At 41.7% G+C, this 288358-nt stretch overlaps 1 protein-coding gene across 7 annotated transcripts; it reads right to left on the bottom strand.

The window, feature by feature from the left end:
* Nucleotides 1-56962: 56962 nt before the first annotated feature.
* SFMBT2 (Scm like with four mbt domains 2) lies at nt 56963-275198 on the bottom strand. 7 transcript variants are annotated; one of them, XM_058669504.1, is made up of 22 exons: nt 274913-275198; nt 257788-257837; nt 250030-250182; nt 241270-241367; nt 238462-238702; nt 166544-166632; nt 164627-164873; nt 158028-158125; nt 139494-139595; nt 135878-136025; nt 123676-123758; nt 118113-118239; nt 102795-102908; nt 99871-99913; nt 97952-98022; nt 95649-95788; nt 84247-84356; nt 71684-71859; nt 70402-70568; nt 69794-70057; nt 68923-69051; nt 56963-57982 (listed from the first exon to the last, which is right to left on the bottom strand). In XM_058669504.1, exons 3-22 carry the CDS (start codon nt 250127-250129, stop codon nt 57842-57844), a joined length of 2688 nt encoding a protein of 895 aa, XP_058525487.1. In that variant the 5' UTR covers nt 250130-250182; nt 257788-257837; nt 274913-275198; the 3' UTR covers nt 56963-57841. The 7 variants fall into 7 exon arrangements, with proteins under 7 accessions (XP_058525487.1, XP_058525486.1, XP_058525485.1 ...); XM_058669503.1 differs by lacking the exon at nt 257788-257837; XM_058669502.1 differs by lacking the exons at nt 257788-257837; nt 274913-275198 and adding an exon at nt 274509-274669.
* Nucleotides 275199-288358: the final 13160 nt, after the last annotated feature.

Raw genomic sequence — 288358 nt, 5'->3', positions numbered from 1 at the left:
AATTATAGTTCAGCAAAGTTGTTAAGAATGAACAGGAACTGGCCTTTGACAGAGTAGTTGAAATGCCACTTGGGGTGACTGCATCCTATATCAGAATACCCGGTTTGAGTTCTAGCTCCACTTCTAGACAATGACAGAAACGTCCAACATCCTATTGTCAAGATATATTTAACAGTGTCCTAGGAGGTCCATTTTTGATTCAGGAGTAAAGGTTCATGCTGCAGTGTATCTTCACTTCTCAATATGACAGTCTCTTTTATACAATTCTTCTAGATGAATATATGTACATATATATACAATATACATGTACATATATATACAATTCTTCTAGATGAATATATGTACATACATGTTTACCTCTATATCTACTGAACTTGTATTTTGCATGAAGGCTGCCTTATAGCAGAGAGAACATACGGTGTTTGGCTTTATTTCACTGAGCATAATGGTGTCTAGTTGGGACAGTTTTGTTGCAAATGGTAGAAATTCATTCTCTTCAATGTCTGAGTAGTATTCCATAGAGGAAATGTACTCTAGTCTCTACCCACTCCTCTTTCAATGGGCATCTGGGTTGTTTCCATGACTTCACTATTGTAGATTGTGCAACTGTAAATATAGGATTACAGGTTACATTCTCATATGCAGGCTTCATTTCCTTTGGATACATTCTCAGTGTGGGATAGCTGGGTCATACAGCAGGCCCTTTTTAAGTTCTCTTAGCACTCTCCATAATGACGCCAATAATGGCTGCATTCCCACTAACCCTGGAGCAGGGTGCCTTTCTCCCCATATCTATGCCAGCAGATGTTAGTAGATTTCTGAAAGTAAGTCATTCACACTGGAGTTAGGTGGAAACCAATGTGGTTTTTATTTGCATTTGCCTAACAGCTGGGGAACTTGAGCACTTTTTCATATATATATTAGTATTTTCAATTTGCTTTTTTTTTTAATGCTTTCATTTCCTTTTTTCCATTTCTTCACAGGGTTATTTGTTTGGCTGTCCTTGGGTTTCTGAAACTCTTTGTAAATCCTGGATATTAGCTCCTTATCTGTGTGTAGTGTGCAAATTTATCTCCCGTTCTGTTAGTTGCTTCTTCACTTTGCTGATTGTTTCCTTTGCTGCACAAAAGCTTCTTAGTTTGAAGTAGCTGCATTTGTTTATTTTGGTTTTGGCTGCCTATGCTTTTGGTGACTTTTCTAAGAAGTCTTTACGAAAGTCCATATCTTGCAAAATGCTTCTTAAATTTTCTTGTAGTAGTTTGATGGTTTCTGAGTACAGATTTAGATCTTTCATCAATTTAGAGCTGATTTTTTTATAAGGGAAAGATGGGGGTCTTGCTTCTTACCTCTGGAGGTTGCTTTCCAATTGTCCCATCAGCATTTATTGAAGAGATGAAATGTTTTCCCTGAATTATTTTCAATTCTCTTGTCAAAGATTAGTTTGCTGTGCATGTGTGTGTGCACACTTGGCATTTCTTTTCTGGTCCATTGACCCTGCTCACAATTTCTGTACCCTATCATACTGCAGCTATGATCACTGCATTGTAGTATGGCTTGAGGTCCAGAATTGTGGTTCCTCAGAATTGATTTGTAATCTTAAGGATGACTTTGACTATTTGTTGTCTCTTGTATTTCCATGTGAATTTTTGTGTCATCTTTTCTGTTTCTGAAAAAAAAAAATACTTGGTACTGGTTTCCTGTTAGTGCTCACTCTGGGAGGAACTAGATGATGTCTTGTCACTCAACGTGGATGATCCTGAATGAGTTCCATACTCCCAATGTCAGTCTACACCATTCTCCTTTTGAAGCAGTATTTGGAGAAGCAATCCAGTGGATAATAGATCTCTCTCTTTCAAAGAAATAAGAATAAATAAATAATTTTTAGTGAAGCATAAGTAAACATTATAAACACAATTTTTAACTATTGTGCATTTTTTCCTCAAAAATATCTTAAGGCATAAAGTTATTGTATATTCTAAGGCATCACAGGTCCATGAGCCCCAGAGCTTGTGATATTTGATGAAACTGAGAAAGTTGAATCTCAGTCATTTAGAAAGATAAGGAAGTACAAGAACTAGAAGTTAACAATCTTGTCTCCATTCATCTTTATCAGTTCTCTGGATTACTTTGCCATTGCTTTTCTTCAGCCAGTAGAGGTTTCTGTGGCTTCAGAGTAGCAGTTTTGGGTTCCCTCAGCAACACAGCTGCTATTCCTTCTGCCTTATTGAGGGCACGTGCAGCCCATGGGTGCCTATGTCCCAAGCAAAATGCCTACAGTGCATTGTACATGGAAGAAAGTTAAGGGAGGAAATTGACTAAATTTTTGCTGAGGTATGTAGGAACCAGGGGTGATTATTCTTTTACTCTTTATTTTTCTAAATTCATATTTTTCAAAAATGCTCATCTAAATAGGAGAAAGCATGTGCGTTTTGTGGTAAAGCGGACTGGATTTGTCACTTCTAGCTCTTCAGCCCTAACGAGGTAATTTAGCTTTTATAAATTGCAATTTGCTTGTGTGGAAAGTTGAGGCTAATGATAATAACTCCTTTATTGCTGCCTGTGAAAAGTGCTTAGCCAAGGATTTAGCACCTAGCAGCACCTCCGTAATTATTCCACTAATAGAAACCATAATTTTATTTTATAAAATAACTGATACTATTATATTTATTGAAGACCAATTTTGTGTGGTTTGCATTACCATATTTAAGCCGATTGGAAATTCCCTTGAGGAGCTAGAATGAGAGGGCAGTACTGCAATTCCTGAAAGAGTTCTACCACATACAGAGTGATCGCCACACTTGGTTGTAAAGAAACATAGCTAGAATCATGAAGATTGTGAAAAAAGCAGGAATCCACACTGATTTAGCTGGGCACTGATTATAGTAGTCTTTTCAGAACAAATGGCTTTGCAGTGCTTGTTTGATGCCTCTAACACTCCCAGATCTTCACTGTGAAAATGGCCACTTTTCACCTTCATTGATAACACTAGTATTGTCAGGTACTATCATTTCTGAAATTGGACTATATTTATCTCAGTTGGATTGGAAAAAATGTGGTTAGGAGTCAGATTAAAATTGCCACCACCATTTCTTACTTGCTTTAACCAAGTGGAAAGACAGGGTATATCACCATGGAGTAGCCAGAGAGCATTGGGCAATAATCCTGGTCAAGCTCATCATCCACCTTGTCTGTTGCAAGGAGTCAGCCATATTTAAATGCTGTGGTGATGAAGGAATTACCCTGAGAGTCTACACACAGACTTAGAACAATTCCAAAGAGTACAAGACTAAAGGAATATTGCTCTGACTATACCTACTTCTTGGTCCTGTGTGCCAAGATCCTTTTCCAACTTTGGGACTTCCTTTGTCAAATCCCTGTGAGCAATCAAGGTCCCCATAATATTTCCAATGGATCTAAAGAAAGGCAAACAGCAGTGGCACTATTCCAAGAAACACTTGTAGATCTTTCTGAACCCAACCAGTTGGCCGCCTGTCCTGAAAATGCCATCAAAGGAGATGAAATACAGAAGCAAAACAAGTCTTTTTTTTTCTCAGCCACAGCAGTTTTTTCCTGAGATGAATAAAATGACATGTGTATACCCACTTCATATGAAAACACTTCACAATTCATCCTCTTAAAGATTCTGCTTCTTAAATTACTGAAGTGTCCCTGTGGAAGCCACTTCCTCTAACAATCTCTTTCACAGAGATGATGCTCAGATTCAATACAGGCCTTCATGGGTATGAAGCACAGAAAAAGAATGACCAATCCTCCTTCACACTCCAGGCATCATTGGCACCTTTAGAAAAGAGCTCATTAGCAAAAACAGATGAAAGACCAATTGCCAAATGACAGTTCTGTACTGTAAATGTTCATAACTATTTCAGTCATTAGTCTCCTTTCTAAATGCAAATATGATATTAGCAGATTTGGAAGGGCATCCTGATCCAGGCTGATGGTGAGTTTCTAAAATTGCTACCTAAGCTTCGTTGTTTCCCTTTCAAAGTAATTGCAGGAGCAGCCATGCTGACCACCAGAAAAGATGGCATTTTTAATACACTACATGCCCCCCATAAAAGGATTTGCCATTCTTTCCTGTCAAGAGAAAGTAGCATTTTTTTTATTGTTCCTGTAGTACTGAAACTCCATTGTTCACTAATGCAAAGAACAAGGTAGAGGCACGCAACATTGGGTTTTTAATTCGTAGCTGTCAACAATTTTCTAGTAGATTTTGCGGCCACACAAGTATGTCTGGGATAACCAATATCACATGGCTGTGAAGACCAGGGTTCTTTAAAGTTACTTAATCATCTTTAGATTCAAAGCCAGGCTCTACCTCATAGTAGTTGCATCTACTTGGGCAAATGGTTAACTATTCTGTATCTTCTTTTTCTAAACTCTGTATACAGTGGAACCTTATTTATAAAGTTGTTGTGATGACCCAATGATTTATCCACAGTGCCTGATACATACAAGTGCTCAATAAATAACAGATGTGTTGATGTTGTGTCATAACAGCTTCCATTGTTCATGTTGCTCCAGCTGCCACTTGCAGGAATGTATTGCTTCTCTGATCTCCTCTGAGGTCTTCTCATTTGAAACCCCTAGAGGGCAGCAATGTGCAGTGACCTGGGTGCTGCCTGAATGGTGACAGACAGCAAGTCCAGAATGCTCTTAGAGAAACACTTTTTGAAGAGGTTTCCCAGGAGCTTTGATTTGTTCACTTTATGATATCCAGAGAAGCAAATCTTTGTGACACAATTAAGGCCTTTATTGGAAAATAGGTGTCATTCAATAACAACAAAAAGTGGCATTAATAATAATAATTATTATTATTATTATTATTAGGGGCTTTGTGTTGTAGCATCAAGGTTTAAAAGGTGCCTGAAATGCTGGCATCCCCTATGAGCACTCATTCGAGTTCTGGTTGCCCCATTTTTCATACAGTTCCATGCTGATGCACCTGGGTAAGCAGCAGAAGATAACCCATGTGTTTGGGTCCCTGCCACCCACATGGGAAACCTACAAGAAACTCCTGGCTTCACCTGGCCACCTGCAACCATCGTGGCCATTTGGAGAGTGGATCAGCACATGAAAGGTGTCTCTCTGCCCATAACTCTACCTTTCAACTGAGTAATGTATCTTTATTCTAACAGTAATATCTACCCATAATAAATGGACTCCTACAAAATGTGGTATCTGCACCATCACAAATTGGCAAAATAACACTGGAGAGTTGCTGCACTAATCCTCATTTGGAAAGTAAGGTTTGTATACGTGAAGGAATATTCATTAATAAAGATGTGATTGATAAGCTTTTGTAAAAGTGTTGATGGCAGTCCAATTAAAAAAAAAAAGTTTTATTCTGTTCTACCACATTGTTGGGAGAGTTGCTCATTTACATCAAGTTGCACCACCAATTCACCTCCAGTCTCAGCTGTTACATGTCAGCAGGAGTTTTTATTTCATAATCCAGTTAGAAGAGTAGCTATAGGGCCAGTGCTGTGGCATAGTAAGGTAAGTCTTTACCTGGGGCACCAAAATCCCATATGTCTGCTGGTTCAAGTCCCAGCTCCTCCATTTCCAACCCAGCTCTCTGCTAATGTGTGTGGGAAAACAGCAGAAGATGTCTCGTGTCCTTGGGCCCAGCACCCACACTGAAGACCCAGAAGAAGTTCCTGGTTGTTAGTTTTGAACTGACCCAGTTCTAGTGGTTGCAGTCATTAAGGGAGGATTGAAGATTTTTTTTTTCTCTCTCTCTCTCTCTCTTTTCCTTCCTCTTTCTCTCTCTCTCTTTCTTTCTGCCTCTCCTTCTGCCTCTGTAACTCTGCCATTCACATAAAAATAATTAACTTGTCAAGCAAAAAAGAGTAGCTGTCTGACAATCGCTATTCTCATGACTAGTACTAATAGAGGAACCTTGGGTTGGCTCTTAAAACCTCTGTCTTTGGCCCAGTTCTGGTTACTGCAACCATTTAAGGAGTGAACCAGCTGAAGGAAGATCTCTCTCTCCCTCTCTCTCTCACTCCATTTTTTTCTTCCTCTCTCTCTCTGCAACTCTGATTTAAAGTAAAATACATAAAATCTTTAAATAAGTTTACTTTAAGAAAAATCTATCTTACAAAATCACATGATATTGGCCAAAGCAATTTGCATGGTCATATGGTATTAGTGGTTGAGAAAAACATCAGGAAAGGCTTTGTAGGAAGTGCCTGGTAAAGAGAATTTCAAACAAATAACATGGTCTATCTTAAAAGGATTTTCAGGAGCAAAGATCTGTACATATAAGTTCAGGATGATACAAAGAGTTTTTAGATGAGAAGAATCAGACAGGCTTAAAATGCACCTTATAAAAAAATGCACGAGTAGAATCAGACAGGTAAAAGCACTTTGAAAAGTTGTGTTGAACTTACATCATGAACTGTCTGAATGCTATACCAAAGAGCACATGATTTATTCAAATAAGCAGTGAATAATAGCCTACAGGGATGCAACACATCAGGTTATACCTACACCACAGGTTACACTTCAACATACATCCTCTTCTTCACACAAGCAGAGACAAAATAGAAACATGGCAAAGGTAAAGAGTAGAAATGTTGCAACAGTAAAGAGGCATAAATAAGTTTCACAACAAAATGAACTTCTTTTAAATCAGAAAAGGGACAAAAGCAGAAAGCAGTGAGCAGGACTGAATTTGAGAGTTCCAAGATCCAAGCAGGAAACTGCTCCAACTTGCTCCCCCTAGGAAAGAGTATCTAAAAGCATCATCCTTGGTTTGAAGAGAAGACTTGAGCTTCCTGCTTTGGGGAGCTGATGGAAGCAACTGCTGTCCTGCTACCTGGAACAAGGTCTCTATCAGAAACCGGGAACTTAAAGGAACATTCTCAGACCCGAAACCGATCTGAACTCTTATCTAACGTCAATTTCCTTAATTAGTATAATAAAATATATTAGTGTTATAAGAAATAGAAGCCATATGCAGAGCATAAATATATAAAACTACGTAACTTCCAAACAGAAAGTGAAAGAAAAGGGCACACACAGAGAACAAATATAAATTTTCTCTTATGCAAGAAGCTGGCACAATGGCTTAACTGGCTAATTCTCTACCAGCAAGCACTGGCATCCTGTATGCATGCCGGTTTGTGTCCTAGCTGCTCCATTTCTGATCCCACTAACTGCTATGGCCTGGGAAAGCAGTGGAAGATGCCCCAAAGCCTTGGCATGCTACCCAGAAGTAACTCGTAGCTCCTGCCTTGAGATTTCCTAAGCTCCAGCCATTGCAATAATTTGGAGGTGGACCAGCAATGGAAAATCATTCTCCCTGTCTCTCCTTCTCTCTGTAAATTTGCTTTTCCAATATTTATAAATAAATTGTTTAAAGATGATTATGTAATCTTATTATATGGGATTACATGCATTGCATAATAAATGAAACCCGATGCTAAAATCGATATTACCCAAAGTTAGAAATCATATGAATTTTCTTTTTTTAAATACTTATTTACTTTTATTGGAAAGCCAGATATACAGAGAGGAGGAGAAACAGAGAGGAGGATCTTCCATCCAAGGGTTCACTCCCCAAGTGGCTGCAATGGCTGGAGCTGAGCCAATCTGAAGCCAGGAGCCCGGAGCTTCTTCTGGGTCTCCAACACAGGTGCAGAATCCCAAGGCTTTGGACCATCTTAATTACTTTCCCAGGCCACAAGCAGGGATCTGGATGGGAAGTGGGGCTGCAAGGATTAAAACTGGTGTCCATAAGAGATCCCAGCGCATTCAAGGAGAGGACTTTGGCCACTAGGCTATCAAGCCAGTCCCTCAATATTAGTACTTTTTTTGCATTGAATATTTATTATTAATATTAAAATCTGAATGCAACAGTATTAGTACTTTTAAGGAGTAGGTGAGGTTGTTTTTCCATAGCTCTAAGAAGCACAAAGAATCCCAAGCAAAAACGTAGAAATGGGTGTGTGTTTAGGCAATATATAGGCTTTGTTTAGGAGATAAATAAGCTTTCTTTCTTGAATACTTAGCAGGATTCCAATCAGCACATGTATGACATACAGAATTCACTTAAGTGAATGTGGAGATATTTAAACATGTCAGGCACTTCTTTTTCTGTACAAAACGGGGGTCCCAAAGACTTATGTGAAAAGCAAATGAAGTAGCTCTAGGAAGAGTTGAACCTATCTCAATCAGGATCAAGAAAAGTCACAAGTGTGGTTGTAGAGTTGATGTCACCTTGAAGCTATTATTTTCTTCATATCAATAATTGCTACTATATACTAAAAAGACAATATTTGAATTATTGGATGGAATAAAATACAATCTTAAAATTAATTTGTTGGGCCTGCCACAATAGCCTAGTGGCTAGATCTTCACCTTGCATGTATTGGGGTCTTATGTGGCCTCCGGTTTGTATCCCAGCTGCTCCACTTCCAGTCCAGCTCCCAGCTTGTGGCCTGGGAAAGCAGTAAAGGATAACTCAAAGTCTTGGGACTCTGCACCTGTGCAGGTGATCTGGAATAATGTCCTGGCTCCTGGCTTCAGATCAGCTTAGCTCTAGTTGTAGCCACGTGGGGAATGAACCACCAGACAGAAGATTTTTGTCTCTCCTTCTGTCTGTATATCTGCCTTTCCAATAAAAACAAATAAGTTTAAAAAATAATTTGCTGGGACTGCCATTATGGTACAGTAGGTTAAGTTACTGATTGCAAAGCCAGCATCTCATACCAGAACCTCATTTTGAGTCCAAGCTGCTGCAGTTCTGATCCAACTCCCTGATACTGTGCCTCAGAAATCAGCAAAAGATAACCCAAGTATTTGGGTGCCTGCCATTCATTTGGGAAACCTGGGTAGAGTTCATGATAGCCTCAGTCATCACCAGCATTTGAGAAGTGAACCAGTGGATGGAAAATCCCTTTCTGTCATTCTTTCCCTCTCCCTCTGCCTTTCATATAAACAAATCTTTTTTGAAAGTAAAATTAATTCTATATCTCTTTTTACTTCTTAAGAAGAACTATTGCAAAGCATAACATTACTTGTGTTACTGGCATAGTATATTTATTAAGCAGGGACTCTATAAGAAACACGGTAGAAATCAGCTCTATTTATGCAATATTTGAAGTGCTTAACAGCACTTTTAGTCAGATTTCTCTAATGTTTTATCATTTTATCTTTAGCAATTTGATTTTTAGAAATAACCCCTGCAGAGATTCCAATATTGGTGGCTTCCTGGGCTCCTTCCATCCTCCCTGATCCTTTCTTGTCAGGCTTCTCTGTGTTGCTCTTATCCCAGGGACTCGGCCTCTTTGTGCCCTCTGGAGCAGTGAAGGCATTGTCTGGACTTCTGTCCTTGAATTACACTTCTTTCTGGGCGCCCTGCAGTAAGTACTTTGCCTTTATTGAGCTCCTTATTTTCACAGGGCCTTAGGTTACTATCTAGTGGCTTTTATTCTGCCCTGCGTGACTCTCACGAATATTTCTTGTAGGGAAGGTTGAGTGTCACAAACTTCCTCAGCTTTTGTTGATCTGGAAATGTCTTTTAACTTCTTCCTCACTTTTGAAGGACAGCTCAGCCAAATATAAGATGCTTTATTGATAGTTCACTTTCTTTCATTTATTCTTTGAATAAACTAGCCCAGTGTCTCTGACCTCCACATTTGCTGGTGTAAAATCTTCTGGTAATCTTACAAAGATCACCTATGAGTGATGAATCACTCTTTCTTGCAGCGTTCAAGACTCTTTTTCTTTGATTACAGTCCATCATGATGTAGGCCTTTGAGTTCATCCTTCTTGGATCTGATTTTTTTTATATTGGGGTCTTTCATCAAATATGGAAACATTTTAGTAATTATGCTTTCCTCTTTCTTACTCTCTTCTCTTGTACAAAGTTTTCCATTTTTACGTGGTCTGTCTGATGGTATCCCACAAGTCATTTAATTTGTTCACTTGTCTTCAATCACCTTTCTTTCTTTTTTTATTATATATATATTTTTTTATTCATTGATTACATTGTATTATGTGATACAGTTTCGTTGGAACTGGGAATCACCCCACCCCTCCCCCCGCCCTCCCCCCATGTGGAATATTCCACCTTGTTGCATATCCACTGGTCAAGTACAGTTGAGAGTCCCTCTTTGCAAGCATAAACTAAACATAGAGTCCAACATCTTATAGTCCAGTCTAGTTCCTCAGCTTCCTGGGGAGACCCTGTCTGGTCCGAGGGCAGAACCATCAGATTATCAACCAATCACATTTCTTTCTATTCCTCAGTACTTTCCATTGTCGTTCTTCATGTTTTCCTTATTATGTCTGTCCAAATCTGACTTTGAGCCCTGCTAGTGGGTTTCTAATTTCAGTCAGTGTAACTTCTATTCCACAAGTTCTTGCTGCTTTCTTTTAAGGTTTTTTTTTCTGCTAATTTATATTTCTGTTCCTTTCATACCTCTTTTTCTTAACTTTGTATACATCTTCTTTTAACTCTCTTTTGTTGTCCATTATGTAAAAGATCCATCTCAGTTTTTTTCAAGGACAGTTTCTGATTTTTTTTTCCTTTTAGTGGCCTAGTTTCTGTTTCATTGTAAGCCTTGTGATTTTTGTTATTGAAAGCAAAACATTCTAATCTAATGATGCGGTGGTTATGGAAATAAGAGGCCCTTCCTGGTTTTTACTATTGTTTTGTTTTTTTCTTGCTGTAGTACATTTGAGTGTCAAGGGTCAACCTGAGCTGTAAACATACGGTCTTACCAGATAGTTTCTTTTAAAGGAATTTCATCTGCTTAGTGTTTTATTTTGGAAAGCAAAGCAGAGAGAGAGAGAGAGAGAGAGAGAGAGAGAGAGAGAGAGAGTGAGAGAGAGAGAGAGAATGCTCCCATCTGCTGGCTCACTGTCAAAATACTTACAATATTTGGGGCTGAACAAGGCTAAAGTCATGAGCCAGGAACTCAATTTATGCCTTTTACTTGGTTGCCAGAGACCTAACTTCTTCAGTTACCACTGTTGCCTTCCAGGGTGCACATTATCAGGAAGTAGGAGCTTGGATCTGAGCTGGGACTCAAAAACAGATATGTACTCTAATATGGCATATGAACATCCCAAACTCTGTCTTCACCACTAGGCCTGAAGCCCACCCTTCAGATTTTTTTTTTTGAGCCCTTCTCTGGGTATGTGCAAATTCTTCTCTATTTCTAATTCTTCCATATTTCAAATTCTTCTGTACATGCAGTTGTTTTTTAATGTGCCAGAGTTTAATGTCTGGCTCCTAAAGAAAGAGAGAAATACCAAGGGGGTGAGGAGGAAGGCTACCAACTGTTCAAATCTGCTAGAATTCCTTCATATGGAAGGAGAGGAGCCTTCAGCAGTGCAAGAGGAGCAACAGCAATAGCCACTGTCTCTTAGTCTGTACCTCTGTGTTCAGGATCAGCAATCAGAAGACAAGCTAACCTTCCAAATATCTGGAGGCTCGAATCCCTTTAGCTCACCCTGGCTCTTGCAAGTTCTGTGCAGGGTACCACTAAAACAAATAGCTCTCTTCTGCAGTGGGAAATGGACAGCTGCTATCACGCTGCCACCACAACTTCCACTGAAACGAATGGAAATAGTGTATGTTGTCTACACCTTTTCCTGGCAATTGCAATCATTTAATAGACTCCAATTTTAAAATAATCACATCAGACAGACTGTTTTGTTTCCTAACTGAGGAAGTCATGTTGCTGGTGCTTCCTGCTCTGCTATACTTCTAGAATCTTTCTTCCCTAGCTATTTATAATAAGCATTGGAAAGGCAGGAAATAAACCAATAAGGGAAGGGATGTATATCTTTGTGCCCTAAGTTATTTGCTCAGTGAATAATCTAAATCATGATTTATTTTAATTTGTTTATCTTTCTTGAAAGATTTTGTACTTGGTCCAATCATTCATTCGTGTCTTCCTTCTAGAAACATTTATTAAGCAACTAGAAGTATTAGTCATAATTATAGTCCTTCCTCCTTTATAGCTTTACAATATACTGCAAATAATCAAATTGTTAAACCCTGAACACACATTTACAAATCAAGATAAGTACTCTGAAGGAAAGTATACTGCTTTCTAGATCATCCAATCTTGCAATAGTAATGAATTAGTTATCAAACAAGGACTTGAATGGTGATGTCTAATGGAGGCATTCGTTTCAGTGGCATTGATATTTGACCGTTGTGAAGTGGTCTACCATAGAGGAAACCTGGCTTCTTCATGTAAGCTTACAAACAAGCCAGGAGTTAAGAAATCTTTTGAATGAGAATGGAATTTAAATCATTTCATCGACTGCCTGATGGAACCCTGATCCTGTCTTCCCATAGCTGAATCATGATGGATATCATATAGTAGCCCAGTCAAAAGGGAATCTTCATAACTGAGATACACACCTGCTGTTTGTTTCAGGCAACCGCTTGGCCTCACGATGGATCTGTGTTATCAGTCTGATATTGGAAATTCTATGAAGTCTAACTGAAATACAACTTTAAATTCTCCACTTTAAATGTCTGCCTTGCTGTCACCATGATTCATCTCACAGACACTGGAGTGCCATACAGAAAGCTGATCTCATTTCTTCTTCCAAATAGCAACAACTGGCTACTTCCATGAATTTAACTGCTTGCAGGAGAAGGTAATCACTTTCCTTAATCTTTCAAAGCAGCTATTAATTGCTTTACATATATAACTCAAAATAGTATCATTTGACAGTGGCTGCACACTTGAATTTATTTGCTGTGTCAGACTTTGTTCCACTTGACACCGCCTTGTAGCTGGTTTGATGTATGGCTTTCATGGGTTCATAATATATGAGTGCTATCAAAGAGTCTCCTTTATTAGAATTTATGTCCTTTGTCACCATTAACCAACGCCATCTCCTTCCACACATTAGTCTTATCATGTCCCCAAGGAGTCTCAAGAATGTACATTAACTTACATCTACTTCCAAGTTTCCATCTCACCTCACACAGACAAATGAACAACATACATGCATGTGTGTGTGAGACTTTTCTTTAAGCTGATAATGAAAAACACTACTATTCACAAGGCTAAGCTTGGATTTAAGATTTGGTTCCTGCTCAAATCATGTTTTCATTGAGCTTTGTCAGCCAATGATAGAGCAGTTGGCAGGACTCCAGATAGTCTACAAAGCCATTTGAAGTTTCCAAATAAACTGGCAACCCTTTCATAAACAGGTTGTTCACATTTCTTTATTTCTTTGGATTTGGAACGCAAATGATTTTTCCGTAACTTGCTTTGAAAGCTGGTTTAAATTATACTTTCTCAGGGCTACTAATTTACACTGCTATGAAATTCATCACACCTAAAAACTTCACACAGAAGACCAGGGACTAGAGGAAAAGTGTGACTGACTCATACATAAAGCTTACATGTGTCTCAGGATAACAGACAGCATTACCACAATCAAAATGGCCTCCTCTAGTCAGCCACACACCTCAACTTGGCACAGCTTACAGAGAGCAAAATGCAGAAAGGGTTCAGTAATGTGTTGGAAGACCCACAATGACTGGGAATTACAAGGCTGGGAAGCTGAGTTTAGATGCTTAAATCATTCCAGTTTCTTTAAAGTAAAAGCAGTTATATTGAACTTAGTGGTAACTTTGCAAGAAGTCGGGTTCTAATTCAATAACATTTCAATACTGTGTATTATATGCTATAAGCAATCAATACATGTTAAATACCTTCCATTAGTTCTAAATGGTATTCAACAACACATATCTTCCAGAACAGGTGTACTTGAAGTGATGCTGCTTGCTTCAGTTAGACAAAACTAAGAAATGAAGTCAAATGACCAGATTTTAGGAAGGAAATACCATGTTGGCATAGTAGGCTAAGCCTTCCCCTGAGGTGTCACCATCCCATATAGGCACCAGTTCATATCCTGACTGTTCCACTTACAATCTAGCTCTCTGTTATGGTGTGGGAAGGCACTGGAAGATGACTCGGATGTGGACTCGTGCATCTACACTGGAGACTTAGAAGCAGCTCCAGGCTTCTGGCTCTGGATCAGCTCAGCTCTGATCAGCCATCTGGGAAGTGAAACAGCAGATGGAAGACCTCTGTTTGTCTCTTATCTATGTAACTCTTCCTTTTAAATAAGAAAAAAAATTTAAAGAGAAGAAAACATTTTTTAAAGAATAAATAACCAGATTTGAAAAAGGAGAATGAAGTCATGACAATGTCTGCGTGAGTACTGTATAATTTTGGAAACACCTGGATGTTGGTGGGATTTACTGAGGAAAACAGAAACTAACACATTTAAGGCATATTTCTCATTTAATTACCAATGCTACCAACGCACATTAAAGAGCTAACCAAATTATGTAGGCACTGGTGGAATGAGAATATTATGGGCAATAAAAACATTATACACTAAATTTCTTCTTGGTATTTATAAACATACAGAATATTAGAAATTAAAAATAATATTATTTTAGGGGTACATTCAAGGAGCTACATGACTCCCTGGAGTTCTAAGTAAAACATCATACTTGTTTACAGAAAGAACCTTCCCTTAAAGTTCAGAATCACTAATCTGGAGAAAAATGCATTCTTTGTTTTCAAGATTTATTTATTCTTATTGGAAAGGCAGATATAGAGAGAGGAGGAGAGACAGAGAAGGATTTTCCATGCAATGGTTCACTCCCCAAATGGCTGCAATGGCTGGAGCTGAGCCTATCTGAGGCCAGGAGCCAGGTGCTTCTTCCAGGTCTCCCATGCAGATGCAGCGTCCCAAGGCTTTGGGCCACAAGCAAGGAGCTGGATAGGAAGCGGAGCTGTAGGGATTAGAACCAGTGCCCATATGGGATTCCAGTGTGTTCAAGGCGAGGACTTTAACTGCTAGGCCATGGCGCCAGGCACAAGAAAAATGTACTCTTTAGCCCCATTTATAATCAGTAAACACAAACATCTCTGTTTCTTGCTTCTGATATGGTCTGCAGCCTGAAATGGGATTTGGCATTCCACTTTTAATCTTGGATCTTTCTAGAGTGTTCCTAACCTAGAAGATTCAAAGGCACAGGGAAGGAGAAATTAGAAATTAAGAAAATGTCTAATTGTTGATATTTTAGTATGGAAAACATTGAGTAAAGTGGCACACAGAGAATAAGATTGCAGGTCGACTGCACAGCCCGTATATGTAATACACTGGAAGGAGACTCTTGGAGAAATTCTTGAGGAAGTTTGTAACAGCAAGTTAGTTATAAGGAATTATCATCAAAGCTTACAAAAGATCTCAAAGATCTTCTCAAGTGAAGTCCATGACTTATTCTAATGCAGAGATTTTCGAAATATTCAAGGAAAAGGCACATCATCATTAAATTCCGTTCTTCTGCATTCTGAATACCCTCATACATGAAGCAATTTAAAATGTCTTCTTGTGTCTCGGTTTCCTCTCCTAGAATATTAAGTGATGGGCCAGGTGATCTTTAACATCCTATCTAGCAGCCACTGCTAATTAAAGGCCTACTATGTTGGATGCCAGTCAACATTCAGAATCATAGCTCCCCTAATCTTCATGGGCACTCCTCAAAGGAACATGATCCTCCCACCTTCAACTCTGAAATTCTATTATCCAGCTTATGCAAGTTATCATGCCTGAATGGAAGAACTGGGATTAGAGCTCAGATCTTTCAACTACAGTGGAAATATTATTTGCTTTATATTTTTAGTTTCTAAACGTAGGGGGAAGCCTGAGTTTTAACATATAACTTCAAAATCTGCTTATGCAGTATTTCACTTGTAAGTTATACGTATGCACCCAAGTTATTTATAAAGATATATTTTCATATCCATATGGTACCATTCCCAATTATTTCGTAAGCATGGGATCCTATGTAAATACATACATTTGAATGCAAATATCTCATGAGCATCACAACATACACAGAAACTTGAACAGGATAGCTAGTTATTTTACTAAGACACAAAATTTTACTTTGGCTACAAAATATAATTGCTTATATCATATTGAGCATTATTTTTTAATGTTTTTGTTAAACACTTTCTGATTTAGCAATTTACAGGTCTGTATCTGAAATTAACCTGTTTCCAGTGTGCATTCAAATGGCTCAGTTTTCAACTCCTTTCTTGGAAACATACAAAGATCTCTTGAAATTTTGCTAACACTAGGGTTAGCATTTGTGTTGCTGTGAGTTAAGACACTGATTGTGAAGCCTCCTCCACCTCCAATCCTAGTGTACCCAAGGAGGCAGTAGAAGGCAGGTCATGTGCTTGGGCTCCTGTGGGAGACCCAGATGGACTTCCTGGCTCCTGATTTCAGCCTGGCCCACCTCTGATTGCTCTGGCCATTTGGGAAGCAGACCAATAGATACAAGATTTCTTTCTCTCTATATCTCCCCCTCCCTGTTTATCTGCCTGTCAAATACATTAAAAATAAAATACTACCAAGAAGTCATTACTCTAGTTTGCCATCTCACTCCATCTTGCCATATGTCTTCTAAAACTCTGCCAAGGAATAAAGACCCTTTGGATCCATTAATGGGTTTTCCCTACACAGCCTGATGGCTTTGCAAAGGGCTTTATTGTGCTTTCCTCTGAAGGTATCATTTGTGTTCTATTTGTTATAGACAATCTCCCATTGAAAGTGCGAGGATTTACATACAAGAACTTCTTTAGAAACTGAAAAAGCAAAAACAAGAAAACAGCTTTTCAGAGCATATCTAATAAGACTTTAACACTTCTGTCTCATTTTCAAAAGGTTAGAGTGTAATAATAATAATAAAACTGTTCCAATAAAGTGGCAGCTGTGGAGAATGAATACCTCTTTCTGTACCCACTAAACTGTGATTCATATAAAAGCAAAGGTCTCTTGAACTAATGAATAGCTGTTAAAGTTAAAGATCTGTGCAGGGGATAATATGTAGGTACAGTTCAGAGAGTTCTATACACTATACATTATAATTGAACTCAAGGGTTGCAAGAAGGGCTTTGAAGACCGATTATCTCTGTTTACTCAAAGAACCATAAAGGTTAGTAAAAATCCATTGCTAGTCACTCTTTTTTCACACTAAACTAAAAATTCCTCCTAGCACAGCCCAAGACCTGCAGTGTAGTGAGCCTCCAGCCTAACAGGGGCTGCCTGAGCAAGGAGCCCAGGGCTGGTACAAGGTTTTTAATATTTAAGGATAGGACATTTAATTACATAGTCAGAAACCACAAACCTTCTCCAAGCCCGTTAATCCACTTTGTAATAAAATAGAGGTCTTTCTTTTTATCCATTTGCACATATATAAAATACAGGTGTATGCTGCCCCCTGCTCATTTCATTCCATATTGATAAATAAATCTCTGCCTTCCTTACTGTCTGTGCTCACTCATTCAATGATTTTCAATCTGGGACCACAAATAGGCTCACGTTCATAAAACACAGCAGCAAAAATGCAGTGTACCATATATTACCCACTTTTTAACCCACTGTCAAGAATACAGAGCCTTGTGAATATGGGAGTCATTTCTGCAGAGTAGTATTTTGCTTATAGGAGATTTGGAAATCCTTAGAAGAAGCAAAATTCCAGGTAATTCTAGTACCTTAGCAACTGCATTTTCCAAAACTTGGATATTTCATAGTTTGCTCCAGGCAAACATTTATTCATTGAACGGAACCATCTGTGTCACAAAGAAAGCAGCAAAATGAATAGTCAGTGTTTTCCATCTGATGGACACTGTCTTCATTTTATATGTTTTATCTATTAAGTTATATATAAATACTTTTGGAGTAGAAACCTTGCTTCCTAAAACAGTTAAAAGCAAATGACTTCCTGTTTATTAACTATCTACACTTTTGTAAAATATAGCAAGGAAAATCTTGGAGAGTAAAAATACAATATTTTATTCTGACATTTAAAACACTATTAAGATGTAATATAGTGTAGAACTTTGGAGGCAGAAAGAGATAATCTAGTTTAAAGTACTCTTTTTACATATGCAAGAACTGAAACCCAGAGAGACAATTACATATTCTCAAGGTCAGCTGGCAGTGATGGTGCCAAGATGAAGGTCCAGTTTGTTTGAGCCTGTGATTAGTATTATTACAAAGTGCTTTCTGAGAAGCTACAAATACATGGTGAAGTGGTCTAAATTATTTTTCCCTTGAGTATTTTTAATACAGATAGAATTATTTAAAAATATACTACAGCTATTGAAAACTATTACTCCAACTTGCACACACACCTACACACATGTATACATACATACACACATCATAGAAAGCAAAGATCATACTCCACTGTTTTTCTTAGGAGTTCACTCTTCTAGCTCACAATCTCACAGAGCAATTTCTGGCTCCGGGCAAGTTTGATATAAATCCTGGAGCACATAATTGACACAGTGTGTTACAAGGATCACAGAACTCGGTGGGATAATGAACAATGAGCCCACTAAGGGCAATACAACTCATACATTTAAACTGCCAGGGAGACTTGTAGCACAGTCCTGTTCTCTGTCTTGTTAAATGATTTGTTCTCCTCTTTCAAAGTCTTCTCTCGTGAAAATTCTTCCTGGGCATCAGCTTTTCATTGCTGTTATTTCTATATTATCCATCTTACGCCCTATTCACGTCACTTGGTGATAGGCTAGGGGCTGTTCTGATTTCATCTGGCTTTATCTTCTAGGAAAAAAGATAATTCCAAATTAGCATCCATCCACTCTCTAGTAATATTTTTCTAGATGACTCATAAGATTTTGGTGACAGTATTTCTCGATGTGTGCATACATCTCTGTATCTCTCTGTATTTTACATTGACACTACACATGTGGAACAGTGCCGTGTGAAATCAGATCATGGCTGGGGATTCTGTTAGTGATGTGTGCTAAACAGTTGTGTCTCTCCAATCCCTCCAATTCTTGGGTTGAAACATAATCTCCAAGTGACAGTACCAGGAGGTGGGGATGGGGCGGGAAGCTTTGGGAGGTGTTCGGGACTTGGATGAAGAGCCCGCATGACTAGGATCAGTGCCCTTATAAAAGAGGCCCTAGAGAGCTCTCTCGCCCTTCTGCCATGCGAGGACAAAGCAAGAAGACATCATTCAAGAAGCCAGTGAGTCCTCATCAAACACCAAATCTCCCAGCCCTCTTAACTTGAACTTTCAGTCTCCACCATGGTGCGAAATAATCACAGTTCATACAGCACAGCCTATGGTATTTTGTTATAGATGATTAAGACCAGCAGTAAATAAGCGTTGAGCGCCTATTGTGTGCTAGGTTGTGCGGCTACAAAAATCAACTTCCAAGGTATCTAGAATTTATTTTCCACTGGGGGTTCAGTTGAATGCAGTTTTGGTGGGAGAGGATGGGTGTGAGGAGCCAAAGGCGGCTAACTGGAAGGTATCTATAGCCACTTGGACAAGTTGGGGAACTCTTCCCCAGAAAGCTTTCTGAGCTCTCCCAACAGGCAAGCGGAAGAAGGCAAACACAGGACAGAGGCTGTGCCTGAGGCTGGCTTAGAGGCAGGCAGTCCCAGGAAGGTGAGCGAAAGGGGTATAAAAAGGATAAGCCATCACTAACTACCTCAGTATTTCCTCTTGGCTTAGAGCCCTAAGCTCCTACAGTTAGCAGCTCAAATTTGATTTCAGAGTTTGTAGACATTTTGAAATTCAGCTCCCGTTCACTTGGGTTTTACACCTCTCCTGTGGGATGTGGAAAATTGAAGGCTAGTTTTCAGGATGTTACCCTCAGGCTCAAAGCTCCTAAATTTTTCAAGGACAATCAGCTAGCACAGAATGCAAAAGGTGAGACATCCTTTTAGCATTAAGTGAAGAACTTTTGATGAGGAGAGGTATTACCCAATTCCTCTTAATGAAAGCAGTCCCATATTTCAAAACAATGGAAAGAGGAATAAAGTTCTATTTTAGAAATAAATATTTTAGAATATTTATCTTGTTTATTTGAAAGGCAAAGTTACAGAGAACAGGAAAGTCACAGAGAAAGAGGCCTTCCATCCACTGGTTTATCAATGGCAGCAATAGATGGGACTGGGCAAGACCAAAGCCAGGAACTTCTTGCAGTTTCCCACATGGGTACAGCGGCCCAAGCACCTGAGCCATCTTTTGCTCCTTTCCCAGGCAAATTATCAGAGTTGGGTCAGAAGTGAAGTAGCTGATACTTAAACCAGTGTCTACATGGGATGCTTCAACACGGTCACCCTTAAGTAGTTATTTCTTAAAATTTCTAGCAAGTCAGCATTATTTGTGGGTTTGTTTCTGTGTTTTGATTAATTAATTCTGAATCTCATTAAAAATATGGTTAGGTATATTGAATAATTAAGAGGCAGTGGCTGGAAACGGATGGCTCACAGAATTAAAAATACATACTTTTCAGTGAAACTCCTGGGCTTTTTATACCCTTGGTCAGAGACCATCTGAAAGGAATGATAATAATAATCCTGATATATTTTTAGGAGCAAATAAATCTCTTAACACTTTTATATGGACTACTTCATTTGGATTCCAAGAGGTCAGATCTCTTTATATGAATAACATAGGCCATAGAATAAATGATGCAGTTGGCTATGAAAAGAATAATGAAATATTTAGGCTGGTGTTTTATTTAGGTCATAGGACACAGAATAATACAAACATTCTTGGGCAATAATTTTGTTTGCTTTGCAATCGTGTCTTTTCTTTCTGTCTTCCCTTTCCTCTGGTGGTTACTGCTTAGTGCCCAACTCTGGCTTAAATTTTAAAGTCAGTAATTAAGCCTCAGAAACCACTGGTGCCAAAGCTGTTCAGCAGCACTGTTAGTGTTGTGTAAATCACCATCCACTGCCTCCTGGGGCTCTTTTCCAGAAGCTGTCAGGGCAGCTTCATGTTTATGGGAGAGTCTCTCGACGCTTTATACTTATTGAGATAAAATTAAGTCAAAGAGCATTCAGTTAAAATGGCAGGGTAATGAAGTGAGCTGTGCAGTGCCCCTTCATTCAGATTGCATCAAATCTTCAAACTGGAAGACTAAGGATGGTAAAACTGTTTTGTTGCTGAACAATTCTGGTTGTAGTATAGACACCAGGTTGCTAATTAGATCATGGAGTCTATCATCTCTTCTGTGTAGACTCATGTAATATAGGCATCTAGAAGCTCTTACATCAAACCAGAAGGTGGATAAGAAAGGTTGGAGTGGAAATAGAATAGCTCTGCTACCTGATTTGAGATGCAGAGAAGAGAACATGAATGTAGTTTGTGGTTTCTGATGGTTACAGATTAGTAGGGAAACCAGTTCAATAAGCAAAGGTACATTGAACAAAAGGAGTGATATAGGAGCAATGCTGGATACTTAGCTCTACAGGATAAACTGGAGAAATTTTAAACTCTGAAGTTTTACTCTCCAAAGAGGGAGTGTAGAAATAGTGTAGTCCAGGAGGGCCTCAGGACGGGTGTCTTGCTCGGATCCCGACTCCAGCCACCATGTACACATTTGAGCTGTCCCCAGGAGGCCAGCAGGCAGAGCCTGACACCACATGGCGTGCTGGCGACCTGGCCAGCCGGGCAGCTCTGGGGTTTTGGTTCTTTGAATCGCTGCTTAGGTGGCTCCAGGTTGAACCCACAGTGCTTTTGGGATGTGAATCAATCCTAAAGATTCCCAATGACAGTAACGCTTCCTCTGAAGAACTTGTAATCACTTAACAATGCTGAGTACCGAACACCAGTTTATGCAAAAGCTAAGGCTCCGGGCTTGTGCAGCAGGATATCCTATTACTTGACATGATGATGGATCAGCAGAGGGGTCACATTAGGCAGGACCATGATATTAACTAGGATTCAAGAACCATATCCGGGGGTAGATTCTGTGGGGGATGTGTGGGCCAAACTCTGTGGAAATTCTAACCCCACTGGTTAGCCTAAGAGTGGGGGTGGTGATGCACTAAGCTAGGTGTGACCAAGGAGCTTGCCATCAATCACAGGTAAAGGAACCCACAACAGTCTGTTCTGGTCAAGGCAGCAGCACCCGAATGTGCATCATGAATAGGGTGTTGGGTGGACCAGGCTGCAACATTCACCAGCTCATACAAGGCCAAATAGAAGGCCAGACTGCACCAGGTACTGGCCTAAAACCCAATGGCATGTATGAGAACTGGGTCTGGGAGTGGATCAAGTGGAGGAACTTGGGAAACTCCCCTGGTGAGTCATAGCTACCGCTGGTGAACACATGGTCCAGACCTGGGGGTTGTACAAGCAGGGCAAAGTAGCTCCAACAGCTGGCTAGTGTGTGAATTGGTAATGGAATGGGATGTACTGGGCAGGACTGAGCAAACCTTAGCCTACAAGCGAAACTAGAAACCAGGATGGAGCACAGGTCATGCCCAGATAGCCTCTTGCACCTACTGGTCTGCGTGAGTCAGGGACGCTAAGCCACAGTGTCTAAGGCAGAGGTCGGGACAGATGAGGGGCTGAATCAAGCTGAGTCAGAGCAACCACTGGCATGCGCTTGATCGATGGCTGGAAACAGGCCCGGTTGGGGAGCTAAGGGGACACCCTAACTAGGTTAAGGTTCCCACCAAGGGGCGAGTGTGCTGGAATGGGGGCTGCATTCTGATCAGGAAACAGTTGTAATCTCCCTTGGCAGAAGTGTGGACTGGGACAAGACGCACTGAGCTGGGACAGACCCCAACACCCTCTGGTGTCCTGGAAGACCAGGGTAGATGTGGGACAAACTAGGCTAGGTCTCAACCCCTACTGAACCATGTGTGAGCCGAATGTGCGTATGGACGAGCCATGGCTGGATTGAAACATCCAACAGCAATAACCAGCATGGATTGAAGGCCAGTCAGGAAAAGCCATGTTCCTGCTAGGACAGGAGGTAAACTGAGTAGGGCTGGCTCATGGACCCACTGGTAGGCACTAAATCTGGCATTGGGCAGGGTTCTGATGGAGGAGCCTGGGCAACTCCTCTGGCAGGACACAGACCCTGCAGGTAAGCGCAAGAAGCATGATAGGAAACAGCCCAGAATAGGCCATGGAAAGTTTCCCACTGGCATACATTTGGCATGGGTCAGAGGCAGACCAGGCTGAATCAGTTCTCATCATCCACTGGCAAATCTGAGTACCAGAACAGAGTGTGGATCAGGCCAGGTTAGGTCACGACAAAAACCAGTCCACAATATGGAATGCCAAGGTGAGGTTGCCTGTACCGGATGTGACTGCAGAGCCCATCCAGCACCGTGAGAACCAGGAAGGGAGGGAGAAGAGCCAGCAGGGGAAATAAGGCAGGGGGGGTTCCCTTGCTGGACAGCTACTCCCACTGGAGAGCATGAGCTGGGATAGGATCAGACTAGACTAAGCAGATCTACAACACCTGTGCACCTCATGTGGACTAGATCAGGCAAAAGCCAGGCTGGGCAGATTATTCCTACTGGTGCAAACAAAATTAGACTGGGTGAGGGTTGTTGGGGCTTAGCCACCGCATCAGCTGGCAGAAGCTGGCACTGGGGTCTAATTCTGTCAAGTCAAACCACAGAACCACCTGGAGAGCGCATAATCCGGGTTGTGAGACAGACTGGACTTGTCTGGTACACATACTGGCAAACCAGGATAGGAGACGGACCTGGTGGGGGTTATTGTGGGTTGCTCTGACTGGGTTGCAGCTCCCACTGGTTTATGTGAGGGCCGAGTATGTGCTGGGCAGAACCAGACTGGACTGCAACACCCGCTGGTTCAAATGGAAATCGGGGCTGAAAGCAGAACCAACCCAGCAATTGCAACCATCAGCTCATCGTGGTGATGGACTGTGCTGGGCCCTGTACTTGCTAGTACATACAAGAATCTGGTCTGGGAACACCTCAGACAAAGTTTCTTTGGGGATCCCCCCAATCGAGCTTCCAGACTCAGAACCCTAACCATCAAAAGACAGAGGACAGAACAAGTCAATCAACCACCTCAGCTATATGTTGGCAGCGAAATACTGGGCAAATGGAGACTATGATGGACTGTGTCAATCAGTGGATTCTTCAACGACCTCATCGTGCTTGGAGTGGAGAGATTGGCAGCGATTCATAACTGGTGAACTATCGAAACCACCTGAGCAAGTATCTCAGATCATGCCCCACATCTGGGACCTGGGGTGGGTGGGAAACTGGGTGGGGCTTCTCTCTCAATATCCCCCTTTACCTCAGATACATGAAGGAAACAATATGGAAATAATAGTCTTACCCACTTTCCTATAGCCCTTGAACCTTTTTTTACCCTAATTAACTATGTAAAGTTTGTCAAAATATAATAAAAAATAAAAAAAAGAAAGAAACAGTGTAGTCCAGAAAGCTGATGGTTCATGTTGGTGGTTTCTAGACATGTTTCTTCTCAGTGGTTGTCAGGAGAACTTGATACAGCTGTGAAGGTAAATCATCTTCACAATATACTAAAACAATTTTTTTACCATTCGTCCATCTCCACGTTCACCCCCATTTCCCACCCTATGTGTATCTATAGACAACGATGTGGGGAGTCCATCAGTACACTTTCCTAGCTGCATTGCCCTTGTGCAGTCATATGCCACCTTACACTGACATTCTGGCTGAAGCCCAACAGATGAACTTTCAATTGTGTTTTCTCTGCCACCATCTGCCTCACCCTTGGTGACCTCGGGGCCTGCTGGCAGGTAAAAACCCCTGCAAGTACAGTGGCCTTGTCAATGCAAGTCCTTCAGAAATCATTCCTTACCTGCAACATACCCCCTCAACGGTTCTCCCTCCCACATAATCCCTTTGCCCCTTTCCCTGATCAATTCACAGAAGTGCATGGGTTCCCCAGCCCAGGCTTCGGAAGTCCTGTCTTCCAGTGGGATGGAATGCCAGCCTGGAGCTCTACCTGCCCCCTAGGATCCCATGTGCTGACTTGGGAACTCACTCCTCCACACACCCAAGATCCAAGCTCATTCAAAGTTCCCCAAGCCTGGTACACCAGCACACCAGACCTGCATACTAACCTAAGGCTCTCTCTTCAATCTGTGTTGATCGTTCTGCTTCTTCACTGACCTTGTTATGTTACCATGCTGGTCTTTGAGAATTGGTATCTTTTTCATTTGTCACCTTTGGCACACGGCCTGTGTTTAGGTAATAGATATACACTGGAAAAAATTTAAAAGATAGTTCAGGGTGGTGATTTCTGATTTACATTCCTTTGTGTATTTCAGAAGTGGATACTTCATTCAACTTACTTTCCCTGGATTAAATTCTTTCTTTGAAAAGATGTATTAATTTTTATGGAAAGGCAGATCAGATTTATGAAGGGTAGGAGGAACAGTGAGAAAGATCTTCCATTCAGTGGTTCAACTCCTGAAATGCCACAATGGCCAGGGCTGAGCCTATCCAAAGCCAGGAATCCCAGACTACTTCCAGGTCTCCCACATAGGTGTAGGGTCCCAAGTCTTCAAATCATCCTCTCATGCTTTCCCAAGCCACAAACAAGGAGCTAGAAGGGAAGTGGAGAGCTGGGACATGAATTGGCATCCATATGGGATCCCGGTGCTTACAAGGTTAGGATTTAGCCATTGAGGGTTCAGCGCGGTGGCCTAACGGCTGAAGTCCTCACCTTGAAAGAGCCAGGATTCCATATGGGTGCCAGTTCTAATCCTGGCAGCTCCACTTCCCATCCAGCTCCCTGCTTGTGGCTTGGGAGAGCAGTCGAGGACAGTCCAAAGCCTTGGGACCCTGCACCCATGTGGGAGACCTAGACAAAGTTCCTGGCTTCGGATTGGCAGAGCACCGGCTCACTTGGGGAGTGAGTCACCGGACAGAAGATCTTCCTCTCTGTCTTTTCTCCTCTCTGTATCTGACTTGATAATAAAAATAAATCTTTTTAAAAAAGGGATTTAGCCATTGAGCCATCAAGCCATCAAGCCATCACACCGTCACACCAGACCCTCTGAATTAAATTCTAAATACTACACCAGATATTTATGAAAGACTTCTCTTTCAGTTAATGAAGCATTTATTTTTGTGTGTCTTACAACCTTTGGAGGCAATTTCTTACTGTTAATCAGACTTGAATACAACGGACACTTCAACAGGATAGCTTGACAAGATCTGCTGTGGTTTTGCTGTGATTTTTCCAGTTCCTAGAGAAGTCCATCATTCTCTCTGCTTGTCTTTGCTTGGTAATCAGTTCTACATCTATTCAAAAGCAATTGACATCTCCATGGTTAAGGTCCTAGCAGTTGATACTTGCCTGAACACTGGAGATTTGGTAGTCTACAAGGACGTGGGCAGATGGCTTCCCTTTAAATGCTGTTTCTGGTACATTAATTCAGCATCATCTTGTTGCCTATGTTCATATTCCAGAAGTTTTTATAGGGTTGCCATGTCATCTCTGAAAATATTTTGTGGCTCATTTTCATTAGACGTGCAGACAAAAAAAAACCTGTACAATCCTAAATTTCTATGACAAAAATCTCAAACCTGTACTTAACTTCAAAGGACATAGTAATGGAATTGGCAATGGCAAGTTGGAAGTAAACTACGAAAGTTTGCCCACAGCAGACATTACCTGGTAAACCTGGGGTATGAAAATTTGCATGAAGTAAAGAAATTATGAGCTATTCTCATCACTTAAAGGAGGAAATACTCAACATTTCTAAGATTCAGATAGTTCCCCATGAACTTCATTGATATGACCTTTCCCTTCTTCAGATCCTTTCACTCAGGACAAAATTAACAAGCAGTGAAATTGATAAAACATGTCTATAGGCAACAGGAAGAAGAGTACACTTTGTGAATGACCAGGAGCTGGCTGAGGCCATTGATCTTCAGTGAATATTGTTTTGAGAAAGGGAATATGACTTCAAATGGTTAAAAGTGCAGGTCAAGTGTTCTTCCCATATGTCTCATGACATTGATTATTGTGAGTAGAGAACCTAGCTTATGAACACAAAATGAATTAACATTACTATCTATGGTGCAGTAATTCCATATCATCTTCCTGAAATGAATGCAACCAAACACAATCTCTGTACAATAACATCAAAGTTATAAAAATAATTCTGGCTGACCTAAATTTTTCTATTTCTTTTTCTTTGGCCCAACATTACTGTGAACCATAATGAGTTGAAAAATGACTAGAAAAATTTTCAGACATAAAAAATAACATTATAGCAAGATAGTAGAATGTTCAGTAAGGTACACAGACATTTAAAAAAGATTTATGTCATTGGTTACCAGAGCACTTTTGATACCTCCCAATGGCCTTGTAAAAATTGAACTTTAAAAGAATTTATAATTCGCTTTCATCTGAATTTTGTGTCTTCATTATTAACTGAGGAAATCTGCAACTGTGATAAAATAGCTTGCTAACAGTGGGTGTCCAGGGATTACACAAACCCTATTGTACTATGCAGTTGTTATTTCGCATATTTCATTTACTCGAGAGGAAAATATTATAATTTGTAATTTCCATATTGCCAGATTATTGTGTACTCTCCAATGATTACGCTCTCTGTTTGTTTAGAATCTGTCAATTTCTGCACAATTTAATAAGACAATTTGACTTCCCAAACACCAGAAGACTCTCACAGGGCTACATTTCAGTTGAAAACTGAAAGGACCATGGTTATTTCTCCAGCACACAAGCTCAGCATTACCATTTGTTAAAGCATCTTCCCATTCTATTTCCTTTCCCTCCCTTGAAGTTTAACTAGTGATTTCATCTTGTTAGAATAAATGTATCAAGAAGGGACTCTTAAATATTATTTTCATGCTGAAGCAAGAAAATGCAGGAGACCTAGTTATTTTGAGTTTGCTGCCTGCTGCTATTGCATTACAAGTGCACATAGATTTATGTAGGGATTCCAGTAACTTACAAAGACTCAAAACAATTTAATACTCCAACTGTATAAACAGTTCCCAAAAACTATAAAGCCAATGAAATTCTACTTGGCCCTTGCCTGTACATGGTCCACACTTAACAATGTTCTCCTCAGCTCCCTTGCAGTCCCAACAACTTGAAGGTTCTAATGCCATTACACTGTTTTTGCATTGGTTCACTTAATCTTCCTTTGCTCTGACAAGTTGTTCCTCAAATAGGTTTAGCAATTAGCTCCCATGGTATGTCAGTCATGAAAATCTGCTTGTCTAACTCCATCCAATCAGCAAGTATTTATTAATTACCCACCCAGAGCTCGTTGCTGAAAATCCTTTTTTCTGGAATATTCTGAGCTATTGGCTTGTTAGATCCTCGAAGGATTCTGTTCAAACCCCTTCTCTAAACTCTCCATTCTACAAACCAGAAAGCATAGGTTAATAAGGGAGATTATAGGGACTTTTGTGTAGTTTATTGCTTTTATCTGTAACAACTGAGTACATTTCACATGTTCAACACTATGCTTAAGCGATGAGCATATCTAGCAGATAATAATAATCATATTGTAATACATAAAAATTTAGAAACAATCTGTATGCAAATAGTATGGCTTCTTAAGATTACGCTAAGAGACACTGCATTACAGAGACCTAGCGCATGCATTTTGGAAGTAAACTTATGTCTCTTGTCTGACAGTTACCAGGTAATGAGCATGAGCTATTTATTTAACTTCCTGTGCCTCGGTTTGCTCATCTGTAAAATTAAAGTAGCAATAGAGAATGCCTCATACAGCTGTTGGTTGATTAAATGGTATAATCCTACAATACACTTAATTGAAATGACAAATCTGGGTATCCAGAGGCTTATTTGTAGTGTGTAAACCATGCCTGGGACAATGGTTCAGTGGCTAAATCCTCACCTTCAAAGCACCAGGATCCCATATGGTCAGCCATCTGTGTTCCGGCTGCTCCACTCCCATCCAGTTCCCTGCTGGTGGCCTGGGAAACAAGTAGAGGATGACCCAAAGCCTTGGAACCCATACCCACGTAGGAGACCAAGAAGAAGTCCCTGGCTCCTGGCTTTGAATAGGCTCAGTTCTAGCCATTGCAGCATTTAGGGAGTGGACCAGCAAGTGGAAAATCTTTCTGTCTTTGCTTCTCTCCATAAATCTGTGGTGTGTAGACCAAAACTGGTTCCCAAGTCTGACTCAGTTCAGCTGCAGAGGCTGTTCCCTCTTAAAATGCCATTTTCCCTCTCCAGAAGACTTTCATTGTTCATCTACATTTTAACTCCAAGAACTGTTAATGTACAGAACATAACCAGGCTAAGGCTTCCTTCTTTTCTTAAATGTCAGAATATTACTCGCAAGTGCACCTGTACTTGGTTTCAATTATAGGGTAAGAAGCAGTCAGATGGTTTCAGCTGTATTTTTTCTGCTTTGCTGGTAAGTTAAACCGTTTCTATGTTTGCATCACAATGTGCTACTGATATTTGAGTCCAACAAGAAGATAGAACACATATTAAATGTTCAATAGATGGTGGTGGTGGTGCTGTTGCTAATGATGATGTTAAGCTCCAGTTTGTCCATTGAAAAAAAATTATAGTTATTTGAAATGCATTGTGGTAGAGAGATGGAAGAAGTAAAAGAGGGAGGAAGGTAGGTAAGTAGGGAAGGAGGTAATATCTTCCATCTGCTAGTTCCCAAATGGCTACAATGACTGGAGCTAGGCTAGGCCAAAGTCAGGAATCAGGAAGTGCATCTAAGTATGGATGGAAGGGACACAAATCGCTGAGACATCCTCTGCTGCTTACCGAGAACATTAACAAAGAGCTGGATCAGAAGCAGAATAGCTAGGATATCAACTGGCCCCCTAACGTCTTATCTTATTCTGAGACTGGAGATATCTATGACCTATGCAGAATTCAAACACACTTAGAATACTTAAGCACGTTAAATGATAAGGACGCTGATGTGATAAAATAGAAACTTGCTTTTTTACAAAAATGATCAGTTTGATATTTTTATACTGAATATGGAGCCCTATGATTTTATGAAAGTTGTTCTAGTCTCAACTCATATCTCAACCTTGTACATATCTCCCTGTGTCTTAGATTCCCAAGCTAAAACTGAGAATAGCACTAATTCCTCAGGTTCACATTCACATTTCAATTTCCATACCTCTATTTTACTAATCTACTTTGATTTCTTTACTGCAGGAAATATAGACCAATTTATTTAACACATGGTTATGCAATATGTAGATAATCAAAACTGAAATACATACTGGGAAGCACTTCTTGAAGGAATGCATCATGAGAAAAAAACTGCCCATTGTGTTACTCAGCGCCATTCAGTTTAATAAGCGTGTGTGAACCAGGTACCAGGCAATGTGGGAACCAAGGAACGCAGATGATTTAGACAAGATGACTGTCTTGAAGTGGTCCTGTAGCTTTGACACTTTCACAGCACAGCAAGGACACCAACAATAATACAGATCACCTCAAGTCATGTTTGAAAGAATATCAAGATAGTATGAACCAGGGCAGGGAGCCCAGCAGTTAAAACACTTGTTAAGTACCTGCATTTGGAGCTCACTGTGTGGTGTAAGAGGCTAAGCCTTCATCTGTGATGCTAGTATCCCATATGGGCACTGGTTCAAGTCTCTGATGTTCCACTTCTGATGCAGCTCCCTACTATGCACTCAGGAAGGCAGTGTAAGATGACTCAAGTACTTGGGCCCCTGTGCCCACAAAGGGAAAGGGTTCCTGGTTTTAGACTGGCTCAGCTCCAGCCTTTGTGGCCATCTCAGGAGTGAACTAGAGGATAGGTTCTCTCTCTCTCTCTCTCTCTCTCTCTCTCTCTCTGTGTGTGTGTGTGGGTGTGTGTGTATCTAACTCTGTCTTTCAATAAATAGTAAATAGTATTTTTTAAAAAGAGAGTACCTGGATTTGATACTTGGATTCTGGCTCTTGACCCAAGCTTCCTACTAATGCACACTGTGAGAATCAGTGACCACTTCAGCAGTTAAATCCCTGCCGCTGACCTGGGAGACGTGGGAGGAGTTACAGGCTCTAGCCCAGATCTAGCTTTTGCAGACACCTGCCAAGTGAACCAATAAGCAGGAGCTTTCTCTCTCTCCCTCTCCCTCCCTCCCTCCCTTCCTCTCTCTTTGTATCTCTGACTCTAAATTTTTTTTTAAAAAGGAAATTATATGGAATGAGAGTGTAAAGAGACGGTAGATGTCCCAGTTGATTCCCAAAGGACGTGAAGAATATTCGTTACAAGCTGAGCAGAGGGCAGCACCAGGTTGATTCCTCTTCAACCTATAGGGCCTAGTTCAAGCCTTCACTCTCTTGGTGATTGCAGAGCACAGGACACTGCCCTCTCCAGGAACTGGGTGCCCTCTGTGGCCCTCAAATCTCTCCCTGTATATGATCTGCTAAAGCGTTTAACATCTGCTCTCTGCTTGTCTCTGAGCTGACCTCTCCCTTCTAGACCCTCAAGAATTCCTCCAACATTGGGAATATGAGTATTAATTTGTATCCTCAGGTCCTGGGACATTTTCCAGCTCTAGAGAAATTTTGTTCAAAAACACATTTTCCAGCTCTAGAGAAATTTTGTTCAAAAACACATGTGATGACTTTCCTTATTGGTCAGATGAAGGAGTTAGCCTAGTTCAGAAATTCTCCACAAGCTTTCTTCAGAACTATTTATGCAGTGCTAGCATATTTCGCATGAAAGACGGTTCCATGATTAAATAAATTTCATACCCAGTAGACTGAGTCCGCTGAGATGATTTTTATATTGTAACTACTAATATCTGGAATGTGCTGTAGGATATTTTAAAAACTTCTTTGAAGACAGATTCTTCTTTCTTCCTGCTCTCCTGAGACAGTAATTCTCGGCACACACTTTGCTAATCCCCAACTTAAAGATTTCTTTGGCACAATTTTTATCTGCCAGAGTTCTAACGCAAATTGTTCATCCTTGACAGACTTGAATGAGTAATTGTGGAGGAAGGTGTTTTGATGCAACCATCAAGATGCTGCTTGGGACACTGGTATCCTAAATTCAATTCTTAGCAACTAAGTTTTTCTGTCAATAAATAAAATAAATGCATGTTGTTTTAAAAATAAGTTGCTAAAAATAATGCTTAATTATACAAGACAGCTGAAAAATATCCAGTGACAAGGACAAAGGATTGCCCTCTAATGTATGTTAGATCTAGTTGTAAGAAATGTTTTCTGGACCCAGAATTGTGGCACAGCGAGTTAACTCAATGCCTGTTACGTTGCATCTCATATATGAGTACTTGAACCCTGGCCATTCCTTTATCCATCCAATTGCCTGCTAATAAGCCTGAGAAAGCAACAAGAGATGGTCCAAATGCTTGGACCCCGTCACTCTCGTGGGGAGATGGAGTCACATGCTACCGGCCCAGCCTAGGCAATTGCAGCACAGATTTCAGTCCCTGTGTCTCCTGTTTCAGATTTTCTGGAATCACCCGGAACCCACCAGAATCCCCAACCCTGGAACTCTGGGGCCCAGCACCTGTCCATGGGTAGGCCCAAGGACCCCAGCCAGGAGATCCAGGACCTGCTAGGCCCTTGTCTCCAGGGCTTATGGATGTGGCACTCACTGCACATGTGGGCCTAGGGATCTAAGCCAGGAGACGCAGTCCTCTCTGGACTGTCCACCCCTGGGGCTCACAAATCCTGCAGTTACCTCACAGGTAGATTGAAAGTCCTGGGCCAGATAACCCAGGCCTCACCGAATCCCCTGCCGCTAGGGCTCACGGCCCCAACACCCACCATGCAGGTGGGCCCCAGGACCTGGCGACCCCAAGCCCCACCAGATCCTTCATTCCTGGGGCTCACACAGATCCAGCACTCACTGTGAAGGTGACCAAAAGGACCCTCCATCCCTGGGGCTCACAGACTCGACACCCACTGCCCAGACTGGCCTGGCTCATCTCATCTTGGCATCCACCAGCAGGTGCTTCAGCCTAGTTCGATCCAATCTGCACCTAGTTCCAGCTTATGCTGACTGGTGCTGCTGCCTAGCCTTGCCCAGTCAATCCCCTGTCCCAGTCCTACTGTAAATTGACTGGTATTTCAGCCCAACCTGGCCCTTCCTGCACCCCATCCTAGAACCAGGATCTGTCAGTGGATGCTATGAACTGGCCCAGCCTGACCCACACCCCTGACCTGACCCACATGTATGCTGGCCAGTACTGTAACCTAGCCTGATTTGGGCTGCTCCTTGCCTTGGTCCTTGCATTTACCTGCAAGGACTACAACCTGACAAGGGAGTTCACCAAGCTCCTCTATCTGATTTCATCCCAGTGGCAAATCTTGTGCATACCAGTGGGTTCCTGGCCCAGGCTGACTTTGTCAGCCTTTTGACCTGGCAGGTACACTGTCCTTGCCCAATCTACCCATATCCTTTCCAGTTCTTACTGTTGGGTGTTGCAGCTCAGCCACACCTGGTCCACACCCAAGCATAGCTCTCACATGGTTCAGCGGGAGACAAGACCTAGACAGCCTGTTCTACACCCACCCTGACTCTCAACAGCACCAGTGGGTGCTGGAGTCTAGCCCAATCTGGCACTCCCAGACCTGGTTCACACCCGTGCCAAAGAAACTACAGCCATGTCCAGCCCAGCCTGCTGCCCTCATTCTGGCTCTCACGTTCACAAATGAGAATTCTAACCCAGTCGGGACATCCCCTTAGCTCCCCAAACAGTGCCAATGGAGATTGCTGTTCCACATGGTAAGCCCACATACTCCCCTGCAAATTCTACCTCCAGAACTGATTCATCCCCATGTTTATCAGCTTTATGGCCCAGCCTCACAGTACCTGTTTCCGTTTCTGACACTTGCTGGTGGATTCCATGTTCTAGCAAGGCAGCAGTGGGCAGAGCTAAAATCTTGCATCTGAAGCTCTGACCTGCTTTAGATATACCACAGCATGGCGGCCACGGACAGAGAAAATTCCTGAGTCTCAAACCCCGACTAGCTCAAAATTTGCCCACTGCATGGTGGCAGTGGACAAAGCCAGATTCCCTAGCTGCAACCATGACCCAGCCCGAGTACCCCTGGCTGCAGCCACACAGCTGGGGGAACAAAAAAGTTTTTTTATTCTTTTAAGTCGTATTTATTTTTATTGAAAAGGCAGCTTTACAGAGAGAAGGAGATACCAAGAAAAAGTTCTTGAATCCAATGATTCACTCCCCAAGTGACAATAGCTCCGAGGCCAGGAGCTTTTTCCAGGTCTCCCACGTGGGTACAGGGTCCCAACGCTTTTGGGCTGTCCTCGACTGCTTTCCCAGGTCACAAGCAGGGAGCTGGATGGGAAGCGGAGTAGCTGGGATATGAACTGGCACCTGCATGGGATCCCAGGTGTGCAAGGTGAGGATTTAGCCACTAGGCTATTGCACCGGGTCCAAGTAAACAAACAATCGAGAGAGAAAGAGAGAGAGCGAGAGAGAGAGAGAGATGGGGGGCTGGAGAGGTTCAACAGGAAACAAAATAGAGGTTTAAGAAAATCACAATATGTTAACAAAATCAGGAGCCAGAACTAGAAAATGCATCGATAAACCAAAGGTTTCGTGCAAACATGGAAGAGGAAAAGAGCTCAGATCAAGGCCTCATAGAGTTGTTGCCAATACTGGATGATGGACAAAAGAAGCAAAAACCATCTGCCATGGGACTCCTGCTCCATATATGTTGATCCATGTACCTTTCTTTACACCAAGCATTGCTTCAAAGGACTCTGTTGCCAGAACCCAAAATAATCCGTTTTCTTAGCAGATGCTATTTTATGAGCCCTGATAGGTGTGACTCTGGTGATATTTTTAGGACAAAAATGTGGTATTAGCTTATAGCCTACCTTTGATGTTTGTCCTAAAAAAGGGCTGAAAACACCCCTCTGCAAAAAGATCTATTATCCCAACACAGGATCTTGTTCTTCAATTTTATACCTCTTAAAGGAGTGGCTAAGAACACTGGATTTAGGGAGAATTTAGTTCTAATCCTGACTCTGACACCTAATCTTTCTCTAATCATGGTCAAATTATTTCTTAAACTTTCCTTTCCTCAGCAGTAAACAGGGCGAGGGTATTCAGGGAGGCCACTTGAGAGGATTGGGATGATATAAGAAAGCAATGCATGGGAAGATTTCTCCTTTGTTATTCATGCGACAGGTGTCATTTGAGCACATGCTTGCATGGATGCTAACGATAGAACAGAGGACAGCACAATGACTGTGTCACACGGCTTGTTCTGGGACTTAAGCTTCAGTGACAGAGATTTAAAAGGTATAAGTAAGTATAATTTGTAGTAGGAGAGTCAGAAGAGTTTGAAAAGAAAAAAGGGAAAAAAGGCAAAGAGGGAGAGAACAATGTTTAAGAGAGGGAGCTGGGCCCCAGCGCGGTGGCCTAGCGGCTAAAGTCCTCGCCTTGAAAGCGCCGGGATCCCATATGGGTGCTGGTTCTAATCCCGGCAACTCCACTTCCCATCCAGCTCCCTGCTTGTGGCCTGGGAAAGCAGTGGAGGATGGCCCAAAGCTTTGGGACCCTGCACCCGTGTGGGAGACCCGGAAGAGGTTCCTGGTTCCCAGCTTCGGACTGGCACAGCACTGGCTGTTGCACTCACTTGGGGAGTGAATGATCGGACGGAAGATCTTCCTCTCTATCTCTCCTCCTCTGTGTATATCCGACTTTGTAATAAAAATAAATAAATCTTTTTTTAAAAAGGAGCTGAACTTCATATACGTTGATTACCTCAAAGGATGTGTGGGGCAGAAGGAAATATCTGGTGGATTTTAGGCATGTTGTCAGTGCACCGTTTAGTGCTACTTCTCTGGAGTTGAACCACAGTGTGGTCCAGACATCAAGGAGAATTCTGATTCAAGCAACTGACCTGAACTTGTCACATCTGGCACATGTGGCTGGATATCCTCATTACCCAGATTCCTCCTCTCTGCCACTGACTACTGCTATTCTTTCCCTGTTACGCAGGGCTAATTGCTCTGGTATTTTTCCCAAAGGAAACACAAATGATCTCTTCTGGAGCAATCCTGCCACTAGAGAACTGCAGAAAGCATTTATTTTTGCATCTTTCAGAGGGATGGGGCATGTTCTCAGAAAGAGACTTCTTCATTTCCTACAATTGCTTCTCATCAGAAGCTGGATGACATGAAAGGGTGTCAAGCTTCCAGTGGAGCACTGGGAGCCATTTGCTCAAAGGTGGTTAGTGTTGCTAATGGGATTTTACCATTTGGTTGGAGAGCGAGACCTTTAGCCTGCCATGTAAGTTGACAGTGGAAATCAGAAGGGATTACAGAAATATTCAGTATCAATATACTTGGTTACTGACTTAACACCACACGATAATCAGCAGGGTTGGAGAGTGCAGTTGAAGCTAGCATGACGAAGATGAAAGGAGAAAATTCCTCTCCCATTACTTGCAACCAACCAAATCCCCAAATTCTTAGGACGGAACAAACCTTCTGCAGCCTCCCCTCCCTTCCTCAGGATGTTCAAGCTTTTGCCCATACTCCTTCCAGCTTTAGTCAACAAGTGTTAATTAAACCCCCAATTACTGAAGGTGGACTAAAGGTGGACTTGGACAAGTCACTCAATTTATTCATGCCTCAGTTGTTTCTTCTGTAAAATAGGTATAAGAACTCCTATCCAAATGGAACCTGGGATGCTGTAATAAAAGATTGTAAGTTGAGCAAAGATTTGATGACGTCTAGAACCAGCTCTAAAGGGCTTCTGGGATAGCTAGAGAGACAACGTAGTTATGTGGAAAGAGACAGAAGACCATGTAAGCAGTTGCTAAGGTTTAAGGAGATCAATGCGTCCAAAGTGAATGCCTTCTTGGTATAGCACTAACATGAAATTGTCAGTACACTAGCGGGTTGTGAGGGAGAAAACAGTGTTGAGGATTAACAAGATCCTCTTTTATTTTTGTGGGTTTATTTTAAGTCTAACTTTATTTAAACCAAAAGTTACACACACAGACAAAGATGGAGAGACAAAGAGATTCTGTGTCTGCTGGTTCACTCCCTAGAAGGCCAAAATGGCAGGAGTTGGGTGAGTTTGAAAACAGGAACTAGGAGCCTCCTCTGGGTCTCCCATGTGGGTGCAAGAACCAGAACGCTGTCTTCCACTGCCTTTCCAGGTGTGTCAACAGGGAGCTGGATCAGAAATGGAGCAGCCAGGACACAAACTGGTACCCATACAGGATGCCAGCACTGCAGGTGAGATTTTCATTCACTACATCCCAGCATCAGTTGCCACTTTTCTTTTAAAAGCAGAGGTATTGGGCCCAGTGCAGTAGCCTAGTGGCTAAAGTCCTAGCCTTGCATACGCCAGGATATCACTGGGGTGCCAATCTCACCAAATCTTGGCTGCTCCACTCCCTTTCAGCTCTCTGCTTGTGCCCTGGGAAAACAGTGGAGGACGGCCCAAAGCGTTGGGATCCTGCACCTGCATGGGATCCTGGAAGAAGTTCCTGGCTCCTGGCTTTGGATCAGCTCAGCTCCGGTCATTGTGGCCACTTGGGGAGTGAACCAGCAGAAGAAAGATCTTTCTCTCTGTATCTCCTTGTCGCTCTGTAAATATGATTTTCCAATAAAAATAAATAAATCTTTAAAAATAAATAAATAAACAAATAGATAAAACAGATAAAATGGAAGTATTATCAGTATGTATTGAATGAATACTCATGATTTTTAATTTCAACTTACAGTAGCAATTTACTATATTTTTCAAGGTTTTTAAGGCAGACATGAATAAGTCACATAAGCTCATGCACACTTATTTTCAAATAAAATAATCCTATTATAACACCGTTTGATTACCTAATTTTTACACATACTATCTCATGGGTATAGTTTGTCACTGAAGAAATAATACTTGCTTTTTTCCTTTCATAGCTACACAAAATTAAAGTACAGCCATATCGTTTACTTTAACCAACTCTTTGAAACAGACATTGAGGTTGTTTCCTTAATTTCAAAAATTTATTTTATGATAGTTGTGAAATCTATGTATTTTTATGTACTATTTTCCACGAGATTGCTTTTTTTTTAAATGTATTTTATCTATTTGACAATCAGAGTGACAAAGAGAGGGAGAGAAAGAAAGGGTGAGAACAGATCTTTCCTCTGCTGGCTCACCACCCAAAGTAGGCATAAGTGAGCACGCGGAGCTCCGTGCAGGTCTTCCATGTGGTGACAGTGGCCTGGGCAATTGGGCGATCTTCCTCTGCTTTCCCAGTAGCCAGGAGTTGGGCTGTAAGTATGTCAGCCAGGGCGTGAGTGAATACCAGTGCCACAGGAGGGGGTTTAACTCAGTGCATCACAACAACTCCAGATTGTTGGTGATTTTGTTGTCAACAAGGTTTCCATGAGCATCCTGACATATACATATGCCCCACTGCACCTATCCGTGGCTTCAGTCACCCAGAGTCAGCCAGTCTGAAAATAGTTGCCTCAGACATTTCAGGAAACACTGCATCAACATACCTTTTACTACAGTACATTGTTCTAGTTGTTTGATTATTTATAATTGTTAGTTTTTCGATGTGACTGACTTATCAATGCTTGTATAAATAAGTGCTTGTATATATTTGTAGATAAAAGCAGTGTATATGAGGTTCTTCGAAAAGTGCATGAAAATTGATTTAAAGGTAAGTTTATTCTGGTGCAAAAAAAAATTGAAATCCTTGATGTCTTCAAAAAGTTCAAGAAAAAATGCATATTTCAAAAAAAAAGTAGGCATGACTGTCAAAGCACAGTGAAACTGCCTTGGCAAAAAGTCATAATTAAAAGAACCTCGAAGGTAAATGTGCCACTTTTATTATCTACTCTGCTTCTGTAACAAAGACTTCAAGGGCTTAAATAAGCTGAAGGTCCTGACCCCGGGGCTCAGGATCTAGCTGTAGATATTTTCTACAGCCATCATCTTTTGTATAATGTTTGAATTTATTGCCAGCATGAAAAAAAATGTGGTGATTCCGCACAGAAGCTGGGATTTTTAGGTTTTTTTTTTTTTTGAAAATCAGAACAGAAGGCAGCAGCTGGCGCATCATCTTATTTAGAGGGTAGCTGGGGAAACGCTCCTTTTTAAGCGGGCGGGTGCATTCTCCCGTGGCCCAACGGTCGACACCCAATCACTACAGTAAGGTATATTTACTGGTTGACACCTACAGGCATTTGAGCTTTCAATTCCAGTCTTAAGGCCAGTATCAGGGGCAGGGATCTTGTGCAAGGAGGTTTGAAAGACTTCTCTCCTTTGGCTGCAGCTGAACTTTTACCACACACACATCAGCTCTTATTTAACTTGACAGCTGTTTCTGCGTGGTCTGCCTTCATCCCCAAGTGGCTTGTATCCTTTCTATGAGTCACTAATAGAGAGATTTTCCCTGCTTATGATTGCACAGTATAGCTAATGTTAAAGATGTATTTTTGTTATATGAATTCTTATTTTCTTAGGTTTATCTCAAGACAAATTAGTTTCAAATATGCTTGTTAAATGTTAACAAACCGTTTTCATTTCACTTCATTTGAACAGACTATGCGAGGCTAGGTACCAAAGGGATTAATTTAAGTGTGATGAGTCCATTTACAGATAAGGATGCATGTTTGAGTGGGTCCAGTTGTTGGCTGGCATGATGCACAGTGTCTGCATTTATAGAGTCCTTATGTATTCATTGAGCCAACAAGGAGCAAGAATGGACCAGTGTGCTCAAGCTGTGGTAGGTACAGAACCAAACAGGTCCATTTCATACTTACAGGAATTTATGGAAAGATGTCAAAGGAGATGATATACAGAGTAATTTTTTTCCAAACCATTTGTAAAAAGAAACAAAAACCAAACAAAAAATGAGGTTTTGCTAAGAGTTAAACTGTGCAGAAAAGACATTTAGAAATGTCAACTAGCTGAGCATTTTGGAAATTGTAACTTAAATGAACGACATGCCAACATGAATTTCCACACAGGCTAAAAATTTCATTTCCGGATAGTTCTAATACCACCTGCTGCTTGGGAGAAATCTTTTAATAGGTAACATGAGCATTCTTTAAATCAGGATGGCTCTGTAAGCTTAAATTTGCACACATCCCTTCTGTTCTAGACACAGAAAAATGACAGATAAAAAAAAAGAAAGAAAATCAGTAAGAAACTAGAAAACAAGGTAAACGTCTTCCTGGATAAGAAAATGTACAGAAACACTAAGTGTTGCATGAGACCAAAAGCAAATGCTTGCTGGGGGAGAACCCAAACAGTTGCCATTGGAAGCTCCATTCTTGTGAATCTCCTTAGAGATGGGGCAGAGTTGGAGCCAAAAGCTGAAATGAGAAGTCCCAAAACATAAATCTGAAAGTCATGTTACTCAAAATTGAGAAGCCTGGTGGGCTGGGTTAGGGGAACAAAAGGAAGAGGACAAGGCTTACACACTGGAAAGTGAATCAAGCTGAGCACTCTATTGGCCCAGTGCCTGGATAATCAACAGCTCCACTGGCAGGAATGGTCCCTCTCCAACAGCCTAAACTAGGCTCTACTTACTTGGCTTCCAAGAAGCAAAAAAACAAATCCCAAACTATTGATTCAATAATCAGAAAAAGGAAACAGATGTAAGCATCAGCATCCCATATGGACACCAATTTGTGTCCCAGCTACTCCATTTTTGCTTCAGCTCTTTGCTTATGACCTGGAAAAGTGGGAGCATGGCCCAAGTTCTTGGGACCCTGTGCCCACATGAGAGACCAGGAAATAGCTCCTGGCTCCTGGCTCCTGGCTCTTGCCTCCTGGCTTCGGATCAACTCAGCTCCAGACACTGCAGCCATTTGAGGAGCAAACCAGAGTATGGAAGATCCTTCTCTGTCTCTTCTTCTCTTTATAAATCTACCTTTCCAATAAAAATAAATAAGTCCTTTAAAAAAAGAAAAAATGGAGGGGAAATATAATTTCAAAAACCTCCCATTAAATTGGACATTGAAAAATACTTTTTAAAAAAAAAATTCTAAATGTTCTATTTCTTCTTCCTTTTTCCGGGGCAAGTGAGGAGATAAGGGGAGGAGCCATACCCAGCTTTCCAACTGCTCCAGAACCTGGAGATGGGGAATAGCCACCCAATATCAACCCAGGGCTCCAATGTGGCACATACTCCAAGGGTTCTGCCCAGGTGGTTTCGATAGTTCTGTGATGCTCTCGATCTCGCCAATCCAGGGATGAAGAACCACTTCCAATGTCCATTGGTTGACATAGTAGACCTTACATTCTTCATTCTGCCAGATTTTCGCTATCATCATTTGACTGGGGTAGTTGTCCAATTTGTTCTTTTCTCTTTGCTCTGCTGTGCCACCAGATGTCTTCTACAGGTCCCCAATGGACTGCCATATCCTCCATGTGCATCAGGGCCTGCTGTACACTGCTTCATCTTTTCCACTGAAGAGGACCAGTTTTCCCAGATGGGCACATGGACTCCATGAGACCTGGACCCCATGAGACACCTGGCACTCACTGAGCAGATGGGCCAAAGGACCCAGGCCAGATGACCTGGGCCCTGATAGGTGCCCCACTTATGGAGCTCAGGGACTTGGCACCCACCACGCCCAGACTGGCATGAATTGCCTCACCTCAGCATACACCAGTGGATGTTGCAGCTTGTATCCAGTTCGTACTCTTGCTGGTGGATGATGCAGCCTAGCCTGGCCCAGCCAGCACTCAGGCCTAGCTCTAATGTTGACTGGCTGAAGTTGTAGTCCAACCCAGCCCATCCCACAGCCTGTCCTGGTTCTCAGATCTGCTGGTAGATGTTATGAACTGGCCAAACCTGGCCCAGCCCCAGAACTGACTCGTATATATGCTAGAAGGTACAGTATGCTGGCACGATCTGGGCTCTCCTTGCCTTGTGCTCACTGCAGGGACTGTGTCCTGATGAAGGAGTTCCTCGAGATCCTCTATCAGGTCTCCTTCCAGCAGCAGATTTTGTGCACACTGGTAGGTCCTTGCCCAGGTTGATTGTGTCTGCCTCTTACTCCAGCAGGTACGGTGTTGTTGCCCAGGTGGACCACACCCATTCTGACTGCCAAAACAAATTTTTCAAGACCAAAGAGTCATCTTATCCTAAAAAACAAAGACCAAAAATCTCAGGATTCCAATTACTTCCTGTTGAGTTCATTGATACTACTAGATAGAATATTAACATGGAAAAGTCAGGAGCTTTAGTGCTAGGTAATCAAGCATAATAGAAAGACGTAGCTCAAAAATCATAAAACATTTAAAAAATATATTGAATGCAATTTGAGGGTACCTCAAAAAGTTCATGGAAAATTCATATTATGAATAACTGCATGATTTTTTTAAAATTGCACCAAAAATAACTTTCTCTTTCCATGAACTTCTACAGTATGCTAGGACCTGCAAAATGTGGCTAAAAAATCACAATTTTTTTTATTGAAAGACATAAGAGACATCAGTAAACAAAAACTAAGTGATGTTTGGGATAGAATGATTCAGCAACCTATAAGCCATCAGTTTGCAGCTCAATTTGTTTCTCAAACTCAGTGCAATTGCATCTGTAGCCTAATAGTGTCTTCTGTGGAATTGAATGCTTCAAATACAAAACTCATAATAAAGAACAAAAAATGAAGAACAACCAAGAAAAGTTTGCAACTAAATGAAGTAAGATAGAAAGAGTTCTCTTGCCCAGTATTAGAGATTATTACAAATCTATAATACTTACACAGTGTGGTAATGGCGCAAGGACAGAAAACTTGGCCAGTGAGAGTGTAGTTGGGACCAGGCACAGACCTGCACAGCTGAATACCCTGCAATGTGGCTAAGGAGGAAGGCAACTACTGTGGAAAAGATAAACTTTAGGAAATTCAGACAGGAATGGACAATTTTTAAGAAAGACTTATTTATAGACTTGAAAGGTAAAGGGATAGAGACAAGAGAGAGAAAAAATGAGAAGGAGGAAGAATGGAAGGAGACAGAGAAAATCCACCATTTGCTTGTTCTCTATGCAAGAGATCGGACCAGCCAGGGCAGGGCCAGGCTAAAGCCAGGTATGAAGAAATCCACCCAAGTCTCCCATGTGCACGGCGGGGGTCTTCCCAAAGGGCTAGTGGAAGCCCAAGTACTTGGGCTATCCCTTGTTTTCCTAAATAAGCCAGCGAGGAGCTGGACAGGAAGCAGCGCAGCTAAGACAGAAACTTGAGCTCCTATGAGATGCTGGCATTATTAGCAGTGACCTAACTCACTGTGCCACAACACTAGCCCCAGGACAGTGCAGTTTGCTGCCTCACACCTTTCATTAATGTATCACTTCCACACTCAGCAAATTGGCAAGAATTAAAATCACTGCCATGTGCTGCCAAGGCTGTCCAGCAGGGAACAATCTATATGGTAGGAGAGTAAATTGTGGTAACCACTAGTGAACATTTAAAAGAAGAGAAAATATTTTCATGTTCTAGGGATGTAGAAGATTTTTTTAACAGAACGAAACTGAAATTCATAAAGAAGTGGATAGATTGAAATATGGAAAATATTTTTATTATAAAGGACAAAACTAAAATAAAAAGACAAAAAATATGGAGAAGCCAATTTGCAATACTAACCACTGACACAGGATAAATGCCAAGGAATTACTTTCCAATTATCTTTCTAAACAGAAAAGAAAAGTGAGGGAGAGATCAGAAAAGAGACATTGAAAGTGAATACAATTTAAGGACAAGCAATTTATAATGGAAACGATTGGTTAATAAGCCAATGAAAGATTTTTTAAAGGTTTATTTATTAACTTGAAAGACACAGAGAGAAATATCCCATCCACTGGTTGACGTTTCAAGTGCTGTCATAGCAAGAGCTGGATTGAGCCCAACTCAAAAGCCTTAGACTGACTGCATCCTGCTCTCCCATCAGGGTGGCAGGGGATCACAAGGTGATCAGTTGCTGCCTTCCCAAGCAGATTGGCAGGTTAGCAGGGAGTTACACTGGAAGCACAGCAGCCAGGACATGAATCGGCACTCTGATACTGCATGCTAGTGTTTTAGGCAGTAGCTTGGCTCATTGTACTACAAGGTTTGCCCCTGATGAAAAGATTTGAAACAACTAGTGATAGGGGAATTGCAAATACAAATTATACTGCATAACTAACAACTCAACTACAGAAGGGTAAGAATGTGAAGCAGGGACAACCATTAGGCACTACTGGCAGGAACAGAACGGGTACCACCTGTGGCATAACCATGGTGACATCAGCTACAACTGAAGGGTCCCAAGTCCATGGCCCTGGGAATCCCCTGCAGAGACAGACTTCAGAGGCACTACTGAGGAGACATCAAAGAAAAAAATGACGAAGCAAATCAAAGTGCCCACAACAACGCATTCTGAAACATGGAAACAATTGTAATGTCTGTAAATAATAGAGTGAATAAATAAATCATGGCATAATACATGGGGCCAAAAATACAGATATAAGCATGTATGTCTCATAAGCATGATGTGGCACAAAGCGCAAATTGCAAGATGGTATAAGCAACAATACAATCAAGCAACAGTTCAATAAAATGCTGAAAACTCATTTAAAAAGCATGTGCTATTACAACTATGTACAAATGCAGTACTAGCATAAAAAAATCATGCTTAGGAATTCAGAACACTAAAATTGAAGTAGTGGCAATTTCTGAAATATGAGGGAAGTAGAATGAGGGAGAAGACAAAGGAGGTTTCAACTTTAGAAGACAAAATAACAAAATGATGTTATTGTTGGAAGTTATATCAGTGGTACAAATCTATCTGTTATATCATGATGAGTTATGATCACCAAAAAAAAAAAAAGAAAAAAGAAAAAGGAAAATCCCAACTGTAAGCAACTGTCTAGGCTGTCTTATACCTAGGCAAGTGTTACACTTTTGGGAGAAAAGCAGACATGTTTGACTGGCATTCTGGGTCTGGTTAATGCCAAATTTGTGTTCACCATACCAGTATGCCAGCATAGTTTCCTATTCTTCTATTTTCCTATTTTTCTGTAAGAGATATGGAGAAGTCAGGGGACACCAGGCTGGGACATGAACCCTGGACCCCAAGCAGGGGGGAGGCTGCAGTTTGCTTGGGGGAGGAGGACTGGGAATGTATTGGAAAGGGAGCAGTTAAGGGCATGTTTGACAGTGTGGGAATAACTTCTGGGGTCTTCCATGGATTCAGCCACTGCACCCACAGATAGGCAAGGGAGCTGAGACGGAGTGGTTTAGAGGAGGAAAACCAGAGGGGATGTCTGGGGTCAGGTTAAGGCAACAGTCCATGTAGGAGACCTAGACTGGGCTAAACAGCATCATCCACCACCCCCCAGCACTAGCAAAAGCTGGGCTGGGGTTATGCCTGGCTAGGGATGGGCCATGTGACGCTGGGCCACGAATGCTCACCTGAACATGAGATAATCGAATCTGGAAGATTCTTTAGGGCATTTATAGGTGTGTCTCTGTGGGATTGTAGCACCTGCCTTTCTGCTGGTGTCAGACTGGGTGAGGGTGGACTACAGAAGTCACCTGACAGGAATCCACCTGACACTCACACGAGCCAGGGCTGGGATCAGGCCAGGCTGGGCCAGGCTGCAGCACCTGCTGGCACATGCAAAGGCTGGGACTGAGAGCAGAACATGTCAAACAGGGCCATGGTACCTGCTGGCATGCATGAGATTCTGGGCCTGGTAGGGAAACTTGCAGAACTTTCCTTCTAGGATGTAGCTCCCACCAAGGATCACATTATCTAGAGCTGGGGGCAGGTTGGGCAAGGCTGATGCACTCATTGGCGTGCATGTAGGCTTGATTTGAGAGTGAGCCAAACTGGGCTAAGCTCCAGCAACCACTGGCACTTGGAACAGCTAGAATGGATGTAGAACAGGCTGGGCTAGGTTGAGGCACCCATCAGTTCACATAAGAGTTGAGTCGGGGGTTGAACCAGGCTGAACTGGGCTGTGGCAGCCACCAACAAGAGCTGGCTGGGCTAGGGTGCAATATCTGCCAGTTAGGGCCAGCACTTTGGGTCCAGCCATGTCAGGCTGGGCCACAGCACCTGCAGGCACATGTGAGATCCAGGACTGGGAGTAGGGCTGGTAGGATAACTTGGGGAACTCTCCTGCAAGGCTGCAGTTCCTGCTGGTGAACGCAAAACTGGGAATAGGACCATGCCAGGCTGGGCCAGGTCACAGCACACAATGGCATGACTGAGAGCCACAATGGGGTTCAGGCCAGGATGCGTTGAATCACAACATCTGTCATTTCACACGGAGGCTAGGAGTGAGCCAGTCTGAACTAGATTGTAGCACCTGCTGGTGAATTCTAAAACAGAGGTTGAGGGGCATTTTGGACTGGGCCACAGCACCTGTTAGCACACGCAAGACTGGGGCTGACAGCAGGCCTATCAGGGATCTCTGGGGACTATCTTGCTAGGCTACTGCTTCTACAGGTGAGCCTAAGAGTTGGGTGAGTGGGTGGGCTTGCCTGGGGGCAGCCCATGCTGGGCTAGACTGCACTTGCTGAAACAAACGAGAGCAAGAGTGGATGCAGGCCTGTTGGGCTATGCCACACTACCCACCGGCAAGTGTTGGGACTGGGTTCAAGTTGTGTCAGACCTGCAGTCCCTTCTAGCAAGCACAAGATCCAGGGCTGAGTGCAGGCTTGATAGAACTGTGGGCACCACTCTGCTAGGCTACAACTCCTCTGGAAAAGCACAACAGCAAGGGCTAGTGACAGACTGGGCAGGGCAAGCTGGCAACACCTGTCAGCATGCATGTGGGCTCGGTCTGGGATCAGATTGGGTTGAGCTAAGCTGAAGCACCCATGGGTGTGTACATGAGAGCCAGATTGGATGTGGGATGGACCAGGCTAGCCACAGCACATGCTGGAACATGCAAAAACCAGGGCTGGGGATGGGCCTGGTGAGAGTAATTGGGATACATCCTGACTAGGTCATAGGACCCCCTGGTGTGCATGAGGACTGGGCCTGGGGCAAGCTGATCGGGCTGGGCTACAGCATTCATCATGTGGTGAGAGATGGGGCTGATGTGGAACTGACTAGGCAGCTACATTGGTTGGTGTAGGTAATGGACCAAACCTGACCCTATACTAGTTGGTGTACACACGAGTAAAGTCTGAGGTCACCCCTTTCAAGATTTCTTGGTGGATTCCCCAACCAGATGGGCTGGACTCAAACCCTAGCCATACAGAAAACCACAATATATGTCGTCCAACCTTGGAGTATATGTGTGAGGACTGAGTCCCCTCAGTTGCTGATGCCTGTGTAATAGACAGCATCCCCAGATGCATACAAGGGACATGATTGTGGCTATTCTGGGCCAACCCAGAATGGAGGACGTCAAGTGTCTTGTCAGAGAATAGAAAGCAGAACAGGTTAGACCACTCTGCTGGCCAAGCTTTGCGACACGTTCTTGGGTTTGTGGATGCACACTGAGGTGGACTTGGTCAGCCAAAAGACATTTGAAAGATGTTCTCATTTCTGGTGCAACAATGTTGACAATGGCTCAGAACTATCCAAATCTCTCAAATGCCCTTGGAAGCTCTCTTCCCCACATCGGGGTCTCTAAGGCATCATCAAATGACTGTCCCCCCCCATCCCTGGGTGCTCATGTTGTTTGACAACTTGGAGTGGCCTCCTCTTCTCCCTTCCCTGAGGACACAAGAGAAAAAAAAGGAATTGCAAGATTTGTCCCACTCATCTTCCTTCACGCCAGAAACCTCCCCATTCTAATCAGAGACCCACATGGGCATGCATCCTTCTCAGCTATGTAAACAATGTTGAAAATTTTTTAAAAAGGGAAAAAATTTCAAATGGTATAGTTTGATTTTAGGTTATGTATACATACACAAGAAAAAATTGCTGTATTTTATATATATATATATCTCAAAGTAGCAATTTGCCATCATGAATTTTATATTATTTGCTTTCCAAATTTTCTATAATGCATATTGTGTTAGCTAAACAATCAGAAAGAACATCCTAAATTTTAATCTCTAACTTACATCTTTCATTGAAAAAAAGGTTTATTTCAATACTGTTCCAGTTATACAAGTCTGGGAAGTTTCCCAGGCTCCAGATGACTGCTGAGTTACACCAGAATATTTTGTTATTATTATTTGTACATTTCATATGTGAATATAATAATAGCTACTTCTGAATGCCTACTGTTTCAGCTGAGTTCCCTGGAAAACAGATCCAGAAATACAGCTAAGTTGATGTTTTTTGTTGGAAGAGGAGGGATTAAGTTCACACTGAGAAAAGTTAGGCATGGAAGGAGGGCAGCTAAATGCCAGTGCAGAACTACCACATGGGCAAAGTTGATCTGGGAGAGGATGAGGCTGGAATTTATTTGCTGGCTATATCTTGTTCTTCATTGACCAAAGTTTGCTCTATCAAAAGTGAACTCTTTAGAGCTAACATATTCTATCACACAAGACAGCCACATTGCTCATCATAGAACTTCATCAGAATCCAGAAAAGATGTAATGAGCAAGTGATTTGATAGATAATGTGCAATGAATTCTGAATGCAGAGTGGCTGGGATTACCACCAGGTTGGGTGAGAGAAAGGTAGCACTGAAGGCCGAGATGGCAGCAGCATTGTAATATGAGGAGCAGCCATTTTTGCTGGGACTATCAATAAAGCAGGGGGTGACAATGAGCAATTCCAGAGAAGTGTGTGAATTGACCTCAAATACCATCAAACCCTGGTGCACTCAGAGCCTCTCACTCTCTCCCATGCTACTTCTCATGCTCTGAGAATGAGAATTCTTCCAGGTAGTAGCCAGTGATATCTATAAGAAAAAGGACTCAATGAAGGCATGAAGATTAGGGAGTCAAAGTCCTCTGTCCTTAGCAAGCTTTAAGACTGTAGTAAGTTTTCTGATCTACCACAACTTACAGATTCACTTTTGGTTGACTCATTAACTAGTCTGATGCAAAGATCTAGAACCTCACATTTCAGGGAGATCTAATCACTATTGCATTGTCCTTGTTGGGCCCTGCTGCCTAACCACCTATTCGCAGTTAGCAGTTATCACATTGTCATTAACAGGTGCTCTGATAGAACCTTACAGGTTCTGACTCTTTCTGTTTCATCCTCATTGTACAGTAACAGCTTCAGCTCTTCATGCCAATAAAGTACATTGTTTTCCTTTCTTCATGATCCACTTGTACAAGAACGTATAAGCTAACAGGAGAAATATTCAATAAGTAAATCACTAGGAATAAGTGGTAAGATAGGCCATTTCCTACTTTCACTAGTTGGAGCTGTCTATGCCTTGAAACTCTTGGGCAAATGCAGCAGAAAAGGAGAAAATGTCTTAGACCAAAAAGATGTGGTTCCTGAAGATGTCATAGCAGTTGCACTGGCAATCAGACTGGCTGATTCTGGGTGATGGAGTTCATGGTAAGACTGCTAAATCCAACAGTAATGCCAAAGAACACAAAATCCCGTAGTAATGTGAATTTTTCATAGATACAATAAAATAATCACTATTATCCCATTTACCATAAACCAGATCTCTTGGCCTGAGGCAACATTGTGTGAATGTCCTACCAAAGCACTGAGTACTCTTTAAACTTTGAGCACAGAAATTCTGAAGGCAAAGAAGGCCAACTCATTGCACCATGGGTATCAACTTTGAAAAACACAAATCACTATGCTTGCTAAGATGGAAAAAGTTCATTGCAATGATACAGTGGCTGCTTGGTTTCTCCAAAGGACAATATACCATTCCAGGGTCAAAGCTGTTGGAATTCTGAGCTGAGACAGAGTTGGGAAGCCTTGTTGGAAAAAAACCTCATATTGGTGGACTCCTCCTCAGCACAATGGCCTTCTTTCCAGGAGCTTCAGCATTAGCAGTGGTCACTGAGGGACAGTGCTTGACATCTACAGAGCAGGCAATAACACTCACGTATTCATCCAGATCCTGTCTGCAAGAGATTCTCTTTACTGCCTATCAACGGCTTCAATGTGATGGCAGACCCCTAAATATGGGTGGGTTTATATTCTAACCCCTGATATGCAAGTACTCTGCCAAGACTCTGTTCACCAAGTTTGATTAAAATGATGACATTAATACTACAGAGTATTCAAATATCAAGATGAAAAATGTATTTGTGAGGTCTATTACTCAGAAGAACAGAAGTGCTAGCTTAGTCTTGCTTTACACAGCACATTCATTATAACAATTATAGAGGAACATAACCCAAGTGCCATGCAGAATGATATCATTCTCAAGGTATATCTCTCCTTGACCAATCATCACTTCCACAATGGTAACCAGATCTATTGCCCAACATAGTCTGGGCAGAGAAATAAAAACTCTGATATGGGAAGAGTCCACACACACAAAGAAATGACAGTATATGGCCAGCTTCTACAGGGAAAAGCCAGGTGGACATGCGTAGGATTAGAAATTGGGGCTTGATCAAATGGGACAGGACATGAGACTGGCTGTGGGAACATTTGCAACACTGGACACTCACCCATAACCCAAGGTGCAGAATTCATCCAAGAATAACTAGCAGCCAGTACAATGATTACCCAAAATGGCTCCCAACTGTTGTTCTGCAGTAAGCAAGACAGAAACACCCACATGGCCTTTCCACAGTGCTGAAGTAGAGGTTAGAAAGTTAGAGACAAAATGGGTAATTCTGTATTCAAGGGTGTGCATCTGCCTAAGCAAAAGGGCCACTGCTGCCAATTAGGAGGGTTTAGGCCAGTTTAAATTTCAAAATTCCTGGATTCTAGGGTGTGTACTTCTCGTAAATATAGAAGTAGTTGACAGCATCTAATCTCATGGATTTCATTGGATTGGGTATGGGTGGCTGAGGTTCCAGCTAATGTGCATAAGAACATGGCTATTGCTATGGTGGACAGAATCTCTTAAATTCCTAAGAGATCAAGGGTCTAGGAGTTGATGCTACCTGGTAAAGCTCTAATTTATCTACTAAGGATTAATAGTCTGCCTAGACTCATGCAATATTCATCCCAGAGCTAATCCTCCCATCAGTCATGTATGGATGATTATTACCTACCTTGTAGAGAAAAGACAATGAAGATTTTGTTACCTGGCAAGTAGTAAAACACGTGTTTGAATCCAGTAAAGTGTGCAATATTTCTACTTTCTCCTAGTTGATGCTGTTTGTCTTCTTCTCTCCCTCAAGAGTATTCCAAAAGTTTGGAGAAAATGAGGTTATGTAAAAAATATGTACTTGGGAGGCAAACTAAAGAGAGACAGCGAGGGAGGGAGGGAGGAAAGGAAGAAGGACAAGGGAGAGAGACAGAGAGAAAGATAGAGAGAGAAATTAGAGAGAGCGTCTTCATGCACTGGTTCACTCCCAAATGGCATCAGCAGCCAGTCATAGGCTAGGCTGAAAACAGAAGCAAAAAATTCTGTTAGTTTTGCACATGGGTAATAAAGGTCCAAGACTTGGGTCACCTCCTGCTTCCTCCCCAGGCACATAAACAGGTAGTTGAGTTGGGAGCAGCCTAGCCTGGATTTAAACCACGCTCCTTAGGAGATGCTGGTATCACAAGCAGTGACTTAACCCATGGGTCACAATGTTGACCCAAGACAATGAATTTGATCTATATGTTTATGTTGGTCCAAAATGTATTAAAATCAAATGGATAAGAGGTCCTCAAAAAGTGAATGGCAAGTACAGATTAAAGATGGATTTTAAAAGTTTTGTATCAAAATAAATTCATCTGTGAACTCCATACTCTCCATGAACTAACCATATTTCAGCTACCATTCCAAAGCTTTCTAACAAAATGATTATCACAGCATTTTTTAAAAATTGTGGTCACGGAAGAAACTCGGTGGCTGGGTGGGAGGATACAATGGCAAAGACCATTGCTTATTGACCTGATTTCTGAATAACAAGAGTTCTCTTTTCATCTATTGCTGTAAAACATACATATCAGTGAAAGGAGAATACTAAAGAATAAGCATCTCAGTGATGTATTTCAACATAGCTGTGAATTACATTAAATGGTGTGTGGTTATATCCCATGCTTGGGGTGACATCATAAAATCCTCTGGAAATAATTTCCTGGAAAACCTTTGCGGCCCCTCTGTTCCTGATGTACTATTTTCACTTCCCTGATAAAATGTCCAATCTTCACATGAAATCACCCAAGGTCATGCCCAGGTAAACAGTATTTTTTAAATGGAGCCTTTGAAACCTGCAGTAAACATTATGTTCTTTCAACAGACTTAAAATAGTCACAGCACACATCTGAGTACAAAAGGGAAGGAGCATCTAGTGAACCTGAAAGTTGTAAAGAGCCTTACCAGATAACAGAAAAGAGGTTTTTAGAGGCAATGTGAAAATACATATGCACACACACACACATGCGCACGCGCACATTTCTTGAATTCAATTTAAATGTCATAATGGTGCTTAGTTTCTACTCTGTTATATATTGAAACTTTAATTTTTTTTCCCAAAGACTTTAAGTACAAATGGCAGTATAATGATAATGTTTTCTCAGTCATGCAACCTTGGAATTTTTACTTGTGGTGCATTTTGTGAAAATAAACTGCATTAAGTTTTGATTCCATTATCAAAGGTTTGCTGTTAGGAAAAATTTCCAAAACTAAAACAAAATTTCTGTACACAGAACTTTGCTGTCAGCAGGGTTTAAAAACAATAAAAGGATTCTCCAAAGCTTAATGAAGAATGCTGATTATGAAAAAATGCATAAATTTAAAACTTTGCACCCAAGTACACTGCTCACTGAATTCCATTTTTTCTCCACTAATTTGCTGAAGTATCTTCATCTTTGAAGTAAAGATGCTTTATAATGTTTGGGACTGCAGATGACATGAACTGTTCAGCATTCCTCCACCTTTGTCAACTGTGTATTTGTTTTTCTCCCCCTTGGCCTTCTCTCTGTCTCTAGGTAATGTTAGTTGTGGTGTAGGAGGGGAAAGCAGCATGTTCTACCCAGGAGAGATGCCAGTATGACCATGAAGTACGATGGCAAAGGGATTGTTTCCTCTTTTAGCTCCAGTGTTTAAGGTCAGTGACACAGGGAAGGGATAAAAGCAGGTAAGAGTACTTCATCTCTCATAGAAACAAAGCAATCCTTCTTACTAAGGCAGTCGAGTAACTGAAGGATAACTAAAAGGACTGAAAAATGGGAAGGCTAGTAGAGGCAGCGATGCAAGTATTTGAGTAAATGGTATTTTCGAAGAAAACAAACAAAAAAGAATAAATACAAGTGTTCCAGCAGAAAGCTTCAGAGTTGGGAGATGCCCTTGAAAAGTCACCCAGAGACCAAGAGCCACAACCATTTATCACCTAGAAACTGATGCTCTGCGGTGCAGGGCAAGAACCAATATTAAAGTACAAGAACAAAACAAAACCTTCTGCAAACTCAAGCTAATAACATCCAACACAAAGACCACCAAATAATTTATTTTCACTTTATTAACAATGTGGCTTACAATTTGTTTTCAAGTAAAAAGGGCTTTTTCATTTAGAATAAAAATTAAAATATAACTCTGATATAGATTTTCATTTATGTACATGAAAACATATATACAGAATACAATCATACAGCAAACTAACAGCATGCCCTTTGTCCTGCCAATTTCAAAAGCAAAGACACCGATTTTTCCCTTTTATGCACCAAAACAGACACGAGATGTGAGTCAAATCTCAATACAAACTATCCAAATCGGAATGCAAACAGCAACAGAGCTTCCAAGGTACATGACAAGGGAAAGTTCATGCGATCTTATGTTTTCAACAGGTGAGACGATTTTTTTTCCTGTCGCTTTATAATTTTCCTCAACGTTCCCACCACAAGGTGATCTCCTGCAAATGACAGTCCTAGAATGTCCCTTTTCCTTCAGCGTGTCTCTTTAGAGCTCATGGAGCACTGCTCCACCTTGGTAATGTGGCTTGACCCACATATGCATGGGTACTGTGCCCCAGCCACTTAAAATAAAACCAATAAGGTGGAAAGATGAAAGCTCTGAATGTTATGTATCATTAAGCTAGATAGGCTTTTAACTAACTACTCTAGGCGGGATCAAGTGTCAACAGCGGTTGTTTTTAAGCAAATCAAGTGAATTGTCCCACTTGAACCCACTTTTTTTAGGTTTGTGCTAACATTTTCATGGACAGGATCATTTACAACCAAGTTAAAAGGAGTCATTTTTAGGAAACAACAGGGAACAAATAGAAGAATCATTATACATGATATAGTTGCTCTGGTACTTTTCCACTGCTATTTAATTATTGCACCAAAAAGACAAGGGCAGTTATTTTCTTTCTCCAAGGATTCCTTCTTACAAACTACAGATATCTTAATTTACTATTTTTCCTCTCAAATAATTGCACACTCAATCACAGCTTTCTACAGACATTTTATAGAGTAACTAAAGCCTAGACTCACCATCTTCACCCAGAAGCAGCAATGATGCGCAAACCACAAAGATTTTTCACACTATTGGTTTTAAATTCTATATACAGAAATAAATACAAATGTGTGTTCTACAAAGTAAGTATGAAAACCCTTAGTGCTTCCAAAACCAATGTAGGAGAGCTCTGAGAAGTGGGGAGTACGGGGGTGTTTCTGGCTAAAAGAAGGCAAATCTGGCACTCATCTTCCACAATACTCAAAATTCCACAAGATCAATTAGGAGAGTGAGACCAGTCTTCAAAATGACTGATCAAAACCAACTGTTTGGAGACCACAGTGAGGGTCAGAGGTGGCAGTGTCAAAGATTTGGATTATTTTACTTAATTGAGGATCAAATCAAAGCAAACCCAGGGAATGCACTTTCAAAACAGGATCGAAGAACCTAAGAGTGGTACAGTTCAAATACCATGTGAATCAATGGTTGAGCTCATCTTGCAAGTGCCAGCTGAATTCTCCGAGTAGTGGAGCATGGTGAAGAGGGAAGCTGATGTTATTTTTGAAAAGCAAAGAAGTTCTAGAATGCCAGCAGTAGCCTGCTCTTTTTAGGTTTGTGCTAACATTTTCATGGACAGGATCATTTACAACACAGTGTGGACACAGTCAAGTGACTGGGTGGTGAGGCAAGCTCGGTGAGCTAGAGAAAGGTGGGATGGAGTGACTGGTTTTTATCAGTAAACACGAGGGAAAATTTCAGTATTTCGGAGGACATACAAGGGACAGATGGCAGGTGTCTGCTTGGCCAGTTCTGGCAGGTAATGAGCACATACACAGCTCGGGAGCACAGAGGAAGAGGACCCTGATTCTAAAGTATGATGGGAGAGGAATGAAGAATGGTGTTGTCTGGGGAAACAAACAGAGGGCAACACTTGTTGGTGTTGAGACCAAAAAAATGTTTGGCTTAGGGCTGTGGGTGTCCTGGAGCACAGGTGTAAAAATTTTTGTTTTTGGCCATCAGCAAGGTGCTCCTTGCAGTGGCCTTGTCTTTGACACAAAGCTGGTGAGGGATGAAGCCCACAGAAACATGCAAACCCCTGACATTTCCTTCACAGGGCTGTGGCTGGGGAGGAAGCCTATCTACTGCGAGTGCATTGGCCAGAAATTCAAGTTCAGGAGGACACCAGCCAACCTCAGACTCCCTCTGGGGAATGGGAAGAGGGCAGCCATGACAATAGCTCCATAGAGCCAGGTCCTCTTCTGCCTGCAATCCAGCTTCCTTGACCCCCACCTCTTCCACACCAGCCCCACATAGAGCTGATGTGACTGACCTCACAGATCCACAAACCTTACAACCAAAGGGTCTGGATGGTCATGGGCACGTGGCCCCTTGGGAAGCAAGAGTGACTGCCAGCAATGGTGTTGTGCCCAGTCTAGGTCTCCCAGCAGGTGGTCCTCCTACTCTCTGGGTGGGCTGCAGAGATCCTCAGAAGGTCTTCCCAGTCTGGGGTAGCACCTCCTCCTCCATGCCACTTTTGGGAAAAGGCACGAGGAGGTGACATTCACTCAGCAAGTCCCACATCACGTTGTAGCCACCACTTTTCCTCAGTCCTGTTTCAAATGCAACAGAAACAGCTCAGCTTGAAAAGGCCACAGTGAAGAGTCAGTGCAGGGAAAAAATATGCCACGGATCTTGAAATGAATACCCTTTGCAGTTGTCTGACAGAGTTCAATGCCGTAAGACTGGACTCTTAAGGCCCAAAAGCAAGTGGCTGAGAAGGCAGGGGTGGGAAACTCAGAGGAGGTCAGAGCTGTAGCTTAGGAGAGAGGCATCCAATTGTGAGCTCACCAAGAATCAACTGGCAGGTGCCACACAGGACAACTTGCTATCACAGGTCCCCGGGCAGATCCATTCACCAAATGGCTAAAACTTGACCATTCTAAATCACTAATAACAATAGAGCTGCCAGGAACACTAGAAAGGCTGGATCACAAAATGCTCCCTTTCCATTCTTATCTGCAGCTAATGTGGCATGTTAGGAAAAGTGAGGATAAGAAATCAGCAAGTCTTTTCATGTCCCAGGGGAGAGAAACAGCCGACAAGCCCAGCACGTCACGTGGCAGGAACTGTAGAGACTCCAGCCAGAGAAAACCATCAGGATCATTGTGGTCAAGGGCAACAGAAGGTGGGCTCTGAGGACCCACCTGCTCCTCAACAGCGTGAAGGTTACTTTGCTTGCTTAGCATTCACAAAGTCATTTAAGCAACTGTGTCATTCAACCGAGCAGTCCCTCTTGATTTCAACAAGCATACTGAGGCCACTCGTGAGAATCCCCAGATGAAGTGCTTGATGCAGAAGTTCAGTCAATTCTTGAACTATGAATTTTGTCTGAAAATGACTTAGCTGATGTCGCAAAACTACCCCAAGAGACCTTTCAAAGCAACCTCACAGGCAGGGTGAGATGCAGGGCAGTTGCTGTATACTCCTTAACTCTTCTTCCTTCTTTTTCTCACTTCAGCCCATCTGGACTTTTTCCTCACAGAATGAGAGACCACAGAGTCAGCCATTAGCCGAGATGGGGTGAGAGGTGGCAGATCCAACTCTCCATGCCAGGCACCTTCACCTCCTCTCCATGTCCACTGTATTATATGTGGTGGGACAAGGCGGAACTGAATGGAAGGATGCTGCTATGATGATCCACTTGTTCCCAAATCTCTTCCCATTCTTGTGCTCTGAAATGAAACTTTCCCTTCCATGTGTAATTGAACATGTCTCTCAAAGAGTCACTTGCTGCAGCAATTAATTTAGAAAGTTGAAACATCCAGGCTTGCAGGTAAGACTGTGAATAGCATTGTCTCTCCACAGGTACTAGGCTCCCAACACGCAAATCACGTGATGGCAATGAAAAGCAACCTTCCTTCACTGCCCAGCCTTCTGGAAAGGCACCTCTGACAGACGATGAAGATTTGGCATGTCTTTGGACCATGACAGCCTGAAACACCACCGGGTTGTGTTTAAGAAAGGAGCTGCCGCCACAAGATCAAGTTGCAGTGACAGCATGTAGCGCAAACCTACAGTCACACGCGTGCTGATAAGAAAGGTGTACCTATAAATGTGCCTGAGAATGATGATAGCAAAAACTACCAGCAAGGTATCCTTGGTCATAATAGAAAAGCTGTGACCTGCAGCCCCCTTGGTTTTCAAAGAATGTGGGGCTCAGTTTAGGAAACCTTGTAAAGAAAGCTGCCTGACTTGGGGTGGATAAAGGCAAAGATATAGCTATACAATGAAGCTCCCCATATCACTACTGAGTCCAACTCAGAATCCAAATTCACATGCTCCAGAAGCTTCTGCGGTGAGACTCCGGTGTGCTTTAAAAACATGAACATATTCTATAAGCTGGTGGATGAAGGAAGTCCTGGCTTTTGGTGATATTTATCTAAGCGGCATTTCACAGCTCCTGGGCGGCTAGGAGGGGTGGTGGTGGTGGTGGTGGGAGTTTCAGTCCTGAAAACCTTCACAAACACTGCCATACACAGGTCATGGGCCACCTCCCTAGACAGAGAGTCAGTTGGCATATTGCGCGTAGAAAGCTACTTTAACTCTCTCGATTTGATGGCACAGTTTGATAGCGGGTCCCAACTTCAGTTCCATGCACTCCTGCACCGTTGGGAGAGTCAGCAGCAGGAGCGCCTGGCCATCGATGTCCTGTAGGAAAACAAAGGCAGGTTAGAGAAGGGGCCATGTGCACCCTGGGAATGCATGTGTCCCATAAGGTTTCACTGTGGGTCAAATATGTACAGATGCTGCTCTGGTATGATCTAATTTAGAACAATGCTGGTAACACCAACTTGGCTTTATGACTGTCCAAACTCTCTGTTAACTGAATCTTTGTGCTGGGAATATTCTGGCTACTCTCAAATTCACACACCTACCCCCTTGAGTACAAACCTTGGAACATGTGACCTGCTGCAGGAATTGTTTTTCAAGGTTGTCAGTCCAAGCCAGGAAATAACACCACTCCCTCCCCCGGCCCAGCCCCACCAGGCAGCTCCCTCCTGTGCTCTCGTGCAATGGAATGAGGCACAAGAATAGGGTTGTTGCCTAAAAGAAGCAGCTCTCCCACTTCTCTGCCAAGGTCTGACATTTCACCAACAGGAGGGGTGAGAAGATGCTAAAGACAGATATGCCAACTACACAGCATGGTTTTCCCTGGAGGAAAACACACACACACAGACCCCTCCATCTACCTGCTTGCATCACCCAGAGGAGGTACTGCTGGTACTCAGCTCTGCTCCCCTACTCTGCTTTTTCAGCCCTTAATTATGAAAAGACTTTCTAAATGATTAAGTTGAATTGGCTTTAGGAAGAGGACTGTCAAAACTCCTCCCCAGACCTAAGATCAGTTCATTGGACATATCTGGCCCTGTACCAGTTTGTCATCTGACTGATACAGTTGAGCCAGAATGCTCTCTGGGAAGACCAAGACCATCTTTTAGAGGGAGTAACCAAGGCCCCCAGAAGACTGTAGGTTCACAGCAATGGCAAAAGTAAATGGGAGAACGACAGTGTAAGTGGAACCAGAATTTATGCCTCCCACAGGAAAGTTCCACCATTGCCACAAGGACTCAAAAGCGAAGCCACAGCACTAGTGTGTTTCAGACATTGCTTGTTCATACATTTCACATAGGAGTTTATTTCTTAATGAATGGTTTATTAAGCTATCTTGAATGTACCTAAAGCAAAACAGTAAGATGTATAGCACTGAGATGACAAATGTTACACAAGCAAAATTCATTATCAGATCAGATTCCAAAGCTACAATATTCCCTAGTCAGTATGGCAACAATAAAGATTAAGCATTAATCTAAGAATTATCCAGGCAAGTGCAGTGCAATTTGTTATTTTTACTTATTGATAAGCCCTAGCTATGATGTATGCAGCTATAAGCCATGCCAATAAGACACAAACGTGACCTTACTGAGCCATGAAGTCAACTGAGGTCTAGTCTTACATGCACACTGAAAATTGGAGATAAACTAGAGATATGGTCAATATTATTTTATGACATATATATTTAAAGATTTGTTTATTTTTATTGGAAAGGCAGGTTTACAGAGAGAAGGAGATACAGAAAGATCTTCGATCTGCTGGTTCACTCCCCAAATGGCCTTAATGGCTGGAGCCAGGATCCTCCTTCAGGTCTCCCAAGTGCGTGCAGGGTCACAAGGCTTTGGACCATCCTCAACTACATTACTAGGCCCCAAGCAGGGAGCTGGATGGGAAGTGGAGCAGCCAAGACACGAATTGGTGCCCATATGGGTTCCTGTTGCAAGCAAGGCGAGGACTTTAACCACTAGGCTACTGTGCTGGGTCCCCATGATTATTTGTATCACTTCCCAGCTTTTTACAGTGCTTTTGATAGTTTACTTTGTTTTCAGGTAATACTGATAAGGCTAACTGCATCAGGCATAGATTGGACATAACGAGTATTTGGGGCTCAAAATCATAAAGTGAAACAAGGGGAACCTCCTACTCTGGTGCCTGTTAGCCCAGTCCATTCTCAGGGCCGAATATCCACACGGTGTATGAAATGGAAAGAAAAGCTGTGAGCCTATAAGCATCAGATCTCCTAAGTATTATGGGACCTCACAGAAACACATTATAAGAGGGTTGGAGGGTAATGTTCTGAAGCTGTGGTGCAGGTGGCTTAACTATTATGCTGAATGACATCAACAGAATATGACAGAATACAACTGAAACTTATTTTAGGAGAGGAAAGCCTATTTTTGAGATGGAAATTAACACCTGGAAAGTGAGGTATTTTCAGATAGTACAATTAGTTAGAGACAGCATTGGAACTAGAATAATGATTTTCTGATACTGAACTTTGGAATGAAAGTTATACCTCAATTCTCAACAGTTATACTTGGTCAGAAAGGCTATCCATGAACATAGAGATTCAACTACAATCACATACACACGAAAATCTCTGAAGTATTATTCCTTTAACACTTTCTCCACAGTCTCAGGGAGGGTAGCAAATTGATGCATGTCACACATTGAAAGGGAAGACGCAGCTCCTTTATTTATTCCATAAACATTGATTTAGCATCTACTAAGCACCAGGCACTCTGGTGGGTCCTAGTGAAACATCACACTGAGAAAAAAGAATTCCCTTCCAGAGGAGACCTCAAGAATCTTTGGGGAGGCAGAACACTAATGAGACTATGATGATACTGGGAGGTACCATAAGGATACATAGTTAGGGGTTCAGACAAGACTAACAACTAATGCAATTTTACAGGGTCACTGACACAAACCCCAGAGATTGACAATGCCTAAGCTGAGGAACCAATGGGAACCATTCAGCTAAGATGATAGGACTAACATCAGTAGTTTATTCACAACACAGAATTCCAGCAACATGGAGAGATGCCAAAGTTGAAACTTGTCATGGGTTCTGATAATCACTAAGGAACTTAGAGCTCCTTCTGAGGTATGAAAGAAGAAATCACACTCAAGTGACTTGAGGTAAATCAGTGATATCAAATGTGAATGTCTGAAAGTTAATATTTGCCACAATGTATTAGAATGAATTACGAGTCCGGATGGGAAAGGCATGAGAGGCTAAATGGAGGGAGATTTATGAGGAGCTTGTAAAACAGCCATTTAAGACATATTGGCCAGAATTAGAGTCTTTCAGGTAGATTTATCAAAGAGCACTATAAAATGTATAAACTGACTCCTAACTGGGAGAAAAGAAACTGCTCCATATGTCACTAGCGCCAATGGTGGCAGTATCTGGTATACACAAGGAACACTGACAAATCTACAAAAGAATGACAACCTATAAAAGAGGAAGCAAAAGGCATAAGTAGGCATTTCACAAATGATATAAAAATGGGAATGAACAAGAACACAATACACATAAAATGCACAAGAATATCCACCTCTGGAAGGGACAAAGGACACGTTTGAGGAAACGAGCCCTCAGGGAGAAGCAGGGAAGGTACTTCTAGCTTGGGCAGTGGCATCCCCACCAGAGCACTTCATTAGCACTCTCCATAGTCACAGAGGCTATGGATGCCCTTTGGCATCTACCTTCACAAACCACTTCTTAATGAAAACACTGTAATGCATCCACATCTCAGAAGATTTTCTCACTGGTTTTCTTCCTCAAATGCTTTAAACTTCCTTGTCCTTTTGACTCACTGTGGCTAAGGAGGTAGGAAGATGAGGAATTCCTCTCTAACTCAAAATCTAGGCTTTGAAGGTTGTTTTCACTTATTCACAAAATATTCAGACAAGTAAATATTGGTATATGGGAAACACCATGTGAGCCAAGTCAGTGCGCTCAGGTCCCAAGAGTCCTCATTTTTTATGTGTATTTTAAATGGAATAAATGAGGAATGTAACCATTAATAGCAAGCTGTCTATATGCAGGGTCCTCAAAATTTCACATAAAATGCATATTATTTAAAAAAACCTATGCATGGATTTAAAATGCTTATTTATTTGCATGGCAGAGAGATGGATTTGCAAAGACAGACACCCCCACTAACTGGGGCCCTCAAGGCCCGCAACAGAGGGGCTTGGGCTGGGGAGAGACAGGTAGTGAGGTAAATCAACCTAGGTCTCCCAGGTGAGGGATGGAAACCCAACTACTCATCAGTGCTGCCTCCCAAACAAGATCTACAGTGGCAGGAAGCTGGAGTCAGCTATCTTAATGTGGAATACAGCTATCTTAACTACAAAGCTAAACACCTCCTCCTAAATTTTTTTTGTAAACAAATAAACTTATTCTGTATATTTGATAGAGCAAGCCAGTGGGGGGGGTGGGTACTCAAAGAGAGACAGAGATCTTCCATTTGCTCGTCCATACCCTCAAATGGCTACAAGATCCAGGTGTACATAAGGCTGCATCCAGAAGCTTGGAACATCATCCTGGTCTCCTATCTGGGTGACGGGGATGCAAGCACTTGGGCCATCTTCCATTGACTTTCCAAGCTGGACTGGAACAACAGCCAGGACCCAAACTATCCTGGGATGCTGAACTGCAAGACAGTGACTTAGCCCCAGTGCGCCACTCACCCACTTCCCAACTTGTCTTTCAGTTCCTTTTTCCCATCGACTTACTTTTTTTTTTTAATTCATTAATTACATTGTATTATGTGACACAGTTTCATAGGTACTTGGATTCTCCCCACCCCCACTGACTTACTTTTAAAGTGCCACTTCATACTCAAAAACAAAACCTCATTTATCTAGTGGTGAGAATTCATTCAAGATTTCCCAAAGAAGGTATGTTCTCATCCAGTCTTTCCTAAAGGATGCCAGGGCTTCTTCCCCCTGTAGGACAGAGCTGGTATTGCAGACCCTGATTGGAACACTGTAGTCACACAGCTTTGAAGCCAACATCACTTTCCTGGGATGCTACAGGACCTCAGTTGCACTCCTGCTCACTCAGTTTCCATCAGTTTGAAAGTTCAACTATTCTGAAACATTAACTACATGTCTGTTGAAATATGCCAGGTAACTGATCCTACAGTGAGTTATACAGGCTCAACCAGAGTAACCACTACTGTCAAGTTCTCACTGCACTGAAGGGGTAAACCATGACTGTGAGCCATCCAAGAATGTACCTACCAGTTTCTGGTACAGTGTCCTGCATACAACAGGCATGCAGGTATCTTCTGAATGCACAGAAGATACAGAACACAACTTGAAGTAAAGTCAGATCCTGAGATTGTATGCTAGACCTGCCTGGGTTATTTTATACAAAGGCACAATAGAGACTTGATCCCTTCTCCGGGGACTGAAACCTGCTGACATTTTCTAGGAAGATGCAGTACTCGAGCCTGTGTTGTCATCTCCATCGGCCATGCCTTCCGTGGCCCTGCTGCTGTAGTTACCCCCGAATCCCCATCCTCACAGGTACCTGCTCCAGGAGCCTCAGATTTAACCCACTTAATTCTCTACAATCTGCAGGCCCTTCACCCACTTTTGTTGGACTCAAGAGGACCTCCGCAAGGCATCCTCTTCAGTGACCTAGTTCATCACTGTGTCTTCTTGATTTCTATGCTTAAATTACAACTTCACCTTTGCTCTGTTACCACTGTTCATTCCAGTCCGCGTCTTTGCCAATTGCGTTGCCCACCATACCTTGTGGTGTGTGAGCATCTAAAATTGAGGGATCTCTCCTCTGCTTTGCGTTTAGCCTGCTTTGAACAAAGCCCCTTGCTGACAGAGCTTACTCCTAATTCTTAGAGAAATGAGAATTCTCACAATCAGCTAGAGACACATCAGAGCTTTCTCAGAATGACCAGTCCTTTCCAGACTGAAACAACACTGATTGTCAGAGGGACTCATTCTAACACAGGCAGAACAAGGGTCAAGAAATGTGTGCTCAAACAATGGTTGCTGAAGGGCAAGAAAGAAGAGGGCAAGGGTGGGAAACCTGGATGCAACATCTAAAGCAAAGATAATTCCACCAGAAGCACCAGGGTACGTTCCCATACCTCCTCCAACTGGTGATGGCAGAGTGGAAAACTTTATTACCATACATACATTTGAGGTCTCTCTTTCAGAAACCATGGCTGGGAACTGCAAAGCAGACTAGGCTCAGTAGCACCAGCCTATTTACCTGGTAGGGCTATGCCCGTCAAAAGCCAACTAACCGAGCAAGGTTAAAAACGTGTTCACTAAAGAATTTAGAATGGCATTGTTGAAAGGAAGGTTAACAACAAAAACAGCAGCAAAAGCAAGTACATACCATCTACCCAGACCCACTGCATTAGTTTTCATTTTCATTTTTCATTTACAAAAGGTATTCAGGTGATCAGACATTCCAGTTACAGAAAACTATGTCATGACCAGGGGCCCTGAAATGGGTGCCCAGACCATACCACAACAGGCTCCCCTGCCTGCCCCAGCCTAGAAGCCTCTCTTCCTGCCTTCAGACTTCTCCAAAAAGGCAACTCAATGGGAGACTGCCTTGCAGACAGACTTCTTCCTGCTCAGCCAGCAGGAAGGTAAGAGCCTTGACGTTTCAAAGGCGTCTCCGTTCTGAGGGTTCAGTGGGTATGTGGGTGGTAAGAGAGAGAGAGTTTACATTCCTTGGTGTCAGTGTCCATTGGGGACCATGTGAAATAGAAACACATGCAGTTCACACCTTTTACTCCTTCCCTTGAGGAGCTGTTTGGTCCCTATTCTCCTGGGTCCTATCATATCCCATGTGGAGGCCCTTGAACATTTGGAACTTAAGGAAGTGAGCTTTGTCTGCAAGGAGATGCCTATCAATAGGACAGTACAGACCAGAGGATGGGTGCCATGTGAAAATAACTTGACCCATTATAAGGACTTTTCACCTTGTTTTCTATCTGTAAATTCACTGGAGACCCTAAGGACAATGCAGTTAAAATGCAGCTTGTCCACCTCTGAGCCACCTAAAGGTTTGTGGCTGCCACCTTTGGGTTCTCAATTCATTTTCTGTACTCCTCAAGTGAGAAGTGAAATAGAAACCCTAGGTCTTACTATTTTGAGAACACCATGCTACCAATGACACAATCAGGTCTCCACCTGCCAAAAGCCACCGGGGTTACCATCTGTTAGGCTGACGCTGCTATGGAAGGACAGTGGGAAACCTGCAGGGACACTGGCATGGTGTCCTGGCAGCCCCGCCCAGCTCTACCTGCCCACTCATGCTGCAGACTTTGCAAGCTACACCCACCGTACCTAGGAGTGAGCAGGATAGTAGAAAGAGATGGGGAAGTGAGAGCAAGTTTGGGATAAACAGGCAGGACGGTGTCAATGTGGAGGATCAAGGGAGAAATTCCACCTTACTATCCCTCCCCAATGATGTCTCTGTTTTGTTCTGAAGTGACTATTACTTTTTTTCCCCAGGGATTACACAGATGACATACTAGGCATCACAACTGACTTAATTTTATAAATGTGCTCATATAGAATTCAGAATGGTCATGTCAAAGATAGGCTATATCTAGTTTCACTCTACATGGTTACTAATGTCAAAGACATAAAATGTGATAAATAAGCAATATGGAAGTTACACTTAGCAAATGGCAAAATTCATCTGATTTTGATAGCAAGTTCAGTTGAGAATTGAAGAGCTCTTTCATGGGAGTATATTGGTCCAAGTTTACAAGTGGAAGGAACAGTATGCATTTGACCTAAACTCATGAGCTACCCTGAAACTGTAAACTTAAAACCAATTATTAACTTGGACAGTCTGCTTACCACATATGGAACTGACTGACTCAAAAAAGGTGAATGAATAGGTGATTTTCCCATTAGTTTTGTGATGTATGAATTTTACTGCATAATGTACATGTTTGCTGCATAAAATTAGAGAATATAGATTTTAAGCAGTTGTCATGACATATGAGAAATAAAAAGTATATGTTAGTCATGAGAAGTTTATAATATTTTACAAATGCTCCTAGTGATCATAACCATCTCTGATTTTCCAACATCTAGAGGCACGTATGCACACAGCTAGCATGACTCTGTGCTCTGTGATCTCACTCTCACACTGCTGAATAAAGCCTAGAGGTTCCTTCCAGGTCTTCTCCAAGCTCAGAGAACGCCTGCAGTGGCCCCAGTAGAGGACTCTCAGCCCAGGACTGTGGCTTTTGGGCTCAATGATGAGAGAACAAATTAGTGCAAGTTAGTAATTAGAGGTCTTATGGCACAGAGAAGGATCCAAGTGCTTGTGCACGCCCAGACAGTCCCGCAGGCAAGGCTTTCTTTATTATGACAGGTGAAATTGCCCAATGTGAAATGCAGAATTAAATAGGTATAAGACTGTTAACAATTAAAGCCTACCTATTTTTCTCTCTAAAAGGAGAAATGAGTAGCAGGAAGGATCAAGCTTACCCTGAATTTAGGAGGCACCTAGAGGGAGGTCAGATTGATCTGACCAGTAGTAATGCACCAATAGCATGGCATATTTTAGAAATCAGAATATGTGAAGTCATGACAAGGTCTGCAATATTGTTACCAACTGGGCTTAGATATACAAGAAAGGAAGACTTAGTACAAGCAGCATTCCCGCCTTCTCCCCAAATCAGCTTTGCTTCCTTCCGTGCATAAAACACAAGCCTGATAACCCTGCTCAGTACATATGGTCTTGAGTTCCTGTACCTAACTTGGAGTGCAGAAGTGAGAAAATCTTTTCTCTGTTTTGTCTCAATTGAAAAAAAAATGTTTTTAAGCTAAAATTCAGTATTTTAGCCTAGAAACAAATTAAATTTTTTAAAAAGTCAGTCTGATATAAGGTTCCAAATCGCATATTCACATTTTGGACACAAGGTACCTAACAGGCACCACTGGATCCATTTTGCTAAACAAACACTTCAACCAAGAGATGCACATTAGCATATTAAGGTTTGCATTATTAGCATCAGTCATGGATGGGGATACAATGTTTTTGCAGCATATCAATAAACACTAGACTGGAAAAATGCTTTAAACAGAATTTCAACCCAACACCTCATTTATTTATTTATGAAATTTTACTCAATTATTCTCATTTCATTTGAAAGGCAGACAACACACACACACACACACTAATCTTCTGTCTGCTGGTTCACTCCCTAACCATTCTTAGCAACTAGGATGGAGCCAGATGAAAGCTAAGATCCATCTGGGAACTTAAGCTGGGTTTCCGATGTGGATGGCAAGAAACCAAATACTTAAGCCATTACTTACTGCCTCCATGGATGTGTACTGGCAGTAAACTAGAGCCAGAATTTGATACTAGGAATTCTGATACAGTATATGAGCATCCCAAGCAAGTACCTAAACTGTTGCATCAAATACCCACCACTTGTTTTTATTTTCAAGTAGGAGATGTGGCTCATCAATAAACTCAACCATTTCTGACAATTTTTTTTCCTGTTTGCGAATTATGATGAACCACCATATCATTGCCCACGTTCTTCAGCTCTCACTGAGCTGCTTCCTGTTTGCTTCGTAGTGTTGCCCAGAGAGGAAATGCAATGAACATTAGAAAGCTAGCAGTTGACCTTGGCCTCTGGCCTTCACTCATCCCTATCGGTGTCTAGAGGTTACTCGGAGGAGCCACTTCACCCCAGGACACAGGAGACCTCTGAATCGTTAAAGAATGACTGTGCTGGGAGGTAAGGTGAGGGCTGCATTACCTTTACTTTTCACAGTGACTACTATACTGACTTGGGAGACACTAGAACTAGGAAGTTCCCTTAGCACATGGGAAATCACAAACCTTGTTCCTTCCCCTGATTTATTACCACTTGAAATACATCCATTTTAGAGTACTGGTTTGTACAGTTTATACAAGACTGAATAATATACCTTCATTACTTCAAAAATATATTTTTAGCACAAAGTCTTCAAAGACAGATATTGTACATAATGGAGTTTTGCAACAAATTTCAGTAAGTTGAGCTTTTAGAACATAGCAAGAGCCCTGGGAATAAACATGGGACTTTTTTTTTACATGGTAAGTGAAGAAAGATGTAAAGTTGCATCTGTGTAGAGAGGAGAAATATGTTTTCATATTAATTTTAGAGGAAATATAAATAAAATCCCTCTCCTCCCTCTTATCCCATTATCATGTATCTTATATCTTAGCTCATTATAGTAACTTCAGCTGCTTTATTACATAAATTTCATTACATTGTGTATTGTACCAACCATGATGGCACTGATCCATTACAATGCCACAGGTTTAAAAGTATTTTTAGGAGAAAGACACAGTTATCCTATTTCCTCCGTTAAGTGTGGCAAAACAAACAAACAATAGATATCATCTATCAACAAATCAGGTAAATTCTGAATGTTGGCAAAAAGATAGATCAGTGGGGGACACTGGGACCTGCGTCAGTGTCGGGGCATTGAGTTCTATGGCCACTGTTCGTGTTGTTAATTTGTGTGCCTCATATGCCCAGGCTTGGAGCTGAAATAGCTGGCAGTCTGACCAGTCTTTGGGCACTGATAAAACTACTCCACCTCTACAAACCCTGCTCTCTCTAGACACAGGTCCAACCTACAGGTAAGCTAGTAAGAACCAAATCTTTTAGACACCAGTGGCTCCACTACAGCCAAACACCTCAGAGCAATCTGTGCCAGCCCTATTCAGGCCAGCCACCGTCCAGCAGACAGCCCTGGCTTCCAACCTAGTTAGGTGGCAACGAAGCGCCTGAATCCCTCCAACAATGAGGAATCCTAGAAGGCCAAATAGAAGATTGGGACTTCCACTTCCATTCCGGGGTTGGTGCAAATCACAGGTGTAGCCATATTCAATCCCCCATCCTCTCCTGGTCCCATCCCATCTTGAAAATATCACAAAAGCCTAACAGAGACACACCAATCCCTGCGACAGTGTCATGAAGGCTAGCAAGGAGCAGGAACAAGGCTCCTTCATCCTTAACCGGTTGGAGGCTCTCAGTGGGGGTTTCATACAGAGCTGGTCTGTCACATTGCCAAGCAAGCCAGAGAAGTCCCCCTCACTCAGGTGTCAACAGCACTTGCACATCAACTCCCTCTTGGGCAATCACAAGAAAGCCAAGTAGGAAAGGGAGATTCATAAAAAATCCAGAGAATCATCATGCAAAACAGCCTAAGTGCAGAGCAAGCCACCGTACCTGTTCCTGAAATATCTTGGCCAAGGGTGCACAGTCTGTCAGCTTGATGAACCTCACCACATCTGTGACTGTCCATTCTAATGGGTTGCTCTCCAGAACAAGTCTCTCTTCCTCCTCTTGTTTCGCTTCCTGCAGAGGAAAGGCAGGGAGATGACAGTCACTGCACAATTGCAGGGTCAGCTGGCTCATTTCTAACACCCTCTGGGCCCAGGCCATGTTCTTAGACCAGCAGCAGACTGAGTGCCTCCCTTTGGTCTCTTGCTGGGCACCAGAACAAACTGCAGAAACTTGCAGTTTCTAGGGAGTGTCTTGCACTTCTCCTTAGTAATGACTACACTGCAGGGACAGCTGTTTCTGAATCCCCACATAGCAAATCTTGGGCCTGCTTTTGGAGGAAGCACCTTTCAGAAGAACAGCTAAGGGGCATGACCAGTGCATGCCCGAGAGAGCCAGCTGTCCTCCCTCATCCTGTGATGATGGTGCCAGGCACCGCTCCAGAACATCACATGCACCTTGCAGGTTTAGGGAGGCCTGAACCATTCATTATTTCCTGGCATCACAGAGGGGTCCCGTCAAATCCAAGGGCAAGGGCAGCGATGAAACAGGCAGATATAGCATTTTGGAAACCTCTGAAGAAATCCCTGATGATGTTAAAGCCACCTGGAAAAGGAAATGTTATTCCTGCCTCGAGCTCCCGGGTTGACATGTCACAACCTGCTCTGCCAGCAGGTGAGGCACTCCCAAATGTCACCAGAGCATCTGCTGCTGTGCCTGACATTTTAAACAGGCCCTCCCCCCAATCCTGGCTCTAAACTATACTGCATGCTCTCCCTTAAGACAAGTGATACATCCTGTGTTCCCCATGCTTTACCTCTGCCCCTTCTGGCTTGGCAGGAAGCCCCTTCTCCCCTTCCTCCGCTGAGGAGGAGGCTGGGCCCTGGCGGCTCCTTCGTGCCCTTTCCACCGGGAGCCGGCGCACAGGCTCCGAGCTGCTCCGCAGCGTAATGGCCCTGCGGGGTCGGGTCGAGGGCACCTCTGCAGATGAGGTGTCTGTCTGGTCATCTCGGAGCTCGGAGCCGGTCTCCTCACTGGCAGTGTCATCGTCCATGGCATCTGCATCCTCTTCTTCACTCTCCTGGGAAGAAAGAAAATGCGCTTGAAGGCAACAGGCAGAAAGGGACTAATGGGGAGGCAATACCAGCCACTGGTTGGTCCCTGATTCTGGCATTTTCCTTCCAGGATGGCTCAGGGAAGCCCACTGCACCAGGAGTGATGAAGATCGCTGTGCAGCTCTTTCTCAGCAAACGCAGCTGAGAGTGCTAACTCTGCCATCATCAACTTGGGACACTGCCTCTTATTCTGCATTTCTAACCATCTTGTAGCAAACCCGATGCAGCACTAACTGAAAGGCAGTGACACCTGCTAGCCAGGCTGTGCATCAGAGATGCACACTGGAATGTGCTTCGGGGCACAGCATACCTCTCCTGAGCCTGCTGTATAGTCCATGGCGGAAGATCTCCGTTTCTTCTGCACAAAAATGGATTTTCGGCGCTTCCTTCGTCTGGCTGGTTTAGGGTGGCTGCTCTCAATAGTGCTTTCCCCAATTGGGGGCTTAATGATCTTCTTTCTCTTTCCATAATAGTAGGCTACAGAAAGAGGATGAAAAACTTTTAAGGGGCCAGTGTTGTGGAGTAGTAGGTAAAGCTGCTGCTTAGCCAAAATGACACCCTGTTTGAGTGTTGGTTTCTGCCTTGGCGGCTCCATTTCCAATCCTACTCCCTGCTAATGGCCTGGGAAAGGCAGAGGAAGTTGGCCCAAGTATTTGGGTCACTGCATCCCCTACAGAATACCCAGAAGAAGCTCCTGGTTCCCAGCTTTGTCTTGGCTGCTGTCCCATGGTACAGTGGCATAAGATCAGGTGAATCACGATGCTACTGTGAACCTAGCTTCTCAGCACCTCACCTCATCTCTCTACTTCAATTTTCTAATCTTGAAGGTGAGACTGTCAAAACTAACTAGCATAGGTCTCTCATGGTCTGACATTATTCAGTTCCTACACATCTTGCTTCCATTGGGGTCATAAGGATGGCACTGAAACCCCACAGAGCAGCTGCTCTACAATTTCAGTGAGTACACCTGCTCTGGAAAGTCCAATGTTCTCATCAACCTTCTAAAAGGCTGATTGCAGGAGAGCTGGTGAGAAGGCAGGGTTAAAAGTGAATGGTCAGAAAATGGTAACAGGTAAGAACTTCATCATGTTTCCCAGTGGACAGGGAAAGTACTCAGCAGCCAAGAAACAGACAATTCCTTCAGAACCCCCAGTTGCTCTGCTCAACAGAGGGACAAGGCACGTATCAAAGCAGAGGAGATATAGGCTATAACAAGATGCAGCCCCTGTGCAAAGGAGGACGCGAAAGGATCCATACAATCTCCCAGTGTAATCACCAAAAAAGTTAACTCCGGAAAGCAACCCATCATCACTACCAGTTTTGTTGTGTTTGTCTTTCACCCACACAGTTTTCAAATCAATGAAATCTACTACCACTCATGTCAGTACACAAATTTTCATGTTTCCCAAAGCCTACCAATGATAACTCCTGCAGTTTTTAATCATCCCTGTCCCTTCTGTGTGTGGCAAGCTGCAAACCTTACGGAAACATTGCATAGCATAAACTGTCCAGAAAACTATAAAACATCACCCATGGTTCAAATCCCACAATGGTCTAAAACATGTTTTTCTTTTTTCAGGATTTGTACTCACTGTATTTTGTTTTGGTATGGATGGAGCAATTCTCAGGGCAGTTTTCAGAAACCAGCACAGGACTAAATAAGTTTGGACAGCACTCTAGCTTGGCACAAACTCGTCGGCAAAAATTGGCTACTTGGTCAGATGTTCGTACAATCTTCACCACGGCCCTGTATGTTTTGCCTCTATACCTAGAAAACAAGCATAGAAAAGCAATGCGAAGTGTGTATTACTACTGAGAACTAGGGAGAATGGAGAATTGCAGAAGAAGCAGTTAATTTTCTAAGAGCAGATATTATTGTGTGTAGTTCTCATCCATTTGTTTTTAGATTTCCTTAGGATTCCGCAAAAACAATCTTAAAAAATGATCCCACTTTAATGCACAAAATGCATGATAACAGCACTAAGCTGAATCCGCTGAATGAAGACACTCATTTAGCACATTCTTGCTGTGCTCTATATAATTCATACCAAAGGCGAGTACTGTATGAAGCATCACTAATGGGTACGCTCCTCCAGATGATGTTTATGAAATATAATAGCCATTTTCCTGTGGCTATAATATTTCATTTCTGAAAAAATATGAGTGTATATGGAATCATAATTCTTCTTTGAAAGCCACACACATTCAGACAACAGAAATGTGATCTTTGTCAAGGCAGCAAATCATGTTGTTGAAATAGGGACAATTCCCATTATCCATAAATGACATATTGCAGAGTAGTGGTAGGTAAACAAGGTGACATTAAAAGGGAGAAAAACATTATGAATTATATAAGGGAAAAGCAAAAACAAAACCACAAAATACAAAATGACCATATAAGATGGGCAGACTGAAAAAAGATTCTGGCATCACAGTGACCCTGGAACCCCACAGGCCTCAGGACAACTCATCAACAATTCAAGAAAAGGCTTCTGGGGTAAGTGTTGTGGGATAGTGGGTTAGGGCACTGTTAGGGGTGCTCAGATCCATTCCAGAAAGTCAGCTTTGAGGCACTCTACCCTGTGCTACTCTGAGCTCTAAATGCATACCCTGGAAAGTAGCAGATGATGCCCTGAGTGTGTGGCTCTCTGCTTGACACAGTGGTGTTTCTGGTTCCTAACTTGGGGTTCAGTTCAGGGTATTGCGGCCATCTGGGGAGTGAAAGAGCAGATGAAAGATCTCTCTCCTTCTCTGTGTCTTTCTGTATCTCTGTCTCTGTCTCTGCTTCTCTGTGTCACTCTGCCTTTCAAGTATACAAACAAAAATGTTTTAAGAAAAAGATTTATGCATATCTCAGTTACTAAAGAAGCAATGTAAAATAGCGACACCATCAATCACACTCTGTCCATCTCAGTAACCTTTCCTACTGTCTAGGTCGGGACAATGACAAGCTGCTCAGTGCTTTAAAACTTGCTTCCAGAAGCACAAGTAATTACAGCAAAAATAGACAAATGGAATTGCATCAAACTAAGACTGCACTGCAAAAGAAACACTTAGTAAACTGAAGAGGCCATTGACAAAATAGGAGAAAATATTTGCAAATCGTGCAACTAATAGAGGATTAATATCCAGGATCTATGAAGAGCATAAGAAACTCAACAACAACAAAACAATCCAGTAAAGAAATGGCCAAAGAACACAAACAGGCATTTTTCAAAGGAAACTCTACAAATGGCCAGTAGCCATAAATGCTCAGGACCTCTAGCTCTCAGGGAAATGCAAGTTAAAAACCACAATGAGATTTTTATCTCATCCCAGTTAGAACAGCAATCATCCAACATCCACAAACCAATAAAGGTCTGTAAGGATGTGGTGGAAAAACACAGCCTCTTCCACTGTGGGTAAGAATGTAAATGCTTCGTGGGCAACAGGAGGAACAAGAACCATCACAGCCTTCCCTGGCTCTGCTTGCCTGCACTCTCTTCTCTCACGGTTCTTCTTCCAACAGTTCCCTGAGACCATCTTCCAGTGCTCGTCACTTCTCTTAGCGGGAGACCACTCCGAGAAACAAAGGGCATGGAAATTTTCCCTAAATCACATTCATTATGCCAGAAAACTAACAAGTAGAAATTCTACATTTTATACTTACTCATATCAATATTTCATGGTAAAAAAATACAGTGAATATTGCTTACAGAAATGGATGCTTCATTGTCTTTGATACTTGAATATTAATAATTGTGAACTTGTAGCAACAGAAGAGTGTGTGTTATTGCTTTCATGAAAAGCTATTCTGTAAAAAATGAAAATTCAATATCCCTTTGTCCACTGATGTGACAAAGAACTTAAAGTGAGAATGCTTCTGGAATTTGGCTATTGTCATTTGTTGCTAGTCTGTCACTTTTAAAAGAAAAAAAAATGTCCTATTCAAGAAAAAGCATACACAATGAAGTTATCAACAATGCAACTTGGAACCAGATAGGCACATAGTAGATGGAATGAGTCTTGTTTCAAGCAGGTCCTGGTACCTTTAATCAAATAGTTGCAATAATTCAATCTAAATAACGCCTGGCTGAAAACCCAAGCACTTTGAAATTAGTTCCAATCACCTTAATCACTTTCTAGAATATGATCAATGGTTATCACAGGTGCAAAGCAATGATAAATCCTCTAATCTTATGATAACTTGAGAGACAACTCACATGTGAACACATCAAAACAGCTGTACAGGGATAGGCATTCGGCCTCGTGGTTACCACACCACTTAGGACATCCACAGCCTGTGTTTGATATCTGGTTCTGGCTCTTGACTCCCTGCCACCCATGAGACAGACTCAAACCGAGACTAGCCTGTCGCTTGGCTAGTACCAGATGTTGCTGGTGAGGAATGAACCAATGGATTGGGGCACTTTCTTTCCTTCTTCCCACATCTCAAATAAAACGAAGCCCAGCTTTATCTTGGAAGCTCTCCTGTCAATGTATTACCTGATTTTCAAATTGAAACTTTAAATAATTTACTTGGCAGAAATACACTAGGTAGCGGTAGCCATGGCAGGTAATTCTTGCGATAGGTTTTGATAATCCAACCCAGATCAAAAGGAATGAACTTGCAGGGTAAGCTGACACGGTGGAGCAGAAAGCTAAAGAACCGGAAATAAGTCTATAGTGTCTTTCCTCAACCATTTATTCAAGTCTCCAACAATCCACTATAAAATACAACGGGAACATCAGACAATTAATGTGTGTAAATATGAATACAAAATAGGGAGCCCATTATTTTTGCCATTTATAAATACAACATCAAATTTAAAACCTCAATCTGATTTACAAAGAATAACAGGGTGCTAGAAATCAACAGAAAACAATTGCTACAGAATCTATCCTTTTAACAATATCTATGGAATGGAAAAAATCCAATTCCCCCAATGAGTCATTTTGAAAGCAAAAACATTAGATTCTAACCGAACAACTCTATTTTGTATTTACTCACCAATCTTTCCTATTTCAGCCCCTTGGACTTTTTTTTTTTTCCTCCGTGTCTCTGATGTAGCAAGCTTGACTTTCTGTGTCATAAGAACTACAAAGCAATCCTTTGTAGATAAAATCATGCTTTAAATCCTATAGTCTTGCACAACTGTGGGTTTTTCTAAGACCCCTACTGATCCTACATGTAGCAACTTCCCTCTGCTTGTCCCGGGAGGAGGACCTTAGGATTCGCTTCTGGATGGTTCCTGCTCATTTGCTTTGCAGTTTCCTGACACAAACAGTCCAACATAGTGAAAACAGCACATCCCTCACATGATGAGCGATGTAAAATAAAAATACTTTCTTCATACAGCTTCCCTGGCAGCTTCATTCTTTACAAATTTGGTGATCCTAGGCGATTTTGAGCTCAATATCAAGATTTTTAAGCTCCTTTAAAAAAATGAAACAGCAAGACATGAAAATGCAGGAAAAACATAAAAACCCGAGTGGACACTAAACTGTGGATCCAGAGTACCAAGAAAAGATATTTATGTGTGTTAACCTCCAAATTACCAATTACCTCACATAGCTGAGGGAGATTGGGAAACAGAGAGAGTTTCCTTGTGTGAAAAGGAGGGAACAAAGATGATCTTCTTTATTTAATTAAAATTCGTAGGTTAGGCTGGTTCTCCACAAGTTAGTGCTTCAGTGAAACCTTTTGCAGTTAGGAAATGTCCATCCAAAATGTGTGAAAGCATGAATTACAGCTTTTACATTATCTAAAATAATGAACTATGCTCCCTTTCCCTGCCATTTCTGCAAAATTCCATGTAGAAGCCACAGCAGTGCTGGGGAGGAATTGAGTGAGCGAGGCTGTATGAGACCCACGTGGACTGCTCAGAACCCTTTAGGGAAAAGGTTCATTGCTTCTGCTGCTAGCTTGGAGGCAGGCAGAAAGCCTGCAGCTGTATCTGCTCAACCTTGAAAAACTGCTTTTGCTGCACCTTTCCAGGATGGCCCCACCAAGTAAGTGACCATAACAGAAGTGAAAGAGTCTGGCTATGTGGGCCCAACTTGAGTCAATCATGAAGGGTCTTGGCAACTCCAGAGCTGTCCAACAGAACACTTCCTGTGCCAAGTCTTGCTGTCTTTGGCTGCCTTCCAAAGTTGCCAGGGACAAGGGCACTCTTTAGTGAAATCCATCTGAGAGGAACTCCACCTTAGATAGGCCAAGCAAACAGGGCAGTGAGAAGGAATATAATGATCACCCATCTTCAGAGTAGGGAGCAAAGGAGTGAAGATACTCGGTACTCACCAAGGGTTAGGGTTAGGCTTAAGGCTAGATTTATGGCTGGCTAGTGTTAGAGTAGGGTAAGGGTCAGGGCTACAGTTAGGATTAGGGCCAGGGCAGAGGTTAGGGATAGGGTTATGATAAGGACATGGAGAGCTTGAGCCAGGTTTTCACTGTCAAAAGAAGCTGCAGATATGGGGGAATGAGCAGGCTGGGGAAAAGCCAGGCAGGTTCCACTGGGGTTGGAGACTGGACTTGACTTGAGGATTTGGGGAAGGGTTACAAGTAATGTCTCTCCACAGGATATGTCCTTGGCAGACAGCTGGATTTTGAGCTCATTACTAGGTCTAAACAGCACAAGCATCATGATCGAAGCTGGATACATCTTTCCTTTAAAGACTCTTGATTCCAGGACCTGAGAGGCAAGAAAGTCTCTAATGGCCAGACGCCAGTTAATGTCGGAGGCCAGGGCTTCGCCGGGCACACACATCATCTCTATGAGTCACTGCACTTCTGTTGCTGAGGAAAGAGTGTGCTCTGTGTGAACTGTCATGGGAAGGGACAGCACATGAGGATGCCTGTGCACACAGGTGCTTCCAGACTTCATCCGGGTTGGTTTTTCTTAGGATCTCACCCCATTGCTGTAGCCAATGTCAGCCACAGGTACAACGACAGACTCTAAACATCAGAACCATCCCTGCATTTTTATATGCAACTACACAGGTACATATGTACAGGGAGACACACACAGACACGCTCATTCCATCCACTGAAAGAATCTGACAGCAGGTCTTAATTCTTAAATGTCATTCTCTATCAGACATAAAATTGTCACAAAACCAGAGGGAAAAGTCAAAGCACCTTGAGGAAATGGCTTTCTTCCAGGACTAGTGCTGGGACAGCAGAAAATGGGCTAGAAATTCCTGTTAGGACAACAAGTAAAAACCCATGAAAGAATGATGAAGAAATGTCAATGGGACACAGTAGTCAGCTTAAGCAACTTCCACTGACCAAATCCAGGACAATCTAAGCAGCAAAATAAGAATGGAGGGAATGGATGACAGCTCATGGAATAACACGGGAATCTATTGATTTGTACCAATATAAATAAGGGAATGAATGAGTTGATAGGTTGGTGACATATGGACCTTTACAAGCAGGAATTCTCTCTCCACACTTGCTCTTAGCCAAAAGGCTGAGAATGATCTGGCAGTCCTCAGAGAGCAACGATGTCATCATCTTGTCTTTACGAGTTGGACACACAAGGACAAGCAGAAGGGGTGCACTTTCAGAAGGTGAACGAAGTTGCAGGCTCACCATGGGAGAAGCGGGTGCTCTTCTAGTCTGTCATTGTGGGAACACCTCCAGAATCCATAGTTGGAATTCAGACTATTTTAAGCTGAAGGCAGTTGAAATTCAACAGATGCAAAAAGGAAGCATTCATGGTGCCTCTGTTATTTCATTGGAAGTAGAAACTTCTGAGAAAACAGACCTGGCATAAATTCCCTCTGGGGCAACTCCAACTCCCAGAAGAAAGATGAAGAGTAATACCTACCATAAATCCCCTCACAAGGAAAGTCTCATGCCAAGCAGAAGCCGGAAACATCACTCACTTCTGCAGAAACAAGCATTATCGCAGACTTTCTTATCTTCCATTTGTTCTCCTAGAAACCATTTTATCTTTCCCAAAGAAATCTAGTTTCTCCTCATAGAAGACTTTTTCCTTCCTCCCCTTTCTTTACTCATTAGGTCTATACACCCCACATTCTTACCACCCCTTTGAATTGTCCATTGCTGAGTAATCCCATGGCATACACAATGGATACATAAGCACACTTAGCTTTTCATCTTTTTAATTTGTCTTCTCTCCCTTTAATTTGCAAGATCCTCATTATAGAATGTTGAAGTGTTGAGAAAAAATTTTTTCTCCTTAAGAACAGTAAAGAAATAGGTATGAAATTCCAATGTACTCAGCAAGTAGAGATTTATTCATACAGATGAATACAGATGTGAGGGGTGAACAGAAACAGCAAGATGGAGCAATAGGAGTGCTGGGGGGAAATGGTCACTTCACTAGTTACAAGTGAAAAAAAAAAATCAAAATAGATCTTGAGTCAAAAAAATACACAGGGTGAAAAACCCAACACTGGTGTAATGATCCATTCATAGCTGAAGAGACAGTTAAAGCAAAATTGCTTCCACTGGGCCAAAGTTGCATCATTCATCTTCAAAATGAGCAATATCAGGACCTGTGAACGAAATCTTGTCCGATTGTGATAGGAGTGTGGAAGACAAAGTTCCAGGCACCAGGCCAAATTCACATCCACAAATACTGAAGGCCAACTTACAAACAGGGACACATCATTCTGATGGCCATGTGGGAATAGGGAAGCTTTATACTACCTGAAAGCCACTCTTCTCATCAGCAGTGTAATGTATGACCTTGCTTTTATGTAAACAAAGTTTTCAGGTTGGTGTTGTGACACAGCACATTAAGCCACTCCTGAGATGGAAGCATCCCCAGTGAGTGCCAATAGAGTCGTGGTGGCTCCACTTTCCACCCAGTTCCCAGTTAAAGTGCCTGGGAAGACAATGGACGATGTGAGGATACCACTCACACAGAAAACCTGGATGGGATTCTATGTTCTTGGCTTTGGTCTGATCTAGCCCTAGCCCTTGTAGTCTTTTGTGAGGAGATTCAATTGACAGATCTCTTCTTCCTGCTCTCCATAATTCTGTCTTTCTAAGAAATAAATATTCTTTTTAAAAAATCAGCAAAATAAGCTTTTACTGCTAGGGCTGTTTAATGGATCATTAATTTTTGAGTGACTGTTTAAAATTTTATTTAGCATACATTCATTTGAAAGGCAGAGAAAGAGAAAGATCGATCACTCATCTGTTGGTTCAAATCCCAAATGCATACATAACAGTTGTGGCTGGGTGAGGAACCCAGAAATCAACCAAGATCTCACACATGGGTGGCCCGGGCCCAACCATTTGAGCCAGAACCTGCTGCTTCCTACAGAATGCACCAGCAGGAAAATGGAATTGTGAGCAGAGATGGGATTGAACACAGGCACTTTGATATGGATTGTGGTGTCCCAAGTAATGCCTTAATCACTAGCCAATATTCTGCTCCAGATCACTAGACTGCAACATTGCTCAGAATTTTTTCCTCTCTTCTTCTGCCTCCTGCATTTTAAACAACAGGAACTCTGTTAACAAATGATTTGTTTGTGCTTCTTTTAGGAAAGAACACCTCCTTTCCTCACAACACCCAGAAGTTTGTGTTTGGATCAAAAAATACATGCCATCAACTGATGAATTTGATTAACTTCATACACACATGTGCTGGCTTAATGCAGAGTTCAATGCATACATTTTCCGGAGAATCAACTGCACACATTTGTTCATTAACAAATGAACAGACAAAACCCTTTTTAGTGAAAAGTCTCTGAGTTTGGGAATCCTTTCTCACATAAATCATTTGATAGCTACTCTATACTGTTCATGAAACATGGGCTTGAGTAAAAAGATAATATAAAACATGTAAAAGCATTTACAAATTAGCCCCTGTTTATGAAAAGAAAAAAAGAAAGAACCAAAAGATTTCCAAAGAGCTGTGCACAATTCATTTAAAAGTAAACTTGATTTTATCTCCTTGCTTCTGAATAAATTGCAATGAAGTCTAATTTACATAAAATTATACCAGGACATTTCCACCTTAAATATTCTTTAATAAAAGACTGGAAATCCATTAAGTCTCTACCTTGCTTTTACAAACATTATAAAAAGAAACCATTCAAAGAAGATTTAACATAATATTTTTTTTCTCCAGAAAATTCTACAACCTGTGGAAAAGCATTTAAATGTCCCTGGATACCCAAAACTAGAGGTTCTTTGCTTTTCTCTTAACAATCTCTGGAAGATAATGACCTAAATTATTCTTCCTGAATTCTGAAATAAAGTTGGCTAATTCAATATACATATTTACATTCCTCATAAAGAAAGATATTTTTCCTTTCAAAACAGCTGAAATACTCTACACTCCAGAATCCATTTTTTCTTTGGCACTATAGCTAGTACATTTTTGTTTTTCAATGTATACTCAGGACTGATAACATGATAGATGTTAAATAATCCTATGTTCTAATATCGCCTATGCATGGTGGCGAAGATACCAACGAGATGCCCGAGTCCCATATAGAAGTGCTTTGTTAAGTTTTAGCTCTTCTGATTTTGATACAGCTCCCTACTAATGCACACCTGGGAGGCAGTAGGTGATGGATCAAGCGTTTGGGTCCCTGGCACACACATTGGCCTCAATCTAGCCCAGCCCTGGCTGTCGTGAGTGGGAAGTGAACCAGCAGTTGGAGGATCAATCTCCACTTGTCTGCCTGTCACTGTATCCAACTCTCTGTCTTCCCAATAAAGTGAAAAAATAACATACTTTTCAAATTTCTGCAGTTTTAAAAATAGTATAAAATATCTGACTGCTGCAAAAATAGCAAAAAATTACTACTGGACAACTGTAGATGACAGAGTTAGCTTTCATTATATTTACAAGTCAAGCCTTTTTCACAGGTTCTTCATCCTGTCAAGAAAATGGGTCTTTACTCTTTGGATCTGGGAAAAACTCAAACAGAAATTCCAGGGGTTAAGTGACAGCGGTGTTAAAACAGTGTTAAAACAGACAGCTCCATCCCCTCTTCTGAGAACATTCACTGTAGTTGAATCCAACTCTCATAACCAATCAAAACAACTGAATACCTTCCATGTAGGTCTCCTCTCTGCTAAGCTAATATATTCATGTCAGAAAACACTGTTGCATTTCAGCTCAAAGGCAGCTCTTTCTCTTCCCATTTGCATCAAAGAGCAAAGTTGTCAAAATCTTAACCATTGTCATTGTGCATTAGAAGGACAGGTGACTCAACACAGGGTGCTCTAACAGAAAGTCTCTGCTGACTGTAGAGCTGTCATCATTAGCACCTGCTCTGAGACGCTGCTATGATCTGGCACGGCTGAAACCCAAATCACAGACATCCTCTCATTAAAAGTTGCTGTGTAAGGCTTTGCCATGGAATTGACTGCCATCTTTGACATAATATTTGACATCAAAGGTAACGCATTGCCTTTACAATTCCGCAAGGTTAGATTTCACTGTGTCTGTTTTGACTGTATCAGGCAGGATTAAATAGAAGTGCGGATAGACTTCATAACAAGAAAATGAGTGCAAACACTTGCCGAATGAACTCTTCTTGTTGAGTTGGTTTCGGGAGCAAGTTTCTGGCTGATTTAGGAATAGGTGAGATTTTAACGGAAGTACATTTTGTACTTTCATTATTTCCACATTCACAAGGCATAATTGGATTGTATAAGTTGGTAAAGAAATAGCTTTAAACAAGAACAATTCCCTCTACACGCATACATTTTTTGTTTTCACTGCTAATAGGGATATTACAAGAAAATGTTCTACTCTTTTTTTTTTCTGATCTCTACTGACTGTAGCAAAACATGGAATATTAGATCAGAAAACTTCTGAGTTACAGATGAAGTTCACTTCAAGATTTCCTGGGAAAGAAGGAAAAGATGAAACCCAGAGTTGCTTTCCAATCACACATCACTGTATACTAATAGACCTTCTCTTTTCTTACGTATATTTGTTTACTTTTGTGATTTGGCAGGACATCATTAGAACGTAAGCAACTTTTACAGAATTCCAAAACACACGGAAGGGGTGGGTGCTTGATGCAGCAGAGTACCCGCTGCTTGGAACACCCCATCCCATTCCAGGTCAGAGTGCACGGACTGGGCCCAGCCTTCACTTCTGATAAAGTTTCTGGCTAATGCACTTGGAAGACTGTTGACAATAGCTTAGGTATTTGGGTTCCTATCATCCATGTGAAAAACTTGGATGGAGTTCCTGGCTCCTAGTTTCAGCCTAGCCCAGCTTCAGCTATTGTGCATATTTGGTGAGTGAACCAGTAGACAAAAGATCTCTCTCTCTTCTTTTGCCCCTCCTTCCTCTGTTTCTCTGCCTTCCAAATAGAGAGGGAGACAAACACACACACACACACACACACACACACACACACACACACAGATACACACATCTTTCATCTATTGGCTAGTTCCCCAAATGTCTGTAACAGTTGGGGTTGGACCTGGTCAAAACCCAGAGCCAGGAGCTTCAGATGGGCTTCCTACGTGGACCGCAGGGGATCAAGCACTTGGGCCATCTTCTGTTGCTTTCTGAGAAGCACTAGCAGGGTGAGGTGGATCAGAAGTGATGCAGCGAGGATTTGAAGTAGGATGCTGGCACTGCAGGTGACAGCTGAGTTTGCTGTACCACAGCACTGGCTCCAGTGAACAAATCACTTCAAAAAATACAGTGAAGCTTGAGAAGAAGCATGAAATATTCACTTAGTCTCAAATGAGTTAACTGTAAAGGAAAATACTACTGGTCATACACAATTAATTTAATATTCCTCAATTTTTACAACTAGTGGGACAGGTACCTGCTTTAAAGAGGAGTTTAGATATAATGTAGTCAGTAAGAAACAGTTCACTCTTTTAAAAACAGCATTATTTCTAAGGTGTTACATCTCAATGATATTTTAAGGCACTGTCATAAAAGAATTCAACCAATATGATCTCTATTTGAAAACCACAAATGATATCAAAAGCCTTCCCAGAACACCAACTGTTAAACAGAAAATTAGCTTGAGAAATATCTTTTTTCTATGTACTTTCTAAACAACCAGGTTCAAGCACATTAATACAATTCCTGCTTGCAATTACAGAGGTCCAGAAATTTCATGCAAGGCAAAATGTCAACTTTTCCAAGTAAAAGAGAAAAGTTCCCAAGTACACATCAATTCGGAGTTCTGGCCACTTAGTTTACCTCAGATTACACAGGTTTTAAAACTAGGAAATCTTTGTATTTGGCACAAACTCTTCATAACATCAAAAATTAACAGTGCAGCGTGGATAAAGATATCATTTCCTTATAATTTTTTACCCTCTATTTATGTATTCTTTGAATCTGTTATCTTTAAAAGACAGTAAGCTTTCACTCTGAATGTTTAACATAATAAAGTATGAAGTGAATTATGACTTGATTTTAGAAATATAAGAGCTAATATAACTCTCGGAGATACTTCAAAAAACGTTTGGAAAATGGAATCAGAAGGTTATTTTTGTACAAAAATTTTTTGAAATCTCATGTATATGAGCTGTTTGTAAAAACATCAAGAAAATATCAGGAAAAATTTACCCAGAGATCTTTTCTGTACCATTATGCTTTTAAAAGTTGTTTTTCCAAATCATTTCTTTTCTTCCTTGTATTGTCAAGTTCGGCATGAGTTTTCCTCTTTTTAAGAGTTTCTTTATATTAATTTTTATCATTTTTGAAAGGTATGATGATAGAAAGATCTTCCATACATTGGTTCACTCCTCAAATAACTCCAGCAGACAGATGGAGCTGGGCCAGGCATAAGCCAGGAGCCAGGAACTCCATCTGGACCAACCGCCTGGGCGGCAGACCCAAGTAGTTAAATCACCAGATCTGCTTCCCCGGATGAGCATTAGCAGGAAGCTGGATCAGGAGCCGAGGCAAGACTTGACTTTAGGTACTCTAGTATCGGACTTGGGCACCCAAGGAGTGGCTTAACCCAATGGCCATAATGCCATTGCATGGACCATTATAATTTTATTCTTAATTACCCCTTCCCACAGACTTTTTGAAGCACCCCTGTAGAATGTTCGAACTGCGGAATACTTGTCTTCCAATTTGCTTCCACTTTGTGCTGCACCACGTCAGAACAGAAGCATGCCAAGTTTCTAAATCATAGCTGAAGAATGGTAAAAGCCCTTATTCCCAGAACTGCAAACACTTACTTTGCCTTCAGCGTCTCCTCCTGGAAATTCCAATGTGGATCTTCCACCAGCTGTAATTCTCTTAATACCCTTCCAGGCTTATAGGCTGCATTGATGATCATGCTAAGAACCTGTTGGAGAAAAATAACCACAATGAACTACACTTGCATTCACTCAGCATTCATTCCTGCTGAAATAAGAATGTAAACCACACCTCTGACACTTAAGGAGTGTTTGCTACACACACTCATTAAGTGAAGGGCTGTCATTAAGCTTGATAAAGAGCTTTCCAAGTCAGCACTGACTTCAGTCACCATTCAGAGATTAAAATTTATGATAAAATCCGATCGCCCTGGCTGGGAAAGTGAGAACTGCCTGCTGGAGAATCTCAGTAATTCTTCCAGCTAAACAAAACCTGAATATTTCTACTGGTGACCAATTCAGTACTCTTCAATGGGCTTACTCAAGGACAGGCTACTGAGAATTCCATTTTATTTTTAAAAGCTACATTTCATAAGGAACGACTGATGCTGAGACTGTATTCATGAAATATGGCTGGAAAGATTTTAGATCCTTGTAAAGAAGGGTAGCAATTTATTTGCAAATTATCCATCTATGTCATTTAAACTATGGACATTTAATATTAGGACAACTTTCTCAGAGACTTGACTGTTTGAACAGGCAGTCTGCAACACCTGACACCATCTAACATCAGATTTCCTAAAACTACCTCCTCACTGCCAAACCCAACTCTAACACAGTAAGCACACAGTCACTGTTCAGTGTGGAGCTTCCAGAAAGACCATGCAGTCCCACTCTGAGATACCCAATGGCAATTTCTAGGATGATGAAATGTGCTTGTCAAGGGTTTCTTTAATGGACAGAATAAAAAAGTAGAAACCTGGACTGAGACTCACCTTCCAATAAGCATTCACCAGATATGAACATTTGTTGAGTTCCAACAAGTCTCTTGGCTGCTGCTGTTCAGAATAGAACTTAGACCTGCGGTGTTGACTTTCATGAAATGACCTGCTGCTAAGGCTCCTAGGTGTGCTTTCCCCTTCAGAAAGGGGAGGAAGTGGTACACCAGGCTGATAGCTCACATTTCACGTTTCAGAGCAAAATGCCACTTAGATATGGAGAACACTAGCTCCCCCAGATAGCAAAGCACTTCCTGTTTCGGATGGAAGCCGGTATGAAGCAATGGTATGGAAGGAGATGGAAGTGTGGTAGGAGAATCTACACACCATAATCTTCATGGATGTGATTTGTGTGCTTACTATTTGTGCTTTACTTCTGAAAACATCAAAACTTTACCAATCTTAACATATTGTATGCTGTGCTGTCCATGTGGCAACTGCTATTCCTGGCCTGGATAGCATTTCTGCTATGTTTCAAGGGTCCCCTAATGACCCAAAACAAGACGTATGCTTCAGTCAAGGCTCTTACACACACAAAAGGTAGTAATAAGACATTTTGGTGCTTTTATGTTTTCTGTATTAGAATAATCATCTTATTTTATTGTTTACTGTCAGAACAATTCACAGAAACTGAGTTTAAAATAAATCTAATTAGAACTGGCTGCAATTAAACGCAAAGTATTTATCAACAGACAATAACATTTCAGCAGATTCTTTTCATTGTGTTTAGCTGAGAAAAGCCCAGAGCTGCATGCTATTTGCTGCATATCTAAATGCATTTTTGTGACTTTAGAAAGAAAATGCCTTCCAGAGTTTAATTAGGGCTGGGAACAGGCAGCAATTAAATTATAAAAAGCGTCCAATACTGAATTTTTTTTTTCCCATGGCTTTTCCCAATGCCACACCATTCACCTCCAAATTCAACAAGCTTTCTATACAACTCAGGAATTCTAAGCAGAATGATTTCTGTGTACATGATACAAGTGTAGTATAGTAACTCCGTGAGAATAATTAAGTGAGCAGCTGCGAACACAACCCAGAGTGAAACTGAACGGCCATCCTGTGCAAAACATCCAGACTGAATTCATTACTGTCCAGATCTGTGAGTGCAGCCCCCAACTAACTACCAGACTTTTAGGTGTGAATCAGTGAAGAGCAGCCACGATACACGGGCACTGCAGCTTTTGAGTGACTCCAGGAAAAAATTCACACTAAAGACCAATGCCTTTCTGGACTTCTTGGAATTCAAAAAATCACTGTCGAAAACATACTTCTACATACAAATTCTATGGTGTACTATGAGCAGAAAGGTACTAAGTTTCTAGCTGGAGAGTTCTAGGTGCAAATCTCAGCCCCATTCATTATAGCTATGGGTGTTGAACCTGGCTGTTTTTCGGGTAGTCTAGACTGGCTTATAACTCTAACATGACATATGTCAACAGTTTAGGTGCAGAACAGTTTTAGAAGGGGTGTGCAGAGAAATCTTCAGTACCCTAGTGAGGAGTAACTAATCTTTGTGTTCCACCTAGTAAGGTATATGTGAATCCATGCCGACCATTTCCTGATTCTAAGTTTTCCTTGTTGTTCTCTATTTATTCTAGATTTTTATTTGTTTGTTTGTTTATTTCAGCAAAATTATGCTTCAACGCTATAAAATGCTAAATACTATAATGAAAATAGACACGAGACAGCTGAATAGTAATCTATAGCCATTTTAAGGTATATAGAAATCGGATGTATATAAACTAAAATTGAAATGTCAATGAAGAAGTCACAGGATGTGGTTCAGAACCTGCATTTTTTTTAACATACTGGTTACTCAATACTATGTCTATTAATTCCATAACATTATAAATTGTTGCTGATGTTATGTTAGGGCTTTTAATTGATAGGGATGATACTCTGCAGGCTCTACCTTCAGACCAGAGATGGTCTCCCTAAGAAGCCGTTGAACTTATCTGGACAATAAGAAGCTGGACTCTATGCTTGGTATATGCTTGCAATGAAAGAATCTCAACTGAACTTGAACTGTGGTTATGCAACAAGGTGGAGGAATCCACCATGGGGGGAAGGTTTGGGGAGGGGTAGGGGGAATCCTAGTACCTATAAAACTGTGTCACATAATGCAATGTAATTAAAAACAAAAAGGCTATGGGTGCTTAGGCAAGATGCTTAATCACCCTTCATATTTGTACAGAGGCGAGGCACTGTTATTTATCTGGTTTACTATATCTTACAGGAAATATATAAGATACCATATTGATCTAAAAAGAATATTCAAAAATCCCTTTGTTCTCACTAGCAGTGTAGTCCTCCTCGAACAGTGACATAAATCTTCCCTACATCTTTAACCTCTCCATCCCCACTGGCTTGTATTTGGATTTGTTTTGCACCTTTGAAAATTAACTCTCCTTAGAAGCTAACTTTCCAGTTATTCTGCACTTTTCAGACACCTGCGTTGTAAAAAAAAAAATAGTTTATCCTTTTATCCTTCATCTTTGCCTGGAATTATCAACCTACTCAAATCTTGTTTCCCATCCAACCATTGCACAGTGACCTAATTCTCAAATCCAATCAGCACTTGGTCCCAGAGGTACCCGGAGTGATTGTACAATGCCTTCTGCTGTCTCTGCTTTTTCAGGCACAAAAAATATGCTCAGGAGCAGGTATATCAGGACTTGAGAGTAGAGAGAAGGGTATAGAAAGGGAGGAAGCAGCAAACAAAAAGAGCATGGGTGCTGTCACTGATAATTTAGCAGAGAAAGGATCAAACATCACAGCTCCTGACTCACTGGACATGAACTTCTTTTCCTCCCTCCCTCCCTTTCATGCAGAGTAACACCTGGACACCCAAGCGATTGTTACACAAATGGAATGAATGTTTTCCTTCTGTGCTTTGCTATTCTTCCAAATGAACACTTCTCACAAAACATCAATGTGTAGAGATTCCCAATCTTAACTGTATGCCATGACTTACACTGCCATGATGTGGATGCACAGGTGACCACTCCTTGGACAAGCAGGGCTTTGCTACCTTAGGCTCCCCCTCACAGAATGAGCAAAAGACTCTGGACCTCCAAGGTGTGTAACCAGTGGAATTCTGGTGACTTTGTACCAAGACCTCTTTGAGGTACATGTTCCAACATAGCTCAGCCCAGAACACAGATGGGAATAATCTTGAGGGGCTGCAAAAAAGTTCCTGGGCAAGACACGTCCTGTGTGTATTTGCTCTTTTCTAACAGATACATCTGCTTCAGGGGATATTCAAGAGCCAAAGCCACCATCAAGCTTCTCCTAGAAATCCAGGTATGACGAAGGTTCTCAAAAGCTAAAGGATGTTCTCTTCTGTATTCTAAACTCAGAGGGAATGAAGCTAGGTTTATGCAAGTCTTTTTTCCCTCAAGTATTTTTCTTGCTTACTCAATCGTTTATCAGCAGGGCTTCTCTTATGTGGAAAGTTGTGAATGTAGTAAAATGAGACCAAGCACGGACTTCAGCACTTGGTATTCCCTTCACAACTACAGCAATGCTGAGTGGCAGGATCGAGGCTATATTTTGAACTCTAAAATGGCTCTTGCAAGAGGAAAGAATTTGGTCTTCAGAAGAATGGTGACAAGTCAAGCCTCTTCTTTATGGGTCACAACGTGTTTACCCCACACACCAAAGTTCAAATTTGCCTAGTGCACTGTGGTAGCATGACTGCTGAAAACCCTCAAACACGGACATGAAATCAAATAAAAGAAGATGTGTCTGCAAGATGAAAGAGGAACTCTATTCTCACACACTGAACCTTCCAAGGAAGCCAGAGAAAAGCAAACAGCTGGCTTTGAAAAGCAAGCCCTTAGAGGTGGATGTTTTTATTTTTTCTTCTCAAAATCTGCTTTGTAGATGTCCCCATGTCAGTGCCATGGCAACAATGAGTACAGTCCCAAAATATGATCTTACAGCAACCACTGTGTGCATCCTAGTTACAAAACATTTTGGTAATAACAGAAATAGTTTGAAGTATCCAAATCCAGATCTTGATTACTCAGGCTAACTCTGATCTCTGCCTTTATTTTTATTCTCCTCTACCAAAAACATATGACTATTCTCAAGATGTATTTATTTGAAAGGCAGAGTTAGAGACACAGAGCGTTTCCACCCACTGGTTCACTTTCCAAATAGCCTCAATGTCCAGGCCTGGGTCTTTCATTAGAAGCCCATTCTCAGGTGAGACCTCCCACAATCACCCTCTTTTACAACAGCACCCATGTCCTATCATTGTCCCACACATCACTGATACTTCATTAGCGATGTATTAATCATTTAGTGGTTTATCTGTTTGCTGTCCACTCTCTCAAGAATCTAAGCACCAAAAACTCAGGGCCTAGTTACTGTTGGCTGCTGCATTCAAAATATCTAAAAACAGCTAGCATTGTGAGATACTGAATATATCTTATCTTTTAATTGTTCAGTATAGTCACCTATAACTGAATGACAAATTCACTGCAAGAATTTATTTGATAGTATATAATATATGAGAATGCAGGTCCAGAAGATATCATTTACTACTGATTTTCACTGCTTAAAAAAAAAAAATCTTATCCTGGGCCCGGCGCCGTGGCCGAGAGGCTAAACTCATCGCCTTGAACGTACTGGGATCCCATATGGGCGGTGGTTCTAATCCTGGTGGCCCTGCTTCCCACCCAGCTTCCTGCTTGTGGCCTGGGAAAGTAGTCGAGGATGGCCCTGCACCCGCATGGGAGACTTGGAGCAAGTTCCTGGTTCCTGGCTTTGAATTGGCGCAGTACTGGCTGTTGTGGTCAGTTGGGCAGTGAATCACTGGGTGGAAGATCTTCTTCTCTGTCTCTCTTTCTCTCTCTCTCTATATATATATATCTGCCTTCCCAATAAAAATAAATAAATCTTTTTAAAAAAATCTTATCCTGAGGTAAGACAAGAAAGTTTTAAAAGTGTGTCTTGCTTAATCCTCACTTGCAGAACCAATGCAAGGGTTGCTCAGGATTGCTGACTGCCTTCCTCCATGGAGGGTCTGCTAGTCTCTAAAGTTGTAAGAGGCAGAAAGCCTAGGAAAAAAGTTGCTCAGAGATGTATAAAAAAAGAGAAATAATAATAATAAAAAAAAGAAACCAGAATTCTCCAATTGTGGGAAACATTTTAATCAAAATAGAGAACAAGGGGCTGGTGGTGTGGCACAGCAAATTAAGCTGCAACCTGAAGTGCTGGACATTCCATTTGGCAGCAGTTTAATATCCTGGCTGCTCCACTTCTGATCCAGTTCCCTGCTGATGTGCCTAGGAAAAGCACAAGAGGATCATGCAAGTCCTTGGGCTCCTGCATCCACATGGGAGAGCTGGAGGAAGCTCCTGCTTCAGACTGGCCCTGCTCTGGCCATTTGAGCCAACTGGAGATCGAATGAACAGCTGGAAGAGCTCTGCTTCCTCTCTCCCTCTCTGCAATCCCTGCTTTTCAGATAAATAAATCTTAAAACAAAAACAACTAAGAAAGAGACACTGTTCTAAGATAAATCCTTAAAAAATTGAAAATAAAAACAAAGAGATGAAGAAAAATAGTTTAACTATTAATGACAACTGGAGACAAATCCTAAACTGCGGGCCTGTGGCACTGCCTGCAGCTGAGCTTCTCCAATTAATGGGCCACGAAATTCCAGCTGAGAGCGACCTCTGAGACTCAGACAGCACCCAGGGGTCCAACCTTGTGGAACTCCAAAGGTTTTTCTGGCACCTTCCACTTACACGTCTTTCATCCTCTGGTGAAGCTGTACAGGGTGCACGCAGGACCCAGACTCCTCGAAGCCAGCTTGCACCTCAGCATGACATGGATCCCACACGCAGTGTTGCAGACTTGTGCCGTGAGGGTCAAAATGGTTCCTCACAGGACCAGCTGACACTCGCCACACTCCACAGGAGGCTCCCAACCAGGTGCTCATGGTTGGCCAACTTCTTTCCTCAGAGCCAAGGCAGAGTAGTTCAACCAGGCTCTGACATGGGAAGTCCAGGAAGTCCCCAGTGTGCCTAGACTTCATATAGTTTTCTCCTAAGCTTTCTTTTGAAGTGGCAGATGGGGGTCGGGGTGGGGGGAAGAGGCAGTAGAACATCACATGTTCTATTTTTGCCTTCCAACAGAAAATATGTAACATGCTGATATCCCCTGTATAAAGGTTCCCCTCTTACACTGCTGACCTGGGCTGCCAAAAACCATAGGTCCTGTCTACTGTGGAGGTAATGTAACCAGGCAGCAGCCGCAAGCCAGTGGATTTGAAAGTGATGTGATCAATATAAAAATATTAAAAGTCATTTCTAAAGACTTAGAAATGACATTTTTTTTTCTTTTTAGCTAAAACAAAACCCAGAGGTTATGTACTGGCAGATAATTTAAGCCAACTGAATTCTAAGAATAACCACTGGTGTTCCCCCAATCCAGGAAGCCACTCTGGCATGTTCTCCTGGGATCCTGCCACCATGGCCTTGGGAGTCTTATCTTTAAAGACAGAGGCTCTGTCTCGCCTCCCCAGTGGGCGATTTAATAGTCATTCTTGCCAGTGGCGCACGGCTCATTTTCTCTTCATTTTTATCATGTGTCTGTTACAGGAGCTGAAAGCCCCATCACAGGCTACACTGCTTTGAGTGAATACATGAGGCCTAGATTCCTCTGCACTTTCACCTCTTGTGTTCGTGCTGCTCACTGATTAGCTGACTTCACACACAAATAGGAGCACCCACACAGCATGCTGATGCTCTGTGAATAGAGCACCACAGGCTTGCTGAATCACAAGATGCTACATAATTCATTAAGGAAAACTTCCCTGGACACATTTTGACACTGCATAAAGGAACACAAGCACAGTTCCTTGCTGCATGGTGCTAACAATCTCGTGATCTTACAGAGATCTGTAACTTTCTCTTTTGCGGACCCTGGGATCTGAGACAAGAGACATGGGAAAAGGGAAAGGATGATCTTGATTGGCAAGGATCCTGCCGGGTATCTGGGCTTGCATTATGATGAACACCAGGGTAATTGTTTGTCCCTAATATGTTCAACTCTCCATGGCTGTGACTCTGGGCACCTTGTCAATGCCAAAGTATAGGAAGGGATCCTTGTCCGGTCTGACCCATACCATTCTCAATGGGGTCCTGAACCAACCACCTACCGACTCTGGCTTTTTTTTTTTTTCTAGGCTGTCTCTCTTCCTTCACTGTGCCCCCTCTGGAGCTGAGGCCAGGCATGGTTCTCTCAGTTCCTTCAAGGATCCTCAGGTCTGAAGCCCAGCAAGTGAGTGCAGACACAGACACGTGACCACATTGACCGTAGTCTTCCTCCTCTCCAATACATGGGCTTCCTAGAGCTTAGGACCTCAGATCTCAGGCAGCCTGTGAACTTTCCCAAATCTGGCTCTGCAGACATATTTCCAGCAGCCCAGACAGGGGAAAGCAACTCTTATCTTACATTCTCCAAACATAGCAACCTGTGTATAACTAAGGCCTTATTGTGAGAACTGGCTTGCTCTATGCCACCACAGCTCTGAGCCTGAGGATGGGTTCTGCTGCAGCGATGGTGTCAGCCCATCCCAGTGCCTCTGTGCATTGGGAGTGCTAGGATGAGGACTCCGAAACTGACAAAGCTGCAGGGAGCTGCTGTTTCTCTGAGGCAGTCGGAAAGCCTGTTTCACATGGCAGGTTCCTCTGATGAAAACCAGGGCCTCCTTTGCCTGCCAGCTGTTCACAACTGGGATGAGTTTGGCTTTCCCTCGCTATAGGAGTTGGCTGTTTTACTCTATTAAATGTTTTATTTTTAAGTCACAAAGAGTTATCGCTGATCCGTTCTCTGACAGGTTCCAGCAGCCAAATCTAAAAGCCGGACCAGAGCAGTTTTGTGATGACAAAACTTTTTTGTCCTGATATTTGAAAAATGCATGTGGCGGGAAGGAAGGAGAAAAAAAAAAGGCACAAAGCTAGTGCTTCAGTTCTGTGAGTGCAAGAAAAATCGAAGTTCTACCAGGCCAATATTTCTGCTAATATTTATCCTTCAGCAGCGGGACCTCTGCATGCCTTCAGGACTGACTTTACTTAGGGAGGATGAGGAGGTAATCAGAGCCAGCGTAGAGTGCATGGGTTTTCTGGGCCTTTCGTGGCATCAGAAATTTAGCCAGGTTGCCATGTTCAGAGAATGTAAGATAAGAGTTACTTTCCCCTGTCTGGGCTGCGAGAAATATGTCCTTTATAGACATGTTGACAAAGCCTCAGGCTAAGATAGGCTAGGAAACCAGGAGCCTACAGCTGCTGATGGGTCTTCTACCCTGATGCAGAAGCCCAAGCACTTGGGCCATCCTCTGCCATTTTCCAAGGTGCAGTAGCAGGGAGCTGGATTGGAAGTAGAGCAGCTGGGACTCAAACTGGTAACCATGTAGGATGTTGGTGTCACAGGTGGGGCTTGGCCTGCTAAGCCACAATGCCACTGACCCTTACTTTATTATTATTATTTTTTAAGCATCAAGACTTCTCATTGGACTCTACAGGCCACTCAAACGGAATGAGATCTGTGCTAATTTCCGGACATAATACCAAGCCGTTTCAAAGTGAGTTATCTGAAAATCTGTGACTACATGAGAAAGTAAGCTAAGTATCCCAGTGCAACGGCCAGGTCTGCAGGACACTCTCAATGTAAATTTGGACCCTTAATGTGAGCGAGTTTTGAGATCCTTACATCGAAGTTGCTGTTAGCATCTTCTCACCCTTCCCTTCCCTCCTTGCCTGCTCGATGCTCTTGCCTCTTGTACACTTGACCCTCTAGCTGGAGCAGGTGCCTGCTCAGCATCCACACAGACTATGCACTGTCTCTATGTCATTTAGTATCTGTGCCGGTAGCAGCCAAGGCGTCTATCTGTGCGCTCCTCTTTCCCACTTGGCTGGAAGCTGTGAACATTCTCTCTGTTAACTGCTTCTGAGTAAGTCACTACATCCCTGGCCTAATCAATCCATTACAAGTTTCTTCCAAATTGTAACCCCTCAGTTTCTCTCTTTTAAAGCAGATATTTCCCTGCTAAATGCAGAAAAATGTTTACTAATATCCTAATGGTCTGCCATTATTATTTTGTGACCTCTTTGAGTAATATGCCATCTGAACCCACTCAGAAATTCTTATGTTGAGGGACAAGTTTATGCCTGTGTCACTCTGAAGTGCTCCCTATCAAGCAGAACTCTAAGCGCGAGTGGCTCAGAAGGCAGTAGACCCCCATCCAATACTGAGTATGGACAGGGTCTACTGAAGCACCAGGCAAGCTGAATTCCTTTCTACTTTTCTTTCCAAACTACAGCATACCCCTATGAACCCATTATTTACTTGCAGCTCCAATTCTATGCTCCAGCTATACCTACATAACCACTGTCCTTTTCAAAATACATATTGATTGCCCACCTGTGTGTGGCTGCACCAGGCTGTGCAGTCAGCTCCACTCGCTTTGCCTAAGCCAGTTCGGATCACTTATCTTATATTTGCACTTCCTTCCCTCCACTCCAGGGTCTGTTAGGACACTGGACATCGAACTTGGGATTCATCTATCACCCCAACACAAATGTAAAGCCCAAGCAAGCAGAAGCCAGACTGTTTATTTTCTGATCCTAGGACTTAGTCAGTACTTGGCTCCTCAAAGAGGCCCAACACACTCTCATTCCTTGGATACATGGAGTGTAGTGCACACAGAATTAAAAACACATTCATCATCGTACAGTAGCAATAAAGAAGATCTATCTGGTGTCTTCCATCTTACGAGAAAGAACCTAACTGCTGTGTGTAAAAGAAACAGCAAGAGAAGAGTTCCAAGAACAATTCAGAAACTCTTCCCAAATTCTAGTCTGTCTCCAAGCACCCTCTGAGGTTCAGTTACATAAAAGCAGCAGAGACAAAGGCCTACGTTAGCATCTTCAGGATTCACCACTCGTGCAAGGGTGCCCCCAACAGGCAGAAATGATAAATCCTCTCCAAGGGATGCATGTGCGTCAGGCTCTCCTCTAAGAAACCCAGGCAGGAACTTCATGGGTGCTGTTTGGAGAATACTGCCCATTGCCATCCACAGGTGGGGATTGGGAAGGCCAGGGAGAAAACACGGTGCTGCCCCCAATCTAGTCCAGGAGCACCTGTTCTCAACAGCACTCTACACTGCTTCGGGGCTGCTCTCCTCTTGGGGAAAATCTGACTTCCTGAACTCTAAGCCGTCACCCCACACACAGTCACTCCTCTGCCTTCCCAAAGCATTCTTGTCCCATCTAGGACAACAGTTTTCTCGCTTTGTGCTGGGTTGTGTGGGTCAGTCACAGACCAGAATGGCAGATTTCCATCTTGACACCTCTACTTCCAGTCCCATGATTCCAAAAAAGAGGGAGCTTGGGAACCATGTGCTGAATGGATGCACGTGTCTCCCATCATCTTTGGAAGCTGTATTTACACATGCTGCTTCAGATAGCAACTGGGAAACCATCTTACCTCTTTAAGAACCAGCACACATTTGCCCGGTCCCACAGACTGAGGTAGCTCTGCGATCCTTCCTTTGTTCAGGTAAGGGCCTGAGAAACACCTGTGGTTGATGAACAGCTGAGGACAGCAGTACTTCCCATTCACGGTTCCTGCAGGCAAAGCGCCAACAAAGTCACAACTCCCACAACCCACATGCATGCTTCATTTTACTTCATCAGCAAAACCACCTCTGGGAGCTATCAGATGACTTGACTGATGTTCATAGCAACTGCAGAGGCCAGTGTCGCTGAGCCTCAGATAGGAAAGTCTTGCTTGGACTCCAAATTGTGACAGAGATGGAGAGGCAAACAGGATTTCCTTCTTTGGGGGAAGGTGCATTGTAGCTTAATATCAGGATATTTTATATCCATCATAGCACTTTGGAACTTTTATTTATTTTTTTCTCTAAATATGCAGACTATTCTGCTAATCACACCATGTTCAAGACACTGGCAATAGTGCGCCTTGAAACAGAAACACTGAGCCTCCAGCCAAGCTGCCCACATGCTCCAGCGGCTTCCTTTTTCCATCTCTCCTCTTCAAGGAAATGGCTTCCCTGAATCTGGTGTTTGTCACTCCCCTGCAACTTTATAACCCCACTCCCCATATATATGTTATAAATACAGGTGAACAACACGTGATAGTTAAAAAATAGTCCAAAAAAAGTTCAAAAAAACTCAGTTTTCTACAACATTTTGTTTATTTGATCAACATGAAATTTCTGACACACACCCAATTGGTAAATATACATCCAGAACATTCGTGTATTTTTCTTTTCTGAATATTACTCCTTTGAATTAATGGAGCACACTTTAGTTACCTATTCTCTCACTGGTGGATATTTGCTTGGTTCTACTTTATTGGAATTGCCTGCAGTGCACATAAAATTTGTTCAAGCACATAACAGAAGTGGAGCTGCTTGGCCACAGGTTTAGTCTCTTCAGCTTTACCAGTCATGGCTGAGCTGTTTTCCTCAGCACCTATCGCCATAGACAACTCCACTAGCACTGAGCTGTCACCTCCACTACCCCACAGCCAATGGTAGGTACTGCCAGACATCTCTATTTCACCAATCTGGTGAAGGTAAAAATGTACCTCACCATGCCTTAAATTTGCATTACCCTTAGTTTTCTTTCAACTTAGAAAGTGAACAGAGGAAACTGTTCTAGCTGTGTCTCAAGCTATCATGGGTAAATTAAATGACAGGTTTTCATGCTGAAATTTCCTGATGTCTATAAACAGAATGAGGTTTCACTTTTGGCTAAGGAGTCATTCCCAAAATGACTACTCCAAGCTAGCACCTACTCCAAGCTAAAATACACCACCAGTATTTTATTTCTGCATAAATACGGTTATTAATTTGAGGTGGCAATTTAACAGTCTAGGAAGGCTTTGCTCTCATAAGGACTTCAAAGAACCAACAGGTACAAGAGAAAAGGAGCAAAATAGCAATGGCACACTACAAAAGGGTAGCTGAAACCATTCTGAAAGTTTCACTTCTATACAACAGGCAAAATAATTTACATGAAAATTTTCTTGGTAGGATTACTTTGTGCATTTCTTTAGCAAAAAAAAAAAAAAATAAATGTACCCAAGTCGATGCATAAAGGTGCTTTTTCTACTACCAAAAAATTGTAACTGACAGGAGTCTCGCATTGCTTTTATTTCTAGAATTCAAGACAGGCTTTTTTTGGCTTACAAAATAAAATTCTTAATCAAGCACCAGCTAATGCATAAGCATGTGTTGTCAGAGTCAGTGGTCTACTTTAACTCACAACTGTATTTTCAAAGGTTGTAAGAGACAAGACTGTACTCATTAAGAAACAAACTGTTCATAACTAGCTATTCAAATTCAGAGGGTTTTTAAGGAACAATTCAAAAACCAGTAGGGATGTAGGTATTAATCACTAGTATAAAAGCATGAGTGGACTTGGCATTAAGATGGCAAAAAAATCTTTTTAAAACCTAGTGATGATATTTTCAATTCTTTCCCACATGGTATCTCATGATACACAGACCTAATATGGCTTGGAATCTCAAAGCAACAGCACCCTTTTTCCTACAGACTAGCAGAACTATTTAAAGATACTGGCTAAGACACAGAGGGGAAAAAGCACAGAAATTTTAGCTTAAAAAATAATTTTAAGATGTAGATATTTACTGATGTATAGCAAAGGAGATTGTGCTCAATTACATGATAATCTCAGAATGAACTAAAAATAATATGTACACACACAGATACAAGTTAGAAAAAGACAAAAGGGCTCATTTACCTGTAGTGTCCAGGTGAGGGAATAAACACAGGTCATGAGGTATTTTCTCAACAGGCACTGCGGATGGTAATCTGTCAACAGAGAAAACAAAACTATCAAGGGTCACACACTATAACCAAAACGACCACTTCCTAAAGTCTGCTTATCATTCAAAGTGACTATTTCAGAAATCTAAGGTAAGAGCAATCTAAGACAGCATTTGCGAATACAAGTACCAGCAATAAGACCAGCTAAGAAAAGATTACTGAAGTAATACTGAAGTAATTACTGAAGGGAAATAAATGACTCTCACTCACTTGGGATGACCCTGGAGAGCCTATAGAACACCGTGGTCATCACTGCTCAATGGCTGTGGTCAATGCTGAGCTGCTCTCTTGTCAGAGAATTGAAATAGGCCGTCAATTATATTCTAGACGTGCAGAAACATTACCTTACACTTAAAGTTGCACTTTTCCACTTCAGTGGCTAATTGAAAACCATTTTCTACTAACCTTCGATTTCTGATCCCTGTGCTTCTGTAGGTCATGGCTATACTAAAAAGATCTTAAGAGAAAACGAATGAATTTTGAACCCTAAAATGTGAAGTAGGCTTATTCCAGGACAGAAATCTGTTGTAGTTGAATTTTTAAAAGCTGCTGAAAAATTACAGTTAGAATGTGGTCTTTGTGGAAAGAAACATAACTTGGGTTTTCCCATAGGTGGAATGTGTGACTGCCCAGACCACACAACCAGCAGGTTGGATAAACTCGGATTGAGTGACTCCAAGAAATTTCAGGGGAGTTCAGCTACAGAAACAGCTCTTAATTTATGGTCCCTCAAGAGTTAAAACAGGGAACTTGTCACAAATGCAGATTCTCAGGCTCCACCCCAGACTTCCTGAATCAGACATTTGGGGGAAGAGACCAGCAAGCTGGGTGACTGATGGGAAGCAGAAAGGGTGAGAACTGTTAACCCACAGATAGTGGATGTAAAAGTGATGACTCTCATGAGCCTATAGTTAATTTTCTACTTCAGTGTGATGCCAGGGAAATGGAATCAGTTTATTAAGCTGATATACTATATTTAGAAATGAATGCACAGAAATTATCCACAGAACTATCATGCCCACTCAAATACTCAAACAGCAAACAAGGACTATTCAATTTCACTTAAAATCCAAACCTGAAAACATCAGAAATGTGGTTTTCCATTCCCTTTCCGTCAATATAATTTTGTTTATTAAAAAAACAGAATCATTTGGCACGGAAGGTATATTTTAGTCTCTTTTAAGCATGTTTCAATCTTTGAAGATGCTACTGGAAGTTCCAACTTGTCAAAAAATACACACCTTCATGTGCACACTCTGTTCCAACATTGGCTTTTTCCCTTAAAATGGAAATGCAGGGTGGGAACCACATGGGTTTTCTTTACTGTGTAATCTAATCTAAATCACTCTTCACAAAAACCACTTAGAAGCAGATATTCTTCCTGTAAGGGCATTGAGACGAAGACCACTAAAGCAGCTGGAGAATGACAGGGGTGGCTTTTGCCTGATGTCTTCCACCTCACAGGCCCAAGCATGGTAAGGGAGGCAGGGGAAACACAACGCACCCTCTAGGGGCAGGTAGGCACTGCACATCTGAACTATACTGGCCACACGAAGCGCATGGGGCATTAACATCTCAGCCACTACTACCGATATCTGAGTTTGGGCTATTAGAGAAATGACAATCTAAACTGCAGAATCCCTTGGGCAGCAGGTATGATAGCTTCCACTTCACAGGTGCACAAAAAGTAACATGAGCTATATTTTACTGTCACATTATTACTAAGCTAATTGTCAACTAACTACCTAATAAAAATGTCATGCTTCTTACCCTTCATAGAGACATTCTATAATTTGCCAGATACCTTTGAGAAAAAGAGAAAAAAAAACGTACTGTTTTTCTGGTTGGACAACGGCAATCTTTCTCTTCTTTTGTGCTGCATAGTGGGCAAAGAGAAAAAAAGAAAAGGAGAGGGAGAAATTAGCTTTGTTAGTCCACGGGGCAGGTACATTTTTTAAAGAATTGGTTTAGTACAAAAATGCACCTGTTTTAAAGGAACAATTTAAAATACTGAAGTTGTTTTACTCAGTACCCATTTCGGATTAATTTCTTCTAGAATAGAAAACAAGGTGAGCGATCACACAGGAGATTTGAATAGAATTTAGCCCCATTAATCTTATCACTATTCTGGCTACTTTATATTACAATGTGTTTTAACAAAGAAGAGGCATACATGCTGTACCTGGAATAAAGGCACACATTAGGACAAACCGTTGCATGTGCAATTATCCAGGATGATTTTCTTTTCCACCATAGAAACGGTCATAAGATAAAAATTTTACCGTACCATCGCACCCTCAAAGTATATCACAAGCCTGCACTGAACTGAAAGGAGATTTGGTAACTAGCAACTATGGCCTAAAACAATCCAACTTGCAATGATTTTTTGAATTAGAATATTCTAGGTTGTAATTGACCAGGATCAACTTAAAAAAAAAACTACACCAGAGCTTTTGGCACCTTTTAAAATTGGCCCAGATAAACCTACATCTTCCAACACAAGTACAAACTTTCAAAGTGTTAACAGTCTGGCAGGAGTAGAGTCACAGTCTCTTTTAAGCAGTATGTATAGACAGGAGATGCTTACAAGAATAATTAAGAGAATCAACAAAGCTTCAAACACTCTGAGCTTCATGTGTTATTTAATTCTAGCTATACCTATACAGAAGTAAAACCTTAACTGTTCCCAAGATGAAAAGAGGTTATAGACAATGTTGCTTAACTCAGTCTGTACTACTAAGGGTGATGTGGTCTGGCTACTGGGTATCCTGTAGGGAGCCAAGCACAACAGACCTAGAAGCAAAATGCAAGATAAAGAGGAAACATCACAGGTGGGTGTTTGGCACAGTGACTGAGATATCCCTTGGGTATCCTGTTGCAGAGAACCTGAGACTGAGTCTCAGCTCTGCTTGGGATTCCAGCGCCTGCTGCTGCACACGCAGGGGTTAACAGTACTTGGGTCCTGATACCTGGGTGGGAGCCCCAGATTGAGTTCCAGGCTCCTAGCCTGGTTCAGCTGTGGCTGGTGGTAGGCAACTGGAGAATGAACCAATGAACCAGCTAGTGGGAAATCTCTGTCCATCTGTCTGACTGTCCATCTGTCTTGTTTTTTCTCTCTTCTAAATAAATAAGTAAATAATAAATGGATATTTTAAAATAAACAATAATAGGAGAAAGATTACTGCATTCACCCTAACCCATATGTGTTTTGGCACTAGGAAAGCCAAAAGCACTTGCATCCTCCCAGATCCACGTGAACAAGGGAGGAAGAGGATACAGGACCGCAAGACCAATGTGAGGGACAAGAAGGATGAAGAGGGTCATGGATAAGAGTGCTGGGCATGCTAGCCAGGTGAGATAAGAAAATGCAACAGTGGGAGAAAGGGCATGTTCCTCATATCACAATTAGTATTCTATGCACAGATTTGCAAGAATCCATTAAAATGAGAAGACATTCCTGTAACTGGGTCAGGTGCATTGCATAGGATATTATCAGGGAGAAAAAAAATGCTTTTCTATAATCCTCCTCAACAGGACTTAAACTCCATTTCATGCCCATCATGCCCTATCCCAGTCTTAGTGAACACCAAGAGGGCAATCCTTCGATATCTATGACTTTGGGAATGTGCAGCCAGCAGTGCGATGGACTTGGTTTATAGCCGTGCTCTGGGAATCCTCAGAAGTGTGCCACAGAACAGGCTGCAGTGAAGAAGCAAAGCTGAACCATAAATTCCAAAGAGTATTAAAACACAATCTTAAACAATTAGTGAAAACCCATTATGTACTCACAATCTTTTAAAAAGATTTCTTTATTTATTTGAGAAGTTAGAGAGGTGGGGAGGAGAGACAGAGGACTCTTCCACCTGCTGGTTTACTCTCCAAATGACAGCAATGGCCGGGGCTGGGTCAGGCCAAAGGCAGGAGCTTGGAACTCCATCTTGGTCTTCCAAGTGGGTGCTACATGCTCAAACATGCGTGCCGTCTTCTGCTGCTTTTTCAAGAGCATTAACAGGGAGCTGTATCAGAAGTGGAGTAGCTGGCACTTGATTCTGAGCTCATACAGGATGCTGGCATCACAGGCTGTGGCTTAATTCACTGTGCCACACAACTGACCTCAAATACTCACAATTTAAAACAATATTTTAATAGACATTTTAATGAAATAACAAATGTACAATTTCATGATAACAATCTGCAATGCACTAAGCATGTTGTATCATTTAAACTTATGATGTGAGTGTACTGGATTATTTAACTTTTAATTTTGGTTTTGTGTGGTATTTTCTGGATCAAAAAGATGTGAGGTTTTTTTTTTTAAGCGTCAGCTGAAATCTCTCCAATTAGTTAGTACTAAGAGTAGGTAAAATGCTTGTAAGTTTAATAGACTGTCGGGACCAACTATGATTCTTTTAACTCTAGGGAAAGCCTCACAAGAAAAATTAGTTCTAAGAATTAATAGGAACAAAATACAATTTATAACCTAAGTGCTTTCCCTTCAAGATAATGGGCTATATAAAAATATCCAAGGTTAGGACTCCATTTGTCTGTCTGCAGCTTCTCTGTGACCTCCAGTGCCTCCTAAGTGTGGCTTCCTTTGTCAGCCTAGGAAACACATCACACACTTAAAGGGTAACCGAGACAACAAAGGGAACGCTGGCCTATGCAAAACTCCACAACCTTTTTTAAAAACTTTTGCTATAATTTGTTTAAACCTTTGATGGAGAAAAAAAATAATACAGCTGCCTCTCATCACTTACAGACTGTCTTATGTGGTGTAGTCAAGGGGTAAGCATTTGCTTCACACCAGCCCACTGGGAAGATGTCCATGGAGTCTACATCAACAATGACCTCTGGAACAGGAGTCTGCAGACCTGTATTGGAAGGAGACACGGTCATGGGTACAAACACAGAAATAGAAAACAAACAAGACAGCCACCTTCAAATTTTAAAAATACCTTCTGAAAGATTAGGGGAAAAAAAAACAGGAAATAGTAGCATAGAAAGTAAGACATCAAAGGCATCTGCAGTCTGTAACAGAAACAAGTATTTAAAATATGAAAAGGTGTGAATACAAGAACATTCAAAACCAGTACGGATTCTCCTCTGCAAATGGGGGCGGAGGCAAATCCTGAGCAGATATGCCGTAAAGGGAAGACAGTCGCCATCCTCGGAACAGCTCTGATGACATATAACAGAACCTGGGGTAGAAGGCACAAGGAACTGACATGACTAAGCACACCAAAGATCAACCTTCAACTAAATCAAACGTTATGGCTAACAGCCTCTAGTAAAAGTGGTAGACAGTTACACGCAGTGGAGACAAGAGATAAGGCAATCCTCTAAGGAACTCCGTGACTCATCAGCTTGAGCGGAGTCACTTATTTTGGATTCAGTTTGTGGCATGCAGACTTTGATCATTTCACACACACACACACACACACACTACCATTCACATTGGTAAGTCTTTTTTTAGTAGAGTCTGCCTCTCACATTCTTTTGTAAACATGACTATTAATGCCTTATAATAAACTAGCATCACAGCTGAGAATTTTGGAGACAAAAAAAAATGGACAAATTGGTGATTATAAAAAAGTGAAGATCAGCAAACAGGTTCCAACAAAATTCTACACCAAATGCTAACTTTTTAAGACAAAACACTTCCAGAGACGACATCCCTGAATCAAGAATCAAAAGATAAGAGCTCTAATAAGAGATAATGACTCTGACTGCTCATTCTTGATTTGCTTGGGCTTCCTCACCGGGAACCAGCATGAAAACAATACAGTAAACCCTATAATGCATTCAGTTCATCTCATAACATCTGATGCAGTCTGAATCCTAACCTCCCTTCCTGATGCAAAGTACCAACAACTAAACAGAACGGTCCTACAACCAACATTGCTTCACTGCCTCCCTATTTCTCACTTTTTCTAAACAGATTTATTTATTTTTATTGAAAAATTAGATACACAGAGAGGAGAGGAAAAGACACGAAAAGAAAGAATATCATTCAATGATTCACTCCCTAAGTGGCCACAACAGTTGGAGCTGAGCTGCTCCAAAGCCAGTAGCCAGGAGCTTCTTCTGGGTCTCTGACATGGGTGCAGGGTTCCAAGGCTTTGGGCTATCTTCTACTGCTTTCCCAGGTCACAAGCAGGGAGCTGAATGGGAAATGGGGCCACCTGGACACGAACCATTGCCCATATGGGATCCCAGCACATGCAAGGTGAAGACCTTAGTCACTAGGCTACCACTCCAGGCCCATTGCATTTCTTAACATAGAGCAGATTTCATGAAAAGTCAGTTCAACAGTGTCAACTCCTAACTGAGTGACACACCTACATCTTGATGGATACAGATGGGGCTCTTGGCACATATGAAAAATTGCTTCCTTTCATATCGGGTCATCTTCTCCTCTTCAGACTTAGTAACAATTATCTGCTGGCTTCTCAGCGATTCCCCTAACAGGTTGAATTGATCTCCTAAACATAGTTGAATTTCCAGATTTATGTTTAGCCTCAAATAAGATTTTTAAAGGTCATTAAAAACAGTACTTCAAAAGAAGGAACAAAATGAGCTTTACAGCTTATTACTTCCTAAATTATGACTTTCATCTTCCAATTTTCTGTCAAACATCACATCCTTTAAAATCTTGAATCACACATTCAATTAAAGAAATATTTATGAGCTAAGATAGGTCAAATACTTTTTTCCTAAAGAAAGTGTTTGCTACCTTCTTCCCACCCCAAATCCAGCCCATTAAGGCATCTATTATTTAACACTAAAGGGAGGGCCTGCTGTGGTAGCCTGTTGGCTAAAGTCCTTGCCTTGCACACACCGGAATCCCATGTAGGCACTGGTTTGTGTCCTGCATGTTCCATTTCCCTTCCAGCTCCCTGCCTACGACAGGGAAAAGCAGTAGAGGACAGCCCTAAGCCTTGGGACCCTGCAACTGCGTGGGAGACCTGGAAGAAACTCCTGGCTCCCAGTTTCAGATTAGTTTAGCTCTGGCTGTTGTGGCCGCTTGAGGAGTGAACCAGCAATCTGAGGATCTTTCTCTCTCCATCTTCTCTCTGTATACTTGCCTTTCCAATAAAAACAAATAAGTCTTTAAAAAAAGAACTAATGGGAAAGTGGGTTATTTACCACTGAGTTTTTCCCGACCCCAAAACATTTCAAGCTCCATTTTGAATATTGAGGACCAGTTCTTTATTTCAGCAACCTTATGAATCTATATGTGTCTACTGAGACTTACAATAATTATTGATGAGAAACTATTTTCCAAGAGTAAAGGTCCAATCACTTACAAAATTTTCCATTAAAAAGTTTACAATTCTCCTTAATTCTTCAACAATTTCCAAAGAACACAAGCAAAGTTGAATGTGCCATTAAAGATCATTGCAATGATATCATTTTATAGACAAATTTCTGATGACCATCCAAAAACCATGCTCAGTCTGTGATTCTGTGCAAGTGGCCTTCAGTTAGTATGCATTCTACTTGTCTATTTTCATCTAGACCCCTTTCTCTCAAAGGCCATCAAGAAGCTTAAGTCTCCATTTACAGAAAATACTCATAGAGATTATGTAACCATCAATGATGGTTACAATATTGGGCAACTTTGAAAATGAATTAGCCATGTCTTTAACAATTACATGCAAACTTCTCCAAGGCAGATTGTTAATGAAAAGGAAGGCAGAACATTGTGCAAATAGAAAATACTACCACCTGTTTAAAAGGGGGAAATAACATCAATATGTATATAAAACATCAGGAAGGAAGTAAGAATATTAAAACAGGCACCTATTAGGAAAACAATCAGGTGCTATGATTTAGAAAACAGCAGAAGTAGAATGGACAATTTGGTTAAAGATACTTTTACGGATTTTTGTCCATTTTTACATAAGTTACCTATTTTGCAAGCTCCACAATAATGGCACAACAAAAGAGATACAGAAAAGAAAGAATTTCTTACATAAATAAAGCCTTGCCAAGAGGTCAGGTTAACAAAAGACAAGTAACCATTAGAGAAAATGAAGCTAAACCATGATGATTCATTTCATTGCTGCCAAAAGATGAGAGATTCTTTCCAAACTCACAAAGCTTATTTATGTGCATAAAAATCATTGAGAATCACACTGGGGCGACTTGCCATCTCCTAAAGACCTGGTCATGAGACCAGCATATTATCAAGTTCTACCTGACCTTCTATTTGTAGAGGTTGGATCATGGCTCCTTCCCATGACTGATACAGGGCATTGAATTGCAGCAGTTGGTGACCCGTTCTACACAAGGTGTCAGGATGATAAAGGGGATGACATAGGAGGATGCTTCAGTGTCTAGCCAGGATTGTAATCCTATGAGACTCCTAAAGACACACAATCCCTTCACTCTTAGCACATCATTGAAGAGAGAGAACAAGCATGGAGGAGCTGGAGAGCGGAGACGTTACAGAAGGCAAAGGCAGGTGGGATGTGAGAAGAACCAGGCTAACTCCACCAGAAGGAAGGTAAATGATGTTCATTTACTTCAGTAATAGAATTGAAACAACCTTAGTTAAAAGCTGGGATGGGAACAGAATTGAAATAATGTCAGTTAGAAGCTAAAATGGAAAGAAAGCAAGATATTTGAGGAAACAAGTTAACTGTGTTTAACATCCCCATTGGAAATTAAAAGGTGCACCAAGCACTGGCAGGCTCTAAGTGTGAACTGAAAAGGGGAAACATCAAAAGAAAAGTTAAATCTGATTACCCAGAGTAAGCAAGAACTGGATGATGGAAAACTCTGACCACCACCCACCACACTTGTTCCCCCTGCAGACATTTATTTACAAGGCAAGCCCTCCAGGTATCCTAGGGTCAGCTCCCGCGCCAAATTCCTAAGGAATCAAGCAAAACTATGACCGGTCAGACTGAGATATCCCAGAAAATAGCCTGAAAGGAAACAACAGAGTCAACTCGTAGTACTTAAACATTTAATCCTTACAACCCTCAAAGAGAGGGACTATTTTCATCCCCATTTCAGAGATGAGTAAGCTGAGATTTCAAGAAAATGTGCACCAGCTGGTAAGTGGAAGATGCAGGATCTGAGTGTGGATAATCTAGTTCCAGTACCTCATATAGCACCTGAGCAGGTTTTTGTTGTTGTTGTTGGTGGTGGTGGTGTTTTGTTGTTTTGCTTTGTTTTTTGGAATCCTCCTTCCTTCTCTTTTCTCCTCCTCCTCACTATTACTATCGTTGTTACCCTGGAAGGGCAAGGAACTGTTCACTCCTTCCTATCAGGGAGCCACATCCCTTTTGCAGAATCCCCACTTAGGAGGCAGCTTTCACCTCCTACCACCAAAAGATGAGAAGCTAAACCAACCCTGGCTCTGCAGGCAGATAAGCCAGCTCAGGGTTTCTCCCCAGGAGTTTGGCCTCCTGAATGAGAACCTGACAGGTCACTCCGCAGTTGCTCCCATCTCAGTGGGAGCTAAAAATCTCAAGCTTCTCTTCAGACTCTGCCATCCCTCTGCAGAGGGGATTTCCCATCCTTTCATCAAAAGGCTCCTGAAACAATTTCCATTTCACTTACGACAGTCAGACTCCTTTCTGTGGCCAGCCAGAAAGAACCTACCAGGAACCAGCTTTCTGTGGAGGACATATCTGCCTCCTGCCAGAGAGCCATCTCCTCTATTTGTCCAAGAATTATTGCTCCCTAATGCTAATTTGCTGAAAGAACTTCTACCACAATGGTTGCATGCAGGCCAGGCCTCTTTTTCAAGATCTGCAAAGGACCCACAGAGCTCTGAAATATTTTCACATTGATAGTTTTCCTTGTTTTGTTTTTGTAAGTGCCTGCAAAAGGCTTTTTAGCCACATGGTTTTCTCACAAATCAAGGGAAGGCTTAAGGGGTCTTTTTCTGCACCTGATCTCCAAAGCCCACAAGGCTGACTGGAACAAGTGAGCCACATATGACTTGCCCATTTGTTAGAACAGTTTGCAAATTCAAGTGAGTAGAAGAACCACTTCTAGAAGAGGACTTTAAAATGCAGGTACTCAAGGTTTCCTACCAGGGAATTAGATGCACTGAGTTTGTTGGTGGGCTCCAGGAATATGTATTTCAGTAGACTTCTATTGGATAAGTTGTGGAGAGCAGGTGTTTTTTGGTACTAAGCCAAACATAATCACCCACAAAACTGATTAAGGTATTTTTGAATTTTAGATTACAAGTATAAATATCAAGGTTTTAAAATCTGGTTAGCAAAATGGGGTCCTGCAAGGGCTGCAGTACAATTGCTATTTTTCAGGAACACACATTTTGTTTACTTCTCCTGTCTATTCAGCAAATATTTATTAGCAAGCAAAGTACACATGAATTCTTGTATAAATATTGTTCTCTGTGAGATGTTCAGATAGTAGCAGAGTCCTGCACAATGGCTTTTAGCCCCAGTAACAACACTGAGATGTTTATAGACATGATGTTTGGACCCCACTGGATACAGCACAGGCTCCTGCAGGGTGGCAGAGTGCTACCTTGCAATAATATAATCTACAACCTCCCTTTAATGAGCCCTTATCAGGTGCCAACCATGACCCTGAGCAACATACAGATACTAATTCACTCAGCCAATCTCAACCATTCTGCAATGTAGACTTCTTTATTAAATACATTGTACAGAGTATACAAATAAGAGGCCTAAACTTCATAAAGTAAAATTCATAAAGATCCCATAGCCAGGAGGCATAGCTGCTGAGTGCTATGTTCCAGAATTTACTCCAAAAGAAATACAGATTCACTGAAAAAGGGGGAGGAAGGCAATGGCAATGAGAACAGAAGCAACAAGTAGTTAGGTGAGCAGGTGAAGAGCATGAAGAAATGATTTTAGAGCTTCTAATTCAGATGACTTAGCAGTTTCTATCTTGGGTAAAATCTTGGATGGCATCATTAAGTCAAAGACACTCAAAAAGCAGAACAGAAGTAGTCAGTATATTCATGAACTCAGTTTGGGGAACTCTGGCATCCACATCGCAGGCCTTTTTTAAGCAGTTTTACAATGGAAGCAATGGGTGTATTTATTGTGACTGTGAGTCACTGCCCTCTGAAGTCTCAGAGAACTAGGAAAGAAAAACCTTCAAAAACTCCAGCTTTTCCATGAGAATAAGCGATACTAAGAAAATTCAGGGAGAAAGGAGTTATCAGCCGGAAGACTAACCCAGGCGAAGGATCCTCAAGTTAGATTCTGAAGGTGAGGTCAATGCAAGTCAAATGGGGCAAAAATGGGAAACAACCTGGAGATGAGAATTACAAACTACTAGAAAGAAACGTTCCACCATAAGTAATGAAAAAGAAATAACCAATCAAAACAAGAGATGGGGAGTGTGTGCGTACTAACCTTCTTAACTGATAGACAAAGAAAATGCACAGTGCTGTTCCACCATCCCTGTCCAGAACACAGACAAGCCAGCATGTGAGAGCAACTTATGCCACACTCCAACCTTGAAGGGCAGGTAAAACATAAACACAGCAAAGGAAGCTGGCAGAGCACCACATGCTCCAAGATCATCTCCTAGTAGCCAAGTCCAGACAGCAAGCCAGATTAATCAGAAAATTAAGCAGTGGAAAATTCCAATGTGTAATGCATTCCTCAAAACTGGAAAATGAGAGTTCATACTTCTTTTTGGAAAGGTCCTTATGCCCCTACTCCTTGTTTCAAAATACCTACTACACAGACAGTATCCCCTTCCCATCGTTCCTAATGGCACCTGCAGAAATGAGGAACCATGCAGAGTTGGGACTCTGTACATAACAGCTTGTCACAAACTCTACACATTCACTTCCGAAAGCTATACACAGCATGGATTCACAGGGTGATGTTCATGATGTATGTTTTGATTATAGGACAATTTCATTTTCTCTTGATTTCCTTTCAGAGGGCAGTGGAAAAGTAAATATCAACAGAGACTGCTAATAGCATTAACTTGGTAGTTTGAGCCAAGTTCACTGAACTTAAATTAGGATATTTCTCCACCTATAAACACTTTGGATCGTTTTCACTTTTTTTTTCCTTTATTCTGCTACATTTATCTTTCAAACTAACTGAAACTGAAAGAGGTATCATTCTATCTATACCTTCGAATTGCAAAAACAGTACCTACAGGGATGGGATTGTGCTGTACATTAAGCTCCACCTGTGACACTAACATCCCATACAGGCACTGATATGATACCCAGGTGCTCTGCTTCCAACTCAGGTACCTGCTAATAGAATTGGGAACACAGCATTAATGAGTCCCTGCCCCCATGTGGATGGAGTTCCAGGGTCCTGACTTTGGCCTCGCTCAGCCCTGGCAGCTGTGGCCATGTAAGGAATAAACCAGCAGATGGAAGATTCCTCTTTGCTTCCCTGTTCTATATAATTCTGCCTTTCAAATAAATAAATAAATAAATATTTTTAAAAATTTCGTTTTATGACACAGTTTCATAGGCTCTGGGATTCCCTCAACCTCTCCGAAAAACCCTCCCCCTGTATTGCATTCCTCCATATGGTTACAGTAGTACAGTTCATATCCAGTCATGATTCCTTCATTGCGGGCATGGACCATGCAGAGGGTCCAGCATCTTATTGTCCAGATAAATTCAACAGTTTCATTGGGAGACTATTCCTGGTCTGAAAGTAGAGCTGGCAGAATATCATCCCCTCCAATGAAAAATCTCAACACAACTTCAACACCAATTTACAACATCATGAAGTTAATATCAATAAACAAATCTTAAAAAACAAAACCACTAACTGAAAATTTCTCACCTGTTTTAATCTCTAACAGATTTCCCATTTCAAAACATGATTTTGCCTTTTTTTTTTTTTTTGGTCATGTCTTGCAGCTCTCTTCATAATAATCTGTGGTGGCAGCAATTACTGTAATAGAGCTCAATAACTTGATGGAAATGAAGCTCACTTGTCATCATAACCTTGGTCCTGCCCCACCTAAAAGGCTGAAATGCTTAACACTCAAGAATACGGAACATGCCACATCTCTTATAGACAGAAATTAATATGAACATTAATGAGGATGAAAACAATAGAAGGCATTTCCAAACTTTCCCTACGGGTCTACAGCGATGTTTAAGTGATTTTCCAATAGTTAACAAATAGAACAATCATCTTCAGAGACGGGTAGTGTTTTCTCACATTTTATAAATGAGGCTGGAATGTTATTCTGCTGAACCAAGCCCTGGCATTTTCCTTCAGCAAGGCCTTGAGCTCACCTGCACAGCTCTACTTTTAGCTCACAGCATAGCCAGCCAAGAGGCAGCATAAGACTCAGCAGGGTGTCTTTGGCCCCAGAGGGCGATTGCTGTTGGGGTTTGCTGCCTGCATCCCAATTCCGTTTCCACTCCACCTGGCCTAATTAGAAGTCCTCCAAAGATGCCCAACACACCATGAACACCAGACAAGCCAACCCAGCAGCATAGCCCTTGGCACAGCTGACTAGCCCCAGCAGCCTGGCTAGCATACACTGGAGGAGCCAGAGTTCCACAGTGCCCTTCTTTGATCCTCTGATTGCCCTTTCACTCCTACTTCTGATAAATTCTAGTTGGGAATGGTTCTCACTGCTGTAAGTTAACTAGGTTATACTAACCAATGGAACAATTGTCATTTTAGAAACAAAGAAACCAGCGTCCAGGAAAATGCAATCATTGCTGGAGGTTACACGGTCTTCGAGGGGCTTGCCTCTGCCCCTGGCCTAGGCAGCGCCAACGCTTCATCACTATTTATATCCTCCACTGCCAGGGTTTTCTGAAATGCCTTGAAAATATTCTCATAGTCCAGGCCAAGTCCACGGTCTAGTACACCTTTTACTCTTAAAAGCATTATTTAAACCATTCTGGGTCCATATATTTTATAGCTTCAGATTAGGAATCCAGTGCCAAATTTCTAGTTAACAGCTAACCATCTTCACCTAGAATATTATCTATGGTTTAAAAATGCAATTTTCTAATTCAATTCCATATTCTCTTCTAAACCCATGTCCCTGATTCTTTTAAAGAGGCCCCATCTCCCTCCAATCACCAAGAATTGAAGTGTCACCTTTCTCCTGTAAGTATCCAACCTTCAAGTCTTAATACAAATGCTATGTCTTCCAGTCTTCAAGATTCTACATTCTGGATAGAGCCATCCTTTCACTCTCTGTCTGGATGCAATCCATAAATTCCGTTCACATTGTATAACTCTGCAACCTCCTACCACTTACTGAAAGCTCACACCCAGTCAAAACATTATCATTTGAAGCAACTGTGTCTGCTCATTTCTATTCTCTCTGCAGCCGTCAAGCAGAGTCTCTGCAGCAACACAGGCAGAACATAGGTCTGTCTTATAAAAACCTCTCAGCTAAGAGTTTATCTGGCTTAATGACTCTTGCCATGGCATCTTCTCAGGTACCAAGTCATTTAGCAAACATCAAATTGAGCATATGAAATACCTCTTTTGAGCAAACCACAGAGATGAAGAAAATTTGATTATACTATCTTTTTCTACAAGGACTTTCTGTGTTTCTTAGCTTTCATTTCCTAAAAAGCATGATTAGGTGTTAACTGACAGAAGTGAGGTAATCGAATGCATTTAAAAAAAATCTTTTTTAACTAAGGTAGATAGAAATTCTCCAGGCTCTTTAAGTCTTATTATGTTCGTAGATTTCCAAATCAGCTTAAACCATAGGTAGCTAATAGAGTGCCGTTCGATATACTTACATGGACACCTACTTGACATGCAGTGTTTCCCCTTCTTCCTAGAGAGGGTGCGGGGACTATTGCCCACAGAAAGAAAATTAGGGGTTATACCCATCAGCCAACTACCTAAGGTTTCCGCCAATTCTACGTGAATAAATTTAGATAAATTTATATTGGCCAGAAATTAGTAGCAGCAGTAAGAGTCACAGTTTCATGCTGGCATTGTGGTGCAGTGTGTAAAGTTGCCACCCGGGATGCTGGCATGCCATATGGGTGTTGTGACCTGGTTGCTCTGCTCCCAATAAAGCCCCTGTTAGTGGTCCGGGAAAAGCAGCAAAGGATGGATGCCTGAACCGATTTGGGGGATTCAGATGAAGCTCCTGGGGGAGTGTCAGCAGGTGCCAGAGCTCACTCTTTCGGTAACTTTTTGAAGCAAATAAATAAATCTTTTTTAAAATAAAAGAGTCACATTTCATTCCATTTTCCAGCACCTTTGTACGTGAAGAACTATTTAAAGATTCTTGGCTATTTCAAGGTCACTTTCCACTTTCTTTACTCTTATTTTAAGGTGATCCTTTCTTCATAGGATCAGAACAATGTGTCCAGATGGGCCCGCCAGTAACCAAGTGGTCTCGTTGTGTTCCGATAGATAAGACTCTCACGGAACACACAGGCCTTCAGCTGGCATTCAGCACTGCTGGAGCAGTCAATGGCCAACATTCTGTCTACGCACTTTTTGCACTCTGGTACTACAACACAGCATTACAATCAAGACATGGTAGCATTATAATCAAGATCATAACCAAGCATATAATCAAGGACAGAAGCTTCCTACATGAGGAGAGGCAGCTGAAGGAGAGCTGTCAGCTAGAAGGCACAGAAACACTCTAACAAAGTTTCCAGTGTGCTCAGTTCCTTCTGTCTCTGTACACATGCCTGAATTGACACAATCTTTTCACTGAACCTGCTGGTCAGCTCTGTGCTCCCTACCCTCTGCTGTTATTACTTCCTTGCATGCCCTCCAAGGCTATGGTGACTCTTGTGACTTGTAACACAAATGTTGAAAAATGTGGCAGACACTCTAGATTGGTTGCCCCAAAGTCAATTATCCACTTTTTTTTGTGCAGAGGCTGGGCAACAACGCTACTCAATTTCTTTGGCTGTGTTACTACTCCTTTTAGTCAATGAAGATGGAAGCATGTGTCATTGAAGAAACTTGCGAGCAAGCCTTCAAAACCAGACAGCCTGGATGCAGCTTAACCCTCCTGCAACACTGAGACTGTGCCAGGAAGTATGGCTATCTGGTAATCAGGACAAATGTTGCCAGCTAAACGTATGATGGAGTGCGAAGCTAGTGTCTGGCTGCTGAACAAAGTCCTCTAACCAGCAACCAACTGTTCTCTGATGACAATGACTACCCCCAGAATTTTTTTTTCAACTTAAAAAAGGAATTATTTAATTCCTTGCCACCTGATGTCAGATAAGCAAACTGCCAGCATAGGCATCACACAGGAATTTTTTTATAGAAAGAAAGGCTCTTGAGTTGCACTTCATACTTACTCAATCATATTGTAATTTTAATAAGATTTGCAGGTAATTCATATGTGCAGCAAGTTTGAGAAGCACTGGTTTGCACCATAATTAACTGTCTTCTTGCTTTCTATTCAACAAAATTCTAATATCTGTAAAGCCTGGGAGGACCACAGATTTCTCTTTTCAGGTTCCTATTTTCAGTTCAGATGACCATCAAGTACATGCGTATTTCTAGTATCATCTAACACTGGCAATCAAAAGTTTCATAAAAGAAAGTAAGCTAGAAAGAAAAAATCAGAGTGCACACACAGCAAAAAGCTGGCATTTCCAAGAAAAAAAAAACAGGTGTTACTACTTAACAACTATTATTTCTAGAAAAAAACTATAAAATTTATGTGTCTTAATATCTTATTGATGAAGTGGGCAGAGTTGGGAGGATCAGAAAGGTAATATGCAAACTGTATATAAACACATCACTGTATAAAATGTAAAGGCATAACGATTATTAACAAATTCCACAAAAGCTTATTTTTAAGAAACACTAATTTTCATAAAACACAGCATAATTCCACTCATATGAGATACCTAACTGTGTCCAAGTAATTTGGCAGGACATCCTAAAGAAGTGGCTAGGGGCTGAGCAGTCGGGGATAGGGGGCACGAAGAATGGGAAGTTTAAAGTTTCAATTTTGCAGAAGAAAAATGTTCTGGAAACAGATGGTGATGGTTGTTGCACAACTGTGTGAACACACTAAAGTCACAGAATGGTACACTTAAAAAGGCTTAACTGAGATGCTAAATGTTATGTTAGCTCTATTTTACAAATCTTCTGAAAATCTTTTTTTCCAGTAAAATCTCCTGTCATGCGAAAAAAAACAAAACAAAATACAACTCTTTCCAGTTCACTTAACCCATTATGGAAATGCAAGCTGGAATTCTACTGGGTCTCATTTGAGGTGCAAAATAAAGTTATGCATGCATTTATGTTTAGCAAAATGCCCAGGGAAAAGGCATTTGGGCAAGTGAACTTCACAAGAGAAGCCAAGGAAGATGTAAACCTCCTGGGAATGAAAGAGTTGGGAGAGCAAACAGAATGGCCAACGTGAATGAAGTCTTTGGTTTCTGAGAAGGCGGCCCTAGGAAATGCCTGAGCCAATGTGTGAGGCAACAGTGCTTCAGACGCTGCAGCTGAAAGTGACTTCTTAATGTTCACAACCACAGAGATGACTGATGGCTCTTGCCACAAAACTGAAACCACAGCATCAATCCCAGAACGCTAAACCCCATCACGTAATTGCCCTAACACCGGTTGGTGAAAGCTTAAGATTCTTTTCAAACGCACATCTAAAATATCATGAATCTCACATATTTTATTCCTTGCTCTTTTTTCAACAAAAGCCCCTTTTTAGACATTGAAAGGATGATCTGACTTGGAGATGGGTCAAACAGTAACTAGAAACATCATTTTAATTACCTAAAAGTGGTCACTGAGTGATGTGTTTAAGGGACTTTAAATCAATTTAATGCCTAAAAATAACTAATGAAATTGTTATAAAGCACTTTATAAATCTGTAGTGCTGAGTAAATGGCCTATAGTTAGAATAATCATCACCATATAAAATAATTTAACAGCCATAGTTACCTTACCATTGCATGCCTTAGAACAAAGAAACAAAACAATGCATTTAATAACACCGTAAAACTCTAGAATTAAGTGCAATAGTCACTTTAATAAATGTCAGTAATGTTCAAAAACAAACACAAACCAAAGACAAAGGAGACTAGAATTTTCCTTTGAGTGTAATACACTTTTTTTAAGTGACAGAATTGATGGTCAAGTACATCAGATAATATTCAACATACATAGCATGCATAATATTTGATAGGTGCTATTCAACAGACTGTCAATAACACATTTCCTAAATAAGTATGGTCTGGAAAAAAAGGACAATGTGTTTTCTGCTCTGTTTCCTAATGCTAACGAATTTTTGTTACCACATGGTGCAAGCAATCACGGGCATAGAAAATAGAACTGATGTGAGCTGACTTTGATTTCTATGCAAGCATTAGGAAGTACTGTCAAAAATGTTGAATGTACACTAAGTGTTGCTCATCACTCTTTTTCACAAGTGGGAGGCTGTAGGGCCTGCTGAATTAAGTAGCAGAGAAAATGTCAAGAGTAATGAAATTGAACCCCAGGCAGATCTTAATGGCATAGCTAGTTTCTCCGTCTATAAAATTCGAGACACTCTTACTGATGTTTGTGTTAGGTAATTAACAGCTGTAAAACACCCTGAAAGTACAAACTGCTAAATAAATAATGACTGCCGAAGAATTTTAATCATAATGCAGTAAACTATCATGATAAAACATGGGCTTCTAACTTTATCTTTTTGTTTTTGAATTAATAATACAAGCAAGAGTCCAACTTCATTAATACAGCCTAGGACAATGCTGGATAGCAATTTAGTGATTAGAAATCACATGTTGTTTTGTTTTGTTTTCCATTCTACAGTTGTGAAGGTATAAGGCTTCCCTGTACTCCTCCCTTTCCTCTCTCCTCACACCTTTTCCCTGTATTTTATAATAGTACATAGTCACAATTCCAACATTCTGCTATTTACATGTATCATGACATTGAAGGCAAAGGGGTGTGGTTTATAATACCACAGTTAACTCAACTCTACATGTAGTGAAGAAAAAAAAAGTCATGTTCTATTCCTGTCACTATAAAAAATACCAGCACTTGCTTGTGCTTTTCTTACTGGTTAATTCCACACAGAGGTTGTCCTACTACTAAAACACACAAAAACTATCAATCAACTTTTTGAGACTCTCCACTTGTTTCACTGAAACACAAAACCATAGTCGCATTTCACATTATTTGATAGGCATAAACAACACAATGGGATCAGCTGAATGAGCTGTTGTCTATCTCTCCCACGCTCATGGACTATAGTATTAATTGCATGCTGCTCTAAGACCACCCCAGGAATTTGTCTGCTAAGAAAGTAAGGATGGGGAAGCTACTGCTATCAGCTCTTCGACCTGCTGTGCACACTTTTGATTCCAATAGTGATATGAGCATGTTATAAGATTTAAATTACAGACTGGGAAAGTTAACATAAATAAATATATATCCCTCTCCCTGTTTTGCATATACACTTGAAATAACTAGCACAATAAAAAGTTACAGTGTTATAGGCCAAGGAAAGATAGGAAGAACTAGGAGATCAAGTACAACATTTGGAACATATGATCTTCACTTAAATCCAAAATATGATCAAGGTTCTGCTGACAAAGTAATTTGTTCTGTGAATTTTCTTTACCATTATAAATAAAACAAAGCTGCAAAGAATAGTGTTCACATCACTTAACAAGCAAGCTGAAATTCTGTTTACTACGGACAGAAAGACATCCTCAATATTTTAAGGAAAAATTAAATACCTACAAAAGAACTCAAAGTGGAGGATATTATTCACATTGGAAATGTAAATATGTAATTTTATTCCCATGATAACCAAGACCTCAAATACCAGTTATAGTGATTCACATTAATTTAATTGTGACATTAGCTTTTATAATCACAGATGTGAAAAAAAAAGACCACTGTGTTCCAAACATAATTATCTCACCAGCATCTCATTTCATGAAATTATTAGTTAAGAGCCTCTGAATGAATTCACATTTGATTAGTTTCACTTATTTAAGAACACTGAATAATTTAAAATTGGTTGAAATAAAAGGGAAGTCAGAGGAACACTTCCGAGACATAGCCTGCCATTCCCAGATGCACCCACATTTCTTCCAAAGGATAACTGGCTGTGCATACCTTCCAGGTGAAGCCACATCAACCTGCCCTTGACACTGACCACGGAAGCCACACAGAGCTCTCCTGGATTCCTGGGATTCACAGCTTCCAGTTTCATGTTCTTTGTAAATCCCCGACTGAATGATGTCTGAAAGAGAAGGAGAACCATGAGCCAGCAGCCATCACAACAAGATACCAAGAAGCAACAGGTCTGGCCGTGAGCAACAACAGTCATGCGCACACAAGCCATGTGCAGAGGAATGCACGTTTAACCTAGTAGTAATGTTTGTCCTCCTCACCAGTCATAAGGAAAGAAGTTTGCAGTCTTCATTTCTGTATACCAAAAATTAGCACAATGCTGGACACATGGTGGTTACCTAATAACAGAACCAGGAGTACATTCTCCAATTTTGGTTTCATGCTCATTCTTCCTTCTATAGGTTTACTCAAATACACATCATTCTTTCTGTATCCATTGCTAACATTATACTTACACATATTTGAAGGTACAAAAGTGAGTGGATCAAGTCTCTATGGGTCATTGTTTTCCTTTAAGAGGATATTTGAAGGACATTCTTTAGCATTTCTTATACTCCATGTCTGCTAAAATCTGAAGTCTCAACGAGAATCTGTTTCCCTTCTGTGCTGTGTTTTTTTCTCTTTGTTTATCTGTATTTTTAAAACCTGCTTTTAAACATTTTACAAGTAAGCTGTACTCTTGGGGGTTTCAAGAGTATAGAGCCATTGGACTGTCCATGTGCCCATAACCACAATCAAGATACTAACCAGCTCCTTCACCCCTAACATTCCTTGCACTGGCCCTTCAGAAGTCAGGCCTTCCTTGACACCCAGTTCCTGGCAAGCATCCATTTGCTTTTTGTTCCCACAATACTGTCTTCTCACTCTGTGATGTCACGTAAATTCAGTCTTCTATATGTAGCTCCTTTCATTTGCCACAGTACATTGAGCTTTCCCAGGGTCATAGAGTGAATAAATAATTTCTTCTATTTTGTTTCTGAGTAGTTTCTCTAGTTATACCACAATCTATATACTGACAGGTAAAAAGATACAGAACTATTGTCAGTGTCGTGCTATAAACATTCAGGTACAAGTGCGCTTTGTGTGCACCTAGGTAGATTAATGTTCTTAGGCTACCATAATAAAATATAAAATGCCGGGCAACTTAAACAACAGAAATTTATTTTCTCCCAGTTTTGCAGGTAGAAATGATCAACATGTGGCGGGTCTGGTTCTTTCTAACACTTCTGTGCTTGGAATATAGATGGAGATCAAATCCCTGTGTCACATGGTGTTCCTGGTGTGTGTTTGAGTCTAAACCTCATCCTCTTAAAAGGACATATGTGATTTGCAATAAGGCCCTACCCTACTCATTTTATCTTAACTGTATCTTGGAAAATAGTATCCCCCAAAACAATCATGCTCTAACATTCTGATGCAGGAAGGGAGGTGGTTTATGGCTTGAACATACAAATCTAGAGAAATACAATTCAACCTGCAATGCTTAGTTTTCATTGCCCTAAGAAGTAGACTGCTGCAGCATATGCTTAAAGGATGTCTAGTCTCCCAAGAAGCTAAGGTATTTTGGCTTCCTACTAGCAGTTACGAGAGTTTCCGTTCATTGGTGCTCAGTATTGCCAGTTTCTGAAAATTTAGCCATCCTAATAGGAACTTAGCGGTATCTCCATTCTTTTACTTCCATTGTGCTTCAGTCATTTAATTATTGACTGCTGACTAATGACACCAAACAGTATTCCTGTGTTTGTCAACTACAGTCTGTGATGAACTGTCAGTGTTTACCTAATAGGTCTCCAACTACAAATGATATTGTCTCTCAGATTACTAAGAAGCCAACTCTTTTCTTGCTGCCCAAACACCCTTTTGCTACATTTAAGGTCACAGACGCTGTCATATTCATCCTGCTATCAAGCTACTTCAGTAAATTTGCTTTACATTGTATTTTTTAGTTCTAAAATTTCTCTTTTTTCCAGTTTCTAGTACTTCTTATCTGTTTTGTTCATTATATGAACATTTTCATTTACGTCTATAGCTCCCAATTTCTGGGCTATACTAGAATCACCTACAAGTCTTTTAAAATCAGCCTGCTTGGCTATATCCAAAGCTGATTACTGGTGAAAAGAGAATCTGTTTTTCCAACAAATTTCCAGACGAGGTTGAAGATGTTGATCTATTCATTGCACTTCAAGAAGTCCTATTCTACATCATCAAGGTTAGTTGTAACAAGTCCTTCTACATATGAACTGTCAGGGCAATCCAACATCTGGCTCATGCTGTGTATGGATTCTATTGATTGTTTTTCCTCTAGAGAATAAATGGTTTTCCAATTTCTTTATATATTCGGTAACTTTGGATTAAAACGTGGACATTATAATGTTGCATTGTCAGATTCCTGATTGTATAATAGTCCAACCAACAGAGTAACTGTATTTATTTTAGGAAATTGATAATATAGTTAGTCTCAAGGCAAAAACTCAGCCTTGGGGAACAGCTCAAACCTCATTCAGTTCTTTAATTCTTATCTAGCTGATTTGAGTCTATGTGGCACACATATGGCACAAAACTAGGCAGGGTTTATGAATGAATTTGGGAGCATGCTCCAGGCACCCTCCTGCCTATCTACCTCACTTTTCAATACCTGTCGTTTACCAAAATTCTGTAATCTGGTTCATCAGGCCAGAAAGACTGAGTTTTATGTCACTCACTCAGTCATCCCATAAGTGGTCAACTCTAGCTACCCACAGGTTAAAAACTGCAACAATCACCCCCTTGCTTTGCTTTATTATAATAGCCCTCTCCCCTTCAGAAGGCACCTGCTTTTGTTCATTCTCAGCAGCTTTTATGTAGTTGCTTTTGGTAACACGTTGATGGATTTTAAGGCTATCATATGCCGGAAGATGAATTTAACATGTTCTTACTAGCCAGGACTGGACACAAAAGTCCCTTCTAATATCATTTTAAAATAAAAAGGAAATTTCCCCAAACCACTGACAGTTACATATTATAATTTCATGTGTTACTACATGAGTATATGTATTTTAAAATACACATACCAAAATAAACAGTATCCTGTAAGTAATAGAGGTTACATCATTATGCGACTCATGGAAAGTATCCTGGATATTCACATAACTCAAAAAAATAATATGAGATAGCCCAGAAAAAATATGCATACACATAAAGAGTCAATTTTCTTCATTCCTTTAGATTTCTTTGGAAATAAGAACCCACGATATTCCAAGTGGTTATGTATTCTGCAAGACACTCTGCCTCATTCAAGCATATTATGTATTGAGCATCTTGCTGATAATACCACTCAAAAGGCAGCATGAAAAACCTCTAAGTAAGTTAAAACACATTTTATCCTACTTAATAAGGGAAAGCTACAACCACATAACCTATTTCTGTTTCAGTTCACTGCTTGAGGGTAATTCATAAAGGATCAATAGCAAAACTGCTACCTGTGAGTTTATTTTACTGAGCATTTGCCTGTGTCAATCCACTTCCTAACTGCCTCTGATTGTTAAACAGCCCTGGGGAAATGTCTTCCACACATCCAATTCCATACTGGCTCTCCTCTGGTACACATGAGATGTGTGATTAAAAAATGAATTCATAATAAGCATCCCATTAAACAGCATTTGGAGCCAGCTAACGATTTAGCAAAGTACCAGTAATGCAATGCATATGCCAACAGGCAAACAACAGCAATCCTTCCTATTCAATAAACAGCCAGCCAGAAACAAAGGCGTTCCTGATGAATACACCAGCAAAGTCATTAAAACAGACTTGATCTTGGTAGCGAAATCCAAAAAGCTCCGAGGCCATGGGGGTGGGGGGGGGGGACTTGACTACTTGCTCCACAGCTAAAAGTCATTTGAGACTGGGGAAGGGGATTCACAGGGCACCGGGAACCTACAGAACAGAAGCTTTAGTGCAACTATGTTGTCCTAAACGAAATAACTCCTGAAATACAGAAAGAAAGGGAGATGCGTGGCTTTTTCCCTCCCAGGCTAAACAACGAAGGAAGGAATATCTCTCTTCAGGTAGAAAGCACACTTGCAAACTGATTTGAGGATATTACAAAGAAATTCGACCACCCTAAATGGAAGACAGGCAGGTGTGTAGATTCTGAGATGCTGATCCCAACACAGTGAAGAGTCAAGGAAGGCACACTGAACTTCATGAGCCTTAAGAGCAAACGGCCTTTATCCTTGTAACAGCTTGGTCATCCTTGGGTCTCCTTATCAGATGACCAGAACACACATCACACGCTCTTCAATGCTAGCAAGCTGCATTTGTGCACATAGCATGTCATCCAGCAGAAGGGCCATTTAATCATTCACTGAGTCCTGAAGTCCAATGCTCCTATTGAATCATTTCTGCAGTCGTGAGAGCAAACTGGCCCAGAAATCAACCTCCTTAATTCTCCAACATTGGATTTTGACTTAAAAGCAGTGTTGAGCATCTCACCACGAAGCCAAACCCTTCCTCTCTAATTTTCCATGTTGTTACTCCTGCAGTACAGATCAGCTATTGGGGTGCCAATGAATCAGCAACTCTAGGAGCCCATGTTCAGGAAACAAGCTTTTGATTTGGGGGTGCTTTGGAAAGTCCTACCTACAGCTTAAGAAATTGATTTTCAGTACAGAAATGGATGTTAAACACACTTAGGTCTGCCATCCTGCCTCATTCTGAAGCAGAGATTATAATTCATATCCCCTTTTATAATTCCTAGAATTGATGAAGCTTAAACCAATAATTTTATATTTTTTTCTAAAATTCACCTCCTAAAACTACACACACACACACACACTCATTGCTATTTATGCATCACAAAAATCTTATTACTATGCCAAAAAATTATTCCAAATCAGATAAGTGACAGTAACTAAGGAATGCTTTACTAGAAATAATTATTGCTAAAGTTAAAAAAAAAAGTAAGACTATTTAAACAGGAACAGGCTTGTTCAATATTAGAGCACATAGCAATACAATATATATCTGTGGCTACTTCTGCACCAAAATTTGTTCTCTCTTCCTTAATGAAGACTCACAGCTAGGAACCAGAAGTCCACACTTGTTGTGGGATCGACTTGCTGGCCACACAATGGCTGCTGAGAGACTAATGGGAGGTGAAAAGGAGTGTGTGTCACTATTGGACAACAGGGTGTAGAAGCAGGATCTCTTGTCCATCTACTGCCTGACTCAGATGATGAAGTCAATCCAACAATCACTACAATGAGAACCACCCACTAATCAGGAACATCTTGGACTCATTCAGAAAACAGAAACCAATTTTTAACTGGTTGGAGATAATACACCTGTAACAGTTGGTTGATTAGTCATCTTGTCAACCTTATCCAAGCGTCACCCTTACAGAAACATCATCTGAAAGGAGGAATTTATAAAAACAATGGAAGCTTTCTGATCCCACAAGGAACTCGGCAGTTCTCCATACAAGCTCCATAAACAGATGCAACATATAAAACTTATGGCAAAGAACTTGTCTACAATAAAAGGAAGAAGGAAGGGGGAAGCGTCTTACATTTCTGAAGCAGAAGGGAGGGGCTTCTTCTGCCCCAAGCTGCTTGTGATAATCTGCCCAGTCAAAGTCCTGGCCAGAGAAACCTGCAAAAGACAAAAAAACAGACAAAAAAAACCCCATGAGTTAAGCTAAACCCAAGACAAATAAGCAAGGTTCAAGCGTGTCAGTGATTGAGAGAAGAGACACTACTCCAGGTCCCCAAGAATGAACCTATGTGCATCTACCAGCGCTTCCAATTTCATGAGAGTCAAATGAAGTGTTTTGCAAAATGTAAAGCACTACACTTAGATAAGGGATATCATTCCTGAGACTAGATGAAGGGTCCAACTTCCCTGTACAGCCCCAGTGGCATCTGCCAGTGGGGAGACTAGCTTCAGGAGAGAAGAGCTGAGGTGGGGAGTATTCACAAAACACAGTCCCACAATCCATTTCACAGGAAATGGATAAAGAGTACTCTCCTTTGAGTAAATTTTCTGAGATGGTGGAAAGTTTGTTCTCAGTGTTTTTGAGCATGGTCAGATTTTACTGATAAAAACCATCATGAGAAATGATTTTTAAAACATAAACAACAGATGTAGCACAGGGCAAATGAATAGTGGAGGTTTGGAGATGAAGCAGCCCCTAAAGATGGGAAGGCAGGGGAGGAAAAACAACTATTTCTATAAGATGAGGTCAATTTGATACAGGTCTTATCCAAGTGATTTGTTTAATTCCTTCCCTTCTTCTCTCCCTTCCATTCTTCATTTTTGAGGTAGGATGGATCATGCAATAAACACTTCTCCAACATATTAAGATTTGGGAGGAGATGGGAGAAAACAGTTCTGAGTCATAAACAAGGGAGGTCTGACCTAGGCACAAGAATACCCCTTGACAGGGGAGCAGCTGCACTGAACAAGCATGCCAGGAAAAGGGCAGTGAGATGTTAAAAATATTCTGAAACCTACCATCTAATTATGATGAACTGAAAAAGTGCAAACTGTCACACATAATCCTCACCTTGTGTACTCTTTATGGGTTGATGTGTATATAAAATAAATCTCTATGGGATTCTTAAGACTATTTTTGACCCAAGTCCCCCAACTTTTTCTCTCTGTATTGTCACAAATTCTGCAATTGCAACTTCACCTGACATGGAGACATTTTCAGGAAACCTCACAGTCACAGAGCAACTAAAACTCTTCACAAAACAATTTCAGGACACTAGTTGCTTTCTACCTCCATGTGTGTGCTGAAGGACAGGACAGTATCATTATCAGTAAGTAAGCAAAATGCAAGGGGCGGGGGGCATTTAACAAAGAAAGCAGCTGTCTCCCAAGGCCCAGAGACTGATCTCTGACCTGTTCTGAGCACCAGAGGTGGCCTTCTTTCTTAAGACTTGCATTCTAGGGGCCAGTGCTGTGGGGTCCTGGGTGAGCCTGCCACCTGTCTTGGCTATTCTACTTCCCATCCAGCTCCTGGGAAATGTGCCTGGAAAAGCAGCAGAGGATGGCCCAAGCGCTTATGTGCCCAAATCAAAAGACTCATTTCCTTGCAGGAAGGCAGAAAGAAGTCACCAAGCTGTGAGATTCCAATTCTTCAATTTTTCTACCAACCTTTCTCCCTAAATCTTTACTCCAGCATTGTCCCCAAGCTAAACAGATCTTACATCACATGTTTCTCGAACCAAACAAATTAAGTTCCCTCTGACTATTTCCCCCCAAAATAACAAAGCATGTTCCCAACAAAGTTAACAGAAGGTGAGTTTCATCACAATTAACAACAGGATCCTGTACTTTGGGTGCAGTTTCTGTGTCCTCATGCTCACCTGTGTAAAACAGAAGACTGTCTTCAGATACCTCACCTTGGGTTGGTGAGAAGTTACCTAACAGTGCACAGGTAACTGAAACTGAAGAGGCCATTGAGACTCAGACCCAGCTCTGTGGGTACCTGGATGGACCAAGGTAAAAGTAAGCTAAATCCTCTGTGCCCCAACTTTTCTCAGCTACAAAACCCAAAAATAAACAGAAAAGCTTTAAGGCTTCCCTCTGACGCATGCAGTAATTCAGACTCACAACTACTAATGGGTTTCAAGCTGCCACTCAAGGTTTTCTTCTTTCTGTGGTTCATCCCTTTCTCTTCTTCAAGGAGAATGAAGAAGACAAAGAGGTGCCATTTTCAGGTTACACCTCTGGAAGACAAGCTAAATGCCTGCAACACAAAGATCCCAATTGTCTCTCATTTTTGGCCAACTGATATCAAAGTCCAGATTTCCTCTGTCCCAATAGCCCTGTCCAGATTTGTCTTGCTTCCTTTCTTAGCAAATGTGAGCTGTGGAAGACTTCGTAAGATCATGGAAAGAGGACAGAGAGAGGAAAATTCCAGAGGGATGAACAACAAAGTATTTTCAGAACAGCTTGGCATTTGGATATTCTTTTATGATCAGTATCTGCTCAGACAAACCTCTCCAACATAGAAGTCATCCCTTTCCTTCCCTGACATAAAGGCGTGTAACTGGGTTTTTCATAACCAATCCTTGTCAGAAAGTGTCATTCCCAACCCTTCTATGGATCCAGTTCTTAGGCTAGGGAAAGCCATTTTTAATATGATGATTTCTAGTTGGGTATCTCTAAACTATCATTAAGCACTCAGCGCTCAGAATTCACTCATTTCCTTGAACACTGGAACAATATAGACTTCTCCTCCTCCTACTCTTAGGGACCTTTATTCACTGCATTACTTAAAATTCTTTTCCTTTGGGTGGATAATGAGCTCTCTTTGTAAGGCGGCTTTGTGACAGCTCAGAAAACAACTTCAACACAAAAAACAAATTGCTGTGGATTATATAATCGACACAACAGGGGTCAATTATATTCATTAATCAACAAAGACAGAACAACAAAAACCCAGGTTTAACTGTAGCCAGGAAAACACATTTTAAATCTGGAGAGAGAGAAACAGGAGAGAGGAGAAGAAAACAAAAAACAACACCCCTTAGGCTGTTAAAATGTGCAACAAGCTGCCATGGGAGATCGTCAAACCACAACTGCTAGAATTATGTTAGCTTTTATTGGGGTTTATTCTCAAAGAAGTTCCAATTGTTACAGGCCCAAAAGGAAAGAGGCTGAGCACTCATTCCTTTACGACAAAAATGAATTGACATAAAGCAGCTCCACTTGAAAACATGACTATTGGCAGCGCAAAGAGACAACTCTTTTGGGAAACCTTTTGGCAGTAAAATTTTCATGTCTTTTGACACAACGATTTCATTCTGGGAACCTATCCCACAAAAATGACCCTAGAAACTGGAAAACTGTTAATATTGAGACTTGTAGCACAATGACTGATGATAATTATGGGAAGAAAAGAAAAAAAACAACCTTCCATCCACCAATAGAAAATGACATGAAACACGACCAAGTTCATGGAATGCTGTGCAGACATGCCATTGTGTATAGTGTGTTAAAAAAGTAAGGAAAAACAATAACTTCTAGGACTTTAGATGAAAAGAGAACAAAAAGATACCCCAAATTATTACATTTAAATAAAACATGCAAGATAAGAAGAAATACAACAAAATCAAAAATATCAAAATGAGACTCATTACTACACTTTTCTTTAGGTATTTTTGAGTTTTCCATGGTTTTGACCATGGTCACGAAATTATTTCAGTAACCATTATTGGAAAACATAGCATCTTTGCCATATTTTAAGAACAAAATCAAGACAATGGGTAATTACCCAAAGATCACTTTCTTCAGCATGTGGGAGACTTTCCCACAGTCATGTGCTCTCTTCTGCCATCAGAATCCTGATTTAATCTAGCGTCTAGAAGCAGCTGGGCCTCTTTTCAGCAAGAAATAAACACGGTGGTCTGATGCTGCATGCCTGTGGCATGGGATAAGGGAACAATTTATACAAGTATTTCTCTCTTATAAGACACACAGGAATAAAGGCTCTTCTTTCACGGTGGGTGGAATTCCTTTAAGGAATACTATACATATGGCAGGTACTTGGGTCAGTTGTAAAGACTCCACTTGGGTTGTCCACATTGATATAGGAGTGCCTTGGTCCTGGTCTTAGCTCTACTTCTAATTCCAACTTCCTGCTTATACGTACCCTTGAAGAATTTCCCATGTGGCTGGAAGGGATCCAAACTCCCCAAGACACTACTTCTATATCCCAGAAAGCACACTAGCAGAAAGTTGAATCTTGGAACATAGCAAGGCCTCTAACCTAGGTACTCTCATGTCAGATGGAGCTATTTCAAGCAATGGCCTTAAAAACTGTGCCAACACTCAGCCCTTAACAAATTATTCTTTAACAATTAAACTAATATCACTAATAAGGTAATGACACTTTCTAAAACAAGGAAGGGAAATTTATCCAAAAATTACTCACTGTTCTGTCTCATGTTTCCTGAGTCTTTGGGCTACCTTTTGGGACAATAAAAGATAGACAAGGCAGCGATTCAACTTCTAAAATTATTTTTCATTTTATTTGAAAGACAGAAAGATGGGGACAAGAGATTTTGCACCCACGAGTAGCTTCCCCAAACACCCACAATTTCTAAGGTTGCCGTCCAGAATTCCATCTAGATATTTCATGCGGATGACAGAGATTCGAGTGTTTGAGTCATTGTGTGATGCCTTCCAGGTTACATTCGCAGAAAGCTGGATTCAAAGCTGACATTCAAACCACATGTTCTGATCTCATGTACGAACTTAAGTCACTGTGCCAAACACTCATTTCTGGCCCAGCTTTATTGAGTTTTAGCTTCTAAGAGCAATAACCTGAAACTCAACACAGCATGTCAAAGGCAAGGACAGGGAGAGATGCAGGAATTAACAAAGAATCATTCCAGGAATTACTGGAGAGCAAACAGTGATCTTCTTTGCTTCAGAGAACATTTACTTTATTAAATGTTGAAACAGCATGTGTAAATAAGAACTTACTTAGCTTTTAGCTCAACCTCTCTTGGAAAGGAAACATGATACAATAATCTTCAAAAATCAGCAAAACCAGGATCCTGATGTATCTAGGAAACATGGCACAACAGAGCTCATGTTCCATGGGCAGGCTCTCACTCCTTTAGCAGAAAATTCCATAATTCATTGAGCAGCTCTATCAGGCACTTGTGCCAGGCTCTACTCTTCTGATCAGAAGTTCATCTCTTTCCCTTCAAACCCAAACTGATTTTAAAACAATCAAAACTCCCTGTACACCCACAGAGGTCACACAGTCAATGACATCAGTCAAGGCATTGGTGATGAAGCAACATTACAAAGACTTCACTTGGCAATGCTGGAACTAGGACTCAGTCTATCTATTCTGAAGCCAGTCTTCCTCAGGGCTCTCTGCTTTAGGAAGGGGTATTGGCACTCCAGAAGTTCACAAGCAGGGCAGCAAAAACAGTAACACAAAAGCATTTCTTCTCATTCATAGTATTTGCTAAAATGCTCCCTTTTTGAAATCTCCAGTTACATCATATCCTCAACTGAAGTTCAGTTTTATTATCTATAAGGTAGAGATCTTCGAATTTTATACCTTCACTCATTCTTGAGTTAGTCTCTTTCTGCATTCAAGGGATGGTGTAGAAAAAAATGAAAAATAAGCAAAGAAGTCAATTTTGTTTAAACCCAACCTGGCCATACTAACTATCTTTTAGAATAAGAATTATATGCGACTTAACATCACTTACAGTGTGACAAAACATATTTCTTTCTTTGGGGTCATGCTCAACATGTTATTTTTGAATTATAAATATTATATACCAGGAAAATGATATTTCATCAGGACAAAATTTAACACCATGTAAATGTCAACTATTCAAAAAAAAATCTTATAACCTAGAAAATGAGCAGTGAATTAGGGAAAGCTGAGCAGGTGGGATTCTTACTTTTCAACAGCAAACATTGTTTTTCAGATACTAAAAATGATTTAGAAAGATCTATTTCAGCCTTTTTAAAAAAAATCAATCATAAGCAACCATTTCGTTCCAGAATGAAACAAGGAGCTAGAAACAGGACCATATTTCCAAAGTTCAGAAACCAGGTGATGGCCTCTGCTCAGATACTAGATGGAATAAATCTTAGCAATTACATAGCCAAACTCAGAAGAAAATTTCCAAACAAAAAGCAAACAAACAAAAAAAAGGTCCTTAAAAGTCAGAGCTGAGAAGCCCAGTAGATCACTAATAATCCCAAGACAATCTGAATACCTGGAGACTACTACAGGACACCTGATCCAGACAGCTGTCCAATCTGTGAACATGCGGCCAGACAAACTGAGTGCACCAAAACAAAGAAACAGCAAAGCAGGTTGCCACCTGCTTAGAACTGGATCAGGGGGAAAAGCCACAAGGAATTGTGCACTTCTCCACGCTAAAGAGTCAGATGGAGGTTGAGTCCAACTTCATAATTCTGCATGAGATACACTGAGAAATTCATACCAGATTCTTGCACGGACCACACACTGTTTTCAGTGATTAGGCTATGACAGTGGATCAAAGATATCAAAATCCTTAGTCCTACAGAGGTTCCTTTCCAGTGAGAACAGCAATAATAACAAATGAAGACTGAAGATACACATGAGATAAAAAAAACTAGGTGGATGGAATGACACCAATTCAAGACAAATGCAACTACTGTAGAAATAATAGCAACCACTGAAAACCAGTTCATGGGAGCGAATGTTTGGTGCAGTGGTTAAGGCATGCATGGGACATTTGGATCCATAGCACAGTAAGCAGCTCAAGTTCCAGCTCAACTCTCCATTCCAGCTTTCCAGCAAGGCACATCTTGGGAGGCAATGGTGATAATTCTAGTTGTTCACTCCCTACAACCCACACAAGAGACCCAAACTGAACTCCTGGCTTCGACTGGCAAAATCCTGGCTCTTATAGGCATGTGAGGAGAGAACCAGTGGATGGAAAATCTCAGGCATTTTGCTTTTGCAAATTTATTTTTAAAAAAATACAATGCTGCCATAGAAATTTGCACAATCAACAAGTAAAATCTGACCATATGATCTGACAATAAATATTTTAAATACAGCAAAAACAGATAATATTGGAAGTATACTAACATTACCAAAACTGAAATGATAACAGTGAAAAAACTTCTAATCACTAAAGGCAATAAATTCATACTTAAGAAAATGCCAAATACACTGGGGGGTAACTCTGTCAAGTCAAACCACAGAACCACCCGAAGAGTGCATAAACCGGGATTGAGAGAGACCTGGGAGGGAAATAATGAGCTCCTCCCTCCTAGGTTACTACTCCTGAGGGAGGGCATGAAAACTAGGACAGGGGTTGGGGTGGCTAGACAGAAAGGCACTCAACAACATCCATGAGGGCTGGATAGTTGAGCTGGTTAGATGGAACTAAGCTTCAATACCCATCGACATATACGAGAGCCAAATGGGATGGGGAACAGACTGGACTAGTCTGCTACACATACTGGCAAACCAGGGTAGAGGGCGGGCCTGGTGGGGGTTATTATGGGTCGCTCTGACTAGGCTGCAGCTTCCACTGGTCTATGCTCGAGAGCCGAGCATACGTTGGGCAGAACCAGGCTGGACTGCAACATTGGTTCCAGTGCAAGTCGGTACTGAAAACAGACCCAACCCAACAATTGCAAGCACCAGCTGATTGTGGTGATGGACTGTGCCAGGCCCTGTGCTTGCTAGTACATACAAGAATCTGGTCTGGGAATAACTCAAAGTTTCTTTGGGGATCTCCCCATTTGAAATGGTGGACTCAGAACCCTAACAAAGAAAAGAAAGAAGAAAGAACAAGTCAATCAACCACCTCAGCTATATGTTGGCAGCAAAATACTGGGCAAACGGAGTCTCTTTGATGGACTGTGTCAACCAGTAGATTCTTCAACGACCTCATCATGCTTGCCGTGGCAAGACTGGCAGCGATTCATGACTGGTGAACTATCAAAACCACTCAAGCAAGTATCTCAGAGCATGCCCCACATCCGCGACTTGGGGTGGGTGGGAAACTGGGTTGGGCCTCTCCCTCAATAACCCTCTTTACCTCAGATACATGAAGGAAACAATATGGAAGTAATAGTCTTACGCACTTCCCTATAGCCCTTGAACCTTTTTACCCTAATTAACTATGTAAAGATTGTCCAAAATATAATAATAATTAAAAAAACAAAAAAAAGATTAAGCTTTAAAAAAAAGAATAACATCACATTCTGAAGAAAAGAAATCCAAACACAGCTAGTTCAAATGATGAAAAAGATAAAGATATTTCTAATGTCCAGGGATACTTCAAAAAAATTGTGGAAAAGATGAACTAAAGCAGCAATAACAACAACAACAAAACCTTATGCATGGATTTCAAAGATTTTTGTGACCAAATAAACTTATCTTAAAAAAAAAAAAGAAAATGCCAAGTGTAATGGTGCTGATGCTAGGCTTTATCATTTCTTCCACCAAACCTTCAAGAATCAAATTATTTGTATCTTATACAAACTATTCCTAAGAGAGACAACTTAGAAAGGTTACTGGATGTGAGGTAAGTACACAAAAGTCAGTCATACCACATTAACCAGTCAAAATGAATAAGATATTGAATTGAAAGAACAAAAGAATCCAATCCACAACCACAGGAAAGGATAAAGAATATGGGAACATTTTAGACAAAAAGATTCTGAACTATAGAAGATAGTAGAATAATATGAGATTGGTACAGGGATAGACAGAGAAACCAAAGTAATCAGTTAGTATGAGCAGGGGGGGTGTGGGCTCCCTTTTGGAAGAATGGGGCAGTGAAGGGTTCTGGAGGAAGGGGATGGGATCCAGCTTGATGCCACCCAACAAGCTGTGAATATTGGCCATGTGCTACCCACTATGCTAAGAAACGGGGATGAGCAGTGATCCTCAAGGCAAAAAAGGAATTTAGAGGTTTAACATTTTCCATAAAAGAGCCTCTAGCACAGGCACTTCTGCTCCTGTTCACTCCTGTTCATAATTCTACAGTTCACTCCTCTTTGATGTTACATATTAGGAAGGTTAATCAAAGAATTTAAGTGGCAACCTATGGTTGATATCATATACACACTTGTGCTTAGTGGAGACATACTTTTTGTTTTAAGTGAAAGTAGAGTTAAAAAGATGTAAACATACTCCCACACTACCAAACGTCTTGGGATTCATAAGCTATTTCCCATGTAATAGCTTTTTGGGGATCAGGGAACACATTACTGCAAGCAATATTCATGGTTTTAACAAAAACTTTTAAGCAACATGATGCATTTGTTGAAGTCATACAGACATGAAAGCATTTAAAATAACCTGGCAATCTGTGTAGTAAATGCTATAAATTCCATAAAGAAATCTTCAAATTAGTGTTACAAGCAACAAACTCCCAAAAAGAACTTTTACACATTCATAAAGCAAAAACTGGTTTTTGAAAACCTCCCATAACATGATTCCCTGCTCTTGTGGTACGACATGAAATGCAATAAACTGCCTTAGAATAGATTTATTAAATAAATCACTACTATCAAAACCCTACCACCTCCAATTAAAAAATAAACATATTGCACTCTCACAAGATGGTAAGAAAGTTCAATAACAGAACCCGGAGTGTTGATAACAAGTGACGCTTGTCTGAACATTCAGACCGCACCAAGCATGTAAGAAGTCAGGTGCAGTGCGTAAGGTCACCAAAACTTTCCAGAACTACCCAGAAGGATGGCCCTGATAAGAGATACTGGTGAGAGAAAACAGCCTTGAAGTGTGGATATAACTATGCACAAAAAAGCATTAAATACAGGATTCTAAGATTGTGGTTTTAAAAGCCAACCTATGCTGCAAGATCTGAAAGACCTTTTAATACAGCTAAGCCTCAACTTCTCAGAGGCAAGATAATTGGGGTTGATGAGATCATCTTTAAGATCCTTCTCAGTAACAAAAGCCCTTTACTCTGAGCAATGCATGTTTATTTTTGAATTCATAATATATTCACTTAAAGAAAAAGGAAAAAAAACGAGCAATTTAAAAAGTGTTCTAAGTCTCTTCTTCTGCCTTGCTTGCTCTACTTCCTTACAGGAAGAATCATTCTTGTTCATTTACTATGTCATCTTCCTGAAAATCCTTACAAAAATACGAGCAATCACACACTCTTATGTACCTTATCTCTAATAATAGAAATAATAAAAAGACATCATACCACACCTACTGTTCTCTACTATTCAACATATTTTGGAGAGCTTCCCACGTCAGTTTATAGAGCTCCCCCACTCTTTTCAACAATTGTACAGTTTGCAATAGATGGATATTGAAATCAACAGATGGAATCCAATCCAATTTCTTCAGAGTTTTTCCAGCCCTCTGCAGTTATAAATAACACTGCAGAAAGACACAAATTTTTATGCATCTTGTGTGCATATGCCTTTAGGAGAAATTTCTAGAAGCAGAATTGCTGAGTCAAGAGCAACTGTATCTGTGATTTTACTAAAAATGCCCTCTACCCAGTTGTTCCCATCTGCAATCTCACCAGGGGAATATGAACATCTATGCTCCTCCACGCCTAACAATATTAATTTCTTCTTTTCCTTCTCTGAATTTCTGCTTCAATTATTAAATATGTAGCATTTCAATATGATTTTAATTTGTAATTCACTTATTACAATAAACTTACATAATAGTTACTACATTTATTTGTGTACTGCTCTGTTTGTAAACCTCGTCCATTTTTCTGTAAGTTCCTGTTCATCTTTCTTTCTGTTATATATCAGTTAAAACCCATTAATTTCAAGAAAATGATTCTGTGGCAATTAGATAACCCCTGCAGATTATCCGTGGAACTTCAACTAATGACATTTATTACTTTTTAGGAAGCTTTAAGATTCTAACAAGAATCATCATGGAGATTTCTCTTATTGGAGGATTCTAAGCAATGTCACCAATCCTCTAAAAATGACACATCACATCCACAGGTGTTTCCACTGGAACAGTCTTGGAAAGTAAAGCAGAGTGGCTTAGGTCAGACAGCTAAGGTGTACCAAACTGGTAACAAACACCAAGGGCTTAGTAACCACATCCTCCCCACTGTCCTCAAACACAGACAAAGGAAGAGGGCCTTGCCTCCATGTATGATCACATGACCTTGGTCATGTCATATATACTCCCTGCAGCTACATCTTCTCACAGCATGATTGTGAGAACTGAATTAGTTAGACACTTGCAGCAGAGCATGTGAAAGTTCACCTTATTGTCAATAGGTGCATGCCATGACTGTATCGCTTCAAGCACAAGAATCAGCAGCAGTAGACATGAAAATAGTCCAATGCACCTGCCACCAGGGATGAACATGGAGGAAAAATGGAGATAAAGGCCCAAGGGAATACAGTTGGGTACAGATGAGCTGGACATCCTACAGTCAAGTAATGCATTCAGTGTAAGATAGCCACCAGAAAAACAGGAATTTAACCTGTGGGCATTAAATTGCTCTTTCAATAAGGCTAACACCATAAGTAACTAAATCTCGGCTGGAAAGCTTAATACAAAACTACTTATTATTTCAGGTGTCTAGTAACACCCTCCTAACATTATTTCACCTTTCATTTTACTGCTCTCCTTGCTAAATAAATGTTACTCCTAGAGGTGACAAAAAAAAATCACTGAATTATAAGTACAGTAGTTATACAATTTATTTTAGTGCAACACAACAACATATTGTTATATACCTAAGAGTAACTGGACTGTGGAGAAAATATGATTTATGGAGGAAGACAATCTTGAAACCTAAAGCAATACATCAACAGCATTTTGTTGCAATTTTAAAGCCATTTAGACTCAACCAATTAATAACATTGCAACTCTGTCACTACACAAAAGCAGCAGGGTTTCCTGCCAATAATGCAATAACTGATGAGGAAACTAAGGTTGACCAAGTGACTGGAGACATTCAAGGTTATACACCTCACTGGGGGACAGAGCTAGACTTGATTCGAATATCAAGCTAAGAACACGACCATATTACTATCACATCTGAATTGTTTACAACATAAGATCCTCAGATTGACAGATGTCCCCTGATCTTAGGTACTCTTGCAGGGTAGGGAGAGGAAGGGAGAAAAGTAATTATTCTCAGAACTGCACCTATGAACAATACTGAACCCATTTTTAAAAATCTGAAAAAATATATTTAAAACATCTCCTGATTCATCTAAGTCCAACCAACTTTCACAGTACAAACCTTTGGGAGGAGTGAGGTTGACTCCATTTTTAAGGCACCATTGTACTGGCAAAATCCCCAAAGAATCCGCATGGCACAACATTGAGAGCTTACTAGGTTCTGGTCTTAGATCATCAATAGTTACTTGAAAAAAATGATTGTTAAAAACCTAAAAGAAAAAAAAACAGAGCTAAGCATTAATTCTACTAGTATGAAATATTAGCATGGCTTCTACAGACAATTAGTACATTTCATTAAAATGATCTGACACAACCGGCACACAACATGGTTGCAGAATGTTTATCACTGTGATCAATTTACTGGAAAAGGTAAATGAATAATTAGGAGAAAGAATTTTTTAAAAACCAAAGATGTAGAGAAGTAAATCAATAACCACAGCTTCAAGGACATCCAACTGACAAAGATAGACAGACAAACCCCAGCCTAGACAAAAGCCAAGATGTGCAGTGACTGGTCAAAATCATTTACTGGTATCCACTGCAAGCATCAAACTCCTCAGATCAGATCATTTCAGATCCTCCAAGATCTAGCTTGGAAGATGCCCCACCTCTACCTACAGCATATCCATCAGACACTGCATTCTACCCAAGAAGAAATCATTCATACTAAGCATACCGTTACTCAGTGTTTGACAGACAACATCCAATTCCACTGCCACTTTATCAAAAGACTGCATTTTTCAAAATGTGTTCTAAATTTTAATACTGCCAGCCTAGCTGGAATAAAGCACCTTACTCCATGTTCTCAAAGGACCAGACTCAAACCTCTACCAAAATCCTCATGTTTTCCCATGAACTGATAACACAGATGCCTTCCACAACAAATAGTAAGTACTTCAAGGACAGTGGCTTCTTTTGTATACATCAAAGTCTTCCCAAATACTCAGAAAAAGACTTTATATAGGAACTGGATAAATATCAAATGGACTTAAGAAAAAAAAATCAATGAAGAAATAAGAGCAGGAAAAAAAAAGACTCAATTTAAGTGGGAAAAAAGTAGCAAAATCAAATGGAACACAACACTGAAGAGAATGATGGACTTTAGAAATCTACTAGGTTAAACAAACCTGGAAAAAAAAGACAGCTTTCCCAGTTCTTCAGACTTAAACCAGTCTTCCTTAGGAAACCATATAACCTACAAAACTATGATCCCTAGTTCCTTCACTCACAACGAAGCACCTTTGTTCTAAGCGAAGGAGTAGAAAGGTACTTCTATTCTCTATGTTGATTCCAGTCTGGGAGCTTTTGCCTTTGAAAGTTAACTTTAGAAACCAAAGGGTCAAATATGGCCTTTCCAAGGAGGCCATCCTTCACAGCTGTATAAAAAAGCTCTTCCTTCCTCCAACCTACTGTTCGATTACCCTTGTTGTTGTGTTTGTCTGCTTAGCACTTACAATGTCACATGCAAAATGGTCATGTCCCCTCAGTAAAAATGCATGCTCTAATATTCAGCAAGGACTTTCTCTGTGTTCTCAGGGTCAAGAATCATGTCTGAGTGCTTCAGAGATATTTGCTACATTATTGTGACCTATTCTGTCAGACACATAGACGCACAAACAGAGACATACAGATAAGTACACAAAAAGAATGTAATACTGGCAGGTGGCATCCTCTCTAAGCCCCTTAGGACCTTGGGAATATGAGATGAGTGGAATCTCTAAAACTCATTAAAATATACATTAATTTGGATACACTTGAGAAGAAAACTTTAAGAAGCTCATTAAATCTTGGACCCAGCGGCGTGGCCTAGCAGCTAAAGTCCTCGCCTTGAACGTGCCAGGATCCCATATGGGCGCTGGTTCTAATCCTGGCAGCTCCACTTCCCATCCAGCTCCCTGCTTGTGGCCTGGGAAAGCAGTCGAGGACAGCCCAAACTTTGGGACACTGCACCCGCGTGGGAGACCCGGAAGAGGTTCCAGGTTCCCGGCTTTGGATCGGCACAGCACCAGCCGTTGCGGTCACTTGGGGAGTGAATCACTGGACGGAAGATCTTCCTCTCTGTCTCTCCTCCTCTCTGTATATCTGACTTTGTAATAAAATAAATAAACCTTAAAAAAAAAAAAAGAAGCTCATTAAATCCAACAGGGCTCCTGTTCCTAAATGATACAGAACCCCCAGCTCTGAGACAGGAATCCCAAAGCAGTTGGTTAATCCAAGACAGCATGGCTTAGAGTTGGCAGACACAGAAATAGAACCCCAAACGTCTAATTCCTCAGTCAATCATTAAAATAACACAATACGTATTAAATGCATGGATGGTGTCATCATCATTGCTGTCATCTGTCTGTATCTCATTCCATTTTGGAATAACAAAGATATAATCATGCTGTACAACTTAAGTTTTCTCATTTAACACTAGATTCACAATATGCTTGTCTACATTCTTACCTGCTTCCTTTCATTGTGTTTATTTATGTCTTGAATAGTTGTACCATAAAGAAAAACCTCCAAGGGAGAAAGACATGATCTTCATTGTGATATATAATGACAGCACAGTTTGCTATCTCATTCTCAAACACACTACTCTAAAATAATTTTCAGGGTTTGGAGAAATATTTTCAGTCATAAATATCTGCCACAATAAGAATCATCTGATGTTTCATTACACGAAAATGAGTTGTAAACTTGGGGAGGTACTTACCCAGGTTCTATGAGATAGACGTATACATTTCCAATAGCATCATTATACCACACAGTCAGTAAGAGAAAAGTATATATGAAACAATAATTTATATATCTTATGCTTTGTAAAAAGGAAAATGTACATTGAAAAGAAGACAAAAGCATGTTTCTGTAACCATTTTTCATACCCTGTAAGACATCACTACTTCATATCTCAAATTTTATCCACTCATGAAATTTTAAATGACAAGAACATTAAAACATTAGACACTGCATGAACAGTTTCCATCAGGAAAACAAAGTAAAATGGAATTGACTTTAAAATCTTTAATTAAATTCTCCCACTAAAATTCACAAAAGGTCAATAACCAAAATATATGTAGGCTCATAATACTAGATTTTCAGGCTTCTCCCACCATTTATAAGATATTTAAGATAGAAACAAGCAATTTTGATTTTTACCATAAGTGAGTTCACTGAGACTTCTTTTATGGGGAAAGGATATTATAACCCTATAAAACATTTTTGGATCATCCAGAAAACGTCTATACTTGAATAGGTAATTTTATTCAGACTGGCAAGCTAAGGTACATGAGTTTCTCCTTACTCCTCAAAAGTAGATGAGAAAATGAATATGGAAATGATAATTCAAAGAAAACAGAATATGATTCTCACTATTTTCAGGAATTTTCAAAAAGAGATGCTAATCACTACAACCTGTGCAGGAGGAGTAAGTCATTCTTACAATGATTACAGCATTGTAGTAGATAGCTACCACAAGATAAGGAAAATTCACCCTCTCCATTAAAAGAGGTGGCATCTACTTAGACTCACCCTTAAAGCTATCCAGGATTAAAAACAGAACTCAAAACAGTACTGGAGAGAGTCATGTTCCTATGGCTTATTTTGCATTGGCTATGAGTCCTTGCACGAATATATTTCATCTACCCTCACTCTGAGGGTCATAGGAAATGCACAGTCGAGGGAAAACCCACCTTGGTCACTGATGCAGGACAGATATGAAAGGGCTCACTTATATTCACAGTTTCTAGCTTCATTCCAACTGTGAAGAAATGGCTTCTCAGATCTGCATGATCCTAAAAGGAGAAAGAGAATAATAAGAAAGGTGATGTTGCTGTGAATTAACTTGGTAACCATCCTTGAGTATTTTCTTCAGCAACGGATGGAAATTGTTAACCCTCCCCACTTTAAATTTCTAATCATTGCAAAATGCTGCAGATGTAATTATTTTCTGCAGGCTAAATTGCTTTTCCAAGGAAGCAGCAACCAGCCTTTGTGGCCATGCTTACATTTGCACTACGCAAAAAGATTCCAATTATATTGCTTTGATCTTCCGAGATGCTATCAAGAGAGACACAGTGGAGAAAGGGAGCTGGTCAGTTATTTTCCAAACAGCAGGGCTATCTTTAGAAACAGTGGCCTCTTGCTGCTGGAATTACAACACAGGGCTCTCGTGTGTACCCTCTGGGTGACCGTCTCCCCTCAGCCCTCAGTGTCTGAGAGTCTATGGCTTACCAGCCAAGGCAGTAAACCCATGATTTAAGAAAGTGTGCACATAAGAATCCAGAACATCTCTGGAGGCTATCAGAACCCAACTCTTTCTGCATCTAGAGAAACGCCCCATTCTGAATTCACACCTGGCAGGAGGATAACCTAGAAACCTCGGGTGAGAGAGCAGGGCTTCCCTGCCTCCTCAGGAAAAGAAATGTCATTAAGCACGTTAGCTTAACAGTAGAAGAGTTTGGCTGGACTCAGGATCCTAGAACTGATCTTGCTCAAATGGAGGTGACCCCATAACTCCCAGTCTGTATCAACAGTAGTGGATAAATAAACAGATTTGCAGTCTATTCCTTAAGAAGTGATAGCTGCAAATCAACTTTAGTCTTTCCAAAGACATCAATTGAGTATCAAGTATGCAGAAAAAAATTACACACACATCCAGAGACCAAGTACTTTGTTTTCTCTGCAAATCTTGCAAATCTGAGGCGTTTGAATAATTTCCATGATGATATTCTGTATCCAACTCTGACCGTAACACAGAGCTGTGCCTGCTCACACAACCCTTAATCCCAGAGCTGGTCACATCAGTGTCCAATACAAGACTCAAAACAAGGAACTCTCGAGAAAACTCTGTCACACCACTGCTGTCACACCATGCCTCCAAGCCACAAGTACTCTTCCAATGTTCGCATCCGTGGTGTTGTACAATACATGCTGAGTTTGAGTGGAGCAAATAACGCCACATCCTAGGAAGGAAAGTATCAAAGGGACAGGACCATTCTCAATCTTCATAAATTCCTGAAGAACTTACAATCAACACTTTATAAAAATTATACGCACAAGGAAATATTCTTGGGTGCAATAGATGACTTTGATGGTTCATGTTGCAGCCTGTATAAATTCCATAAGAACTTACCATCAACACTTTATAAAAATTATAGGCATAAAGAAAAACACAAGGAAATATCTTGAGGTGTAAGTGATGACTTTCTTTGTTCATACCACGTCTTGCATAAATTCTGTAAGAACTTACCATCAACACTTTATAAAAAATTACATGCCTAAGGAAAAGCATAGGCAAACTCTTAGGTGTAGGTGATGATTTCCATTGTTTATGCTGTAAATAGAGCATTTACTTTTAAATTTGGCTGGGGGAGGTGAATCAGGAAAAAAAAAATAAAATGCAATAGTACAGAAAGCTAAGGCATATTAACACATACCAACCATCATGCCAGTGCTATAATCCACAAATGTGATGAGAGAAAAACTAAACCAGAAATGCTAATTGACATTTATATTAATTGATGTTTTTGTCAGCAACCAAAGCCCCTTGTATCTCTCAGTGGGAAGAAAGTCACATTTGTGGATTTTGGAGGTAAATATTTTCCTCCTTTTAAAGCACAAAATCCTCTACCATCTGAAAATGGGAATTACTTTTAAATTATGACATTATAAATACCCTAAATGTATTCAGCAAGTCTAAGCCCTCATTATTAAAGTATTTGGTAATACAGAAATGGTTCGGGCACCAATGACATATTTGTAATCATCATCAATGACCCGGATGAATGGAAGCATTACCCAGAATTTTTTTCTCTACTTTCCTTCCATGCTACAGCATTCCCTCTCACTACCCATGAATGAAAGGCCAAAGAGTTTTGAGATCTGGCTCAATGACCAAAGGAAATGGGCCATGGGCCACTTCTCCTTGGCTGCCTCCACTGCTACAACTCTCAGAGAAATGTGTGTCCCTCATAATTTACCTCTGTGTGTGTGCTGGAGGAGTGACCTGAAAATAATCTGAGCCTCTGGTCTACCTCCCATCTTCATCACCTCCCTTGTAGTTTATGTGCCCAATCTGCTGCACAAGCCTTTGCTCTGTTCATCCATTTCTGAGCACAGACAGCTGTCTAAACAGGCTTGACACACAGCTGCAGACCTTTTACTTGACTTTGACTACTGAGTCAAATCCACATCCTATACTATACTACAAGCTGTCCTTCATCTGTTGCTTTGTGAGTCAGAGTTGCCAAGAAGCCAACAGGACATTCAGTGACTTGCAGATTTTAAAGTAGTTCTGACTTCAAAGTGTTTGAGGTTAGAGATGGTCACCTTGTAGTGTCGATGCAATTATTCCCCAGCCTATTCCCAAGCATGTTAGATAAGGGATATTCAACCTGCACCAAGTTTTCATTGTGCTATAAATCTTTGTTTGGTCCTTGTTCATGGTTCCTGGCACATGGTTCCTAAACCACTTGTAATTCTCCGGATGATAGAAGCATCTTTTATTCTAATGAGGTCATTCCTGGGAAACACCTAGATAACTTCAGGATGAGGGCAGATGACAAACGATGAGCCAAGATGTGACAATTACAATGGTGAGTTCTCCCCCAGCTCCCAGAATATGGAGAGGGAAGAGAAGCTGGAGTTTAACTTAAATATCAATACCCAATGATTCAATTAATTATGCCTGTATAGTCAAGCCACTTTAACCATGGAAGAGAATTTCCCAGTTGGTCAACATGCTCTGGAGGGTGGTGTACCCCAACTCCATGGGAACAGAAATTCCAATGTCTAAAACTTTCTGGGCTTTATCGTGTATACCTCTTACATTCGGCTGCTCATCTGCATCTTTGTAAAATCCTTTAGAATAAAGCAGTAACTATAAGTAAACTGTTTTCCTTCAGTTCTGTGAGCCAATTGCAAAGCTCAAAGCAAAAGTGATGAAAAGCCTGATTTATAACCATGAGAAGGGAGAAAGGAAAATCCCCAAAGCTATGGAATTATATCATAATTTTTAAAATTATAATAGCAAAAAACATTGGAAAAACAGTGGAAAGTGAGGGCTGGTGTTGTGATGCACACGTTTAAGCTGCCACTTGGGACACTGGCAACCCATATTGGAGTAGCCGTTCCAAGTACTGCCAGCTCCACTCCATCCGGTGTTCTTTTATTGTGCCTGGGAAAGTAGTAGGGGATAGTTCAAATGCTTGGGACCAGGGCACCGATTTGGGAGACTCACATGGAGTTCCTGGCTTGTGAATTTGTCCTGGTCTAACCCTAGCTGTTATAGATATTTGGGGAATAAACCAGCAGATGGGTGATCTCTTTCTGTCTCTATCCCTTTCTCTGTCATCTTGATTCTCAAGTACACAAATAAACATTTAGGAAAGGACATGAGGTAAACATGCCCAAGATTTTTCTTTGGTTTAGAAAATAGAGGCAGTCTTTTGGCACTTCATACTTAACTGTTGGGGTCTGTGATACCCAGGGTGTGATTTGTGTCAAAATTAAACTGAACCATAGGACACTGATGGTGTTCAGAGTCAGGGAACAGCTTGCTGTGGAAAAGATTCATAGAGCATCCTCAGAAATATCTGGGAGGGAGGGGAGATGGGGGAAGGGAAGCAGTTGACAGAAAGACTTCTCACTTGTAGAAACAGATCTGACTTTGTTTCAAGCTATGCAAAACCCCCAAGACTACGCATTTAATATACCAAAAACAAAAAAACAACAACAAAAAAAACAAGTCAGGCATTTGGAGAGGTGGTAGCATTCAAACAAGCACAGATATGCTATATCTGTATAACTGTATCCCATCCTATTTAATTTGAACTTAAAATTTTAGAAATGAATCTTGAAATTGTAAAAGGCATTTATCATCCAGTGCTAATTTCTACTTTCTCCAGATTACTTTTTAATTCTCACTTTAAAAAACATCTTTCTCTAACCATGTAGATATCTCCATCTGTTTCCAGGGTAAATGAACCTGGTAGGGATTTCAGATATAAGAGCAAAAATGTTTAATGATTAAGGGTTTCACTAAGACCACTACTTTAATGTTTATGTTATTCATGAGCAATGATGTCAAGAACTTTTTACTATAAAAGCAGGACAATTTTTTCCAAAGGAGATTGCAACTGGAGACTCAGATCTTGGAAGACTCTGAGACACATGGAAAATAGCCATGTTGTCTGTGCGTCACTTTCTAGCAAATGCCAAATTCACTTGCTTAGATTAAATGGTTCATCCAAGAAAGACCTCCATAAACATTTATTCCATTAAACTGAAGAAGAAAACAAAACCAGACACTCCTTGACATCTATTCCAATTTTGTGTTCCCTGATTCATTCAAGAAACCTTCATTAGAAACTACAGAGATACCGTACAGTAGGATTCCAGGAGCTGCATGGAATATATGCAAATATCTACATTTCTCAAGGGAAAGAATGGAAAGACAAGAAGCAGCTATGGCCCAAAATAAGTTTCTGAATGAATTCTCTTACTTCTAATATAGGAAAAACTATCAGTTTGATCATGGCAGTCAGACACCTGATAGGAGTAGATTTTACTTTAAATATTAAGTATATAACTCAGAGTGATAAACAGAAGATTCTGGAAAGGGGGCACAGTAAACCTAGTGAAGAAGGTTGGGCCTTAAATGCTGATTGGAGGCATCTGAGTATGATCCAAGGACAAAAGAAGGTATCTGACACTACTAAGAAATGTCAAGTTTTTAAGACAATGCAAGACTTCAATACCCACAAATTCCAAATGTGCCAATGGACACATTTGTTAGGTTCTGTGAATTTTAATATATTATAATATATAATATTATATTATATAAATTATATAATATTTATATTATATAAATTTAATATATTATAATTTATAATATTGTGGAATAGTATATGAGGAATAGTTTGAATAACCTCATCAAGAATTACATGTTTTCATTAAGACCATCTACTTTGGGCTGTTAAAGCAGTTATGGTATATGCAGTTGCTTATACAAACACTCTGCTTATACTCAATGTTCAGAAGAGGGAGTTCATGACTGCTGAAGATGATCTACAACTTGTTATCTACTGACAGAAAAAGGGGAAATTGCTATGATTCAGAAGATATCCTGGTCTTTGCCAAACTAGATCACAAGTATTGGGTCAAGAATCAGCTCATTCCTGATATCAGGCCAGATTAGTGTATACCTTCAGTGTACTTGCAAACACTGTTACCACATGCAGGAAATGCAGCTTAATGAAATGGAGTAGAGGGCCAGGTAAACCGTTTACAGAAAATATTCTCTTTAATAAATGTCAGCACTGTCATTCCCAAGCACATTTGTCTCTATCCATTTTTATTTTTGCCTTAAAGTAGTTTTATATTGATCAAATGTTAAATGCTATTCATTTTATTGAAGGTCTGTCTTCAGAGGCTACAGTAACAATCCCTTCAGGGAATCTTATTTTCAATCAACTAACATTGGAAACGAGACTCTATGCACACCAACTTCATATCTCTGTTCAGTTCTCATCAGCTACACTTCGCCCAGAACTCAAGCAGCTCTCACACTCTACCAACAACAGTGACTCTGCCCTAAGCCCAATAAGGAAGAATAAGTTCAAACTAATTAATACAACAAAATTGCAATGTTCTTGGAGAGGGTTTTTGGGTAAGAAAACCAATTTTAAAAATCATCGCTTAATCTGAGTCCCACAGTGGAAAGGAATAGGAACTTGTGCAGCGCAGCAGCAATCTGAACTTCAATCTGTTAACTCGGACTCTTCTTTTTTCCTTATGTTGATAAGAAATAAAATAGGGAAACCAGATATCCAATTCCTCCCACCACAACTTTACCAAGGTAAAAAAAAAACCCTTGTTGTGTCTTACACTTACACAATACAACTGGACAGTTTAATTTTCTCAGTTCCAATATGCCAGTTTCTTTGGCCTACAGGGAGCTCAGAGCATTCATAAGCTGCTTGTCAAGGTTCAAATTAATTTGCATAATTTCTAAGACTAGGCTTCAGTGAAGTCAATGAGGGGTTTTAATTAGTATTGTATTTGAATTGATATAAAAGAAAATGCACTTTAATTTCTGTATTCATATCAGCATGATCTGCCATGCTAAAGAAAACAGCCCCATGTCATGTATCAAATGGTTCATCTTTCCGTCGAACCAATGACCCACTGCTCATAAACTCATTAGGAAATTATTCTGGTAGTATGGGCTGCATCTAAAAACAGACACTGGATGCCACTGTTTATTAAATCAATAGTATAATTACACTTCAATTTTACCACATCATCTAAATATATCCAGTGAAATATTTCTAACACAAAAAAGTAGTGGAAAAAAATCTATAAGATGAATCACTAATATATACTTCCATGCTTTACTAATAGCTGCAAATAGTAATTTGATCTGCTACTGGTGCATTCAATCAAGTTAAAAAAAAATACTAGTGGGGAAAAAGTAGGACCATATTATTAGTCACTGCACGATATGTTACAGAAGGTGATACCAGGTCTATTTTACAGAAAGTCTGAAAACTGGCACTAGGTTGTGAGAATTCAACGGCAATGAAAATTTATTTCACTGTCCAACACTTAGCAACATAAAAATGTTAAGCAAGTGGCAAAAAGTTCAACTTTCCTTATAGTACCTCCATGAGAAACCCAGAGATAACTTAGCAGTATAAACAGCAATGCACGCTCCTCTTTCTCCTTGTTCAGTTCACTCTTCCTACATGTAAAATGGCTTCTCCTGTTTACATGGTAATGCTGTGGGCAGTCTGCAGGCTTGCAGAAGGCTCTGGCAACAGCTCTGTTGATCACCTTTCTTCCCAGCTTCACAACCATGAGCAGAATGGGGCAGACACAATGACTAAGGGGCATCTCTCTGCTCCTAAATGAATGAGTCAACTGTTATGGAAACATGACACAGGTCCCTGAAGGTCCCTGAAGTATCCCTAAGCTTACAGATATCACCCTCCAGAGAAAGGAAGATGAGCTGGCACAGGGCAAATCTTCTCCACAAAGCAGACTGACCTTGGGTTTGGTCCTCAGTAGGCACTGATGCTCTAGCTACTGAACCCAGGGAACTCCAAAATCCCTATGGGCCTGGCACGATAGCATAGTGGTTAAAGTCCTCACCTTGCACACCCGGGATCCAATATGGGTGCCGGTTCTAATCCTGGCGGCCCCGCTTCCCATGCAGTTCCCTGCTTGTGTCCTGGGAAGGCAGTCAAGGATGGCCCAAAGCCTTGGGACCCTGCACCCGTGTGAGAGACCTGGAAGAACTCCTGGCTCCAGGCTTCAGATTGGCTCAGCTCCAGCTGTTGCGGTCACTTGGGGAGTGAATCATCAGACAGAAGATCTTCCTCTCTATCTCTCTTCCTCTCTATATATCTGCCTTTCCAATAAAAATAAAATAAATCTTTCATTAAAGAAAAAAGTCCCTATGATGTTCAGCCCAGAGTGGCAAACACTCCACACTGGAAAGCACCCACTGTAACCATGCCTGCAGCAGACAGTTCCAGTCTCCAGAGCCCATGTCCAATCACAGCTGCCCTTGGCTCTAATCAACCAATCTGCTTTCAGATGAGGAAGTGTTCATTCCTTAGAACAGTTTTCAACCCCAGCACCACTGACATATAGGGATTTTGCTTCGGAGCAAAGAAGCTGTCTTGTGCATTGTAGAATATTGAGCCACATGACCGGCTGTTTCCCATTAGACGCCAACAGCACCTTCCAGTGGTAGCAAAGTGTGTTTAGAAATTGCCACATGTGCCCTGAGGGGCAAATTTCCCTGCATCCCACACAAAAGAGAAATGGCAAGTCTTGTTAAGATACCTGAAGTGTAATTTCTGCCCTCCCCATATCAGTGAGCTTGCACCCATCACTGGATTTCTCTGAGTGTTTATCACCAGCTCTGGTTCATCCTTGAGTCTTCTATTTTGTCAATCACGCAAAACACCCCTTTTGATCTTGACTCAGCTTGAGACTATCTCAGCAAGACCTGGAAGTCCCTACTTGACACTTGCACTTTGTCACAATAAGAAATTGATTAATTTGAGTTTTCTTAGGCTTATTAGGCAGACTAAAACATGTACTGAATCAGGTTACCATCCATGTAATGCAATGGCATATGAAGAATACCTAGCACAATGTCTGCCACTCTGTTGGTGCCCAATAATTACAAGCAATCATTAGCCCTGTTCCCCCACTTCCCACTAGAGAACGGATGGTGGTATGCACGGGAATTCTTCATGCTCTCATTTTTCTTTCTTTAGCTTCTTTCTCTGCTTTCTGATGCTGTCCCAAGGGATGAAAGGCTCAATAGATATTAACCTTTGCATACTGGAGTTACATGAGCACACAAGGATGTTATGTAGTTACTTTAAGGAAAACTGGGATGGTAGGGAAAAGATTTAAACCTGTTGCAATCTAGATAATCTTGCAAATGACTCAGATATCACTTCAACCATGATTTTCCCACCTACGACTTTGCCACTTGCAAACCATCTGTTCATAAAAGGCATTGCAGACTTTGAAGGATGGCCTAACCTGCAATCGATTTTTCTGTATTTGGAAGGGGGTGGGAGGGGGTGGGTGAAATCATTCCATATGACGTTATAATTGTCTGAGTAATAATATTTAGTATTAAAACTCAGAAGAGAATCCTACATAGACGAGAGAATTATAATCTATCCTCAATGATTCTTATTGATCAAGAGAATTCAAGATCTAAAATAATTAAAATAGGGTACAGCAGGCACTTCGAAATGTTTCTAGGTTTGAAAAACAAGAAATTTACTCCCTCACACCCGACACCTCATTTACCATTGACATTGATTTCAAGCTAATATTATCTTCTTTCTCTGCACCTGTAGTAACTGGAAGAAGCCAGTACTAGCAGTGGTAAATAGAAGCCACTTGCGAGTGATAATTCCCAGAGCATATAACTGGAAGTTGATAATATTGCTAGATTCCTAATGTTCAGAATTAAAACAAGTCACTGTATAGCAGACTGCAGGCAGTAGCATTCACCCTTACAATCAAGCAATTGTTGCAGCAAGCTCTTTATAAATGTCTGGATTCTTTTTTACAGTTAACATTTACTGGTTGACCAAAGCTGCCCTCTTTATTACATCTCTTACAAGATTTTCTCCAATACTCATAAAAACTAGATGGCCTCTACAGTCCTTTCTAGCCAATGTAGTTTATGAGGTGCAGTTCAAGGATCCATGACACGTAAACAGTGGCCACAAGGAAGCTGTACCTATCACTTCTGTAAGCAGAAGGAGCAGGCATTAAGTAAAAGGAACTTCCCTTTGCCTTCCCAAAGCAATCCTCTTCAAGTCTGCAAACACGAGTCCATCACCAGGAGATCACATGACACAGGCACTTTAGAAGTTATGCTTGCAAGCCTCAGCAGGAGGATGGTCCATACAGACCACTGAGGAAACTCACAAGCAGGAGCTGGAATTGAACGTGCTGGTTAAGATGACTGTGTCCCACTATAGAGTGCCTGGGTTCAATAGTCAATTACTGATTCAAACCTCCAGTGACTGGATCCCTGCCATCCAAATGGGAGACCTGCATTAGGTTCTGTCCCCCAGTCTCGATGCTCTGGTTTCTGTGAGTATTCGGGGAGTTAATCAGCAAATAGTACTCTTTCTCAACCCTCTTACCCTCCACTCCCTTCCTCCCAAATAAATAAAATTAAAAAGAAAACCCACAAGTTCAAATTACACAAGAGGGATCACAATGGGGCAGTCAATAATCCATCTGATAAAACATTCTTTAAAAGAATCATTTGTTTGTAACTTGATGAAAAGGAGCTAACTAACATTTACTGCTAAATGACCTGAACAAAAATAGTAAGTTCTGTCTCTACAACAACATCTTCAAGAAAATGCTAGAAGATTAAATATCTCACCTGAAAAGTCAGACTGTGCTACAAGCGCTTCATTATGTCTGTACTTAGCTGCTGAAGACGAGAAAAGGAAATCAATCACCACAGAAACTGTAGCCTCACAATCAGAAGGGAGCAGCTTGCCTTTCTTACCCCTTTGGTTGTACTAGATGGAAGGACAAATTAAACATTTTCTCTGTTTACCACACTCCATCTTCTCTCTATCTCTTACCTCACTCTGAGATCTTAAAATACAGAAGACATTTCCTCCTAACAGTTAAACCTACCACCACACACACAGGTACACAATTCAAAGTGGGAGACATTGCAAGATGCAGAGTTCTCATGTGTTATGAGCAGAATGAACACTCTTGGAGGAAACAAAACACATGTACCGAATGTCTTTATTTCTCCTTTATTTGTATAAAGAATAACTAATGGCATTATACAGTATATATTTTCATCAGCCTTGTCTCTATTGTCCCTTCCCTTGGTGCATAAGGCACTAACAAACAGGAAAAGCAAGATACAAAAAAGAGCATTGCAGGTGCAGCTTAAAAACAGGAAAAACTAGAACAAACTTACTGACTTGCCACCACCCCAGCCCTTTTTTTACAGATTCCAAAAGTGTTTAACTCATAAATTCTGTGCGCGCGCGCACACACACACACACACAGACACACACACACACGTGGATCTATGTAGCAGATACCTATGTCAATGATATAAACATAAAACCAAACCTCTTTTCTCACTAATGTTGTTACACAATTTTATCACTATACACATGTGACACAGTACACATAAACAAATATGGATCTTATAAGTAGGTTGGTTACATGATGTGGCCTCTCCATGCAATCAAAACTATGGTAAACATGAGGTGTATGGAAGTGTTGCTGCTATATTGTGACATCCTCGTTTACAATACATATTTCATTTATTTGTGAGACAGAGAAAGAAACCTCCCATCTGCTAGTTCACCCTCCAAATGACCCTAACAGTAGAGGCTGGGTCAGGTCAAAGCCACAAGGAATAAGGAATTCAATCCAGGTGTCCCACTCGAGTAGCAGAAATTCATCTACTTGAGTCATCACCTCTGTCTCCCAGAATGCACATTAGTAGGAGTGGGAAGCAGGAGCATAGCTAGGACTCAAACTCAGGCACTTCAGTATGGATGCAAGTGTTCCACGTGGCTCCTTAAGTGCTAGGCCAATACTTACCACCGATTTTCTGTTTATAATTAGGAGTACAGTCTAAAATCATGGTAAGAATTCAGTACAATAAATGCAGGATATGTAACAGTTGTTTGCCATCATGATGAAGCATTTGGTATTATAGTTAATTATAATGCGATCCTTCTAGATACTAGCCATGCAAGTTTGGCTATACCGGTTTCACAAGGAACAAAAGTAAAGCATTGTACTATGATCTTATGATGGCTACAAAGTCACTTCAGTATGGGGAATTTTCGGTGCTGTTATAGTCTTGCAGGAGCGCTAGGCTGTATATGCCGTCACATTGAATGCATTGTCTCTAAATGACACATGATCAAGCATACATCTAATCAACTGTGAGTTAAATTCAGTCAAGCCTTGGTTACACGGTCTTGACTCATTTTAAACTCCACCATAGCCACAGATATTGACTAGGGATTGATTAGGAACGCAATAATGGAAAGAACAGTAGTTACAGTAGTGAGTGTACACATCACCTCAAAAATCACACTTTTTCTCAGCTTCAAATCACAGAAAATAATCTAGAAGAAATATGTGGTTTTCACCCAGTCACATCACATCTGTTCAGATATAATGCATAGCTAAGAAATGTGCTATCTTGGAGCAGCATTGCAATATAGAAGAAACATACAACAAAGTAGAAACCAGCCATCTGAGTGCCAGCTCCGTCATAGCTCCAAACGGTTCTCTTGAGCTTATTCTTCAAGTTCATTGCCTTTCCATCGATCCATTTGTTTAATAAGAAAACGACATATAACAGCATCGCAGCAGGTTACTATAAGATCAAAAGTGGTAACGAGATTTTAAAAGGAAAAATTCCCAGCTCCCACATGATACAGGTGAGTCAAGACTCCGCCTAATCTGTGCTCACTTTCAGCAAGAAGCAAATGTTGAGCAACGAGAATTTGTAGAACATGATGCTTTCTTGTGTTTAAAATTGAGTTGTTCTCTTAATTTCAATGAATCTGTAATATCCTTGACAACATGAATGTCTTCCTACTTTTAGATGGAAACTTCCTCGAAGTATTATTAATTGACCATAAAATTACCCACCATACCAGGGAAATCACTCCTCTTCTCTTACACAATCATAGCCATTATTTTAAGAACTACAACTGGGAGGCTCATTTATACTACTAAAGACCATTTCTGAGCATCTAATCTTCTAAGTTAACTTTCGGGACTTATTTATTCACTAATCCACTCATGAAAAGTTACTGGAAAGAACTTCACTTGTTCCAGATATTGCTGAAGGCACTGAGGGAAAAACAGTCATACAGATAAACAGTGTTCTCTAGAGCTCATATTCTACTAAGAGGCAGATCTATTAGTAATAAACAGTAAAGCAAAGCAAAGTGGTAGGTACAGCATGTGATGGGAAGATGGCCCTAGAGTGCAGTAATTCTGATTTTAAGCAGCAACCTGTAGAAAGGAAAGGAATCATGTAGGAACCTGGACTTACTTTCCAAGCAGACAAGACAGACTCAGTATGTTTTTGGAATATAGCAGTGCCTCATCATTCCTGAACTGCTCATATCAATGATCAGGTGTCTACTAGGTACCTAGTTTCCTTCTAGAATTCTGGCATCTGGTCAGGTGCTGGGCACAGGGCAACTCTAAGCAACAAGCCTCAGAGGTGCTGCCCTGTTAAAACCCGCCTTTTCTGACTATACCGCATCCCTTCACTAGAAGAAACTGCACACATGCATTAAGACAGCAACTGCAAAGTCCTCTGCGTGACCAAACCTGGGGTGGAGGAGGGACCCTAACACAGAAATGTAAGGAGGAGACAAGCACTGAGCTTGATTGTCTTTAACTGTAAATTCCTTCACTCTACTGCAAATCTCTAAAGAGTTTATTCAGAATGTCAAATACCCTGAGATGTTTAACATCTTCTCAATGAAAATAAAAGCTTTTGGCAAATTTCCCTTCTTTATTGGATAAAATGGATCACATATGTTAACACCATTTTAAATGTGTTTCCCCTTACTACTCTAAAGTGTGGTCATGAATAAAGTTAGCAGGAGAGCACTTGCGCTCCCCAGGCTGTAGTTTCACATTCCTCTAAGGAAAAGACACTTCATTTCCACAAACTGGAAAATTGGGAACTGCTGTTTCTTCTTTGTACAGCTTTTTGATGGATATATGACTTGTGAGTGAAGCTTCTCTAATTTCAACATGTGCAAACCAGTGGGATCACAGATGTAAAGCAAAATTTACAAGACCTGAAGAGAATGAAAAGTAACACTAATTACAGGAGCTGCATAAATGTTGGCCACATGCAGCATTATGCTAAGAACCAACAGTCATTTTCTAACTTCCTTTTTTGGAAATATCTAACATCCCCAAATATCATTTAATCGCATCTAGGCAGACATTGACCTTGTCAGTGTGGGGTAAGAAAGGGTTCACTGGCCCCAAAACACTGAATCAATACTGTGATAATTTTGCCGTTCTATGGCAGAAACAAACTCAGGCATACCTAGTCTAATGCTTCTCTGTGATGATAAAATGAAAAGCTTTTACTGAAATTGGGACATTTTTCTTTGGTTGACAGTTGAAGTTAATGGTGACAGCAATGCGGAGGTTGCAAAAACAGATAAATACTACAGTACTGAATAAGCTTTTATCTATTTGTTAAGCTATCTTTCTAAACTGATTCTTACAAATCAGATTTGTTTTTCTACTGAAAGCTGACAATTACCCAGATTTGTGATGCAGGCAGACCTCCCTAACCTAAAACCCAAAGGTGTACAGTACAATCACCTGCACATCAGGATTATTTCTGACAAGTTAATGTTAACACATATAGAGTTTGAGGAATGAATCATTGTAACTCTAAATAATGAAACTGATTTTCAGGAAAGAAATTTTCATTACTTTTCAATCAAATGAAATTTCAAATTTCCCTCTGCTCCTTGAGACATAGACAGACAGAGCTTACCCACTGTTTCACCCCTCAAATAGTCACCATTGCCAGGACTGGGCCAAGGCCAAAGGCAAGAGCCACACACTCAATACAAGCTTCCCAAGTGGGTGGCAGAGACTCAGCTACTTGATGTCAACATTGCTGCTTCCAGAGGGAAGGAAAGTGGAATCAGGAATGGAGCTGGGAGTCAATTGTAGGTACTCAAATGTAGGACAGAAGTGTCTGAACTGGTGTCTTGACTATCAGGTCAGACACATACCTCTAACAGTTTTTCCCTCACCTTTTAATCATTTCATCAATTACTTATCTTTCAACAATGTATATACATTGAATATTATATTTATTTTCCAAATTAAATCAGATTTCCAGTGAACTACAATATTGAAATGCTACTCAAGTGAAGAGCAAATAACAGAATAACAGGCAAGACTTATTTTTGTAGTTCTTCTGTTGGAATTCAATTCAGGAAAACCAAACACGAGCTTGATCCAACTGTATGCATAGACATGGACACACACCAACAACAACACAGGTGGTAGACACATCCCCCAAAATGAGAAACCACAACATAATGAAACTCATTCCACCAAAGCACTTTTTCTCAAAAGTGCAAAAAGTAACAAAAAGAATTGCTTGGAAATATGCTCATCTCTGGCCACTAAATGTTCACTTTGACTTCTGTCTAGTAACAGCAAACAATGTGGCAATTTCCTATAATAAAATCCATCTCGGGGTGGTTCACCGCTGAATTAGGGCATATATTCCATAATGAAAGAAACTAGAAATAAGTCTGCTGCTGTGAAACAGTGATAAACAGTGCTAAGTGGGAAAAACCACTGTGTTCGTGTGTGTGTAAGAGAGACAGCTCTTTCTTTGAACTCTGCAAGGCAATATCACTTGCTTGAACTCAAATTTAGAGAAATTTTCTCATTTTTTTTAAATAAATCAAGCACCTGCTAAGATATTTTGATTCTCCTTCCCTATGCCCATGTCATTTCTCTGAAGTGGAGAAACTCTCAGTAAAACACTAGTATTGACTCAATAGATTATCAAACACACATGCAACATGGTAGCACTGGGTTGAAAAGTGTCCTGTACGAATTCCTATCTACCTGAACTCGTAAAGGTCACTTCATTTGGAAGTAGGGTCTTTGTGGATGCAGTGGAGTCAAGATGAGGGCATGCTCAGCCAGGATGTGTCCTAATCAAATGGCCAACGTCCTCTAAGAAGAGATAAGTTTGGATAAATACACAGAGAAGAAAAATTCAGGCGAAGACTGAAGCAATACTGCCACAAGCCAGGGAATGACAAATGGCAGCCACTGAACAGTAAAAAAGGCATTGTGGTATAGCAAGTTAAGCCACCACCTGCAACACCAACATCCTATATGGGTATCAGCTCAAGTTATGGCTACTCCACTCCAATCCAATACCTTGCTAACGTGCCTGGGAAGCAGCAAAGATGACCCAAGCACTTGATCAAGATGTATGATACCCTTGCATCCACATGAGAGACCAAGATGGAATTCCTGGTTCTTGGCTGTGGCCTGGTCCAGTCCTGCTCATTGTAGCCTTCTGGAGAACGACCCCAAACCCATGGATGGAAGATCCTCTCCCTCTGTCTTCCCTTCTCTTTGTCACTATACCTTTCAGAGAAAGAAAAGAACGAATAGAGGGAGGGAAGGAGGGTGGCAGGGAGGAAGGAATGAAGGAAGGAACTTTTTATGTCACAGAGGTCCCCAGAAAGAGAGTGGTCGTACATATCCACATCCTGGTTTCAAATACCAGGCCGCAGAAATATGGGAGAACGCACTTCTGTTGTTTCAAGCCACCCAGCTCAGTCCATAGTGACTTACTTCAACAGCCTAGCAAACGAATAAACTGCTTATTCTCACACTCTCATAATTAAGTATATAAACATATACTCCATACAAAATATGGCTAACAATCTGCCCATTCCTCTCCCATAGAACTGCAACAAGAGAAAACCTTTACAGAATTACCTCACCTGCTTTAAAAATATATGCAAGTCAATACAGCCAAGTAGTATTTATGAAGTGCCACGCTATCCACCCTGTCCTGTGTTGGGCCCCAAGGTAACAGTCAACATCTGCTCTTAAAACAGCACTTATGAACAAATATTAAATACAGTTATAATGTTTGGGCACTCTATCAAAATAGCTGTCTTTCTCACAGGAAGAAATTAAAGTTAGGACAGAAGGTGACTGCATTTTGGAAAATATAAACAAAGCATTAAATTCTAGGATCAGGTGAAAGAATAACTGCTTCACAAATGTTTAATGGATTTGTTAAGTTTTAATTAGAAGTATAATAGGGTGATTAATGTTTATGTATTAACCTTTTAAGTGTGAGTATTCAGAGTTGTAAATAATAAACTTGCATATCCATTTAATCTATAATTGTTAAATCCATGAGTTAAAATATTTATTATGTTCAACAATTAGTCCATTTATTTAACAAATATTTATGGAGTGCTACTATAGGCAAGGAATCACACTTCCAATATGAATAAGAAAGATGTGGTCCTTATCTTGAGCTTCAACATTAAGGCAAAGAAGACGACTGTCATGCAAAGAATCACCAAAGGACCATGCGCAACTGTGATGGAACCTACTGGAACCCATTAGGAGCACTGTGAGGCACCTCTGGGGCCGCATGCTCAACTGGGCTGGGGACAGTGGCCAGGGCTCCAGAAAAGATTCCTTTAGAGTACTGATGCATATTGATGTCTGAATTTGAAGGATGAATAAGAATTCTGGATACACAAGGCATTGCAAGTAAAAAGGCCAGTGTGGCTACCATCTGGCATCCCAAGGATGGATGCTGCACAAGACCAGACCACAGGCAGAAGCAGAGCTGACCTGCACCAGCCTGCGCATCTCACAGAGAGATATACAAGGTTTATTTTACCTTAGAATCCAAAACAAGAAGAAATTTTAAAATAACAGTGCCAGGTTGTCAGACAAATTAATTTTGGTTCTACCTAGAAACAAAACGGTAGTCAAAAGATTTTAAGGACACAAATTTACTTAGCAGCAACAGTGGTATGGAAGCTTAAAAAAAAAAGGAGACTAATGAACAGGAAGTTAACTACACATTCAGTAGAGCCAAATGAAAGCGCTCATCAGAAAAGCCAAGAACCAGCCTAGAACCTACTGCAGAGGACATCAAGTGTGCCTGAACATGGAGGTCAGGGAGGTAAGGGGGAATCAGGGCTCACGAAGTATCTGTTCAGCAGCAGGGAGACCCCACACAGTTTCTTCCAATCCTACTCTATAGAACCAACCTCGAAGAGGCAGAGGTCTGAAAGTGCTAAGAGGCAGCAATCCGTCTCAGTCGAGATAGGTTTCAAGAAGCCGCACATTTTGGTTAAAAGCCCTGATACTCAGCAGACGCCCAGCACAAGCATCCTGAGCCAGCAAGAATGCTGAGTGATCACATGAAGCATCATGGGCTGTCATTTTTACCAAACAAAACACAAAATGATACTTGCTCTGTTTTGCTTCCTTGGCAGGAAGGGGGAAGGTGAACATGTAGCTCCCCACAGCAACTGACTATGGAGGAAAAACTAGGACCCTAAAAACTTCATCAGCACCTTGCTATGTGAGACTGTGGAAAACAAACCACAGCACAACACAGATCAGGTGTCTAACATTCCAAGGGGAAAGTTGCCAAAAAGTAACTTTATTCAGCAGTGCGAAAAAATGTGATGTTTAAGACTTTCTGGGCGGGGCGGCGTGGCCTAGTGGCTAAAAGTCCTCACCTTGAACGCCCCGGGATCCCATATGGGTGCCGGTTCTAATTCCGGCAGCTCCACTTCCCATCCAGCTCCCTGCTTGTGGCCTGGGAAAGCAGGCCCAATGCACTGGGACCCTGCACCCATGTGGGAGACCCGGAAGAGGTTCCAGGTTCCCGGCTTCGGATCGAAGCGCACTGGCCGTTGCGGCTCACTTGGGGAGTAAATCATCGGACGGAAGATCTTCCTCTCTGTCTCTCCTCCTCTGTGTATATCTGACTTTGTAATAAAATAAATAAATCTTAAAAAAAAAAAAAGAAAAGACTTTGTGAGTGGGTTGTACTTTGAATACAGTAGATCAAATGAGAAGAGCTCATATCTTACCTTAAACACTTCCATTGGAAGGGGAAACTTTGCCGCATCAATAAGGGATTTTTCCAGAGCACATTTCCATTCAGAGGTCATCTTCAAAGGATAGATTTCTGTATCAACAGCAAAGCACATAAGAGTTTAAGGACTAAAATGGTCTTCAGGGCAGTTCCTTCTTGAAATTTCTCTTCCCAGTCTTCCAGCCCAAGTCAGCACATTCAGGAACCATCGAAGTTTACACTGTGCCCACCATAAAGGGTCACCTGCTAAATGAATTTTCTGAAATTAAGTAGTAACTTGGGATCCCTGCTATCAGATATGAAGAATAACCTTAATAGCACTCTTCTTCAGGGAACATTTGTATGTATTTTACTGACATTCTGTAAGTAATTTAATGGTATTAATCACATAAGCAAAATACTCAGCCACCCATGGTACACACAAATTCACATATCACCCCAGCAGCAAAAACTATTGATGAAGAACTTATTATCTGGTAACTTTCTAAACTACAAACAACTCCTATCTGATGTTTGCAGTTATTACAACATAGTTCTCACTAAATCTCTAAGCACTTCTATGCCCAAAATAGTCAGCATAAATCAAAAAATTATTAAAAACTAAATTAAAATTTAGCAACTAACTTTTTTATTTACACTAGAAACATTGCTAACAACACATGTTGCCCATATTTTTCCCCAAGTGGTTAGGGCAAAAGATTTATGAATGGAGCTGACACAGTCTGCATACAAAATTAAAAGAAAAAAATGTTGAGCACTGTTTTCACCTATTGCTGAAACTGCACGGGGAATTTTATGACCTGATCTCAACAGATTTAAGACTTTATCAAAATAGGATTTGCAGAAGCACTCAGTGGAAGAGGATCTATTTATACCCTCCCTATATCAACTCAGGCTACTTCAGACAGATAGTTAGGATATGAATATGAATTTAACACAGTTTAAAGGTAACACTCAGCTTTTGGGGCTGTATTTTTAATTTCTTGCACGTCTGCTTGTTAACAAGGAGCTATATATTTTCATCCTCACAGCTTCTGAACTCACCTTAAGCTTCAAACTCCCTCTGTTTCAGCCAATTCTTTAGGCTTTTCTGGCCATAATAGTAGACATTAAGGTTTACCAAAACTAGTCAAATTTTCAACACATTGCCCATGGGCATTGCTTGTTATACCAAGACACATAAAGGGTTAGTCACAACAAACTACTTCTATGTGTATATATTGTCTACAACCCTTCCTGGTTTCTAGCATTTCTTGTAGACTCTACTATCTCAGAAGAATCTTTAATTTTCCTATGTAGCATTTCCATGCCAGAAGAAAAACAGAATGTGATTCCTTCTAATAGTATGTAACATGTTTAGGCATAAAATAAAGCTTCAGGCAACACTTCCTCAGATTGAAAAGAAGGTATTGTTTGTAATAAAGTTTCCTCTCAGAAAGCAAAGGACCTGGGTCTTGGAGATGTGAGGATACCCCAGAAGGCACTATTGGTTCAAGTTCAAGGGCACTGTCTGGAGACCTTAATGAAGAGAGAGGCAGCTCAGAGGACTAGAGTGGGCAAACCCCAGAGGATTCTGATGCAGCTGTTCAAAGGAGGCTGGGAAGAGACAGCAACCAGGAGGCCAGACCTCAGGACATGACCCGACATGAATTAGTTCTATTTTCCTGCCATCTGGGAGAGTCCAACCTCAGATTAGTAAGAAAAGGACCAACTTGTGAAAAATGATGCAAATCTCCAAAGCCAAGACTAAAGACAGGATCTGAAGACACAAAGAGAAAAAAAAAAGAAAGACTAGAGTCCATAATTACAAGGAATTACATCCTTGTCTGGGGTCACTGAGCGAGGGAACCTATGAGACAGGAAATGAGGGTAAACGAGTGGTAAAAATGGAATCAATCCAGGTCAGGGTCACACCATAAGAACACTGGGCAGTGACATGCAGATCCCAGCAGGCCTGGCAATGTCCTCTTGACCCCAGCCAGACACCTGGCACAGCCAGATTCATCTATATGGCTGACTACTCCATCCAGGAGATGCTGCCTTCCTGGGCCTCCAGCTCAGCCACAGTCATACCAAGGAACCCAGTCTCCATATGACTCCTACCTCTGCCCTGTGTCTTCTTTCCAAACTGGAACATAATCCTCCAAAGGCGAGGCATGCCTCCCTCTGTAGAGCTGAAACCTACAGTCAGTGTGACCACGTTGCAATAGGCTAAATATCTGAACAATGCCACCACCACCAAACAGTATGTCCTTTTAATGGTGTTGCTTGTGGTCCATAAACTTTTCAGTACAACCAGAGCACCTCTCTGTTCTGACATGCCTCCACAGAAAGCAACAACTATAAACCGGATCTGTGAGGCACTTCAGCAGGAAGCATTGAAGTTAGATTCAGAAGCTACCTGACTACAGGAACTACCCAAAACAAATTTTTAAATAGATTTTTAAAAAGCCAAGGGACATTTGGAAGGGGAAAATGGAGAAAAAAATTACTAGAAACAGAGAAGAGGGAAAAAAAATCTTAGTAAGCCTCATGGCTCTAAAAGGCTATAAGAAACATTTCCCTTATGGGCCCGGCGATGTGGCCTAGCAGCTAAAGTCCTCGCCTTGAACGCCCCAGGATCCCATATGGGCGCCAGTTCTTATCCCGGCAGCTCCACTTCCCATCCAGCTCCCTGCTTGTGGCCTGGGAAAGCAGTCGAGGACGGCCCAAAGCTTTGGGACACTGCACCTGTGTGGGAGACCTGGAAGAGGCTCCTGGCTCCCGGCTTTGGATCGGCGTGCATCGGCCCGTTGCGGCTCACTTGGGGAGTGAATCATCGGACAGAAGATCTTCCTCTCTGTCTCTCCTACTCTCTGTATATCTGACTTTGTAATAAAAATAAAAATCTTAAAAAAAATATATATATATATATAAAGAAATATTTCCCTTCCAAACATGTAGAAGTAGGACAGCAAGTGGGCCATCTTCAGTGACCCTTCCTCTGAAGGGCCTACTTACATTTCTTAGAAAACCAAACTATTCTGTAATACTCTGATCACAGACTGAATGCCTAAGAAATGCCAGTCACTTGCCATACATTATACTCAGCAGCCCTATAAAGGTGTAATTTCCCTCCACTTCACAGGATGAGGTGGCTGCTTCTCTGTCCTTTCCTCTCAACCCAAGCACCAAACTACTGCTTCAGCACATGGACCACACACTGCAAGGCGCAATGACTGCATCTGTATAAAACCCTGTATCTTCTCCTACAGTTTGTGAAAAACTAACATCCCAGCTACTTTCTATTAGCTATTTCTATTATATCTGTCTATTTGTTCTGGACAGTTGAGAAACAGTTTGCCCTTTAAAAACGTCAAAAGAACAAGTAAAGCTAAGAATTATGATCATGTTCAACAACGTGCTAGCATCAGCAGGCATGCATTGCAAAAGCCTATTCATGCCATATTTTCTCCCTTTTAACACCATCCTTCCAACTCCTCACCAATCATCAGTGCTGACCAGCTCTCATTGATTGAGCGATCTTTGTGAATATATCAACCTGATACTTTCTACATAGGTCTGACATTTTGTTCCTGCTCACAATTCATTGACAAGAATGGTGCTGCCATGTAAGTTGCACAAGTCAGACACAGATTAGGGATTCATGTACACAAACCTGAAATATCAGATTCTGTTCCCATGTGTAAAACCCAAGAGACACTGCCTTACATCTCAGTGTTGTTGTGTCACTAAATGAGGTGGAGAATGCAGTATCCTTCTGGAAACTACTGAAGAACAAAGGGATACAAGAAGTCACATGTTGAGTGCCTCTATTTTCTTCTCATACATAACCTTATCATTGACAGGTTAAATGTTGGGGAAGGAAGGCAGCGTTCTGGCACAACACATTAAGCCAGGGCTTGCAAGTTTGACATCTCATGTAGGAGTGCCTGGATGCTCCACTTCCCACAAGACCTTCCTGCTAATGCACCTGGGAAAACATCAGAACATGGCCCACGTACATGACGTCTGCCACCCATGTGGGAGGACCAACAGGGATTTCATGGCTTCTGACTTAGTCTGCCGCTGTGCTGGCCATTGGAACCATTAGGGGAATGAACCAGTGATGATGTAAGACTGACCGTGTGTGTGTGTCTGTGTGTGTGTGACCATCTGTTTCTGTTTCTCTCTTCCCCTCTGTGTCTCTTCTTTTCACAAAAACAAATCCGTTTTCTATGTTGCAGACGTTCTTAACAATGGACACTTATTCAATCTTCAGAGACCCTCAAAGCTCATTAATAAAATAAATGACTCATGCCCACAAAATTATAAATTTAAAACATAATTGATTCTTATATTATAAAAAGACCAAATTATCTAAGGAGGAAGAGAGATGATGAGCAAACACTTTAAGAGTCTATGGGAGGCCCGGTGGCGTGGCCTAGCAGCTAAAGTCCTCACCTTGAACGCCCCGGGATCCCATATGGGCACTGGTTCTAATCCCGGCAGTTCCACTTCCCATCTAGCTCCCTGCTTGTGGCCTGGGAAAGCAGTCGAGGATGGCCCAAAGCTTTGGGACACTGCACCTGTGTGGGAGACCTGGAAGAGGCTCCTGGCTCCCAGCTTCGGATCGGCGCAGCACCAGCCGTTGCGGCTCACTTGGGGAGTAAATCATAGGACAGAAGATCTTCCTCTCTGTCTCTCCTCTCTGTATATCTGACTTTGTAATAAAAATAAATAAATCTTAAAAAAAAAAAAAAAAAGAGAGAGAGTCTATGGAGGTCCAGGTGCAATAGCCTCGCCTTGTATGTGCTGTGATCCTATATGGGCAACAGTTTATATCCCAGCTGCTCCACTCCCCTTCCAGTTTCCTGTTTTGGGCCTGGGAAACTATCAGAAGATGGCCCAAATCTTCAGGACCCTGTACCCACATGGGGGACCTAGAAGAAGCTCCTGGCTCATGGCTTCAAATCAGCTAAGATCTGGCCATTCCGGTTGCTTGGAGAGTGAACCAGCAGATGAAGATCTCTCACTCTGTCTCTCCTTCTCTTTGTAAATGTGCCTTTCCAATAAAAAAAAAATTCGAAAAAAATAGCATATTGAGGCACTTTTCCATTCCTGTTTTTGAATGTGAGGCCTATGATTTTTCAGAAAATAAATTTCACCAGGAATTCTTTACTTTGGCATCCATTGTTATGCTGGCAAGTATCTGATTCTCCTAAAATTTGTAAAGATGCCTTCTAGGCTTAACATTCCCATAAGGTAAAATGTCCCTGCTAGGTTATGCATCCCGAAGCAACTCTGGCCTTTTCTCCTGACCCTGACAGGCCCTTTGTTTGTCACCTTAGTCTTCAATTACTCAGAATATAAAAGGATTTCTTGGCTTCTTCTCAAAATGTTGACAACAATAATACTAGTGTGATATAATATCATATTACATGCCCTAACACCTGTCAACTTTTACACAGATGCAAATACAGAGGATACAGCATCAGGAAACTTTTTCAATTGATATCTCTGAGTCACAGAAAAGGTAAACAGAACCCAACACCTGCATGGACTTTAGACTAACCTTGGCAACTCATATAGAAAGAGAAGGCTTGAATCTAAATAAAGAAACAAGTCCTTAGCTCAAATACACCAAGAAAACTGTCCGGAATGAAAATCAGCAATTTCAGAAAGCAATGAGAATTTCTTCTTTGGCAGCATTAATTCCACAAGAATTCAACATTTTCTGTTCTTAGACTTCCCATCCAAATGTTGCTAAGACCAGTATGCAAAAGCCAGTCCGCCAGTATGGGTACAAGCAGTATGGGAAAGCAGGGGGAATGGAGTAGAAAACATATACAACTTGGGAGTTTGAATTGCAGTACCTGTCACTCATGAGCTCACTGACCTTGGGTAAACTATTTACCACTGTATCAATTTTCTCTAACATGAAACAAAATTCACGCTAAACATGCAATGCTTTTTTTAAAATCAAAATAAACAAGAACACATGCAAAACCACTTGAACCCTAGTAAATATTCAAGAATGATTATAAATATTGAGGTTTTTGTCAGAAAGCATACATTCATGGGACAAAGTTGTTTGAAGGTAACTAAAATCTATGATGTGCCAGGAAAATACGCATGATGATTTTGTCAGTGTTATGTCTTGGTCAGAGTGGTTAACATAACCATAACCACATGGTTTGGATATTTCGAACAAATGGATGACAAGAAGTTCGGAGACGGATGAATGGATGAACGAAAGGATGGATGGATGAAGGTTCTGGAATTTCATTGCCAGACTCTCAGAAATCCTAAAGGGAAAAAAAAAAAAAGGAAAACACACAAATTCTGATCTATGACACCTTTCATTTCTGAGTCCGTGATCTCAAAGGAACTGGGTCAATTTTGTTAATGTTCCCACAATACTTTCTCCTTTGAAAATAACTGTTTCTAAAACTCTGTAGAAAGGATTCGAAAGTTAATGGGCTTCATACTCATATTTTCATATGTAAAAGATACCACAGTGATAATAAACTCCAGAGATACATCCAGAAAACATCACTTTTCAAAAAATTTTTTTCCAAAACACTTTACACCAGCAAAAGCTTTGACCCTTACCTGAAGGTGGGTCCATTCTGTATTTATTCTCTTGACACCAACCAACTGGTCGAAGTCTGTAATCCAAGTAAAACAACCACTGGTCATAGGATTCAGTGTCCTCCAATCCCACATAGCGAAGGCGTAATCTTCCTCCAACATTTTCAATCACACTAACTATCCAGTACTGAAAAGGGTTCTGAGAATCCTGAAGTTCTATTAAGGAATCAACTGTAATGAGGTCTATAGGGCCTTTCCCTCGCAGAGGCTGTTTAAACAGAAGCAAAACTCCTTATTTTAAACTTTATTTTAAGGTTCTCATGGAAACAGCTGACAGCAGAAGATAATATTTTTCACACCATCATCCAAGCTATTGGCAAACAGTCTGGTGTTTCCCTCCACCCCCATCCATAACACAGCCATCGCCCACCCGAATCCTCATACACACACATGTATCCAATTCTGCATCCAACAACAAAATCACAAGTAAACAGAAATTAACAGTTATGCTAAACTCTCACCAAACAAATCACCCTTCCCGGATAAAATTGCATTTGTTTGAAATTAATGTGCTTTTAAGGACACTTATACCCAATTTATCTGGACCTAAAATCATACGATAGCAAATTGTCTATACTCTTCAAATACATATAGCTATTCCAGGGACATAAATTTATACCAAGACTATTGAACAGACATCCACTCTAAAATGGTCGCTAGTCAATTAACCAAGACCATCTCATACTTTGATTATGTGAGCAAAGCATGACTCCGTGTGGATGACAAATCTAACACACATTAATGATGAGCTAAATTAGACTATTATGTCAAGTTATTTCTACACTTAACCTGGTAATTGGTTTAGAGAATATACAATTACAGCTCTTTCTAAGGAGCCTTCTTAGCATATGTTAGCATATGAAAAGGATGTTTGTTCAGCCAGTCCCTTAGGCAAATATGTTCAAAGAAATTAACATAATAAGACAATTTGTCCCTTTGGAAGAGTGAACAATCATCATGTAGATTTGTTAACCAAACAATTAACTTAATATCTATAACAAAGATATATAACATATACAGCAGGCAAGATGTTCACAAAACAGAACCCATAAGTGTTTGTTAGACCACGGTGCTCTGAAATATCAATATTACACTTTTGAGAAGAGGGAGTGTTAAGACAATAATGACACTGTCAAAATTCACACTTTCCCCATTACTCATTCAGTTTTCCTCTTCTCAGTGGTACTTTCAAGCAACAGATCTCACAATTCACCAATTATGTTTAACACAGTGCCTTTCTCTTCCTGTTCTGTCCTATATACTAAGCATCAAAATGCTTTAGCCCCAAATTATTCTCAAATGAAGCATCAACATTTCAGGTAAAACTTTTTTTCTTTAATGCCTTAAAATTGCTTGAAACTACACTTAAATATAGTCAGCCATTTCTCCTCCGTTGTTTTTACACGGAATGTTAATTCAATGATTAGTTAACACAGGTGTGTACAAATCTTGCACTTACGCATCCAACATGGAATGCTTACTGGAGCTATTTAACAGTGTTCTCCAAGAGATCACATAATCGCATACACATATATTTAGTTATCAAATGCTCAAAACAGTTACATGATTTTAATTGTATTCACTAACACCAGAGAATGGCTCAACCTTAGGGAACTCTGGGAAGATATCCTGATAAATTATTACTGGGAAAATGTACTCAAAGCAAATTTTCCATCTTCCGATGATATCCAAGTAGAAGATACACCAATGCCATTTGAATTAGTCACCTAAATAATCCAGGACAAAACAGGAAGTTAGGCTCTTTGCAGAGTAACTGTGCATACGCATGTATCTGCAGAAGGATATATGCAAGGTGCTGTTAAGTCTGCACAACTGGATGCTTCAGAAATAACATAGATGCATAATAGCAATACATACTCCTTCCAGCAGGTTGGCAGGTGCTGTCCGTGAACCAGTCAAATCACGGATGAGAAATTCCGTCCAGTCTGTGTACTTCTCTTTGATGGCTGGGAAGAAAAGGAGAAGAAAAAACAAAACAAAACAAAACACTTCAACACAGCAATGAGATATCAAACTTAGAAACACAGGTTTTTGTAGGAAGGTGTTAATGTCAGTGTGTTACTGAATTTGAAGTACTGTGTTTGATACCAAAATCAAGACCACAATCCCATTCACAAGTGGTGACTTCACACCTACCACGTGCCAGAAATTAAAGACTCTGGGATCCTAAAGCCTTCCAGCCTAGGTAGAAACTTTTCACTAATAACAAGTTAAGTGTAAAACTCACTTCTATCTAGGAATTTCCAAGATTTCAAAGAAGTTCCACAGAGATTAAGGATGACCAGAGAACTTAAAGACAAGTTTTTAAGATGGAAAAATAAAACCAGGTCCTAAATTAGGAAAGGTTTGTACAGATAGAGAAGAAGAGATTTTCATACTGAGAGGAAATGATGCTTTTGCTAACCAGCATGACAAAGTGAAGGAGAAGCTGAGAGATGGAGAAAGACTACATTCAACTGGCAAGACCACTACAGTGTCCATGCACACAACGTTAAAAAAAGTTTAGGAGTAGGACTATAACCATGGACACCCAGAGAAGTCACCGAAGAGGTTTAATAAAGACAATATTGTTGCATAAAATAAGCCTGACAAGAACAAAAGCAATAAGGCCCAAAGTAGAGGAAGAGAACAAGGAAAAGATGTATTTGAGAATGGATTCAGAAAATTACAGACCCTGGAGGCCATCATTCCATACATACTTAGTCCTTGAGATCCAGGGAAAACCTACCTTCTTGACAGATCTCCCAAACTACAGCTCTCCAAAGGTTCCCTTAGGATTCATTCATGTGCCTGAGGGTCAGAACCTTCCCAGGACACCAGGAGATTGGCAAAGTCAGCAGCACACTTGCCCCAGATTCCACTCATGCACACGTTGATGTTGACTTTCACAGCACAGTAGAGAGGCAGTGGCATGCAGAGTGGCCGGAGATTGAATGGGCACTTAACCTTTCTTAAGGTCCAAGACCCAGATGGATTTTGCACTGTGGCAGTTCTCCAGATGCAACCCTTCTAGCTCAAAGGGAAGATGACCATAGGTTTGGGATAGATTTGGGTTCCATGGTAGGTTCTGTCACTTCCCTGGATGTCTGGTTTTAAATATATCATTCAGTTTCTCTTAGAATATTTCTCATTAATGAAGCAGTACTAATAGTATTTTGTTAATGAGGGTACTACAAAGATAAATAAGAAACATTTATTTAAAAAAAATAGCCAATAAAAAATAATTTAAAATTTTTTAAGAGAGAGAGAGAATAGCCGGACAGGATATACACTAAGCAACTAGTAAATATTTGCTTATTTCATTTAAGTGTGATTAAATTATAACATATTTCCACCAGTTATCTAACCATTCCTACAATCTCAAAACTGGAATGCCCAATAAGTTCTGGCAAAATTGTAGATAAAATGAGCAACAGTAGCAGCATCAGTTAGTCTCATCACTAATTCCCCCTTAAGTCAATTATCTTCCATTCCCCATGAAAGATCACAAGGCCAAGAGAAAATCCAATAGTAAAAGTGTTCAGGCTAGTAAGGCTGGGAATTCCAGCATACCAAAACAACATTATAATCCCTGCCACAGCTGTGACAACAACTCATCCATTCACCTTTATCCACTACATTTGTCTCAAATAAAGTACTAATTTCTTTTATTTTATACATACACACTCACATGGAAATACATAGATCTGGGGTAAAAACTGTTTTGATGTCTTCATCCATAATTAGTAAATTTAATATTATTTTGACTGTTATACTCTTTTTAAGTTAGCCCACCCGCAATAATTAAGGTAACTGAGCCAAAAAAAAAAAAAAGATTAGGCAAATCAGATAAAATTTGTACTCACCTTATGATTTATAAAAACTTTTGTTCTACTTTTTCCTTTTTCACCCTCCTCCCCTCACCCATTGTTCCCACCCCACCCCCCAAATGCTGTGAAGAAACACTCTTAACTCTTGCCAAAGTTTACAGACACTAGGGAAAAAGCTAGCCTCATACTCCTAAGAATTTAGAATTCAATAGTATGGTACAGTCTTCCACACTAAGTTTTATGACTCTTCAAAGTTTTTGCAAAGAAACAAATGGTTTAAATTGCAAGCATGATGGATACATTATAAAATGATTCCAGATTATAATATAAAAGTTTCAAAATCAGGATAAAATACACAACTACAACCAATAAGTATGTATTTTATAACTCATTACAAAAGTAGAAAAATTATCACAGTTGAGCAGTAAATGATCTTGTGTTGCACAGAATCTTTGTGTACAAGTCATATGAGAAGTTGGTTCTCTTACTTACATGTTATTATAACATGAGACTAATTAAAGTTAACCTTTAAATTTACATTTTATATATGCAAATGATCTATGTAGACACTGTGTAATATTGAAATAAAAATTGTCCAAATCACTGAAGATGGCCCTGAAATTCATATCTTCTAAGCCTCACATTCCACAGATCCTGTAACTTTCCACTGACATATTTCTGTAGATTCTGAAGTCATCTTTCATGTGCCACAGAATATTTAGACAAACTGCTCCCCAGAGAAAATTTATCTTCAAAGCCATAAAAATGCAGAGATCATTGTAAAAGAAATAGAAAACAGTTCTCAAGACTTTTGCTATTTTAAAAAATTATTTTATTTGAAAGATAGATTTACAGAGAAAGAGCCAAAAGGAGAGAGAGATCTCCCATCCACTGGTTCACTCCCGAAATGGCCACAATGGCCAGAGCTGAACGAATCCAAAGCCAGGGACCAAGAGCTTCCTTCAGGTGTCCCATGTGGCACAGAGCCCCCAAGGACTTGAGCCATATTCTGCTGCTTTCCCAAGAAATTGGCAGGGAGCAAGATCAGAAGTCAGGATATGAACTGGTACCCATATGGGATCCTAGAACCGCAGGCACAGACTTAGCCTATTATACCATGGCACCAGTCCCAGACTTTATTCATTATAAATGAAGAATTATTTCAATAAAGATTCACACCTCAAGGCCTAAGTTCTCAAATATAAAACAAACATAATGAGCATCATTATAAAATAAAATCTAAGCATAATAAAGTCATAACTCACATTCAACAGACTTATTTTTAACACACAGTCAATTCTGACTAAATTGTAGAATAATGAAAGTTGCCTGGGATTAGAATTCACTGCAACTGGAGGTGATTAGCAGTGTTCCACATGTTCACATTTTTTATTTTATTTGCCAAGCAGACCAGAGGCATAAATAATCCACATGCTGGTTCATTCTCCACAATAGCTACAACTGGACCAGGCTAAAGTGGGAATCCCAGAACTCAATTCAGGCCTCTCAACTGGGTGGCAGGGACCCAAGAACTTAAGCAACCAAATCTATTGATTCATTATTAGGAAGTTGGAATGGAGAAACAAGCAGGACTCTGAAATGGGATATAATATCTCTAGCAGTAGCTTAACCTACTGCACCAAAACCTCACAACACTAGAAATCTTAAAACTAAACTTTATGATCTGGCGCAGGATATAGAAAACTAAACTTCCATCTGTGTTGCACTCAGTCAGAGATGAGCCTGGGAGATCGTATCATTGTGCGCCCTGGATGTCCAACTTCCCTTCCAGCTCCCTTTTATAGCCTGGGAAAGCAGCAGAGGGAGGCTCAGGTTCTTGGGACGCTACATGGCAGACCTGGAGGAGGCTCCTGGCTCCTAGCTTTGGATTGCCTGAGCTCTGGCTGTTGTGCCATATGGGGAATGAACCAGCTGATAGAAGATCTTTCTCTTTGTCTCTCCTTCTCTTTGTAAATCTGAACCATCTTTCCAAAAAAAAATAAATACATCTTTTTAAAAATATCTATAATTTTTTATTCTGCAGAATATCTTCAAAAATTAAGGTAAAAAGTTTGAGTGCAAGAGTAGCGGTTCTCCTAAGTAAACTCAATTCTTGCCCTACAGCCATTACATTTCTCTTCAGGTTAACAAACCAATGCACGTGTGAAAATTTCAGGAAATCACTGAAGCTTTCTGTCATTTTTCCCATAGCCCCGATCTCCTGTGAGATGACATCTGCGACAGGTGACACATTCTTAAACTCACTGCCCTGACACATGCCTGGCAATCCCTTGGCCATATTTAAATTTGAGACAATGAGAGACATGGAGGAGAGAGCTAAGTTCAGCTCAGAGGGTGAACACTGCAGCGACACCCTTTTCACGAAGACTTAAGCTAGGGGTCCACAGTCCTCCCCAGACAATTCTGTGCACTCAGTCAGAGATAAGCCTGGGAGATCGTACCCAAGAGGGTGTGGTGGCTGAGAGCAGAGAGTCCCTGAAGTGACCTGACTACAGGAAACTTGAGACTCTCACATGCAACTCAAAGTCCTGAGCCACTGGGTATTCAAGTAGAATCCCAAATGTGCCTGGGTGGCAGCAGCGCCCCCAGAATCCATCCCCAGGAAGTTGTCACATTGGTCACTTTGTAAGGATTTGGTTTGTCAACAACATTTTAAACTACTGTTTCTACAGTGTTTCTCCTTCCACTCCTGGCGTGGTAGGTGTATGTATTCGCTATTCTATCCCTATCATGGTAAAGAGTTTCCCGAAGAAACAGGCAAATAAGGTAATCCATCCACTGAAACTCCTAGCTCACAAGAGCGCTAAATCTTTACAACAGGAGGTCAGGCAGCAGCCTTTGACTCAATCAGGGAAAGATGTTCTAACACTGCCTTTGGCAAGGAAAAGAGGAAATTGATCCTGAACCATAAATAGAAGCACTCCTATTAGGAAGAAAAATAAGAGACTTTCCCTCTGGAGATTTCTAAAGCAGAATCTACATCTACATTTTCATCTAGGGTTCAAATTAGACGATTCACACAAAAGAAAGGTCATAGAATGATTCAACAGGATAAGCTCCTACTATGTACAATGAATCACATTACATACAGTTGGAGCTCAAACACACAGATGCAGAAGTAATCCTGTATTCAATAATAGATATAAACCAGATGAAGACAGAAGCTTTGGAAAATGTCATGAAAGCTGGGTACATGCACACATGTGCACACACACACAAAAACACACATTTCTTCAAAATTATCACAAAAGGATTGTTGGGGGAACATTTTCCCATTCAATTTGTCAAACCTTAGTTGTAAAAATGCTTGTATGATTACCAAAAAGAACTGCATTATTTTGTTCTAAAATAACATTGGTACAAATGTCTCAGAACCATTGGAAGCAAAGGACATACCTCACATCGTGACTGACAGCATCAGGTAAAAAGAAAATAGAAACTGAAGAGACTCAGTGTAATCTTTGTAATCTAAGCATTTAATATTTGTGCTCAGTAGTGGAAATGAGGCCAAAAGAGCTGTTTTATATTTAAATGGGCTTATTACAGAGTCTTCTTTGACTTTTAATAACAACTACTTCTTATGACAAGTCTAAGAACTCAATGAATAAACACTTCCTGACACATTTTAATCAGGTAGAACAGTATTACTACTTGTAAAAAGTGAAGTGTTCATTGCAAATCAAACAACCATTACTAATTCATTCCAATGTTTCCATCACATACTGCTTTCTTTCTTGAAAAACATTTTAAAATGTTTTAAATTGAGGTTTTCATAATAACTCAACAGGTTGTTGCAATTCAAAATTAACTAATTAACTAATACATTAATTCAAAATTGTAACTGCAATTTTTGTTATGAGTGTACAATTGTATATTTTATTTATTTAAAAACAAATGGAATAAAAATCTTTCCAGAATGAATGATGCTAAAAAGATCTCTAACTTCTTTGGCACCTTCCCACCTTGAATATCAGTGTTAATATTATCATCATGATCACCTGCTAAAACAACTGCAAACTGGTACCATCTTGGAGTTATTTAGCAAAGATAACTTCTAACAGAAGGGGCCATGGAAATTCATTTCTGGATTCAATTCCATGTCTTCACATTCTTATAAAATTGATCATTTGCTACAAGGTAATAAAATGCAATCTCTCTTAGCAGTAATATTCTTAACCCAGTAAAATACACTATGCATAATGAGCATGATTCCTACTGAGGTTGATGTTGTTCAGAAAGAAAAAAATGCAAATAGGTAATACACAATGCCCACATCAGCATAAAGGCTTACGCATACAGATACATATCCACTTATTTTTTAAATTCAGACCACAGATAATTCTGTAGTCTTCACCATCAAGATTTTTTCCACTTTAACACCAAGCTCTTTTTACTCTATATGTAACACACAACAGCCCAAAGAAACAACAAAAACAACATCTTTAGATACTCCTAAAGCTCAAAATTCAAACCAAATTCCTATCCATCTGTATGCCAATGTGGCATATGCAATTACTCTGCAACTTTACTTTTCATTAGTTCATTTGCTTTTACTATTCATGCCAATTGTCATATCCCCTTGAAAACAGATCCTAATTGCCTCTTACAGCAAGTGCTTCAGTACACATCTTCAGCAACGTACAAGGGGATTTGAGTAAGGCAATCTCTTTCAAAGCAGTCCAAAGGCAGGTGACAGTGATTCTGTTTCACTAGGAACACAGGATCCTTCAGTGTTGTCAAATGCCACGCGAGGTGAGGGCCCTGACACAGCTGGCTCAAATATCCTCTGCCAGGCCACAGAGAGAATCTTCAGAAAGGGTGGACAATTTCTGTCCCCTCAGTTACAGGCACATCACAAACATCATTTGCATTGAGGTTCTACTCAACAGACACAGAGCCACACCAGCTCTGTGTGGGCCCATCTTGTAGGACAGAAAGATGTATGGCCCAAAGTGATGCAGAAGGCCTCTCTCTGACAAGGAATTAGTTAGAACAGGGTGCATCACATGGACAGTACACCCAAGGTCATGTGGATTCCTGGTGTAACGGGCACTTTCTCTCTTGCTTGGGCTGTGGTGGTGCTGTAGAAGTGCTGACTCCCCTACTATCAAAGCTATTTTCTATACTTACCCTTAAAACATTTATTCATTTATTTGAAATGTAGAGACACAGACAGAGAGAGAAAGACAGAGAGAGATCTTCCATCCATGAATTCATTCTCCAAACATCTGCAACAGCCAGGGCTGGGCTGGGCTGAAGCCAGGAGTCAGGGGATCCATCCAGACCTCCCATGCAGGTGCAGGGGCCAAGCAGTTAAAGCATTGTCCACTGCTTTCTCAGACACAGAGGGCGGGGATTGGAGGAGCATGACATGGAGCAGAAGCAGAGCAGCCAAGAGTCAAGTGGGCATTCACGTAGGAGGCGAGCACTGCAGGCAGTGGCTTCACCAACTATGCCACAGTGCAGTGCTGGTCGCTTCATGTTTATCGTACAAAACGGGAATCATAAAGTGACAGGATCATTCCAGCAAAATGTATACCTAAATGCCCAAGCGTATCATTATGAGATAAAAAAACAGAGGTCAGCTTTTGTAAACTCTTGGTCTAAGTACACTTCTTATTCTTCCAATGAAACTTGTGTCTGAAGCACTAATACTTAACCCTGTAGGTTGTGTCCCTGGCACATGACAGTATTTTGGTCACAGGAAGAACAACCAGATTAAGTGGCTTAATAAACTGTATTTGTTTTTTTTTTTTTCTGGAGAAAATGCATTTATTGGAAAAAACTCATGTTTAATTATTTCACAAATCACAGGACAAATTAGGCAAAGATTTTGGTCAAGATTCAAATGCTTCTCTAAACAGATTGAAGTTGCTGCTAGATTAGAACTTACATAGAGGAAGATAGATGGGTGTGTTTAGATTAGTGTGTTTTTAAAAGGATGAATCTACTCTGGGGAAGCAGGCGAGATCTGGCCCAGAAGGCCTGTATCCCAGTGAAGCAAAGAATTTACTGGCTTTGCAAGAAGACACGGATGATCCTGTCAAAGTCTGCTTTGGCCAAAGCTCTTACTCTGTATTTACTTTTCCTCAAAAAAAAAAAAAAAAAAAAAGGAAATGTTAAAAAAAAATGCAAGTTCTTAACCACATCCTATGATTAGCTCATTGACATTTCAATTGTAGTTTATATACAGGACCGGCTGCATTTTTTTTAACAAACTGGTTAATCTAAACTGTATTTGTTTTACTATTTTGATAAAATAATAGAACTCAGATGAAGAGCTACTGTAACCATAAACATTCACTGCAACAACTTTTCACTAAAATATGACTTCACCTAATAACCATAAGTATTCACTAAACTTCCTTATCTTTGGAAGTTTTTTGGTATGTGCTTAGTTCATAACTACTTCCTTACATATGAGTTGAGACACACAACTGTAGTTTGAGCGTATATAACCCATAAAGTCAGGGGTTAGTTCATTTAATAAAGATAACATTTAGTGCCTTCTATGGCACACAAGGTCATTCATCATTTTGCTGGAGCCTTCCTTTTGGTCAACCCATCAGGTAAACCAAACCTGCACACAACAGACAAGAGAAGCAACAGGGATTAAAGAAACACAAGATATTCCACAAGGGACCAAATGCTTCCATTGAAATCCCCCAGACTCTCCCAGCCCAAGGAATAACCAAGATCAACATTGGAAAAGCCATGGAGATTGAAATTACTGATGACATTCTCAAAGCATAAACCACGTTACTCTGCAGCTTATACTTAAAGAGCATAGAAGATAACAAGCAAACCTCTTAAGAGAAATTATAAATTGCATTACCTATTACTGGTAAAGATTTTTAGCCAATAACACTCGGGGCTTCTCTCACTTTTGCACATTTTTCATTCTTCTCCATCTGCCAATATCTCACTTTTCTAGGCAGTTCTGCTACTGCTTTAAACATTTTCTTTCATTTAAAGAATTCCCTTCCTAAGAGGCAACAACTTCTTTGACCTCTCCACTAGGAAAAAAAAAAATTCTTTTAGCTCCTTTATAGTAACTCATGCTGCACAGAAAACTGTCAGGTGGCAATTGACATATCACACACATCCAGGGTTTCAAATTCAATGGAATAAGGCACTTGCCTGTTAACGATTTTCATTCTTCTACCTCTATCTCTCTCTCTCCCCCTTCCTCTCTTCCTCCCTCTCCCTCAGACTTACTTCTTTCTATTAAGTTCTTTTCTTTGTGGGAGCAAGAGCCTCCACTCAAATTATTCCTGATGTTTCCTTGGATGTGTCTAAAAACAAAAAAAAAGAGGCAAACTTACAGAAAATGTCAACAAACATGATCCTTGGATCCAGTCCACCCTGGATATCCACAGGAGCCTATATCCAGGACATGGTATTTGTATATAGCCTAGACACATCTCTAAGAATTATAATACATAACATAATGCAGATTTTTTTGTATTTTTAAAGATATACTTTATTTTTTTATTAGAAAATCATATATACAGAGAGAGATGAGAGAAAGAGAGGAAGATCTTCCATCTGATGACTCACTCCCCAAGAGGCCACAGTGGCCAGAGCTCGCCGCACCAAAGCCAGCAGCCAGAAACTTTCTCCAGGTCTCCCACACAGGTGCAGGATGGCTTTGGGTCATCCTCAACCACTTTCCTAGGTCACAAACCGGGAGCTGGATAGGAAGTGAGGCCATCGGGATATGAACCAGTGCACATATGGCATCCTGGCATGTGCAAGGTGAGGACTTTAGTCGCTAAGCTACCACACCAGGCCCTGTAAATTGTTGTTATATTGTATTGTTTAGGGAATAATTACAAGGAAAAATGCCTCTACATGTTCAGGTTTTCATGTTTTTGATCTGTGGTTGGGTGAGGCCACGGATGCAGAACCCAAAGAAAGCCAATTGTCATCTGTGCGACAGCTGTCCCATTACTGTCTAAGACGGTTAAGTGTATGCATCAGTTTGGCTGTGCCAAAGTGTCCAAATATGTGGTCAGACACTATTTTGAATGTTTCAGTGAGGGTGCTTTGAGATGAGCCTTACACTTAAACCTGTGGCCTTTGAGTGGAGTAGACTGACCTCTGTATTGTAGGTTGGTCTCATCTAACCAGTTGAAGACCTCAATAGAAAAAAGCCTGATCTCCCCAGAGCACAAAGAACTTGCTGGTGCAGTGGCACTGGACTTCACCAACAGCATCAGCTCTTCTTGGTTCCATCGCAATGATCTTGAGCCAGAGATCTGGTTCCCTGCAAACGCCCCAACAACTCTGGGACCCAGGTCTTCATCATGCTCTCTATTTTTAGTACAACTCAACCTGTGATTCTAAACCTGGGCTCTGCTGCCTTCACTCCTGTCCTGAGCACTCTCTGCAAAGAACCAGAGCCTGAAACCCTTCCCCCATTTTCATGTGATTCTGGTCTCACTCATGTTCTGATCTCCATCTCTTATGTCACCACACTGGGAGAACCAGGCCAACTCCCTAATTTCAGCCTCATTATTGCAAATTGTTTTATCCTCTGAAGACAAGGGAGTATGATGGGCTTCACAGGGTTTATGAGCTCACAAAGTTCAACAAAGCTGCCTATATTTCTGTGCATTGAGGACCTCTTCCAAGAATCTCCAGTGAATTCATCAGATTCTCAAAGGACTCTGTGACTCCAAAAAGATCAGATCCACTACATAGAAAATATCACTACACTCATATCAAAATGTGGCTGGGACCAGCGTGATAGACTAGCAGCTAAAGTCCTCACCTTGCACGTGCTGGGATCCTATATGGGCGCCAATTCTAATCCCTGCAGCCATACTTCCCATCCAACTCACTGCTTGTGGCCTGGGAAAGCATTCGAGGACAGCCCAAAGCCTTGGGACCCTGCACCCATGTGGGAGACCTGGAAGAAGCTCCTGGCTTCAGATCGGCTCAGTTCCAGCCATTGTGAGTCACTTGGTGAGTGAATCATTGGATGTTAGATCTTCCTCTCTGTCTCTCCTCCTCTGTATATTTGACTTTCCAATTAAAACAAATAAATCTTTTGTTAAAAATGTGGCTATGATTTAAGTCACTGGACTCCAATTTCTTTGAAGATGTCATGCTTTTCTTTTTTCACCAATGTTTATAATTTCTCCAAATCTATTCAATATCTAGTGCCCTTCCCCCTCAGCTTTCAAAAGAGCAGCAATTCACCGTATTTTCCCCAAACACAGATACAACAATTCTGGTTACAAAGTCATCCACTGAGTTGTTTATCAGGAACCAAACCCCACATAAGCACTCTAAAGTAACTATCTCACTTGGTGCTTCCAAAAACACAACAAACTAATTAAGCTCTTCCACACTTTGCGAATAACAGGCAAATAAAACAAACTCCAACTCGTGTGAGCAACACAGAGTTCATGTGCAAGCGAGTTGCAAGGGGTGTATGTCTTGCTCATGTCTCACTGAGCCTCATTTTTCACAGCTCCCAAGGGGCCTCATGGTGTTATGACCATATCCCTGGTCAGTTGTATGGTAACACATACAACGTGTTTGCATCTTACAAGGTGCTCTCTCTCTCTTTATGTATAAAACTTCATTTATAGAAAGATACACTTATTGAAAGATAGAGTTACTGAGAAAGACAGAAATCCTCCTCTCCGCAAGAAGGCCACAACAGCCAAGGCTAAGCCAGGCCAAGGCCAAGAGCCCTGAACTCCATTCAGGCCTACCACACAAGCTTTGGAGCCCACGTACTTGGGCCACCATCTGCTGCTCCCTCAGGTGCATTAGCAGGAAGCTAAATTAGAAACAAAGCAGCTGAAATTCAGACCAGTGTCCCTTGGGATACTCTTTGCACTACAACACTGGTATCTCATTTTTAAAATATCTGAATAATACGTGACACCTGTACATTTTTATGGGCTGCAGTGCAACATTTCAATATACATTCATACTGCAAACCATGAAACAAACCCATTATTCTTTTCATTTCGATACCTTTTCTATTGAGAACATCCAAGCTCAGTGTATAATAGAGAGTTGTCAACTACAACCACCAACTGTGGAACACTAACATTTGCTACTCTATCTGACTTTGTTTTAACACATATTGTAAAAAAACCAAAATCTTCGACTTCCATCCACAACCTGAACACATACTACTTGCAATATCTGCACAGTTGTTCACCCAGACCCTATGTTAAATGGAATATTTCTTCAGGAGATTGGGAAAATACTGCTCTTGTCAAAACTTTCCTCTCAAAACCTGGCCCTGGAACACAGCGACATCCCCTAAACACAGAGTGAATAAATAAGAGTTATATAATAAGACCTACTTTACCAGCACAGTGAACTTGGAGTTTAGAGATTTTGCAGAAGCATTTCTAGAATTAATCGCAGACTGTTAGAAGGTTACTTTTATTTTTTGGGACTTAACATTAGAAAATCAGAAGGGTTGTAATACATTCTTTATCCATCCAATACACCCATCAAAAACACAGGTAAGGTGTTTCTCTGCTGTTACACATAATTCCAAGCATTTGAAGGGAAAATAAAAATAGTTAAGACTAAGCTCAAAGAGTTCAATTAGGAAGATTGCTGTACAAATAACTGAACTGGAGAGGGAAGGGGTGAACTCCAAATACTGTGAAAGCAGGTGCAGGGATGGTTTCCCCTATAAGGTACCTGGAAAACTAAACCTTGAAGGAACAGAAGTTCATTAAATGAAATTCTGGGGAAAGGCTATAGTTGGCACAGTAAACATTGTGTGCAAATCAGCATGTGAAATTTACTTGTGCTTTCTAGAGATCATTCTAAAAGGGGAAATGCTGGGGAAAGGCCCGTTGATCAAGAAGAAATGAAGAACATGTGGACTCATCAACAAGGCCGAAACCAGACTGGGAGACATCCCTGAGGTCCAGGCATGCAGTAGCCAACAGGTCTGAACGGCATTCAGTGACCAAGCTGGCACTATATCTATGGGCATTCCTGTTCTTCGCCCATTAGTGTCACAGGTTAGGGTTGGGGGTGGTACTCGGAGACCAGAGACACACCAGGAGCTGGCAAGAGATGAGTCATAGACTCATAGAACCTAAGCCAGAAGAACGTGCATCACTTCAATGGGACAAACCAGAGATCGTAATGACAGGGGAGGAAGCCCGGCTTCCTTAGTATTCTGAGCCTTAGTATTCTAAGAACTTCAAACTGGTATTTTTTGAAATAGGTTCCTCAGAAGCTAACAGGTGTCTCAGTCATGCCTTTCCACTTGCCCTAGAAGTCCTCACCCCTCATCTTTCCCAAGGCTGATGGATGACAGGGGTTATAATGGATTGTTATCAATAGGGAGACAATCAATAGCTTAGAATTTACTTGAATAATTGGGCCTCGCAGGGAACACCAAGTATTAACCTAATCTAAATGTGTAGACTAAAACATTCTCTGACCACAGAAATAGGAGAGCTAAGTATTGTTGGGGAGACAACAGTAATTTTAAAAGGATTTACTAGTGCCTGAATCAAAGGTTGATATTCCAGGTCCGATTATATATAGTCTACTCAAAACAAAAGAAACAAAAGAAATCTGCTAGCAAGAAAATTTCAGGACCTGTCTTTGCAATTTGCTCACATCTCTCCACTCACATCATATGCCTTCTATTATCCTAACACTGTTTGCCTATCATCTCATTCTATCTCCTCCTTTTCCAAAGTACAACCTACAAGCAGAGAGTTAGTTGTTGCTAATAAGACTCTAGATAACCTTCCTCTTCCACCCAGCTGAAATATCTCAGTAATAAACTCAGTTCTTAAGGTATGAATTAATCTTCAAAAGCTTAAATTACTCCAGGTACAGTATTTGCTTCAACAGGAATGTTGTGGAAGTTGATTAGTATTGATTAGTTATCTATACATCAAATTTAGTCTGTTATACTGACTGATGAGTAGGTGCTCACAGCCCTAAAGCTGGCTATGATATTGGCCCTTGGTCCATGGTGTAATGCAGCCAAAGTTTCTGAATATGATAAACAGGAGTTTCCTTGGCCATTTCACAAGCAAAAATATCCAAGAAGTTGGCTAGTTTGGTTTACGTTAAGAGAAAGATGACCTAGCATAAGTAAATGATTATAAAGAATATTGCAAAGTGTCAGACTCATTATTCAAGAGCACAGATCAGGTTGTTAACAAAAGAAAGCTGTTCAGAAAGAACAGAAACCATGGCAAACCTTGCCCTCTTCCATTTAGGGGAAGTCAAGCAGTCACTGACCCTTACACACCAGCTGCATTTAGCTTGTAAGCAGCAGAAATAATGAAATGAGGTCTAACTGCACTAGAGTTTATCTACATTAATCTTTTTCTTCTCAACACCTGAGTAGTAAGCTTTGAACACATTAGTCATCACAGTTTTGTCTCCTATGACTCTTTAGTTATGTAATTATTTGATAGAGATTAATAGTTTACCCCCTCAATGTCTACATTGGCCAGGGTTGGGCCAGGACCAAAGCTGGGCACCAGGATCACAATCCAGGTCTTCCACAGGCATGGCAGGAATCGCATGACTGCAGCCATCACCACTACCTTCCTGGGTCTGAACTGGCAGGAAGTGAGAAGCAAGGGACCAGAGCCAGGAAACAAACCCGGGATGTGGGACATGGGACATGGACATCTCAGCCACCAGGCAAAAAGTCCAATCCCTCTATGATTCTAAAAACAAAGCAAAAACACTACCAGAGTATATGACACACTATTTCAATAAAGAAACACACAAAAGAGCTATGATATATTAAAAACATGCCACTCCTGTAGCTATCAGTAATTCATTTTGAATGTTGACTATAAATTCTGCCTGCTTTATTACATCAACAGAATTCGTCTGGATTACTGCATGTGGCAGTTCTTGAAAAAATCAGTAGTAAGCAGAGCTAAACAAATTCCCTAAGTGTTCCCCTATCAATTACAAAAGATCAAATTATGTTAGTAAAAGGGAGCCTTTACTAACCTAACAATTATTTTTAAACAGTGAAATGTAACAATATTAACTTACAGTTTTCTTCCTGTTAACACTAAGAACATATTAGCTGAGATTTATAGTTGTTTAACAAAACAACAACGATTATGTCAGCTTTGGAAGCAGTAATTCATCAACATATGTGGCGCAAACAATTCATACCAGATGAGTAAAGAAGAATAAATTTCCTGCTCATTTTGCAATCATTATTTCTTCCACCAGGGAAAACTAAAAGAATTTGAGGGTTTTTGTTTGTTTTGTTTTGTTTTGTTTTGTTTTGTTTAGGAGGGGAGAGAATGGTAATAAAACAGGACCCTATGAATAAATGTACTGTTGTGACAATATGGGAAAAAAAATCAGTCAGGAGGTGGAAATTGGAGGGAGGGGAATCCCAGACTACACAGAATCGTACAATAAAATTTAAAAATTAAAACAAAAATTTAAAAAATATGATAACAATGTTTACACCTTAAAAAAAAGAAGAAACAAAACAGGACCGTGTGGAGACATTTATTCCAACCACAACCTAGAACTCACCTGCCCAATAATCACAAGCTCCTGGCAGTTTTTGTCAGTTTATCCAGGATTCCAATAAATCTAACACAGTAAATTATCAAGATTTTAAAATAACCCCAAATAGCATTAATATAGAAGCATATCTCTTTAAACATTCTGATGTCCTATAGAATACTTCCTTTATGAATAAAAAGGAAAAATATTTTTAAAGTTATTTTAGGATGAGTAAATAAATCAATAATACAAACAGGGCTCGGCTTGGTAGCCTAACAGCTATAGTCCTCGCCTTGAATGTGCCAGGATTCCATATGGATGCCAGTTCTAATCCCAGCAGCTCCGCTTCCCATCCAGCTCCTTGCTTGTGGTCTGGGAGGGCAATCGAGGACAGCCCAAAGCCTTGGGACTTTGTACTCACATGGGAGACAAGGAAGAATCTCCTGGCTCCTGGCTTCAGACCAGCGTAGCTCCAGTCATTATAATCACTTGGGGAGTGAATCATTGAACAGAAGACCTGCCTTTCTCTGTCTTTCCTCCTCTCTGTATATCTGACTTTCCAATAAAAATAAATAAATTCTTTTTTAAAAAAATACAAACATAGTGATATCTCAAAAACCAGATAGGCACTGATATCATGACAACAGGAGACATCAGTTCCCATGAGAAGAGAGAAAACCAAATTTATCGCATTCTTCTTGCATATCAATCTTTATTGCTGTATGCTGTTGAGGGGACCAGCAGCTAAGGCATGGTCAGTGTCCTTTATACTGGGTCTACAGAAAGGGCTTTTCTGCCAGACAGCAAAACTTGATCTTCTCACTATAGTTACAAGGAACTCCCAACTCAAATTGGGGTTGTTCCAAGGCAGCTTTAATAAATCAGTTGTAGGATCTTGGTAGCCACATTTTCAGTAATACCAATAAATGCTATGTGGAATGGCTTGCCAGGTCAACCCATCATGTCTATAGATACAGAAAATTACAGAAGAGTATTTGCACTAGGTCTAAGTAGCCTTTCAGTGCCAACTACCAAAAAATATTCCTAATTCCAGGCACAATGTCAGAAATAAGTTCAGAAGAGAAGAAAATGTTTCCTAAAGGGTAGGGAAGTGAGTTAGACACTCCCAGGAATCAAAGTATTAATAATCCAGACTCACGAAAAAGGCCTATGTCTGTGCCTGCTGGAAAACAACAAAAGAACCTAAGACCAGTTACATTTTAATGAGGTTTATGTAAACAAGCAGATTCTAGAATCAGGCAGTAGTCTGATGGTTTAGAATCCAGTCCTCATCTCATGAGCTACACTTATAGCCGGAAAAACTAGAAATCATACAGAGATTACCTCAATGATGCGGATCACTGTGCCCTTACTAGGGCAGAGTGCCGCAGCCTTCGGCCTGGGATTGGCAAAGGCTTCGGCTGCTGTGTCTGATTGAATTTCAGTAGTTGGTTTCAGGAGTATGTTCTTCAGTTAGGTTACAACCTGGTTATATATTAAGCTAGGCAATTCACTTAAGTATGGAAGCTGCTTTGAACCAAGCTGTACCACCATAGTGCTAGGCCAGTGTAAGCCACATTTAATCCATTTAACATGCCTAAGGGAAGGATCTCTCCATGTCAGTCATGTCCTACATACATGAAACAAAAAATAGGTCAGTTGCACCCTAGGGAGGAGAGGCTATAGGAAAAGCATGAAGAAAAGAGTTATCATCCTTTAAAAAAAAAAAAGAGCTATCATCCTTGCTTTTGTTCATGACAATTAAAATTGGGATGTCAGCTCCCAAGCTCAGAGTACCGCCCACTATTTCTACCAACAGATTGCCTATGTTTGTGAGCAAGGTATCATGTGAAAAGTTATTATGACAAAGAAAATCATGGAAAATTGAATGGTAAAAACCTGCACCCACGGTACTAACTTGGGTAGTTACTGAATCTCAAAAAAAATACATCTTTGAGAACGACCCACAATTAGAGAAGCGACATCACCTGTAAACCTCTCCCTTTCAACATGTAAAGTACTGAGCATAATTATTAAACAGCAGTCAGTGCTGAAGCCCATGTGTCATGTTCTATAAGTGATATTTAGCTACTTTTACCCTGACTACCGCATACTCAAGACTGTGTTTCCCTCCCCAGGCTCCCTCATTCTCTTTTACAAACTATCTACGCACATCCTCCACTGCATTAACAATTCCTGTGAGACACAGGATGTCACTGGTACTGATCTTTAGTACCCAACACATCGTCTCCCAAGGCGATGTGTTCAATAAGTGTTTCTAAGCAAAAAGTACTACCACATGCTCCACTCTGTGAAGCGGCATGGAGGAATACAGTCAAGTCAGCCATCCTCTGGAGACAAAGAAACATCATCCAGGCATGGGTAAAAGGAACATGAGGAAAAGCGAATGTATAACCAAAAGATTTGGGCAGCCTTCAGACACTATACCCTGGATCTCCCAAAGGTCAAACCCTTGGGAAAATTCAAACATTCTAAATATGTGGATGCAGGAAAGGCAATGTGATAAAAGCCTGGAATATAACAGGTTGTATTCCAAGTTCTATACTACTTCACTCTGTGATGTTCGATCACTTAACCTTTCCAAATCCAGAAAACCTTTTCTTGCCTGGAATAGAGGTGGTGTGAAGGGCACCAACACAACCATCTGTAAGGGTTGCCTCAGTTATTGAAACATGATTCTCATTACTATCTGAAAGAAATTAATCTTCCCCATTATATACATTTAACATATGTTGCTTATTTACTGAATGCTCAGATCAATGTAAACATAATTCACTTTCCAAATGACTTAGTCCATTATTAAAGTATAGCTACACCTTAATACTACATAGATTCAAGTGACAATTATATACAGGACGCTACAGACAGTGGACTGTGGCTGTGAGCTGGATCATTTTCACCTGCCTATATTTGCATAATTCAGAAGCTAAGGATGGTTCTACATTTTCAGACGGAAAAATTACTATCTCATGACTTGGAAATCGTATGAGATACAAAATTTTAGTGTCCATTGATAAAGTCTGCTGGAACAGAGCCATGCTCGTTCATTTATGTATCACTTTGTACTGCTCTCATATGACAACGGTGAATGGTGTAGATGCAGCAGAGACAAGATGGCCCACAAAGCCTGAAACATCTACCATCAGTACTTGGACAGTACAAGGTTGCAAGCCTCTGCTGAAGAGCACCTAAAAGATGTTGGAACTAGAAGGGGGGAAAAATGAAAGGTTAGATAATATTAGACTCTGTCAAATTAAGAGATGCTTTAAAATAATAATTGCCCTCTTTTAATGTGTGCCACAAATAAGAACTAAAGTGCAGCAAGCAAGGGAGGAAGAAAACAAAAGGTATGGAAAGAGAAGAAAAAAGAGAAATAACTAAGAAGAAAAGAAACATGACTGTCACTGCATCATAATATTTTGTGCAGTCCTATCCAGAGTTAGATTACCAGTGGCTGAAATTGATTCATAGCTTGGGCCAGTGGGAACAACCACCTTCTGCAATGCCAGCATCCCACTGGGGTGTTGGTCCAAGCCCCAGCTGCTCCACTTCTAATCCAGCTCCCTACTAGTGCATCTAAGGCAGCAGCAGATGACTCAAGTACTTGGGTCCCTGTACTTAACGTGGATCACCAGGGAGAAGCTCTGGGCTCCTGGATTCAGGAGCTCCGGGCTCCAGGAAGAACAGCCCTGGCAGTTGTGGTCACCTGGGCAATGAACCAACAGACAGAAGATCTCTCCCTCTATGTCTTCCCTCTATAATTTCACCTTTCAGACAGCAGAAAATGACTGGAGCATCTGCCATTCAGGATGAAGTTGCTGATTGCCGGCTTCAACTTGGCCTATACTTAGCTTTGCAGCCACTGAGGAAGTGAACAAGTGGAAGGAAAATCTTTCTCTCTCGCTCGTTCTCAAATAAATAAATAAATGTTTCTGGAAAAAAATATATAGAAGGATGGTATATCATGAACAATCAAAGTACTCTTACAGGATAGCAACTAAATAGGGAGCTCACAGCATAGCTACCACTAGTAAGAATACTATAATATTTTTACAGGCATAGTATTAGAAAAGGCAAGAGACAAACCAATGAGATGGAGAAAAACCAAACCAACAGAGACACTTGATTAATAGCAATAGCTAGCACCACAAATCAGTGGGGAGAGAAAAGTCTTTTGGATAAATGGTCCTGAGACAACTGCTTATCCATATGGAGAAAAAAGAAATTAGTCTTCCGCCCTGCATTCTGCACAGAAATCAACTCCAGCTGAACCAAGAACTTAAATGTAAAAGGTATAATGACGAAGCTGCAGCAGAACAGTAATAGAAAACACATTCATGCCATGCAGCTGGAGGAAAAAGTTTCTCACTGGAGTCACAGAAGCATTAAAGATCAATCAATTCAGCTTAGTAAAATATATTTTTTGCTCACCAAACAATCCTTCAGTGGTGCAACTACAAGCCACAGATTGCAAGAAACAGGAGTTTTTGCTAGGATATCACATGTGTTTCTGAAAAGCTTCATATTTTGCAAAATTATGTACTGAAGATAATGAAATAAAGATTCGGGGAAAGAACGCTCAAAGGTAACATATTAAAAACAGTAATAATCTTAAGCATAATATTAAAACCTATTAAAAGACATGTTAAAGGGATGGGTGTCTGGCCTAACAGCTAAAACAATGTGGGATCAATTCCTGGCTCCAGCTCCCTGTCCAAGCCGACTCAGGGATGGCTCAAGTTTCTGCCTACACAGGAGACCTGGCTTGAGTTGCCAGGTTACAGTGTCAGCCCCTGGTCCAGCCCCAGCCATGCAGGCATTTTGGAGAATGGACCAGAGACTGGGAGATCTCTATGTTTCTCTTTCTCTCTTTCTCTACCTCCCAAGTAAATAGCTTTTTTAAAAAGACATATTGTACATCTAATAAAGATAAAATATTTAATTTTTTAAAATTACAAGGTAAAGTCTATATTACAAAGAGGACCATGAAAAAGAGTTGATACTGCTACATGAAAAGAGACAGAATAAGTACTCCCGGATGGATTGGGTGATGACATGGCATCTCCAGGACTAAACAAGGGCTCAGCATTGCCAACAGGAAGAATGTGAGGTGGATGGACAATGACCCTGCCTTCCACAGCTGCTTCATTCATTCACTGCATTCATTGCAGATGTACTATTATGTCCTGTGATCAGCTACTGTCTATTGATGTAAACACAGCCCACAGGAGAACCTGCAGCATAATCCAGTCCACAACCCACCTTTGACATCATGTGGTCCTAAATGGCCTACCTACCAGTTACATGTTAACTCCAAGACTACAGAAACTTATCTTGCAAACTATCTAGTGTATTTGCAAATATACAACTCACGCAGGATGAATAGAACTCCAGCAATTCAGTAAGAAACACAAAAAGAGAAGAGGGGGCAAGGCACTTCAGAAAAGAGTGTCCAAATGGATAGAAAATGTGTGAGAAGATCCTCAAACTCAATGGATGTGATGGCTGGTTTTATGTGTCAGCATGACTGACCTCTAGGGTGTCCGAATATCTGGTCAAGTATAATGTGTCTGTGATAGTGCTTCAGACAGAGATTAATATATGAATCTCCCTAACTCAGGTTGCAGTCCTGAACAGAACAAGAGGCCAACCTTCCTGGAACTCTTGAGCCTGACTGCTTGAGCTGGGACAACAATCTTTACCACTCTGGTGCCTAATAAAGCTCTGCTGACACAGAACACATTCTGTGCCCGGTAGTGAGCTATGTATGTATGTCCTGGGTCTCGTGCATCTAGACTGGAGCCATATGACTTCTTACCAACGAAACGTGAAGCTGAGTGTTCTCCAAGCTTGCTCTTTTCCATCTCTGGCTAATGGGGAAGAGGCCATGACATTCAGAAAATAAAGAGCCACAAATGGAAGACACCTGGCTAGGTCCATGAACAGAAGTATATAGCAAAGGCTGTCTGCCAATTTTTCCTGTCCTGTGACATATGCAACCAATGAAATATAACAGGATCAAGCCAGAGACCAGTTTATTCATTACAACACCTGACTAGGTGTCCTGTCTATACAGACTTAGCCTAGTTACATACCTTGCTGCACTTGCATGAAAGAACCTCTCACCTTACACTCATGTTACGGTAACAATTCCTTAAATATCCTACTATCTCTTACATCATCATAATAATTTCAGCAAAAGCAGAGGAAATCTGTCTACAACAATGTAAAATTTAACCAGGAAATTCAGTGAAGACTGCAAGATCTAAAAACGCCCTAAGTATCATCAACAATACACACCAGATTTCTCAATCTCAACACTATTAGCATCTTAGCCCAGATTATTCTTTGCTGTGCTGTTCCATATACTGTAGAGTTCAGCATCTACCACCAGCTCCTACCTGCTCCCTCCACTAATACTCTCTCCAGTGTAACAACAAAAATTGTTTACAGCTGTTGTCAGTTGTAACCTTTGCGATATTATCCTTACTTGGGAACCATTCATTTAAACAGAGCACTTGACAGTTTAAAACATTTATACTACTTTTAAAAATAACTATTTATTTATCATGATAGAGTTACAGAGAAAGGTGGAGAGATCGTGTCTGCTAGTCCACTTCCCTGATAACCCAACAACCAATGCTGGGCCTGGTCAAATCCAGGTGCCAGGAACTAGGAGCCTCATTCAGTTTTCCACATAAGTGGCAGGGACTCAACCAGTTGGGCCATCCACCTCTGCTTTTCTTAAGCTATTAGCAGGAATCGGGATCAGAAGCTAAGCAGCAGGGACAAGACCAGCCCCTATAACGGATGGCAGTGACACAGGCAGTAGGGTTTTCTCCACAACATTAGTCCCTAATTTAATGATGCAACTGGCATACATCACAGATTTCTTTGTTTATTGAAAATGTTCCCCAGCAAATGAACATCATACTGTCCCATGCCAGGAAGTACATGCTCAAGCTGGAAAAAAAAAAAGAGGCAAAGATTAGCAGCCTGCAAAGCTGGTATCAATATGATTGACAGTTTGTGTCCTGCCCATTCTAATTCCAATCCAACTCCCTGCTAATGCACCTGGGAAATCAGCAAAAGGATGACTCAGTGCTTGAGTCCCTGCCACCCACATGGTAGGCCTAAGTGAAATTCCTGATTCCTAGTCCACTCCTGCCATCATGCTCATCTGAAGAGTAAATCAGTAGACGGAAGATTTCTCCTCTCTCTCTCTCTCTCTCTCTCTCTCTTCTATCCCCGCTCTCTCCTTCCTTCTTTCTCTCTCTGCAACTCTGCCTTTCAAACAAATAAATCTTTAAAAAAAAAATAAGGCAAGTCAGATATACAGAGAGAGGAGAGACAGAGAGGAAGAGCTTCCATCTGATGATTCACTCCCCAAGAGACCACAGTGGCCAGAGCTAGGCCACAGTGGTCAGAGCTGCACCACACCGAAGCCAGGAGCCAGAAACTTCCTCCAGGTCTCCCATGTGGGTGCAGGGTCCCAAGGCCTTGGGCTGTCCTCCTTCCCAGCCCATAAACAGGAAGCTGGATGGGAAATGGAGCAGCCGGGACACAAACCAGCACCCACATGGGATCCCAGGAATGCAACATGAGAACTTTAGTCACTAGGCTCCTGTGCCGAGCCCAAATAAATCTTTTCTTAAGAATGCAAGGAACAGTACAAATGTCAGGCACTGAGAACTTAATGCCATAGGATGACTGCTCCCACACTCCTGAATCCCGCACTCAGTAAATGCAGTCCATTCAACATTAATGATGGCCTAAATTTTCAAGCAAAGAAAGATTTCGACAGTGACACATCATTTACAACATGTTACTTGAGATGCTAAACATGTTAATAAGGTAGTCTACTCTCAATCTGTTCTAATGAAGAAAAATAGCCACAGGAGCAGACCAAAGGAACAGACAGCTCAGTAATCACTGGCATTCATCTTTGCCAAGATCTGATTTCATTCTCTTTAGATGGTTGTGCTTTAGAATTGCCTTTTACTAAGGATGAAAAAAAGTCAGTGGAGACTATGAGAATTTTAAGCTGGCTTATAAAGTTTCCTTTAAAAAACAACATTTAATGCCAAAAATAACCCTACTGTACAATTTGTGCAATTGTACACAGGATCAATCCTCTCCACTAAGTCTACGAAACACCTGTATTTCTGAAGATTCAGTTGCCCTCTGGGAACTTAACAAGATAAATCTAGTGTTAAACATTTCCAGTGGTTATTTCGTGGTAATTTATCTTTTATTGTGACCTCCAGTTGGCTCAACTCCACTTAGTGATCTACCAGATATTTTTGCTGATGGTGACTTGTTATTTTTCTCTTTGCAAATCCACCCACTAAGAATGCTAAATGGTTTTTTAGAAGAGAAGTTGGCTAATAAATCCGTCACATCATCCATCGTCACCCAAGAGTGACTAACCCACTTGGGTTTATCTTGATTGACTCACAACTCCACCAGCAGCCACTCTGCTACACAGAGCAATAAATGATCTCCCGGCAAGCTACTATGATTCATCACCACCCTTCAGTTAAAGTCAATATCCCACTCACATCATGTTGACAAAAAGAAAAATTCACTAATAAGAAATGGCTCTGCTTTATCTAGGCTGGAGTTATATAAATTACAATCAGATTATGCAGATAAAATACATGAGCTAAATTTATCTGTTGTAACTACACTTGTCACAGCACTTTTTAATGCCTCTTAAAAAAGGATTTATTTAAGCGCTGGAGTTAGCGGACAGTTGAAGAAAGGCTAGTATAACAACTCCAGAAAAGATCATTTGTAACTCATTCAAATTATTTATTTCCTCTGTATAAATCACTGGCTAAAATCTTTTCATTTGCCTGACTCACAGTGTTTTTATAACCACTTAAAAATCTGGACTATGCTTAAAGCATAAATCATGGGCAAATAACGTTATTTCCTTCAGGTCACTGAGATGATAATCACACATACGGGGCTATGACCACTTTCCAAAGCAGTCAATCTACTCCTAGAGAACAATAGGAGTACTGGAGGAACCTGAGAGGTCGTTATCCACATTCTCACAAGATACACATAAGGGACAATGGAGCGGCACAGATTAGGAGGGACAGGAGTGGTGAAGCTCCAAGTGGAGCAGATGAACGTGAGCACCCAGGAATCTCCGCCCTAGATCCCACATGGCAGACAGTGTAAATAACTGTGGGGTTTTAGCTAGCATACTGATGGAGGAACTCATCAATAATTAGCAAATCTGCAGACTGGAACTGCTTTGAGAGCTCCTCTTCAGCTTAATGGCCTGTTTCATGTATAGGGTTAGCCTATTTACACCAGGTGTGAACATATCATAATGGTGTTTATTGAGCCTCCCTGAGCACAAACTTACACTAGAGCTATGTTCTTTTCCAGATGATTAGTTATAGGGCCTTGAGACTGAGACTTTAATTACTTACCAGATAAACTCATCACATGACCCAATTTCAGAAGAGAAATGATATTTCTTCATCTTCTTTTTAAGGCTTATTTATTTTTATTTGACGGTGGAGTTACAGAGACAGAAAGAAAAGGAGAAGGAGAGTAGGAGAGAGATTTTCCAAAAGACTCCAACAGCCAGAGCCAGGCTGTTTCAAAGCCAGAAGCCTCTTCCAGGTCTCCCATGTAGGTGCAGGTGCCCAAGGACTTGGGCTATCCTCTAGGAGGATGGATCAAAAGTGGAGCACCTGGGTTCTGAACCACTACTTATACGAGATGCTAGTACAACAGGTGGAGGCGCAACGCTGGCTAGAAAGATGCATCTCCATAGCAGTGAATACTGGAAAGACTTTCCAGAATTGGGGGGTTTATTCCTACCTGTGGCTTTGTCAAAAGGTTGAAACACAGGCCAGGCACTGTAGCCTAGTGGCTAAAGTCCTCACCTCGCATGTGCCGGGATCCCATATGGGAGCCAGTTCTAATCCCAACAGCCCCACTTCCCATCCAGCTCACGGCTTGTGGCCTGGGAAAGGAGTAGAGGATGGCCCAAAGCCTTGGGAGCCTGCACTCACGTGGGAGACCCAGAAGAGGCTCTGGGCTCCTGGTTTCGATTTGGCTCAGCTCCAGCCATTGTGGCCACTTGGGGAGTGAATCATTGGACAAAAGATCTTCCTCTCTGTCTCTCATCCTCTCTTTATATCTGATTATCCAATAAAAATAAATCTTTAAAAAAAAGGCTGAAACACAAGAATGTGAAGCCCTCCACCCATCTTCAGAGAAGGAAGCTAAATGAGATGCTAAATTTCACTACAAGCACAACTTGAAGCCAGGATACCTTAAAGAATTATCCCTAGGCACCATGTACCACCTCTAAGCAAGCTGCCCAGCCCTGCTAAACCTGCACATCTTGTAAGTCATGAAGAACATGGAAATCTAAAATACAGCTAGTGAGCTTAAAACCACTGTTCTCACTGCAGTACTATGTATGTATGATAAAACAAAGGAGGAGCAAATGCTGAATGTTGACAAAACAGATGAAGTGACACATCCATACTACACAGTAGCAGTGAAGAGGAGGCTCATTCGGTTTCACCAGGTCCTAAGAGAGCCATCACAGCGTGGAAACAAAGAAGGTTCAGAATTACACATATGGCAAGGCCCCACTTTTCCCATTTAAATTTCAGTGTAAAAAATCTTACACAGAATGTCTTTATAGAGATAGCATCTAGAGAAAGTGCATCTTTTCAGCACACAAGTGACTTTGAAGGGGACAAGGAAGACAAATGTTCATTTTGTACTTTATATGTTTATCAAATATTTTTGTATTGTTTGCTTTTGTCTCTTTAAAAAAATAACAAAAACATAGAACTGAATCTCATTGAAATTACTATATATTCAAGTACACATATATCAGAATATTTAGTAAAAATCTAGGAAGAATTATTTCCTGTTAAGTTGTACTCATATTTTCAAACTAGCTTTTGTCTTTAACAGAATAGAAGAGAGACAAGGGGGCCAGTGCAGTGGCATACCAACATAATCACCTACAGCATTGGCTTCATCCCATACGGGCATCATTTGAGTTCCTGCTGCTTCACTTCTGATCTAGCTCATTGCTCATGGCCTAGGAAAGCAGCAGAAGATGACCCAAATCCTTGGGCCCCTGTATCTGTGTGGGAGACCCAGTAGAAGTCCCTGGATCCTGGCTTCAGATTGGCCCAGCTCTGGCCATTGTGGTCATTTGGGGAGTGATTCAGCAGAGGGAAGATCTTTCTCTATGTCTCCTTCTCTCTTCTCCCCCAGGGTCTCAAGGGTGCTGGCCAATGGATTGGAACTATGTAAGTAGTTCTTGGATTGGTCTAGAATTTACACTACTAACTCTACTGGGTCTCCAGCTTGCCAATGCCAGATGTTAGGACTTTTCAGTCTTCGAGATCACCTGAGTGAACCCCTTAGACTAAATTTCTCTATGTACCTCCATCCTGCCTGTTCTATTTCTCTGAAGAACTCGTACTAATGCATACACGAAATGGTTTCACCCTGTTACAGATAAGACTTGCAGGTCCAGGATACACACGTTACCAGCTGTGTGACCTCTGGCAAGTTCCCTTACTTTTCTGATCCACAGTTTTCTCATTGATGCAACCAGATTAATAATAGTCCCTATCTCACAGGCTATCTCATAGGCAGGGCTTAATGTAAAACAGTTATAACACAGCCTGACACATGGTAAGCCTATGTAAATGCTGAAGCAAACTAATCAAACATTCAAGAAGAGAGTACACCGTAACAGACAATAGAGGCACAGGGAAAACTAGAAGGACCAGGAAAGCCAGCATTTCTCAGTTCTGGGGAACACAGAAAGCTGAGCTTGGTAAAATTAATAACAAAGAGAGTAGACACATGGCAGAACATGTAAATCTCAGAGAATCAACACTCATGACCTCCCTCCACATAACTTCTATTCTAATTTATAAATGAGTCTTATTGTATTGTTATCAGAATGGTAAGAAAAAACAGCATTTTTATGGCTGGGTTAGGGGATGGGAGGCAGAAAGGCCAAGAACAGGGTGGAAGAGCAAGCCAAAAAGAGGGTCAGGAATGAATTTAGTTCAGTAACAAAGATGTGACAATCGAGGAATGCAACTAGCACACTGGGCTGAGAGCAATCAGAGGGCAGACAACCAGGGCAAGGCGCTCTCAGCCCCCAAATATCAGGAACAAAAACCTCACCAACAGTCAGCAATGGACACAGATAGGCTAGAGAGTATAAGCAGGAAATGCCCAGAAAACAGGGTTATTGTTCACAATGTAGAGTTCAGATAAGAGCAAGAGGATTCCCAACGAAGCGCATGAACATTGCAACCTTTTCAGTGCAACTGAAAGTGAGTTTGAACCCTGGATCTGCCACACATTCATCAAGAGATCCCCTCAATGTTAGGCAGTAGAGACAACAAACAAAAACAGCTATATGAAATTAAATTTTTTTTTATTTTTAACTAAAAAAGAAAACTTTCAACTGCAGGCAAGGTTATATCCACAGTTGAACCGAAGTAGAAATGAGAACTGAATATAGATATCCTCTAAGTAGTTGTACAGTCAGCTAAACATCCTTTTTTTAAAAAAGAGAAGTTCTTTTTTATTTTTTATTACAAAGTCAGATGCACAGAGAGGAGGAGAGACAGAGAGGAAGATCTTCCGTCCATCGATTCATTCCCCAAGTTACCACATGGCCGGAGATGTGCTGATCCAAAGCCAAAAGCCATGCACGAGCTTCATCGGGGTCTCCCACGTGAGTGCAGGGTCTCAAGGCTTTGGGCCATCCTCGACTGCTTTCCCAAGCTTCAAGCAAGGAGTTGGATGGGAAGTGGGGCAGCAGGGATTAGAACTGGCTCCCATATGGGATTCCGGCACGTTCAAGACGAGGACTTTAGCCGGTAGGCCACCACACTGGGCCCAGCTAAATATTTTCATGCCAAGATTAACAAGGAGTCAGGTGCTTGAAGGTTAACATAATTCTTGACTGTGAGGATGTTTTTGCTGTTCTTATTGTAACTGATACTAACTTCTGCAGTCATTAATTATAACATCAATGTCCCTAAACACTCTCCCTTCTAACACTATCACATTTCTAACAGCCTATGGTCATGCACTAGTTCCTCTATCATGGAGTGACAAATTACTCCCAAGTCGTTACTGGCTCCAATAACAAATGCCCATTGCATCGCATTGTCTCAAAGGTCAGGAATCCATGAGTGGCTTAACTGGTTGGTTCTGGACCAGGATCTCAAACAGCACTGCAGGAAAACTACATGCCTGGGTTCATTAACTATGTGCACAGAATAGGTAATACATACATGAAAAAAAAAATACATTTACTTGTAAACAAGTCACTAAACCAAAACCATCACACTAAACCAGTAGTCCAAGGTTAGGAGGAACACAGAGTTAGACCACACTGAGCCAAGTAACCTTTCTTCAAAGCATCTGCCAAAATATGATCTATGCTCATTCAGGTGAGATAAATCCAAAGTTTAAAATGGAACTAAACTCTGTCCGGCTCGACATTGCAGCATAGCAGATAAGGCTGCTTCCTGCAATGCTGGCATTCCATACGGACACCATTCATGTGCGGACTGTGCCACGTCTGCTCCAGCTCCCTGCGGTTGTCTGCGAAAGGCAACAGAAGTGACCCAAGCGTATGGGTTCCTGGTACATACAAAGGAGATCTGGAAGAAGCTCCTGGCTCCCAGCTTCCACCAGGAGCAGCCCCAGTCATTGCAATTAAGTGAGGAGTGAATCAACAGATGGATGATTCTCTCTCTCTCTCTCTTTCTGTGCGTGTGTGTGTCTGTCTGTCTGTCTCTCCCTCTCTCTGTGTAAATGACTTTCAAATAAATAAATAAATCTTTTTTAAAAAATTGAATATATCACCATACTGTAAACACAATGTCCCGGAGGGAACGTGACAGTCAACCCTCCTATCTCAAACTGAATGGAACACAGGTCTGCTTTTCATGTGAACTAGACCTTGGGAAAAGCAAACATTCTCAAAGGTAAACTTGTTTCTGGAAATCTGCAGAAAGAGTCACAGGTATTCAATTACAGCACATGGTGAGGTTTTGCTGTGTCTGTGGTTTCACCGTTTTGTAATAGAAAATTTGCAAATATTAAACTGAGGACAGCGAGGAGGAAGAGAGAGAAAGAGCAGAGAAGGAAGAGGGAGAGCGAATCAAAGCTTGACAGTCCCAAGTTGGCAAGATGAATTGCCCTCATTACTCTAATATGCTGTCATACATGCAAGGCAATTTAAACTCACTGAACTTGTTTTCCTTTCCTATCAAACCGGATGCCTGAGTGTGCAGCTGCTGACTCTTAGAAATTAATTAATGACTCACTTCTATCTAGTTTCTTCGCAAAGGACTTCCAATCCGTCTAGGACATATCCGCCGCTAGATCGCCCCACAGCAGAAAGGAAACCAACCGTGGGGCCTCAGCACTGAGGCCAAGCATTCTGCAATTCAGACAACAAAAGAATCCTGGACAACTGGAAGAAAGGAGCTTACACGTGGAAGCCTTCTTTCATTTTTTTTCTGAAGAATCCTTCAATCATCTTTTTATTAAATGAACCATTTTACTACAAAAAGTAAAATCAACTACAGAGAAAAGCAAACATCACACTTGCTCATAGCCACAACCACTGCAATGTGACAAATTCCTTCTTATTTAGCACTGCTTTTTCTTGGTAAACAGCATAATATATTTTATCAGGATCAGCATGATGGCTCAACTGGCTAATCCTCTACCTGCAAACACTGGCAACCCATATGGGCACCTTTTTATGTCCCAGCTGCTCCACTTCCCATCCAGCTCCCTGCCTGTAGCCTGGGAAAGCAATGAAGGATGGACCAAAGCCTGAGGATCGTGCCCATAAACGGAAAACCTGAAAGAAGCTCCTGGCTTCAGATCAGCTCAGCTTCGGCCACTGTGGCCACTTGGGGAGTGAAACAGTAGATGGAATATCTTTCACTCTGTGTCTCTCCTTCTCTCTGTAAATCTGCCTTTCCAAACAAAAATAAATCTTAAAAAAAAAAAAAAAAATGGACTCCCGAGGCCCAGTGCTGTAACCTAACAGCTAAAGTCCTCACCTTGACTGCACCAGAATCCCATATGGGTGCCAGTTCTAATCTCCATCCAGCTCCCTGCTTGTGGCCTGGGAAAGCAGTCAAGGATGGCCCAAAGCCTTGGGACCATGCACCCGAGCGGGAGACCCAGATGAGTCTCCTGGCTCCTGGCTTTGGATCAGCTCAGCTCTGGCCGTTGTGGTTGCTTTGGGAGTGAATTGATGGATGGAAGATCTTCCTCTCTCTTCCTCTCTCTGCATATCTGACTTTCCAATTTAAAAAAATAATAAAAAATAAATCCAAAAACAAACAAATAAAAAAATGGACTCCTAATAAAACTGTTAAATATATCTTGACAATAGGATGTTGGACTTTCCACCACTGTCTATAACTACAATGCCTTGATATACTTAAATAGCAGAATGATGGGCTTGTAACTGTTGCTGAAAGATTATACTATTGTAATAACATGGAAGAAGATAGTGGGGGGGGAAAGTAAAGGGGAGAGCAGAACTGGAAATCCCGCAGTCTATGGTACTGTAGCATGGAAAATAAAAATTAAAAATTAACAATTTTTTATATATTCAATTAATTAAAAAACAAAATGAGGCTTTTAAGAAAAGATTTATTTTATTTATTTGAAAGGCAGAGTTAAGGCATGTGAGGGCTAAGGATGGGCAGAGAGACAGAGCTCTTCTCTCTATGGGTTCACTCCTCAAGAGACCTCAGCTGGCACAGCTGAGCCAAGAACCTAGAACTCCATCTGGACTTCAACGACCACGGTCCAAACACTTAGGCCATCTCCACTGCTTCCCAAGGCACAGTACTAAGGAAAGGGACTGGAAGTGGAGCAGCTGAGACTCAGCAGTGCTGACGCTAGATGCTGACATCAGCTTAACCCATAGCACCACAACACTTATCCCTTAGCACCATCATTAAATGGTAGGTGGTCATGTCGCTGTTTTTCAAAAGAAGAAAGTGAAGCTTAAAGAGTCTTACCTCAGCTTTTTGAGAACTGAAACAGAAAATCAATATGTACCTTTTTCTTACCCAAAAGTCCTTACCTAGCATATCACATCAGTTCCAAATACCATGTGTCTCTGGGAAATCAAAATTATGGATTCTGTTACTGCAAAGTGCCCTTTGGTTTAAGACTCATCCAGTCCCACTTGAGAGCCTATTAAACTGGCCAGCACTCAGTTCCTTTAATGGTTGGGAAGAGAAAACCAAACTGAAGGTACAGCCTAAGAAACGTTAGTATTAAAAATTTCATCGAATGCTTTTCTCCATAACTCTGTTCCCACAGGGCTGGGTTCATGTTCTTTTTAATTAATAGGATGACAAGTTTTATTGCAAGAGTACTCATATATAAAACAAAGCAATGTTTGCATAAGCAAGAGATGGAAGGCTCTCACTTTAACAAGAAATGTGTGTCTTTCCTTTTACAAAGAGAAGGGAACTCAAAGTCTCAACAAAGCATTGCAGAGCTACAACAATGACTTACAAAATTCAGGAATAAAATGTACAAATTGGTAGCGCACAAGGGAGTTATTCACCAAATCATGAAGCAAACAGACAGGTGATGCTATCTTCCATCTTCTGTATACTTCTTATGGCAGTCACAAAATTCTGCCTTCTGCATGCTGTGCCTCTGGTCCACTTCCTGAGATGCAGCTATCAACTGTGAGCTATAGGTTGTTCAACCTATATGTAGCACCAAGTCTTTCATGAATAAGTAGAACTGTTGGCACAGGTGTTTGGCTCAGCTCTTAAGATGCCACTTGGGAGCCCTGGACCTCATATCTGAGTACCTGGACTGGAGCTCCAGCTAACCTTGTGATGCCAGCTTCCTGCTAATATATACCATAGTAAGAAGCAGTGATGGCTCAAGTATTTGGGACCCTGCCATCCACATGGGAGACCTGGACCTGGATTTGCTTCTTAGCTCCTGGCTCCTACCTGGCCCACCCCTAGATACAGTGAGCAGACCATGGGAGTTCCCCCGTCCCCGTTCAAATAAATCAATTTGCGAAAAGTACAATTGGTTACACCTGTGATGCTTCCTGAACTAAAAATAAACTGAACTCAATATCATAATAATTCTAATCTCTCAGCTCATAAATTCCATAAGGCTCTAATCAAAATTCCAGTGTTTTTTTTTTTTAAAAAAGGGAACTTGAAAAATGTCACCACTAAATTTATATGGAATGTCAAAGAATCAGGAATAACTAGGATCAGCACATCCCAAACCTAGGAAGAGCTTTATTTGTAGTCAGACTGTACTAAAAGAGAAAGCTTCCAGATGCAGGCAATCAGCACTGAATAACTGTCCCCCATACAGACATGGATGAGATCTTTAATATTTTAAAAATCCTAGAAGGAATAGAATGCTTATAGAATACACATACACCTACACACAAAGTGTAGGTGCTTGTTTCGTACAGTAGGTCAAATCGCCACGTGGAGTGTCGTTTCAAATTCTAACTCCTCCACTTCCCATCTAGGTATCTACTGATGCTCCTACAAAGACAGCAGATGATGGCTTTAGTATTCAGGTCTCTGTGACCCATGTAGGAGACCCAGTAGCGCTTCTGGCTCCTGGCCTGATCCTGTTTTAGCTAATGTAGGCACTTGGAGAGTGAACCAATGGATGGAAAGTTTCTCCTTCCATCTCTTCCTTTTTAATCATCCTGCCTTTCAATAGATGAATAACCCTTTCAAAAACCCACAAATGTCAGATATTATAATACAGACTGCATAAAAGTGGGGTAGGAGGATGACTGGTAGGAAAGTGGGCATAGGATATCCAAATGGCCAAGCAACAGATGAATACATGAACCATACTAGTCATTGGGGCAACAGAATAAAATCCTTGAAAAAGGATACAGCATTTCACATCTAACAGGCAGCAACTGAAAGTTGACAAGACTGTGGAAAAATGTGAATGTGTTTCTAGTTAGAATACAAGCACTATGAGAAAGCAAGTTTTTATTATATTGTCTGAGAAAATAATCACTCAAGCACGGTGCTACTGATAGCAGTGGAAATTTGGAAAAAAGTAAAATATCTACCAAAAAGAGAAATACAGTTTTGTCAGGCACATAGAAAGCAAAAAACCATTTGTACTGATATATTTTATGTAAAATCTTACAATAAAAAAGCAGATATTATTTATGGTGGTATATACAATCTGAAACATGCATGGCAAAAATGAGCAGCAAATTCATGAAAGAGGTTACCACCAAAGAGCAAGGGTGCAAGCAAGGGGATGGTATTACAGAAACCTCAACTGTGTCAATTTTTCAATCTAAATTATGTCAAAATGTTAGCATGTGTAGGGCAACTCAGGGCCATAATTTTTTTTATTGTAATTTGTTCTTTTTCTTCGTGTTTCCTATGTCTCCCCAAATTTTTTTTTCAAACAAGAAATAACGATTAAAAAGTTATCTGAAATAATGTATATCACAGAGATAAAGTGTAGAAGAATCTTGCATGGGAACAGTTTTCTTATACACGCAAAAAAATACATACATGCATACATTCACACACTATGACATATATTTGAAATATATTATCAGAGTACTACAAAAAGTTTGTGGAAAATGAAACTAAAAGAAACATTTGTTTTGGCACAAAAAGAGTTTGGAATCCATGCAGTGTTAATACACTTTTTCCATGAACATTTTAAAGTGTGTGTGCTTTTTTCCCAAAAGTCCAGCAAGTAGAGACCAGTTCACCTATCCTGACACATATACACACAACTGAATCCAATGTACTTGGTCAGAATGTTATGTTCCTATCCACACTTGCTGTCAAAAGACACCCACAAAAAAATATTCCAAAGTTCACTGTGTACAGCACATATGGCGGGTCACTCTGGATGTAAAATTGCATGTACCCTGCGTATACATGCAGAACATTCTGGAAAGATAACCACAAAATGCTGATACTGGCTATACCTAAACAGTGATACTTTATGACCACTTTGTTTTCCCTTTGTCGTTTCTTAAATCAATTGGATGTTTTATAAATGCAAGTCCTTACCATAGCTACACACATAAAATCACATCTTTTGTGTCTGGGACACAAAAGCTGTCTTTACAACATATTCAGCTGATTAGAAAATAAGTGCTTGCCAATGGCAATAGTTCAGTAACAATGCAAAGTGGCGAAATGATGGACCAAAGATGATAAGAGGCAACAGCTGAGAAGGAACAGACGGGAGTGAAGACAAATAGAGGAGTGCAGGCAAGGAACTGGAACTGAGACACTGAGCTCAACCTGCAGCACAGGGTCCAGGTTACCTGAGTTACCAAGTTAGTGCAGAGTGTGCCCAGCCACACTATACTCCATTCAACAATGTCCTAGCACATGGCTACTACCAGCTAAATGATACTGATGGCCTATCCATCAGCTTGCACTGCAGTCACGGAGCACCACACAGGGGTGATTTAACAAACACAAATGTATTTCCTGCAGTCCAGGAGGCAGCAGCCCAGGACCAAGGAATCCAAGGCAAGGATGTTCATTCTCAAGTCTCACCTCTGGGTTTGCAGACAAGGTTATGTTATCATGAGTGCCCACCTAATCTCTGATGTGTGAGCTGGCCAGAGAGAGTGACATAGGGACACTGGGGAGAGGGGCGGGGGCGGTTTTGTAAAGTCAGGTAGTAGACTGCACACATTCCCTGCTCTCTCCTGTCATTATAACACCAAGCCTTTAAGATCAGGGAAACCACCAATATGTTCTTACTTAATCTTATTTACTTCTTTAAAATCATCATCTCTGAAAACAGGCACGTTGGAAACAGGGCTTCAACGTAACAATGTGCGAAAACAAACATTCAATGCACTGCACAAAGAAAGTAGAAAATAAAAAGTTTTACTTGAAGAAGCATAAAGCACTTCTAGCCATTCCGGCGATGCTCAGCCTCTGGTTCCATATGCTGGTGGCTTCCGGCTGCCATCTCAACCCAACCAGCACAGAAACATTTCCGAGAGCCCCCTTTACCACCCTGAGATGACAACATGCACAGCCAACAAATCCCACCTGCACACATAAAGTTTTTATTGATATAATGCCCATATACTTTGAAATAACAAGAAAACAAACAGAAAGCAATTGATAGCAAAAAAATTAAGCATGCATGGTTTAATCTATAAATGCTCAGGTTCAACTGCACAAGAAGATAGAACATATTCGCACTGGACAGCTTTCTGTTATTTTAATGTAAAAACATTTTAAGCAGGTGCTTTCTGTGAAACAACATGTAGCTTAGATCTGAAGGCTCACTGTCCCAAAATGAGGCAGGCCTACTGAGAAAGCCCCCAGAGATGGTGTTCTTATTGGCAGAGTTCCCAGGTGGCAGAGCATCAAGTTGCCAGAAACAAGGAGCTCAAGTGAATGCCTCCACCTGCATGCAATGTCTCCTTAGGAAGCCATCAGGATGCAGTCGTCATGGGGACTGGACTCCTCCTTAACAACCAAATTCAATCTAATCACTTCTCAAAAGCCCCACCACCAAACAGCATGATGGGATTCAGTTTCCACCTTCCTGGAGCCATTGGACTTAACACATCAACACAGAATCCTGAGTTCGGGGGAACAAATATTGCAACCAAAGCTTTTATCTACATACAATATACATAAGTTAGTATTTAGAAGACAACAGCATTGGGACAAGGGTGGGAATGACAGATACTGAGTACAGACTTACTTTTCAAGACAACAAAAAATGTCCTGAACATGGCTTTTGATAAATATTTAACAACTCTATGAATATAGTAAGATCATTACATTGTATATTTTACAGGGGCAAAGTGTATGGTTATGAAAATTATATCTCAATCAAGATGCTTGCAAGGCAGTATTAAACTGAATATCATCATTTTTCTCTACTGGCAATCTTGAGGAAGTCCCCAAAATGCCACCAGAACAGATGATGTCTCATACGTGTATGACAGCTGTTCAAATATCACCAGTGACAACACAGTAGGGGAAAGATAATTTCCTAATACACTGAACAACTCTTGCAAAAGGTGCAAACAATAGAAGAGCAATGTTCCTTCACCAGTGTCATCTCTGAAACATTCGGACTCTTTTACAGCTCTACCATACAACAATAATTCAGAGTTGAATGAAGTTCCAGGCAAACATCACTGCACACAGACTTTCCACCTCTGCACCTAGCACAACATGGCGAGATCACCAAGACCAACTCTCCTCAGGATGGTACCCACTCGGAGGGTTCATAAAATCTGACATCCTTAGTCCCTGTGGAAGGAATGCTGGCAGCACCTGGTCACCAGCCACTGCCCCACACACTCCCAATAGCGCCTGAGCTGGAAAGGCAAACCTCTAGGAAGGACCCTCTGTCCTATCTGGAACCTCTGTCTCTGAATATATCGCCAAAATCAGCTTAGGAAGCCAAACTTGTGGAGACTGATCACACTGGACATTTCCAGCATTCTTGTAAATATTAGTAGCATTATAAAAACTAATGATAGCCATTGGCATTGTCTTGAAATAAAGCCGTCTTCAAACCACACAGACTACAGAGCTTACCGTTAACATCCCAGGAAGCGCATAAGCTCTGCCTAGCCTCCCTTTTGAATTGTGTCCTTAAAGCCCTTCAAAGCATGCAGGGAAAGGACAAGCTCAAATCTCTGCCTCCTTATAATCACTTTAAGCCAAACCTTTGTTTCCTCATCCCATGGTAACTTCTCTTCCAACAACAGATAAAGGACTAATATCCAGGATTTACAAAAAGCTTCAGAAACTCAACAACAGCAAAATTAACAACACAGGTAAGAAAACAGCAAAAGAAATGAGCAAGCATTTTTCAAAAGAACAAATTCAAAATGGCTAATAGATATATTAAAAAAAATTGCTCAGCTCCCTAACTATTAGACAAATGCAAATAAAAACCACATTGAGGTTCCACCTAACTGCAGTGAAAATGACCTACTTTCAGAAATCTAATAACAATACTTGCTGGCATGGATGTGGGGAAAAACACGCCCTACTCACTGTTGGTGCGTGTGTGGACTAGTGCAGTCACTACAGAAGTCAGTATGCAGCATGCTCAGACAGCTAACAACTGATCTACCGTACAACTCAGTTGTCCCACTCCTGCGAATATACCCAAAGGAAGTGAAACCTGCATATGAGACAGTGACCTGCATCCTTATATTTATAGCAGCACAAGCCACAATAGCAAAGACAGGAAAACAACCCATGGAATATCCCACTCCACAGAATATTAGCCATGAAAAAGCATGAAATTCTACCATTTGCAGCAAAACGGTTCCAACTGGAGATCATTATGCTCAGAGAAATAAGCCAATCCCACAAGGACAGATATCGTATGTTCTCTCTGATATAGGGCAACACTCATGCAAAACACAAAAACAAATAGATATATAGGTGAACAAGCATATACATGTATATTCCCATAGACGACCTCTGAGGCTAGCACACCGGGAAGTGAAGATATGTTGCAGTAGGCATCTCTACTCCAGAATGAAAGAACGACTCTCAGTGAATTAGTTAAATATACCTTGACAGTATGATACTAGATTGTCTACCTTTGTCTATACAATGCTGTAATAACACTTAAAAATAGCAGAATGTTAAACTTGTAACTGCTACTAAAAGTCATTCCTAACTGTAATAATGGGGGACACAGGGGATGGTGAGAGATGAAAAGGGAAGAGAGAAAAGTGGAGAGAAAGGGAGAATCCCTAAACCTAAAAACAACTGTATCATGGAAAATAAGAAAGATCATTTTTTAAAAATTTTAAAAAGAGGGCCCAGTGTGGTAGCCTAGTAGCACTGCTACTCAGGCATATTAGTAGGGAGCTGGACATTAGTAAAGAGCAGCCAAGACTCAAATCAGTGCTCCATGATAGCATGCTGCCACTGCAAGCAGTGACTCAACCCAAGGTGCCATATGCCAGCCCTAAATTTCTAGAGTTTTCTTTTTATTTTGGAAGCAAGTCCTATGTCAGGCAAGTGATTTTCAAATAGTTTTCTCCCATTTTGTTGCTTGTCTTGCCATTTCTTTCACAATCTCTTGCAGAAAACATGATGATGGTGTGTTTTGAGTTAATTTTCATACACTGTGTGAAATTTATATCCAGCGTCACTTTTTTTGGACCCAGTCATCTCATTATAGCCCTGAAAGTGAAATGATCGCTTCTATAATAAAGTCAGGGTTGAACTCCTAATCATCCCAAAAGGAATTCACTTTCTAGGTCATTTTTTGTTTATGCTTAAAATACAGAGGCTTCCTGATAAGCCTTCATCTGTGCCTTTAAAAGAATCTGTCAGGTCACTGGGGCAGGAGTTGTGTTAAGCAGCTCCCTGGCAGGTGCATATCCCATACTAGAGCACTCATTCATGTCCTGGCTACATTACTTCTGATCCAGCTCTCTGCTAGCACAGCTTAGGAGGGCAGAAGAAGATGGGTCAAGCGCTTGGGTCTGTGCCACCCACTTGGCAGACCCAGATAGAGTCGCAGGCTTCTGTCTTTGACCTGGCCCGCCCCTGACTACTGTGACCATGTGGGGAATGATCTGTCAGATGGAAATATACCTCTCCATGTCTATTTCAAATAAGATGAAAAAATAAATATCACGAAAAAAAAAGGTGACTAAGAAAAGCTTACAGGTGCAGTGCCTCAGGCCTCCTGTTCACTTTTACTACACAGAGAATCAGGTCACCCTATAGCCAAACATCACTTTTCTTGCTGATTTATGGTCTACTGAGTAACTTCTTGCTAAGGCATGAATTGAGAGGTGACCTCCTCCCTGGATCCTCACTGAAGCATTCTCCCAAGATACATGTTTGCCAAACGAGCCCAAAAGGACCCTACAAGCCTTGGATAAGCAGAAAGCTTATCTCATCTCCCCCAAACTCCCAGCCAGCTCCTGAATTTACATGAGGCTAACATATATTTGCTGCTGTACTTCAAAAAGTTTCTGGAAAAAGAATTAAAATGTAACTTTCGTTTTAGAGTCAAAAAGTGTTGAGCTCCATGCAGATGAGGGATTTGCAAAAAGCTCATGCAAATATGCATTATGGAAAATTTGTGCACAGATTTTTAAAAAATTTTTAACCAAAAGTGTTACCTTGATTTCCATTCCTCCCATGTATTTCACAATATACCCTTGTATACAATGATCATATGGCCCTCTTGACTTTGAGGCTAACAGATATAATAGGGATAGTCAAGTCCAGAAACTACCTCAACCGTAAGTGCAATCACAGTGGTGTTGCACAGACTATGCACGTAATGTCTGAGACTGAAACGATGAAACACAGACGGAAAGGGCAACCGCTGACCACACTGATGATGCCTGCTTGTACTTATATTCATCAGCAAGACGAGGCTTTCTGAAGAGAGATCCTCAGGAGTCTTGCTTAGGCAGTACTGGCCACAGCACAGGATAGGCTCCCAGGGCTTGTCTACACACACGCACGGGAATGGCAAGGGAACCAAACAGCATGCAGGGAAGCACAAACAAAAGGCAGAAGGGACAGGAGGCATTGTGGTTGCTGTGGGTATTCCTGTTCCAATAATTAGAAGCTGATGCTTACGGAGTACTGGGTCAGGAATGACAGCAGCACAGCAAAGACGGGCCATGGCGAGAGCCTGGCTGAGAGAACACCAGGGGCAGCCAAACAGCGAATCAGGCAAAGGTTCATCATTCCCTGCTGGACTAGAAGACAGGAATGCTGACCAAACACCCACCTACAGCCTCCCCATGTGGCCCGGTGTCTGCACACCCTACAGCCACACTTGTTCAGAGGTTCACAGTGCCAAAGGCAAACGTACCAGCAAATACAGTGACAGCTGCCTCACCTTCGATCTCTCAGCCTTGGAAATCACACATGTTCTCTTGGCCCCGACTAATGGCCCAAAACTGTGAACCCACCCAGCAGACAAAAACCTCCACCTCTCAAAAGAAGAAATGGTCAAGAATTCTAGAGTGACAGGCTGACATCATCACACTTGTGCTCTCTGAAGCACTGGTGAAGAAACTCTTGTCAAGGTTGTCAGGAACTGCTAAGAGATTCCTTAGAAATCTTTGTGGCCTCAGGGACCACCCTCAGCTATCCAAAATCTCTTCTTATTCTGACCACAGAATGACTTGTGAAGGTGTTTTAGGCTCTCTCTATGATCCGCTTTACAATTGTGCAGCAGCCCGTTTCTCAAGATTCTGATTCTGAACAACCTGAAAGACAAATCAATACCTCTAGGTAACTTTATAAGGTTTCTCATTATTTTTTTAAATAACTACTTCAGTAAGTTTCCAGGCTGCTATTTGGAGATTCCCATTAAATATACACCTAAGATCCATCCTCTTTTATGCACAAACTTATAATTCATTGGAATCATATCACCTGATTTTGTTAAAGTGCACCATGATTCATTGTAATCCCACATAGAAGAAAATTGGAAGCTGAAACCACCACCCATTGGGTTTAGGAACATCCACCACCCACCTTTTCATCTATTTAGCCCTGCAACCTCCATACAGGGTCACCAGGAAGACGTATGTGGATCATTCTAGAAAAATATGCTGATGGTCACTATAATGGCACACACACACAAAAAAAAATTTTCATCAAGCTGTATTAGCTGAAGCCATTCTAAGGGGCATTGGCTAGTGGCTAAGACACTAGTTAACACGCCTGTGTTCCATAATAGGGTTCCTAATTCAAGTCTTGACTTCACTCCTGGTAATGTAGACCCAGGAGGCTCACGGAACTGGATCCCTGCATCCCAAATGGGACACCTGGACCAACCTCCCAGCCCCCAGTCCTGGCCACTGTGGGCATTTGGGAGGTAGGAGTGAGTAAAGCAGCAGATGGTATCTCACCATCTCTCTCCTCTCTCTATATCACTTACATACACACACACACACACACACACACACACACACAGAGTGTGCTTACTTTCACTCTCTTCCCTATCTCTATCACAGCCTCTCTCTCTGCCCACTCCCTCATTTCCCACAGAACTTGTCTCTCCCCTACCTGCTGATTTAATAACATATTTATTTAGGGAGAAAGAAACAGAGACAGAGACAGATCTACTCTCATCCTCCACTGTCTCACTCCCCTAATGATCTCAATGGCTGGGAATTGGTCAAGCCCCAGCCAAAAGCCAGAAAGTGAGCACAAATATCTTATAAGGGTGAGAGGGATTCAGGGAACTGAGCCCCCCAGGGTCTGAGTCAGCAAGACAGAGTCAGGAGTGCAGCCAGGAACTGGATTCAATGTGGGCAACCTAATTGAATTCTTGATGCCCAGACACCCACCACCCACAGGCAAGCTTGAGTGAAAAGGAAACCGCATTCTTCCAGGAACTACATGTCACCTTGTCCAGGGAGGGGTAGTCACCTAAAAGAGTGATTCATGGTGATTCCTATTACTGGTGGGCATTGAAGTGTGTTTAATTACACCTTACTGAAAGTTCGTAGAAATAATACTTTCAGTTTATTATCTTCTAAGTTTTTTCAATGAATGAACTTTAATAAAAACAGGAGTGACTACACGGGCATGTAAATCCATATTCAAATGTTCATGAGGCATATTACACATATCTGTGTTAATAAGACAATAATGTTCACTCAAAAGCAAAAGACAGAAGAAATTTGACACAGTATTACCTACATAAATATTACTGTGAAAAGTGTATTCACTTATATTGTGCTATCTAGAGAGGCAAGGTATAGAAAAGGGTAGTATTGTTCAATAAATTCACTTTTTAAAAGTTAAACTAACATTTACTTATTTTCCTTTCTAAAATAGCAAATGTTTGAGAAATTGAGAGAACTTTTACCTAACCTCTGCTGATAAAAATGCCTTTATGAAGTTAAGCCCCAAGGAAAACAAGACTGCTGAGCCCATTGATGTAATTTGCCTTGGGAAAAAAAAATAACTGTTTCATTAAAACCTGCATATTTCTGTGAAGTTATATCACACACATCCTGTTTCAATACTTTGGAAGCCTAAATAAAAGAACTCAGAATAGGCCAAAGTGAGACTGCCACGGCTGGCATGTGATTTTGAGTTTGTTCCCCAAGGATTCCTACAGAGGCAGAACTGATGGACTGAACAGAAACTTTAAGTACAGCCTTAATGAGTGGTCCTTAGGTCAGCTGGCAGCAAGTGCTGGGAAAGGACCGTGGGATTCCAGGTACTGTCTGGCTTCCTGTCTCAAGATGTGACCTTTTATTCTGGCATGTTCTCTTGCCATGATGCCAACCACTATTAGCCCTTTAAAGAAATATGACCAAGCTTCCCAACTTAGAACTTCAGCCTCCAAACTGTGAGTTAAGTAAAGCTCTTTGCTTCCTAAATTCCCAGCTTCAGATACATCCTTAGAATAACAGAAAACAGACCAAGGGAAGTAACTTTTCCTTATACTATTCTGGCTTGTTTTGTTTTTGTTTTCGAGATGTACTTTTTCATTTTAAAAGCAGAAGGGAGGTACTGTGTATGTGTCTGTCTGAGAGAAAGACAGAGAGAGAGAAAAATTTTCCATCCAGTTGTTCACTGCTCAAAAATGTCCGCAATGGTCAGGACTGGACAGGAACAGGAGCCAGGAGTCTGGAATTCCATCTACATGAGTGGCAGCAGCCCAAGTATTTCAGCCACATTCTGCTGCTTTCCCAGGTGCATTAGCAGGAAGCTGGAGAGGAAAAGGATGGGATGCTGGCATCACAGGTAGTGGCTTAACCTGGCAGCATTAGTCTAGTTTTATGACAATGTTATCAATTTGAGATGGGGGGGTGAAAGACTAGCACAAATGAAATATAGAGAAGAATTTAAATATAATCTGAACACCAAAAAAATTACTTCAAATCAAACTTCAAATTAAGGACTTACAACAAAGTCAGGCAAAGATTAAATATCTGATGAATGAATAATTTGAGGCTTACTTAGAGCAGTTTGGTTTCCAAGACAGAAGGATCGAGAGGCATCCCTGGGTTGCATGTCTGTAATTAACACTTCCAGATACCTCCTCACAGTAACTCACATCTTCTTTAATACAACAGGGTCCTCTTACCAATGTATTCTACTTTCTCTCCCCTTTCTTTCCTGCCCTCTCCCACACACTTTTGCTGTTGTCACTGTGCTTTTCTTTTTTTCTTAAAACTTAACTTTACCATGATGAAAGGGGAGGAGGATGCTATCGCACAGTGGATGAAATCCTTATATTCACCTCTGGCATCCCACATTGGAGGCCTGGTCATTTCACTTCCACTCCAGCAGCTGGCTAATGCACCTGGAAAGGCAACGAATGACATCTCAAGTTTTTGAACCCTTGCCTTCTACATGTGAGACCCAGCTGGAGTCTTGACTCTGGGCTCCAATCTGGCTCAGCCCTGGCTCTTACAGGCATTTGGGAGGGGAGGTTCGAGGGAAGGTTTGAACCAACACATGGAAGACTGATGTCTATCTGTGTCTTCCCCAATCCTCTCAGCCTATCAAATAAATCATGAAATAAATAAATCATAAAAAAAAAACGAAGGAGAGAACTGAGTTTCAAGATCAATCGGCAAATAGATGGCAGGATAGCACTCATTCAAAAGGACTCACACTACCATAATTCATTTAGAAAAACTTCACACTTAACAGCACATCTTGTGTGGCGGCCTCAACAAGTCAGAGAAGAAACACACTACACGCTCTGCTGCCTTTTTTCTATAGATTCTGGGAACATGTGGTTCACTTTAGAAAACACCACCTTTGGGCCCGGCGGCGTGGCCTAGCGGCTAAAGTCCTCGCCTTGAATGCCCCGGGATCCCATATGGGCGCCGGTTCTAATCCCGGCAGCTCCACTTCCCATCCAGCTCCCTGCTTGTGGCCTGGGAAAGCAGTTGAGGACGGCCCAAAGGTTTGGGACCCTGCACCCGCATGGGAGACCTGGAAGAGGTTCCAGGTTCCCGGCTTCGGATTGGCACACCGGCCCGTTGCAGCTCACTTGGGGAGTGAATCATCGGACGGAAGATCTTCCTCTCTATCTCTCCTCCTCTCTGTATATCTGACTTTGTAATAAAAGAAATAAATCTTTAAAAAAAAAAGAAAACACCACCTTTGATTGACAGACAGCAGGATCAACATCATGATGGACAAGGAGAAAATAATCCAACACATCCATAGCTGGCACAGCTGGTCACCATCACATTCACCTGTCCAGAAAAAACCAGGTGCAGAAAACCACGGTGCACCCCTCCACTTAACGAAACCAAAACCACAATCAGAAACCTGACCCTTGCAGTTACAATTACCACTTGCTATGTGTTGCTGCACATTCTCGAAGCAGCTGCCTTTGGAAGTATCTCCCTCTTGTTATGGTAAGAAACTGGAACCAGAGAGCAGCACAGACACATCATTAATACCCCATCACTAGGACTGGAGTCATGTGTTGCTAACTGCCAGTGACCCCACTCAGACCGTTAACAGCAAGCTGTTAATCACAAGCCCAACCCGTGTCTGATGCAATTGAACTCACAGTGTCATGCTCCCAATGGCAGAATCCAGGGATTTCCATGGCTCTTCACAAACACAGCAATGACTGACGCAAGTTTGAGAACTGTTCTTCTCGTGGCCAAGCCATTTTCCATCGTGTGAAATCAAAACCCACATGCTGTGGGTGGGTTGCCTTACACAATTAAGTTTGATTTGTTTACCTGCTCCGCATCGCAGACCACTGTGAATTGCCAAGGAACAAAACCCCAAATCTGCCATTGAGGAGTTTCCCAGGGAAATAAGCAGAGACATAAAATCCTGACAAATAGTAGGAGTGTCACTATTACCACTCAAATGCTATGGGTATATTGTGGAGGTGGGAAGGTAAATCATTGCTAACTCATTCTCAAATGTCCCAAAGAAACGGGAGGAAAAGGAACTGCATTTCTGAGAACAGGGCCAAGTTGAGAAAGGAATCCTGACCAAGAATAGTCAAATTCACAGATACAGATTCAGAGTAGCAAATGGCTGGTGGGGAGAAATGGGGAGTTGTGTTTAATGGATACAGAATTTCAACTGGCCAGACAGAAAACCTGTGGAGATGGACCGTAACAATCTGATTATACTTATTCCCACAGAAGACACACTGAACATGATCAAAATGGTCAATTTTATATCAATTACACTGCACAACTAGAAATCAGGAATAGGGGTGCATGTATGATATAGTGGTTAAAACACCTGCACCCCATCACATTGCCTGGGTTGGAGTCTCAGCCTCACTCTCCATTCTGACTTTCTCCTGATTTGCACTCTATGGAGCAGCAGGCGATAGAGGCTCAAATACCTCTGCCACCTTCATGGGACACCTGGACTGAGTTCCTGACCCCTGCTTTGGCCTGGCCCAATCCTGTTTGTTGCAGGAATTGGGGGGTGAACTCTCCCCCTAACTGCCTGTTTCAAATAAATAAATAAATAAATATGTAAAACTTCAGGAATGAAACCATAAGGCAGTATCTTCAACAGTATTCCATGCTGTGCAAGAAGGCATGGAATATGAGTCCAGCTCAGTTGTAGAATCTGGAAGGCCCGCATTAGAAGTAAGCATGCATGTGTGATGTTCTGGAACCTCTATCCACCACCACAGTTAAAGCTACAGCAAGTGAAAAGCCAGATATGTGTACAGCACACAAACCATTCCATGTGTCCTGGGGGAAGGACCATCACTCTCACCATATAGAACTCGGGGAGCTCTATCAAGGGGCTAAAACCAAAACCAAATCGGAACCGACACTCCTTGCTGATTAGACAAAAGATATAACAGCCTTTGTACTGTGAAGTGAGAAAGAAACCTAAAACCAGCCAGACACTGAGTGTGAGTAGACCTCCTCCACACTGACAGCTTTCATTATTTTGCTCAGAACATGTTTGTTCTGATACCTTAAGCTTCTGAAATAGAATCAGCCACTAAACAAACTCGAAAGATTACGAAAGGGGCATCTGCCTTACCCTGTAGTATAGAGTATCAGGCAAACACACATAAAAACTGAAGCATGTAACAACTGAAACCATCGTTACTTCACTTCCGACTCTGTTAAAAATTCTAAATCATGTGTAAATTAAATATTACCTTAAAATAACAAAAGAGTGTAAAATATGCTAATTGCATCATAAAAGCCTATTACCCTGCATTATTGTGTTTTATTTTTCCATTCACTGATTTCTTTACACTAGAATTAACCAGCGCTTTAGCTGGATATACAGTTTTATAAAAGTCTGTCGCTGGACACAAGCATTACTAGTCCGACCAGTCTTAAACTGTGCGGTAAAAGAAAATAAACAATACAACGGCAGAGGCACAACCCAATGCTTCAGAGCTATGTTTGGCGATTGCTATGTTGTATCTCTTGCTTTGGGAAAGGCAAGGACAGCTGAAAATCAGATGTAAATAGATTTCAGAATAGTAAATGGCCAGGAAACAGAAAGAAGAGATTTGAAAAAAAAAAAAAAAAAAGAGGAAGGAATCCAATGGCAGACGCAATAAATCAGTGACAAGGTTAACAGAAAAATAGGACCAATGAATTTGGCACTAAGAGAGCTGTTCATCACCCCAAAGATCAGTGTTAGCACAACAATGGACAGAGAAGAGGAACACACAGAATAAGGCAGGTGAAGAGGAACTGGAAACAAATGGCATTCATGAGAAACACTCAGGGAAGCAAAGACAACTGACCATTAAACTCAAACATGCATGCTATTGTTACAGAAAATTCTGGATTCAATTAGCTCTGACCCAAGAAAAAGGGTAAAATGATCTCTTTCTTTTCACTGACAATGTGTATGTACACTGACTTCACAGGTACACTTAGTAAATGAGAGTCAGTCGCATCTTTTTTTTTTTTTTTAGGATTTATTTATTTTCCCTGGGGTACTGGGGCATTTGGGAGGCTGCGTTGGTCATGCCGACTGTTCCTTAACTTTGATCCTTCCCACCCTAATCAACTAAGTAAGCATCATCAGAAACAAAAATTTTAAAAATTTAATTATTTATTTTTATTGGAAAAGCAGATCAGATTTGCAGAGAGGAGATACAGAAGATCTTCCACCTACTGGTTCACTCCCAAATAGCCATAATGGCCAGAGCTGAGCTGATTCAGAGCCAGAGAGCTGGATGGGAAGTGAAGCAGCTGGAACTTGAATTGGCACCCATTTGGGACCCCAGCACTTGCAAGGTGAGGATTTAGTCAATGAGCCATCACCCCAGCTCTGAGCCATTCCTATTTAAAATTGTGTTGTGGGGCACCTGAACTGCGGCACAGCAGGTGAAGCCACCAGAGACGCCGGCACCCCATATAAGCCTTGGTTTGAATTATTCCTATCCAGCTCCCTATTAATGTGCCTTGGAAAATAACAGATAATGGACCAAGTGCTTGGACCCCTAACACCCACATGAGAAACCCAGATGGAGTCCCAGGCTCCTGACTTCATTCTCGCTCAACCCTGGCTGTTGTGCCCCTTTGTGGAGTGAATAAAGGGATAAATGCTCTCTCTCTACCCTCCTCCCCAATTCCATCTCTGCAACTCTGTCTTTCAAATAAATAAATAAATCTTTTTCAAAAATGCAAAGATCAGTCCAAATGCCAGCACTGAGAATTTGATGCCAAATGATAACTGCTGCCACACTCCTCCGTCCTGGGCTTCCACCAATTCCATACTAACGAGTTAGCACCCTTTAGGATTACCTTCAGAAACAGCATAAAAGTTCAAGACATTAATTTTCCTCCTATTTTAAAGCAAGCATCTTCTGAGTATGGAATAAAATTTCTTCCCAATAGAATTTACCTTTTCCTAGCCACAGCACACAGAATTTTCCCTAGCAGTTTTAAAACCTGTTCTTAGTTAGCGTCCCGATGCTCATCATTCCCACCCTTTGTCTCACATCCTCCACAAATCAGACTGAGCCCTTAAAAGTCATCAGCTCATAGGTTTTATGAGAAGCGAAGTCAGCTAGGGATTGCATACCTTGGCATTCAAGATGCCCTTTTGCAGGTAAGCTTTCTCATTCACAAGGAGCACTGAGTAAATCTCTAACTTGCATTAATGTAGCATGCCTCCTGGCTTTCAGCAGCAAGACAGAAGCTGTGGGAATTCTCCATGCTTCCACGGCTCAGTGTGTCACAGTTTCTGTAACATGGGCTCGCAGTGTAGGGGCTAAAATACATGGGCCCAGTAAGGTGCCATCACAGAAAGAGCTACTTTCCAAGTTAAAGGCTCTCATCACTCAAATGATCTTACAGATGACGACTTTGTGCCAGACATTCTGAGGTTTACACAGACTCTGACAAACAGGGTACGGATGAAAACTGCAACAATTTGACCACTAGCAGGTAGGCAAAGTCCAGGGAAAATTTTCCATCTTCCACTTCTAAAAATAAAGTTGGGAAATAATGGCTTCTGAGTAGTCTATATATCTATATCTATATAGACATACAGACATATATAGACATATACATAGACATAGACATATAGATACATAGATACATAGATATATAGATATATAGATATATAGATATATAGATACATAGATATATAGATATGTAGATACATAGATACATAGATACATAGATATATAGATATATAGATATATAGACATATAGACATATAGACATATAGACATATAGACATATAGACATATAGACATATAGATATATAGATATATAGATATATAGATATATAGATATATAGATATATAGATATAGATATGAAGTGTAATGCCCTTAGGGACCAACCTGTTACCTCCACTTCAGCTGTCAACAGGTGAGATACCTGAGAACATGCCAGGGTCTCTTAAGGACAAATTCCACATTCCAGAACTTGCAGGTTACAAAGATCTTTCTCAAGATCATCAAGTCCCTTCAAGTGTACATTTCTTGATTATCACAAGATAACTATCTCCAACAGAACTAGAAAAGCTAAGCTGAGCAAAACAATAATTCCAAAACTCTTTTTCACATCCAGCAGGAAATAACCCACAAACACCAAAGTCTGGTTCTCTCCTCTCTCCAGACCCAGAGATAAACCATCCTAACCCAGTGAGTCTCTTTTTGTGGTCCTTCAACATGGTAACATCTGAGGGACTAGATAAGTAGAGGTGATTTATTCAGTGTTTTGTAGTGTCAAGGACTCATCCTGGCACACAAGGGAAAATGTTGCACTAACAGATTAGGTCTCCACTTCCATAGGATTTATATTCCGATAACATGGGTTTGGCAGAAGGGCAAGGAAAATGGAATTGGAAGATAATTTGTTCGCTTTCTTGAAAAGATACTCATGTTGACTTTAGTGGAATTGTTTTGAAAACCAAGATAGCTATGCAAAGCACAGTATGAGACACTCTGCTCTGCTGCTTCACTCACTAAATGCTGGCAAGAGGGTGGTGAAGAGGGAGGGAAAAGAGAGGCAGGGATAGACAAAGCTCTTATCTATCAGTGTACCCCCCAGATGCCTGCAACAGCCAGGATCAGGCCAAAGCTAGAAACTAGGAGCCCAGTCTTTCACATGGGAGCCAGGAGTGATCACGTACTGCCTCCCAGGGTATTCGTCATCAGGAAAACTAGAGTTGGGAGCAGAGTTAGGAATCAAAACACTGGTGCTACAACATGAGATGCAGGGGACTCAATTAGCAGCTTAACTGCTGGGCCAAAAACATGTTCCTCAATAAACTTTCTGAAGATTACTCATATATATAATTTCAAAACTTTAAGAATGTTTACATTTTTCTTAAAATGTTTTCCAAGGATAAAATATCTGGCCTAAAAAAGCAAGTGTACTAGCTAGAAGAGTTATAACAGAGACTGGCACCCAAGGTCTTGCTCTTTTAGTAAGAGCGGCCTTCCCACTTGGGGAATGTAGCTAGAATAAGACCCTATGGCTGGGAGTTTCTCTTTCCAGTCTCTTGGGGCCAATCTCAAGGGCAGGGGATCAAAGCCTGACAATAGAAACCCTGCAGCTGCCCTGTGGGCTCTTTCTTTCCCTCGCTCTTGTTGGAGAGTGTGGAAGCCAATCAAGTGTTTATAACACACATATCGGAGCTGCAGGAAAGAACACTGGAGTTTTAACTGAATTTGAGCCTCCGTACTTCAGGGCCTTTCAATGTCCTGGCAGTGGCATCTAATCTGCTAGAAGCTAAGAATGATTTTGAGAAAGAAGAAATAGAAGAGACAGGAAGAAAGAGAAAGGAAACCACTCAAATTGGAAGGGGAAAAAAGCCCACAAAAAATGATCAAGTTTTTTATTCTGCAAAACAACTCAGTGGTTCTTTATACCTTTTGAACACCTCTTATTCATGTGTATAGAGAGTAGATCTGCACTCCTCTAAATGGAAAACAGTTTCTTTTCTTAGCAGAAAGATGAATTAAATTGGGGAACTATGTAGTCAAGCATCTCAAAAAAAAAATAAATTTGATCTAAAAGTACTGTAGTTAACCGTTAAAGGACAGTTCCCATCCATGTTAATGGGATTTTTAATTGACATTTATTTGCTGGTTGGTTATTTATGTTAACGTCCTGCCTGCATAATCCTTCAGAGAAATCCACCCAGGGAGAGCACATAAATATATACACATAACTACGGGAACCACTAACAGTACTGACACATCTAAAGAGTCATATACATCAGGGAGCTAAAATTAATTTTGATAGGCTAACAAATTGCACATTAGATGCAGAGATGAAAAATGTGCAATGAGTATTGCTGTTTGGATTTTACAAATCACATTACATATCATTCCAAATACCACTAAACAGAACGATAAAACACACAAGGATATGTTTTAAGCACAGTTTATTTTCTTCGGAGGTTTTCAGAGAATTTTAAGCTTGCTTAAGTTTGTGGGTGGTGGAAACAGTGGATGTGGACTGAGAAGTTGTTTTGTTTTTGCTTTATCAATGGCTGACCAGGGCATAGGAGACAAGGGGCTAGTCTGCTCAGGACCCGGCATGTCTCCCAGGCTTCAGCCTGGAACAGGAGGGACCACAGGAGCCAGTTATGTCACCAGCCTGGCGGGATTCCAGCCGACCAACGGCACACCTGAACGGACATTCCTTACATAGTTGGGGACATAGACAGCCCCTTTGCCTGCCCACATGTCTATAGGAGCATAAAACTCCTCAACACGTATCTCAGAGCTGCCCTTTTCACCTCCATCTTCCTTCCCCTCTGTGCGAAGGGGGCCCAGGAGTGGATTTTCCAATAAAGCTTCCATTACAACTTTGAACAACTTGCTGATATTATTCCATCATTTACGATGATCTCCACATTACTCCACACATAATTTTTTCGAAAAGTAAGCGGAACAGATGATGTTAAAGCCTGACACGACTGTCTTTTTTGAAAAAAAAAAAAAACTTACAAATTACCTTGGTAGCTACCACTTGCACTCTACAATGTGATGGTCTTGCAAAGGCTCTCAATAATCACTGTGTTTATATGTCATTATGAGCATTTGAAATGAGTTTTACACTGTTTCATCAACTATGCTTTAAACCTCTATGAGCTGTGAAGAATCATCAGAAATATAATTACAGAGCCCGATAGAACCCTATTTCTTTTCAATTCTTCACTATTTCCTTTCATGAAATCTTTCTGGAGTGGCTATTCTAAGTTCTGTTGCATACACTTAGAGCATTTTTAAAAGCAAACAGTCCTTTTTATGTGTAATCACTGGATCCTTGAAGCTACCGGAAGTTACTAAATGTGTGCTAATCTTTGAGAAACAGACTTTATTTTTAGTGTTTAGCATCCAGTGAGGGTTAAGCCACAGATCAGAACACGCACAGCCCCTACCACAGCAGCCTGGTCAGGAGCTCTGCTCCTCGATCCAGTTTCCTACTAACACTCTGCGAGGCAGCAGGTGGCAGCTCAGTTGGGCTCCTGCCACCAGTACGGGAGAATTGGCCTGAGTTCCAGGCCCCCAGGCTTTGGCTATGGTTGGCCCCAGTCACTGCTGGCACTGTAACCGTGAACAAACCAGAGGGGAGTTTTCTCACTGTATGTCATAAATAATTAATTAAACGCTTAACATACATCCTCTTTTCAAATAGCATACATTTATTTAAAAGATAAAAGTAGAAGGCATTGTGGGGGGACATCTTCCATGTGCTGGTTCATTTCCCAAATGGCCACAGACCAGAGCTGGGTAAGTTAGAAATCAGGAGCCAGGAAATTCTGAGCTAGGTAAAACCAAGCATCTGGATCATCTTTGGCTGCTTTGCCAGGTACATTAGCAGGGATCTGGATTGGAAGTGGAGCAGCAGGAGTTAAATCGGTGCTCACAGGGGATGCTGGAGTTGTAGATGGCAACTTAACTCCCTGTACCATGCCAGCCCAACATCTGCCCTGAGTACAGGGCAACTTATTCAATGATCACATCAACTGTTAAGTTTGGTCTGAGAGTGAGCTCTTTAATACACTCAAACTCTTGGGATTAGCAGAACACTAGACATGGTCAAATTGGCAGTTTCTCAGAAGTATTAAGAACAGAGTCCTCTCATCATGACAAGATGATGGACCCAGAAAGGAAATCATAATGCATAATGAAAAGAGCCAGGGATGCTGGGATTCCTGCAGTGACAGAAGCTGGCCCAATACCCCCACCTCTCGGACCCAAAGCTTTCCCTCTGACTGAAATCTCAAGAACCCATGTCATAAACTTCCTTTTCAATTTTTGAAATCCTGTTTCATAAAATCAAAACAAAGAGAATTGTAGATGCCTCTTTTGGCCCTAAAGACCAGAAATGCAAAAATGATCTAAAACAAAATGACAGCTGTCCATAAATGCTGTGTGCCTCAGTTGTCAAAATGCTCCATGACACTGACTCAACCGACCTTGTAACTCTGAGCCCCCAGAGTTCAATCCCCAAACAGTGTCAAGTTTGGTTCCAGAACCGCAAGTTCCTCATTAAATGGACAGGATCACACACTGCCAGACAGGATTCTCTTACCTTCAGTCCCTGCCTGTTTCATTCATACTTTCTCAGACCCCCTAAATCAAGTCCACAGATGTCTAACCCATCAGTCACTAACCTAGGACACCTGTGTTTTAAGGATTATAGTTGAAAACTGTTACTGCTAATGCAAAAACAGCCCTATCTATCAGGCAGAAGTCTGCAAATGGAAGCTACATCCCAAAGAAGCAGGAAGCCTGCATTTTCATTTTAACAGTATATCCTGATGTCATCAAATAAGCCACCTGGATCCAGACCAGAGTCAGGGAACCAGTAGCAACATAGGCAGACTGCATATTCCAAGCCTGCTTCATGTAGGTGTCAGCTTCAAGCTTTAGGAAACTATTACATGCTTCATGCTGAAGCTCCTCTCCTCCCACTTCTTTCTACCTGACACAGGCAAAGTCAGGGAATTAATAAGTTTCCCAGCCTTTCTTCTAATCCTGTTAGAGATCCCAGGTTTGCTCATGGGGCTGGTGCTACTTACCACATAGTGGCAACTCTGAAATCTTTTTATTTCTTCCATATCAGTATCCTGAGGGTTACTCTTTGTTGTTGCCACATACTTGGCAGATATAAAATAAATTATAGAAGGATTAGGAATTGAGGGCCTGCCCATGAGAGCCACTGGAGTCAAGCACAGATCAACTCAATCGGCTTGCGCACAAGTGCCACTGGGGCCAGATGCAGCCCCCTGGCCATCCATCAGCACACTTGTAGGGGCCTGGAGGTACAGGCTTGCGGGAGGCCTGGGGAATTGCACCAAAAGGGGTGTGCAGGGACCTGAGGGCTCACATCCAGACAGGTGGAGCAAGCCTGTGGATTTCTTGTGTGCTTGGTCCCTGGCAGGGTGGAGGGATTAGGGGAAGAGCCCTGGGGGAGAGCACTAGCTTGGTGTGCCACTGAACCGGGCTTGGGGAACTTTGGATCAGCCTGGATTGGGGCAGGGTGGAGATGTAGAGTCCCAGGTCATTGCATGGGCCAGGAGCCTGAGACTCTGGTGGGTGGGTAGAGTTCCAGGGCAGCACACCATCCCACCAGAGGACTGGGCTCCCGAAAGCGGGGCTGGAGAACTCATGTGCTCCCAGGTACAGGGATTGTGGATTGAGCAGGGCAAGGGGCAGGGGTATGTGTGGGAGGGAGGACCCTGAGGTGAGGAATGATCTTTGAGGGACTTCCATAAACAGGGCCACTATACCTGCAGAAATGGGCCTCCTCAGTGGTTTAGTCAGGGCAGTAGATAGCACACCCAGGTGTGGAGGACGTGGCAGTACACTGGGGCCTGCAGAGGACATCTACTGCCTTTGGCAGAGGATGGAGGGCAGAGAAAATTGGTCAGCTATCCCAGCCAAGGGTTGACAATGGATATTTGGGTGAATGGAGACCCTAAAGTGGACTATGTCCACCAGTGGACCTTGGAAAAATTTCTTCATCCTTGGAGTGATGAGATCAACAACATTTCAGAACCATTGAAACCACTTGAGCAGAACCCTCAGAGCAAGTTCTACAACGAGAACCCTGGCATGACATTGGTGGCCGTTCCCCAGGTATTGAGGCAGGTGGGAGGCTGTGTACAGCTATTCCTTATGTCTCCCCATCTCCCCCAGACACAGGAAAAGGAAGGACAAAGTTTGGCAACAATGATCTCGCCCACTTTTCCCCAGTCCTCAACCCTTCCCACCCTAATCAACTATGTGAACATCATCAAAAATTCAATAATTAATTAATTAATTTTAAAGAATTAGGAATTGGGGCAGCTATGATGGCTCAGTTGGCTAATCTTCCCCCTGAAAATGCTGGCATCCCATATGGGAGCCAGTTTGTGTCCCACCTGCTCCATTTCCCATTGAGATCCCTACTTATGCCCTGGGAAAGCAATGGAAGATGGCCCAAAGCCTTGGGTACCTGCACTCACATGGGAAACCAGGAAAAAGCTCCTGGCTTTGGATTGGCTCACCTCCAGCTTTTGTGGACATTTGGATTGTGAACCAATGGATGGAAGATCATTCTCTCTGTCTCTCCTTCTCTCTGTAAAATCTGTCTTTCCAATAAAAATAAATAAATATTTTTTTAAAAAATTGATAATTCGTTTGCAAAATAAATTTTGTGGGCCTAGTGCAATTGTTCAATGGATAAAACCCCATCCTGCAAGTACTAGGATTCCAAATTGACCCCAGTTTCTGTCCCAAATGTTCTACTTTCTTTCCAGCTCCATGCTTGTATCCTGAGAAAGCAGTAGAGGATGGTCAAAAGCCTTGGGCCCTGTGCCCACATGGAGTCCTGGAAGAAGCTCCTGACTCCTAGCTTCATATCAGCTTGGCTCATCGAGACCATTTGGGAAGTGAACCAACAGATGGAAGATCTTTCTCTCTGTCTCTCCTGACCATAAATTTAATCTGCCTTTCTGACAAAAATATATATTTTTAAATAAATAAATAAACTTTGTAAGAATTGAGAGTCATATAAATCTGTTATTCTGCTTTACTATGTAATAGCCAGTATTTCACTCTAGGATAAGCCCATGCCCTCCAGATGCATGGACAGGACTATTTGCACCTGCCATAAATGGCACTAGATGGATCTTATTCCAACATTCACTTGTTCCCGTAATCAGGTGTCAGTTCTACTTTACCCGTGATATAAGAAGGCATGAATAACAGCCATCACTTTCTGCTTTTCATCCACTGCTTCTCACATGTTCTGGACTTCAAAATCAGGTAGGGTGGGTGCTCTATTTGAGGTTAGTTAGTCCTGTAAGTAATGCATACACACTCAACACTCTGGTGCCTAGTTGCCGTAGTTCAGAAACTTTGTTCACTAGACAATTGCTAAGCACACAATTGCTAGGGTTTAACCACTTGCAAGGCATTATAATTTTAAAAAGTAAATAAAATGCTATCCTTCATTAATAGGATGAAGAAAAAATAACTGGTTTCTTCTGTCATTCTTCGCATCTACATTGTTTGGCATTGCGCAAAGCTATTTGCACAAATCTCCTTCCATACTCATGGTATAGGCCATATTATTATCTCTAGTTTACATACAGAAAGACCCAAAGTCACAAAGCTTAGTCTACGCTGACACATTTAATAAAAAAGTAACAATAGGGTCCAAAATATGCACTTCTGGTTGTAAAAGGTCCTCAATGTCTTACTTTTTATAATCAAATGGTAGTATCATGGAATCTAGAAAGAGCTGTAACAGAAGACAAAGAAAACTGATCTGAAACAGTATGACCCAACTTCTCAGAGTTCACTGGAAAATACACATCTGACTATCAGTGCAGATGAGGCTGAGTGGAAAGCCACAGCAAAACAGGGGACACTGTGCCTTGCCCGCTGTATTTCTAAACTCTCCCTAAAACAATGTTGGGGTTTGCTCACACAACTCTTTGTTACTGCCCATTCGAGAGGATTAAGGCCTCTCACATTTGAAAAAAAGCAAAGCAAAGCAAAACGGGAAGATGATATGGGTCCTTTCCACCTGCTGGCACTGTGCAGGACACACAGAGCATTTGCATCTGCCAGTTGAGGTGAACACTGCTACCAGGAGAGCAAGGTCTAATAACACTGAGTCACAGCAAAGAGGACAGAGGGACACAAACAGGTTCCAGGACCCTGGGACTGGCAGAGCTCAGCCCCTGGCCCAGGATGCCTGACTCACTGATACTCAGCCCTCTTCCATTCCAGCTGGAGAGGCACTCTCCCTGGGCAGAACTCCGTTCTGGAGTGGCCATGGTTTTGTTTCAATGCCAATGGACTTTCAATCTGTTGACAGATCACCACAGAAGTCAGGAGTGTGGTTCCACCCCCTCATCAGCCTCCAGCTCTTAGACACATCCGCAACAGGTGAACAGACTTCGAAAAATGTTTAGCATAATGAACTACTTTTAAAATTCAAATAGAAAAGTTCCCATCCAGGCAAGAAGAAACACAGCCCCCTTATCTCCAAAGATGAGAGTTCCAGAACAATCTCTGATCCTTCTTATCAAAACATAAAGTGAGACAGCTGAGAACCCAAGCAAACAAATAAACAAGCGCAAATAATAATCTGCCACACAAACTACCCATTTCCCAAAACAAGCTCATCATCCGTGGACACACCATCACCAAAAGCTGATCACATTACAACCGTGCTTCTATAACTGATTCTTCATAATAACCAAACCACATTCCCACTCAAAAAAAATTCCCAGATAGCAGGACCTCAATGAATAACTGATGAATCACAAAGTGGTATAAAAAGTTCCCACTTCTGTAGCAACAGTAACACTGGATAGTCTGGATGGAAGCAGCTGATGGTAGCCAGGAAGGTTTTTTCACTCATCAACTCAAGATTTTCCTTCTGCTAGCTCTGAGCAAAGCATTCAAACAGCCACAAGCACATTGTATCCATCCGAGGATTTCAATAGGGACTTAGCAAAAGCTCAGTTCTGCCAAGTCCTTCCAAAGGCCTGGGGACATCTAAACCTTAAATGGCAGGGGAAATGAGCAATGAATGAGAATGACCAAGGTTGAATACTGTTAGTGAAAGTTGGTCCTCAGCCTCCTGGCTCAGACACTCCCTTTCCAGAAGAGTAAATACCAAATCTCTCTTCCCAAAAGAATGAGAACCACATTGTCAACTTTGCATTGCATTCATTTAAACAGTCTCAATGGATATCATTGACAATTTAAAGAGAACCGCTGTATCACTCGCAAAAATAAAACTGCTTCAGCATTCTCACAACACACTCCATAGCATATGATCACTCCATAGAGAATGGTGATACTTTCCATTATGCATCGTAAAACATACATGAATCAGCTTTACTCTAATCAACCAGTCCATACAGTGTTCTCCTTGCACCTCCAAATCACAGAACCATCTCATCTGCAGACTTTTACCCTAATGAGATCCTCACTACAATCTTGGTTGGTCATCTTACTTCTTTACACCCAATACCTCATAGTATACAGTCAAAAAATTTTCTTTAATTTCTTTGACCATAAAATAATTTTTTTGGATAAAATCACTAAAATTATTATTGAGGCAAGCACATGGCCTGTCAGTTAAAACACCTTCATCACTTCTCACAGTACCTAGATTCAAAAAATTAATCTGGCTTCTGATTACAACTTCCTGCTACCACAAGCCCTGGGAGACAGCTATAAACAGGTTCCTATCATCCAAATGAGAAATCGCAGCAACAGCTGACCTTTGGGGAACGAACCAGCAAAAGGAGGCATGCATTCTCTCTTGCTCTCTGTCTCCCAGGGCACAGGCTCTCTTTCTCTCTTTTTACAAAAATAAACAAACAGAAGTCTATTTCTGCCTTCAATCAGAATAAAATAGCATGACAAAGGGTGATGCTTACCCCACAGAAAGGTTAAGTGATTCTATTGTGTGAGAGTTGGGAGAACAGGTCTGATACCTACAATGAAGGAACTTTCACCTAAAATAGGGATACGTTGGGTTTCCTGGCACAAAGACATTTAAAGGGACAAATGTCACAGATAATCAACAAACTGGAAAAAGCAGGACTTGGAATCAGATATAGGAAAAGACCCACTGCTATATACCACTACAGAGATCAATTCCACAGAAGAGACAGAATATGAGAATGTGAAAACTGATTGCCCAACTCTACCCATACTCAAATGACCATGTGCAGTCTGAGGCAAAAGTCCCCATGTAGTCTATACGCTTTACCAAGCCATGAAGCAAGAAAACAGTTTGTCCATATCATAGGTTCTATCCTATTTTACAAACACGTCTTAGCAATGACTATAAAAGAGCAAAATGTCAAAAGTGACTAATTTTAATTATTATGACATTCATAGTAACATTCATATTCTACCAATGGGCTACCAATGTTTCAATGAGTAATAAAAACAAACATTTACATGATATATAAATTATTATATGCTTAGTCTATGCCATTCTTTACCTTGCCATCATCTCAGTAAAAACATTACCTTATGAAAACACAACATGTTCACATCATTTATGTTCTACTTACAAAAATCAACTAAAGCATAAAATGTAAAATATAATTAAACCCAACCTGTTTTTTTTTCTAACTTGAAAAGATGTAAAAACCAAATTTGAATCGTATCATGTCTTTCACGTGCTTTCCCTAAAATTATTTTCTTTAAATGTCCCACTAGTCCAGATATCCTACTATTCTAAAATTGTGAAAGTACCTAGTGGAATTAGTTGGTAAAATATAAACATAATTAGTATCAAAACTTTAAAATGTACACATAAATTAAATATACAGGCTTTCAGAAATGTCAGCTTCTTAATGTATGTTTATATAAATGAAATTGGAAGGGCAGATACGTGAATATACAGATTCGATGAATGCCGCAAACAAAATCCCAGCACAATTCTCATCAGAAATAGGAAAGATGTCACAAAAATTCATTTGGAAAACACACCATGAATAGCCAAAGCTAACCTGAAGAATAAAAACAAAGTTGGAAGAATCATAATTCCAGATTTCAAGGCATACTACAGGGCAGTGGTAATCAAAACAGTCTAGTACTGGTACAGAGACAGAGAATAAGATCAATGGAACTGAATAGAAACCCCAAGAGTGAGCCCACACATGTCCAGCCCACGAATCTTCCACAAGAGAAATGAAAACAATCCAGGGAAAACATTTGGCCTCTTCAACAAATGCTGTTGGGATGTTATTAGTTTGTTGAACGAAAAAAGACACAACAACCCCACCTTTCACTTTATCAAAAAATCAGCTGTAAATAGGCCAAGGACCTAAATCTGCACCCAGAAACAATCAAACTATTAGAGGAAAACATAAGAAGCACTCTGCAATATGTAAATATTGCTAAATTCTTGTTAGAAAAGTCACCAAAGGGCTCATCATGGTAGCGTACTGGCTAAAGTTTCACCTTGCGTTCGCCAGTATCCCTTATGGGCACCAGTTCCTATCTTGGGTCGTATCCTGGTTCATATACCAGCTGTTCCACTTCTCATCCAGCTCCGTTGGGATCCTGCATCTGCACAAGAGACCTGGAAAAAGCTCCTGGCTCCTAGCTTCGGATCAGCTCAGCTCTGGTTATTGTGGCCATTTGGGTAGTGAACCAGCAGGAGAAAGATCATTCTGTCTCTCTTCCTCTATGAAAATTTGACTTCCAATAAAAATAAATATATTTTTAAAAAACAAAAAGAAAAGTTACCAAAAGCACAGACAGTAAAAGTCAAAATAAACAAATGGGAATACATCATACTAAAAAAGCTTTTGTACAGCAAAGGAAAGCATCCAAAAAGCCAAGAGACAACCAACAGAATGAAAGACAATCTTTGCACACTATGCAACAGATGGGGGATTAATATCCAGGATTTACAAAAAACTTCAGAAACTCAACAACAGCAAAATTAACAACACAGGTAAGAAAACAGCAAAAGAAATGAGCAAGCATTTTTCAAAAGAACAAATTCAAAATGGCTAATAGATATATTAAAAAAATTGCTCAGCTCCCTAACTATTAGACAAATGCAAATAAAAACCACATTGAGGTTCCACCTAACTGCAGTGAAAATGACCTACTTTCAGAAATCTAATAACAATACTTCCTGGCATGGATGTGGGGAAAAACACGCCCTACTCACTGTTGGTGGGTGTGTAGACTAGTGCAGTCACTACAGAAGTCAGTATGCAGCATGCTCAGACAGCTAACAACTGATCTATCGTACAACTCAGTTGTCCCACTCCTGGGAATAAACCCAAAGGAAGTGAAACCTGCGTATGAGACAGTGACCTGCATCCTTATATTTATAGCAACACAATCCACAATAGCAAAGACAGGAAAACAACCCACGGAATATCCCACTCCATGGAATATTAGCCACGAAAAAGCATGAAATTCTACCATTTTCAGCAAAACGGTCCCAACTGGAGATCATTATGCTCAGAGAAATAAGCCAATCCCACAAGGACAGATATCGTATGTTCTCTCTGATATAGGGCAACACTCATGCAAAACACAAAAACAAATAGATGTATAGGTGAACAAGCATATACATGTATAATACATGTATATTCCCCTAGATGAACTCTGAGGCTAGCACACCGGGAAGTGAAGATATGTTGCAGTAGGCATCTCTACTCCAGAATGAAAGAACGACTCTCAATGAATTAGTTAAATATACCTTGACAGTATGATACTAGATTGTCTACCTTTGTCTATACAATGCTGTAATAACACTTAAAAATAGCAGAACGTTAAACTTGTAACTGCTATTACTACTGTAATAATATGGAGCAAAATGGTGGGAAGAAGGGGAGAGTGAAGGGTACTTGGTCCAGTGCTTAAGATGCCACTTTGGATGTTGGTGTCCCACACTGAGGTGCATGAGTCTAATATCCAGCTCTGCTCCTGCCTCTAATATGGACCTTGAGAGTCAACAGTGACACTGCAGTTGAACTGGTTCCTGTCACACACAACCCACAGAGGAAACCTGCTTCGAATTCCTGACTCCAAAACCGGGGCTATTGTGGCATCTGAGGAGTTAACCCACAGGGTATGATATCTCTCTTTCAAATAAATAAAAAACTAAAATAAATAGGTAAATAAAACCACAGCACAGAAACTTCTAGCAGTCAATAGTCACCTGATGGCCAATGTACAAATCAACATGGCAGGGCCTTGAGTGGAAGCCTAGTGGCTAAAGTCCTTGCCTAGCACATGCCAGGATCTCATATGAGCACCAGTTTGAATCCCGGTGACCCTGCTTCCCATCCAGCTCCCTGCTTGTGGTCTGAGAAGGCAGTCAAGGATTGCCCAAAGCCTTGGGACCCTGCACCTGAGCAAAAGACCCAGAAGAGGCTCCAGACTCCTGACTTCGGATCAGCGCGGCTGTTGAGGCCACTTGGGGAGTGAATCAACCAACAGAAGATCTTCCTCTCTGTCTCTTCTCCTCCTCTCTGCATATTTGACTTTCTATTAAAAATAAATAAACCTTTTAAAAAAATCAATATGTCAGTCATCTATCACACCTCCAGTGTTACATACACATGTGAACAATGCAAACTTGTAACATAAAACTTTTGGTTCCTATTTTGTAAAACAACATTAAGTTCTGCTGACTATCATGAAAGACCCTCCAGCCAATGTACACTTATTGTACAATTCATTACTAAATACTTCTGCATTCATTACTAAGTAATCCTGGAATCACACGCTGGAACACCAAAAAGTCATACTTCACCAAGCAAAGCATCTATGACAGCTGCAGTCATCAAGACAAGCATTTAGAACCCCCATGTTTTCCTCTGACAACAGCACGATCCCAACCCAAAGCACTGACAGCTCTCAGGGCAGTTACCTTTGTCTGGAGGGCCAGACAGAGGCATAGAATTGCCCTCCCCCCACCTCATGTCAGCCCTGAATCCCAGACCCAGGGTATCAGGGGACTCCCTGCCCTTTCCTGCATGTTTTTGTGTTTCTGACTCATCACACACTCCAGGAGGAAAGCCCAAACAGAAGGCCCCTCTTATTCTGTGTGATTACCATGCTAACATCAAAAACCACTGGCATGTTTGCTGTGGCCCAGCGTCGAGGCCAAGCTGTCTAACAGTGAAGACACGTACTCCTAGAGCAGCTCAAGGTAACAGAGTGGAAGCATACTAGCTCCCATTTTCCAGATGCATGTCTCAGAACTACTGGACATCTGCACTAGCAAACCCCCTGCACTAGCCACAGGGAAACACTCCATACAGTAGCCAGGAGCTACGTAAATCAACATGGAACTCAGTGCCTGTCTACCTCTCAAATACATCACAGCAATCATACTGGGAGCAGGTCAACTACACAGCTCTACCCATTCTTCCTACCCATTTCACACTGGCTTTCAAGAAAACCCAGTCTGTCACCCTGGCATTTACATGTTCACAACATTCCAAGACACCCCACACATTTACTCCATCGTCATTCAGGTTTCTAGTAAAGCCTTCTGCTACGGGTATCTAGCTTCTGAACTATCAACTGGAATAGTCTACACTATGGTACAAGTTACAGTGATGCCAGGCATTCACAAACCTCCCTCCTCTCACAAAGGTATTAAGATGATCTCAAAGAACAGATCTGTTGACTCAGATCCATTGCCGGATGCATACCATAATGGTCAAGTGCAGAAAGGAGTCAGTATGGTTGGTCTAGAGTGCCGAGATACATAACCAAGCATTATTCTAGATGTCTCTGGGAGACCATTAAAGGATGGGATGAACACTGAAATTTGTGGACTTACAGTAAAGTAGGTGGCCCTCCCTGATGCAGGTGGGTTTCCTTGGTCAATTCAAGGGCTGAACAGAACAAAAGATGGAACTTCTCTGAGCAAGAGAGAGAATTCTCCAGCAAGTAGCCTTTGAACTTCACCTACAGCCTCACTTCTGATAGCCTATTCTTTCCTGCAACTGCAACCTACAGATTCTTGCCCTCAGGGTGTACACTCTCCAGACAGCCACAGTTAATTTCTTTTTTTTTTTAAGATTTTATTTCTTAAAATCTGTTTTCTTCAATAAATCTACATATCCTACCAGGTCTACTTCTCAGTAAAACTCTCATACAACACCAAAGTCACCCTCAACCTAAGCTCCCAGGACTTTGAATGGCAAGTCATACTCAAAAGTTTCTAGGCTCAGGAGACCATCTGTGCACAAACCAATCACGCCTTTACAGCTGTGGTCAAATAAGTAGACACCCCGAGGATCCACAGGATGCAAGAACTCACTCCAGAGGCACAGAATGGAAGGATGGCCCTGGAACAAGAAACCATCACAGCGGGTAGACTCAATGAGAAGCTTAGGAAAGCTAAGGGCTTAGTAAGAAGGACAGAACAGGAATGGCAGTGCGAGAAGGTCACCAGGCCAACAGACGGAGGAGGTCACCTGCATGATGACAGCCGACAGATGGAGCTGGGGGGCTCTAAACCGGAGCAGGAAAACAAAGGAGGTCAAAGGAACAGGTCAAGGTTGGCAGAGCCAGAAGCCCCAGTGGCCACGCAGTGATCACAGGGACTGCTTGGCTGAAAGGTGGCTTAAGACCTCCCTTGCCGGCTGAAAAAAAAGGATCCTGCAGGATATTCAAAGGCCCACTGAGAGTAGGCCCTAAGGCTGTATGGAGACCGAGCGCTCCCCACATTCAAGGCCAGAGTCCCTGGATGAAGGAAGGCAGAGATGGGGAGAGGAGAGCCAGATGAGGCTGAAGTGTGTTAGGTTCCAGGAAGAGACGCAGCTGAGGGCCACAAACTAACCCTTGTATTCTAACCACAAACAGGTGCAGGATTCCAATTATACCTGCTGGACTGAGAAGCAGGAGAAAATAAATTCATTTATGACTGGCACTAAAAAGGAAAATCTTCCAGTCACTATCTTGTGCTTACAGTTTTCAAGTAGTGCAGAAAAGCCCAAGTAGCATCTGATATGATTTACATAACTTTACATAATTTCATGATTACCATTTGACAAAAAAGTTCCAGACCTCATCTCTTCCATTTATTTGTTGCCAAAAAATGAGGGGAAAAAAAAAAACATTCTGGACAAGCAGTTTTTCTCTCCTATTCCTAAAAATCCAAAGAAGGAAGTTCTACAGCTCTTCTCAGCGATGTGTGTCTACCATTTGAAGTCTGAGTGTTCTAATCTAAAGCCTTGCTGATGTAATGGAATCAGTGAACAAATATTTACTGACCCAAGGCTCCTTTCAAAGCCTTAATGTCAGAATGGAAAGGATTCACTCTTAGCTGGAAAGCTCCATCGTGCTGCCTGGCCTGGCAACAGATGCATTTCCCACAAATGTAAATCAAAAATAATACCAGCCACTTTATAAGGCTGATTGGAAGAAAGGATTAAATGCACTGCCTGGTACCATAGGAAGGACACCACAAAAACATTTCGGGAGGTCAGAGCTGTTTGTTAACTCAAGATCTGAGACATGAGTAAGGTAAAAATGATTCACTGTGCAAGATATAAGGGGGTGGAGAGGACACAACCCTTCCCACCCCCTTATCTTTGGGTAATAGTTCAAAAACCCAGTGGAGATCAGAAATCATGCAGTACCAAACCTCGAACACAGTGTGTTTTTCTTACACATTCATACCTATCATAAAGCAACCCACAAATGTGGCAGAGCAAGAGATGAAGAGTAATAATTAATATAAAAAAAGAACAATTAGATTAACAGTAACAGCAAAAAAGAACAATTCTAACAATATATTATAATAAATGTTATTTGAAACCCAACAGTTGTTTATCAATTGAAGTTTCCATTTACTGTTTTCAGACCACAGCTGACCATGGGTCACTTAAGCATAGAAAGTGAAGTCAAGGGGAAGGCAGGAGATGCAGTGAGGGTCAAAAGAAACACAAACCCCAGACAAGCATTTATACAAGAAAGGACTATTTGTGTTTTGACTCACAAATAATTAGTCATCATTACTAGAGAAGATTGTTCATTTGCATGAAGACCATTAAATCTGCCTTGCTTTTTTTTTTTTTTTCTGGTCTTCAATCTGTTTTTCTCTCCAAAGATTACACCATCATGATTTCTTCAGTTCCTAAGAGTTTATTTCTTCCAGAATTCCTTCCATAAATCTCCCTCATGGCTCTTCTTTGAATTCTTTTACTCAAAGGTTTATCAAATCAAATCAGCACACCAGCCTTGGTAATCAGTGGCCTAACTGGGAGTGTTGTGAGATGGAGTTTTGGTGCTTTCTTGGTCAGGTGGAGACTCAGGGCCACGTGCTTAGAGACCCCACAGGGACCTGAGCGGCTCTCCTGGTTCCTTTCCTGGCACTTGGACACAGGGCCTAAGCAGGGAGGCATAGCTAGAGAGCACGCAAATGCACCCTCCCAGTGGCCAGTCACTACTGCCACAGGCAGCACACAGCCAGCTGTCTACATCTTCTCACTTTTAAGAGACATAACGAATCCAGATTTTTTTAATGATGTGATTGTAACTGATACACACTAAAATCAGTCAAAGTGTCATTTAGAGCAAAACATACAAACATACATACGTGCTGACCCAGGTACTCACAACCCAAGCCCACCCTAAGCTGCGTTACACTGGACATATACACAGGATCTCTAATATAAGATGGAATTCCACAGGTGAATTTTTTAAAAGCCCATTAAGGACATAGAGAAAAGAGTCATTTATTACCTTCCTGCATATTCCTTCTTTCACAGGCTTATATCAAGGACTAGATACAACAAAACGCCAACTCACTTTTTAAAAACATCTTTAAAGACTTAATTACTGATTTGAAAGACAGAGTTCCGGGGAGGGTGGGAGGAGGAAAGAGATCCTTCTATATGTTCACTCCCTAAATAGCTGCAAAGGCCAACAGGAGCCCAGAACTCTATCTGGATCTTCCACATGGGCACCGAGAGGCAAACACTTGCGCAATCTGCCACTGCTTCCCAAGGGCATGTTAGCAAGGAGCTGGATCAGAAGTGGAGCAGCTGGAACTCCAACTGGAGCCCATCTGGGATGCTGGCATTGCAGATAAACCGCTTAACCTGAAATACTAGCCCCAACACTCTTTTTTAAAATGTATAATTTTTATTTTATTTCTTGTGTACCAAACACGACTCACCCATTCTTATGACAATGTGTTTTCCCCCTCTTAAACTAACATTTCACAAGGTTCTCACTCTTTCTCTTTCTCTCAGCTCTGGCCAGTTAGAGTTAATTTTAGTCTCAGAGTTTTTAGCATGTACAATGAATTTTCTTATTAGTAAACCAATGCAATTCCAGTGACAATTTAAAACATCAAAAGAAACAATGTGGGAAGATTTCATTACTGTTGGTAAAATGCCATTTAAATAATGAAGCATAAACCTCAACAGTCTCATAAGACACAAACAAAATCCCACGAGTTAAACAGTGGCTATGGACTATTAATGGCAAGTGGTGTTGTCCGATCGCTTTACCCCAGTCTGCCTGGAACCTCCCACCACTCTTCCTTCGCAGCCATCTCCTATAAAACCAGTCACCCCCGACACAGTCGTGGGACCAGGCTGGAGAGTTTGGCAGGACCCTCCCACATCACAGAAGGCCAGCTTCACACTTTCTGCTAACATGTCATGAATAAACATTCATTTATTCAAATAAGGTATATATTAACTGACTCTAGTCATAGGGATTCAACTCTGCATCGTAAATAGAGTCATTCTGGCAAGACTGCAGCGTTTGCAATTCAAATTACAGAAATTTTAATAATGAGGAAAATAAAAATTAGCAGCGTGACTCCTAAGGCACTGTAATTCCAACACTTTTATTGCAATAGCAGAAAGTGCACATAAATACTCCCCGGTTTATAAGCTGAGGGGTTTGATTTGGATACGCACCATCAATATTTTCACCTCTATCTCACAGGAGCATCCAACAGGGACCTGGCAGGCACTGTCCATGATGGCCAGACGCCCCAGTTCCAAGCTTCCAAACATTAGGAAATAATGCCACTGCTTCCCAATAAACAACAGTGAAACCATTCCTGGATTAAATAATTTCCATACATTATCACCATAAACAATAATTATTTGGCAGCTGCCCTTTGCGAGTTTTTCATGTGCTTAGGAATAAATCACACCTTATTGATTTGCTAAGCCAAAATGTTTGACATTTTACTCCACTAATAAGGGCTATAATCCTCCATCGCATTTAGCGATGCCTTGATGTACTACATTCCTTAACACTTTTAATATGAAAGGTTAGCACCAATTAGCTCCTCAGCGGGAACGCCGCTGTCTGAGGGGCCAACTGCCCGCTGACCCGTGTCTCTCCGAACACATCCTTATGAATGGAGCCCTCTGACTGCCAATCAGAATTACACTGAAGTGACAGGTCCCGAGCTGCTGCTGCAGTTGCACTGATTTTCCTTGCCTACAGCATTTAAAACATAATCAGGATGAGAATTCAAACATTAATAGTGAACCAAGAATAAATGGGACTGTAAAAAGTTCTCTGTGCCTTGTACAATAATCCTCAAAAATAATGAAATCACCGTCTTCCAACGCAAGGGTCTTCAGAAGACTTCTCCAAGTGCTTTTAAGATCTTGAGCTTCGCAACCTCAAACTGACAAAGACAGCTTCCTCCTCCCACAAAACATTCTGGGCAAATTCCCCAAACACTTCCAGGCCATCCTCCCCTTGCCCATCCCCTCAACTCCACTTCGCTGTCACTCCCATCCAGACCTGAGCTCTCTGAGTTGTGTGACTTGCAGCAGGTAACTGGAGCCTTCTGATTCCTTATGGAGGAGGCAGGCTGAATGTTTCCTGATGTTGTTCATCAGTCTCCTAATCCATTACAAAAACTTCAACCTTCCCAACAAGTAACACAGAAACTTCCCTTCTGTGCAAGGGATAGATTCCAAAGCAAACTCCATACCTTATAACTAGGAGAGGAAAACTAGCCGAGCATCTTTCCTGCCCTTTTACAGCCTTTCTTCCTTCACAAGGATCACAAACCAAGGAATTTCAGACTGGAAAAGCTCTTCAGAGATGATACCTTATAATCCAGCTCATTTCAAGCCTGGTAACACAGAGGAACTATTTCAACAGCACAGCCAGATAAGAACTCAGATCTCTGGCTCCAGCCGCAGAGCCCTGCCCCCATCTATGCTACTTCAGTGGTTTCTGAGATCAGTAAGAAAATCTCTCTATCGCCAGGAGGCCTCCCAAACAGAAACCCTTGTGTGTCACGCGTGGCTGTAATTCATGTTAATACGCTGCAATGTCTTTTAAGTTTAACCACCACAAAGATCAACTAAGTTCAGCTGCAGAATTTACAATGGAATTAGCTCTCGGAGACAGAAAACCACACAAACAAGAACCCTTGTTCAAAAAACAGATTCTACTATTCCCTCTGGAACGAATGCCGCCTCTGGTCACAAAGCAATAATTATCCTGCCCTACAGCAATCAATAAAACCTCTTGCCCCATGAACCTGCTATTTCCTGACTTTGTTCTCTGCGCTAAAGATTTCCAAGTCATATTGATTCGCCACTGAATTTTTTAAGCTGTGTGAAAAAACAGCACGGAAGAAATCCTCAAATTAACATCACTTGTTATTGTTTGAACAGACCTCACATTTTTCAGTCACATAAACGGTGTCCCTTTTCCATGGTTTTTCCCATTTTTTCATTATGTACACGTCATCTTATACACATCAGTGTGTAGTCTATCAGCACAGAGTGGGTATGGTACATATTTCATGATATTTCTGAAACTAACTGCTGCTACCTTTTTTTTACAACTGAGAAAGAACAACTGATCAACAAACCAGACCACGAAGCTGGTGCTGTGTCATAGCAAGCTAAGCCTCTGCCTGTAATGCTAGCTAGCATCCCATTATGGGCACTGGGTCCTGTCCCAGCTGCTGAACTCCCCCATCAAGCTCTCTGCTCATGGCCTGGGAAAGTAGCACTGGATGGCTCACGTCTTTGGGCCCCTGCACCCACATGGAAAACTGGAAAGAAGATCTGATCCTGGCTCCTGGCTGCTGACAGGACCTGCTTCAGCCACTGCAGCTATTTGGGGGGTGAACAGGCATGGACAGAAGATTCTTTCTCTGTCTCTGCCTTTCAAACAAAAATTAAATAAATTTTGAAAACACACATTTAACCAATAAATAACTAAATAAACAATGCCCTGTTTCTTGAGCCACAGCACAGATTTTTAACAAATGAACTCATTGGTTCTCAGTGTGTTAAATGTCATTCCTGAGAACTTCTCACTAACTAAAAAAACTAAAAAAGCGATGGTAAAGAAAAGCTGTCGTCTATCCCTTTCAAGGGCATTAGCGACTCGTGGCTTGAAGAAGGAGTGACAAAGGCCATGATGAAAACATTGGCAAGGATAAGCACAGCCCTGCTGTGGAAGCTGGGACCTGACGATCTCCTTCTGCACCCCTCCTCATTCTGTGTCCCCAAGCGCGTACATAGCCCTGGACTCAACATTCCTGAGTGTGTGCTGTAGGGGATATATCCAGAGCTAGGGTACTTGGGGTTCTCTAGAACTGGCATTGTTTCAGTCTCCCATCAGAACCATTCGTTAAAGACACACTTTGTGCCAGATCAAAACCAACCAAGGGAAATTTAAAGTAGATGTTACTTTGTACCTTCTTGGTTCAGTGGCAAGTCAATGTTAAGGCAAATTTGAAAGTATCAGCTACATGGCAGGTGTTTGGCTTAGCAGTTACCACCCCAGGTTAGCTGTCTGTATCCAGTCATGAGAGTAGCTGGGTTTGATACTCATCTCCAGCTTCCTGTTGATGCAGATGCTGGGAGGTAGCAGAGAAAAGCTCAAATAACTGGGCCTCTGCTATGCACGTAAGAGACTTGGATTGAGTTCCAGCTCCCAGCTTCAGCCTTGATCCAATCTCAAACATGAAAGGCACTTGGGCATGAAGCAGAGAGATGAAAACATTCTCTCTCTCTCTCTCTCTCCCTCTCTCTCTCTGACTTTCAAATAAATTAGTATTATTTTTAAAAAACTTTCAATCACACTGCTGTCACAACCATATAACGAAACATACACAATGGAGTATTGAGATGCAAATTTTTAGCCAAACTCAGTTTGCATGCACACAGACCTACACAAATTGATCGGATGCTTTTATGCCTCCACCCCAGCCCCACCAACAGGTTGAGCCCAACCACTTCTCAGCTTTGGAGCCATCTGGGAGCATCTGTGGTTTCCACTCACAGGACACCTAAGGCACCCCTCCCTCAACAACCAAAAGTGTTTCCACACATTGTCTCACGTTCCCCATGCCCCCATGGCACAGAACTGCGCCAACAGAAAACCACAGCAGGAGAACCACTAAATCATGCTTCAACCCTGCCTTCAAGGGCTCTGTCTTTTCTTCTCAGTTGTTCGGCTTCCAAGTGCTTGTTACCCTGATCATCTCATCACTGAGTGACAGATGAAAAGTCGTTAGAGAACTCTGGTTAAGGGATCTATAGTCCTGCTCACAATGCCTACAGAAGAAAAGTCATCACCCAGGGGCATCGCGCCCTCAGCCTTCCTTGCCCACCACCTAAAAATAATTTGAGGATGCATTTCCAACACTTCCATCTCTTTAAGGCCATGGCTGGCTCCACTGACAAATGAAAATGCACGATCTCCCACTCCAGCGCTACAATCTCATCGAAGCCAAGAAATGATGGATTCTAAGTTAGCACAAAGACCTTGCTACTAAATCCACCAGAGAGCCTCAACAAGTTACCTCCCCACCCACCCCACCTTGTCCCTCCACCAATTCAGTCATCTGGAAGGACAATGGTCGGCTGGAAGCCAACACTATGTAAATGCGGGCTCACCGTCCGGGGGCATCAACACCTTGTTGTTCTGTGTGCACCACCCCACGGGGTGCAGATCTGCTATGACCACGTCACACCAGAAGTCAGCCCTGCGGTCCTCGCCATAACCGCAGTAGCGCAGAAGCAGCAGCTGGCCACATGTGGTGATGATCGTGGCCACCCAGTACGTGTCCGGGTTGTTCTTATTGGCCACTTCCAATTTCATTCCCGGCTGGAAGTTGCTCTGCAGACTGATTTCAACCTTGAAGAAATCAGAGATAGAGAAAACAGTCACCATACTGAACACAGAACTCGAGAAGGTTACAAAAACTACTGAAAAACAGTGACTAAGTATTTCTCCTACTCTTGAAAAGCACCATACTGTCCACAAATAAACAATGCAAAAAAAAATAGGAAATGAAAACGAAAATAGACTGATATTGTGATAGTGTGATAAGCAGCTGCCCATGACACTGGCGTGCCACGTGAGCATTGGTTCAAGTCTCAGCTGCTCCCTTTCCCATCCAGCTTCCTGCTATCGTGCCTGGAAAAGCAGCAAAAGACAGCACAAGTCCTTGGGCCATGTGGCTCAGCAGTTTCCACACCAGGTTAACGCTGTGGGAGACCCAGAAGGAAGAGCTCCAGGCACCTGGCTGCAGTCCACCCCAACCCTGCTGGCTAGGGTGACTTGGAGGGTCAAACAGCAAAAGGAAGATTTCTCTCTCTCACTTTCTTTCACTCATTCACTCTACCTTTAAATTAAATAAATCTTAAAAAAAAAAAAAAACATAATGCAAATCACCAATATAATGTTAAGTTCTCTAGAAGCCAAAAAAAAAAAAAAAAAAAAAAGGTAAAATTAAGCTTCAGAGGCAGCTCTGCGGCAAAGCAAGTGAAGCCACTGCCTGCAGCACTGGTATGCCATATGGGTACCAGTTTGAGTCACCACTGCTCCACATTCAATTCAGTTCCCTGCTAATGTGCCTGGAAAGGCAGTGGATGGTGGCCCAAGTCCTTGGGCCTCTGGCATCCATGTGGGAAATCTGGAAGAAGTTCCTGGCTCCTGCGTTTGGATCAACTCAACTCAGCTCCAGCTTTAAGGCCATTTGGGAAGTGAATCAGTGGATGAAAGACCTGTCTCTCTCTTTCTATAATTCAGCCTTTCAAATAAATAATCTTTAAAAAATAGTTACATTTAAAATCCTGTTTCATTTTTCCCAGTATACCTTCCATATTATCACTTCAACATGTAACAAACAAAAAAATCTGAATAAGATGTTCAGTCTTCTCTCCCAACTTAATGTCCAAAACCCAGTTTTATATTGCACATGGAGAGCACATCAGAAGGCGTGCTACACACTTGCCCAGTGCTCCACAGGTCCAAGTGGAACAGCTGTCAAATGACCAGCACAGTCCTAGAGAACAGAGTTTTTCGTTTTCTTTACGAAAAGTTAGATCCCAGGCTCAGAAGCTTCTTTGACCTGAGAAGAGGGCCTGATAAACGTTAGTAGACTAACTCTGGAGTGCATGGGCAGCAGGTGCTCAAAGGAGAGGAAAGAATTATAAACCACCTGTACATGGATCAATGCTACTTTCCCAGCATCCCCGTCTGGGAAATCTGCACCATAAAGCATGGCTACCCAGGCTGCCCTCTGGGGCACTACGGTGTGAGTGAAAGGGAGACACGAAAGCTGAATCCAAGAGAACCCAGGAAATTCCATGCAGAGTGAAAGTGGTATCTTTTTCCCCACAGAAAAGCAGGGGAAAGCAGGGGAAAGTTATCAACCAACCTATCTCCTGCATTCCCTTACAGAACTTACATCACCCTGACTTCTTAGGATTTTCGTGTCATTTTGGCAAGACCATAGTCCCATTACATGTAGGAAAAAGCTATGTTTTGCTTTGTCTTAGTATGCAGTTCTTGGTTTTCATTAAATGACCCAGAGTCACATTCATAATAAACTAAAAATTATAACATGATGAGCATAAAATGAGAAAGGGGACGGCAACCTACTTTCATAAGGTCCCAGAAATTTAATAAGGTATTAAGTTCCTTTTCCAAAGAACACGTCACCTCCAAAAGAGTAAAATGTTTTATAAAAATTTTAAAAAATCAATATTGTGGCTTTCTTCTTCAATCAAAGAACCAAAAGAAAGGACATATTAAGAAAGATAATCAGGCTGAATCCTTGTTCTAGGTAGCCCAGCTACCTACCCAGAGTTACATCTGCTTTTCCATTAGCTCACCATTGTGTAAGAGCTGGGGTCCTGGAAATTCAGCCTTATCCTCACTCATGACAGATTACTCTTATCAACACTTAAGCAAAAATCTGATTAAACACTCTGGGACTTGTCCTCTGGTGGGCATGTTATTTGCATTCTCCAAAGTAATATTATTCATAAGAAGGGTTTTTTTGGTTGGAGTCGAATGTTTTCAGAATAGGCATGGTCATTTCCTGTACTCTTGATTCCTCTACCTACAGATGACTATGAAACCCGGAAATGAACTTTCACCATCAAAAACTTCAACCCAAAATCAAAACCTGGAGGCATTACACCCACCAAGAAGGCCCTGGACACTGCACCTCTTTACCTCGTTGGCTGATTCTTCTCTGACTCAGTTCAACCTACCCTGCCCATCTGATCTGCTGTCATGTGTGAAAACTCGACCAACTGCCACATCTCTTCACTCCTAGGAAAGTTTGGCAGCACTCCCTCTTCTCCTTTCACTCGCTAAATTTGATCTGTTCTTTGGCTTTTTGCTAGACCTTCCCTCCTCCCATCCCACCCTCTAAAGGCAGGTGAGAAGAGACGAACCGTCTTACGTACATGTTTGAATGATGTGTGAGGAGCTGCACTGGCACCCGTCTCTTCCAAATATTCTCCCCAGTTAAAGCCAGTTTCCTCCAAGCTTGAACCTTCTTCTGCTGTGGGGGAAAAAAAAAAAAAAAACACAACCTGTCAGCACTCATGTGAGGAATGGAAAGGCATTGACCTTCAGTAGAGACCTGCAAATCCTTAACATGATAGACAAATTCATCCAGAATTTGGAAAGACTAAGTTGGATTCTTCATGGAGCTCCTTCTGTTTGCTGATTTGGATAGAAACACCACAAAGGTTTTGCTCTGACCATTTTGCCAAAATCAAGAGTAACATTGCGTGCTCCTGGGGGAAGTGAAAGGAGATGTGATTCAAGGCTCATTTGTTGCCTATTCATGTATTAATTTGACATTAGCCATTGCAGACAACCAACTTTTAGGGAAGCTGGAGGACAATGGGGAAGGGACCCCTTGGTGAAATGTACACAGTGCTGGCACTCTCTGTCCCCTCACTGCTGGTGTAGCTGGAAACTGATCTAACAGCTTCCAAGGCTACAAGGGCCATAGGGATCTTTAGAAAGCATTAACTCCAATGGCACTTCGATAGGGGGAATATGGAGACTTGAAGGCATAGCTCATGTGTATGAGGCCACCAGCAACTTGGCAACAAGAACAGACCAGCTGCCAGCTACTCTTGATTACCACCCCCCCAGTCCTGGGTTGCCATCTCCTTCTTCCTGCCAGGATAGAGCCCTGGGGGCAAGGCACACCAACAAAAGCGACAGGGTATGTTTCTCCTCTCACAGAGAACAAGGAGAAATACAGTAAACACACAACATGGCTCTGAAAAATCACCATTACACTATGCACAGATCCCCACACCCAGTCTCTGAAGGAAATTACGTTATTCCCCAAATACCAAAGGCTACCAACACCATTTGTAAACTGAAAATCAGCAAGTAATGTATTTTAAGATATAAACATAAAAAAATCAAATCACACAGCTTCAAATGAAATGAAATAATAAGGGGTTAATAATTTAAGCTGTTTATGTAGCAATCCTGAGAAAAGAACACATAGTATTAAGGATTGTCCAAATACACAAAGGAGGATGTCAAAAGCTCAGATATTCTTCTTTTACCCTTGGGACCAGTAACATGGAGTAGTAGACTAAGCCTCCACCTGCAGTACCAGCATCCCATATGGATGCCAGGTTTTGTCCCAGCTGTTCCATTTCTGACCCAACTTCCTGCCCATGGCCTGGGGAAAGCAACAGAGAATGGCTCAAGTCCTTGGGCCTCTGAACCCAAGTGGCAGACCTAGAAGAAGCTCCTGACTCCTGGCTTCAGATCAGCTGAGCTGTGACCATTGCCCATGGCCCATGGCCATCATTTAGGGAGACAACTCGCATTATACACACACACACACATACACACACACATATTTATATTTATATAGATATGTATCTCCTTTCTTCTTTTACTATAATGTTCAGTGGATACTGATGTTCATTCTATGGATATGCTATAAGCAAGGGCATGTCAATAGTTAAATCCTGAGGCTGGCCTTGTGGTTTAGCAGGTAAAGCCATCTCCTGCAACACTGGCAGCATCTTATAGATGCTGATTCCGGCCCCAGCTGCTTCACTTCCAATCTAGCTCCCTGCTAATGACCTGGGAAAAGCAGGAGATGTTGACTCAAGGCCTCAGTTTCCTGACACTCACATGGGAGCTCCAGATGAGACTCCTAGTTCCTAGCTTTGGACTGGCCCAACCTCACCTGTTGTGGTCATCTGGGGAGCGACCTGAAGCAGCAGATGGAAAATTTTTCTTTTCCTCTCCTTCTGGAACTCTGCCTTTCAAACTAAATAAATCTGTTTTTAGGGGGAAAGAAGTAAATACTACTTTAAATCATAAGCTAATGATTCTAGAAGACCCTGTTAGGTAGGGCAGAGAATTAGGGAGGGATGGAACAATCTAGAAAGGAAAGCCATGTTGTGTTAGCTGTAACATTTTTTGCTTACTTGAGACTCGTAAATAGTACATAGGGTATGTAATTCTCTCATAAGCATTCTGTAGAGCCTCAGAAAATGCCAGAAGAAGGTAACCATTGCACAGTCAAAAGGTTCTGAGGACAGTATTACGGTACAGTGGTTAAGCTCCTGTCTGCAACAGGAGTATCCTGTATCAGAGAATAGTTTGAGTCCCAGATGGTCTGCTTCCAGTTCCGCTCCCTGCTAATATACCTGGGGAAACCGGGGGAAACGGCCCAAGCCTTTGGACACCTGCCATTCATGTGGACGACCAGGATGTACTTCCTTATTCCTGGCTTCAACCTGGACTAGCCCCAGCCAATGTAGCCAATTTGGGAAGTGAATCACTCTCTCTCTCAATCTCTCTCAATCTCTCTCTCTCTCTCTCTCTCTTACTCTGCCTTTCAAATAAATATGTCAAAAACAGAAAGAAGAAGTCAAGAAGGTTATGAGTTGAAAAGCGGTGAATTATCTTAAATACTGGTTCTTGAGACACAGTTGCTTAGAACTTCCTCCTCAAATTTTTCCCCAATAAAGCGACTCATGATGGGATGACAGATAAGAAAAGCCATCTAAAGAGAAAGTTTTTCCTTTGTTTGTCTTCCAGCATTCATTTTCAACCCTCCCCCCCAAAGTCAACAGGTCCCGCAGCCACTCACCAGGGACAGAGGACTCCAGGAGGCCTAAGGCGCAGTAAAACAAACTCAGAGAAAGCATCCACGTTCCAGAAATCTCAGGGCAACACTGACAGCTCTTCAACTTGCCCCAAACAATGCTACTAGGTATCTATTTGCTTCTCATCCACTGATCAGGGAGCCACTAAGCACAATTTACTCACCAGTTTCTTTGGTGCTTAAGGATAGTGCACTTGTTTCAGAGAACAACCATGGTGCTTGTTCATACTACATGTCTGGTCTCAGCTCAGATCACACTGCATGGAACAACCTGTCCACTTTCACCTGCGTCTGCCTTTGCAGCTCCAGAAGGTAAGTACATACCCTCCCAATGCAACACCCCATGTTTGGGTGTCAGCCAAGGGCTTCACACACATCACCTGGCAATCTTTCCAAGAACCCTGACAGATGGGTACTTGGGAGCTGCCTAGAGTCTCAGCTGCTTCGGAGTCACAAGTCCCACGTGGGCTGCCTGATGTCAGCGCTGGAACTCCCATGCAGAATCCTCCATACCCTCCCATTCTCTACATGGGGAGTCCATGGGAACCTTCACAGCTGACTTGCATGTCTCAGGCTCGGGCCTGCAGAGGGAAAGGGTTTTAGGCAGGGCTCCTGGGTAGAAGCCATTGGAGGATGCCAACTATTGGAAACTGCATCAGAATCAGAAGCATTCACATGAAGCTCAGCCATCATCAACTGCCTGTTCTTACCAATGCCTGAGATCAGAGGCCATGAGCAATCCTATCATGAACTGCTAAAAAACCAAGGATTCCACTGAAAACTTGGAGACCATGGGGCCACTCTTAATTCTACCTACAAAATTATCATCCATGCTGTTCAGGATGTTGCCGGTATGACATTTCCACATTTTCCCTGGCCTTCACAAGCTCTTCATTCTTGAGTACACATTCATTTATTCAGCGAAGCCGGCTATGACGTCAGAACGTCTTCACTAAAGGAGTCAGTGTGAACAGTAAGCCCTGTCACTCTTTGCTGGTCTAAAGAAAACAGTTATAAAAGTGCCCTACAGTCAGACCCCAGACAGAAATTTTAGAAAATAAAACCTTTATGCCCAGCCCCAGTGAACTGTATAGTGGTGTTTTCACAATCAAGTCAGCTGCAAAATGCAGGGTCAGTTACAACGCAGCCTTCTTCAGTTGGCCACATGTAACGTATTTGCTCAAGCAGCTGAGTCTGCAAAGACTCGTCAAAGAGCAGCAGATAAACACACACAATGTTTACGAGGAGTGATCTCGTAAACCCAGAGCCAATACTTACAGCCGATGCATAAACCTCTAACACCCATAAACATTTTATCAAGGAAATGTGGACCATTCCCGTCTCCTGTAAACAGAGCCACTGCAGGCATTTCCCCCTCGACATCATGAAAATGACTGTGAAAAGCTATTACAAAGAAAGCAAGCATGTTCCTTAGCAGCCATCCCATTTAGAAAATAGAGTTGCTTGTAGGACGAAAATCAACATAAATGTAAAATATTATATTACAAAGTTCGAGAACAGGTGACTTTAGAGTGAAAACTGGAATAAACAAACAGCCCATACAGCTTTTGTTTTAAGTAATAGAATTGAGCTTGTACAATTATACTATCTGAAATGAGGCAAAATTTGCAAACAAGGCTGGATATTAAACCCCACAACCACTAACCAATAAATGAACTGAAGATTGGCAGATTTAGAATTAAAAAAAATATCTGGGGCCAGCACTATGGTATGCAAGGTTAAGCTGCTGCCTGCCACCTCAGTAACTTATATGGGCAGTAATTAGGTAAAACAGCTCCCTGCCAATGTGCCTGGGAAAGCAGCAAAAGTTGGACCAAATGTATGGGCTTCTCTCCATGTGGGAGAACCAGGAAGAAGCACCTGACTCCTAGCTTCCACCTGGTTCAGTTTGGGTTGTTGCAACCATTTGGCGAGTGGACCAGCAGATGGAAGATGCTCCCTCCCTCCCTCCCTTTTTCTTTCTTTAACTCTTTCAAATAAATAAATCTTAAAAATATATAAGAAAACCATCTCAAATCCTAAACCTAACTGTACAAATTAAGAAGCCAGAAAAAGAACACACTACACCATAGAAGAAGCAATGCTGCAATAAAAGAAAGCAACAACGAAATGAGCTGAGTAGATTGGAGATAAATTCTGTAAAATAGATGCAGATATAAAACAAAATGATCGGGGCCCAGCACTGTAGCCTAGTGGCTAAAGTCTTTGCCTTGCATAGGCCAGGATTCAATATGGGCGCCGGTTCTAATCCCGGCTGCTCCACTTCCCACCCAGCCCCCTGCCTGTGGCCTGGGAAAGCAGTAGAGGACGGCCCAAAGCCTTGGGACCTGCACCTGCAAGTGGGAGACCTGGAGGAGGCTCTGGGCTCCTGGCTTCAGATCAGCTCAACTCCGGCCATTGCAGCTACTTGCGGAGTGAATCAACAGACGTAAGATCTTTCCTCTCTGTCTCTCCTCTTCTCTATATGTTTGACTTTTCAATAAAAATAGATAAACCTTTAAAAAATGATATCGTTAAAAACATCCATGTTAGTTATTTAACACCCCCCCCAAAAAATGAAGAAAATCTTAGTACTTTCTTATATGATAGATAAAATATGGAATGAGAGAGGAGGAAGACATTCAAGCTTTCTTACTTGTTTTATTTATGCTTATTTGAATGGCCGGCAGAGAGAGAGAGACAGAGAGAGAGAGAGAGGTTGTCCAGTTGCTGGTTCACTCTGAAATGCCTGCAACAGGGGCTGGGAAAGGTTCATGACAGGAGCCAGGAACTCATACCAGCTCTCCTCCTTGGGGGGCTGGGATCCAAGCACTTGAGCCACCTCCTGTTGTCTTCCGCAACACACAAGAGCAAGGGGCTGGAACCAGAAGTAGAACTGGAGTTCAAACACAGGCACTTAAAAGCAGTGTCTAAAACAATGCATCACAAGCCTGGCCCCTCTCTGATGATAGTCCACCTTATCCTAAGTTTTAGAAAATGATTCAACTGCAAGGATGTTAAACAGACAGGACCGTAACAACAGCTCAGGAAGGAAGTGGGGCCAGCTACACACCCAAGATCTGCAGAGCCACACAGGAGCAAATTTGCTAATTGTAACACAAAGATTCTTGTGGCTGAGCCAATTGCCCACCTGGCCAGTTTTTCTAAAGAAGAAAAGAGAAAACAAGCATGTAAAAAGCACCTAAGCATGCAGAGTGGGATTTGCATTCGTCCAAGAACAATGTTGACTCCTTTCCTTCCCAAACAGGAAAGCCTCTGGTTCTCTAGTTAATATATTCCCAATGCAAAAAAAAAAAAAGTATCAAGCCCACATTTCAGCATAATTCTACTCTGAAGCTTGGTCAGTGTCAACAGGCAACACCAGTTTATCTGCAGGTTTCATCCAGAAATTACACCTAGCAGTCCTAGAAAAAGAGTGTCAAACAAGCTCTTGATCACAGCATCAGCATATTGTTCTGGGTGCTTTTATCATGGTAACCAAGGATGTTCAGAATCCTAACGATCACATTTTAGTGCACTGTCCTTTGTGTACTGCAGGAAGACACTAACCATTTTGTCTGCAGGAAAGGCCTGCAGTTCTTGGGCTAGTCTTTCTGCCTCTGCCTGCTCCAGCCACACAGTTCCTGGGTAAGTAAGCTAACACTGAACATAGTTCCTTATAGCCTTGGGAGTCGTGTCAATTATTGATCCATCCATGATTTGCACATTCTTCGAGGACAAAAAAAAATCAGTGTGCTCACGTACTAATGTACTAGCTCTGGCACATAGGGGGTGCCCAAGGTTTTAAACTGCTTGGACATTTCAAGAACTTTGCCTTGTGGGCAACGGCAGTCAACTGCAGCAGCTACTTCCCTGGACTCTTGAAAGATGAAGTTCCCTCACACAAGTAAAGGACTCAAAATGCTGAGTGTGTGCCATGAAGTCTGATCTCAGAGCCCCCTGCTTACACGTCACTGTGGAAACTGCAGCACACTGAACCTGCTTTTTCCTGTACATCTGATAGGTCAATCTCTTCTGGAAGGATTTTTTTTTCTCAAGAGACAGAGAAACAGAAACAGAGAACTCACATTCGCTTGCCCTCTCCTGGGAATGACCACAATGGCTGGGGCTGAAGCTGTAAGCTAGTAAAGTCAGCACAGAACCTGACTCCTGCCCAACACTTGTGGTCATCATCCACAACGAGCTGTCAGAACCAGCAACTGTCTTGACAGCATCGAGTCGTTCATGAACTTCAGAACCTGCTTACACATATCTCAGCAACATGGAAGTGAAAAGCCAGTGCGTAGTTAGCTCTCACTCAATTTTGAAAAGATACCACTGAAAATGACACAGTAATACACACAGGGTATCGTGGCCATGATACATTGCAAAGGTATAAAGAAAGCTCAGAACTCCAAAAACGGAAAAAGAACTTCACTGGGCAAACAAAGAGACTTTTTAGGCAGGTGTATCTGCACTACAATAAAAGAATTGAGGTGAATGCTCAGTCTATGGGAGGGGCCTTTCCAGGAGACCATTTCCATGTTTCCATTAAGGGACAAGGGTTGGAGGAGGCTTTTCTCATTCCTGCTTGCATGCAGTTCAGAAATTGGGGAAAACTGAGCTGATTTTGGCGCAGAGAGTGTAATGTTTCAACATGTTAATACATTCAGTTGTTTCAGGGTTTCCAGCCTTTTTTTTAAACCAAATACAAACAAAATCTGAGATACCTAATGCAATCAGGCAATCTCCATCATTGCCTATTTTCATCAAAATGTGAACACAGCTTCTTTTGGTAATGGTTAGGTCTCCCACTGAGTTAATGAGCAATGTATTTTGCATGAATTCTCCCAAGCAAATGTTTATGAGTCAGAGAGTCAAGTTATCCTATTGGATTTCCTGTTACGTATAAAGAGCACAATTTTTTTGAAGTGCCTTTTTAAATGAATCCCTTGAGTATTTAGAAAAGGATGCATTTATAAACTCATTACTTACACATTAAAATTCAGAGGCTGTGTTCTTATGTTTTTGTTACTGCTTTGTTTTTCTGATTTCTTAAAGAAAGAAATACAGTACTAATTCCCATGATCCCAATTTCCTTCACAATAAGTAGTTTTCTGGAGTATGTGCTCCATCTATTAGGAAGTATTGGGGCTGGCATGGTGGGACAGCAAGCTAATCCTCCACCCTGTGGTGCCGGCATCCCATATGAGCACCACTCCGTGTCCCAGCTGCTCCACTTCTCATCCAGCTCCCTGCCTGTGGCCTGCAAAAGCAGCAAATGACAGTCCAAATCCTTGGAATGTTGTATCTACATGGAAGCTCCTGGCTCCTGGCTTTGGATCAGCTCAGCTCTGACCATTGTGGCCATTTGGGGAGTGAACCAGCAGATGGAAGATATTTCTCTCTCTGCCTCTCCTTCTCTCGGTAAATCTGCCTTTCAACCAAAAATAAATAAATATTTTTTTAAATGGACATTTGAGGAAGCATCTCATATTAGTAATATCTTCTGTGTCAGCAAATCTAATTCTCCTACCTGCTCCCCCCTCTGGAACATGGAGAGAATTCTATCTTCCTGCATCGCTTGCAGCAGCAGGAACACGGGACTAACTTCCGGTTGAGGGATTCTACACAAAAATGGAATTTGGCTCTTCTAAGCTAGAGCACAAGCTTGCTGGCTCAAGACTCGCCCACCCCCGAGCCCCCTCAGCTCTGCTCTTGCCTGTAATGGCAAAATCTGTGCACCATCGTTAAGCATGCTTCTGTAGAATGGCACAGACTAGCTTAATGGCACTGAGCATCACAGTGGGTGGTGGAGAAAGGTAATGAATCACCTGTATTTATAGGTTTAAGTCACAAAGAGTCTGAGGCAATAACTGTCAACTCAGTGTGCACCCTGTCTTGCACAGTCATATTAATTTTGAACCAAACCTTGCATGAAGCTGCTGTCTCCTTAAAGAACGCATACCGCAACACACAGTACGTGTGATCCAGATACGCACTATCTGGAAGATACTGATCATTAAGTCCAAACAGCAGATGGGTCTAGAAAACCAAACCCTACCTGAGTCAAGATCTCCATCTCCATTAGCTGGGCCCAAATGCTTTTCCAAGGCAGAGGATGCAGAGTCTTGCATATTGGAAACTGACAAACTGCTCTCCATTCCTGATGAATAAGAGTCTTCTTGTCTTAATTCATCCTGCAAGGAAGAATTACCTAAGGACAATAAAAAAAAAAGAGCATATTAACTTGTACACTCTCCAAAAGCTACATAATCTATCAAAGCGGTTCCCAACTCATTATGACATTTAGCATGTAATGTAATCCTAATGACAGACTATATTGGAACAGAGACTAGAATGTACATCCCCACACAAAGTAAACAACAAAGGTCAAGAACAGAAAAAAGTTAATTTTTCTATAGACATTATCTTCATAATGAAAGAAACCTGTATTTCAATCTCCAACCCACCATGGTGATGCTAAATCAAATTCTCTATCTCTCCTTTGATCCTGTGGAACAGTAAGTCCTCCAGTACTTTAGCACCCCACGAACAGCTCCCAGGGCAGTATTGGGAGGCAGAATTGGAGACATCCACTTTCTGAAAGAGAATGGCTGGAATGAAATCCCTCTTCTGCTTCCCACTCTAGCTCTCTGCTGATGCATCCTGGGGTGCAACAGGTGATGGCTCAGCCTCTCAGTTCCCTGCCTCTCATGGTGGAGACCCAGGTGGACTTGCAGGCTCTAAACTTCAGCCTGGCCCAGCCCTGGCTGCTATGAGCATTTTGGGAGTGAACCAGCAGATGGGAAATCTCTCTCTCTTTCTCCCCCGCCCCCTTCCCTCTGCCTTCCAAACAAAACTATATATAAATTAAAAAAATAAAAAGTCTTTGTGTTTCACAAGTGATATGGTACCAAAACCAAAATATCATTATTGTTTGTAAATAATGAGCTCTCCTATAGAAATGAGAACATGACATTCTCTGGCATAGCTCAGCTACTCTGTTACAATGATGGGAAAAGAGGCAGAATGACAGCTGATTCTCACAACATAGTGCCACTTACTTCACTGCCATCGGAACCCCAGCGATACCAGGATGGGTGCAGTCGTTACAAATACGCACCCATCCCCACCTCTGGCAGTGACACAGCCACATGATATTTTCAACCCTGCACTCATTTTCTTGTACATACAGGTAAAAAATAAATAAATAAATAAAACACCAAAGAACAAAGATGAAAGAAAAAAAATGTGGATTCAGTGCCCCTACACCTACCACTGGAATAGTCTGTGACTCACATAGTGGTAAAATATTATTTGAGAACACCTGATATCCCTACATACTCCTACACACACACACACACACACGGCCTTTGAATGTTATTTAGTTGACTTTTCTGAAAATTATTTTGTGGTTTTGTCAGAATTAAAAGTTTGTAAGAGTACATTAAAATCATCTGTGTGTCAGGGAAGACTTGCTGGAGGAGGACCTGGAAATAGCTGCCAGAAGGAGATTGGAATAGTACCAGGTCCCAAAGATGAACTTGACTCATGTGTAATTATCTACCTTTTGTATCTAAGCTACTGTATCAGCCATTATGGGGAGGATACAAAGCTATTTCTCAATCAAAACACAAAGGAAAAAAACACCTATTTTAAAAACAGGAATTACAGACACACTTAGATCAGTTCATTACACAGCAATGTAGACATCTTGCGTTCAGCAACAGGTAAGTGTAGTGACAGTCAAACCCACAAAAGCACACATAAACATAGGAAAGCCGCTGCCCAAGCCTGAGCCTTCCATATAGGAGCTATTTACTGTCCCAGCTGCTCCGCTTCCCATCCAGCTCCCTGCTTATGGCCTGGCAAAGTCATGGAGGACGGCCCAAAGCCTTGGGATGTTATACCCTTGTGGGAGATCCAGAAGCCCCTGGCTCCTGGCTTTGGATTGGCTCAGCTCTGGCCATTGCAGCCATTTGTGAAGTGAACCAGTGAATAGAAGACCTCTCTCTCTGCAACTCTGCCTTTCAGACAAAAATAAGTAAATAAATGAGAGCACTTTTTTGTTAAGAAAAAGCACCTATAAACAACTAGATTATCCTTCATTTATTCAACATTTATGGATGTATGTGCCCAGCAAGCAATCTGGAACCAAGATAAGGACATGTGATCTGAGGAACATACCTCAGCCACAAGGATTCAAACAGTGCTGATTAGGACTTCTGGGTAAATGCAGAGGGCTGGGTGCAGAATGAGTTCTGTGACTTGTTTAAAATCTTATCAAGGGGGCAGCATTGTGGTATAGACAATAACGTTATCATCTATGATGCATGCACCCCATCCTGACACCAGTTGGAGTCCCAGCTGCTCCATTTGCAACCCAGCACTCTGCTAATGTGCCTAGGAAAGCAAAAGGTGGTCCAAGGACTTGAATCCCTGCATCCTTGTGGGAGAGCCAGAAGAAGCTCCTGGCTCCTGGCTTCTGCCTGGCTCAGCCTGAAAGCTCTTGTAGCCATTTGGGGAGAGACCCAGCAGATGGAAGCTCTCTGTTTCCTTCTTCCTCTTCAACTCTGCCTTTCAACTAAGCAACACTTGTTTTAAAATAACTGAATCACTGCCAGGATAGGGATATACCATACTCAAAAGCTCAGAACAGACAAAGCACCTTAAAACAGTCTTCATTTCAGCCCTCGGAGAAGGTAAGAGAGACCATGTGAAAAATGGGCATACCCGGGAATGATGTGAACTCCTGATCATTCAATAAGTTTATTTCCTGAAAACAACACCAGAGAAATATACCTGTCCAAAAGGTAAGTGGCTCCTAACTAAGACTATAGAAGAAGGAGGAGTATAGTAAAATCAGCAAGTCACTACTCAGACTGCCTCATTTCACCCTATGGGCGTCCATTTGACAAAACAGTCTTGGCGCTGGAAGATAAACCTGATTTCCCCTGAGAGAACTCCTTCAAATAACTCCTGATGACATATGACAAGGACTTGCAAATCTAAGAACACCAGTCACTGTCTCATGAAAATGGACCCATTCCAGAAACTGGCACAGGTGGACACAGCCAACACCCAATGTCAGCTCTCAAAACACCACGAGGGAAGCACATCTACGCACCTGCACCTCGTGCCTTCCAGTGGCATCCTCCCACAGGGCTGCATGCAGCAGCACACTCAGGCAGTAATGCTATAGAAAACCACAAAATGGGAAAGAACAGGTGAGCAGAGGGAAGGGGTGACGGTTATTTAGGTGAGGGTCAGGTAAGGCCGCAGGAAGTGCTGGTTGACCAAAAGATTGAAGGACACTGCTGGGCGTCCCTCCAGGAAGCGAAATATCAGATTAGTTTTCAAAGAATGATGGCTCCGCTAGCCACACGACAGACGGGCCAGGGTAGGCTGGACGGGAACAGACTAAAAACAGAGAGGGTGCAGAGGAGGGTCAGAACTAAGACACAGTTGAGAAAAACGAAGGAAACAAGTTCACACAGTGGTTGCATAGGCAGAAGCAGCAGAATACAGTAGACAGAACCCTAACAAAATGCAATCCTTCTGCAGCATGCAGTCACAATCTCTAGGATAAATGAGCTCATTGTCCCCAGCTACCTCTCAGCAACTAATGGAACTGAGGCACTGCATATGGAAACTTATAATTCTGGGGGAGCGATAAAATATGAAAATAGCAAACCATTTCACAGTGACTTACGTTTACTTTCAATGAGTTTTTTTTTGGGGGGGGGTACAGTATTACCAGTGAGAACTGATCCATCCATGTGCTTTACAAAATCAAAGATATTCTAAAAAACAAAATATTTTTCATAACCACAACACCCTGAGTCCCTAAATGATTCTTTACATAAGGAAGCAAATTTCCTTTTGATTTTTAAAAGAATCAGGAATGTCAAAATCAAAGGTAAAAGTAGGGCCCGGCGGCATGGCCTAGCAGCTAAAGTCCTCGCCTTGAACGCCCCGGGATCCCATACGGGCGCCGGTTCTAATCCTGGCAGCTCCAGTTCCCATCCAGCTCCCTGCTTGTGGCCTGGAAAGCAGTCGAGGACGGCCCAATGCATTGGGACACTGCACCCACATGGGAGACCCGGAAGAGGTTCCTAGTTCCTGGCTTCGGATCGGCGCGCACCGGTCCGTTGCGGCTCACTTGGGGAGTGAATCATTGGACGGAAGATCTTCCTCTCTGTCTCTCCTCCTCTGTGTATATCTGGCTGTAATAAACTGAATAAATCTTTAAAAAAAAAAAAAGGTAAAAGTATCCACTAATTAAAATAGCGTTTTTTCTTTCCCAAAGATACCTACAAAAGATTCGGAGACTGGGCTTTAAATGGCAGCTTCTTATATTTTACAATACACTCTGTGTTTTTGTGTAAAGTTAATTCTACTACAGTTGACTTCTCCCGTCAGTAAAACTGCAAGACAATAGAACTGTAGCGCGGGAACCTCTTAGAAAAAGGTTGCCTTTTGCCCAGTGAAGAGAGCAGTGAACTTGAACGTGAAGAGTGACAAGGCCACCGCTGTCTTGCTGTGTGACCTAAGCAAATCATTTCACTTCCCTGTTTTTCAAATTTCCCATCAGTTAAATAAGAAAGCTTAACAGATGCAATCAGTGACCCTTTGCAAACTGACCATTCTATGAATCTACCAGGTGTTAATCGTTCTGGGGTTTTTTTCAGTGTTAACTGTATACCAAGATTTCTTGTCTTCAAAGTATCCTCTTGTATGAACAAATTCAATATAATAAAATAAACATCCTTTTCTCCTAACTCCACGTTGTCTTCTCCTTTCATCCAGAGTGCGTTCAAAGAACACAGATAACCAGCACAGGCTAAGCAAAGTCATGCTAAGGTGTTAAACACAACATTCTAGCTTATCATTTATCTGGAATTACTGGGGGCATATTTCCTATTTTGAAGGACTTCAGATTAGCACTGACCAATGGAACCTTCATTTACCTATTTTATATCTATTTAAGTGCAAGATGAAAAAAAGAAGACTCCCATGCACAGGTTCACTTCCGAAATGTCCTCAAGAGCTAGGGCTGTGCCAAACAGAAAGCAGGAGATGGGAACTCAGTGTAGGTCTCCCATGCGGGTAACAATGACCCAGCTACTTGAGACATCAACCACTGTGGCCTACAGTGAGCACTAGCAGAAAGCTGGAATCAGGAACACAGACGGATGTAAACCCTGGCACTCTTGAGATGGAATGTGGGCATGTCTTAGCCACTGGAGCCAAACATCCTGCCCACTGCCCCCACGTAACTCTCCATACTGCCACAGTTCAATAAGTGAACCACTAGCCACATGTTGTGATTAAGCCCTTGAAATGTAGCTAGTGCAACTGAGGACATGCATTTTAATTTTAATGAATTTTACGTTTAAATGGTCTTATGTGGCTAGTGGTTGTCATACCAGACACCCCAGCTAAATGGCTGCATTGCTAAACCATATTTAAAAGTCTGGAACATGCTCCAAACAACCATCAATTCTTGGCTATCTTGAAAGTTGTAATTGAATAATGCCAAGCTTCTTAAAAGAGAATGTAGGAATTTTAAAACCTAAATAAACTTTGTTAGCAGTTTCTCACTTGTATTCCACAAATGTTTTATGGCAAGTTTGCTAATACAGCCAGTTTTTATTGAATATGCTACACCACTTTTATATCAATGCAATTTCAAAGGAGAAGCATTCTTAGAAGCCAAGTTATGTGTATCACTTTAAGGTCATTTTCTTTTCCTTTATATTTATAAATTTGAAAACAATCATTTCAGTTCAACAAAGCTGGAAAACAAAATCCATGAATGTAATCATTAATAAAGCAGTTAAGTATCTATGCCTGATATGACTCTTATGGGAGAAAAAATAGGACTAAGGACTACAAGTGGGCATTCAGCCTAATGTTATCATTCCCACATCACAAAGTGTCAATTTAATTCCTGGCTTTAGTCCTGACTTAACCTTGTCGTTAATGAAGACCTTAGAAGGCACCAGTGATGGGCCAAGTAACTGTGATCCTGTCCTCTCTAAGAGAAATCTGGTTCAAGTTCCTAGCTCTCATATTTGACCCTGGCCCAGCCCCAGCCATGAACGGGCATTTGCAGAATGAACAAGTGGATGATGTGAAAGCTCTCTCTACCTGCCCCAAATAAATAAAATCTTGAGGACTCCACAGTGGTTCAACTCCTAATTCACTTGCTTTTAGCTAGACACTACAAAAGGTGACCTGGGATTATAATATAAGACATTGATTTAAAGGCATCAAATCCATCATTTTAAATAGAACTCCAGGGTAACAATAAACCCACCAGTGAGAAAGCCACCTGAATGAGTGGCAGAGTTAAATCTCACATTACCCTGCAAAGATGAGTGTCAATTCATTCTTAGGCTTCGTTCAAGTCTGTCCTGCAAAGTGCATTTGGTAAAAGGAACACACACGGACTTGTCCAAAAGTTACTTTCTACCTTCCTGTGAGACCAACACAGTCTCAACAGACATGTTGGAGAAGAAAATTATAGATAGTATTAATTTAAAATCATTTATAATGCTAATATTTAGGGACAATCACTTTGATATCAATTATATCTCCTCCCAATAGTTTCTCTGTATGTGCTTTGGGGAGTTCATATAGAATAGTGAATTTATCATCTAATATTACATAATAAGAACACTACTCCAAGTGAAGACTGTGGTCAGCGGCTTGAAGTGGTTGCATGATGCTTATCAGAGTGTTACTTACTGGTCTCTACCAAGAACCATTAAGTTGTTTTGCTTAAATTCTCACCAGTATAAACAGTCCCCTGGTCATCATCCCCAGACAGAAACTCAACACCTCTGATGTCTCCTTAAGATGGGATCCCAGAGGGGAGATGATTGGGAACAAATATGGGAATACAGAAGTCATGGTGCGTGCTGTTAACAGTGCTGCCAGGCCACTCTACTCACTGACACAACGATTAGCAGTTATGAGACAAGATGTCCACACAGTCTTCTCCTTGGCCATAAGCACCGGTAGCCTTTTACCTTCTCCAAGGGGACATTCTTCAATATGGTTGTGCCTCTGAAATCTGCAGCACTCAGAAAATACCTCTTTCACACCCTTCCTATATCAGAACTCACCTTTGATGGACCTTTGTGAGTTCCAGGTATTTTATCTCACAACACTGCTGCACATATCTTCCCTGATCTGCCCCAGTGTCATTTCTCTTGGACATGCCAGATGTTAACGTTTTTATAACCTAGTGAAGTCTAATCAATTTGTTTTATTCTAAATGCTGCATTTTTTTTTCTTTAGGATTTATGTATTTTATTTGAAAGGCAGAGTTACAGAGGGAAGAGACAGAGATCTTCCATTCACTGCTTCCACTCCTCAAGGGGCCACAAATGACTAGAGCTAAGACAATCTGAGGCCGGGACCCTGGGACCCTCATCTGCGTTTCTCAGAGGTTGCAGGGGCCCAGCACTTGAGCCATCCTCCACTGCTTTCCCAGGCCACCAACAGGAAGCTGGATCAGAAGTGCACCAGCTAGAGCACAAACTGACGTTACAGAGGCTCAGCCTACTACACCATAGAGCCAGCCCCTAAACTCTGCATTCTTAAAAAGTCCTCTCCCACCTTCAAACACCACAGTGTAACCACTAAGAGATTTCAACTTAAAGAATTAACTTTTTTTTAACACTTGGGCAATTTACATTCTAATACTTTGTGAGCTGCACCTCTGAGTTCATCCTCTCTCCCTAAGTCCCAGTTAATAATCCATTCCTACCTACTTGGTTGTTCACAGCCTATCTTTATCAGCGATTACCTTCGCATACAAACACAGCTTCATTTCAGTGCACTGAGGCTTCCTTTAACCTTGAGAAAAGTCAGAAAAAAATGAAACTATGATACTGTACATTAAAAGACATGCTCTAACTTGAGATTATTTAACATAGATTAATAAGGGACTCCCTGTGCCTTCACCACCACTGTCTGTTCAACTGTGAATCCAACTCATCTGCAAGTGCACACCAGCACAAAGTACAATATGTCAGAGATTCTCTCCATTCCTTCTACACAAACAACCATTTTCTCCCTTGTCTACAGTTGAGATCCACTGGTTGGGCTAGCATTGAAGAGCAGCAGTTTAAGCCACCAGTTGTGATGCTGGAATTCCATTTCATGCTTGCAGACCAGCTTCCTGCCAATACACCTGGGAAGGCAACGGCAGATGGCCCAAATACTTAACAACTTGCCACCCGGGAGGGAGACCCAGATGAAGCTCCTGGCTGCTAGTTCCAGCTTACCCAAGATCTAGCTGTTGTTGGCATTTAGGAAGTGAACCAGTTCATGGGACATCTCTCTCCTTCTCTTTCCCCATCCCTTTCTTCTCCCCCTTCTCTCTCCCATTATGTCTTTCAAATAAATTAGTACACGTCTTCTAGGGGGAAAAAAGTAAATGGTTAACCAACACAGACATTTCCCACCATTCCTTGCAGTTAGATATGGCACATGACTAAACTCCTAGCCAATGGAAAGCTTCTGAGATGAATGTGTTGATCACAGGGCAGAAGAGATATGCCCATGCGATCACCGCCCAGAACCACCTGGGCTCTTGCAGGTGTCAGCAACCATGAATACTGAAGCAAAAGATAAGACTAGGTTGCTCTGAAATGATGGATCTCCACTGTCAACTCCAAGATTACTACACCAATCGCAATCTTTACAAATATTGTGCTCCTTTATAAATAATTCTGTAAGTAGCACTATTAGGTTGTTACTGCTGTGCTCAATAGATGCTCAGTTCCAATTTGAATTATCCACAGTGGCTAGTAACAGGTAATGCAACTGGTGAAGCCTCCACTTGTGGCAACAGAATCCCACACCGGAGTGCTAGGGTTCAAATTCTGGTTGCTGCACTTCAGATCCAGCTCCCTGCTAATGCACCTAAGAAGGCAACAGAAGATGGACTAGGTGATTGGGACCTCTGCCATCCATGCGGGAGATCCAAAAGGAGCTTCTGGCTCCAGGCTTCAAAGTGACTCCGTCGTGGCTGCTACAGTCATTTGAAGAGTGAATCAGCAGACAGAGATCTATTTCTCTTCTTTCTGTTTTGCTTTACTTTCAAAATAAGTCATCTTTAAAAAGTTAAAAATTGAACATTGGTGAGACGAGCGTGAGGTTCACAAAGAAAACATTACTTACAGCATGCCAATAATCTCTACTGTTTTCCAAAATTAAGCTATGCCAGACCATCTTCCTAGTATCAGTCACGCCTGTCTCCCCTCAAAGTTCCCCAGGAGTTCGAACAGTAACAACTGCTTGTGATTCATCACTCAGCTCTTCTCTTAATAGATCCAAGTAGCCTGGACAAATCAGCTTGTCTAAAGCCTCAGCTGTCTAGAATATGGAGGAGGACAACATTTCTCATCATGCCCCTCATTTCCAGCAGCTGATTTTTTTTAATATCCAAGTCAAATCTGCATAAAATTGGTGAAGTCAAATAATACCTTGAAGCTTAGACACATACCCCCAAACCATCTCCTGCTCTTCTCTCCCCTCTCCCACCTCTTTCCCACCCCAGAGGCAACCACTTGCACTCCTTTAACTGATTGCTTCAGCATGCATGTCCCTCTCACTTCCTTCTACTGCAGTTTCTCTTATTATCACTTGAGGCCACAATGGACACCAGCAACTCCCTCCTAACTTGTGGAAAGCCCTGCCCTCGTCACAGATATAACTGCGCTATTGCAGTTCTACAAACATGCCACCACCAGGGTAAATGACAGTCTGATTATACCCAGGTCCTAGACTTTCTGGATATTGATCACTGACTTAACCCTAAGGCTTCTCTCCACACTCTAAGGCATTTCATGAGCCTCCTCCTAAAGCCTGATCTCCCAGGGCCCTCCCAGCCGCATCCATGTCGGCACCAAAAGCATTACCTGGAGACCTTGCCTCACCTTCCTGAAACTCCCAGAAGCTCTCTGTCTTCCTCCTCCTTGATCTTCTCCCAGCTGAGCTTCCTAAGAAATGATTTACTTGGAAGGAAAACTTCCAAGGTCTTGTTTGGCCAACAACGCCCTTAACCCTCTCTCCCACTTGACCCAGTGGCTTCTGGGGTTAAAAATTTTCCAATTGGGCCCGGCGGCGTGGCCTAGCGGCTGAAGTCCTCGCCTTGAAAGCCCCGGGATCCCATATGGGCGCCGGTTCTAAACCCGGCAGCTCCACTTCCCATCCAGCTCCCTGCTTGTGGCCTGGGAAAGCAGTTGAGGACGGCCCAATGCATTGGGACACTGCACCCACATGGGAGACCCAGAGGGGGTTCCAGGTTCCCAGCTTTGGATCGGCGCGCACCGGCCCGTTGCGGCTCACTTGGGGAGTGAATCATTGGACAGAAGATCTTCCTCTCTGTCTCTCCTCCTCTGTGTATATCTGGCTGTAATAAAAAATGAATAAATCTTTAAAAAAAAATTTCCAGCTGGGCAAGACCCCTACTCCAGAATTTGGATGCCTTCTTGCCACCATCTTCCATCCTCCACTCCTGAGAACTGAGGGCCTGGGCCTTCAGATACACTGAAATCTCAAACTTGTGGCGTCTAGTGGTAATTGACATGAAGAAACGGGGACAGAGCGATTTGTCTCCAGTAGGGAATTCATGTTTTTCAGTTGTTTCACTATGACCATGCAACTGGGATTATCCAATCTCAGATGAGAAAGTGCAACTTCACACTGTGACCTCCAAGCTGCTTTAGCAACTGAAGTCATGCCTACCTCTCTTCACCATGGCAGGCTCCCAAGTCTTCCTACTCAGGAAGGACTGACTAAAATTAACGTAAAGCATCAGACCATCCAAGTAGATCTGCCTTAAGGAACTTTACGAAACTCACATTGTGACTATCAATGCAAGAACATATAATTCCAAGCTTGACACCCTGAAGTTGTTCCTTTTCATCCACGACTCGGAAAAGATAGTGTCCTCTAGATAGAAAACAAGAAAGCTGAAAGCTTGCATAATTCCAGATATGCTCTCGCAGTCCCTTGGAAGCCTAGCTTGTCTGAACCACAGAGAAACAGCCTCCTCTCATATACCAGGAATTTCAAAATGAGCACAGGCAATCTAATCTACACTAAGACCTTTCAAAATATCTCAATCACAAGGAAGTCACACAAGGTTTCTGAAGGATACACAACCAAATTCTGGATAAAAGACTTAAAAAAAAAACTTGATCTCTGAAAAAGCACAGCTTCCATTTCTGTAAGAAGCAACATACAGAACAGCCTGGAATTACAACAGGATCTGGGAAAGCCATATCTGTAAATGACGCTGAAGATGGAAAGTGGTGTTAAGTGCCAAGCACTATTATCAACACAAGCTTCAGTCTATTTATACTCACCTGTCACCCAGATTACTCAGTTAATCATGCCTAAGTACACCTCTCTCCTGCTCTCACCAGCCACCCCTCAGCCTTCTTAAGAGAAGGCCCTGCCTCTGTCCGTCATCAAGTGAGATGAAATGATTGTGTGGGGCAAAAGGTTCCTGGAATTTTGTCACCCGCCATACGTGGTTTACCTTCATAAGGAAAGCACCTCACTTATTTTTCAGCAAGTTTCACTGATTTTTCACTCCAAAGGAGACTGAAACCTAACCGAAATGGCTGCCCCCAGCATCAGAGACGTTCATCTTTTTACAAACATATTCATGTCTCAATACTAAGAAATAAGATACACTGGGTATAACACACGTTCAGGAAGTAAATGTCAGGGCTGGCAGCAGCCAACTACTCCCACAAGAATATTGACACTTTGTAACCTGCAACTGGAACACAGCATACAGAACCCAGGAATATAGCTGAGTTAAAGCAAGGTTCACCAATGGGCCTTTCAAGTCACTTGCTGAACACAGTGCAGACCAGCTATGCACGATTTTGAATGTACATTTATTTATTTACTATTTACCTTCAAATTGTGTGTTTACAATGAAGAAGGATGATACTTAGAAAAAACGCAGGGCCCCACATAGTGGCCTAGCTGCTAAAGTCCTTGCCTAGCATGCCCGGGATCCCATATGGGCGCCGGTTCTAATCAGGGCGGCCCCGTTTCCCATCTAGCTCTCTACTTGTGGCCTGGGAAAGCAGTCAAGGACAACCCAAAACCTAGGGACACTGCACCCACTTGGGAGACCCGGAAGAGGCTCCTGGCTCCTGACTTCAGATTGGCTCAGCTCTGCCATTGCAGCCACTTGGGGAGTGGATCAATGGATGAAAGAACATCCTCTCTTCTCTACATATTTGACTTTCCAATAAAATAAATCTTCAAAAAAAAATCAAATACTATATTATATTAACCTGTCTTCACATTAGAGTGAAGTAGTGCTTCTCAGACAAGATATTTACATCCAAGTCACAAAGCTAAATGCTGCCTTTCGGTTAACATCTATGACGGGGAGGTCACATTAAAGAACCCTGCAAAAGAAGTTTTACAATCAGTTTTACAAACAGCCAGCACAGGAACTCCCCTACAAATACTAAGAGGAATACATCTCAACATTTACCCAAGTTTGTAACAAAGCTCAATCAATGTCATATTCCCCAATAGATTCATGTCTGCTACACATTTTACACACACACACACACCACACACATCATGTGTTGTTTACATGGTCATGAGAACTCAGAAAATAAGAGATTTAGCGAAGAAGCTTTCTTGTAAGTTGAACAGGCACTAAAAATATCTAATAATCAGTACCTAATATTCTGGGTGGAGGTTATAAATTGTTCACTTCACGCCAGACAGATGCACACAAACAATGCCAGAGAAATGCCCCCAATTCTCAAATCCCTGCAGAAGCATCGACCCACACAGTCAATAAAATACCAGTTCCAGGAGCAGTGCCCATCTCTGAACAGCCAGACCAACCTGCAATCCGGAGGGGAGTCACAGAACTGGAGCACATACCAGGCGTTTCTTTAAAGCCATGGACATTTCCCCACTTGGGGCACACACCCTATAAATTAAATCATTTAATTGCATGGCAAAGTTTCCACTTTTCCTGGGGTCTGGCTGCAAATCATTGTGCAAAATGAGGAAAAATATCCTAATTTGCTTTGATTATAAGAAACTTGACTATCTAGAAAGGACATTTTTAGGGAGCAACAGAAAACACGCATTTATCTCCAATATCACTTATCACTCAGAAGAACATGCTTCTGACCTTTGAACCCACAAAGTGCTACGCTGTACACCACATGTCTCACCTCCCACTCAGATGCATCAGGCTGGTTACGTTCCTTGTTACAACAAAAAGAGGAGTCAGTAAAACAGTATCCACTAAAAAGAGACAGAAACTCAAAAATGGGAATATTCACCATGGTCTGAGCTGGATCACGATTCACAGACAGGGTGTCAAACTAGGACTGGAGAAAACTTCAAATCTGAAGTGGCCAGAGCAGTGGGTCCTTTGGACCCAGAGCCCCACAAGGGGCACAGGAGGTGAGATCAGACTCCCTACTTCCAGTGCCTAGACTAGGAAGGGTCACAAAAGAAGAGGTGGCCCTAAATACCCAACTGGCCACCTCAGAGTTAATCTGATCAATCACACAAAGGCAGAAAAGAATGTGTTGTCCCCACCTCCACCACTATCCCCACAACCCCTAAATGACAACAAGCTGGGAAGAATACAGCACCATCAAGTTCATTTTAAAGACAATGAACCAGGAGAATCTCATGGCCTGAAGCTCTTCCACTTTAAACCATTCACCTCCTCCTAAGGTCACAGGTGTCTGTGGCGGGGAGGGACAGCATTGATGGGTGTTTCAGTCCACACCTGGCTACTTTTCCCTAATAGTCTACTGGAGGGTTGATTACAAAAGGAGACCAGAAAAGTGAAAGTTGCTCCAGGGCCCTGGGCCCCTAAGAAAACAATGGCATCCAGCTGTTCACATACCCTACCCTAAACTATCTGGGCTGGGTGGGGTTTAAACCCACCTGGACGTGAAGACTGGAAGGCCCTTGAAAGCTGTCAGCTTCAACAGGAACCTACCAGCAACTGTATTCTGCTCAACTCCTTTTTCTTTTTTAATTTGCATGGTCATGAGAGCTCAAATCAACTGACCTGGCTTGTAGCCACAGCTACCTCCTCCTCCTCCTCCTCCTCTTCCTCTGCCTCCTCCTCCTTCAGTGACAAAAGCCCTTCCTTAGGAATACCAGAAGGAAAGTGCAGCTTACTAAGGAATTCGTCTGACCCAGAATAAGTATCTGAAAAATCACCACCCCTCCCAAAAGAAAACCTCAGGAGTAGTTCTCTCAAGCATAAACCTTCCTGTCTATGTAATCTTGGAACTCTAAGTCTTCTCCTCATAGTCCCAAATGGCAGATACAGGCTATGCTGTGAGAGAGATGACTGAAGACAAAAGGTACAGAATAAAGCCACCGCTCACCTCTCAGCCAAGACAGTCCGACTGGGCTGAAAGCGGAAATCTGAGCAAAGAATTCAAGCAAACCAAGGATGGAACCCAGGGTTCTCAGCAAACAGCTAGTGCTAGAGACATGGTTTTGCACCTTCTGTTGGTTTGTTGACAAATAAAAGAATAGGCCTTCCTATACAAATATTTGTGATTAAAATCTCTACATGAAGTCTAAGTTGAGGGTTTAATGTTAACAATATTCATCAATGACATAGATAGCCTGCCTAGAAAAGTAAATGCTTGCCCTATGAATTTTAGACTCAGGAACACTCATAACTTGTCCCACTTTTACCCCCACCTGACAGCTGCAAGGTAAGCTTCATGGAATCAGCCCTCATTTTCCTCCTGGCTACCTCCTTTCTAAGACCCCTCTTTCCTATTTCTCTGCCATAATAAATGCACGCTCATTTCCTGCCCAAAAGAAACAAATGCAAACACAGCCCTAATACAACCTAAATAGCAGCAGTAGCCTTCTGGCTAAATTTTCCCAAGTGTTCCATCTACTGTGACATTCCTCCAAGCTCCCAGCATGCCCACTGTGCCTCTATCAGACAGAACAGTGACTGGAAGGCTGTTGAGAACAGTCTCCCACAAAAGCCTGTCCTTTTTAGTTGAATAACTCTAGCCCGAGTCACACACCAATTGGTACCATGCATGTGTAGTGACAAATCCCCTCTGCTGTGGCATACCCAGCCAGTGGCTTTGTTTAATACACAGGCAGGATGATGACTGTTGGGTAAATAACACTCAAAATAAATAAATAGCTTCAGGAGGGAAACATCTTGCCCAACACGGATATGAGAAAAAAGAAAAATGACTGCAAACACAAACGTACCTTGTCAAAGAGAATTTTTTTCTCTACTAAAACAAAGCTGGAAGAGCAGACATATTTTGCCTTATAAAATAACATTTTAAAAAATATATTAATGCCAAATAAAAATTCTATTGGGCCATTCATCCCAGGAATAAATGTAAAATACAGGGAGTTTAAGATTAAGCTGACTTAAGAACCAGAGTTGTAAAAAAAGGCAGTTAGACATCCATGAGGATTTTGACAACTACCAGAGTCTCACGGGTGCCAGTCCGAGTTCTGCCCGCTCCACTTCCAGTCCAGTTCCCTGTTAATGTAAAAGAGGAAAGCAGCAGCAGATGACCCAAGCACTTGGGCTCCGCACCGACATGGGAGACCTGGATAAAGTTTCCTGACTCCTGGCCTCAGCCTGGCGTAGCCCTGGCCATTGCAGTCATTGGGGAAGAGAAACAGTAGATGGAAGATCTCTTTCTGTCTCTGTAATTCTGTCTTTCAAATAAATAAAATAAATATTTTTAAAATATATTACACTGACTGAACCAGAATCACACAGATAAGTATTTCTGAGCCAAATAATAGGGCTTCTGAATTTCCAAGACTTGATTCACTCTAACAATCAGACCGTGGTTTATCTACCTCATAGTTAGTTGACCTTTCTCTTAATAAGATTTCCTTATTCATTTTTATTCATTTGAAAGGCAGAACAACAGACACTGAAAGAGAAAGAGAGGGATTAGTACAGAAAGAGAGATCTTGCTTCTGTTGACTTACTTCCACAACAGCCAGGGCTAGGCCAGGCCAAATCCAGGAGTTAGGACTCTGTCCAGGTTACTCCTAATGGCTAGCATGGCTCATACATGACCAACCTCAGCTGCCTCCCACGCTGGCCGTTAGTGGGAAGCCAGAGTCATTGGCTGGTGTGGACACAGTGGCACAAATAATTCAGCCATAGCCTCATCTCATACAGGTGGGATACTTAGCATCAAGTTCCTGTTCTGTGGCCAAATGTCACAAGACAACTTAATTTCCATGAAAAAATTAGTCACTTCAATGTGGCAATATGTGACTTTTTCTCTGCCTTTAAGAAGTGAAATTAATGTCCGCAAATAGAGAGTAAAGGTCCCTTGACTTACCAGTTTCATAGCAAGGCCCCTCAGATCAGAGAAAGGAGCTACAACCAGCTCGAGTCCTAGTGTTCTACACAGGAGGAAAGTAAACCAGCAAGACACCAAAGAAGAGGTTGAATCTCAAACATCGCCTTCAGGCGCCAACACTTCTATAAGGGAAAGTTCTTGTAGCTTTCTTCTAGTTCTTTCAAAAATGTCTGTTTGATTTCTTCTCTCCACTTCTCCCAATACTTGGGCACTTTTAAAATTTGTTCTCGCTTTCCCTTGTTAGCACAGGAGAAAACTGGCTGATGTGAAACTCAACTATTTTTCATATCAAGGAAAAATGTCAGCAATTCAATACTTTTGAACTCTGCACTGGTCAACTATTATGGCTGTAAACACTCTATTCTAATCCAGGGACACTGAGAACATGCACTTCATTGGAAAGCAAGGGTTTTAAGTTCATCTAAAGCTCTGTTCCTTGTGACCATCCAAATTCAGTACAAAAAGAAAATTCTCTAGTCTTACTCCCTGTCAAAATTTAATACTAAAAGCAAATCCTTTGCACATGACCCTGTATAACAATCTCTCCAAAAACTCAGTTTCTTATTGATAAGGTAAATATAACAGCACTGATCTATAAAGATTAAATAAAGAAATGAATCTAAAACAGTAGGTAGTGTCTTATATATAGTACATAATCAATACACATAGTCAGCACATCGAGACAACATAAGAACAAGATTTAAATCCCAACTCTGTTTCTTGCTGACTTAAAAATATGGGCACGTCACTCTCTAAGACTTAGTCTCCTCCTCAATAAAATGGAGGTGATCAAACTATAATAAATGGATGAAATATAAACCCAAAGGAATAATAAAGTATCTGGCAAACAATAAGGTTTAAGTAATCAGTTTATATGTTGATTTTAAAAGTAATTGGAATAATTTCAAGTTAGAGCACTCCACAATCCTATCTTTAATCTCCAAACCCACCTGGTGCTCATGAAGCAGTATTTGATGAGACTTTTTTTTATAAGAACATGCATTTGGCACGTTTTAGCCCTAACTGCAATCCCATTGACCTAATAGCTTTGACAGAAATGTTTCCAAAAAAAGGCCACAGTTAACAGAAATCAGAAAAAAATACAGTTTAATGTCTTTTTAAAAGATATCACACTCTCAGCCAATAAAACCACAGGGGAAAAGTCCATAGGAGAAAAATCTTCCCCAGGGCTGGCACTGTGGCAGTAGCTGCACCACTGCCAATCCAGCTCCCTGATAATGCACCTGGGAAAACAACGTAAAGGATGGCCCAAGCCCTTGAGCCCCTGAGCCCATGTGTGAGACTGGGAAGAAGCTCCAGGCTCCAGACTCCAGCCTGGCCCAGCTCCAACCATGACAGCCATCTGAAGAGTGAATCAGTGGAGGAAAGAGTCTATCTCTATTCCTTTCTCTGTAACTCAAACACAAATAAGTAAATCCTAACAACAACAACAAAAGTCCTTGTCTTCCCCTATCCTACCTAGTGTATGCGACTTCAATAATCACCATTGTTAATGTTATTTTCCCTGCTTTGCAAAATGCATCCAATATCTTAACAACCAGTCCAGTATCTACCAAAATGTGTCCTTTTCATCTTTCAGAAATACACACGGAATGAAGTAGCAACAATGGCTTCTTTCTTTCGTTGGTGTCAGAGCGGTCTACTCTATCACTTTAATAAAGCAAACTGGTGTGGTCCAACTGACAACCCAAGGGTCCTCCCCAGCAGTGCACAGTGAAGCAGCAATCACGCTGCAAAAATCCACACAGGTCAACCAGATGGGATACAGTCAGCTAACACTGTTTCACTGTAGCACTTGGTCACCCCATAGAATTTAGACAACATTCCTCACAATACCAGAAGTTGAAGCAGAATATCCTCCTTATTCACAACACACAGTCTTGTCCATTAAACCTCTGGTTTATGCTGACTTAAACACAGCCAACACTTGTTTCAGCTAACAACATCACTTTTCTCATGAATAGCCACAAGACACGTTTACTCTTACCAAGACGGCAAGAACTGTGTGCGTGCCAAACCTCAGGCTGGGACTAGAGGGCCAGAGCCTTAGGATGGACTCTCACTCGCTGGCTGCTGGCATCCACCCAACCAGAAACACAAGCCAAAGCAGTCCAGACGCCCACCTGGTTTGACATAGCAGGATGCAGAGTGCCACTGAAAGTAAACCTCTTTAGACTTGGGAGTTTTTAAAGCAAAATCCAGTTAGATAGTTCTTTATAACTTGGAATCAGAGACATGGTAAGCTGACCCAATCCAAGCCATGATTGAGGTTAGCTGTGATGGCTATATTTTATATGTCATTCCATCTTCTCTACCTTACACCTCTTTAAGTGCAAATGAAACCATGAACCTACATGGAGCTTACATCACCCCAACAATACTTCCACGTAGCAAACCACAAGTCACCTCTGCTTTCACAAACTGTCCCCAATGGTCAATTGAATTTTCACTACCTTTTGGGGACACACCATCCAAAAACTGAATCGCTTGGACACCACAGCATATGTGTCCAAAATCACAGTATTTGTTTTTCCTCAGAAACAGAGACGGTTGAGAGAGATTCCAATACATTATTGTGTAGATAAGCAAACTGAGGGTTGGAAAGATGACAGTACTTGCCCCAGATCACACAGCTACACAAAACATCTTAGAAATCGGAAACCAGGCCTGATGATCTTTCTCTCTTCTTTATCGGTCAGGAATTGTCCTTACAAGTATGGTTAACAGATTTCTGGCTGTCAGCACAATGGCTCAATTGGCTAATCCTCCCCCTGAAAGCACTAGCAGCCCATATTGGTCACCAGTTTGTGTCCTGACTGCTCCACTTCCCATCCAGCTCCCTGCCTGTGACCTGGGAAAGCAGTAGAAGATACCCCCAAAGACCTTAGGACCCTGCACCTGCGTGGAAAACTTGGAAGAAGCTCCTGACTCCTGGCTTCAGATCAGCTCAGCTCCAATTGTTGTGGCCAGCAGACAGAAGATCATTCTCTCTGTCTACCTTTCTCTCTGTAAATCTGTAAATCTTTCCAATAAAAAATAAAGAAAGCTTAAAAGGGAGGGGGAGGGCTCTGCATCACCAAGCGAAATGCATGGGTTAACTTTCTGCTTTGTCATGGCACATATAGTTTCCTTAATGTTTTTTCTTAAGAGCGGAGAAAGTAAGTTAACACAGAAGCAATGTAAGTACAGTTAGAAAAATCACAAAAAAATATGCTTGAATTACAGAAGCCAATAGCAAAGGGAGACAAAATTCTTCATGATAGAAAAATGACCAACAAACTATGAATGTGAATTCCAAAACTACTCAATCACAAGGTTCACGGAGGGAAAGTGCACCCAAATCACAGGGACTATAGAACTACATGTCATTCGGATCTCAGAGTGGATCATTTTTGTCCAGGTCACTTAGAAAACAAAAAAAGATTTAAAAAAAGAACAACAAAAAAGCACCTTTCTTTTAGTGTGACACCCCAACAAAACTTTCAGGCCTCTCTTGGCCTGGTCAAGCGTGTGTTTTCACTGCCTGGACTTCAGACCTCAGAAGCGTCTTACAAGTGGCATCTCTCCTACCAGGGTTCCCTGCAGTGCTCCCCAGGTTCAGCAGTCCCTCTCAGATACGCTGATTCCTGTGGGGACACAGGCAGCGAGAAAAAAGTGGGAACCATCATCTCAGCTGCAGCAGGCAGAAATGGCATTACATAAATGTGAAATAGCCCCCAACGAAAGCTGAATGGCAACAAGTGAACAGCAGACACTCAACAGGAACTTATTTTCTGGCTTTTATTTTTTTTAAGGTAAAAAATCATGAAACATGCATCTAGCACAGTGTTAGAAAGAAAAAAAAAGTTTATAATTTCTGCAAGGACACACCCTCCAGATCCAACACCCCAAGCAGCAGTGAACGGCATGTCCCCGCGAGCTGCCTTAGTGAGCTCCAAAGAGCCTTATCCTAACCAGTGATGGCAAATACTCAGGTCTCCCTTCAGTGCCACTTTCGGAGCCACACACACCACAACAGGGCGGCTTGTCACTCTTTCCGCTAGCATGGGGGCTGGGGAGGACCCTGTTTTGGGCACACTGCCCGCAGAAAAACTTCGGTGGCAGCCTACAGGGTTTCAAAGTGAGTTTCTCCTGCCCCCTTGCAGTCTGATCCCGGCCAGGAGCTAAGATCCAGATCCGAGACGATTTATCTACGGCAGGGAGAAAGCAAGAGTGCGTGCAAATTTAATGTTCAGTAGGGGGAAAGGCAACGAAATCACTTCCAATCAAAAAAGAGCCTGCATTAACTATCCCTGGCGACCACCAAGGCCTCGCCCCTCCCCCACTGCCTACCCACTCCTCCCTCCCCACCCCCAACCTCCTCGCGAGGAGGAGAGGCCAGTTTTCTGTTTTTCTCCGACCTGATAGAACCGGGATCAATTCGCTCGCTGCAGACACCCCAGTCGGTCCCTCGGGTTCCCTGGCTTAGGGTGCCACCGGGTGCAAGGGCGAGAGAGAGTGAAGGGCAACAGTGAAGAATTCGCATACAAGCGGGATCGGCTCTCCTAGAAAACTGGTTTTCCACCAATCTGCTCCGGTTGGGTCGCGGCTGCGCGGCAGCGACAGCGGCAGTGGCGCGCCGGCCCCGGGAGCCCCAAAACTCGTGCCCGCCCGCGAGGTCCTGCGGAGGCCAGGCAGAGCGCCACAGGAGTGTTGGCAAGAAGTCCAATCACCAAATGATAGCGCAACAAGCGTCGTCTCGTCCTTCCCAGAATCCCACCCAACTTTCGCAACCCGAGGATCCCAAAAAATCCGAAAGCGAAACTGCAATGTGGTCTTGAGAAGTTTGGGAATGGTCTTCTAGGCTTCCAGGCGTCGCCGGGGGTGGGGGGGGTGTCCTGGACACCACAAACTCTGTCAAGGACGTGCACCAGTGACAGTGGCCATCGCTGTGCACGGTTGCCACTCGCGTTCCCAGGGAACCTCCCTCCGGTTTTTTTTTTTAATGCATAAAAGTGCTCAACCCGCGCAGATGGGAACCCCAGTTCCCTCCGTGGCGGGGCAGTGGCCCGGGCCGGACTCCTTTGCGGTCACAGTTCCTGCCTTCTCTCCCACTCGTCCCCACCAAAGAAAGCACAAAAACTTGGCCCTGCGAGAATCCTGTGGAATGTTCTTTGTACTCGGCTGTAGATTCGCTTCCACCGCACAGCCTGGTGCAAAATCGCGGGTTTTGGGCTTTGGAGTGAATTGTGCTCTTGTCAGCCGCAACGTCAGGAGGACGAGGGGAGGGGTTCGCGGCCGAAACTGCAGTTTACCAGCACAGAGCCATTTTAGGCTGGTCACCACCTCAGCGGCGCCCACTGGAGAGCTGGCCCCGCGAGGACACCCCGTGGCGCAGGCTAGAGCGACGACGTGTGCACCGGCCTAGGGGGCACCCGAACCTGCACACGCGCGGGCCCAGGTGGAAGGGAAGGTCTGCCTCAGGTCTCGAGTTCCCGCGCCGCCGGCCCTCAGCCCCCCACCCGCTGAACACGGCCAAGGGACAGGTCCCTCCGACCGCACAGCGTCCCAAGTGACCCTGTCCAGCTTCGGTCCCCCACCCCCAACCTCGACGTCTTCAGAGGCCGGGCAACCACGTTGCTGAGGTAACCGTAGCCCTGGCCAACACTGTTTTCCTATCATTTTAAGACGACCCCCGGCAATTGGCCTCGGTGCGGTCAGTTTCGAGAACTCGGAACAGATTTCCCCTTGCCGGGCCCGGGGGAGCCGCACGCGACCGCCATGTGGCCCTTGTCCCCACTCACCGCCGTCCCTCTACTTGCACCGCCGTGGAGCGGTCTCCGCCCGCCGGCTGCGTCCTGGCCACGGGCGACCCCTGTCGGAGACCCCAGATCCCAGCTGCTAAAATTACGTTCCCTCATTCCGGGTGGCGCTTCCCTCAGCCTTGGGTTTACTTCTCTTCCTTACACTCCCCTACCTCCAAGTCTCCCACCACTAAGCTTCCACCTCCAGCCCCTCCTCTCTGACCCCAGGGCACCTCGCCGCTCACTCACTCAAGCCCCAGGCCACAGTCTAGCCCTGCGGGCTCGCCACAACCCAGGGACGCACCTCTGCAAGGGGGCCCAACCCAAGCAAGGGGGCAGTATTTTCCTTAACCGCTTTCCCCCGCCGCCACCATCTTTCGCTGGAGCTGGAAACAACAAAGTAAAAGGGTTAACTCCTGGACCTGCCCCCTACACGCTCGGAGGCCAAGGTCCGCTCGCCCCCGCCCCTCTGGCGCTGCACTTAGGTCCGCCCCACGCTTCGTCCGCAGCCCCCAGTTTCCTACCCGAGGCAGCACGAAGCTTAGCAGCTCAGCAGTAAGGGCAGCGCGCCCCCTGCACACATAAAATCCCTCTGGCGCCTGCAGCCGGATTGCACCCGATACCCTGGACAGTTAGTTCTTTTAATAAGCACCTCCTCGCTCCGCCTCCCCGCAGCTTTATCTGCACTGGATCCAGCACGGTGGGAGAGCGCTAGTTTGTCTCCTAGAAAGCCAAAATAAATCATTCCCTCTGCCTCCAGTGCAGTGCACCGCGTGTCAGCAGTTAGTCACGTCAAATGATAGCAGGGTCTGGTTAGAACATCGGCGCACACATTCGGGGTGGCCCTCTTTGAGAGCCACACAAACACACACACCACACCCCCAGAACTGCGCACATGCGCGTGTACACTGGGGCAGGGGTGCCGTTGTCCAGCCTGGCCCGTGACAGCCCTCCGTCCCTTATTCCTCTAGCAATGGACTTGACTGGACTCTAAACCAGGGAAAAAACTAGGACAGCTCATTTCCTCCCTGTTTTACCACTTAATTAGCTGTAGCGACGGCTGGGGTAGCCAACGAGAGTTGAAATTAAGGGCTAGTAACTCCAGTTAGGTTTTTTCCCATCTCAAAACCTTTATTTTCAGTTTTTGAAAAGCCACCTTAGCCCGCCATGTTGAAACTGGCACGGTTTTCAAAGACTGCTTCCCCGCAGTGGCAGCGCTTCCAAGAAAGCGCAAGTACACACCGGGCTCTTGATGGGCGTCCGGCCACCGCAAATCAACCGCTTCCCACACCCAAGGGTCCTCTTTCTCTCAGTGAAAGCCCCCGCACCCCCGCCCCGGGGCAAAGAAAAATCAATAAACCCGTGGAGCCATCCCTATAGTTGGCGTTTTGGGCGCATTTTCAGACAGATACACATGCACATTCAATAATAATAACAAAAAATAAGACTCCAGGGCCGGATCAGCTCAGTAATAATTTGCAAGGACATCCGAGCAGAGTCGACAACAGGAAAGCCCCAAGCGACAGGATATTACTTTCGGCGGGGCGGGGAGTGGGAGGGATGAACAAAAAAGAAACACTCGTGCCGAAGCACCCTCCGAAACTCCTACTGACAAGCATCATTTCAAGCTGCAAAGGCAAACCTTTCCAAGGAGGGCGATGCCAAATGTCCGGAAGGTTCTTGACCCCTCACGGATGTCCAATCCCCTCTGCCCCCACCATCTTCCCGCCACAGTCACCAGCCCCACCACCGCCCGCCACCCTCTCCTCTCCAGACACACACCCAAAGAAGGAGACCCCCGGGTGCGGGCGAGACGCTGCAGCCAGGGGGTGGTAACACCGAAGGCTGTGGGCGCCGGGAACGCACGGGCTGCACCTCGGGGAGGAGGACACTTTCCAACTCCGGACCGACGACCGCAAAGCCTGGAGGCGGCGGGGAGGAAGGGGACGAGGCAAGCACAAAAAAAAAAAAAAAAAAAAAAGGAAAGAAAGAAAGAAAAAGGACAACCGGGGCGCAGAGAGGAGTTTGGGGCTTCGCTCAAGTGCCGTCGCTTTCTTCTCCAGCCTTTCTCTCCACCTTCTTTTCCCCGCGCTCCAAGCGCCTCCAATCCCCCCACCCTCACCCCAGGTTTCTTCAAGCTGTCCCCGCTTCGTCCTTCCCCTCTCCTTCCCAGCCCCACCATCAACCACACACCTTTTTCTTCTTTTTCTAAGCTGGTAAAAAGACGCTGACCGGCACACTCAACCTGCGGGCCGGATGTCTGCTCCAGGGCTAGGCTGGGCTTCGGGCACAGCAGAGCACCGGCCACCTACCTGCTTAAGTTTGTCCTGCCCTCGGCGTGGACCCTGGCCCCGACTGCCCCCGGGGAGGGCGCCGGCCTCGCTCACTCGCTCCCCGCCCGCAGCCGCCTCCCTCACGCGCCCGCTTCGGTCCTCCGGCTCCTACTACAGCCTCATTCCAATATGGCATCCTCTCTGTGCGCATGCTCGGCACTCTTTTTTAAGATTTTTTTTTTTTTCGGTATGTGTGAGCGTGCAAGCGAACTCCCTCAACGATCTTTCCCAACGCTAGCAAAACTTAAGCCAATCCGCCTGCCGGGAGGTGGCCGACTCCCCGTGTCCCCCGGTGCGACGCCCCCCTTGGCCCCTGGGTACACAGACAGCCCTGTAGCCCACGCCACACCACCCGCTAGGGCCCCGCTCCCCGCCTTCCTCACCCGATCTGCAGAAAGTTCACCTCGCAGGCGTTTCCCGCACCCCCATCTGCAGACACTACTGGGCACCACAACTGCGCTTCCCAGGCCGCCGTTTTCTCTGTTGGCAATTTCTCTTGTCCGCCAAGTTGCGCTTTATCCTCCCGAGATTTTAGGAACAAGGAGAAATTCAATCCCAAGAGCGACAACGTTGGCCGCGCCCGCTTCGCCCAGCCAGCGCTGAAATTGTGCCTTTCTAGAAAGATTCAAGCCTTACCTGTTCCCCCTCACCCCACTAGGGAGGCCTGTAAGGGGATGGGGAGCTCTCCTTGAGGGTGGGGGGAGGGAGGGTAAACGCGCCCCGAGGGGAGGGACGTTGAATTGAGGCTGCTGGGTGCCAGATACCCAGTGCAATCTGCCGGTCCTGGCGAGAGGCAGGTAACCTCCCGCCAAGGCTTCCAAGGGACCACCTGGTTGGGGCTGGTGGTCTTTGGAAAGAAACCCTTCCCGCGCCCAGAGAACAAACTGGCACTCAGCTACCCCGCGCGCCTTATGCCCGGAAGACAGCGGGGAGCTGGCAGCTCCTTGAGGCCGCGGGCGTCTTGTGTCCCCGACCTGGGGCGAGGACGCAAAGAGGCTCCCCAGCCTCAGAGGTAACGTCAGGGGTCAAAGCCCGAACGAAAATCCCGGGATGCCCCCCTCGGCAAGCAAGACCCAGAGGGCAAGGAAGCTTCACCCTTGGCTGCGGAACAGCAAGAAAGATGCTGGCAAGGATTACATGTATTTGCCTAGAAAAATAGAGAACGAACACCTCTTTCTCACTGTTTCTGCTTTGTAACCCCAAGGAATAAAATTTCCCCAATCTCCCAAGTCCAGGCCTGCCTCTGAAACTGCGACCCTAGTTAGCAGCTCCACTTGTCCTGTTCCACTCCTACCTCCACCCCAGAGCCAAAGGGACGCAGCACAGCCGGGCTCTACAAAGGGGCTGTGTTCTACTGAGATGTAGTGATGGAGTAAGAACACCAGGGCTTTTTTTTTTTCCTGCCACACGGAACTCGCGGGGTCCTGCCCAGCCGAGTTCACTCCCCCACAAACACTGAAGGACTTTCAAAACCCTGGCCACGCCAGGGTCCCTCGGCAGGGAGATCTAGAGCATCGGCGTCCACGGAACGCCGCGAGAGGTCGGTCCGCGGAAATCCTACTTTCTTACATCTCTGAGAATGCTTTGCGAAATCTAAAACGCCGTCCCCCAGCTTGTCACTCCTGTTTGACGCAGGCGTCCCCTGAGGTCAGGAAGATCAAGCCACTGGGTTGTGGCTACCCGCCTTGTCGCACAATTTAAGCTCTAGTCCTGCTCTGCAACCCCTTGCAGCTCCCCAAGCTGAAACTGTTCAGGATCACTGAGCCGGAGCCCTGCGCTTTCTCCCAAAGGTCGCAGAAAGTCGGGATTCCCCAAATCAACCGTATCCTGTGCCTGAACTTTAACCCTCACAACTGCACCCCTTGAGCTCCCTTTCTAGGCCCTGACGCAGCTCCACGTGGAGACTGATGAACGGATGAATTTCGGCTCCAATCAGCCCAATATGAGATTCAGACATTTCCTGGCCTCGAGCCCCAAGTTCCAAGCGTCGAAGTCACTTCTGCTCCCTTCCACATTCATGGGATTCGTGGGGAAGGTCCGTTGATTGCTTGGAGCGCTGGACACGCAACCCAAGCACTGGTTTCTTCCACTGGGGATCACCTCCAAGTGCACTGCAGAAAGGCACTGCACAAGGCAAGAATGGCCTTGAGCACGGATCCCTCACCTAACTCCTCAAAACCCCAGGTTGTGGGCCTCCACTACGCCCACGCCCACGTAGGTGGCAGCCGCCCCCGGGGCGTTTTCCGCTGCGCGCCTCCCACTTGCGTCCCAGAGCGCAAAGCCTAGCTCGGTGACTAAAAGCTAGCAACCCCCGCAGGACTTCCGGCCGGTTCCTGTTAGTAAAGAGAACGCGAAGTCCTTGTCCAGAAGCCGCTGCAGCGACCTGATCTACAGCCAGCCTTTGTGGAGTCCCTAGGTTTGTTTACGCATTGAGGTCATTATTATGCACGGAACGTTATTTCATCAAAATAAAAACAAATGTAAGAGAACACCTGATCGCAAATGTGAAGCGCGTTGCATACATTACCTTGAAGCTTCACTCTGTGTTCCGTGCTCAGACCTCAAGCATAATATCGCCTGTGGATCTAGGAAATAGAGAAGGGAAGTTGAACTTGTTTACTACATATAGGACTAAGAAAGAGAACCATGAAACCACAGTTCACAGTGGTTGCATTGGTCTGAAAAACTCAACATTTTCTTGGTGAAATTTTCAAAGTTCAGATCCTCGTATACCATGAGGGTTCCTTTTCACGTGACTTTTGGAAAATTCCTTGGCGTTCTTTTTTACAACCTCTTTCCATTCTCCTTTAGCCAAGGACACCAATGAGGAGAATGGAAATTAGTTAGGAGATTCCCTGAGGCAATTAAAATTGGCCCCTTCATCCCACTCCAATACCTTCCCAACTTTCACTTTTATTTTAGAACCAGACACTTCTGGGATATGCGTAGCCAGATGTGGAATCCACCCTAAATCAATGAAAGCAGCAGCAGAAGAAAAACCCTGTATAGTTAACCAAGAATAATGAACTGCTAAAAATTGTGAATGCTTTTTCAAGACAAAAATACCATAATCCACCTCAGCAAGTCAGTCATGTGAGTCTCAATGCTCCACGCAAAATTTTTCCGCAAATCATTAACATTTACTGAAAATGTTGGCCAAAAAAAAAAAAAAGCTTTGATCGTATCAACTGACTGTAGATGTTATTTGATTCCCAAACGCCCCTCTATTAGTTCAACCATGAGTTTCACCACTTTAAAAAATGCAACTCCAAAGCTAAGTTGTTCCATCAAAGGGACTTTGAAAGTGTTTTATATGAATGAGGCTAACATGTAAAATATCACAATTACACTTGCTATTTAACACTTGCTGTGTGTTAAATATCTAAGTCATATCCTTTTTGTTTGATGATGCAGCATAATTAGGATGTAAAAAAACAGCCGAAAGCTCTCTCACACATTTTACATTATTCCTCAATGCTACTTTACAAAAATCATAGAAGAGTTGAGAATTTCATGTAGTGCTGATTTCATTTATTGTAAAAACGTTACTTAGGTCTTGTTGCATTAAACTTCAGACCAAAAGTAGAGATTTATTCACTTTGCTCATGCTTAAGCTATCACTTCACACTAGAAAAAAAAATACCCTAAAAAGAAAAATCTGTTATGCTTTCTTAATATAGAGATCCTCTAATGGGGTAACAAGACATCCAGTTTAGCGCAAAGGGAGAGAGGCTGATTGGAACCAAATATTTGAAGAATTTGTGCAGTATTATCTTTACTGGAGATTTTGAACCAAAGCGTTAGTATACATTTGATGACTATCCACCAGTCTCCTAAAGTCACCAAGAGTAAAAGTAAACGTACTTCTGATCTTGAGCTTTTACCCTTCGTCTTTATTCTCTATTCCCAGTAATCCATTGGCTAAAATGATGAGAGTCCCATGACTGCTGTCACTGCTCCATCGCTAATTATCTCTGTGACCTCTGTTACGCTGGTGACCACGCTGAGCCATTCGTTTCTCATGAGTAAAATGAGATTGGACCCGATGCCTGCAAGGCCTCACTGACTCCTCAGAGTCAGCTTAGCAATCTTCCTTTCTCCAAAGTCACAGAAACTTCAGGGCTATCAAAAAAAAAAAAAAAAAGTAAGAGCACAGATCTATAAGGGAAAGCTATTGTTCAGGTTGTGTTTGTGCCTCATTTTGATGAACTGTTAGTTTTCTATTTCCTACATGGGGTTTGGGTCACATATTGAAGCAATGGCCTATGGGTGACCAGCCTCTAATAGTGCTTCTGAGAAAAGCCTGATGAATTAAAATGGCTGTTGAAATGATTAGGAAGTTCCCAAAGAGTATAGTGATGTGTTGTAGTACATAAAAATATCACCTGGTAGAGCACTTTCTCATGTTTCTAGAAGTTTAGGAAATTGTATTACTATTGCTCCTATATAATTTTAAGGTATTTCAGGCTTCCTTGATAGTGAATGAGAAAATAACAGTACACATAGCATATTTAAAAAACATACGTATGATATCTGAACTCGGCCAGGACATTTTTGAGAGAACTCAGATGATTTGCTACTGGATATGCCAATTTGGACTAATGGTTTCCTTCTCCAATAAGAAAGAACATGCTGACAAAAATCAGGCCCAGTCTTGCAGTGCTAACTTATACTTCTTGGTACACAGCACCACACACTTGACTGACGCATCCTACTTTATCAGACATAGTATTTTGGAACTTAGCAGCTTTACCTCTAATCCTTGTGACAACTGGAGTTCAGACAGCTAAAATGACTGTTCCATTTCAGAGTTGTGGCTGGCTCTCAGAGAACTTTTACTCCTCCATCCTCTTGAAGTCAGAAGAAAAGAAAGGATTTAGTTAGTGCCTAATTTGTGTGAGACACCATCCTATGTCTTCTTACATTAGAATAGCATTTATAGTTTACATTAGATATTGTATTCCCTATAAGGACTTTAAAAATATGCTCACACCCGACCTTTCTTTACACATAAAACTGAGTGTTAATCCACAATCAGTATCACTAGAATGTAGGTTGTGTCAAATCATGTTTGCATGTGTGGATTTTGGGATTAACATGGTCTGAAAGCGTTTATATATTCCAATCCAATGACTTTTCTGACCAATGAGATCTGTTGACAAATGCACACACACACTCCAACACGAAAACCAATACAAGTTGAGGATGTGATTTGTGCCTCTGCAATAGTATTTCCTCTGCATATTTCAACTGATGTAGATGGTTCAAATTTGACACAAAACAGAAGTACACATTTCTATTGAGTGTACAACATAACATAGACCAAACAAATTAAAACAAGCAACCAAAATCCTGCATCAAAAAGAACCAATTTCATGTGTAAGCACTGTGGACAGTTTTTGTTATATGAAGTCACTTCCACAGGTGCGCAACTGAAATATAGCTGTATACACACAGAGAGAAAGAGAGAGATCTCAGTGACGGGGATGCTGCCAATGACAGCTTTACCAAAGCACTGAAATCTTCCCCTATTTGTTTTCACTATGTAAGTGACTAGTGGCTATAAATGATATGATTACAGAATAAATAAATAAGAAATCAGCTATTATATCTATAAAGATTTGATTTGTAGTGCCATCTACTGGAAATGAATATTGACTTGCTTTGTGGTTTTTTTCGGGGGGTTTTAGTTTGCTTTTATTTGTTTATTTTTGAATGAAAAGAGTGTTTGGGGTATAGATGTCAGTGGTTGGGGAAGAACTGGTTCCTAATTATATTTGATTGCAAGTGAGACTTAGAAGCTCTAGTTATAAATGAACTGAAATATGTTCACATTAAATCATCCATGTTTTGGGTGTTAGACATGTAGAGTACTTGCATGTTTCTTTAAAAAGTAAAATCACATCTCTTTCTAAAAATGAGTCATTTAAGCATTTTCTTCTTAGCCCTTTAAAGAGTGGTGGTTCTTCACTGATAAATGCCTCTGATATGGATATAGCTGATGAATTCTTACAGTTCCCATTCTTTCTTTTTTTAAGATTTATTTGTTTTTATTGCAAAGTCAGATACACAGAGAGGAGAAGAGACAGAGAGGCAGATCTTTCACCCGACAATTCACTCCCCAAGTGATTGCAACAGCCAGAGCTGCACCAATCTGAAGCCAGGAGCCAGGAGCTGCTTCCAGGTCTCCCATGCAGGTACAGGATCCCAAGGCTTTGGGCTGTCTTCAACTGCTTTCTCAGGCCACAAGCAAGGAGCTGGATAGGAAGCAGGAATTCTGGGACTAGAACCGGCATGCATATGGGACCCAGGTGAGGTGAGGATTTTAGCTGCTAGGCCACCATGCCAGGCCCAGAGTTCCATTCTAATCACATGCTTTGGGGGGTGGAATATTCAAAGACTTTTCAAGGCACCCCAAACCACTTTCTGAATAGATAAAGGCTTTCTCAATTGGATATAGAATAAAATGCAAAATAAATAATCAAAACTTTGCTGACACATATTCATTCAACACATATTTACCAGGGTCTCCTTGGATTCCAGACAATGTACCAACAGCTGAAGCATAGTGAGTAAAACAGCCAGAGCCCTTCAACATGACTCTTCCAGTTCACCAAAGAGAGCTTAATGGTGAATAAACTAACACATATGTCATGGAACGGTTAGTGCAGCAGAGAGAGCAAAGAAGGGGAAAACATGGACAGCAACTGCAGAAGAGGCAAACAATGTGGGAGGGAAAGCAGGGACATAACACGTGAACAAGCTCTTCAGTCCGAGCCTCTTAGGTGGCCTCGGCTCCATTTGGAAGGGAAAATAAACTACAGGAAAGGACTTTTAGATGGTTTGTGAGAAATGAAATTTAAAGGGAATGTGGGGAAGTAAAAATGTGAGAGGCACAGTTGATGGGCTCCTGCCCCCAGTGTTGGATACCTGGACTGCATTCCAGTTTCCTGTTTCAGCTTGGGTCAGTCCAGGCATTTGGAGAATGAATCAGCAGATCTCTCTCTCTCTCTCTCTCTCTCTCTCTCTACACACACACACACACAACACACACAAATTTGTGTTTGAACATGGCACTCTTCATTCCTTCCAGGGATGGCCCAATCCAACTTTGGACTCCTGTGACTCCTGTTAGCAAATTTATGCTTACACAAAACTGAAACAATTTCTGTTCTCCACTGTTTGAGTGATGTGTACGGCAGTGGAAGAAGGTAGAAGCTTCCCTCTTCTCCCCCTCACTAACAACTGGCCCTCATGATCAAAAGCCCCATGTGAAAGTCCATGACTTCTGTGTGTTTGCTTGGACCTGTTGAATTGAATCTCACCCCTTCACAGAGTGCTGTAATGGAAATGCATTCATTCATCACCATTTGTCACTCTGCTGTCACCCACATTACAACTTCTCAAGTACAAAATTGTTTTGAATCTTGTCCTCATAACAATTCTGCTGTTCAAGAGTGCAGCAAAAAGTTTGCAAAAAAAAAAATGAAATCAAAAGATAAGTTTGTCTTGGTGCAAAAACTAAATATTGAAATTCAAGCATATGAGGGAATCTTCAAGATGTTCATAAAAAATGTATAATGAAAAGGCTGCATGGATTTCAAAACTGTACCAAAATAACCTTATCTTTCAGTTCTATTTCCTATGAAATTTTACTGATGTTTTCTAAAGGCTTTTTTAAACCAATAGAAATAGTGTAATTCACTCCATTGACTCTTAAACTACCTACCTTGTGTTCCTTTCTTGCCTTTCATTTATGCTATGAGAAATCAATTTCTTAGAATGGCATAAATTGTTAAGATTTATTTATTTTTATTGGAAAAGCAGATATACATAGAGGAGGAGAAATAAGCAAGGAAGATTTTCCCTGCAGGAGCTGAACTCCAGGAGTCAGGAGCCTCCTCTGGGCGTCCCACATGGGAACAGGGTATCAAGGCTTTGGGCAGTCCTTGACTGCTTTCCCAGGAGGGAGCCAGATGGGCAGTGGGGCCACCAGGACACAAACCGGCACCCATATGGGATCCCCAGGGCATGAAAGGCTAGGACTTTGATGATTAGGCTGCCCCGCCTGGCCTAAATTTTAAAACCTTGATAACATAGTTACAAATGCATCCAAGCTAACAATGTAGTAGAGGTTGCTATGGCCAAACTTGCTTTGGGTAGAGAATTACTAACAGTTAACATTTATTGAACTCTTTTTTCTGTCCCAAGCTTTCTTCCAAGCTCTGCAGTAAGTCTTTATTGTAGGCACTTGGTATATATGAAAAAAACTGAAAACAAACAAATTGCTCTTGGTTGCATAGTTAGAAAGCATTGGAGCCAGAATATGAACTCTGGCAGTAGAGATGTGGGGCCTAGTCTCTTCATCCCTAACCAACATTCCCATTGTTTATGACAATAGTGATCCCAGAAACTAAGGATAATTTACAGAATGGGTCTTTCAGCAACAGGGGAAAAGGCCAAAATAAAAAGCAAGGCCAGGGATAAGTTTATGGGCAACATCAACATTAATGTTTTTTTTTTAATGAGTTGGATTTAATGAGAGTTTTGACCATGACCTTAATGGAATTAAATTGGAGAAGAAAAAATAATGAGGATGTTCTGAATGTCAGAATAGTAACAATGACACAAAACTAAAGTTTCCTGCCTACATATAACATTCCAGGCTCTGTACTAAGAGGTTTTATATATATATATATATATATATATATATATATATATATATATATACACGTTTGTCTTAATTAACCCTCATCAACTCTTGAGGTAGTAACTATCATCAGATCCATTTTACATACTAGAAACTTATTTATAATTGCTCAAAGCTAGCTAGCTAGTAAGTAGCAGAGTTACTGTATTACGTGGTACATTTGTATTCTAAAACTTACATTCAGAGACAAAGCAGTCTAATTGAAGCTTGGAAAGTAAGGCAATACTAGAAGTTAGTGTTAAACTTTATATCAAATTTACTGGAAGCCTCGGAAGACACTGCACCGCTCTGTCGAATGTGCACCTGCACTTGGATGCCAGAAGGCCTTGCTCGGGAGTCTCAGCTCTGCCATTAGTAACTTGCTTCTCCTTTCTTTCACACTCTTTCACTCCCCTCCTTCCATCCCTCACTTTCCTCTATGTAAGCATCATACAGAGAAGCCTCTTCCTGCCCCTCTAAGTTATTGTGAAGATTAACTTTCTTTCTCAGAGAAGTACAGAGATTGAACATAACACAGGATTTAAGAAACATCACCTGCTTCAGGTCTCCTATATGTTCTTCAGCCACCTACTCCAAATGCAACTTGTTCCTAAAGTTTCAGTATACACTTATATTATTTTCAACTTCATATTTAATAATTGTGGAAAGATTGAGTCATGTCATACTCCAAATTTGTTTTATATATTACCCTGGTGTTTCACCCTATCTGACTCTGATTTCATTCTTCTTCCTTTCTTTGCTATTATCTTTTTTCTTGTTTCATTACTCAATAATTTCATCTCTCTGTAAAGGCACAAAATACTCTAAAACGAGAATGAGGCTAGCAAATGATTAATAGGATAAGAAAAGTCCTTGAGCCAAATTTCATTCACTGAAAACAGAGCCTTCACTGATACAGATGTGAATTGCTTCAACGAAACTAAATCTTTGTCAATTCCTAAAAGTAATTTTAATGCCCAATTTGAAAAGCAGACAATTGCACTATTAGCATGCTCCTAAACAAATTGCTTTCAGTTCATATGAGCTGAATCCTCAAAAGAATATTGCAGAGCAAAGTGCTGAGAAAAAAAGAAGAATGAAAAGAGTTACATTAAAATACCAATGGGATGCCTACATAGATTTTTTTTAAAGGTCTATTTTATTTTTATTGGAAAGGCAGATATACAGAGAGGAGAAAGACAGAGAAGAAGGTCTTCCACCCAATGGTTCACTCCGCAAGTGAGCACAACAGCTGGAGCTAAGCCAATCCAAAACCAGGAGCTCTTCTGGGTCTCCCACTCAGGTGCGGGGTCCCAAGGCTTTGATCCTTCCTGGACTGCTTTCCCAGGCCACAAGCAGGGAGCTGGATGGGAAGCAAGGCCGCTGGGATTAGAACCAGCGCCCATATGGGATCCCGGTGTGTTCGAGGCAAGGACTTTAACCGCTAGGCTTCACCAGGCCCACCTACATAGATCATTAACAATTTTCAAATTTACTATCAATGAAATGGAGATGGTGTTTTACTTTGCAATTACTTTGATTGTTTTACTTAAAATTACTTTACAAAAGTGCCCTAGAGACTAGTGAGCAGCTTTGAGTTGGATAGAATGTGTTTTCTTGACTCTTCATCGTGTCTGATAATAAACTGAGTGTTCACCCAAACCAGAGAGACCATAGCAGCAGCCTAACCTAGAATTCAGAAATAGTCCAACAAAAGTTCCAGGGCTCAAACTGAGTCTTCATTCACTTAGATTTGGATCAAAAAGACTCAATATATTCTTGTCTAATGAAAGTCTCTGGACAAAATGGAATTGATAAAGATTGTTAGGCAGGTCCCTTCCTAACTCAGGTGTATCATAAGGCAACACTATCATCCACATCACTGCAAGTTTTCAACTGCTTTATTCTGCACAGTGTCCTAGACATGATTTGTTTTTACAATTATGATTTGGTTTTAGATCTTTTGGGCTTTAGATAGAGCCGAGCTTCAAACTTTTAAATGTGGCTGATCTTTCTAAGTGAGTCTTTTGTTGGCATACCTTTACTGCTAAACACACACATACACAAATGAAGAAAGAAAATTGGTGAAACTTGCGAAGTCTTTGCGATGGAAATATCTCCATCTTCCCCTTGATTCTAAGCAGTATAACTCATGTTGAATCAGTATTTTCTGGTTAAGAAAATACATATATTGTCTTTCCTTCATTCCCCTTGTCAGCTAACAGAAATGATTTAGCAAATCTTTAGCAGTAAAAAAGCAGTAAAACGCAGAAGCTGAATCTGACCCATAGTTTGTGCAGCCATTATGTGCAGCGCATGTAATGGATTAGACGCTGCTTTGGGATGTCAATTCTGCAGTGCTGTGCCTCTTGCTCCCTTCCGCAAAAACGTGTGATGTTATCATGAGGACATTTTTGGACTGTATGCAACTCATTATCATTTGTCATATTTCATCATCTTAGAACAGGGAGGACAATATGGGTTTTGCTTTTTGAAAGCAAAAGCTGTTGACCTAGCTTCTGAGTGACTCATGTGCTCCAGGAGTCCTTGGTGTGTCTCCCCAGGCTTATTTGTTTGGTGGGCTGCCATCCCAGAACACAGTAGATATCCTGCTGTGTGCAAGTCATAGAAATGGGCTGCTAAGGCTGCTTAATATCTAATCTATTTTTGACAATCTGAATTTCAGTGATAAAACAAGCTGGTAACGCTGAGGGTTCCTGAAATATGATTCCCAAACTAGGGAACTCTGGGAGTTGAAGGAAAGTCTTTCCTTTAACTTTCTTAGTCTTTCTTATGATCAGCTCCACAGCAGCACATTTTCAAGTTTAAAGAACAATTCAAAACTAATATTTAGGTTCCTAATTGATTTTTTTATATTGGGCTTCTGTGAGTATACTTGTTCGTGCACTGACATTGCATTCCAAAGCAACCCTGACTGGATTGCTTTATAAAAAAAGGTTTGGCCAAAAGATGAAGATGTCTGTGTGCCACATTTGAGTGAGTTCCTGTCTCAGTTCTAACTCCTGTTTTCTACTGACACTGGGAGGAAGTGGTGATGGCTCATGTAATTGGTTTCTGGTCACTCACATGGGAGCCCTGGTTTGAGTTTCCAGTTTCTGGTTTCAGCCTTAGCTAGACATGTTTCAGACATTTGTGAGTTAAACAGCAAATGGGAGTAATCTTTTTTCCATTCTTTTTGAGTGATAGAGAGACTAATAGAGCAATGAAGAGAGATCTTCCAACTGCTGATTTACTCTCCCAAATGCCCAAAATAGCCAGAATTGTGCCAGGCCTCAAATCAAATCAATCAAGATCTCCCATGTTGATGATAGAGATTTAATTAACTGAGACACCACGTGCTACCTGCCAGGATGCACATTAGCAGGAAGCTAGACTGAATGCAGGGTAACCAGGACTGGAACCAGTAACTCCGATATGGAATGTGTACATACAAAATAGAAATTCAATTGCTGTGTGAAACACCTGTTAACCCTCTATAGATGAGTGACTTGATTCCTAAAGACATGCACAGAATAATGCAGACATAGACATGCACATATCCTACTGACTGTTTCTCCAGAGAGTTTGACTAATACTGGTGGTTACAAAGGATATTTGATGAAAGTTATTTTCCATTGCTCCTCTTTAACTATAGAATCCCTTCTCCTATTTCTGCACACCCATCCTGTGCCCACAGTGTTCTATGCTTCTTCTTCCTTCACAGACATGGCACTCTGGGAACCAGGTAAAAGGAAGTTCAGAGATGCTGCAATAACCCACATGTAGTGCTATGGTCCTCATGTTGCCATTGCCATGATTGGGCAGATACTGATCTCGAATCTTCTATGACCAACTGCTCTGTAAAAGAGTGAGCTGAGTGGGTCTATGGCCCACTTAGTTCCACTGTTTTGCTCTGGTATTTCTTAATATTATATTACAAAACCCTATGACTACATTTTAAATATTTGTTTTTATTGAAAGTTCAGATTTACGAAGAGAAGGAGAGACAGAAAGATCTTCCATCCACTAGTTCACTCCACAAGTGGCTGCAATGGCCGGAGCTGAGCTAATCCAAAGCCAGGAGCCAGGAGTTTCTTCCAGGTCTCCCATGCAGGTGCAGGGTCCCAAGGTTTTGGGCCATTCTCTACTGCTTTCCCAGGAAGGGAGCTGGATGGGAAGTGGGGCTGCCAGGACATGAGTCAGTACCCATGTGGGGTCCCGGTATGTACAAGGTGAAGATTTAGCAACTATGCTATTGTGCCAGGCCCATGTTATTGTATTTTTTAATTTAAAAACATTTTTTTTATTTTATGATATAATTCCATAGGCTCAAGGCTTTTCTCTCCCCCCTCCCCAATTCCCCTTCCACTACTGATCTCCCCTATATCATTAAAAGTATAGTTCTTCAAAATCATTCTACTATTAAAGTGTATCATGACATTGTAGTTATAGACAATGGTAGAAAATCCAGCATCCTATTGTCAAGATATATTTAACAATTTCATTGGAAGGCCATCTTTGATTCAGGGGTAGAGTGTATCTTCACTTCTTAATTTTTGAAAGTATACAGACATAGACTTTAAAAATAAACAATATATTTGTAAACTGCCAGAAGAGTGAGCACCATGGTTTACTAGCAATTTTTGATGATTTATTATTTTACATAATTAATTTTAGGGAGTTTACTAAATTAATTTGAGTGAATATTGACATCTTATTCAACATACAGTGCAGAGTGATTTTTAGAATTATTTATCTGAAAGGCAAGTGACAGGGTGGGAAGGAGAAGGGGAGAGAGAAGTAGGGATACAGACAGATCTTCCATCTGCAGTTTGTTTTCCAAAAGCCTTCAAGAACTGTCTAGAACAGCCCAAGGCCATCAGCTAGGAACTCCGTCTGTGCCTCCCAGTTGGACAGCAGGGACTCAAATACTTGAGCCTCCACCTGCTGCTTCCTAGGCATATAGCAGGGAGCTGGTTGAGCAGCAGAGTAGGGAAGACTTGAACTGGCACTCAAATATGGAATGCCAGAGCCCCAATCAGTGGTTTCACCCGCACACCAATCCCTTAAGAGTGCTTTTGACCCCACCTTCAAAAGATACCCCAAGTTTGATCCATTCACCTCTATACCTTCCTTGTCC

This window comes from Ochotona princeps, chromosome 10, assembly GCF_030435755.1.
Source record: "Ochotona princeps isolate mOchPri1 chromosome 10, mOchPri1.hap1, whole genome shotgun sequence".
NCBI lineage: Eukaryota > Metazoa > Chordata > Mammalia > Lagomorpha > Ochotonidae > Ochotona > Ochotona princeps.
Note: the sequence above shows the minus strand (reverse complement) of the source record. Positions and strands in the feature narration are given on the sequence as shown.

Excerpts from the sequence above, each read along its gene's own strand:
- SFMBT2 (XM_058669504.1), bottom strand. The coding sequence starts at position 250,129 with ATGGAGAGCAGTTTGTCAGTTTCCAATATGCAAGACTCTGCATCCTCT. Across the intron at positions 139,596-158,027 it reads TTCCAATGGAAGTGTTTAAG|GATCATGCAGATCTGAGAAG; the intron begins GTAAGATATGAG and ends TTCTCCTTTTAG. Across the intron at positions 98,023-99,870 it reads GTTGTCCAACCAGAAAAACA|ATTACCATCCGCAGTGCCTG; the intron begins GTACGTTTTTTT and ends CTCTGTTGACAG.